This window comes from Haliotis asinina, chromosome 16, assembly GCF_037392515.1.
Source record: "Haliotis asinina isolate JCU_RB_2024 chromosome 16, JCU_Hal_asi_v2, whole genome shotgun sequence".
NCBI lineage: Eukaryota > Metazoa > Mollusca > Gastropoda > Lepetellida > Haliotidae > Haliotis > Haliotis asinina.
The window spans coordinates 39,476,556-39,710,255 of NC_090295.1; the positions used below are offsets into that span (position 1 = coordinate 39,476,556).

Here is a 233,700-nt window from a genome sequence, read left to right on the forward strand (position 1 = left end):
AAGGAGACGTAATTAAATGTTACACCGGTTGTCACAAATGCATTCGACAAAACAGTAATGTATGAAAACTGTTTCTATTTCAATATTTAAAAATACAAGAAATAATTGTAGATTGAGTACCATTAAATGAAATTTATCTTTTTAGTGCATTAATTTGACTGTTTATATGTGCAAGATAAATATCAATTGAAAGAATGGCAAGTGGTATTTCGTAGTGACTTGATGAACGAAGTTAGTCGTAACACGTATAGTAGCTGCTAATACCGGAAGCCTGAATGATGTTGAGTTCAGAGACCAGAATTTGACAAAGTGCAGCAAAAATTTGCCATGTGATGACCTGTGACAATTGCCATTAAGATGTCATCCTTGTCCATTTTCTCAATCGCCCCAGGTGGTTCACATAGTAAGTTGTGTAGATTGTGAACCCATGAAATCTGTCAACGTGGATCGTTTTTACACGCGCACTGTCTGAAGCGCGCTCGTTTGTTTACCAAAACAGACGTATTTTGTTGATGTTTCTTGTGTCTTCTACGCAGGAGTGTCCAAGTTAGTCATTCAGGGACACAAATAGCTGTCTCAATACTGTCACGTGATTGCCATGTGTGTTGTATCTGTTATTGCTCAACAAATGACTTTTCAGAAACTAAGAAATGTGAGGTGATCGTGTTGGTTTTGCCATATTTGTTATAGTGAAGTTGGTGTTATATTAGTGATTTCATGTTGGTAAGATCGACTTGTTGAATGTTTACTGTTTGGCTGATACATTTTGGTGCTTGTTTTACTAATATTTATATTTGCAGCATAAATGTTACATGGTGAATGACTGAGTTTAGTTTTATGCCACACTGAGCAATATTCCAGCTATATGGCGGTGGTCTGTAAATCATCAAGTCTGGACCAGACAATCCAGTTACCAACAACATGAGCATCAATCTGCACAATTGGGAACTGATGATGTGTCAACCAAGTCAGCAAGCCTGACCACCTGATCATTTTAGTCGCCTCTTATAACAAGCACAGTCACCTTTTAAGGCAAGCATGGGTTGCTGAAGGTCTATTCTACCCCGGGACCTTCATGGGTCTAAATGTTACAAAATATTAAACAGCCAAACATTAATCAATGAAAAGAAATATTTGACTTGTAAGAAAATATGACTTCTGTGTTGGTAATATTTTGCCTGAAATGTACTTTTGTGATATTTATTGTTGTATGTTTCCAATCAGCTTCTGAAATCAGTTGGGTGCCAGTCAAATCGCCCCAGCGACAAAACGCCCCAGCAAATATGGTCAAATCGCCCCAGATATTTGGTCAAATCGTCCCAGGAGGGTAGTCAAAACACTCCAGTTTATTCAAAATGGTCTGATATATGCCATAAATGCATGGTTTTGTCAATTTCCATACTATATTCTTCACATAATATTATGTGTTATATTATTAGTAATAATATCATCCCTCAAAATGGAGGGATGGGCTTTGTTTCCTGAGCAGAACTCGAAAACCATTTCATATCTTTCAACAGATCTTGGCAGATATATGAGACAGATCTTGAAATTGTGACTTTGCTGGTTACAGATGTATGGCATTTATAATTTTCATGAATTCCATGGAAACAATATGGGATATGTCATCTTCTGATGACTCTTGTTTTGATAAGTATTATACCATACTTGCTGACCAAAGCTATGAATTTACGGCCTCACTTTTTGACAAGAGTAATTAAAAAAAACCCAGTAAATTGTTTTCATAAGTATTATACTATACTTGTTGAGAAAACCTATGCATTTACGGCCGCACTTTTTGACAAGAGCACCCGTAGATTGTTTTGATATGTATTTAGTCCCATACTTGCTGACAAAAACTGTAGTGAGTGAGTGAGTGAGTTTAGTTTTACGCCGCACTCAGCAATATTACAGCTATATGGCGGCGGTCTGTAAATAATCGAGTCTGGACCAGACAATCCAGTGATCAACAACATGAGCATCGATCTGCGCAATTGGGAACCGATGACATGTGTCAACCAAGTCAGCGAGCCTGCCTCTTACGACAAGCTGAGTGGCCTTTTATGGCAAGCATGGGTTGCTGAAGGCCTATTCTACCCCGGGACCTTCACGGGTCAAAAACTGTACATTTACGGCCCCCCCCCCCCCCCCCCCAAAAAAAAAAAAAAAAGAAAACATTCTATACAAGCCTTTCATTTAATTCTTGTAATTAACAAAAGCATAGATAACATGCAAATAATTGGTGTTATAAGTGTTGTCTATCCATGAATATTACTTTTGCTCTTATCAGTTTACTAGTTAAATATTTATCAGAAACATTACTACATAGTATCATGTGAAGGCTGTAACATGGAAGTTTTATACAGATTGTAATTCTTTACCAAATAATTGGTATTACGGTGTTGCCTAGGCATGGGATATTACTAATAATATAACACATAATATTATGTGAAGAATATAGTATGGAAGTTGACAAAACCATGCATTTATGGCATATATCAGACCATTTTGAATAAACTGTGGCGTTTTGACTACCCTCCTGGGGCGATTTGACCAAATATCTGGGGCGATTTGACCAAATTTGCTGGGGCGATTTGACCGGCACCCAATCAATTAACAGTTAACCCTGAAAAGTCATGTTTAACAACTAAAGAAGTTTATATACCCCAAAATGTTTGGTTTGTTTGTAAGTATTATGAGAATGTTAGAACCAGCCTTCCTTCCTACAGGCAGATGCTCTATTCACCAGACTTCTTTTGTTCTTATGTGGGTTTGACACACAACTTGCTGGTAGGGAGAACCTGAGGTTGTGGAGAAGAACATTTTGCAGTTGAGTTTATTGCTTCAAAGGTTTTGTTTCAAGAATGGTAGCACAACTTCTTATCCTAGAAGGGAAAGCTGTCTTGATTTACCCTGCAGTTTCATATATGCTTGTTTACCAATTCCGGTGTCCTTCTGCTGTTATAGTGCTGGAATTATGAATGGTGTAACAACTAAATATATTCACTCACTCAGCCAATTGATTGTTTGTATTACAGGAACCTAGCACCTAAATGTTTTCTTGACTGAGGTTCAAGTGTCAGTGATGCCGCCAAGCTCAGGGGAATTATGGGGGCATCATTTGATGCCCTCACAGGTGCCAGTTGACTGTCTCCTTCCGACCGGCATCATTGTACCAATGTTGTGCAACAGGGATGCAACTCTGGAGAAAATCAAAACTGATCTGTGGATAGAGTCCAAGAAATATCCCCTCCATGGCCATCTTCTGTGTGCCGAGTCATACATATTTGTTGGAATTACCCAGGATGCTGAGCGAGAAGAGTTCTATGATGAAACTCGGAGACTGTGTGACTTGCGATTGTTTCAAGCCACTCTCAAAGTGATGGAACCAATTGGAAACCGAGAGGAAAAAATGTTAAATTATGAAATAGGTATGTTAAATTTTTATCATTCATACAACTCAACATTCTCAATCCAAGTTTTCATTTGACTGGCTGGAGATATAGCAACACAAATTATACCATGTTTCTTTACTAGTTTACAGGACTACCAGTACATATGTATGTAGTCCATGGGTTATCAAGATTGCAAAACATTTATTGAAAACATGAATGTTTCAACAAATTTTGAAATAATTTATTTTCTTGCAATTTTTAGGAATGTTGATTGGAAAACCTGTGAATGAATTCAATGAGATGAAAGATCTGGAGGTGATGACATTTCGACGGAACATTCTGGGAGTGTGCAAGGAGACAATCGACCAGCGGGAGAAGGATAACATTCTTAGTCGGGCGATGTATGCATATCCACCCGATATTGAATCAAATCAAGTGCTGCCACCACATCTCACTGAAAAACTGAAAAAGTTTGGTGATGGTGAGTGTAGTAGTTCTATAATATGTTTTGTATGTTTAGTCTTTTGAAAAATATTAATTGTTTTATTTGTTGCACAAGGCTGGTTAGAGTCAGGGGTTAGAGGTGAGGGATTAGGGTTAGGGGTTAGAGTTAGGGAGAGTCAGGGGTTAGAGTCAGGGGTTAGAGTAGTGCTTAGAGCATTTGCTCATCACAGACACAGGTTTGATTTCCCACATGGGTACAGTGTGTGAACCCCATCGTTGGTGTCCCCACCATGATGTTGCAGGAATATTCTAAAAGTGGCATCAAAGTAAACTCACTCATGTCTGTCATAGTATTGAGGAGTGTAAATAATCAAGTCTAGATTGATGAAATGCATGATTGATATCATGAGCATCTCCCATGTTGGTGTACAATGGAATATGCCCTTTGAAGTCTATGAGTCTGACAACCCATATTCCTTGTATCTCTGACCTGTGAAAATCCAGGGTAGAATAAGTCTTAGCAATCCATGCTTGCTAGAAAAGGCGACTATCCTTGTCATAAGAGGCAACTAACGGGATCAGGTGGTCAGGCTTGCTACTGGGTTGACACATGTCATTGGTTCCCAGTTGCACTGATCAATGCTCATGCTGCAAATGACTGGATTGTCTGGTCCAGACTCATTTACTTACAAAGATATAGTTGGAATGTTATTCATGGCTAAACTCGCTCACTCACTCATTGTATTCCCCTTGTTTTGTGTGATTAGACAAGTACAAGTAGTGACTGACTGGTTTGGGGTTACCAGGTCAGTTATTTGGTTGCTGATGGCGCAGAATTATGTTCTTGATATCAATCACTGGAGTGTCTGGTCTAGACTGGTTACCTGAACGTTACATGTTATATTTGGTATTACACTCTGCCATCCGGGATTGGAACCCATACCTTCAGAGTCAGGCACCCAATCGCCAGCTGTGGAAGTCAGGTTGGCTGCACAGGATAGGTGGCTGACTTTGTTTGCTGGTGATAATGTGACTGACTTATTATATTTGACAACTTTCTAAATGGCATTGTGTAATCATGGTTACCTGAAGATTGTTGTCAAACAGCCTGAATATGAAAAGAATGGGTTGCCATGGTAGCTGGGATATAGTAGAGAAGGAAGGGTGCTTATGATGTTATGAAGATGTTTCCAATGTTGAGTAAAAACTGTTAAACTGTGTCTCATTTTCAGATAACTCTGTGATAATCTGTGTGTGGGTTGTGGCCGAGGACAATAATAGATCTAAATACAGCGTAAAGGTTGCCCACAATGCAACACCAACAGATGTGATTGCGGAAACCATCCGTCGACGAAGTAGACTCATGATGATGTCAAAGGAGCACACACAGCGATGCATTGAGGAATACAGTCATGCGTATGTCCTAAAAGTGTGTGGATGTGACCAGTTTTTCCTGGAGGACTGTCCAATAAGCCAGTATAAGGTGAGCTGACTATCGAGTTGGGTGAGATTTATGGAGGTCAGAGCAACTCATCTGTACGACACCTCTACGATGTTTTGGCGTGTTTGGTACACATGATGCTAATGAAATCTGATTGTTTACCAGTTTAAACAATTGCACTCTTTACACTATAAACTCATGGGAAAATCTGTTCTTTTCTTTCAGAACTATTGTTTCCCTTTAGAAACTTCATACTTGTTTGAAACTGGTTTTCATCTCAAACGTGCTACACACCGAAGCAATGCATCCAAAATATATTAAGTATGGTCAGATTCTACCAATGTTAAATATGGGAAGACCCATCAGCTTGTATTCACTGATATAAAATCAGTTGACAGTACAAGTGAGTGAAGATAGTAAGATTGTTTTCAGGCAGCCATCATGCTAGCCTGAGCTTATATCTTTGCATTGCAAGTGTCATGTTTCAGTGGGATTTTGTTGAACCAGACCTCGTTCCGATTCAGTTTTTGATATTCCACTTTTGATTTAATCACTTTTGATTTGATTTTTCATACAAGTTTAACACTAGATTTCATTTAACTCTCAGAGTCAGATTTTTGAGCATGAAATCCATCATCCATTTGGCAGTGTCTCCTAGCAACAGTTCTCATTAGGTAATTAGCCAGGTGTCAGCCAATCATGTTCCATCTTTATTCAGTGCTTGAAACTGCTAGAGTTGGAGTCAGAATTAGATTCTGGGTGTGTGGAATTAATAGGTATTCAAATATTGAATTGAAATTGTGATAATGGTTATTGAAATTCAAGACTAAGGTGTCAGATTCGATTTTCAAAAAAACGAACCAAATCTTTGTGAGTTCTTCTGACTTGTATTTTGAAGAAAACTACTAATTATGTTGTGACAATTGATTCAATTCTGTGACGTCTGCAGCCGATCCGCGAGTGCATCGCCAATGAGAAGATTCCACAGCTGATGCTGTTGCTGAAGGAGAGTGTGTTTGACTCCCTACATGAGAATGAGTTCTTCCTGCCATCATATTCTGTACGAGGTATGTCAGTGAAATTTGCGTATCTATGTAAAGACTCATTCAGCAACAGTCTAGGTGTAATTATACCATACATAGAACAGTCCAGTTTGGATGTGCACCTTGATTAATATTGTCTCTAGTAATGATTATCAACCCATGAAGATCTGGGTTAGAACAGGTCTTCAGCAACCCATGCTCGTCACGAAAGGTGACTATACTTGATTTAAGGGGTGAGTAACGGGGTCAGGTGGTCAGGCTTGCTGATTAGGTTGACGTGTCATTGGTTCCCAATTGCACAGATGGATGCTCATGCTGTTGATGACTGGATTGTCTGGTCCAGACTCGATTATTTACAGACTGCTGCCCCATAGCTGGAATACTGCTGAGTGTGGCATAAAAATAAACTCCATCACTCACTCTCTCGGTGATGATTGTTATTGGGTATCTGTACATGGTAATTTGATGTTTTTCATGATAGTGAATGGGCAGTTGGGTATGTTACTTTTGTTAGTAGTTAATGTATTGAGTTGCCTTGCCTCTACAGTTCCCCTCACAATACTTTAAGCTTATTTGTTATGTTTTCTGCCATGATATTTCAGTAAATTTGGTGCATAAGGTTTTATTAGTTCATAACAAGAGAATATTCAGTTTCTTTTGTGTGTGTGATCCTATTTCCACGCCACTGAACATAGAGAGTTACTTCCCTTGTTTGTGGTTGATTTTAGGTATTCAGGCTCTGAATGAGATCAACAACCAGCAGACTGTCTCGCTGTGGGATGTCCAGGCCATGCTGAGGATAAAGATGAACTGTGCCACATACGTCAACGTCAAGGAGCTGGGCAAGGTATGCATGCTGTATCAAGTTTACCAACCTGGCGACTAAGTTCCAGGTCTTGTTCTTTGACAATTCTTATTATTGTCTGTTTTCTTCTTACTTCAGATTTACGTGAAGGCGTGTGTGTACCACGGAACTGAGCCTCTTTGTGAAGCACGTAACACGCAGCAGGTGGACTCGACCAACCCACGCTGGGATCAGTGGCTGGAGTTTCTGCCCATCCCCGATATCCCTCGCAGTGCTCGTCTCTGTCTCTCAATTTGCTCTGTCTCCAAGAGGAAGAACAAAAAGGTTGGATTATTTTGTTCCAAAGATATGGTTTAAGATGTCCAAACATGGGGTGGTGTTGACAGAAAACTGGCCAAGGATGTTACAAGGGAAACCTATGAATTGTTCTCTTCAGCAACCTGTGCTTGTATATAACCCGACTAACTGGATTGGGGGGTCAGGCTCACTGACTTGGTCATAACAAATCATATCCCATTGTCCATGCTGTAGATGGCTTGATTCACTGGTCCTTGCTAGGTACAGATTGCCCTAATATAGCTGGAATATTGCTGATTGTGGCATTAAAAAGGGAAACAAACTATTACAGGAAGAACTGTCAGCTTACCACATCTGACATGGTAGTTGCACTGACATTGCAAGGTGAGATTTGGCCCAAATTCTTTCATTTCTTCATTATAGCTGATGCAAAGACACAGTTTCTACATGCTGCATGTCTTATTGTAATAAAGTAGCTTTTCAGACCATGTGAAACTGTGTAAGCATGGTAAAAAGATCTGGATTGTGTGTTCACTTTTAAGTCTTGATTTGCTGAATTATCTTCTAGTGGTTTGATAGCATTTAGCATGACTTTCAAACTTGAAATCACTGTGCCTTTGTCTCAGGAGCAGAGTTGACCCTCTCTGGGATGCTGGAATGATCGAGGGTTTCCAAATCCAGTACACACAAATCCAGATTCACTCTGTTTATGATTCTACATTTTCAGCTCCACACCCACACTCAGCATTTTAACTGGACTGGTAGACATTTTTGACCAGCATTACTTAGGGTTTTCACCACAGATCATTTTGCTGAAATAGTTTAAGAAGTTTAAAACCTAACTCTCGACTGTAAAGCTGAAGATCTGTGAAGGAATGTATAAACTGATATAAGTTGGATGGTGAGTGGATTAAACATGCTTGGTATTGCAGTGTGTCAAGCTTGTTCTTGTGCCCCCCACCGTCATATTGCTGAACAGTTGCAAATATCCCTGTATTCTAAAGGTTCACTATGCTCTGGCATGGGGCAACCTTCAGATGTTTGACTTCAATGACCGTCTCCTGTCGGAAAAGATCAGCCTTCACCTCTGGCCGATGCCTCAAGGAATGGACGACTTGCTTAATCCCATCGGATCACCAGGTACGTCTGTGGTTTGGAAGATGGTTCCATGTCTTGTCATGCTTCAAATGTAGGTTTGATTCTCACTGCAATATTTGTACTTCTCTGGTGTATTAATGTTCTTGTAGAAAATACGACAACAATAAATATTGGAAATCAGGGTTGTGAAAACAACCAACAATATCGGTCAGCTCTCAGGGAAAGGTTTTTAGGGACATTGATTTAAATGGCCTGTCCCTAAAAGTAAATTGTGTGTCGTCGTTCCTGATCATGTAGCTGACTTTGGCTCACCATTCCAGGATCCAACCCGGACAAAGACTGTCCATGTCTGGAGCTTGAGTTTGACCGATTCAGCCATCCTGTACGGTATCCCCCTGACTCGCACTTCGAACAGCTGGCCAATCACATCACACATCGGGACACATACAGCCAGGTGAGGCAGACGACCTTCACCTGCAATGATACTAATGACTGTATCTGTGTATAACCATAAGTTATGAAAACAGAAAATCATTTGAGATAAAATGGATTCATATCTATGATTGTAAACCAAAAGTCACTGTGTTCTGTAATCTGATTGGTTGAAAAACATGATCAAATGGTATTAGATTCCCGGAAACTGCAAGACTATTTACTGTGTACTGACACGTAGAAACCTCGCAAACAATAGTTTTGTTGCGTCATCAACAGGGCTGACGCCGTCGGTTCCAAATGCATTCCCGTGCTTCAAATACTCAGTAACACCTGGATATTGGCCAACACATGATGTTTATCTCCAAAATCATATCTATCTTTACTCATACCTCTCTATTATTCCTCACCTGGAGATTTCCTGTTAATTATGTTGCAGATTGACACCAAACAAGAGTTAGAGCGTGACAGGAAGATGTTGGAGGACATCATTAGTAAAGACCCTCTGTCAGATCTGTCAGAGCAGGACAAGGAACTCTTGTGGAAGAGGAGGTAGTTAATATGACTTTTCACACTGACCATGTGATATTGTGAAGAGGATATGTAATATTGTAGAAATACACTTAAAATCAGAACTGATCACTTTTAACTCAGGTTTCTGACCGAGGAAGAATTAAGTTTTCATCTGTAGACTGTCATATGCCTGGATCCTGTGTGGGTTTAGAACAGGTCCCAACCATCCCACGCTTGTTGTTAACCAATTGCTCGGGTTTTGTTATCCCCGCAACATGTTTTGTGGGGGGTGTTAAAATGCGCTTTGTCCGTCTGTCCATCTGTGCACATTTGTCTTCTCCAGACGGGAACACTCAAAACCATTCACTATTGCTAAACCAAACATGACGCAGACAGTTCTGGTGGTGTACTTGTGCCTTTTGGTATTTTTGGATTTCTGAATAAAATGTTTTTTGCGTTTCCATGGCAACAAGTTCGACTTTGTATTTGTTGATGTGCTCTTTTCCAAAGGAGAACTTCAAAACTGTTCACTATTTCTTCACCAAGCTTGGCACATACATAGATCTGGTGGTGAACTGGTTCATTTGAATTTCTGAATAAAATATTTACTGCATTTCCATGGCAACAAGTTTGACTGACTGAATTTGGTGGAGCAGAACTTTAAAACTGTTCTCTCTTTCTTCACCAAACTTGGCACACAGATTGATCTTGTTGTGTACTGGTGCCTTTTGGTAGTTTTGGATTTCTGAATAAAATATTTTTCTGCATTTCCATGGCAACAAATTTGACTTTGACTGAATCGGTGGTAGTGTTCTTTTCAGGAGCAGAACTGTAATACCTTTTAAATTTCTTCACCAAACTTGTCACATAGATTGGTCTGGTGGTGTGCTGGTACCTGTTGAATTTCTGAATAAGATCTGTTTTGTGCTTCCATTCCAACACGTTTGGTTTCAACTAAATTTGGTTGTAGTGTTTTCTGAAGTAGAACTTGATAACCTTTGTGTTCTCTCCTTTCTCTTTGCCGTATGCACACCAACACGTTTGACTTCATCATAACTAGTTCAGTCATCAGAACAAAGACACGAGTTTGATTTCCAGGTGGGTACAATGTGTGATGCCCATTTCCAGTGTTCCCAGCCATGATGTTGCTGGAGTGTTGGTAATAACAGTTGTCAACAGAAGTCACTCACTCGCATGTATGTCGTAATGTCCTAGTAAATACTCGCTTATTATGTAAGTCACTGGTTTGTCTGGCCCAGAAGTAATTGAAGGTCCTGTGAGGTACAGTGTATGTGTTGTGCGTGTATGTTTCAGTGTCTCCTACATGTGCTGTTTTGTTTCAGGGAGCTTTGTTTAGCGATGCCCCACTCTCTACCCAAGCTGTTGTCCTCTGTGAAGTGGAATGACAGAGAAAATGTGGCACAGGTTGGTATTCATGGTTTGAGTTTTATTGTCTGGACTATGTATTCAGTCGTGTGTTATGTCCCTACATATGCACGTCCCAATTCTTTTTGACTCGTTATCTCATGAACTGTTATACCCAATGACTTGAAATTTGGTGACAGCCTACATAGACACCAGTTGATTTTGATGACCTTGACCTTATCTTCAAGGTCACCCTGCCACTTTGACCACTCTTCAAACTCCTGTTAATGCAATATCTTATGAACTGTTTTAACCAAAATTGTCTTCAAAATTGGTGATAGCCTTACCCTGGGGATTACACAGACACCAGTTGATTTATGTGACCTTGATCTTATATTTTCAAGGTCACCACAACTCCTGTTAATGCAATATCTCATAAACTGTTGTACCCAATGTCTTAAAATTTGATGACAACCTACACTGGGGGATTGCACATACACCATTTGATTCTGGTGATCTTGACCCTATCTTCAAAGGCACCCCAGCTTTTTGACCACTCTTCACACTCTTGTTAACACAATGTTTCATGAACAATTGTACCTAATGTCTTCAAATCTGGTGACAGCCTACATTGGGGGATTATGCAGACACCACTTGATTTTGGTGACCTTACTTTCACGGTCAACACAACCTTTGACCACTTTTCAAACTCTTTTTAATGCCATATCACATAAACTGTTGTACCAAATGTCTTAAAGTTTTATGACAGCCTACATTGGGGCATTAGGTAGACACCAGTCGATTTTGTCATCTTGACCTTCTCTTCAAGGTCACCCCAACTCTTTTACCATGTTTTCAAGCTCTTGTTCACCTGATATCTCTTGCACTGTTGTACCCAATGTTTTTTAATCTGCTGACAGCCTACATTCAGGGATTACACACACATCAGTTGATTCTTGTGACCTTGTTCACTTATCAAATGTATGTTATCGCAGTATCTCATAAAACAAATGTCTTCAAGTTGTTGACAGCCTACATTGGGTGATTATGCAGATACCAGTCATTTCATACATCTTGTGTGTGACCAAGAAGTAAAAAGCAGTGAATTTTTTATAAATATTACAGTCTTCTTTAGAGTCCGGAGTCATTGCCACATTAGTGGCAAACACTTGTCAAATAAGCCTTTTACTGAGATCATTCTCGGCACATTCATGCGAAATGGAACTGTAACAGATGATTATTTGCACACAAAATGTTAGCGGACTAACAGTAACAAAATTATCACCCCACTTTCAGTATAGTCCATACTCTTGGTTTAATTCCTGGTATACCTCTTTGTTTTAACTTTGACTGAATGGTGTTTCACAGTAGTTCCCATTAATTTCAGTTATATGTGTTATTGAGAAGATGGCCTTCGGTTGTGCCGGAGGTGGCCTTGGAACTGTTAGACTGCTCCTACTCTGATCTGAGAGTCCGACAGTTTGCCGTGGAATGTCTGGACCGTGGTCTCCGCGACGACAAACTGTCTCAGTATCTTCTTCAGCTTGTGCAGGTGGGCACTTATTCTCCTGTTATCTTGGACTTTTGGAGGGGAATAAGGTGATACAGTCCCGAGAGAGACTGATGTGCAGAATTGCCTCCCTTGGCCATGCCAGAAACTGGAGGTCGTTTCAGATCCATTTCTATGGGTTTCACTAGAGTAAGCGTAGACTCCAGTGGTTGTATGCTGAGCTCATTTCCTACTACTTGCATTATGTAACTTTATTGATGGACACATTTATTGATTTATTTGCTCATTTGTTCATTCATTCTGCGCTATTCCTGCTAAATGACAGTGGTTTGTAAATAATTGATTCTGGAGCTGACAATCCAGTGATCAACAGCAGGAGCATTGAGAACCGTTCAAGAACTCTCTCACACTTCCACTGCTGTTAGATGTAGTAATTAATCTAGAAGACAGAATTCAGTATTAATGTTATTGTTAATTGTAAACAAGTTAAAAGGGGAGTATAGGGAGTGTCAATATGCAAACAGTACTTGTTGTGTGACCCGAATGAGGATGAGGTTACACTATCTGACTTTGTCTACCTGGACAGTGTTGGTCATTGCTTATGATATTAGTCAATAGGTTTCTGACAGGCTGCTGTCATATGCTGGAATGTTGTTGAGTGTGTCCAGAAACTGACACACCATAACTGATTGTTTTGTTATTGTTTCATTTAGATACTTTAATGTTGTTTCAGGCATTGAAGTATGAGCCATATATGGACAATCCAATGACAAAGTTCCTTTTGAAGAGAGCTCTTCTGTCCCAGCGGATTGGAAACTTCTTCTTCTGGCATCTAAAGTATGTCCACCACAGTGTAATTGCCCTGGAAGTGGAAAGATTTCAGAAACAATGTCTGTTGATAATGTTTTGTCCTTGTTTTCTTTTGTTTTGATTTTTTTACTACAAGATGGATGTTGGTATTATTTTGTAACAAGATATGATGTTTTGTTTGTGACAAGCCTTCAACTGAAAAGCTAATAGTTAGACTAAATAAAAAACTGAAGTGTTTCTCGGACATGTAAGAATTTTTTATTGCCATTTAAAAAAAAAAATTGACTCTGCCGCATCCCAATCACCCATTTGTCTACTATGAGAAAGAATGTCTGTAGGAAAGAGTGTTACTGAGTGTTACTGAATCTAGCAAAAATTAGAGAAATGTCCTACTGCCCTTGTCACTTTGAAAAAAAAGTAAAATTTAGAAACATTAAGTATTTTTTTTTATACAGCCTTATAGGTTTAGTAAAGCCGAATATAATCTGCATCATAACCCAGGTTCCCTATATCAAATTTAAGGGTACAATTTTAAAGATGTACCTATTAAAATTCCCTTATGTGAAATTGAGTATAGTGGGTATTTTCTTAAACTAATGTATCATGTTTGAAGTGTGTGTGTCTGACCATCCTGCAATGTTGTTGAAAAGGAGTAGAAAGGAGCCAACAATAAAACTTTTCACTACAGATCGGAAATGCATCAGACGTCATCGCGGCTGCGGTTTGGCCTGATGCTTGAGGCTTACTGTCGAGGGTGTGGGTCATTCCTTAAAACGCTGAGTCGACAGGTCGAGGCATTGGAAAAGCTAACTAAACTCACCGACATGCTCAAGTCAGAGGTCAAAGATGTAAGTGTGCCTATAGTCTGTTCTGGTGATGGTCAAAGGTGTTCAAATGGATTGAAGATCTGCGATGTGCTGGTGCGAGTAGCCATTATGTTTACCCTTGACTTGTCTGTAGATATTCAAGGGCCTAGTGATTACGGCATTCACTTGTCACACTGAAGACCAGCTTGTTATGTTGAAGAATTTCCATATGGGTACAATGTGTGAATCCCATTTCTGATGTCGTCCACCATGATATTGCTGGAGTATTGTTAAAAGCTGTAGATCATGACTTCTACCTAAAGACAACTGAGACTTAGTTCCTTGGGTGTAATTAATACAATGGCCATTTTGTCATTGAATCACAGGCTTAGGTTTTGGGGCTATTCTGGCTGGAATGTTAGGAAAAAAATTGACATTGTTTTTGTATTTTCTGATTTGTGTAATCAGTTGCTGAAAGCATTGAGAACCGGTTCAAAATTATTACCTTTAAATGGTACCTGTGTATGAGGACAACTTTGTTGTTTTACTGTTCTTCATCACAATTTAGTATACGCAGCTAGTGGACTAGAGTGAATATTATGTGGAGTGAAATAAGAAAACCAACATATGCTGAGTGATGACCTCAGCTCTTGCCTGAGTCTGGTAGTTTGCTTGACGCATCTCCAGGTCAGCTCTGTTTTGGCTCAGAAACTCCTTGTTTGTATCTATCACATGCTCTTCATGTTTCAGGACGAGCAGATGAAGTTCCTGCAGGAACAGCTGCAGCAGCCTGACTACCAGGAGGCGCTCCAGAGCATCATCTCCCCACTCAACACAGCGCATGTCCTAGGGGAGGTGATGTAAGTCTTATCTCTCTCTTATCTCTCTCTCTCCCTCTCCCACTCTCTCTCTCTCCCTCTCCCACTCTCTCTCTCTCCCTCTCCCACTCTCTCTCTCTCTCTGTGTCTCTCTCTAACTCTTTCTCTCTCTAAAGTTATGAATAACAACTTCATTTATTCGTGATAGTGACGACAGGTTCTTGCACTCTTACGAACCCTCATTTATGCTTGACAGTGGTGCAAGAATCTGTACCGAAACCTTGCTCTGAGGATTAAAAGAGCTTGATATCTATAGTTTGTTTCTATATTGTACTTCTAACATGCCAAACACACACACAAAACAAACACACATGCACGCACACATCATAGCACTCTTCCTCCACATAACATACGCCCACATCCTGGTGCAGATATCGTAAGTCCCAGACTGCACCCTTCTCCCACAAGTCTGCATCCATCTTCTCTATACACCTACTTTCTTCTATCTACATGTATAAAATAGGCTTTATTGTTGACAATCTGTTTCCAGACAAGCTGACTGTCGCGTCATGACGTCCAAGAAGCGCCCCCTGTGGTTGGTGTGGAGTAACCCTGACCCGATGAGAGATGTGCATCAGGCAGACTACAGACTTATGTTCAAGAATGGTGATGGTAAGCCTTTGTTTGTAATGGCAGATCTGGCCAGGTATTTTCAGCAAAACTGGGTTTAGTACTTACAAGCTGTATTTTTTGTATGGCAGAGTTGGAGCAAGGAACGGGTGAGCTGCATCCTATTGGGCCCACTTTGTGTTGGGCTTTCTGCAGTTCCTATTTCAAAATACTAATGTGCACTGGCCCCTATTAAGCAGTTAGAAGCTGCAAAATGAATCCGTTTGTCAGAGACCCGTGAAGGTCCCGGGGTAGAATAGGCCTTCAGCAACCCATGCTTGCCATAAAAGGCGACTCAGCTTGTCGTAAGAGGCGACTAACGGGATCGGGTGGTCAGGCTCGCTGACTTGGTTGACGCATGTCATCGGTTCCCAATTGCGCAGATCGATGCTCATGTTGTTGATCACTGGATTGTCTGGTCCAGACTTGATTATTTACAGACCGCCGCCATATAGCTGTAATATTGCTGAGTGTGGCGTAAAACTAAACTCACTCACTCACTCACCGTTTGTCAGATTCAGTGATGTTCCAAGTCTTCATTTCCCAATGGAGTGGACTGTTGTTCATAACATCAGTCACTGGTTTGTCTGATTCAGACTTGATCATTTAGTGCCTACTGTCATAAATATACAACAAGAAACGAGCATCTCACAAACAGCTTGTGTTTGCAAAAGAACAACATCTTTGGTAATATCCTGTTTGTTGTCCTAGATCTGAGACAGGACATGCTGACTCTCCAGGTGATTCGGCTGATGGACACGATCTGGAAGGCGGAAGGCCTGGACCTCAGGTTGGTGTACAGAGTTTTGCGTTTTTCTGCTCCCCTATCAAATGAAGTTAACTTGACCTGCTGTTTGCGCCATTTGAGCAACTCAGTGTTTTGTGATAATTTGTTTGAACTGCTCAAATTGATGTGTTCGTGTGTCATAAAACATAATGTTGTTATCAATTTCATACAGCTTGTTCAGCTTGACCTGATCAAGTGAGTACTAAAGCATTGTGTGGCCGTGTCACACCTGGTTGGGTCTTTTATTGGGAAGGGAGGCACCTTTGTCAGTTGAATGTCAACTTGTCCAATCAGCTAGTTTCCATTTGACATATCAGTGTCGAGAAATCGTCAGCAATTCTCTAACATTTTTAAAAAGAAAAAGAAAGAAAAGAATCTACAGACATTTTAATGTTTCTGATGTATGCATGCTTCTCACAAACGCAGTGTTGATAGCATTCTCTGCTCTCCTATCAAATGAAGTTAACTTGACCTGCTGTTTGCGCCATTTGACCTGCTAGGTCATGCATATATAGAGTAGGTCAGGTCAAGCTGAACAAGCAGTATATGAGTGAGTATGGTTTTAGGCTTAAACATAATCTGTATCTTATGGTGGGGTCTTTCTGGTCAGTTGGGCATGGACAGTTCAATTGTGTCAGGTGATAAATTTGCCGTGGAGAGTTACATCCTTAGAGACATGAAAACTGATCTGAATCGTGGTTGAGTCAGATTATGTTTCCAGGTTAATAGGTTCCACACCTCTGCTTGTGTATTTCACCTTCAAGTCCTGCATCTTATTGGCAGTGGGGTAGCCTAATGGTTAAAGCATTGGCTTGTCACCCTGAAGACCGGGACTTGATTCCCCTCATAGGTACAATATGTGAAGCCTGTTTCTGGTGTCCTTCAACCATGATATTTCTGGAATATTGCTGAAAGTGGTGTAAAACCATACTCGCTCACTCGCTCACTGTATCATTAGTCAGCATTTTACCTGTGAAAGTTTTCCACAAATTAGGTCTGCCTTTAATCAACTGAAAGAGTAGAAGATGGTCAAGGTAAATCATCAGTCTTCCTAACATCAGACTTCTGTTCTTGATAGAAGATGGATGGATCGGTTGGTCAGACACACTGACTTGGTTGACACATATCCAGTCCCAGTTGCCAAGTCCAAAGCTTGTGTGCTTTGGATCCTTGCTTGAAAACATTCCATATTTACCACAGACTTTCATGTAATTTCAGAATGATTCCTTATGGATGCTTGGCAACGGGGAAGGATGTGGGCCTGATTCAGGTTGTTCGGAATGCCAAGACAATTACATCCATACAGTCTAGGGGAGGAACTCGGGCTGCCATTCAGATGGACTCCTCACAGCTTCATCGGTGGATCAAGGAGAAGAATGCAGACAGGTGCTTCTTTGATTCATTTCCCAATTAGGTTCATCATGGGTATATGGGCGCTTGGGTAGCCTAGTTGTTAAGGTGTTAGCTAGTCACCAATAGTCCGGGTTTGATTCCCCACATAGGTACAATGTGTAAAGCCTATTTTTGGTGTCTTTGCCTTGATATTGCTGGAATATAGCTAACAGCGGCGTAAAATTATACTCTCTGGCGCATAACCAATCTTGAGTGCAATACTGTAACTTTGTTACATGAAGCGCATGTTATGGCGCATTTATCTGTCTTGTGTTGTGGGATTATTTTGTGATTAAAAACAACTAAATATCGTGTGACGTCATTCGTCTGAATCTATATCTAATGACATGTTTCTGAGAATACAACAGAAACCGATTCGCTAATAAATTCCTGAGAGGGCTTGATTTATTGCTGCAGCACTGTCAGCGATAATTCAGAAAGCTGTAGTCTCACAAACAACCTCATTTCTTGTGCGTCTTTCCAAATTCTCTCATGTTGAACTGAAATCTCTTCTTCTAAAGTAACTAACTCATCACGTACATCATTGTACTGCTTGAATGTTCCTGACAAGGGCTGCAAACAGATTCACTTTTTTTGTATATCATGACAATTGAAGCTTTGTTATGCCTGCAATTTTATGTCACTGCCTTCCTTACAGATATGACCAAGCGATCGATGCATTTACTAGGTCATGTGCAGGCTACTGTGTCGCCACATTCGTGCTGGGCATCGGCGACAGGCATCCTGAAAACATCATGGTGACAGAAGAAGGACAGGTGTGCATCATGATATTGTTGCACCATTATATTTTATAACTACACCATCATTTTTAGCTACTACAGTATCATATATGCTGTTAAACGATATTTCTTTTTCCTAACTGTTTGCTACGCTTTTATCCAACATCAGACATAGGATGAGGTAGCACGGTGGTTAGAGTGTTCACTCCTCACAGTTAAAGACCAGGGATTGGTGACCCAAGATGTCCATTTCAGGTGCTTTTTGACATGATATTAATTGAAGGTTACTGAAGGAGATGTAAAACTATACTCACATGCTCAACCCGACATGCCTTGATAAATAACCTAACTTGTTCATTTTGAAGGTAGAACAACTCCTACAAAAACATTCTGATGAGCTGTTGTTTCTTTTCTTTTCTTTGAAGGTATTCCACATCGACTTTGGTCATTTTTTGGATCACAAAAAGAAAAAGTTTGGGATCAACAGAGAACGCGTTCCATTTGTCCTGACAGAGGATTTCATCCGAGTAATAGCTAAGGGTGCGGACCAACCATCCAAACAGGAAGAGTATGAACGGTAGGAAATATATTGGCCTAAGTAGGGATGTTTGTAGCCCTCTTTTTTGGTTGTTTTGTTTTGTTTTGTTTTGTTTTGTTTTGTTTTGTTTTGTTTTGTTTTGTTTTGTTTTGTAATGGAGAGGGGGTGGTTTGATTTGCAAGTTTGTTGTTCGTTTGCTTGTTTGTAGTTTGTAAGGGGGTTTGCAACACAAATTATCTCCCTTCTTACTATACAGTCAGAATACGTGTCCATGATATAGCATGTAAGCAGTTTAATTTAAATTAACCAATCTGAGGGATACATCCTATGTAACAGTTGATTTTCAGATGGTCAAGGTTATTTTTTTTATTTATTTATTTATTTATTGTTGTTTTTTGTCATTGTGCCAAGGTGATGTATGTGTTGTTTATGCTAAACAAAAATGTCCTGATTACTCTATGGTTGTACGTGCTGGGTAATATGAAGATACAGTAGAACATGGATATAGCGAACACGGATATCGCGAACAAACGGATATAGCGAACAAATTTAAAAGTCCCGTCAATGGTCCCTTTATAATATCATTAGAACGAACCCGTGGGTAGCGAATTAACGGTTATAGCGAACTGATTTCCTGACCCCAAGCCCAATTAACGACGTGAGTAGCGAACTCACTCAGTGTCAGCTCAGTGTCAACTCAGCGACTTAGCGGTATACATCAACCTTGTGGGCGGTGAATCAACATTGTTTAACCTATCACCTTTGACACAAAGCTTCAGATAATCCAGGCTGTAGAATCAGGAGTAAGATCGAAGACAAAACTCGTCTACCTGGCTATCTTGAGGAATACAAACCTGAACACATTTTTAATGCTGACGAAACTGGCCTCTTCTACAAAATGAAGCCAAACATAATGTACAAGAATAAAAATATGTAGCCCATGTATATACATGTCTCTTCATCTCTATAAGCCAATATGGCGGTCAAACGTGAATAACGAACAACGGATATAGCGAACTAAATCCCTTGGTCCCTTGGAGTTCGTTATATCCGTGTTCTACTGTATAGAAGTCAGTTTCCACTACTAGTGTGTAGGGAGGGAAGAATTAGCTCACTTCCCACACAGAGATCCTATCACTTGAACAGTCATAACTCCTGTCCTTTACATATTTAACATATATCATTATTTATATTACCCAAATATCCATGATATTAGCACAGGCTCAAGGCACTGTTTTTTGCTGGATGTCAATCTCAACAGCACATCATATACTGACAACAAAAGAAACACTACTACCTAAACAGTAACACTTACTTTTATGAGATTTCAAGGCACCAAGTCCAGTTTATTTTGGTGACCCTTGCATAATTTTTCAAGCTCACCACAACACTTTGAATATTGCAGCATGTTGAACTGCGTCTTAAGAGTGTCAATGGGATATCTCAGTAACAGTTCACTGGATTTCCTTCATAAACATACAACACTTCCCTTGACTGATTTTCAATAAGCAATTTCTGTATTACTGTTTTTGCATATTTCAAACACTAATATATTCATGTCAAAGTGAGTTTTGAAAATATTTGTGCATTTGAACAACTACAGAGCAAAATATCAACAGTGACTAACTGGTCATGTTTTTGATGACATTTAACTTCATTTCAATTTCTTTTAATATTGTTATTATTACAGGGATACAAGGAACTGATTTTTAAAAATATACAAAAATGCGACCTTCACTTTCAGTGCTTATTAAGTTTGATTTGATAATTTGCGGCGGGGTTTATGTCACCTTAGTGACAATGCTTGAGTTCATTGTTTAATTTACCTGGCTAAAGGTCACACTCCCACTTCCTGTCTATTATTTTGTTTATTGTTATGATTGTAGGTTCCAGAAGCTGTGTATATCTGCATATGTGTTCCTGCGAAAACATGCCCACCTGTTCATTACGCTGTTCACACTGATGTTGTCGTGCGGTATCCCGGAGCTTCAGTCACTAGATGACATAGGCTACATTCGAAAGACTCTTGCCGTGGAGAAGACTGAGAAGGAGGCTGTGAAGTACTTCATGGAACAATTTGGAAATGCATATGGAGATTCGTGGACCACAAAGTTTGACTGGTTCTTCCACAATATCAAGCAGTGGCTCTAACCCTGTGGATCCTAGTCCTGGATCCTGTACCTCCACAATGCGATCTTAGTGCTATGGATGCTGTAAGTCAGTGTTGATAAAGGGGCGTCACTGTCTTCTCAGCCAAAGATCACTTGGATATCTTAGTTCTAAGTCTTGTTCAAGAAGGCAGTCTTAGCACTATAACTATCTTGTTTTACCCTACCAACTTCTAGATGCCTAACAAACATCTGAGTATACATGTCAGTATTAATGTAGGGAGTTAAAAGGTTTGCTTGTCATGCCAAAAACCTGGGTTTGATTCCTAACATTGTTGCAATGTAGGGTGCCCATTTCTGGTGTCTCCTGCCATGATATTGCTGGTATATTGCTAAAAATGGCGTAAATTAAACCCACACGCTCATTAGTTAATGTTAATTTGTGGGAGTTACTGTCATCTTGGCGCTAAGATCGCATTGTTAATTAGATCGTAAGACATTTGGTCAGCTCAACCAGTTGTCCACCCTGTAAATACCTTTCATAGCAGACCAACACTTAAGTGGTCACATCTTGTGTTGCTAATGGTGTCAGCAGAATGATGCTGTAGACTGTTATATATTACATCTTGATCTGATCAATCAAACCACCTCCTCTATTGTCATGGAATATTGTCTGTGACACTTTATTGGACAGATACCAACTGTGTTCCTTCAGACATGGACTCATTTTCTTTGTCTACAACCTTACGACTTGACAGAAACAGTGTTTTAACATTCATTCTTGAAACTACTATTAATGACATGCAGGTAGTAAGTCAGTCACACATGGCTGGTATAACAGTCAAATCAAACTATTAAGTACAGACCTTAGTTGATCCAAGTAATAGGCCCTGTTGTCCACTGTTTCAGTGGCACCATATTATTGAACTATTTACCATTGTCATTTCCTACTTTTATTAGAGCAACTACCCTGTTATATGTATTTGTTATTCCTTTCTGGGTTTGACATCATCAATCTGGAGTTCCTCGGTGTTACTCCCCTGTATAGCTTGTATGGCATTGATGAACCAGCAGCAGAGCTGCTTGTGTCTATGACTTTTGTAAACATATGACCAGGGTGCATGGTTTTGTCATTACAGTTGATTTAGTCGGTCAGTTTTGCTGAGCCCAAGATGTAACTGAATCCTGTAAAATGCTGTTAAACTACATCTCCAGCTGAACATGATCAGAGTAGAAAAAAAAAAGAAATCATCTGTGTGTCCAGTGTGTATGCAGGACTGTACTGTATCAGGTGAAACTTTACCAGGTGAAACTATACCAGGTGAACGAAATATAGCTGGGCATTATTTATGAACTGACCAAATCAATATTTCTTTTTTGTTCATGTGTTTGGTTTGTTTGAGGTTTTTTCTTTCTCTTTTTTTTTTAAATTCTAGGCAAACATCTCCCTCAGCATAAGAATGTTGCAGTCCCTAGATTTGCTTGAGAGATTTTAACTGTCATCACTAAGAGTTTACATCTCTGATATCAAAAGACAGATGGATGAGTTTGTATTTATCACTGAAACTCATTCAAGTCCCTCTTCCAAGATTTTGTGTTTTAAAAGAGTAATAACAGTGTGTTGAGTATAAGCAGTTAACCTGCTTCAGCAGGAGACATGTTACTGATGTTCATTGGTTATGATGTCATGGCAATGATGACATCACCATGGTTCAGAAAGCATTGTGATGCAAGTGTGTTTGACAATAACATTGTCCAGGGGTTTTTGGATTTATCTCAAATGATATCCCTTAGGATGTGTGGATTTATCATATCTCTGATTTATCATATCTGGTTGAGACCAGTTTTGGGTGGTAAATAGTAGCAATTTATGAAGATTGATTTGACCTTTTCCTGCTTTACTGGCACCAACACTGGTTGTGTAATATATCTACAGAGATGCCTACCCTTACGTTTTGCGCGTAATTATTACGATTTTTACAATTTAATTATGCCAATACACTTAATCTGTGAAAATTAGGCTTTTCTACTCATTTTATGAAAGCAATAAAGGGGATACAATTTCACAGGGAAGTGTTTCATAACACACCGGTGAAGGGAGGTCAGAAATGGCATGACACCGATAGAAATTGCTTACACTTAGCATCATGCTCATTCCAATATAACTTGTAAGAAATTACAGTATGCCCAATAATTTTCAATTTATGGAGCTTTGTGGTGATTGGTTACGTGTATTTCTGTCTTGAATGTTCCTTTTGTGAAAATGTGCCCCACGTCTAAGTGACGGGCTGACAAGTATTACACTTTCGACTTCTAAATTAAACTTGATACCTCCAGTATTACTGGTAGGCCCAACATAGGCTTAGCATGCACTATTGTCATTGATAAGCATTATAATATGTTCTGAATAAAATGCACTACGTGTCACTTTATTACCTACACGACCCAAACACAGGTTGATGGTACATGTACTTATGAAATACTCTTCTTCTCAGTACAATATTTTACAAGGCTGATTTTTTTTCCCACTAACTTTGTCAAATTTGTAACGTGGAGAAAACATTGTAAAATAGTATTGGTCATTGAATATGCTCATTCTTCATACACCAAACCTCTTCCTTCTGAAAATTTGAATATTTGAAACACGCCATGCAGGAGTATGACATGGTTTTTTTTATTGCCTATGGTTAACTGTGTACTGGAAGTGTTAAGACTATTGTGCTGCTTGATGTTTGTCATTGCAAATATTGAGATATTATCAAGGTTGTTGGTTGTGAAAGAACACTAGGTGGCATTTACGTGGACATTTCAGATACGCTTCACTTCTACGCCTTTTTTTTTTTTTTTTTTTTAATTTAGTTTGTCAGGTCCAGGTGACCGGAGATGTATGTTTCCTTCAGGTTCAAATCTTGACAGGGTGACATGGAGCTCATGGTCAGTGTACTGTCTTTGATATTGCAGAGAATATAAGGGGCATGATATCATTTGTGTTGCTGTTTTAACTCTTATGTTATGATAGCGTATCAAGCTTAAATGGCAGAATAGTTAAGGAAGGTCTTCTACTTTTGTTTGTGTAGGCATTTATGTACAGACCTATTTATAGTGAGTCTGTAAAACATGGCTCTTGTTTAACGTGCGCTTGACATTTATGTATGCACCTGCTTATTAACAGTGCGTCTTGCACAAAATGGCCCTCTTGTTGAACACTTGTAGATTCATGAAAAGAAAAAGACAACAATACTGTTTCAGAAAATGTGTTTAAATGAGATGTTTTATCTCGATGTGCTACCCTCCATATGAGTGAGTGAGTGAGTGAGTTTCAATATACACTGTATGAAGATAAATGCACATCATGTAGACCTGTACTGAACTTTGACCTCCCAATCAAAATTATCACCTTTGACTTGAACATATAAGAGAGTTGGGATATTTAAGCATTTATGAGTGCTCTGTTGTGGGGATCTCTTTGTTTGACATCACTAGGAACAGTCAGGAGATGCTCTTATTGTTTCTTATATGACAAAGAGTGAAGACATATAACAGATCTGTTACATTATACCCAAGTACAAATAGAAGGTTCTGTTAGCAACTGTCAATTTGAGTTGATGTATTGATTAGTTTTCTGTGTTGAATAAGGTTGAGGAGTTGATCATTTGCATTATGATTTTGTTATTGATTGTAGTATGTTAAGTATATTTTGTGTAAGTGTTGTGATTGACATGTTGTTGTGACATAAGCTGGGTTCCCCTAGACATTTATGTTTGGGGGTCAGTTTGACTCTCCAAATTGTTTTAGTGGGGAGTCAACATCTGAATTTTGGGGTGGGGGCAAGCAATTTACAAAGAAAATTTATTTTTAACTAATAATGGCCTTTTCTTTATGCATATTTTCCCTTTACACTGTGTCATATATGCAGGTTTTCTGCATCAAGTCAAACCCTACCAAAACCCAGACTATGTTGCCATTGTATTCATGCTGGACTTGGAGCCAATTCCTGGTTCTGGGAAGATTGTGGTACTCAATACCAATTCATCTTGCCATGGTATTTACCCTGATCTTAGGACAGCTTTCTTGTTGTGGAAAGTTAAGAGGTACTCAGCTCACATAGCTTTGTCAGATTATATATTTACAAATCGGAATCTATTGGTTGTTAGAATTTCCGAAAAACTCAAAGAGGGCATTTCTTATATTTCTTCTGCATCGTTGGTCCACATCTCAGAGCTGTCTGAGTGCTGTGTCATTGACTGAGTTCCATAGGTACTATGATAAATGATTTAGTAAGATAAAGAATGTCCAGAAAAAAATGTGATCAACATCAAAGATTGCATATATACCAAGTGCACAGATAAAACTTAGTTGATCCCAAAGTGGAGTTCAAAATAAGCAGCAAGATAGGTGGTGACCATTAAGCTATAAACACTCACCTAGCACCGTATTAGACTAATGCTTAGTCCCTTATATATCATTTTCATAGTAAGAAATAAGCTCGTGAAAAGCAGCCCCAGTGACGTACTTCATCTGTAGTTTTAGCATTGCCGAGAGTGCATAGTATTGGTGAAAATAATGTGGTTCAGGGACTGAGACAGACTAAATACATTTTTAAATGGACATAATCCCCTTTTAAATGATTCATTCACTAAGTTGAACCCATTCTAGTATCACCTGTGGTAACACTGGGAAGAAACTTTTTGTGTGGAATTATTGCTGTGCACATGACTGTCGCATGACTTCACACAGAAGGGTGCATTCTTGTTAAAATGTTTCATGGTCTGTTTGTCTGTGGTCTTACAGCTGCGATGATTATTATACGACACTCTACCTACGCTCTCCATAGTGGTAGCGCTAAGATCCATTTGTGCACTCTCTCTAGATTGAAAACATAAGCTAAAACATGTAGCATTGTTAACGATGGCATCAAATTAGGATTTACTGAGATATATTTGTGGCCAAATTATGCAGCATGTTCGTTTTGTTTGATGACAGTGTTTCTTTTTTCTTAGTTCATAATCCGAATAATGTTCATAATAACAGCTCCAGTCTAACCTCAAAGGTTCAGTTGACCAATGTTGTCCACTAAGAAGGTTGATATCACATTTATACCACTATCTTCACAATCATTGTTTTCTTGATTCTGTGAACTTTGTTACATTGTTAAACATGTCCTACATTATTTATGGATCAGACGAGTCTATGGGAACACATTGTCAGATTTCTGAATAGGCATGTATTCTTTGTGAAAGGTTGTGTCTTATGTGTAGAATATACACACTTGACATGAAGTACTGTAAATCTGGAGGACATTGCTAACAGGAAAGTATTGTAAAATCTGCAGGTGACACACCGACAGAATAGTTCCCAGCGTAGCTGTTTGCAGACCAAAAACAAACAAAGGAACTATATTTCTATATTTACAGCTACACAATGGCAAGCCAAGAAATTCAATTTCCTTGATTTCCTGCTGCCTTTAAAATAAGTGATTGCACAATGTCCAATTCATACTGACCAAAACACATGTCATGCTGCTTAGCAGGCAGGCAGAACCATGTCCGAACTGTGATAAACATGTCTTGTCAACCTTCCTGAACTGGACAAAAAAAAAAATCTTTGACTATGACATGTACATCTACTTTACTTCTTGTTTCCTTGAAAATTCATCATGAATGACACAATTTCCAATCATGAAATTGTACTGACGTGCCACACCTTGTCACGCTGCTTATTTACATAAAACAGGCAGGAATATGTCTGTACTGTCTGCAAGTATGCCACACCAACCTTCCTGAACTGACACATGCACAGCTTTCAAAATGAATGCTGGCCCAGAGGTCCAGAACCTGTTGTTTCCCTGTCAGTCCGGCAGTTTCAAATATGTGTGTGTGTGGGGGGGGGGGGGGGGGGGGGGGGGGGGGGGGGGGGGGTTTAGAGATTTTAGAGCCTGCAGGCAACAGCAGGCCTTCATGATTGTATTGTAAACACTGCACATGCACATCTACTATAAGATGACACATATTTACACTGCCTACTGACAAACACATGCATAGGTCATTGATAGTTATATCGTAGCAAAATGTTCCAGATTTGCAGTATTTTTGTCACTCTGACCCTCGTATCTTACACATAATTGTATGTTTTACATTGAGTATTATTTGTACACTGACCACACATGTTTAAAGACCTTGGTTCCAAGTTCTGGAACCAGATATAATACACAGTTTTGTGATTGTAAAGACGCTGATGCTTGCGTTGTTGAACACACACGTTGAGGCATCCTTCTTTGTATGGACCACACTTGTTTCACGACCTTGTTTTCACACATCATTATATGTGACTTAATGTAATGGCCACAGTGTTGGAAGTGTTGTCAAATAGTGGCTGAAATAGTGCTGATAACGTTGTAAGACATGTCATTTATGTACTGTCCTTCCATGGTTACTTACATTTCTTTCATCTTTTTTGTTTCGTGTGTTCTCTTCCACTGATGTCAGTTATGTGTCTGCATATGCCTTGTATGAAAAGCCCCATTTCATGTGCGGATCATATTCCTACACACGATATCAACCTTCAAGAAGTTTTGGCAGATTTGGGGCTGAGGGGTAACCTAGTGGTCGAAGCATCCCCTTTTGCTCAGTCCCAGATTAGGGTGCCAGGTGCTTGAAGTTGGTGCTTGTTGTTTGGACACTTTGGGAGCAGTATGAGAAGCTTCCAGATTTGGGGCTGAGGGGTAGTGGCAGATTTGGGGCTGAGGGATAGCCAAGTGGTTGAAGCAGGTGCTTTTTGCTCAGTCCCAGATTAGGGGCTGTTGGGTAGCCAAGTTCTTGAAGCTGGTGCTTGTTGTTTGGACACCTTGGGAGCAGTATGAGAAGCTTCCAAATTTGGGACTGAGGGGTAGCCAAATGGTTGAAGCAGGTGCTTGTTGTTCAGTCCCTCTTTGAACAGTGTGAGTGAGTTTAGTTTTATGCCGCACAAAGCAATATTCCAGCTATATGGCGGCGGTCTGTAAATATTCGAGTCTGAACCAGACAATCCAGTGATCAACAACATGAGCATCGACCTGCGCAATTGGGAACCGATGACATGTGTCAACCAAGTCAGCGAGCCTGACCACCCGATCCGGTTAATCGCCTCTTACAGCAAGCATGGGTTGCTGAAGGCCTATTCTACCCCGGGACCTTCACGGGTCTTGAACAGTGTGAGGAGCTCTCAGATTTGGGGCTGTGGGTACCCAAATGGTTGAAGCAGGTGGTGGTTGTTTAGTCCCCTTTTGAGCAGTATGAGAAGCTTCCAGTTTTGGGGATGTAGGGTAGCAAAGTTGTTAAAGCAGGTGCTTGTTCAACCCCTTTGGGGCTAATGTGTGAAGCCCAAAAGTCCTCAATGTACTATACATCTAGGACATCATAAATGTAAATTCCTGCTTGGGCTGTAATCAAAGTATGATACCTTTTGATATTGCAACTGGTGGTTGTCGTTGTGTCAAAAGTAAATTGAGTTACACGTGAACACACCTGAAAGAAGCAACATTATCGTGCATTGTGTATTTGCAGTTTCATTGATTCAGAGGATGGGGTTTACCCCAAAACTATTAATACAGCAGGCAGGAAAGAGGAAATATGTTGAACAGGAATTCATTGCTATTGTGTAATATAGGATGTTTTCTTATGCAGGATGATAACTATGTCCTGATTGGTGGTTGATGAGTCAGGTGGTTGATACTGTATTACATTGACATATCAATCAGTGCTCGTGATTTCAGTCACAGGATTGTCTTGTACAGGCTTAATGTTTTAAAGACACTGCCATAAAAGGTGACTATGCTTGTCGTAAGAGGCGACTAACGGGATCGGGTGGTCAGACTAGCTGACTTGGTTGACACATGTCATCGGTTCCCAATTGCGCAGATCGATGCTCATGTTGTTGATCACTGGATTGTCTGGTCCAGACTCGATTATTTACAGACCGTCGCCATATAGCTGGAATATTGCTAAGTGCGACGTAAAACTAAACTCACTCACACTCATTTAAAGACACACACCCAACCCCCCTCTTCTCTCTCAAAATCAGTCAGTGAAATAAATATGTTCTTTAGCAAAATGGGACTGTAGATGAAGTAAATGATGATTGGGTTGTTACATGTCCTGGCTGACCTTGTGTCTCTTGGAGGATTGGTTCTCATGCTATCAACCACGTGTATCAACCACCTGCCTAGCATCATTGCACAGAGTGCATCATTAAACATACACCATCTCTTTTCAGTGTTTTTATGTTCTAGGGTTCCTGACATCAATGGAAGACTATCAAACTGTTTTCCACCATACACTGGAACCTTATATGTCCTTACTTAGGGGGACTTTTTAAGTGTTGTACAAGTCTTATAATGTCTGTTACTTAGTGATAAGAGGTATCTGATAGGGACACATACTCAAGTGAATTAATCTATCGTTGTAGTTGCAAAGAGGAAATGACTGACACTGTTACTCCTATTCACATGATAGGCAGTGGGGTAGCTTAGTACTTAAAGTGTTCGCTCACCATGCCAAAGCCAGAGTTTCAAATCCCTTCGTGGGTACAATGCATGACACCCATTTCCGGTTTTCCCTGATGTCATGTTCATGGAATATTGCTAAAATCAGCAAAAATACATACTCACAATCAGTGGTAGAATAAAACCATGGAAATACAGGAAATTTCTCTTATCGCAACATATTGTTCCATTCCTTCCTTGTTCAGACAGGATTAATTACAGTTCTTTGACATGAAGCTAAATTATTCAGTTACTGTATCAATTATGCATGTACAGTTTCTCATGTCACAGCCTTATAGTTCATTATGAAGTAATAATGGACATTTTGAATGTGCTTCAATACAATAAAGCACCGAGACATTATTATCCTGCTTTACCCAGGATTAATAGTCATGACTTACCCCACAGCTGTTGTCCAACCCAGACCTCAGTCAGTTACATATATCCCTGACATATGGAAATTGTACAAGCATGTGTGCCATTCTGATTTTTCAAAATATGTCAATACTTGTGCTTCCTGAGTGAGAATAATATCTGAATTATTTTGTCACCTTTCCACAAAGTATGTTAAAATTTGATAACAAAGAAGGCAGGTCTCAGAAGGACAGAAAAACATAATTATCATAGTCCATGGGTACCAAATAGGATACCAACATGGGTACCTTTTCTTTTCTGTTTTTTTTTTTTGTTGTTGTTTTTGTTTGTTTGGTTTTTTTTTTTTGAGTTTTGATATTTAAACTCAAATGATGTCCTATATGTAAACTGCATGAAGTAAACACTCATATAATTTTCCTGTGGCCTGTCGCAGGGCAATCGTAGTGCTACAATGATCATAACTATGACTTCGTAATGAATGCGATCACTCTGTGTAATGGGCCATGGGAAATCATTGTTTATGTCATACAGTTTCCATTTAGGACACATCATACAATGTTCATTTACGATGTTTATTTATTCAGTAATTGCTAACCTGGGTGATCATAATTCCTATACTTTAACATAAACTTGCGACAGTCGTGATTCTACAAATAGTACAATTACTTTGTGAAATAGGTCAATGAGTCATAATTCAGCTTGAATATTGATAACTGGCACCCTCTGCCAGTGTAATATACTTCCCCAGTGTCAGCTGTCTGGATTGGTGAGGTTCCAGTGTATAGGGATTGTTTTCATTGTAAATAACGTAGAAACATGCCTTTGTGTCCAAACGTTGTGTTGTACTCACGTCAAAGTTGTGACCTTATTCTCTGTCCACTGTTTTATACATCAATTTTCAACAAATGATTTTATTTAATAAACCAATGGTAAATCTTTGTCCCTTTGTATCTTTTTTTTTGTGTCTTACTCAACAGACCATTAAGATCCAAGAATTGGTCTTCAGAAACCCATGGCAACTAACTGTATTCAGACTTGCTTACTTCATTGATGCATTTGACGTATCCCAAGCTTGATGCTCATTACATCAATCGCTAAATTGCATTACTATCATATTGCTGGATATTCCTTAATATGATGTGCTGTTCTGTTTTGTCACTAGACCTGTGGAGGGGTAGCTGAGTGGTTAATGCATTAGCTTCCCAAGCTCATCACCTGGGTTCAAATCCCCACATGGGTATACCATGTGAATCCCATTTCCGGTGTTCCCTGCCGTGATATCTGTGGAATATTGATGAAAATGGCGTAAAACCCACCCACCCACCCACCTACTCACTCACCCACCTACTCACTCACCTACTCACTCACCCACCCACCCACTCACTCACACAATGATGTCAACTATTGCACAAGGGTGTTATTTACTAGCACGACTCTTAATGTCTGTTATCATTCACATGGCAGTGAAAGGAAGTCTACAAGGAAGTCCTGGTAAAAATAACTGGATTAAATCAAGTTCTATTAGCTATGTGTTGCTATCGAGCATGTACACACAAGTCCTGACAGTCGGAGACAGTGGTCACATGGGTTTCTCGGTCAGCAGTGTTTTGTCTGAAGGTAATGTATTATGAGTTTATTTAAAACAGTTTCAGTGTGGTCTAAGGGTTTGAGTGGAGCAGTACCTGACCAGGAGAGGGAAAGCTTGCATGAAGGACAGAGTCCATTGCGACAATACTTTAAATGGTTCACAGTTTCATAACTTCAGGAAAGAAACTCTCTTATGAAGATGTGCGTTATTTATGGGTTATTGTTGATATTAGACCCCGTGTTTGAAAACAGGATTGGTAGGTACATTTTATACCTGATTCACAAATATATGTTCTTTGCATATTACACACAACCTGTTCCCCAGACCTGTAAACATGCTTGAGTGTACACAACCTGTTCCTGAGACCTGTAAACATGCGTGAGTGCACACAACCTGTTCCTGAGACCTGTAAACATGCTTGAGTGCACACAACCTGTTCCTGAGACCTGTAAACATGCTTGAGTGCACACAATCTGTTCCCCAGACCTGTAAACATGCTTGAGTGCACACAACCTGTTCCCCAGACCTGTAAACATGCTTGAGTGCACACAATCTGTTCCCCAGACCAGTAAACATGCTTGAGTGCACACAACCTGTTCCCCAGACCTGTAAACATGCTTGAGGGCACACAACCTGTTCCCCAGACCTGTAAACATGCTTGAGGGCACACAACCTGTTCTTGAGACCTGCAAACATGCTTGAGTGCACGCAACCTGTTCCCCAGACCTGTAAACATGCTTGAGTCCATGCAACCTGTTCACAAACATCTGTAAAGGCTTGAGTGCACCCAACCTGTTCCTTATCCCATAAACATGGTAGAGTGCACCTAACATGTTCCCTATCCTGTAAACATGCTAGAGTGCACCTAACATGTTCCCTATCCTGTAAACATGCTAGAGTGCACCCAACCTGATCCCCAAACCTCGTATAAACATGCTTGAATGCACACAATCTGTTGCCTAGACCTGTAAACATGCTTGAATGCACCCAACCTGTTCCCGAGACCTGTAAACATGCTAGACTGCACCCAACCTCTTCTCCAAATCTCTATAGGTGCTCCGGTCCATCCAATCTGTTCTCCGAACCTGTAAACATGGTAGAGTGCACCCAACCTGTTCCCTATCCTGTAAACATGCTAGAGTGCACCCATCCTGTTCTCCAAATCTCTACAGGTGCTCAAGTCCAGCCAATCTGTTCTCCAAACCTATAAACATGGTAGAGTGCACCCAACCTGTTCTCCAAACCTCTATACGCGCCCGAATTCATCCAGCCTGTTCTCCAAACCTGTAAACATGTATAAGTGCATCAAACCCGTTCCCCATATCTATAAACATGCCTGAATTTATCCAACCTTTTACCTAAACCTGTAAACATGCTTTACTGCACCCTACTGTGTGTGTGTGAGTGCATGTGTGTGTATGTGTGTTTTACTAGTAGTTTCTTGTGTATTTGTTGGGATGGTATACATGACTGCCAGAGTTGTTATTTTTCATTAATGTTGGGTAAAATCATCAGTGAATATTTCCAGATGGTCACAAACACTCACTCAGTTTCAATATTTCACTATAATATTTTAACTGAACAAAATTTGTCGTAATTGTGAAAACATTATGAACAAAATGTATTTTAAAAACATGCCTTTTTCTAGTTTTATTTCAGATGAGACTGAAATTTGGTCCTGAAATTGTTTTCCAGTGATTCACATGCAATGAAACACATTTAAGAATCCAACATGCGTCAAAGTTCGTTTGAAGAATGGGGCTGCAAGTTGACACCCCCCATGTTGCCGGTAGACTGTCTCCTACCCAATGGCATCATGGTCCCGATGTTTTGCTGCAGGGATGCCACTCTGGAGAAAATCAAACTTGATCTGTGGATAGAGTCCAAGAACTATCCCCTTCATCAACTCCTCCAGAGTCGAGAGTCATACATCTTTGTCGGGGTTACCCAAGATTCTGAGCGAGAGGAGTTCTATGATGAAACTCGGAGACTGTGTGACCTGCGATTGTTTCAAGCCACTCTCAAACTCATGGAACGGGTTGGAAATGGAGAAGAGAAAATGCTGAATTATGAAATAGGTATGTAAGGTGATTATGATGGAGATCAGGGACTCATTGCACAAAATTATCGTAGTGCTTATCGTAACTTCCATACTTTATCATTGACTATTGACTGTCATAGCCCTGCGGTCACTTCGAGGAACTTTCAGTAAAAAAAGCCCTGACCACACAAATCCTCATAAATATTTTTGAAACTTTATTCACGTGTTGACATGTAGTAACATAATTATTTTCTACATTCTCCTTCCACTTTTTCTCTTTTTCCTCTTATTTGCCTTTTTTTTTTTTTTTTTTTTTATCAGTTGAAGCATCCTTTTTTGAGTATGAAATTTCTGCCTTTTGAAATTCATAAATATTAAATTAATATTAGTTACTAACTGGTACACTCTCTACTTGTCTGCCTTGGGCAGTAGTAAAAGTGTTTGGTATTAATGCTGAAGACACGGGTTCAGGTCCCCACATGGGTCCAGTGAGTGAAGACCATCTGGTGTCCCACCATAATACTGTTGGAATATTTTTAAGTGGCATAAAATTAAACTCACTCACTTACTTGTCTGACTATCACCTGTCTATTGTCCATCAAGTTGGTCGAGATGAGATTGGCACAGGCAACCATTTGAACCTACAAAGAATTCTGAATGTTGTGATATTTATTCTCGTACCTGTCATTTTGAAAGGTTACCGTCTGCGAGGAACATATAGAAACCTCTTTTGTTTCTGTAGAGATGTCATAGCTTAAATAATGATGACAGTTCATATCGACAAATTCTTTTATTTTGTGAAAGGCAATGTGTCAACATAGATTCAAAGTCATTGTTAAGCAAGTCATGTTATAGTTTACCGTATCATTATTACGTCAACATTCATATCTGTCATTATTCCAGTATAGTGAAGGTGAGCTACAGAGCCAGTCTTATTATATAACTCCAGGCATGGTCATTGGTAAACCTGTGAATGAATTCAATGAGATGAATGATCTGGAGGTGATGACATTTCGACGACACATTCTGGGAGTGTGCAAGATAACATGCGACCAGAGGGAGAAGAATGGTGATCTTAGTCGAGCACTATATGCATATCCACCAGACATGGAAGCAAGTGCAGTCCTGCCTCCGCATCTGACTGAAAAACTGAAAAAAGATGGTAATTGTCTAAACTCATCCACACAAATCACAGATGGGATCTCAAACCAACAAAAGTACTGGGATCTGAGCTTTACTGAGAAAGTGTAATCCCCAAAAAACATTTCTTTCATTTGCCCACTTTTTTAAAGGGCATTATGTGTTTCAGATATGATATTTCATTAAGGTCACACACTTTCAAGAATATTTTGGCCTATACTATACATATTAGGGCATGTGCACTCAGTTGAGCTTCCTACTGATGCTATACAATAAAAAAGATTTGCTTTAAATCAAATAAATTAAATCAAAGATTTAGATTTGCTTTTTCAATAACTGAAAGTTCAAGGCCAACAGCTTCCAAAATTGGGAGCACTTGCCTATATATGGAATGTAAAAAATGACTCTACATTGAATTTTGTCACATGTGGTGTTGTCAGTATTTGCATATGGAATATTTGTAAACAGCATTCCAAGGGCCATAACTCTATGGGGTTGGATTCAAACAATGAGAGCTGATTCAATGCAACATTACTTTAATTCATTTGAACTTGTCAAATTCAATGCTGTAATCTAAGTATGTAATTCTCTTTGGTATTTATTATATAATAGCTTCCCAGAGGGCTGATGGTTATCGGTGTTGGAAGAAATGCATTTTTTTAGAAACGTGGTGTGACATTGTGCCTTTCAGTTCACCTTGTTTTTTAGTACAATCCTTTTGCTCTTGGGTTCAAACAAAGTTAATATAACATAGCATTTTATTTCTTAGATGAAAGACATCTAACTCCAACATCACTTGTTTGTGTTTTTTAATTTTCAGACAATACTTTGATAATCTGTATTTGGATTGTGAGCACGGCAGGGAATCGGACCAAATACTGCTTGAAAGTGGCCCATGATGCAACACCAACAGATGTGATCTCTCAGGCAATTCAGCATCGAAGTCATCGCATGAACTTGTCCAAGGAACAATCAGAGAGATGTGTTTTGCAATTCAGACACATGTATGTTCTCAGGGTGTGTGGGTGTGAACAGTTCCTTCTGAAGGAATGCTCCATAAGTCAATATAAGGTTAGTAACTTGCTAACTGCATCAAAGTCACTAGCTTGCATATCCAGAGAATGTTCACATAGCGATATATTGCAATGCGGAAGATTATATTGCCTGATCAGTGTTATTTCTTGTTTACGGATCCGCTGGTCGTATCTTTTCAAGAATAAGAAAATTGGTAATTATCTTTCCCCACTCAAAAACTATAATCCTCAAGTCTTTATTGTTCAAAAATGTACACTTATGAAAAAAAACAAAGATATATTTTTGCCCTGTATAAACTTTATAAATTGCCAATAAAAAATACTTTTAGGATTTAAAATGAAAATTATTTTGAATCGTGATTGTTATTTCTTATTATTTTCCTCCTGCCTTTAGGCTTTCTGAGGATGTTTTTTTGTAAAACAGGACTTAAATTTGATCGAGTGTATCAAGTGTGATCATAGTTTGAACTAGTTTCTCCACTCCCAATTAAGCCCTGAGATATAGACAGCAACTTGACCAGTCAGCACATATCAGCTTATGAACAAATATTTAAAACACTCAGATCCAAAACATTGCTCAACACTTGAACAAAAATTAAGGCTCTAGCAATCCAGTTAATGTCATTGCCACAATTGCCACAATTGCCACAAATGTAAATATTGCCACAATTGTCACCATTGCCACAACGGCCAGATTGACACAACTTATGCCGTTGCCATTATTGACACAACTGCCACCATTGCCACAACTGCCACCATTATCACAACTGCCACCATTGCCACAATCATGAACATCCATCATTACACCATGAAAACAAAAAATATCCAAAGATTTCCCAGTGTTAAGAAATTTTCTGAACGCATGTCAAAATACTGATTTTTGATCAGTGTATTACAATAGGTATTGTTTTCATGCCTGAACCATTTATATTGCGTGTGACTAGTAGCTTGATAAATCATCATTGTAGACACTTAATTCCTCACCTGATTGAAAGTCAAGTCAGGTCCTGTAGAAGTCTGCTTGTCCTATTTAGGTATATGTGTGCATATGTATATGTATGTATATATGTATGTATGTATATATGTATATGTATGTATGTATGTATGTATGAAAGTGAATATATGCATATCATTGTACTATGTATGTTGTAGAGTGCGAATAAAAATGGAAAATTAATTTTTCTTTCAATAGACTGGGAAAGCATGTACATCTCCTTTTATATATACCGAGAATATAAAGTTAAGTGCCAGCCTATTTCAAAACTGTGTAGCTGTGGAAATGTTAGACTGAACTAATTGGAAAGACCAGTCCATATTTAGAGAAGGTTCATCTGGTAGCTGGTAACTGTCATAATAATTTGTATTTACAATTAACGGAAATATTTTTACAGATATGATGACACTGCTTTACAAATCAAAATGATTATTCCCGTTGTCCTTATATAAGACTATCAAATTTAGGTTTCACATGTTAACAATCATTTCTGATTTCACTTTTCAAAAGAAGGTAACCTTTTTGAGAAAAACAAAATGCATGTTTTCCAAAAGCGCATGCATCCTGTTGAAAGTGAAAGACACTTTCAATTCTACCATGACTTCAGTAAATACTGGATTGTGATTGGTTAATCAAAGTCATTCAGAGGTATGTAAGCATGTTATATACCTCTGATTTTCCAACACTTTAGGTACTTGTTTAAAATCTGAATAACACGGTTATGGTAGAATGGAGATAAAAGGAAATTGTGTTGTAAAATCAGAGGTATGTAATGAAATTATAATAGCTCTAAATTTTGTATTTAAAACCTCACGCTACGCGTTCAGTTTTAAATCAAATCAAATCCTTATGACTTTGTTTTTAAACTAAAAGTACTGAACCCAATTATCATAGCTCGTTTTTCCTGAAAAAAGTCCTATGTGTCAGCCTATATTTTTGCTAAATTTACTGTTTTTTTATTCACAGTGTGTATTATCTACATTATGTTTTCTATGTACATGAGTTGGTGGTACTTAAAATGCCTGTCTGTACTCGGAAACACATGTACATTGTCCACATATGAAAGCTCCTGCCTTTATACACGATGAATGACTTACAATTCCTGTCTGTAACCTTTATTTCAATGGAGGCCAAAATTATGTGCACATGTATGCATACAATTGTATTAGTCATGTGCAGAATGCCAGAATTAAAATTTCCTGTATGTATATCCACTTCAGTTCAAGAGAAGAGTATTTATCACAGTATATATGTGCATATGTATATGTATGTATATGTATGTATGTATATAAGTGAATATATACATGTCACTGTACTATATACGTTGTACGGTGGGAATAAAAATTAAATTAAAACGAAAAATCTTGAGAGGGAATGTGTCATCCACCTACCAGTATCAGTATAAGGGTTGGATGGGTGAGGTGGAAAGAACAGCTTCTGCAGTGTTTATCATGTATATCTCCTTTACGAGAAGAGAAAGAGGAGTGAGTGATTTTAGTTTTACGCTGCACTCAGCAATATTCCAGCCATATGGTCTGGTCCAGACAATCCAGTGATCAACAACATGAGCATCGATCTGTGCAAATGGGAACCAATGACATGTGTCAACCAAGTCAGCGAACCAGACCACCCAATCCCGTTAGTTACCTCTTACAACAAGCATAGTCGCCTTTTATGGCAAGCATGGGTTGCTGAAGGTCTGTTTTACCCGGGGACCTTCATGGGTCAGGAGAAAGAGGAGACTCCATGGGTAAACCATTCTGGTCCTCCTTAACTCAGTACATTTCAATCATGTGTGAATCGATCAATCATTTTTGTTTTCTAAGGTACAAGTACTGTTACACTTTTGTAACAATATTATTCAATAGTAGAAAAAGTAACAGTATTTGTATTTTTTATCAGGTAGGTGAATATATCTGCTGATATATTCAAAGGAATCTGAAGAATCCTCTTGATTTTATGTACACCCAAATTTAGTCAGGCAGTATTATTTTTAGGTTTTTGTCCTCAAGCCAAGAGATGTCATATGATTGGTTACTTCACATTTTTCCTGTTTAATTATTATCCATCAGTTCAAAATTATTTAATGGCAATATGTTCTTATTTTTGTCTCAATATATTGTGTGTGTCGAGATGTAATTGTGTTATAATGTATGTTGTTGGCAGTTGATCCGCGAGTGCATCGCCAGTGAGAAGATCCCACAACTGATGCTGTTGATGAAGGAGGATATGTTGAATTCCCTGCACGAGAACAAGTTCTTTCTACCATCGTATTCTGTACGAGGTACGACACTGTCAGTTTAATTTATTTGTCAAAGTGAATGTCTTTGTGTCTGTCTGTCTATCTCTTTGTCTGTGTGTGCCAGTTCATGGCTATACTTTGCAATTTTCCAGTTACTAGGGGTAAAACGGTACGTTCTGTCCACGGTATGGTATGTATTGTCCATTGTAAGTCCTTCGGGTTGGACCATTTCAGTTGAGTATATGAGTTATGTTCGTAATGCAGACAATTGACAACATTACATTGTTTAATGAAATGGTGAAAAATAGTCATAATATTGTTAGTTTGAATGAACAACACTTTCTTTTTATGACTACATGGAAGTATGGTGCAGAAATCTGAAATATTAGTTTGTTTTTCTATTGCATTACAGTATACTGTAAGTGGGGTGGCCTAGTTGTTTAAGTGTTCACTCATCACACAGAGGACTCATGTTTGATTCCTTACATGGGCACAATGTGTGAAGCTCATTTCTGGTGTCCCCCATCATGATATTGCTGGAATATTGATAAAAGCAACTTAAAGCTAAATTCATTGCAGGTATTCAGGCTGTGAATGATGGAGAGTAGTCTCCCTTGTTTTTTTGCAGGAATCGAGGCTCTGAATGAGATCAACAACCAGAAGACTGTCCCACTGTGGGATGTTCAGGTCATGCTGAGGATAAAGATGAACTGTGCCACACACGTCAACGACAAGGAGCTGGGCAAGGTAGGGTCTCTATAACCATTGTGGTTCATCTTTCACCCATGAATGCTTATGATTACACGATGCCATTTAGAAAGTGGTCAAATGTAACATATGTCATATTTGGGATTTCACTTTCTTAGTAAAGTACAAATTCTAGTACTTTTTAGGGGGTTGAGTCCCATCCGGGATTCGAACCCGCACCCTCAGAGTCAGGCACCTAAGGGCACCTAAAGTCAGCCGCCTAGCCCGCTCAGCCACCGCGACTTCCGCGACTTTAGTGGAAGTCGCGGTGGCTGAGCGGGCTAGGCGGCTGACTTTGTGTGCTGGCGATTAGGTGCCTGACTCTGAGGGTGCGGGTTCAAATCCCGGATGGGACTCAACCGAAAAAAAAGTACTAGAATTTGTACTTTACTAAGAAAGTGAAATCCCAAATATGACATATGTTACATGAATGCTTACTCTGTGAAATAACACCTCAAAGTTGTGATCCTAAGAAGTATTGATGATTTGGGGGGCTGTTGTTTAATACCTCACTCAGAAATATTCCATAGATAGGACAACGATAAATTAGTCGAGTCAGGAGCAGGCAATGCAGTAATCAACTGTACAAGAAATCAATCTACACTATTTGAATATGAAGGCATGTGTCAACACCAAGTCAGTAAAGTCTGACCACCCTGTCCCATTAGTTGCCTCCTAACACAAGCATTGGTTGTTGAAAACTAATTCTGTCCTGGATCTTCATGGGTAGTTTTGATCAGTGAGTGAGTTTTGTTTTCTGTCGCAATACTTCGCAATGTTTCAGCAATGCTACACCTTAGTAGCAATAATTATACCATATATTTCTTTTGGAAACTTTATACGATCATTAGCTTTGGTTTTTCATCGTATTTCAGATTTACGTGAAGGCGTGTGTGTACCACGGAACAGAGCCTCTTTGTGAAGCACGTAACACGCAGCAGGTGGACTCGACCAACCCACGCTGGGATCAGTGGCTGGAGTTTCTGCCCATTCCCGATATCCCTCGCAGTGCTCGTCTCTGTCTCTCAATTTGCTGTGTCTCCAAGAGGAAGAACAAAAAGGTATATCACTTGTTGAATTAAGCATCAAAATCGCACTTTTTACTTCAATACCCTGCCGTTTGAAAATGGCACCCGAACATTCCAAACAGCCATTGAACATCCATGTTTTTTCGTCAATCTAAATAAAAGTGGGTGGTGAGGTTGCCTAGTGGTTAAGGCATTTGCTTATCGCACCTAGCTTTGACTCCCCACACAGGCACAGTGTGTGAAGCCAATTTCTAGGGTCCCCGCTGTGATATTGCTGAAATATTGAACAAACATCAAACTAAACTCGCTTACCCACTCGCTCACTCACTCAACAAAAATGATTGAAGTATTAAGAAATGTATAACTGATTTCTGTACCTTAAAGGAGTTAATGTAACTTAGGGCTTAAAATGGTAATAAATAAAGCTTTGCCATTTTGTTACTCTTGACACATTCTAAGAGTCTGTACTTGAACGGTGTACTGCATATCTATCTTCTTTTTCAAATCTCTGAATCAAGGCAGTGAAGAATTGCTGACTTCTGACTGGCTGATAGTTTTCTGTTCACTGGAACTAAATTCTCAATGTTTGGATGTCACACAGATACACAAGCTTTGGGCCATAAAAACTTGCATCAAACTGGCACACTAAGTCTGTACTAAGTATTATACCAAATATAACTTTATTAAATTTGACCACTTTCTGAAAGGCAGTACTATTCATGTATTCAATGATTTTGTTGTTGTCATCAAGGATTCCTTGGCTCTGGCATGGGGCAACCTTCAGATGTTTGACTTCAATGATCGCCTCCTGTCAGAGAAAATCAACCTTCATCTCTGGCCCATGCCCCAAGGAATGGATGATGTACTTAATCCCATCGGATCACCAGGTCACTGACCCTAGCAAGAAAGTCCATTCGATTTAAGAGTGTATTTAAGAGTTAAAACAACAAGATAAAGTCTATGACTGATAATAAATAATGTGGATCTATTTGTTAACATTTTATTAACAACCCAGGCCACAATTTCTCAAAACAAACTGAACTTCTTACTCAAATTTCAAACTGAATTTGACAAATTGAAAAAGCTGAATTTGTAACTCAACTGCATTTTTAAAATATAAGTTATGAAAACAACTTAAATTATCTGTCCACTAAAAGTCATATTTTCCTCTAAGTTTTCATTTATAACAAATTTTCGAAATGCATTTTCTTGTGTGTTCTCAAATTTATTAGCACAAACTCCAACTAAAGTCAAAGCCCAGAATAGCTTTGTTTTGAGAAATGGGGGCCAGTTATTGAGATTGTGAACAGCAATCCTGTGCTCTGATTGGTTGTTTCCAAGGACTAATTCTAACCCCAAGTCCTCACAGTACACTAGCATGGGTTTCTAGGAATGTAACGATGCATCAGACTATCAATGAGTCTACAACAGCAACTGATCAAAGAAACGTAAAACTATTGATGCATTGATAGTATGTGTGACTATCAATAGTTTTGATCAATAGTAATTGACTTCCATTGACAAATATTTATGCTGTTTTGTATTTTGTTATTGTTTGGGTGCATACTTGCAGCTTCCTTTATGCTTTTATTGTTTCCTTGAACTGAGTTTCAAGTTTCTTGTCAGTTATTAATAGAAACTGAAACTACTTCAACTTGTTTTAATTTCATATAAACTATACACTAATTTGGGAAATGACTTCAAATGAGACAGTTTAAGGAGAGAAAAACAAAACTATTGCAACAGTATTGCACAATCACAACTGTTTGGTGCACTATACTATTGTTATTGCAATAGGTGTTTTCCATGAAGGGTTTCTAAGTACCTTAATCCCAGCAGCAGGCAATAAGACAATCCAATAAAGACAAAACTTCAAGAGTAAATGTTCACATCTCTTCCAGGATCAAACCCAGACAAAGACTGTCCATGCCTTGAAATTGAATTCATAAGATTCAGCCATCCTGTCCAGTATCCTACTGAGGCTCACTTCCAGCAACTGGCAGATGCCACTGAGAGGGACAGGTTTCCAGAGGTAGCCTGGATGTCACTATAGTTTGTTTCTTTGTTTGTGAACATTGCACTGACTATACAATACATCTGCATGTATTTTGAACCATCACAGGAAGTAGGGCAGCGTAATGGTTAAAGCATCTGCAGATCGCGCCGAAGACCTTGTATCTACTCCTCATATGGGTATAATGTGTCAAGCCCATTTCTGGTGTCCCCTGCCATGATATTACTATTATTATTAAAAGCAGTGTAAACCATACTCACTCTCTGTCAACCATCCTAAAGTTCTTTCTGTTTTTTTTTTTTTAAATTTGTAGTTTTTGAAACGTCTGTATTACATCATTGCAGACATATGTAATTTGTAATTTCAGACTTAAATTGGCCACATTTACACGCACAATTTAAAAGAATATGGACCAATCTACATGGCTTGACTGGTGATACATTTCTGGTGCTTCTAGGAGGAAAAGGGTCTGCCACTTTGGGATGTCATATTTTGTCATGTGATTGGTTGATTCCTAGAAAACAATATTCCACCATTTTAAAAGTGCAGAAATTATGATCTTTTATTCAGTTTTTGCAATGGAAAGGATTTTTTTTCCAGACAGACACTAAAAAAGTTTTGGATCGTGACCGGATGATACTGGCAGATATCATTGCTAAAGACCCACTGTCTGACTTGTTAGAACAGGACAAGGAACTCTTGTGGAAAAGGAGGTACTGAAGCACAAGTGCAGGCAACAGGGGTATAGCTACCATTATATACAAGGCGAGGGCTTACACATGAATGTTGCTAAAAAGGTTGAACAAGTCCTCAATACTATCTAAATTTATGACTCTGTGGCCTATGGGGCTTACATGAAAAAATTGTCTTGCTACGCACCTGATCAGATGGTGGCTAAGGTGTTGAAGCATTTGATCATCACAGAAAAGTCCCTGGTTTGATTCCTAACATGGGTATCAACAAATATTCCAAATTAAGTATCCTGTATTTTACCCCTATCTCTAGATAAGTTAATGTAACTCTATCACACAAAACTGGCTTCAACAGGAGATATCACATCTTGAGATGTCTCGTGGGTGATATTTCTACAGTGAAACAGCATCAACATTTTTAGAATCTTTGTGAAGTCAGTGGTTATGACATCACAGTCACATGACATCACAAGTAACTTGGTAATAGATAGAAGGTTGATAGAAGGGTCTGTAGTTTAGTGCCGTGAGTGAGTGAGTGAGTGAGTGAGTGAGTGAGTGATTTGCTACTTTGGAACTATATAGATTTCTTTGAACTGTATTTCTGCAAGGTAACATGTTTAAAGGCATCCAATCATGCAGTAGGTAAGGGACACAACTGAGTCAAGGCATGGATTGATGGATATTCACTGTTATGTTTCAGGGAGCTTTGTTTAAAGATGCCAGAATCTCTGCCCAAGTTGTTGCATGCAGTCAAATGGAATGATAGAGAAAGTGTAGCACAGGTTAGTATATGTGTTAAGATGCATGGCGAAGATTTTTCAATCTCTCTTAGTGCTAAGATAGTCGTAAGTGACATACATCAACCTTAACTTTTGACTCTCCTAGCATTAGGAGAGCTCTGAAAATCTAGGCCCTGGTCCACAACCAGTTCCATGCCCATTTAAGCAAAGTCTAACTTAAAATGTCATTTTAAAACCTTGGATAACTTAAAATGTCTATGTGTGCCCTTTCAACTTCAACTCAATGGCATTTGATCGTAGTTCAGATTTTCATGTATTTCAGCTGTATGTGTTATTGAGAAAATGGCCTTCAGTCGTGCCGGAGGTGGCCTTGGAATTGTTAGACTGCTCCTACTCCGATCTGAGAGTCCGGCAGTTTGCCGTGGAATGTCTGGATCGTGGTCTCCATGACGACAAACTGTCTCAGTATCTTCTTCAGCTTGTGCAGGTGGGCCCTTATTTAAAGGTTATACTTGACTGTTTCTGTTGGTCTTTGATAATCATTTCAGTTATTCTAGTGTGCTGCCGAGGATGTGAAGCTGAACAAATTGTGTTTTGTCAGGTGATTCTTGGTTACAATTGATAACATATGACATCAGTGTCAGTAAATGGGTTTATTGCCTCTTTCAGTCTGTCAAAGTTTCTATGTCGTCTGGTTTGTTTGGCAGAGGCTGGATGCTTTTACAGGATGCCGTGTATCTGCAATGTTGCTTATTTCAGCAAGCTGAATTTTATCTCCACAAGAATGTTTGATATGCCTGACACTGCCTCAGGAACACATATCTTCCTGGTTCTAACCCAAAAAATCACTGACTTGTCACCAACCAACAACACTCAAGTCAGGAACACATATCTCCCTGGACCTCAACACAACTCGCCAACTTGTTATAGACCAACATCACTCAAGTCAGGAACATATGTCTCCTCAGACCTCAACACAACTCGCCAACTTGTTATAGACCAACATCACTCAAGTCAGGAACATATATCTCCTCGGACCTCAACACAACTCACCAAATTGTCATAGACCAACACACTCGAGTCAGGCACATATATCACCTCAGTCCTCAACAAAACTCACTGATTTACCACAGACCAACAACACTGAATTCAGGAACATATATCTCCTTGGTCCTCAACACAACTCACCAAATTGTCATAGACCAACATCACTCAAGTCAGGAACATATATCTCCTCAGACCTCAACACAACTCGCCAACTTGTTATAGACCAACATCACTCAAGTCAGGAACATATATCTCCTTGGCCCTCAACACAACTCACCAAATTGTCATAGACCAACACACTCGAGTCAGGCACATATATCACCTCAGTCCTCAACAAAACTCACTGATTTACCACAGAGCAACAACACTGAATTCAGGAACATATATCTCCTTGGTCCTCAACACAACTCACCAACTTGTCATAGACCAACAACGCTGAATTCAGGATCATATATCTCCTCGGTCCTCAAGACAACTCACTGATTTACCACAGACATACGACACTCAAGTCAGGAACATATATCTCCTTGGCCCTCAACACAACTCACCAACTTGTCATAGACCAACAACACTCAAGTCAGGCACATATATCACCTCAGTCCTCAACAAAACTCACTGATTTGCCACAGACCAACAATGCTGAATTCAGGAACACATCTATCTCCCTGGTCCTCAACACAACTCACAGATTTGTCATGAGCCAGCAAGACCTGAACAGAGGGTTCACAAGTCTGTATTTCAGACTGTGTATTATAATAACATGGCTAAAAATCACAGTGTGTATGTACAGACACACCTACAGTGTCAGGCATATCAAACAATCTTGCTCACTGTAACAAGATGGTAAGTTGTGTTGAGGACCAGGGAGATCCGTGTTGCTGAATTCAGTGTTGTTGGTCTGTAACAAGTTGATGACTTTCGTTGATGATAAGGGAAGTATGTTAGGTTGGTGACTTGTTAACTAAGTCATGTTTTGTTTTCAGGCCCTCAAGTATGAACCATACTTGGACAATCACCTGACAACTTTCCTACTAAAGAGAGCTCTTCTGTCACAGAGGATAGGAAACTTCTTCTTCTGGCATCTCAAGTACGTCTCCAGGGTATTTAAGTCTCTAACAGTTGTCAAAGTGGGAAGGTATTGCTGACATTCAGCATGGAGTGGGTCAAACTCTGTGGACAAGGTATCCAACCTCAGATCCAGAGGTCCATGGTTCTGAAACAAGTGTTGGGAACTCCTTAGCATACATACTGATAATTCAAGGTGAGGTGAGGCAAGATGAGGTGAGTCAAAACGAGGTGAGGTGAGGTGAGGTGAGGTGAGGTGAAGTGAGGTGGGGTGAAGTGAGGTGAGGTGAGGTGAGGCGAGGCAAGGAAATGCAAGGTGAGGTGAGGTGAGTCAACTGAGGTGAGATGAGATGAGTTTGGGCGAGGTGAGGTGAGGTGAGGTGAAATGGGGTTCAACATTTAATATTTGCTAAAGTGACAATGTGCATGCATGTGCATGTGTGGCTGCCAGGCTTAAGCTCAGAGATACCATGCCACAGTTAAGCGTGAACGTCCAACTCAGACTCATTAAACTCATTCAGGACGGACCAGTCCTTGTTGTACCCAGTAATGCCAGGGTCAGCCATGGAACAACAAGTACCATATTTTAATGTGTTTTGGTATGATATGGAGGGGGATCGAAACCATGACTCTCTGCTCACTAGGTGGGAACTGTAACTACTAAACCAGTGATACAGATTTGGCCAGACCACAATCCCTGACCGACCAGCTGAGGAACTGTATTTTTCCATGCTATCACTCAAGTAGTAGACCCGTAAAGGTCCGGGGTAAAATACTCCATCAGGAACCCATGCTTGCCATAAAAAGTTACTATGCTTGTTGTAAGAGGCGACTAACAGGCTCGCTGACTCACACATGTCATCAGTTCTCAGAAGTGCAGATAATCGATAATCATGCTGTTGATCACTGTATTGTCTGGTCCAGACTAAATTATTTACCGACTGCCGCCATATAGCTGGAGTATTGCTGAATGTGGCATAAAACTAAAGTCACTCAAGTAGTAAACATCTTCATCCATACCTGTTGAATGTCATGCTGTGGTTTCCCATTCGGTCCACCAAAAGTTGTTCTTATTACCCCACATATTGCTTGACAGTTGGGGGATAAACCAAGGACAAGTATTCTTGGAGTTAAGTATACTGTGTCTGAGCTGGTATCTGCAGCACAACATCTCAAAATACATCATCAGTCCAGTAAATATTAGCATTATGCGATTTGATAAAAAGGGTATAATAATCTTGAACAGAAGTAATGGTTTTACACCACTTATATAAACCTAAAGAGAGCTTCTCACTATATATTAGGTCTTCCCAGAGGGAGGGACAGGTTTTACTTTTCATTAGTAAGACCGCTAAACAGGGTTTACTTTTCCTAACTGTATATGAACATCACCATTCAAATGATACATTAGTACTTGAAATCAATTGAAAAATATCAAGCAGGATTAAAGTCACAATACAAAGGTTTTCTGAAGCAGGATTGGATCTACTGCACGGCCATCGGGCCGCTGAAGGTGGAGGGGTTAAATTATCTACTTATAGTTACTACCATTTAATTGATTTTATGCATGCTTCATTTATTGTTATGTAGCTTCATTAAATGATCATCTACATTGTAATTACCCATCATTGATGGTATATATGATAGAGAAAACACTTGGGTTTTCCCTCCTCCTCTGGTTTTACATTGTCTACCAAAACCTCGGAGGCGTGTTTTCTCCTATACTTAGCTATATTCCAAAACATTCATGGCAGGGGACACCAGAAACAGGCTTCACACATTGTACCCTTTGGGGAATTGAACCTAGATCTTTGGTGTGACGAACAAATAATTTATCCACATTTAAACCCATAACACCCCATGCTATGATTAACTGAAACTGTTCTAATCTGACTGACTCACTCAACACTTCAGATCGGAGATGCATCAGACGTCATCTCGGCTGCGGTTTGGGCTGATACTGGAGGCATACTGTCGGGGATGTGGGTCGTTTCTGAAGAAGCTCACGAAGCAGGTGGAGGCACTGGAAAAACTCACCAAACTCACAAACATGCTCAAGGAGGAGATCAAAGATGTAAGACGTTGTCCTTACCCAGTAGGGACAGGACATATTTATTTCCTGTACTTCCTGCTTTTTGTGATAGTCAAATACCAGCTGAATGTCTGAATCCATTTCATTGTCATGATGTGCTCGTTTTGGCTCCACCTTGATTATTGAAACTGAAGTATTGTTAGCTGGATGGTTGAACTATATTTGCTGGTATATATTTGGTAGCTAATTGGTTAAAGCATTTGCTCGTCATGGGTTTGATTAACGTCGCATGGGTGCAACATGTGAAGTCCATTTCTGGTGTCCCTGTTGTGACATTTCTGGAATATTGCTAGAAATGATGTGAAACTAAACTCATTCACTCACTAACTCTCAGCCTATGAGCCGCATGTGACTGATGCTGGAATGGTACAGTCCCACTTGTGATTTGAGGCACAAAGAATGAATGTAATTTCGTCATTACATTTGTTTGTTTTCTTTCAGGATGATCAGGTGAAGTTCCTGCAGGAACAGCTGCAGCAGCCAGACTACCAGGAGGCACTGCAAAACATCATCTCCCCTCTCAACACATCCCAAGTCCTGGGGGAGATCATGTAAGTTCCCACACTGCACTCCCCCTCCCTCTTAACAAGGCCCACATCCAGGGGGAGATCATGTAAGTTCCCACACTGCACTCCCCCTCCCTCTTAACAAGGCCCACATCCAGAGGGAGATCGTGTAAGTTCCCACACTGCACTCCCCCTCCCTCTTAACAAGGCCCACATCCAGGGGGAGATCATGTAAGTTCCCACACTGCACTCCCCCTCCCTCTTAACAAGGCCCACATCCAGGGGGAGATCATGTAAGTTCCCACACTGCTCTCCCCCTCCCTCTTAACAAGGCCCACATCCAGGGGGAGATCGTATAAGTTCCCACACTGCACTCCCCCTCCCTCTTAACAAGGCCCACATCCAGGGGGAGATCATGTAAGTTCCCACACTGCACTCCCCCTCCCTCTTAACAAGGCCCACATCCAGGGGGAGATCGTATAAGTTCCCACACTGCACTCCCCCTCCCTCTTAACAAGACCCACATCCAGGGGGAGATCATGTAAGACCACTCCACACCCTGCACCAGTCACTCCACAAACCCACCAACAACATATACTAGTACCCACCACACCTCATGACCCACACCCAACGCTTCATAATCCACGCTGCATGCTGTACATTCCTTATTTTCCACTACACACCCTGCACTGCACACTCCACACCACATGGCGCTCTGGGAGTACAATAACCCTCATCAACAACCACCACACCCCAAACTCACATCTGACCCACATTTCAACCACATTCTACATCCCTCTCCAATCACCATACCCCAAACTTACACCCCACCCACATGTCAGCCACATCCTGCCTCCCACTCCAGCACCTCCCACAACTCACAATCCACACCCCACCACAGCACCAAAGAACCCACACACCTACAAAAACCACAGCCTTTGCCCATCACACCCCAAACTCACATCCCACCCACATTCTGCATCTCACGCCAACATCCGACCCACATGCCCCCACCCTAGCCCCCAAGAAGCCCCACAGCTCCACCCCACACTCACAAAATGCCAAAATGACCAACTCATTCCTGCCTTCATATCCTGTAGACAAGATGACTGTCGCATCATGATGTCTAAGAAGCGCCCCCTGTGGTTGGTCTGGAGAAACCCTACTCCCATGCAAGATATTTATCAATCTGACCATAACATCATGTTCAAGAACGGTGATGGTAAGTCTTTTCATGATAAAGTGGCACAGGCAGTGGTCTACCAAGCGAGACATTTCTGTAAAGAGTTGTCTCCCTTTACTCTCCCAGAAACTAACAACCAATCCTGAATCACATGGGGATCAGTGGTATACATGATGCATGATGTCATGCTCTCTCACATTAAAGTGAGTGAGTGAGTTTAGTTTTACGCCGCACTCAGCAATATTCCAGCTATGTGGCTGCAGTCTGTAAATAATCAAGTCTGGACCAGACAATCCAGTGATCAGCAACATGAGCATCGATCTGCGCAATTGGGAACCGATGACACGTCAACCAAGTCAGTGAGCCTGACCATCCGATCCCATTAGTTGCCTCTTACAACAAGTGCAGTCGCTTTTCATGGCAAGCATGGGTTGCTGAAGGCCTATTCTGCCCTGGACTTTCATGGGTCCCATATATGGAATGTAAATGATTCCTCTGTACATCGAAAACTGTGTCATTCAGTGTTGTTGGTGTCAGAGTTAAATGTAGGAAAGCACAACAAGGTGAGGAAACGGGTATGTACCTTGATGGAGGGGATACTTTATTTTGTTTTGAAAAACATTTTTTGTGGTGAAGCGAGGGAAGAATGCTGTCAACCTTTGCTTGCTTTGCTTTGCTTTTCACATACAGGAAGACTGGCAATTTTCCCTCTGTTGCGTAACCCTATTTCCGCTACAGTTTGAATGTGCTTCACATTTACTTATTTTCAAAGATTTTCTAAATTATTACCTCAATTACTTTATCAGTTTATCAAGATATTAATGTTTAGTTCCCTGCATGTTACATTAAGTAAAGAATTCACATTTAGTTAATTTAGTCCATTTTCCACTGCTCAATATACAGTATGGCTAATTTCTTTCAGAAGTTGGACTGTCTTGGCAATCATATTAATATTGTAATTTTGTTCCCTACTCAGCTAGCATGTATTGTACATCAAGAGTGTCCAGTGTGTAAAACATGTTTTACTTTTCTACATTTGAATGACTTTTATAGCAGCTGCAAATATTCAAGAAACATTCCAGTGAGCTACAGTACCTCCTAGTCTTTGTCAGGCACACACTTCATCCTGAGTGTTGTCCCAGATCTGAGAGAGGACATGCTTATCATTGTATAAGGACCTTTGTGAAATCATGAAACCAACATTCCAGTGAGCTACAGTACCTCCTAGTCTTTGTCAGGCACACACTTCATCCTGAGTGTTGTCCCAGATCTGAGAGAGGACATGCTTATCATTGTATAAGGACCTTTGTGAAATCATGAAACCAACATTCCAGTGAGCTACAGTGCGTCCTGGTCTTTGTCAGGCACACACTTCATCCTGAGTGTTGTCCCAGATTTGAGAGAGGACATGCTTATCATTGTATAAGGACCTTTGTGAAATCATGAAACCAACATTCCAGTGAGCTACAGTACGTCCTGGTCTTTGTCAGGCACACACTTCATCCTGAGTGTTGTCCCAGATTTGAGAGAGGACATGCTTATCATTGTATAAGGACCTTTGTGAAATCATGAAACCAACATTCCAGTGAGCTACAGTACCTCCTAGTCTTTGTCAGGCACACACTTCATCCTGAGTGTTGTCCCAGATCTGAGAGAGGACATGCTTATCATTGTATAAGGACCTTTGTGAAATCATGAAACCAACATTCCAGTGAGCTACAGTACCTCCTAGTCTTTGTCAGGCACACACTTCATCCTGAGTGTTGTCCCAGATTTGAGAGAGGACATGCTTATCATTGTATAAGGACCTTTGTGAAATCATGAAACCAACATTCCAGTGAGCTACAGTACCTCCTAGTCTTTGTCAGGCACACACTTCATCCTGAGTGTTGTCCCAGATTTGAGAGAGGACATGCTTATCATTGTATAAGGACCTTTGTGAAATCATGAAACCAACATTCCAGTGAGCTACAGTACCTCCTAGTCTTTGTCAGGCACACACTACATCCTGAGTGTTGTCCCAGATTTGAGAGAGGACATGCTTATCATTGTATAAGGACCTTTGTGAAATCATGAAACCAACATTCCAGTGAGCTACAGTACGTCCTGGTCTTTGTCAGGCACACACTTCATCCTGAGTGTTGTCCCAGATTTGAGAGAGGACATGCTTATCATTGTATAAGGACCTTTGTGAAATCATGAAACCAACATTCCAGTGAGCTACAGTGCGTCCTGGTCTTTGTCAGGCACACACTTCATCCTGAGTGTTGTCCCAGATTTGAGAGAGGACATGCTTATCATTGTATAAGGACCTTTGTGAAATCATGAAACCAACATTCCAGTGAGCTACAGTGCGTCCTGGTCTTTGTCAGGCACACACTTCATCCTGAGTGTTGTCCCAGATTTGAGAGAGGACATGCTTATCATTGTATAAGGACCTTTGTGAAATCATGAAACCAACATTCCAGTGAGCTACAGTACCTCCTAGTCTTTGTCAGGCACACACTACATCCTGAGTGTTGTCCCAGATTTGAGAGAGGACATGCTTATCATTGTATAAGGACCTTTGTGAAATCATGAAACCAACATTCCAGTGAGCTACAGTACCTCCTAGTCTTTGTCAGGCACACACTACATCCTGAGTGTTGTCCCAGATTTGAGAGAGGACATGCTTATCATTGTATAAGGACCTTTGTGAAATCATGAAACCAACATTCCAGTGAGCTACAGTACCTCCTAGTCTTTGTCAGGCACACACTTCATCCTGAGTGTTGTCCCAGATCTGAGAGAGGACATGCTTATCATTGTATAAGGACCTTTGTGAAATCATGAAACCAACATTCCAGTGAGCTACAGTACCTCCTAGTCTTTGTCAGGCACACACTTCATCCTGAGTGTTGTCCCAGATTTGAGAGAGGACATGCTTATCATTGTATAAGGACCTTTGTGAAATCATGAAACCAACATTCCAGTGAGCTACAGTACCTCCTAGTCTTTGTCAGGCACACACTACATCCTGAGTGTTGTCCCAGATTTGAGAGAGGACATGCTTATCATTGTATAAGGACCTTTGTGAAATCATGAAACCAACATTCCAGTGAGCTACAGTACGTCCTGGTCTTTGTCAGGCACACACTTCATCCTGAGTGTTGTCCCAGATTTGAGAGAGGACATGCTTATCATTGTATAAGGACCTTTGTGAAATCATGAAACCAACATTCCAGTGAGCTACAGTGCGTCCTGGTCTTTGTCAGGCACACACTTCATCCTGAGTGTTGTCCCAGATTTGAGAGAGGACATGCTTATCATTGTATAAGGACCTTTGTGAAATCATGAAACCAACATTCCAGTGAGCTACAGTGCGTCCTGGTCTTTGTCAGGCACACACTTCATCCTGAGTGTTGTCCCAGATTTGAGAGAGGACATGCTTATCATTGTATAAGGACCTTTGTGAAATCATGAAACCAACATTCCAGTGAGCTACAGTACCTCCTAGTCTTTGTCAGGCACACACTACATCCTGAGTGTTGTCCCAGATTTGAGAGAGGACATGCTTATCATTGTATAAGGACCTTTGTGAAATCATGAAACCAACATTCCAGTGAGCTACAGTACCTCCTAGTCTTTGTCAGGCACACACTACATCCTGAGTGTTGTCCCAGATTTGAGAGAGGACATGCTTATCATTGTATAAGGACCTTTGTGAAATCATGAAACCAACATTCCAGTGAGCTACAGTACCTCCTAGTCTTTGTCAGGCACACACTTCATCCTGAGTGTTGTCCCAGATCTGAGAGAGGACATGCTTATCATTGTATAAGGACCTTTGTGAAATCATGAAACCAACATTCCAGTGAGCTACAGTACCTCCTAGTCTTTGTCAGGCACACACTTCATCCTGAGTGTTGTCCCAGATTTGAGAGAGGACATGCTTATCATTGTATAAGGACCTTTGTGAAATCATGAAACCAACATTCCAGTGAGCTACAGTACCTCCTAGTCTTTGTCAGGCACACACTTCATCCTGAGTGTTGTCCCAGATTTGAGAGAGGACATGCTTATCATTGTATAAGGACCTTTGTGAAATCATGAAACCAACATTCCAGTGAGCTACAGTACCTCCTAGTCTTTGTCAGGCACACACTTCATCCTGAGTGTTGTCCCAGATCTGAGAGAGGACATGCTTATCATTGTATAAGGACCTTTGTGAAATCATGAAACCAACATTCCAGTGAGCTACAGTACCTCCTAGTCTTTGTCAGGCACACACTACATCCTGAGTGTTGTCCCAGATTTGAGAGAGGACATGCTTATCATTGTATAAGGACCTTTGTGAAATCATGAAACCAACATTCCAGTGAGCTACAGTACCTCCTAGTCTTTGTCAGGCACACACTTCATCCTGAGTGTTGTCCCAGATCTGAGAGAGGACATGCTTATCATTGTATAAGGACCTTTGTGAAATCATGAAACCAACATTCCAGTGAGCTACAGTACGTCCTGGTCTTTGTCAGGCACACACTTCATCCTGAGTGTTGTCCCAGATTTGAGAGAGGACATGCTTATCATTGTATAAGGACCTTTGTGAAATCATGAAACCAACATTCCAGTGAGCTACAGTACCTCCTAGTCTTTGTCAGGCACACACTTCATCCTGAGTGTTGTCCCAGATCTGAGAGAGGACATGCTTATCATTGTATAAGGACCTTTGTGAAATCATGAAACCAACATTCCAGTGAGCTACAGTACCTCCTAGTCTTTGTCAGGCACACACTACATCCTGAGTGTTGTCCCAGATTTGAGAGAGGACATGCTTATCATTGTATAAGGACCTTTGTGAAATCATGAAACCAACATTCCAGTGAGCTACAGTACGTCCTGGTCTTTGTCAGGCACACACTTCATCCTGAGTGTTGTCCCAGATTTGAGAGAGGACATGCTTATCATTGTATAAGGACCTTTGTGAAATCATGAAACCAACATTCCAGTGAGCTACAGTGCGTCCTGGTCTTTGTCAGGCACACACTTCATCCTGAGTGTTGTCCCAGATTTGAGAGAGGACATGCTTATCATTGTATAAGGACCTTTGTGAAATCATGAAACCAACATTCCAGTGAGCTACAGTACCTCCTAGTCTTTGTCAGGCACACACTACATCCTGAGTGTTGTCCCAGATTTGAGAGAGGACATGCTTATCATTGTATAAGGACCTTTGTGAAATCATGAAACCAACATTCCAGTGAGCTACAGTACCTCCTAGTCTTTGTCAGGCACACACTACATCCTGAGTGTTGTCCCAGATTTGAGAGAGGACATGCTTATCATTGTATAAGGACCTTTGTGAAATCATGAAACCAACATTCCAGTGAGCTACAGTACCTCCTAGTCTTTGTCAGGCACACACTTCATCCTGAGTGTTGTCCCAGATCTGAGAGAGGACATGCTTATCATTGTATAAGGACCTTTGTGAAATCATGAAACCAACATTCCAGTGAGCTACAGTACCTCCTAGTCTTTGTCAGACACACACTTCATCCTGAGTGTTGTCCCAGATCTGAGAGAGGACATGCTTATCATTGTATAAGGACCTTTGTGAAATCATGAAACCAACATTCCAGTGAGCTACAGTACCTCCTAGTCTTTGTCAGGCACACACTTCATCCTGAGTGTTGTCCCAGATCTGAGAGAGGACATGCTTATCATTGTATAAGGACCTTTGTGAAATCATGAAACCAACATTCCAGTGAGCTACAGTACCTCCTAGTCTTTGTCAGGCACACACTTCATCCTGAGTGTTGTCCCAGATCTGAGAGAGGACATGCTTATCATTGTATAAGGACCTTTGTGAAATCATGAAACCAACATTCCAGTGAGCTACAGTACGTCCTGGTCTTTGTCAGGCACACACTTCATCCTGAGTGTTGTCCCAGATCTGAGAGAGGACATGCTTATCATTGTATAAGGACCTTTGTGAAATCATGAAACCAACATTCCAGTGAGCTACAGTACCTCCTAGTCTTTGTCAGGCACACACTACATCCTGAGTGTTGTCCCAGATTTGAGAGAGGACATGCTTATCATTGTATAAGGACCTTTGTGAAATCATGAAACCAACATTCCAGTGAGCTACAGTACCTCCTAGTCTTTGTCAGGCACACACTTCATCCTGAGTGTTGTCCCAGATCTGAGAGAGGACATGCTTATCATTGTATAAGGACCTTTGTGAAATCATGAAACCAACATTCCAGTGAGCTACAGTACGTCCTGGTCTTTGTCAGGCACACACTTCATCCTGAGTGTTGTCCCAGATTTGAGAGAGGACATGCTTATCATTGTATAAGGACCTTTGTGAAATCATGAAACCAACATTCCAGTGAGCTACAGTACCTCCTAGTCTTTGTCAGGCACACACTTCATCCTGAGTGTTGTCCCAGATCTGAGAGAGGACATGCTTATCATTGTATAAGGACCTTTGTGAAATCATGAAACCAACATTCCAGTGAGCTACAGTACCTCCTAGTCTTTGTCAGGCACACACTACATCCTGAGTGTTGTCCCAGATTTGAGAGAGGACATGCTTATCATTGTATAAGGACCTTTGTGAAATCATGAAACCAACATTCCAGTGAGCTACAGTACCTCCTAGTCTTTGTCAGGCACACACTTCATCCTGAGTGTTGTCCCAGATCTGAGAGAGGACATGCTTATCATTGTATAAGGACCTTTGTGAAATCATGAAACCAACATTCCAGTGAGCTACAGTACCTCCTAGTCTTTGTCAGGCACACACTTCATCCTGAGTGTTGTCCCAGATCTGAGAGAGGACATGCTTATCATTGTATAAGGACCTTTGTGAAATCATGAAACCAACATTCCAGTGAGCTACAGTACCTCCTAGTCTTTGTCAGGCACACACTTCATCCTGAGTGTTGTCCCAGATCTGAGAGAGGACATGCTTATCATTGTATAAGGACCTTTGTGAAATCATGAAACCAACATTCCAGTGAGCTACAGTACCTCCTAGTCTTTGTCAGGCACACACTTCATCCTGAGTGTTGTCCCAGATCTGAGAGAGGACATGCTTATCATTGTATAAGGACCTTTGTGAAATCATGAAACCAACATTCCAGTGAGCTACAGTACGTCCTGGTCTTTGTAAGACACAAAAGGATGAAACTGCTTGTACTTTAATCATGTTTGTTGTCCCAGATCTGAGACAGGACATGCTGACTCTCCAGGTGATTCGGCTGATGGACACGATCTGGAAGGACGAAGGCCTGGACCTCAGGTCGGTCCACAGACATCTTCATATGACCCATCTTCAATTAGTTCCATATAGTGACCCTCATATGGATAAAGATAAATACAAAATTTAAAGGTCACATGCAACGTAAAACACAACTTTGCAGATTCTGGTACCTTTTGGTATGCACTTGCCGAAACAAATCATAAAAAATGCCAATTCAACCTAGTAAGTTGAAAAAAAACGCGATGAAAAAAAAGCCCGCGAAATCGGAGTTCAAACGTTTCACTAAATTCCCCCCAGTGCTGGGGGGAAAACTGGTTTCAACGGCTGTGCTGTGCTGCGTCCATAACGCATGCACAGTGAATAGATTCGCGGAGCAGTAGTCTAATCTTGGTTGTGTACACAAACAAGTAAATAATCTACTCATTACGTAAAAAAACTTGTTGATTGTGGTGAGTAGTCTCTGTCACAGAGAAAGCTCAGTGTCTGGTTTATTCACACCTATATGTCTGTCTGCCTGTCTGCTAAAGACAACATGCAATACACAGCTTCAATCATTGACCACGTGCAATTTGAACTTAACACCTATCAGACTATACGACATAAAGAAAATAAGTTGATTTATGACTCGTGCACCCGAGTCCCGTGTCTGCCACATTATGTAATTAGGCATGTGTGATGCACATGACATGTTTTTATGCCTGTGGGTTGCAAACAAACTACATCCATTTTTTTCGGATGACTGGATCTGACGGAAACTGGTGAAAACTCTTGTCAGTTTCAAGTCCTGCTTTGTACTTGGACGAATGACAGATTCCAGCCACGCAGTAGTTTACCATCTCTACTGACATGGTTTTGATTGGATCGAGCGCAAATTCAGAGAACATGTATTTTGAAAACCCAACATCTCTATATACATTCTTCATGGATAACGACTTCTTTTAGTGTATATGATTTTTTGTTTGCATATCAGCAAATGAAACAGCCAATCGGAAGCCGTCGTTACACTTGAGTGCATATCCACCTGCTATGGCTGGGTTCGGTCTCCCGAGGGCTTCGTTTCGGGGGAAGTAAGCCCAAGTACAAAATATTGCACTTTTGAATCGTGATTGTACGCTTATAATTTTGTTTATTTGTTTTTTCAAAAGCAGCAATGTATATTACATGTCATGAATAAGTGATAAATGTGTTTTTGGTTGCATGTGACCTTTAAGATATATTTGTCATCTTAAAGTTTTTAATCATAGCAATTTACATAATACATTTTTGCTTGGGTCTTGTCTTAAACCAAACTCCCAGCAGCACCACTGAAATGTTTGCATGGTACTGTCCTCCTGATCTTGTGAAGAATCAACAAAATAACTGAATCCATGAACTGCATCCAAACTAAGAAATAAGGGTATTTGTTTTTCAGGATGATTCCGTATGGATGCTTGGCAACAGGGAAGGATGTGGGCCTGATTCAGGTTGTTGGGAATTCTAAGACGATCACATCAATACAAACTGGAGGTGGCGCCAGAGCCACCATTCAGATGGACTCCTCACAGCTTCATCGGTGGATCAAGGAGAAGAATGCAGACAGGTACTGTATTGGGTAATGGGGACTTGCTTATTTGCATCCTCAAGAAGAGAGGGTTATGGGTAAGAATAGGTCCAGGGAACTCTATTGCTTGTTGCAGGAGAGATGGGGTAAGAATGAATCATCTAAAAAGCATGATATTAATTATGATCTGTCTAAGTATTATGAATGAATGATTGTATATACATCACATAACCTGTTTGAGTGTTAAAAATGCTACGCAGAGCATTAAACCCAAAACCAAGCAACTTGATGACCTGCTCAGTGAGTGAGTGAGTGAGTGAGTGAGTGAGTGAGTGAGTGAGTGAGTGAGTGGGTGGGTGGGTGGGTGGGTGGGTGGGTGAGTGAGTATCAGTTACAATGTCATTCCTGACTCATACAATAACCTGGGTCACTCGGACAGGTACGACCAAGCCATTGACACATTCACCAGATCATGCGCTGGTTACTGCGTCGCCACGTTTGTGCTGGGCATCACTGACCGGCATCCAGGAAACATCATGGTGACAGAAGAAGGGCAGGTGAGAGACACAGAGACATAATTAGCCTGGACAAACTGCCTCCAGAAACCTGGTGTCTGGGATTTGGGATTAAATGCTTGGATAGTTGTCATGGTTATATGACCCAGGTCTGTAAATAATCTTGTGATCAACAGCATAAGGATCTATATATGCAAATGGTGACATGATATGTACACAAACCAGTGATCCTGACCACTCAATCCTTTTTATCACTTGTTGAAGGCCAATTCTATCCCAGTTCTTCAGAGGTAGGATAGCTGAGTGAGTGAGTGAGTGAGTGAGTGAGTGAGATAACACCACATTCATCAGTTTTTCAGTAGGATCAGTTGGACCAATTAGACATCTACCATTTTAAAGAAACCACAATGACAGGTATGACAGGGCAGCTGTTATAACAATTATATACTGGCCATACAAAGGAAGACAACTTCACGTAGCTATATCCGGTGACAGGTGCCCCTGACATAGACTAAGCATTTTGTAAAATGTTGCTGAAACAATAAAAGTATTTTTCAGGTATTCCATATAGACTTTGGACATTTCTTAAACCACAGAAAGAAAAAATTTGGGATTAACAGACAACGAGTTCCATTTGTTCTGACAGAGGATTTCCTCCGAGTGATAGCTAAGGGTGCAGATCAACCATCCAAACAAAAGGAATATGAACGGTAAAGACAATAAATTATTCTCTTCAGCTCACCTATTCTTCAGTGGAACCTATGTCATGTTTGCCGCCATTTAGCTGAGTGTGGCATAAAACTATGGCACACTCACTTATTTCATGTATCTTTAACCTCTGTCTGACTGAAAGCATGAAATTATCTGAAAAGTTTCCAGAAGATCAATATAATGGCTAAATTTGAAATATGCCACCTCCTAGCACTGTTTATACTCTTTGCCCTTTGGATACAATTTGTTCTGAAATGTTGCTGTGAAGCATATGAAACTGCAATGTTTCTTAGACCCTGTGTTTGTTCTGTGAGGCTCCAACAGCATGGCCTGGGTGTTCAAAGCAGTAGCATGGTGGATTAGGTTTCACTGTAGCCAGGGTTTGAAACTCTCCAAAATTTCAGACAAACTACAGGGTTGGTTAGATGTAAAACTTGCCAGTCAACTCCAAAATGTACAAAAAAATACTAATTTACTTAGTATACTTAAATTAAAACTTGTAAAACATTGAAAAACCTCATGCCAGTGCAATAAAACAATTAAGCAATTATTTCAGATTTGTGATTGAATTAATCGTGATTTATTACTCTGAAATATGATGAATATCTTTATGTACGTTATAAATTTTAACCTGACCAGTGGGCAGGGATGGGGCTGGCAAGATGTTTGAACATTGTTGTAGGTAAGTGACATCTACAGATGCTCATTATATCGATCAGTAGTTCATCACATTATTCACATCATTCATTATTCACAGGCAACAACAGAATGGACACACACACATACGCGCATTCGCAAACACATGCACACACACACACACAGAACATGCATTTATGCAACACCTGCACACGTACACATGCATGTGTACATTAACAACCTGTCCCTCTCACATTTTCTTATTGTTATTTCAGCTTCCAGGAGATGTGTGTGTCCGCCTTTGTTGTCTTACGAGACAATAAACGTTTGTTGATCACACTGTTTTCGCTGATGTTGTCCTGTGGAATCCCCGAGCTGCAATCTCTGGATGACATTGAATACATCCGGAAAACTCTATCAGTGGAGAAGACCGAGAAGGAGGCTGTGAAATACTTCATCGAACAGCTCCAGAAAGCTTATGGAGGCCAATGGACAACCAAAGTGGACTGGCTCTGTCACAATGTTAAGGGCTTGTGGTGATAACATGTATGTGCAACCACAGTGATATCAAGTCTTAATTCTCATTGCTGACATAGTCAGGGTACTGTTGCAATATTGTTTATGTGACTATAGATTTGAACTCGCTCACTAACAGCTGACACACAAAGATCTGAAGACATCCACACACTCACACAAACTTTGAATTAAATCACAAACAAGAAGTCAACATTAGCTGATGAAAAGTATCTTCCTCAGCACTAGCTTCAAGCAAGCAACTTCCATTCTAGCCTACACTTTGAAAAACGTAGCCTGTAATATTTGTATATTATTTAGATTTGTGAACAGATTTGAATTTTAATTCCTCTGTCAAATAACCAAGCTAACCATCCTTTTTTTCTCTCTTTTTCCACCGAATGTTGTTTCGAGGGGTACCGAGGTGGATAACCCATACAGCATGTGGGCTTAGAAGGTGTTTTAGGGAAGAAAATAGACAGGAAGTCTGTGTATATCTTATATCAGTGAGATGGGAAAATGATAGCTTATATCACATGTCTGCTTAACATTCATGTACGTCTCCCACTGGTTGTTGCATATTTTATTCCATTCGAAATAAAGAAAAGGATTGGCAACCAAGCCTATCTCAGAATAATAACAATCGTGAGTATCACAATTTATCTTAGTCTCGTTTTGGTTTCAGGTCCAGTTGATACATGAAATAACGAATCGCATAATTTTAATGTAATAATTAATTGATGGAATATCCATGTTCATCTGATTTGATACTGAATTATTACAATTTAGCATGTCGTGCAGATAGAAGCTTTTATTTACCATCTTTACGCAATCAGTTGAAGCACTAAAGATTAGGTGCGTTATACTGTTCCTCAATTCAATTATTAGGATGAATACTGTAATAGAATGTGGATCTGCTGTATAACAGAGGATGAGGTGCTTTACCAGAGAGATGATCATTTTAAGGGGGATGATCATCACCATCATCATCATCATCATCATCACCACCATCATCATCATCATCATCACCACCACCACCACCACCACCATCATCATCATCATCATCATCATCATCATCATCATCATCACCACCACCACCACCACCATCATCATCATCATCACCATCATCATCATCACCATCACCATCATCATCATCATCATCATCATCATCATCATCATCACCACCACCACCACCATCATCATCATCATCATCATCATCATCATCATCACCACCACCACCACCATCATCATCATCATCATCATCACCCCACTACCACCTCCCATCCCACCACACCCCATGAATTATAAATGGTCCTTACATATCCATTCTGTGTCTATGATCAGTATTATCAATGATTATGCTGGATCTTGAACTGATAAAAGTTTTTCTTATCAGAAACTGATTCTCAAAATGGGAATGTGAAACAAGCAAGGTGCATGATCTGTTTGATCAGCATTTTAGAAATGGGTAAATAATAAGAGAGTAAGGTACTTTATGACTCTTGCTTGACATCAGTATCAGAATCAACACCGAAGATTTGCGTCATATGCAGTAAAGAAGTCCATGAAGTGTCTTGCTTTATTGGGGCGGTGGGGTAGCCTAGTGGTTAAAGCGTTCGCTCGTCATGCCGAAGACCCGGGTTCGATTCCCCACATGGGTACAATGTGTGAGGCCCATTTTCTGGTGTCCCCCGCCGTGATATAGCTGGAATATTGCTAAAAGTGGCGTAAAACCAAACTCACTCACTGACTGTCTTACTCTGAGATGGTGGGCTAGCTTTGTGGTTAAAGCATTTGTTCATCATGCCGAAGACCAGGGTTTAATCCCCCGCCATGAATTTGCTATAATATGGCTAAAAGCGGCATAAAACCATACTCACTCTTTTCCAACACTTAGGTATGTATATTGTAAACATGGTTTGACATGGGCACAAACAAAATATCCTGTATTTCTTAGGCAAGTCCAGTTTGTTTCAGCTTTCAGTCATCATGGCCCGTGTTAGACTATTTCTGCTCACATGGCTATTTACTCTTGCTTTCTTTATTGCTTAGCACCCAATCAGCAATTATTCCGCTGTATGTGGTAGTTTGTAAATAATTAGGTCTAGTCCAGACAATCAAATATTGAAACACTGGCAGGCGTTGTGTTAATTTTGTAAAGCAAATGTCCCATGTTGTAATATTTAATTAAATATAGATCTATATAACATGCATGTCATACAATTTGATCTAAATGCCAAATACGGGAGAAAGATGCCAGCAATATATTATTCCTAAGTTTAACAAAGTGATGTTATCTATTTCATATTTTTGTATTTCATGTTTTCCAGTTGTATGCTACATTAATGACTTGCCAACTTCTAGAATGCCCCACTGAGTCAGGGGCCCATATACAGGACCAGAAAAAAACATGGTATTTAGAATATTGTGAGTTTCAAAAAGTTGAACCACTAATTTCATTTGACTGCACAAAATATGAATAAACAGCTTGACAACACTAATGCCTGAAGCGCGCGTATAATCTCCATGACGCCAAGTCGCACGACGGGTTAGCTGTTTCAATACACCTTATTTGATTTGGCAAACAACCTCAGTCCAGGTGTTGACAGGTCAAGCTGACCTAGCACCGCATCAGAAACAAACAATCCCCTCCGTGACAAGAGGCAGGACGATTGTGTATCTACAAGGTCGAAGAAATACTTTGCGTGAAGACAAGGCCCACGATGTGCTGTTTACTTAGCAGCAGCAGAGGACAGGAGCGGGTTTTGTCACGTTGTCACGGACACCGTATCGTGACATCGCCTAAAGGGGGATTTTATGTTAATAAGTCACTGTCGGAAGTGGCCATGAATTATTTGACTTGTTAACCGTGATTTGAATGTTTCACGCATGTAATTCTTTGTGAAAACAACTGAGCCAGATCACTGTCCTCATCTGGGACGAGTATAAGATTCCCGCACGAGAGACCGACACTGCCCAGTATAATTTGCTAAGAATACACAAAAATGTCAAACATTTTCAGTGCTCACTCATCAATAAAAAATAACAAAACAATAAACAAATGTCAATTTCCAGGATAACAGCATGTTTTGTTTATTTTTGGTACAATATCAGTTTATTGAATGTGTTGGATGACGTATAAAGGCGACAGCATGCGTATGATAATTTATATATTTGTTGAATCATGCTACTGCATAGCCTAAAAGGTCATGCCGCCTTCTAAGGTTCTAAGACATTCAAACGAGTCTTCTTCACAAATGGTTTCGATTTAATGTTGTATTGTGGGTATTTCTGTGTGTTGCGGGCTGCTCAGAAACTTGGGAAACAGTATACTAACACCGTGTGTGTGTTTATAGAGAAATCCCATTCCGACATCAGGGAGAATACATGTTGTATAACGCCGCAGATATTGCAGTTATTTGGCAAACCAGTGACTTTTAGCATCAGCAATGATCAGCGCCATCTAAGTACACAATGACACGTGATCGGCCATATCAGCCAGGTGCGAAGCCCATCTCTCGTGGGATATCGTGCAGACACACTCACAACGAGTTTCCATATATTGCTTTTTGTAGTAAAATATGTGCAAGGACGTAATTAGAGATGATTATAATATACATTTATGCCAACAATATAATTATGTCATAAGTTATGAATTAGCTAAAGCAAAGTGTTCCTGAATAAGGTGTAATCCGTAGTATTATTTTCCCCGACAACACATTCCGATTACCGGAGAGTTCTACAGTGCATGTGTATTGTTTGTAGTTTAGTGTTTAGATAATATTTCCATTCGCAAATGTAGATTATGGACAGATTAATCCAATCCTCTTAGCATGAATGAACAAATTAGGGTCGGGATGCTAAACTACCTACGTTTTATAATTAAAAGAGAACTGAGTGTGACCCTTGTTCCGATGTGTCCTGTTATGTATACATGCATGAGAAGGTATGAAACAGTATCTAGATACATGTAACAAACACTCGTTAAACCGTCTTTTTAAACATCCCTAAATAATATAGTAGAAACCCATTGGAAAAGTGATAAATCGTGGGAAAAACTCATTTATGATACGACCCCTATTTGAATGCATCACATTTGATACCACCCCCACTAGTCACCTAACAAATGCTGTATTGAACGGGACCGTGTGTAGCACTTTCAGATCCAAATCTGAATCTTTACAGATTTCCGTTTCGGTGAATTGAATAATTGCTTTAAAATTTTAAAGGTCAAAGTTTAATACATGCAATTACATGAACATGAAATTAGCTTAATGTTTTATTTACCATTAACGGGGAATACCCTGCCTTCTTTTCAAAACCGTTGTCGGCATCTATGGACACAATCAAATATTACCACACGTTTTCATTGATTGAAATGTAACCGAAACATTGCAGTCAGTATTATTAACGTTGAACACGCTATGACTTCCTTCCTAAATCGAATACTTAGCGAGCCAATTTGAAATGTTGCGTAGGGTCAACAATCAGCATGAACACACGACAGGGAAGAACTTGACACATACAAAATAAAAATTCTAACCAAGCACGTTCTGTCCGTCTCGGTGTGGGAAAACTATACATGTGTGTAGATGTAATGTGAAATTTTCCCGTTCCTAAAATGAACACAGGATTATATTCACTGCTGGACCTGCTCATTTTGTATAGCCAATGGATTTTATGAAAATGAATTCGGTTCAATTAAATGTTCCAGCGATGCATGTTCTAACGACTGTTGAGGAGATACAGATTAAACAGCAATAGAGAATGTCGTTTTGCATAATGTATGGCGAGTATTCGCGGATTTCCTGTTTAAACCGACACCTTTAAGTGACAAGTCACTTTTGATCCCTGACGCGTGTAATGTGCCCCGCCCCCTTTGACCCTATGTCAATAAGTGAAGTTGTGACCCATTGACCCGGAAGCACTGACCGGGCACGCGCATCTGTCAAAGAAAGATGGCGGTGTGGCAAAACAAAGATTGGTGTTCAACTAGTTGTCGGCAAACTTTGTTACTGCTGGTAGCATGATAATTCCTCAAAATGTATTTGGCGAAGGCAAAGAAGCAGCTCGAGCAACAAGATGCAAAAGAGTTGCAGGAACGACGGGATCGCCATGTCGAGCGAGGATACCAGAGGTCCAATTCCACGTCTGGTATACCGGATAGGGTGCAAAAAGTTACCGAACTCAAACTTGATGATTTGCCTGATGGTGCATGTTTTAGACCCAAAAATGTCTTACAGGGCGACCAGAAAAGCAGCGAAACCGCTGTGCGACCTGCTGAGGTAAGAATATGTTAATTTTATAGATTTATTCAGTGAATTACTTTTGGATGGCGGATAAAACTGTTTGTTTACGGTTTGAAAGGTGTCAACTTACCAAGTCGATAGGCCTATTGTGTTGAGATGTTTATGTATCCACACTTCACTTTACACAAACATGTTCAAGCGTTCCATTTTAATTGAAATGGATTTAAAAAATGCACTTCAACACTGACGGTAGGCTATATTTATTTTACAGAGCAATATGGGTCAGATGGACTTAATGTTGGTGCATCAAGTAAAATATTGATTATTAGCCAGCTGAAGGATTGTTTGTGTTGGCAAGTTACACGTGTTACCAAAGTGCTGTATTTGGTATTTAGTAGAAATTCAGGATAATATCTGATGATTGGCTTGTTAGCTGTGATATTATTCTAATGTGTTTATTATCTTTTTTTAATTGAGCTCTCTTTTTTAAAAATAATGACAAACGATGGAAATCTGATCTAAATGGTTCACTTGTTTGTTATATTTAAGAAATAACATTGTAGTTTATGGATAAAATGCGTTGTCTAATCTCACTTCCTTGTTTCTATATATCTTAGCATTATTTCTTAATTACCTTTTTGAGTTTTTTTAATAGTGATGAATATTAATTGATAAACATTACATATTTCCTGAATTTTCTTTCCTTTCTCGCTCCTGACAAGATGTTATCACCAAAACCACCATGCTCACCCATTATCCACTGATTACAGATTAGGTTATCAGTGATCTTTCCAGGCTTTCTTTTTATAGCTGACTGTTGACACACATACAATGGCCACATCCATTGTTGAACCCAACTTGTCATTAATAAGATCAACTGGGAAACAAAGACTGACAATTGCTACTTATCAAAAGATTCTGCAAATAGCCACATGGTCTTGTAATCTCGTCAGATATTCAATAAGGCCCCCAAGTGAATTGAGGATCTGGCAGCTGTTTGACCCTGAATACACACTCAGACTGGCAATCAGGATTGTAAGCCCAGGGCAAGGTTCACATACATTAATCTATATCTACAGTGTTAAGCCTACCCCATGGGTGGCATTAGTTGACCAAGTGATAAAATGTCTTTGAGTTAGGACTTGTGTAATAATTAATTCCTGATAAGCCATTCCTAACTGATGGAGAAAGAGTTACTTCAGGGATAATGTACAGGTACCCATTCAAAAGAAGACTGTATTCATTTTTGAGTGACTTTATCACTAAGTCCAGTGACTGAATTTGTAAATTGTAGTTATAAATAGAAGATAATGGTAATGTTAACTTAGGGATAGTAGTTTCAGAAATATGTGGTACCAATTTATATGCGTTTACTAATTATTGAACAATATTCTTGCAAATTTGGTGTATTATGCTTCTTGCTTATGGGCCTCATTGGCAGTTGGGTAGCCTAGTGGTTCAAACATGTTTTTATCATAAAGAAGACCTGAGTTTGATTCCCCTCGTGTGTACAAGATGTGATGCCCATTTCTGGGCTCCCTGCCTTGATACAGATGGAATATTGCTAAAAGTGACATAAAACGGAATCCACTCGCTGACATTCTTAATTACCTTTGAGCATCTTGAAATTAAAGATTGACTTGTTTTTGAAAACAATGTTTGTGATGTGATGTGATGTGATGTGTTTTTTTTCTCTATTTCATACTTGTTTTACAAATAATAAGAAGTGTAGAAGACGCATATGATTGTGGAGTAATGGTAATAAATGGTTAGGTTTCCCTGAAGTTGGAACCAAATTGATTCACTACCACTCTATCTCTGACAAGTATTTGAACTTATTATGTCAACTGTGATTATTATATCAGATATGGTAGTAAGTTTGGAAACATGGAAAGTTCTCTGTTTTTACTATAGTTGGTATGAAGTATGAAAAACAACATTTCATGGAAAAAAACATTTGAAGAATCAGAGTTGCAGTATTAATACTTTTACAGTTTTTGTGTATTTGCAAATTACTTAAAGCATGTCTTCTTTGATATTTTTGAGTTCTGAATGGGATTTGATTTATGGCAGCAGATATATGTATATCAAACATGGAATTTTTCTATGTTACCTCATTATAAGCTCAAAAGTTGAGTAAGTTTATCTGTGTCATGTTTACCTTCTGTGCCCTAGCTTGATGCATGTTCATTAATGTAGAAGTCCCTGAATGGATGATATGCCCACTCAGCAGATAGGAGCATCAGCTGTGAGTGCCACAACACAATGCCACAAGATTTGCACATGTCTGTGTTACTGTGTATGATTGTTTTATCGATTAGGGCTATACCAGTCATTGATTTGACACCATAAGCACACAGCGACAAGATAGACAACCCTGTTGGCGGACACTGCTAGTTCATGTCATACTGCATGTGATCACAGTCTGACATATCTGTGTAGACTGAATCACAACAGACAGTTGAATGACCTAATTAGTCAGCTGTTACAAAACATAGTGCCTTTGGTCTGTGTGTTAGATGTATTCAAAATGAGGCCTGAATGGTTAATGGGCTTTTGTCACAGCTGTGCACTGGAAATATGTAACTGGCCCCTCAATTTGTTGTGTAGCACCAAATTGTAATATTATTCAAGATTTAACTTTTATTTTCTTAGTTTAGAGGTACACTTTTTTAACCTGTCTTCAGTCTATTACCAGCTTTAGCATCAGTTTCAGATGAGCTGAAGGGAATAAGACTCCATTTGTATGAATACCTGTAAATTAAGAGCATCATTGACTGCATGTTAAGTATCACAATGAATTCCATAGATCAAGACCTATATGAACAAAGTGTGACATGATGGTATTGTGTTGGAATATAGGTCCCCAGCAACTATGCTGGTCACGAGAGACAACTTACGAATTGCATGGCCACTCACATCAAGTTGTTGGGTGGTGGGGTAGCTGATCTTTATATGCACTATTGAGAATTAAAATGAATTTCTAACCTGAATGAAAAACTTTAAATACAGCATTACTCTCAACAAAAGTCAGAATTGACTTGTCTACCTATCCATATTCACAAAGAATGGTAGAATAACTGAAACAAAAGAATCAAGGGTTCCTTGTTTATAATTATGTGCAGCAGGAAATCTCAATATCCATCCACACTACACCTTGTAATTTAAAACACTAGATAAAATGCAGCAGGCTCTGAAAATAATGGATTGTGACGTATACAATAAGTACTTGACTTCAACCTCATTCTACTGGGTGAAAATGAACAGTAATCAGTCCATGGTAACTAAATATTTAATACATGAAGTGTTGGGGACTTTAATTTGTTCTGAAAAGCATGTTGAACTGTAGATTCATCAGGAATGGTGTTTAGTATAGATAGAGTAATTGCGTATTGTCAATTATATAGATTGCAGTCTTCAGAATTGTAGAGAGAGGGATTTTGAGATTTGCTTCCAAAGTACTTTAGTCTAAGGAACTTAAATCTGTAACCCTCAGCACCTTTATATAAAGACACTATGACTTTCATGCTTACTTTCCAACACTGCATTATATTGTGGTATATTGCATTGGTAAATGACAGAATTACAGTAAGTATCAGGATTGGCACCATGTTTTCTGAGTGCAGACATTAATCCGATTACATCATTGTCTTCCCAGCTAAGGTTTTGCCTAAGGGTACCGCAAGTGCAAGAATTCCCAATTTGGATCAATAAACATCCCATTTAATGTAAATATATGAATATAAATGTTTCATGTAATGTTAAAGTACCCCCGAAATTAACAAAATAATAATTTTCTTAATTTGCCCTCCAACAACACATTGCACATTGCCATTCACTAAGAAAGTGTAACTGCAAATATAACACATGTAACAAGTGTTTGGTTGGAATCCTAGATAATATTACAGTAGTAAGATCCTGCATAAGAACCACACACATACCAGAATTTCACCTTTTGCATGGGTAGGTAGGGAATCAAATTCATTACCAGAATTGCTGTCTTGTACATTACTTTTATCAAATCTGAAACTGACTCAAATCACCATGGAAACACAAATTGAATAAGTGAGCATTACTAAGTAGTATTAACTGTGGAGGTGCTCATTAATGTAATATGCCTAGTGCAGTGATGCAATAAATTACTGTAAGTCATTCAGCTGATAAACCATAAACCTATCATAAAAGGGTACAGATGAAGAACATGATGCTGATTAATAGAAAAATCCATCTTATGTGAGATTTACAGAGGCATGCTGTAAATGATATTCTTTCAAGTATCCATCCTTCGGGCTGGTAATCTTATTTTAATTTATCATGATTTGTTGAGCCGTTGTCGTGTAGAGTTGTTTGTGTCACTTAGGAAGCCTTGTGTTGAAATAGGAGCTGTAAGGCAATGAAACCATTGCTGGTGTCCATCTCATTGTTGTGAGATTTGAGACAGCAATCCCTGGACGTGTAACACCCATTGAGTGATGTCGCAGGAACCCTTGACCTACCACTTGATAAGTCTGTCTATTGTTACAAGGTTGTGGATTATAGTCAGAGTCAATCACTCTTGATCTCCACCCTACACGTATGTGCCCGTGTTAATCCCTTAACGTACATTGCACAATGAGATATAAATCACTGGCACAGTATTGACCTTTGAGTTCGACATGATTAATTTAAAGTGTGAAATAAACAAATTCTTCATACAAAATAACCAGTAGGTATTTGTTTCAAAACGAAACAACACATATTTGAAAGTATTTGATGTCTTAACAATGAGAAAACAGGAATAAATTCCTAAATTCATTTTACAGATAAGAATAAAACTATGAGAACAATTACATTGCTTGTGAGTCCTTTGCACCAACCTCTAGTTGACACAGGTGTAGACACATAGTTCTCCTTTCAAAATAGTCTGTCTCTTGCCAACATGAAATGACTACTGAATGTAATTATTTCCCAGTTATAAAATCCTGTATAATCATTTTCCTTATGATCAGGAAATGACAATTCACTGACTAACATGCCATTAAAGATTAACAACGACATGAGGCTAGAAAGGGGGCAAGGGAGTTTAGGCTGCTATAAAATGTTATATCTCCCAATTGAATTTAATATTACAATATGCATTAAAGCAACCTCAAATTGTTAGATTATGAGTAATATTAAATGAAGTCCTGTGTCTTGACAGTTAAGGATATGGTATGTATTCATTATGTTGAGTGAGTGAATTTAGTTTGATGCAGCTTTTAGCAACAATGTTTGCAACATTTAAGCAATACTGTGGGGACACCAGACATTAGCTTCACACATCGTGCCAAGGAATGTGCTTTTACCTCCAGGCTATCATTGCCCTGTTATGTGTATAGTCAATTAGTGAAAGTGAGTGAGTGACTGAGTTTTACGCCACACTCAGCAATATTCCAGCTATATGGCGGCGGTCTGTAAATAATCGAGTCTGGACCAGACAATCCAGTGACCAACAACACGAGCATCAATCTGCGCAATTGGGAACCGATGACATGTGTCAACCAAGTCGGCGAGTCTGACCACCCAATCCCGTTAGTCGCCTCTTAAGACAAGCATGGGTTGCTGAAGGCCAATTCTACCCCTAGTGAAAGTTGATCCTTCCTTTATTTATCTCCCTCAATAGGAACAGTCACTTTAAGTGATTTAAATGTCACAGTTTTGAAAGTGTTTGCTTGGATTAATAAATCTTTTTGCCAAACCAGTTGTGCAATAATCACAGAATATTTAACATGAAAATCAAACTGTTCTTGACATTACAGTGATGTATAAGAAGACTTACTGAGCCTACAAATTCAGGTATGACTGCAGGAGACCAATAGGACTCCGGAACCCTCCCATAATTACCACTGCTATGTACCAGGAGATTTCCTCTTTGCTTATCAGATAATTCCTGAGTAGATAAAAGTTACATGACTTATGCACCCAGACTCCAGTCACTTATCAGACCCAAATCTTCAAATTTGTTGAGTAAGCTCTGCTAATGATAGCCTATTTAGTAACACTAAAATTTGCTGAAAGTGATTATCAGGAACAAGTTTGTCACATGATCATATTTGGTGCAGCCTGAAAAACATAAACTATTTTTAGTTCATGCAGGCCATTCATATAGAGTTGATAGCTTTTTTTCCATTGTCTTTAGTTTTTAACAAATAGATCCTCTGCTGACATGCATGTCATTATACGGAAATGTAAAATCTGCAGGTAGATGGTTTGCTTATCCCTTGATGCAGAAACAAAGACAGTGGTATTTTTTTTCTTTTTTGTTTAGAACAAACGTAAAAGGGCACACCTGGAATAGATTGTTAAATATGATACAAAATATTCTTCCTGCAAAGGTTTGGATTTGTCAATAAAATGTGTGGAAAATCTAAAAGAAAATTGAAAAGGAGTAGAAGTATTAAGTCAAAGTAGGGTCCATGGCAGCTACTTAAAATAGTGTATCTGAAAACCCCCAAAAGTTTCCATGGTAACCACATGAAATTTGGTATCTGAATATAGATGAGTATCTGTTCGTCCTTGGAGGAAGTTTAATCTTACTTGGAATGTGATTTGTTTCTCACTGTCTGGACATATGGAGAGTCCATTGGCAAGGCAATGAGAAGGTAGTGAATCATTTGCACATGACTGGGACATGTATGAATGAGTTTAAAAGTAGAAAATCACCTACATTTGGTAAGTTCATTAAACATGAAGGACGCTGGAACTTCCTTTAGTTTCTGACAGTCATCCAATAACCATTGTGACTGTCAGTTGAATTAAGAGTGTGGGTTAATGCATTTGTTTCAGTGGAACAGTATTGGAGTTGTTTCTGTGTGACACACTGACAGCATTTAGCAGCTTTGATGTGCATTGTGGAAATTTCAGGCAAGAGGAGGTCTCCAGCAAGATTTTGGTCAGTGGTCAGGTGTTCAGTGAATCAGTGCTCAGTGTAGGTTGCACATCAACGTACTGTAGTGGCATGGATCAGTGTTCATAGTATCACTCACTGGATTGTCTGGTCCAGACATGATTATCTGTAGTCCTCATCACACAGTTGGAACATTGGAATCTGGTGTTAAGAACGTGAAATAAGTATGCAAATTATTTGAAGCAGTGATGTATTGTTTTGCCAAAGATTATCTTGCTCAATACCGACCAAACAGTTATCTGGGCTGATATGACTCTTAACTCATCTGGGAATTCTGGGTTACAATTCCCCAGCAACCTGATTGTTGTTCCTAATATCAAGCACTGGTTTGTCCTGATTTGATAATCTATGGTCACTGTTACAGCACTTAAACATTGCTGCTGTACTGAATAAAACACAAACAAACAGGTTTACTTTCTTCAAAGGATGTCGTTGGGAATAATATGTTATAAATAAATTTGATTTCTTAACATGGTGTTGCACTATTGTGCATATTGATGTTAATAGTTTTTATATTGTCTGCAACCTTTTATGTTAATGATTAAATCAGCAATCATTGGAGTCACTGTTGTCATCTGTTTATAACTATTGATTTCCAATATTTTTGTGGGTTGACGGAGGTATAATCAGTTTGTAATCTAGTTTTTATGTTTACATCTCCATAAACAACCAAAAATGTGTTGAAAAAATATTATTGTGGTATTGATATCATTTGTTTATGCTTTGTCCATAAAAGAAAATAATATATTTCAAAAAATATTATCATCAGGTGGAGTTCTCGAGGTGTGCTGCTATGATATTGTACTTCAGTCAAGAGACCCCTTGTAATGTTAATGTTCAGGGTGTTGTGGGAAGGAGAGGGGTATGTGAGCGTTGGAATGTGGTGTGTGTGTTGTGTTTGCGTGTGTGCATGTGTGTGTGTTGGGAAGGGATAGGAGGGGTGTGGGTGTGTCCACGGGTGGAGATGATGTGTTTGTGGACGGGTGGGAATGGAATATTGCTGATGGCAATCATACTGTAGTATTGCTGTCATGCTACATCAAGTTTGTCTGGTAAGACTGGAGTTGTCAGTTGACAATAAATAATTCACTAGCTAAAGCTAAATCTGTTCGTTAGAAGATCAGGTTTCTGAATTGATTTGTAACACCCTCTTTTCCTCTAGCATTTTAGGTGTGTTTGGCTGTTCTGTTCTGTCAGTGATGTTTCTTTACACTTCAGAAATAGTGTTGGACATGTACATCTATACATCTAGTCCAGCTATTTTTCATATATTTTTTCATTATATTTTTCAGCGTGGTACACCTTTGCCTCTTTCTTTAACTAGGTGATGACATCTGTGAATATGCTGATAAGAATAGTCTTCAGTAACCCTCACTTGTTTTTAGTGACTAACGGGACCGGGTAGTCAGACTTGCTTACTTGTTCGTTTATGTCATTGCAACCCAGTTGCATAGTGCATCATGCTCATGCTGTTGATCACTGGAGTGGCTGGTCCAGACTTGATTAATTACAGAATGCCTTCATATATCTGCAATATTGTTGAATGTGGCTTTAAACAATAAAAACAACCAACCAGTATTAGTTAATAATACATACATTAATATAATATTACAATAATAAATAATATATAAATACAATAATGTGTTTTATGGTAAAGAGCACAGTCACTCACTCTGACGGACACAGAATGTGGTTTACATGCTCCATTCACATCAGTCTGTGGGAAGCCCATTTCTAGTGTCCCCCAATGTAGAATATTGCTAAAACATAACTCACTCACTCACTTGCATCAGTCAAGAATTCTCAGGAAAGTGTTTCGAGGCAGTGTTTGGAGTACAGACAGTTTGGGGATGGCTGTGTCTATTTATAGGCAAGCACATGTAAGAGATAGGTGCGAGGAGCTGTGAGGAGCCTGCATGTATATGCTCTTGATGAGACAGGAATGTTTTGCATGTTTTATCACTGTCTGAGCACCCACTCACCTTGACTTTACCTGTCTGGAGCTGCAACTTATGTTCGTCATTGAGGAGAGAAAAATACTAGTTTTTCTATTTTGTAAGCACAAATGATAGCAATGTCTTTGCAATATGCCTTGTTTAAGTTTCACAAGGAGCTGATGTTAGTCATCACTATTTATAGAGTGAAAAATAAGCGTGTCAAGGTATTTTGTGAAGCCTGTTCACGAACACTTCAACTCAGGCTGAATAAAGGAAGATATTGTCTGCTGATTTGTATGCAGGGCGTTAGGTGGAAGGATTATTAGTACAAAAACTGATTTGAAATTGAAGATATTTCTGTTTTAGTGAATTTTGTTCGTCATCACATTGATGAATACATTACTGTTCTCACCTTAAACAGCTATGTAGTGTCATTGCATTCCTACATCATGTTCATAGTACAATCACTGGATTGCCTGGTTTAGACCTCAACATACAGACCATAGTCACATGGCTGCTGTGTGTGGTGTAGTCTGTTTCACTGTCCCGGAACCACATTATTTTCCCAATTTCAAAGCCCTCTCTGCAATGCTAAAGCCCTACATGAACAAATCTAGATTTCCTCAGGTTCCGAATCTTTGGTCTCCCTGGGGCTCCTTTTCAATTTGTATGGGTTAGTTTGTTACTATCAAAATAATATATATTCAGAGACTAAGCGTTAGTCTATGCATAGTGTTTCATAACAGAGCAGCATTGCTGAAACTATCACCACTTAATACCACCTGAAGCACAATTTCATGATGATGTTGAGCTGTACCCAGCATGGAAAATGAAAGCGACTATGAGGACAGCGAACTGCACTGAGATTCTGTAGTATTGTCTGATTAGCATTAAATGTCATTCATCTCACTTAAATGTCTGCCGGCTGGCAATATGTCTAAATAGAGTCCTAGTCAAGAGAGCTTTGGGAAAAACGTGATTCCAGGAATTGCTGATAATATTACTTCCATGATTATAGCCGACAGACTATACAGGGATGCCTTTCTGGAGGCTACGGAATTAGATAGACTAATGTGATATGCAGTGTTGCACTCATTTATTGATTAGCGATTGAGCTTTCACATGAGTTGGTCTATAAGTACTTTCTTAGCCTGCTGTCCAACTGCATGTGACTGGTACTGCTTCACCAGCAAAACGGCTTAGTCTCTTAACTGATGCAGTTGATTCTGTGTCAATATTGCATCAATTTTGTCTGCATTTGTGTCGTGTGTAGACAGTCTGGAGCCACTACAAGCTTCAGGGGATTAATTACTGTACTGTGATTGGCCATAAGGGCATTGCCTTACCGACCATGTCCAACCAGGTCTCAGTTTGGACACTGACAAGGAAACACACTCAGAATTGGTGTGTGCTTAGTGTGACTCATTTTTGAAACTGTTATTAGAAGTTATGATGTTTTATATTGCAATGGTATCAGTGGAAACCTCAACATTTTCCCCTATTTTTGGGGATTAATCTGATTTTGTAGGTGATAAGAAATGGCCTTGGGGTGGTTTTTTGGCCCAGACATCTTTGATTTGACATTTGACAAATGTGAATGTAATCCAGGGCCCAATTTCTCGAAACAAACTTAAGTTTTAACTCAAATCTCAAACTGAGTTTGACAATATGAAACAGCTGAAATTTTAACTCAATTGCATTTTTTAGACTAAAAAAGTTCAAACAACTAAAGAAATCTGTCCCCCAAATTCAGATTGTCTACTATGTTTGAGCTGGATACCAATTTCCTTTCATTCTGGAAAATGGGTGTTCTTGCATTTTCTCAGATTTGAGCAAAAACTTGAACTTAAGTCAAAACTCAGACTTAAGTTTGTTTCGAGAAATCGGGGCCAGGCTATTTTGATACCAGCTCCAATTTTACTAATTGAGCAGGTCGTATAATACGAGTTGTATAGCCTACAACTTTGTCATCGTGTTTGTTATTAGAGCTGATTAGATTGATTCTGAAGTGTGTGATATGATTCATGTGAAGATTTTTATGGCATAGCATTCCTGAAGGAAAAGTGTCAATGTTCTGTAAACTACAAATATAGTGAGTGATGGAGTTTAGTTTTACGCCGCACTCAGCAATATTCCAGCTATATGGCGGCATTCGGTAAATAATTGAGTCTGGACCAGACAATCCAGTTATCAACAGCACGAGCATCAATCTGCGGAATTGTGAATCGATTGTATGTGTCAACCTTGTCAGCCAGCCTGACCATCAGTTGCCTTTTATGACAAGCATAGTCGCCTTATATGGCAAGCATGGGTTGCAGAAGACCTATTCTACCCTGGATCGTCACAGATCACTACAAATATAAACACAGTAGGTACAAAGATATTGACCAGGACAGATATGCCATTCCATTTTGAAAACAAGCATTATAAAGACATAGAAACAATATGAGGATTGGGAAAACTGTTGTGAATGTGATACCAGGGATTATGATAACAGATTTTCACTTCCTGTTTGTCTCATCTTGTACATACTGTTTCCGATTCTCTCCATGAAGTATGTGAATGAGATGTAGAACAAGGTGAACTGTATCATGTTTCAATTTTGAGCTGTTTATTGTAAGTGGCAAGCCTAATAATTTTTTCACTCAGAACAGCTAATGCCAACATTGGTGATAAGCCACACACATTTTTGATGCTGTTCTTTACTGATTTTCTAGTCCATTTTGAATTGTCTGAGTTGGAAAATGCATTAGTGAAACATCAATAATTCATGAAAAAATGTACTGACTTGAATATATATTTGATGTGTATGAAAAGAGGTCACAGAATATGTGCTTTCCTGGATTTTTAAAATGGAAATCTAAAAATAATCATGTGTAAAGTGTTCATGTGAGATTCAGTTCCTTCCATATTTTTAGAACATCCAATGGCAAAATATATATTACATCCATTGGGATTGTATTTGTTGAATATAAAATATTTGTGGAACCAGAAGTATGATATTATCTGAAAATATTTGTAAGAAAATATGGTTATTTTTACCTACTGATTAGGAATTTTTGTAGGATTGTTCTGTAAACAACAAAAGAAAGTCTGATTATAAAACGTCTACGTAGACCAGCATTTGGCACCAACAACCTAAGGAGGGAAAAACATTTTACCAGGAACCCAAGCTAGCAAGTGGGTCAATACTTCTATCTCTGGCATCTTTATCCAAGATAAGAAACATAGGACTCACCAGTTCTCAGTGTCGGCTTTGTTTCCCTTGTTCCTTTCTGTTTTCCAAACACTTAGTTAAAACTAGCAAAGATGTTGCCATAGCAGTAACATCATTGTGAAGTCACCTGTGGAAAAGACTCAGGCAACCAATATGAAATGAGTATCATTGAAAGGTTTATTTCTTTTCCCTTGAAGTCGGTGTGTTTGGTATAGATGAGGCCAGCCTCATGTCCATGATGTTTACAGCTGCGGCTGTATAATTTAGTGACATTGAATATCTTATTAGTTTAAAATGACCATTAGTAGGTTTTGAATAATTAACTTAGATTCTTGTTCAGGGTTCATAATCATGATTTACCTTCACAACTGTAAGGAAGTGCAGTATGACATAAGCTTGTTCCCAGATATTCCTTATTTGTCGGTATTGCAAGAAGGTAACAAGTAATCAGAATTTACTCAGTAGGACACATTGTCATGTCACACCATGTTGAGTGCCTCAGAGTAACTGAGTCACATTATATTCCCTTCTACCCAGCCTTCACTGCAGTGATAAAGCCCTAGATGAAGCTAGTCAGGTTCTGAAACTCTGATCTCCCTGGGTCTCTTTTGCAATTTAAAAGGAATATGTGTCTCTATCAAAGTTGTATATATACTCATAGAAACAAATAAGGGAACACCCGAAAGTTCTTGTGTTCCTCTATGTCCAGACTTTCACCCACAGTGCAAGACATGCCTTGTGAAGAAACCTGGAAAAAAATAAGAAACACTTGTACGTTTATTTGTTCGTGTGAATATGTATAGATTTGATCACAGACTGAGCATTATTCAAAAACACTAGTTTGGGGCTATGTTATTCATCATCAACAAATGACACTAATCCAGCTGCCTAAACCTAATTTTATGAATTCTGAATTGTATAAATTCATGAAATGTGGACAACTGGTCCTGGTTGTAAAAAGTCACATATGAGATCACATATTTCAGCTGGTTGACTTCTTTTCTTTTATTTGATAGTTCCACAAATTACTCTCAAAATTGGTCTCACCGGATTGTCAGGTTTCACTTTACTTATTCATGTGGTGCCATGATACAGTTGGAATATTACTGAATGAAAATAAAAAAAAGTCCTGAAATATTGAGAAGGTTTTTGCTTTTAATTCAGCACTGGAAGAAACAACTAGAAGTTAGGCAATTAGCTGATTATCCCGGCAATTATCCCGGATGGGACTCAGCCCAACAAAAGTACTAGTACTGCTTTTCTCATAAAAACAGTATAATTCCAAATATGACATGTTACATTTGACCACTTTCAAAATAACATTGTATATTCATAACTGGAAGTAAGTGTGGGAGTTAGTTGTTGAGTAAGATCAACTCAGCAACTAAGATCACCTTGTGAAAAGAAACTGAGGTCTAGAATTCATCAAGAATCATTGATTGCTTAAAGCGTTCAAGACATGGACCCTGAATGTAGCTTGACCACTTTGGTCCAACTGATTTGGTTCAATCACATCCCCAAGGGAGGTAATTAGCATGGATTGACAGACATGTTCCTCAATGCATTGATCAGCAGCAGGGAGGCTGCACATCAGGCCAGATGAGCTCATGCTGTGTTTTCACAGCGTCCCTGTAACATGACCACCTCCCTTTAGCTAATTGACCAGCTAAGACTCAAGTAGGGAGGATGCCACTAGTTGTCAGGGGATTACAATACCCAACCATTTCCCATGGCGAGAGCCAGTGCAGGATAGTCTGAACAGTTTCCACTTGTGTAGATCAACACTGTTCTGGCACATGTCATTTTTTTACATGACTGCATTTTTGACAGTGTCAGGCTATCTTGGCTTGATATGCATTCTTTTGTGATGCACTTTTAGTGCTTTAGGAATCTTCATCTCTTGTTTTTTGTTATATTTTGTTAAAGCTGTATTTTTCTTTTCTTATTCAATTGCATAAGAGTGAAAGACGGGGACCTCTCAATCGTGTCAATTTTATGCCATGCACGTTTGAAGAAATATGTATGCACTTAAGATGTGAAACTGGTAATTATTCAACATAGGGGTGGTCCAATGAGATTATGGGTGGTGTCATGAAAAAATTACTAGGCAAAGGAGGTATCACATAAATGTTTCAATACAATGATATAGTTCTATTTTGTCATTCAAAATTTTGACATTGTTTTGGGTTAGTCATTCATTGTAGAGAAAGAGAAATGTGAAATCATTACTGTATTATTTTATTTCAGGGATTGGGGTGGGGTAGGGTCCATGTATGCATGAGAGAGAAGGTGGGAAGTTTGAAAAATAAGATGCTGACAATCCTAGAACTCCTTTTGGAGGTAAGGGTAAAATCACAGAGAATCTATTCAGGAAAAAGAATCTGCAATGGTAAAGGTATCATTTGGGCAAGGAGACATTATTTTATTAGTATGCCTATATATTACTCACAAATACTCTGAAAAATGAAGCTTGTTTCCTGTACATGTGTATCCAATTCTTAGTGGAGGTTAGCTGAAGTTCAGAGTAATTTTGGTACATTTTCTGATGAGTATCATGCTGTGTGTTTTTGATATTTGAGTAGTGACTAAGATGAAATTGAGACCCAAGACAGAGGAACATATGATACTAAGGTCATGACTTGGATAAAGGCACCATCAAGCCTTGGCCAGGGGAACTCCTTACGTGATTGTCCTTGATCTGGGACCAGAGCAGTGAAGTTATTCCATCTGGGTTATTTCTTGAGGGAGCAGTTCTATAATGGAGAGTAGACATGTACTCTCTGAAATGGCTGTCAGGGATGAATCTAAATGAGAAAGCTTTTTTAATCAGTTAAATGGAATCAACGGAAGGAGATCCTTTGTGAAGTCCTTACTGTACAATTTGCAACAAGTATGGTTGAAAGAAGTGCCAGTTGGCAAAAGCTGTTCAAGCTGACTTGTCACTGTTCATCCTGGAAGATCGCAAAGATCTCAGAGATGCTTCGGTAAAGAGTGTCTACTGCATGAGATGCCTGTAGAAGATGTTTAAGAGAGATCTGGATAAAAAGTGGAAGATCTTCAAGTTCAAATGATCATTAGGAAGTGGCACCTGGATGAAACGCTTTGTGGAATACCTTTTTGAAGATTTTGTTAAAGGATCAATACTGACAGATCCTCTTGAAGGAATTTATGTAACATTTTCATTTGAACATGCTTCATGAAATTTGTCTAATTCATAATGTGTGTTAAGTTCAACTGTTTCTGAAAGAAGCTATGAAATATTGTGTATATAGAAACACAGACTGTTGATTCAGATAAAGAATTTCTATAAATTAAGACATACTGACTAAACAACAGTCTTGACAAAACAGATAGCTCCTGTTGGAAATACTGAAGAGACTGACAGACACCCTTTTTTGAAATAAAGGGATGGTAGAAAGCATACTTCAAGAGAAGATATTAAAAATATTTATCTTGGCAAATCTATAGTAGAATAACCTGTGGTGAGAAAATCATATTTGATTTCATTAGGAATTGGTACTAGTGAACTTAAGGAATTATCAACATAGATATTTTAAGGTTGAAGCACAACAGTGTGACAATATTGGTTTCTCTGTATAGCCATGAGCTCCATCCTGTCCATTGACATGGGTTCTACAGATCTAGGTCTCATCCCATCGTTTTGAAATCTGGTCAGGTAGTAGGTGGTATATGTCAGGCATATTGATTATAGCTTAAGGCATGCTAGTCATGGATGGTGCATGCTGGGAAGATGAAGGGGGCACCTGCTCCACTCATATCACCCTTAATGTTCAAGCTTCGGTATGTTGGAGTGAACTGACTTGTTGAAGATTGTTGAAGTCTGGTTTTTTATTTATTCCTTTTGGGAGACCGTTGGACATTTGGAAAGTGAATTTTGAAATGTAACCAGGATGAAACTTTTTAAAACGAAAAATAGTCCTCAAGCATAAAATCCTGTGAAGGTAATTCTTTTCTTACATTAGATTAGAATTCCAAAAATATTCTATGAAGAAATAGCTTCAGTCAGCTGACACATGTGGTATTTTACTTTAATTCCCAATGTTTAGGTGGAAATTAGTGTTTTTAACTTCTTACTGTTAAAAATAGTTTGAAAGAGTATGCTCTTACATGGTTACTTTGTATTAACTAGAATTCTGTTGGAACATTATAAGATGAAATAGTTGTTTCCAATCAGCCTATCCTGGATACTTAATATCTCTTTCCGTGATGTCAGCCCTTCTTTAAAGATGGGAACTTCCTGCCTCTTATACTGTAATTCAGTATCTATCTGAGTGAAGACCTGACAGATGCCCATGAAGATCTGGGGTGGAATAGGTCTTCAGCAACCCATGCTTGCCATAAAAGGTGATTGTGCTTGTTGTAAGAGGTGATGAGGTGGTCATGCTTGCTGACTGGATTTAGCACGTCATCGGTTCACAGTTGCACAGATCGGAGCTTATGCTGTTGATCACTGGATTGTCTGGGCCAGACTTGATTATTTAGAGACTGCCACCATTTAGCTGGAATATTGCTGAGTGTGGCTTAAAACTAAACTCACTCACTTACTCACTTGACGGACCCTCTTCAGAAGGTCACATTAGATGATCTTAGCAATCAGCCAGGCTCTGTTGAAGCTTACAAGTTGGCAATATGAACGATCTAAACATTTGAATCAGGGCCTCAAAATTTTGTATTACAAATTGAAGTTAGTGGCATTTTTTTCCAGTGACCTGGAATTTGCAGATGCACTGTCAAAAGAAAATGTGTATTATTTTTTTTTTACATTTGTATCAATGACACAAGTACTTGGTAATAATGATAATGAAATTAAATAAGAAGAATTGTTTGAGAAAGCTGATATGACTATATCAGGGTGGATGAGTGAAATTATACTGAGCTTGAATTCGTATGTTTAAAAGTGATAGAAATTTGTTTTAAAAGTGCCATAGGGCTCCAGATTGAAAATTTATGTGTACCTTTACAAAAATCAGCTTGCCCATACCTTTTGCTGATGCAAATAACTTTAAACAATTGTGTCATTTCAGTGCTTCAGTGAACATTATATAAACCTGTCAACTTGAAATCTAGATTTTCTAAATATTATCAAGTATGCAAGAATAGTTCAGCTTCTACTGGTTCCTTAAACTAACCCACAAACAATGTTATACACTTCACAGGATTTCCTGTAATGCCCACTGGCATACCAATTGACCATGCCCATGGTAAGCTGTGAGATAGAGAGTGTCACCAATCTATGGGTTCATGGGGTCCAAAAATAGGCCTTGAGCATTATCAAACTTTTATTAAACAAGTCATGGTGTGTATTGTCATTGTAATTTTAGTTGTGCTGGTAGGGCACATTGAAAATATTTCCTCTGTGCCATTTGAATACTTAAAGTGACATGGCATGCAAATTACGTGCTATAGTGGAAGCTGTGTAACCAGCTCTCATCGGGACTGAAGAAATGGTCCTATCTAGGCAGTGTGCTGGATTGTAGACTTTATGCTGGTGATGACAACTTGCCGGACTGGACAGATACCGGTTTTGACAGCTTCCACTGTATTTCAAACCCTGAGTTATTTTTTAGACATATACCTTTGTTTTTTGGGTATCCGGGGTTAGAATTGGTCCCCTGCATCTCATAATATGTGTTGTTCAGAATTGACTGGATGTCTGATCATATCAATCACTGGCTTGTCTAATCCAGACTTGATTATTTGCGGTCAACGTCTTTATATTGAACATGAATTGTTTGATCATTACGCTATACAGTGAATGTCGTTTTCTGCTGTTTATGCTTATGATTCCACCTGTAAAGATCCAGGTTGGAATTGAATGCATTAACCCATGCTTTTTGTAAAAGGTGACTAATGGGATTGAGTGGTCAGACTCACTGACTTGTTTGACACATGTCATATCCCAGTTGTGTTAATCGATACTCATTCTGTTGATCAGTGGATTGTCTGGTTCAGGCTCGATTATATACAGACCACCAACATACAACTGGAATATTGACGAGTTTAGCATAAAACTAAACTCACTCACTTATGAATCCTATTGTTCTACCTCAGTGTGTTGTATGTGCAGGGTCATTTCAAACAATAACCCTCTGAAAGTGAAACAATGGGCACTCTGTTGGTATGGGGTGCAGCATAAAATGGCATAATACTTAACTCACTCACTCACTCACTCAGCTTATGATTCAGCCAGTCATCTGGTAGTGGATTAGGGACACACACAATAAAGATTCTTCATCATGATGAACCTATACTTCAACCACTATACAATAAAACGTGCCATATTACCACAGATTGTTTAATAGCAGTATAATGAACGTTTCACATAAAACTCCAACCTTTTGGGGGAATCGTTTGTGTTCCTCATCAACAAAGATAAGCAGAATTGATTTATTGCAGTACAGTATCTTCTTTCTGTTTTGTTTGATCATTGTTGGAGAATTGTTGTTTGTTACTGCTTGGTGTATAAACGATATTCATCATGTTGAGGGCCTTGTCATTGTCAGCGTAATCGGACTGGATAATGGGCATATTTGTTGTGATGTGTCTATTGCTTTGAGCCATTAGATACTGATTACTGAATAGTGTCGTCTCTGAGGATGTTGTCATTATCAGGAGAATACTGTTACTCAATGGTTTATAAATGTCAACATCAGTTTTTAATATATGCCATTACATAGATGGATTAGTTGGGAACAGGTTTCACTGGCGTCTCTGGGTTATGGGTGAAAACAGGTATCTAGGAACCTGATGGTCCTCCACTTTAGACTAACACATAGTCTCAGAATATATATAAATTTGACATTAACAAATAAACCCATTTAAATTGAAAAGGAAAGCCAGTGAGATGGGTGTGAGTGAGTGAGTGAATTTAGTTTTACGTTGCAGTCAGCAATATTCCAGCTATATGGCAGCAGTCTGTAAATCTAATCTGGACCAGACAATCCAGGGATCAACAACATGAGCATCGATCTGTGCAGTTCGAACTGATGACGTGCCAACCAAGTCAGCAAGCTTGACCACCTGATCCTGTTAGTCACCTCTTACAACATAGTTACAGCATAGTTGCCTGCAAGCAGGGGTTGCTGAAAGCCTAATCTACCCCAGATCTTCACGTGTTGCCAGTGAGATGGGAAATTCAGAACCTGAGGGTCTGTGATACAGACTAACCCATTTCAACTTTCAATGTATGTTGAGTCATTTTTGTAGATGATTCCTGGTTTCTTAAGTTACTTAATAATGATCTTCCTATTCCTGTTGAGATTAAAATCGTATAACTGTTTGTCCAAGTAGGCCTAGATATTTGTTTCTTAGTCAAGTGGGTAGTCATGCCCTGGTGGTGTGTGTAGAGCTCAATCTGTTGACTCCTTGTTACCCTGAAATTTGCTTCACCTCAAGGCTACTAAATAGAACAGCTGATGTCTACAAGCCTGATTGAACTGTACCGGGATATATCTAGTTAAACTTTCATGCCACCGTCAGCAGCTTGGCTATCTAAACTTGGATCAATTCTATTGTGCGTTTTTATATGCTGGTAGTTTATGTCAAGGTGCCCAGTGAACTCTGAAATGAGCCATTTCTACATTTTATTTTTTTTATATGTTTTCTTTTGGCTGAAGTGGACAAGTTTGCATTAAAACATATCTCTTTGCCAGTAAATTTAATTTAAAAAACCCCCACTAAACAATGTAGTTTAGTATTACTTGCTAATCATTGTTTGTGAAGCGTGAACAGAGGTACAGACAAGCTGTGTATATGCATAAATTACACAAATATTTATGTGAAAACTCAGTTCTTATAAAGTCTATTTCATACATCCTACATGCGCACATGCAAAAATGGATAAAATAAATAACAGGTGTACTGAGAGGTTCTCTTTCAGCACGTGAACTTGGCAACTTGCAGTCTTTCTTATAGTTTCTCATATTACAGATCAAATATGAATAACTAACACGTAAACCAGCATTTGTGCTATATTATTTTTCTACAGTAAATAGAAAATGGCAAAATACCCAAATGGATTTGCATGTGGTGGGTACAGTTTATTTGGTTACGCAAAGGAAATATGGATACCAAGTTGAGATGAACACAAGTGAGCGCATAACTCAATGACCCCAAAAGTTATCTGTAGCTCTGCTTGAAACTTTAAGAATTCACTGATGTTCAGTAATCGTACATCAAACTATTTTCAAATGATTCTTAAAAATTAGAAAGAACTGGTTTCATATGACTCACTGATGTGCTGTTTTTAAGAAGTAAGTTTTGTTTCTGTTGCATGCATTACATGTATGATCCTTCGAGCATTTTTTTGTTAACAATGCCAAAAAATAATGCTGACAATGTCGGCAGCTTCTTACACCATCTGTGAGGCATTCCTCCCAAAGTCAGGAAGCACCCAGTACACAGACCATCTGTGATACCAGGAGAGTAGATCGGGAACACCTTACCTACATAGTGTTCCCTTGTTCGAGAAACTCACCACCAGATGGTGTGTATGTCAGTAGGTCACCACAGTTACTGCCACATCACGATTATCATGGAGAAAACGCCTAGAAGAAGAGAAAACGTTGCTGCTGAATAGCACAGCAGAGATTTTTTTCAAACTTTTGTATTCATGGACATGTTCAGATCTATTTTCAGCAGGAAAAGGAATTAGTGTTTTTGTCGTGATGACTTCATCTTTGCTAGTGCTTGCCATGGGTCAGGGAGAATGGATGGGATAAATTATTGGGTTATCAAGGGTTATCTGGTACCGATCAGAGGAATTTATGCTGAAGATCAGAGGAAGAATGCCCATGAAATATCATGAGTAAAATATGATGATTTCTTTGATTAATACAATAATATCTGTTAGAATGTGTACTTTGTTGTTTGGATGAGGTTCAAGCATGAAGATCAATGGCATTGGCAGAGTAAAATACACAGAAAGTCTTAGTCTTCAATTTAAGAAAATATACATGCAGACTTGCAGACTTGTATATCCTCCAGCACCAGGCAATGTAAATGACATGCAAGCAACAGGTCACAGAACCTGATCATGGGATTGAATCAAACCCACAATCCCTGCATGGTTTCAAATACATTCAAATATATTCAAATATATTCATACAAAACATAATATAATTGTCATATTGCTGGATTACACTGAGTCTCTCATTATACAGTTTGCGAATATGCAAAATGTAAGTGCAAAAGAAGACCCAGTCTTAGCTGTCCTCAGAAGCAGATTTCAGTCCACCTAGTGTAAAGGCAAATGAGGCATACGTGAATAGACCAGTTAGGACCAGTGGTAGCATTGTGACGATAGTTATATTCCGGGAAATACGGTAGTTGAAGTCATCATTACACACTAGGTAGATGGTTATGTGTGGTAATCCCTGCAGTATAACCAGGCATCATGGACAATTAGAGTATCTAGTATTACAGTGTATCACTTTGATGTTATGCCACTGAAATGCTGGCAGTGGGACAGCAGAGTCAAGGTCCTTTGTGTAGTAGAGTTTGCACCAAGAGGAACTGGCTGTTATGAACTAAGACAGATACAGTGTTAGTACATGCACAACTGTATCAGTTCTTGTATGTTATTGATACAGTCACATGTTGTTCTGTGTCCAATTTTTCCTTTTGTACATCTTATGACTTCTCTCTGTCAGAGTATTAATTAATAGCTCATACTGTCCAAGTCAAAGTGAGTGCTCCATAGCAACTTCATTGTTTCCTAGACTGGAATGAGTGAGTGATTATAGATTTATACACAGTTAAAAAAATCCACAAAAGTCAGTTTTCATTTCAGGCAATCAAATATGGTACCTTACTTGTCCGTGGGCTACTAGATAATTTCCATTTATGGTTTCAAATTGCAAATAAGCCTGGATTTTATTTCATATCTGCTCAACATGTTTCCATTAAATTTTGCCGTGATAATAAAGAACAGATATCTTTCTTTGCTATTTCACGACATGGCTGAGATATTGCTGATGTGACATTAAATATTAACTCACTCACTCTTTGCTATTGATCACTTTTCGATAAACATTAACATCAAGTACCATGTTGATTTATTCTTTCATAATTACATCATCATGATTACGTCATAAAATCGGAACAAGTGGAAAGTTAGTCATGACAAGTTACTTTTTCAGTCACTGGCCCTGTGGTAAGTAGCTCTAAAAAAGAAATCGTAACCCCTGTTTTATGTCTCTTTAGAATATTCCAGGGATATCACCAGAGCTGACATCAGAAATTGGCTTCTTACGTTGTATCCATGTGGGGAGTTGATCCCCCTGGTCTTCAGTGTGACAAGTGAATGCTTTAACCATCAAGCTACCCCACTGTCTCCACATTACGAAATCAAAATCCTAACTGCAATTTTCAAACTGATAATGATATGCCCTGGAGTTTCATGGTAAAAAGTTTATACATGGTGAAAAAGATGGACAATATGAAGTTAGGCTGTTACGATTCACTTGCAAATTCAGTGATTGAAACCAAAGCCTTTCATGAACTCAATTCTCTGTTTGTGATGACCAGAACTGAATATTATCAAAAAGTTATAATTTTTTTAAAGAGACAATGATTAATTGAAACCTCCTGTCCTTTTTCAAAATGAGATATGCAAGAATGTAATATGTACTAGTAGAAGTCATGTTAGTTTGCCAAGGCCACACGTTACCGTCGACTATAACAATTTTATTGTAACAAATTTGTGTGTCATGAGATCACTATTTATGGCTGTGACAAATTAACACTGTCAACATGGGCGTTCCATATTGTGCATCAACAGCTTAACTACAATATTGTATTCATGAATAATTATTCATGATACATATCATATTCGCCACATTATGTATTCGTTACAGCCCTAATATAGGAAAAAAACAGCATGATATGATCCCCAAATATATTTATAAATTACTTTTTGTGCTGTTCCTCAGCTTGTGGTGATTTTGGTAGTTCCCCAGTTATTTCTGGTTTGGATGGCTGATCATGCTATCATCCATGTCTAATCCATGTAAAGACAGACTTGATATAATTCGATTATTGCTGAAAGAAAAAGAATTTGACCAGATCTTCTCATTAAATTGGGATTTGGACAGGTGGTCCAAAAGTTGTGATTTTGCAGGTTTGAGTTAATGTGATATCAATAACTTGCTTTTTATACTGGTAACCTTGTTTTTCTGCTCCAGGGTCTGAGGCAGTAAGTGCTTGTTATTTTAACTTTAGAGATTTACAGCAGTCTCTAAATGCTTTGTGGACTCCTGAAGCTGAAACGTTGGTTAGAATTACAAACATAGAGAGTGTTGCACCATCTTGCGCAGACAAATCTTCTGATGGATTACATGGAGTCTGTGAGTGTGGTGTAAGCTGATTTTTACAATAATCCAGAAATTTCAGGGGAAAACAGAAATGGGCCACAGACGTTATACCCATGTGAGGAATCAAATGCGGGTCTCTGGCATCACAAGGAAGCACTTTAACAACTAGGGGGTCTCTGGCATCACAAGGAAGCACTTTAACAACTAGGCCACCGCATTCTATATTGAGATGAATATGCATGTCATGCCAGTCTGCTTGACCTCAATAAAGCTAAACCTCTTTCCTCAAAGCAACCAACCACTACAACTGGTTTTAATCTACATTTAGTATTAGAGTTGGGATTGCTTTGTAAAACAGGGTTGTGGACCTGTGCTCTGAAAGATTTTCCCATCACTTTTGAAACTTTGCTTATATTGTATTTACGCAGATAATTGCTGATACAATAACTCATTTTCCCTGTTTTTGATGCATTCGTTTTTTTTAATTTGAACTTTTCCATAAACCTTTGAACATCAACAGGAAAGAAATTCATGAACCTTAAATAGAGTATGTTTAAAGTACATTGGTTGACCTTTTCTGTCAGTTTCATGTTAGAACACATTTGTGAATTTGAATGAGCCAATATCTTGAAGACTTTCAGTATTCTAAATTAGCATGATATATTTCAGATCTTATATCTGCTCCAAGTAGATAGATGCTCCGTGTCCAACAACATCTGACAGTTGCTTTATGAGCGGTCCCTTAAAATGTACACTTGACACCTGCACTCAGTCATGTCTATGCGAATGACAACAGACATCAAATTGCTTGTGGAACATATTAAGGTACCTACTACAACGTGATCAAATAATTTGAAAATCTCATCAAATAATTCGCTTGAAGTCTGTCAGCACATCTGAGATCAATAGATTGAAATATCTAAGAACAGGGTAGGCGGTTAATTATACCACATTTAACATTATCACGTGATCACTGAGCTTGTGTGAACTCTCTCCAACTCCATCAGCCCTCGGGGAGACAGGTCCCATCTAGACATCTCAGACCAACCACATTGATTTTTTGGATATTTTTTACCGTGAAAGTTACTTGTGTTGGAGCGTGGTGCCTGTCGACAGATCGATACGATCAGCTGAGTCACTGCCTAAATATACATTACACTGAGGTGGCTACATAGGTGCTCATGGATCTCCATAACAAATACACACACAATTTATCTTCCTTCACCAAACAAGGGGTCTGGCATTGTCTTGTAATGGTATCCTATGGAAAGGTGTCTTGAGATATTAGTGTAGCTTCATTTTTATATATATTGTTTATAGGTTGGGAAAAACACTATTTACATGATCTGTAGTATTGAACAATTGGTGTAGATTCATGGTTTGAAGGTGATTTTTCTTTGTATTTTTTTGTTATTTTTTTATGTGTTTTTAGTGGGTGTGTTTGATTTTACATGTTTTATGCAATATTGCAGCAATATCACAGGGTGTGGGGGTGGGGACACCAGAAATAGGCTTCACTCATTTGCACAGAGTGCATGGAGAATGGTGAACGCAAGTGAAACATCTGTTTGTGTTCTAAACGTTATGGTTTAAGATTTTTATTGGGGGTTACATACAAGGTTGTAATCGTGATGACACACTTTCCATAATCATGACCAAATGGTCCTGTTTCAGTAATTGTGTTTCTGGTTACTATGGTGATGAACTGTGTCATGAACAGATTGTTAACCAAATTTACATCAATTTACTTGAAGAGGTATAGAACCATCCTTGTGTGTGGAACTGAATGACGGGAATGTTCTACTAATAATATAGTGTGACTTTTCACCATCAAAGAAGCAATGCTGCTATTGAAGTAAAATAACCCTTAAATAAGAAGCACTTCAACTGTTTTAATATATATTCAAATATTCAAACTGTTCAAAAACAAGTATTTTGATGTCAGATACAGGTAACTGTCTAAGTCTTATAGAATCACTTATTGGTTTCTAAACCCAGGGCCTGAAAAGGTGAAGTTTATGAGATTGTACCAAGGAATTCTGTCAGTCCACCTCCCAATATAACTGAGAGACTGTTGGGGACCACCACCTATGTTTAGAGGAGAGATACAGTGCAAATTTTGATAGATACATTCAAGAATTAAGCAATTCATAAATTTAAACTTAATTTTGTTATAGTTCGACAAATGTCTTGAAAATATATTATCAACTCATAATAATGATCACTGCATTGACTGGTTCAGCCTGAATTATTCATAGACTGACACCAAATAGTGGGAATATTGACGACTGTTGTGTTAAACAATGTTAAACAATAAACTGTACATTTTTCAACTTCATAAGGCAAGTGGGAAGGTTAGTAGTTTTGCTCTTCCAGTTCAAGCAAAATGGTCTTTTTTTTCATTTTGAACATGTCAGATGATACATACACCTGTGATTTTTTAAGGCCTGTTACACATATCACGAACCAAAACAAACAAATAATTTCAAGAGATATAAAATAAACTGTGGGCTGTTATTATTATGTATATATGTAATATATATGTTATTATGTATCCAAACAATTATCCCCTAAAACTCTTAATATTTTCAATCAGACACTGAATCTTACTTTGGGTTTTTTATGAAGATGTTGAATCAGTGTGGGAAAATATGTTCTGTTTATGTGGGTGTTGGATACTGAGGTAGTGAACAGACTGGTCTGAATATAGTGCAGTCATCAAACAGTTGTAATTCTATCAGCACGACCCAAAGGATTATTCTTCTACTGTTATATCTAATTGTTATGGAGTTGATGAGTATGGTTTTGTGATTCTTTTAGCAAAATTCCAGCAATATTACAGTGGGGACACCAGAAATAGCCTTCACATGCTGTATCCATGTGGGGAATCAAACCTAGGTCTTTAGTATGTCGAGCGAACCCTTAACTACTACACTACCCCACTGCCCCACAAGCAAATGAAGTGCAATGCCACAGCTATCATACCAGATATAGGTAGAAAGGCTTCACATATAATACTAACCTTGAGGGAACTCAAACCTAGTTTTTTGATGTCAGGGCAAAGCATGAACCACTAGGCTAACCAAACAGAAAATGAGTATCTTGCACCATTCATTCCTCAAGAGTCTTAAGTGTGATGGACGGAACACTTAAACCATTTATCTACCCCACCACCCCAAATTGTTATAGAACAGATGTTGAGGTAACTTGGAAATAATGATTGACCAAATGTACAGTTAAGGTTGTTGTAATGGCAGTAATCAGCCTGCTTTCATCTCCGAGTAGACTAACAGCTAGTTAAAAAAATAATATAATGAAATGGAGCCCTGAGACTTTCTTCATTTTCCTGAAGGTAAGGGAGTCTAAACTTGCCACATTTTCTAGACTTGCATAGGTTTTCTCGGATAAATTTGCTTCAGGGTCTGTATGACAGAGCAATCTCAGAGGGGATGCTGACGTTACTTGCTGCCTCCATCATTGCGATACACTGATTCTGTCCCCACATATCAGCCTTCATTCACTTAAATTTGAGCCAATGTCAACATAATTTCCTCCAGCTTTGTTATACATAATTATTGCATAGTGATATTTGAATTATGACAACAGATAATCACTGATGTGGAAGCCTTTATTATCAGCATGAATGTTCATATTGATTCAGTGCCTCAATACCACAGGATGCTAGATGTCTGGCTGTGTACAGTATTTGGCTTGATCTTATGTTTAATGTTACCGTCAGAAATATTCCAGACATATGACAGTGGTAAGTAAATAACCGAGTCTAAACCAGACAATCCAGTGAAGATATCATCGATCTACACAATTGAGATAATGTGTAAATGAACGAAGTTGGTAAGCCTGAATACCTGATTAAAAATCTTTAGTAGTCACTGGCAAATAGGGTTACTGAAAATAAATAGCCTGTAAAGTAAACACAATCCACACTGGTTGTACATCTAACTCCTGGACTTGTACAACAAAGATAATCTTTGTCTACACTGGTCAGTATCCTGTTCTGTTATCATGACAGGCCACTCAGCAGGAGGCCAAGCAGTCTAGTTTCAAGTTCCACTATCATACCTTCCTACAAAGAACGGAAAGCTTTCAGAATACATTTCCTTTTGTTGTCAGTGAACAGCTGCCATGAAGCTGCCAGACAAAACTAGAGTGCTCTCATACAAATATCTAAAGGAATTGCTTAAATAAATATGTTCATTATGTGTTAGTGCATTAGCTTTACAGAACAGGTTTATGCCACACAATTTTCCAGATTTATCACAGTGGCCAGCTGGTATCATGACTGATAGCATAGGTAATGATTGATTGGTTGGTTGGTTCTTTCGCTTGTTGTTTAGTGCCAGTCATCAATTTTCCAGCTATATGGCATCAGTCTGTAAATACATGAGACCTAACCAAACAATCCAGTGATCAACATCATAAGCGTCAACCTACGAGAGTGGAACACAATGATATGTGTTAACATAGCCAGTGAACCAGACCACCTGATCCCGTTAGTTGCCTCGTATGACAAGCCTGGGTTGCTGGGTCTTGTGAAATGTAACTTGTAAGGTGCTTGCCTAATTCTAGCATCTCAATTGCATTGATTTTAGCGAAAAAATTAATGTTGTGATGTTCATCATTCAGAGCCTGTTGGAATTGAGTACCTCCTGGAGGCGATGAAAAAATTAGAAGGCACATGACAAGAATTGCGCACATGCTATTTTCTTTGGGGGTCCTGAAGGGAAAGGTCACAAGCTTGTAGTATAGGTTTGGCCTTTTGTCAGAAGTTGTTCATTTCTTGATATAGTTAAAAGACTAAGAATATTTGACAATCTGTCAAGTCATGTGTAAAGTGTGAAAACATTTCTGTCTGAATAGTAACATGAGAGGTCAAAAGCTAGTGAGTAGAATTTTGATCCTTTTGTCAGAAGTTCTTCATTTATTAGTATAGTCAAGACTAAGAGAATATAGGAGAATCTGCCAAGTTGTATGTAAAATGTGGAATAATTTCTGTCTGAGTGGAAACATAGGAAAGTTGGTTCTGCTTTCATGTCATCGATTCTTGTTTTGGATAAACCAAAAACGGATTGCTTTGTTGTTAGATCTAGTTATGTGCAACTTTTATGAGATTTGGGCTGGAGTACAAGGGACAGTAAATTGTATACCATAATGGAATTTTGTAACATTGTGAAACCTTTTGTTTGTGACGATGATGGAGCTCAATGCTGTCCAGACAACACAACTCTTGACTGTATGCAAGCTGCTTGAGGCAGTTCCATGTTTGTGAGGGGTAGTTTTGATATGTATGTATTGATCTGTCCTACACTGTCCCTTAAGCGCAATGTGAGACAGGATTTTATTATTTTTGCATATTATGACAGGCATGAGGAACTATCAAAGAGACATGAAGGATGCTCTTCACTGTTGTTGACGCTGTATGTATATTGCCTTCTTCCAGCAGGCTGGCCACTGTGTAGGGATGTCTCAGTATACCTCATTGGCTCTGTCTGGGCCAGAAACAGTGCAATCTGTTCACCTCAAATGCAATGGCAGTGTTTTCAGTAGCTTTGTATGCAGTTTGTACATAAACTTTTTAAGTCTTCTCGACAGAACATGCATGGTTTTTATAGAAAGTTTAAATGATATTACGTCTAGTTTATTTTGACTGAGCAGATTGGATCAGACAGAATTTGACTTGACTTGGACTTTGGGTAAGTGGTTCAAGCGAGAACCAAATCTGTCATGATCATTTTGTATCTACAAGCCCAAACTGAATGTTGACATTATTTTTCTTAATGTATGAACTGTGTATGTAGATCTTGCTAGACCAGAATCAGTTTTACGTGAATCAGCTTTAGACTAGTGGCTAAAATGGCCAACAGGAATAGAAGTAACTGTTATAAGGATACTGGGCAAGAGAATGTTTTGGGTTTTTTTTCTAATTAGCTCATTTGGCAGAATGTATTAAGTCCACATTTTTGTTTCTGGGTTTGTCTGTACCATACATGGGATTACGGGCTTTCACTAAAGTGCATTATGCCATTTGTGGGAAATCAAACCTGAGTCTCCAGCGTGACGATTAAAGATCTTAACCTCTTTTCTATCTCTTGTTTAACCAGAGTCAACATGCACCGCCCTACAGAATATCAGAATTATTAATACATTTTTCTTGATGGAGACTATAGCACGTTATGACATGGTTAGACCAAAATTGCCGGATTATCATTGGTAAATGTTTGCATCAATATTTCAGTTCTGGTTTTGAATGCTGTGCTCTGTAGCCTTGCTTGCCAAAATTAACTTTTCATATGGCATTGATAAATGTCAAGAAGGTTTCGCCATCAGTGTCTGCCTTGATCACCAGCAATCACCACAACCTCAACATACAATCTAAGCCGTTGCAAGTCGGATACAATACGTCACATCGTCTCATGGAATAAAACCAGCATCTTTGATCACAGTAATCTTAATCCACAGGCCACAAAACGCTACTGTCAGGATCAGTTTTCTCCAGGGAAATGAAGAGGCATGTTATTGCAACATGGAAAAAATATGCTTAGTGTAAACTGTTGAAATTTCCTAGTTTGTTTTGGACAATTGATGGCATTGTCGGTCTTGATTGTCACATTATTTTCTTCATCTTGTCGGTGTGTTGTCACCAGACTGTCACATTTGCTGTTTGTGTACATTGATGATGTGAATGTTTGATAGGACTGTGAGACTTCTGATGTGACTGGGAACCCCAACTGTTGTTGTTAAACAACTTTCTCTGCCTTTGTGAGACGGAAATGGTGAGGTGTGGACATTGAGTTGTGCTCTGTAGAGTTTATCACCCCGTCAGAGATCAGATCATTGTTTTAAGTAAATGGAGTCTTATATTCAATAAAGCTTGGAATGTGATAGTCAGGAAAGTATTGGCGAGGGCGATAAGGGAATATGACTATGCCGCAATTTGGGATGATTAACATGGTTAACGCTTTGGCTCATCTTGCCAAAGGCCTGCATTCAATTTCCGTTATGTACACAATGTGCGAAGCCTGTAAAGTTGCAAGGCCTGACCACCAGATCAACTTATCTCCTTGAACAACCACCATCTGGAGAAGGAGAACAGTGAGCATGGCAAGGTCTGAATTGTCACAGAGGCCCAGATAAGTTTGAACCACTTATGGGGTAGTGGGGTAGTGGAAGTGGTCAAAGCGTTCACTCGTCATGATGAAGACCCAGACTTGATTTTCCACATGGGTATAAGTTGCAAGGCCTGACCACCAGATCAACTTATCTCCTTGAACAACCACCATCTGGAGAAGGAGAACAGTGAGCATGGCTAGGTCTGAATTGTCACAGAGGCCCAGATAAGCTGCATACCCAGGAAAAATATACATATAAAATTTCTAAGAACCCATTCAAAAATAATTGTTGGGTACCAAGTACACATTTAATAATGTTAGATACATGAAGAGTTTAAAACATATGCGTACAGAATATATTATAAAAATCGCTTGCGTAATGAAAAAGACATTAATTGCTATCAAGTTGTACTGTCAGTATAGGGTGAGTGATATTTTAGGTACAACTCAATGACATATAGTTCACTGAGTAAAATCACTGAAATACTCACATTTTTTAAAGCAGTGGTTAATTGAAAATGGAATACCCACTCAACATTCATAATACCCATTCCCCCAAAATACAATGGGTACAGTACCCACATGAAACATGACTTATCTGGAGCTCTGCATTTTTTGGTTCACACATAATGTTACATGCTAAGCATTTAGAAGCAGCATCTTTGTTTGCAAATCATGCATTCAGGACTTTTAATCATGGGTGAGTTTTCAGTCAGGTGTCTGGAAATATGTGGATGTATCTTGAATATTATAACATATCAAATGGCAGCTTGAGACAGATTGATGAAGTGATGTCACATACTAACCAGCTGAAGGTGGTTGTGATCTATACTAGTGAGGTGTCTAGACTGCTGGAAAATACAGAACTTGTCCTATGAATTATTGAGTGTATATACTGAATATACTGTACTATGAAAGATAAGCATCATAGTTATTTTTCATGGCATATTTCCTTAGCAGATCATGAGTGAGTGAGTGAGTTTACACCGCACTCAGCAATATCCCAGCTATATGGCGGCGGTCTGTAAATAATCGAATCTGGACCAGACAATCCAGTGATCAACAAAATGAGCATCGATCTGCACAATTGGGAACCGATGATGTGTGTCAACCAAGTCAGTGAGCCTGACCACCCAATCCCGTTATTAGCAGATCATGAGCAAACAGCGTTTAACTAAACTTATTCTCACTTAAAGTTTGTTAAGATTATTTCTTGCCTTAGACGATGGGTTGATACATTGATACTCCTTAGAGTGTCATATCACATCCCAACCACACACAACCCACAGCTGCTAAAGAAAATAACAGTTTACTGTCAAACACAAAGTGTTTACCAAATCGAGTTTTTATTTTTTGGATCTATTTTCCAAACATGTATCTTCTCTTATGTAGATCCCATTTGGATAATATCACCCCCCAGTGTTCTGTGACGCCTCAGTTTGAACCACTTATGGGGTAGTGGGGTAGTGGAAGTGGTCAAAGCGTTCACTCGTCATGATGAAGACCCAGACTTGATTTTCCACATGGATATAATGTGTAAAGTCCATTTCTGTGTCCCCTCCCATGATATTGCTGAAATATTGCTAAAATCGATGTTAAACTATGCTCACTCATTGAACCAAATCGAAATGACTTCATTGGAATTCACTTTCATTAAAATATAGTGCTCGATAGTCTTTCCTTTCATGAAATATATGACGGATTTTGAGAAACACCTTTCAATACTTTCCTCTTATCAACAAACAATGTGCCTTTAAATCTGTACCATCCAACAAAGGATTGCATATGGTCTATTTATGGGGGCATTTCCTATCATGGCGTTATGTGTGTCATAACAGGTGCTTGCTGGTCACCATAAATCTGGGAATCTAGGCAGTCATATTTACTATTCCTTACACAGTCAGAGACTGAGCTTGAAGCTGCAGTCTTTTCAGATGGTTATGCATTAAATTTCCAAGACACAATCATACTTTAGTTTGTCTGGGGATGTTTACCATTTTGAAGGAAAGTTAATCAACATATTGTGTGCCATCCCACCACTAAACAACGGAGATTCAACTTTCACTTGACATAAAAACGTTTTTATTGTTATTAGGATATTTGAAAAAATATGGCTTTTCTATGTTGTTTCCATAGTAACTGTAATCTTATTCACTGGTTGATTTTGATGGAGGTTACTAAAATGTCACTTTGGAGGAAATGGTTGATATTAATTATATGCAAGGGCTGAGGCTTTGGTAAAAAATTTTGAATTATTAACGCATTAAGTTTTACGTAATTTAGCCAAAGTTGCAACATTTGCATGAATATCTGCATGCTCGGTTGAGCCTTATAAAGGGGATGTGTATCCTAAGTGAGTCATATAGGGTGAAGTGATTATTGATCGTACTTGGTCATGTTTGACTGGCTGATTTTGTTAGTGTCTATGTTACTCAACCCTCATATGCCATTAGATGCCTCAGTGTCTGGAGGCACAATATGCAGACAGACAGTCCTGTGGCGGATTCCTGTAATTCTTGCTTCAGTATTGTAATTTGACATGGAGAGTGTCTTATAAATGTCTTGGGCATATTTAGAGGTGATAGGACACTACTAGCATGTGATGTTTTGTAAATAGTGTTTCAAACACATTACTTTATAGTCAGCTATATCATTGTGTTATATTGGGCTGTGGCAGAAAATTCTGGCCAAAAAACTATCTTTGTCTTGAAATATGTTTCCTTGTATCAAAATCACACCTGAAAAGGATAAAAAGGATTTTTGAGATTGGAAGCTGAAATCTAACCTTACCCCTTTGTCTGTGTGTTTGTTTTATTTGGTTAACGTTCAGCAGTATTCCAGTGGAATGATAGCAATCTATAGATAATCAAGTTAGGACCAGACAATCCTGTGATTGATATCTGGCTTATGGTGGTGACATGCAATCAATCAAGCTGGAGGGCATGATCACCTGGTCTTGTTAACTGCAATAACTACCATAGTTCGGAGACCTGTATTCTTGGAATCCTTTTGGTTTTGCCTTGTGAAACCTTACATAACATATGGAAGCTGCATAAAAAAAATTAAATGTTTCTCGGGCACATTTTTTTCAAAAGTGATGAGGATGGTAGGACTTTTTAAAAACTTTTTGATAGAAAAAAAGGTGACCTAGGAGGAACACATTTTTATTTTTTTCTCTCAGTTTGAGAAGTTTAGCACTTAAATGAGTTATAGATTCAGTCACACTTGTTCTTACAGACACTCATTCTTGTAGTGGACAAATTGATAATCAGGATGTGGCCAAGTCAAAATTATTTTTTTCAAATGGCAATAAAACAAATTGTCATGTGCATGATTAAAAGTGACAAGCTGATGCCTGAGAAACAATTCACTCTTTTTATTTAGCCTTATATGGAAACTGAGGAGGAGGGTTAGCCTGGTGGTTAAAGTGTTCGCTCGTCTTGCTAAAGACCCAGGTTTGATTCCCAACATGGGCACAATGTGTGATCTTGCTGAAATATTGCTAAAAGTGGTGTACAATCACACTCACTCACTCTTATATAAATTGCTAGCAATTTTGCAACATTTGTTTGTTTCCATAAACAAAACTACATTATTGCTTGGATTAATACATTATTCATGGACATGTTAACAAAAATACATTATTCCTTGCCCCCAACAGGCTACTGTTTCCTGACTGGTTGTCAGTAGAATTGGAGGGCCTTGCAATATTCTTTTTAATGGTGGTGCTGGTTGTGTATTTTATTCTACTACATCGATTTGGTGATTCTTATGTGAATATTGTTGTATATTTGTTAGAATTGATTTAAGTATGTTTTTCTGTTAATGGAGTTTAAACATAACTTATTGTAATAAATTCCCAATAGTGATGCTTATTGCATCAATCACTGGTTCAAGCTCAGTTACTTCTGTCAGCCTTCCTAAAGCCAGGACATGGCTTAAATGTGGCATATTGCAAAAAATAAGCATAAATTTTCTGCTTTGGTTCACAAGAGTAATTGTAATTGTGTATCCAACTAAGCAGGGAGACCATCAGGTGTTCACGACAGGACTACTTCAGCACATTAAGATGTCATTACTAATTCATCTAAGTTAAGAGTGTAGAGAAAAAATATATGAGGTATGGCGAAGTTTACTGTAGTAAAAGTCACAGGAACAAATCTATTTAACATTTGCTGACCATTAGTGTGAGATATGAATATTAGATCAGGAAAGGGCCAGTGTGCTGCTGATCCTGATTGTTTTTTCAGTATAATTAATGGATAGTTTGTATAAATAACAATTGACCATGTTTATGCTGGCTCTTTTAAACTGTCAAAACTGCAGAGACAGACAACCAAGTGTAGCAGAGTTGCTTCCCTTGAACTGTGTTCATAGCGATGAGCATGTTTATGGGTAGATGATGTATTATGGGACTATCAGTTTTCATGGATGAGAGAGCTATTAAGATAAGATCTGCATATCATATTACTTGACAAATGTTTGTCCATTTTATGTAGGACTCTTGCATTATCAAATTCTAAAGTAGTTATCTAATATTATATAGGTAGATTTTGACTAGAAAATGTCTAGTTTAAAGATGCCCTTGATGAAGTGTGTGTGATATTTATTACCCCTTCCTGTCCAACATTTGTCAGTATTTGGGTTGATACAACTATGAAGTATTTTCTCAGGAGAATTCACTATTGTGAATGCTGATCCCATATTCCCTTTGCAAGCAGTAGATATATGTAAGTATCACCTGCTAGTTTGCCGACTGATTAATCAATGTTGATATTAATGGTGATAGATCTCAGTTTATTGATTGTTATTACCAATGCTAGTTAGTCTGGTGATTACTTTTCTAGGAATATATAGCTGATCAATGGAAATGTGTTGCGGAATCAGGTTAATATGCTTCAGGGCTATTTTAGTGCCCAAGAGAGCCATAAAAAGATTGGCATAATAGATATATTAAGGAAAATATTATTCAAAACCATCCGTTGGTAATAGAAAGGGGAAAGTGGAAGTGAATGACCGACTGAACAAGTGCAAATTCTATTGCTTTGAAGTTTAGCAGACGTGTTTGTGTGAAAGGATCAATCATTAGATATTGCCAAGCAATGAAGGAGGACTTAATGATGATGATGACCATTACAGAGTTTAGTATCAGTAGATTGGTATATTTAAAGAGATTATCTTGGTGTCAACAGGGAAAACTAATTACTTGTTTGTGTTTTAACAAAATTATCAAATTTGGATTGAAAGGTAATGTATTATTAGTCATGTTGTAGTTATGACAAGATCTAGTTTAGATTGACATGTCTGTCTACATCGAGACTTTTATCACTTAGAAGGTGACTGTCTGATGACAACACACATTCAGCATCAATATGGTTTAAACATATTTATTTCATGAAAAAGCAATGACAGAATTTTCATGAACTAGATTGGTCAACAAGCTCAAGAGAACTTACATGAAGACTGCTTCAAAAGACCAATTCAGCATCAATATGTTCATTTTTTATTTTCTTTTTTATATCATATGTTTTGGTAATTTTAATGCAGATGTCATGAAAAATTGGTGAAGAAACTATCAGAAAATTTGGATCAAGTAGGATGTGTGTCATTGCCGAATTATCAGTAATGACGTTGATAATGTTGTGTATATAAAGCAGACAAGAGGTTTGCCATCTCTTGCCCTTTGAACCTTTCATTGAGTTCTGGCTACAAATATCTTGCAGGGAACAAGGGAAATTGAAAGTTAACAATGTTTTCTTTTGTAGCCAGTTCACAGTGGTGTATATATAATCCAGTCTTGTGATGTCATAGTGCCCTCGTCAAGACAACAGAAGGAGAGAGATATAAAATGTGTACATTTCAACAATGCTTCCGAAGAATTTCACATGGTGTTTTATCTTCATGTTTGCTATAAAAGTTTGACACCATCAAACTTGATTTATTATAATGTAGGACCACTCTAAGGTGACACCAATTTTATGTGAAAGTATCAACCATAAACCACCATTTCTGCAGGTTTAAGTGTGAATTCTGCTGTAACTATGTCAATATCGGTTGTCAAGGGAGACAAATATTTGATTTAGTGGGGCTTGTTTTGAGATGCAGGTGAAGAGTGAGATGTCTAGGCAGTTAACCAACACTCATCCACACCTGTCCTGAGTTAAGTTGCTAAGTCAGTCGGGTGCTAGAACAGGCAAACTATCAAACATTATTGAGCTTGAACATAGCATTCCTCACACTGGGCTGTGGAATGAGAGACTGTGGTGTTAGTTGTGTCATCGGTATGGGGGACAAGGTGTCTGAGGTGTCTGAAGGAGACTGTCATCTATGTGGATAGTCCTTGATCTCTAATGAAGAGAATACACAACACATTGCCTGTTGAGGTAAGGGTCAAGATTATTTCATGTACTGACTGTTTTTGTATTAGTTTGTTTAGAAATTGTTTTAAGAAGGATGATGATGATGATGATGATGATGATGATGACGATGACGATGAGTATGATGATTATAAAGATGATGATGACCTGTAGACTTAATGACATCAGATTGGGTAGAAATTCTGTTAAGGATGGTGATGATTACAAAGACGATAACGAGGAGGAGGAAGAGGATAACTTACTGTTGATAGTGATTGAACTTAATCATTTGAAAATATGGGAGTTACTTGTTTTTGCTTTTCTGTTTTTGTAAACAATCTTAGTAAACATGACTGAGGTTTTGCTGATGCAGTGGTAAATATTAGTTTACATTTGAAAGAATTTTTTTTTGACTGAATAATTTCATGAATCAATATATTTTGTGATGTTTCTATTTGCTGAGCATGTTTTGTTGAATTATAGCCAAAATGTCTTTAAACTTTGGGGAGGATTTGTGCAATGAGATTTTATGTCTTATATTGTGGATTTTGATGTTTGAATGTGGTCATATTTCTCCATTTAGACAGACCCTATGGTTTCAGAACTTTATTTAAGTACCATTGTGGCTTTGGCAAAAATGTTTTGCCCAAAATACTATTAAAATAATTATGTGAATGCCTGGACTTGAAACAGGGTAACCTAGCAATTTAATATATCTTTAAATTATAACTTGGAGGCTTTTTGTTGCAAGAGGACAGTCTTCAGTGTGTTTATATGTAGTGGAATCAGTGTTCCATGTCAGTCACTTTCAGTTTAGTGTACCATGACACTGGTACAAGGAGCAGCACCCATGACGATGTATCACCTTCCTAAAACCCTGGAAAAATAGGAGTCACAGAAAGACAGAAGAAATATTAGACTTAGTTTTGCAGAGTCCTGTACACATTGTTCACTACTTCATTTATTTATGATTTGATAATGCAGGTGTCCCAAGAGTCATGGTTGGAATTGTGACCACATTAAACCAAAGATGGTACATGTTGATACCCTGCTGGTGTTTGGCATAGAAGGGATGTTACAGGGACTGAATGGCGCATCCATTATCTCAGTGGGTTGGCATTATGTACGCCCTCATGCATAGAGCATAATACTGATATGAACAGATAGAACTCAGTCACTCTGCTCGATTTCCACGTTTTACCATGTGTTTGGCATATGATGGCTGTTCACTTCCTATCATTTGTGGTTGTATCTATACTAACCATCAAACGTTTAGACTCACTTAAGGCATTTACTATGTGTTATGTATATATATGGTTACAATGAAGATGAAGTACTCTTCTAACCTGGGGGAACCGAATGGAAACCTTATGCAGATGAATCGCACGAAGATCGTGCAAATTGCTCAAAAGCATATGCAAATATGGTGCATGTGAACAGCTGCATTTTGGTGTAAAGTTTTGTTAAGAATTCGCTAAGTTTTACTGAGTTTCTTCATTTATTGAACTCGTTACCATAATCTTTTCAACCTTACAAATTGTTTTACAGTACATCAGTTCATGCGTAAACAGTACCTTTAAAATGGCAACATTTGCAGTGGTGAGTCAAAACATAATTTGATGGGTAGTATAGATGTGAAGTGCCTGTGAGTGTTAGCTGTTTCTGTGTGTGCGTCATGTTTGCAAGTGTTTTCATGATCATCGAATAATTAACTTGAACAGTTGTTTGAAATTTGGAAAATAAGTTTGGGTTTTATATTGGTGATATTGGCAGTGTGTTGCCATTTTATTCATGTCGTCCTGTCTGAACTGTTTACCTTCAAGTTATCCCATACTTCTATTGATTGATTTGCACAGTTACAGAAACGGAATATGTTTCTCAGCCCTCATTCAAATAGTGAGTGAGTTTTATTTTATGCCACATTTAGCAATATTCCAGTGGCAGGGGACACTAAAAAAGGGCTTCACACATTGTACCCATGTGGGGAATTGATCCTGGGACTATCTGTAGGTTTTCCCATTTCTGTCGTGCATTTAATTTATGTGATGAAGGCGGATATGTTTGTCAAGCTTGCTTCGTGATGTCATAAAACAGACAATATGACACTGTTGCTCTGTTGCAGGTACAGATTGTTCACAGGTTTAATTGTTTTTTGTTTTTGATCACCAGATCAGAAACATCAAGGAAAACACGAAACTCACTGCCACCAGAGGCAATCTAACTGTGTAAGAGCTTGTTTAATGCCACACACACACAGTGATTTTCCAGCCAGGAAAAGATCGATGACCGGAAATATTGTTTGTGAAATGATTTCTTGATGATCATCGATATGAAAACCTATGTATTGTGGTGAAAAGTTTTGACCTACTCAACCAGTATGCAAAGTTATATCTTCATTCATAGGATGCTTTAAGTTATGTCCAAGAGAGTTTTTTTCTGGGTAATCCATGCATATACGTGTCACCATTCAGGAGTGATGTGAAATATGTTGATTTCTTTCAGACTTTTGTTTTTACATTTTCTCAAATTTACTTTCCCAATATATATTGATATTTGATATATTTCCAACCATATGGTGAAAAGTGAGCCCAGATGGTCCAATAGTTGATATTGTGAACACCAGTCCATGTCATCTGGGTCTAGGGTATGATTAACAGATCTGCTGTCCGTCCATCGGACAAAATGACAATTTCCATGGTTCACTGATGAATTGATACCAACTTAAGTGTCATATTTCCTTTTTCAAAAGCAAAAGAAAATCAACAGTTACTATGGTCTGACAGTTAGAAGTCTCAAACATCAGACATTGAAATATTGCATTTAACACTTTGTTATTATGCAACGTATTTAATTAAGACCTGGGTTCGATTCCCCGCGTGGGTGCAATGTGTGAAGCCCATTGCTGGTGAAGCCTGCTCTGATATTTTTGAAATATTGCTTAAAGCGGCTTAAAACTAAACTCACTCACTCTTTGAGCAGGTCGTCATTTTCTCAAAGGTTTAAAGGTGTGTTGTGTAGAGACTTCTAAAAACGTTTGGTATCAGCCTCCAGAGTTTTTAAATGTTCTCTAAGTATCGTTTAGTTAGAAAAAAAAATGAATTCCTGCATGTGTTGTCTCGTCAAGAAAAGATAATCACTGGCTCGTTCTTGCAAGACTTTTCAACAGATAGCTCCTAATCATGCATGTAGGAGACATATTGGTTCTAAATCATGGTGGAAGATAAGTTCAGACAAAAAGTCTCTCAAAAAACTGGATGATATATTGAAATATCTACCAATGAGCATGGGAATTTATATGGTGTCTGCAATCTTCTGATCCACTGGCAGTGTGATGCTACTTGATCACTCACATCAGAATATATATAATCTTAAATGAGCCCCATGAAACCACTATATCAAATGACGTTAGATCTTGCCAAAGAATGGTTTGCAGTAAACACTCAAAGTGTGATGGAGTTTTTCAGGAGTAAAAAGTCTCCAAGATGTTTGAGGCAGCAGCTAATAGGTTAACAGCATCACACTCATCAACATTTGACTGGCATTAAGTCGCTAGCTAATTTTTTTGGTCACCAAACATCCTGTTTCACAATGAAACTCCTAGAAAAAGTGACTGTGGCCCGTCTGCGAGTTGGGGCTGATTGTTTGAGAGTAATGCTTTAAAGATAACACAAGCAACATGGCCAACTAGTTTATCCAGGGGAATTGTTTGTTTGGTGACCCTCTGGTCGACGACGCTCTTCTGTGCAACCAACGTTGTGCAAACTCGCCGCATACTCCTTGCTGTAGTTGTAGTATGCATTTTCACTTGTATGCTATCGCTGTGGTTGTTTCTGGATGCTCAGTGTCACGATTTTCCCTCTTTTCAGTACATTGGGTCTTTTTCGGTGAATGGGAGTGATCAGGCATCGAGAGTGGACTACGTTCAGGGGCAGCTCGAGGGAATGAGAGTGAGTATTGATGAATGTATTTTCTGTCAAATGATGTCATTATCCATAATTTTCTTGATGACTAGACAGTTGTCGTGTTCATGAATTCACCATGTCATGTCATGACCCCTCTGCTGACTAGACAGTCTTGGTCAGAAGGAAAATGCAGGTTAACGCTCGTGATATATACACATATTCTTATAGAAACATTGGATGTTGTCTTTTATTTAATTAAACATATTTAATTAAACAGCATAAAATCAAGTGGATGTGCAATGCTGCATTTTTGTCAAAATTTAGTTACAGAAAAAACTTGCGTCCTTTATAGACCTTTTAATATATACACCTGATTTTATTGAAAACCTCAAGTGTGAGTTCGATTAAAGTTGAAAAATAGATCTGAGGAATTATGCCTATTTTCAGTTATTTTAAAAATGGGATGAAAAGCAAGAGCAGTCAAAATCATTAGTCTATGTGACTTAAAAGTTTCAAATGCTTATAGACTTCTTGTCACATGTTTTTTGGTAAGTGAGACATGGTGTCTAAGATTGCTATGTAATAATGGCATTAGCTGCACTGTTATATAAATACTGTGGGTTAACATGACATATTGCCCTGGATTGTTTGTTCATTGTCCTGACAGCATCTTAGCCATGCTCTTTCATCAAAGTTACTAAGGACACTGTGGAAGTCCATTCAGATTCTGCTTGTGAAGATAATGCTGGGACATGATGAGAGGTGTGCACCTATTGTCTGCCAGTAACAAAAGTTTGTGAGATGAAAGTTGTGTCCCTGTTGGTTACCTGAAACAAATGTTTGTGAGATGAAATATATGTCCCTGTTGGTTACCTGTAACAAATATTTGGGAGATGAAAGGAGTTTTCCTATTGGTTCCTATTGGTCTGTAACAGATGGTTGTGAGATGAAAGGAGTTTCCCTGTTTGTTGCCTGTAACAAATGTTTGTGAGATATAAGGTGTTTTCATATTGGCTACATGTAACAAATGTATGTGAAATGAAAGGTCTGTTCAGATTGGCTACCTTAACAAATGTTTCTGAGATGAAAGTGAAAGGAGGTTCCCTGTTTGTTGCCTTGTAACAAATGTTTGTGAGGTGAAAGGAGGTTCCCTATTGGTTGCCTGTAACAAATGTTTGTGAGGTGGAAGGAGGTTCCCTATTGGTTGCCTGTAACAAATGTATGAGAAGTGACAGGTTTGATCCTATTGGTTACCTGTAAGAAATGTTTGTGAGATGAAGGTTAGGTCCTTATTAGGTACCTGAAACAAGCATTTCTGAGCTGAAGATGTGGCCCTATTGCCTACCTGCAACAAATGTTTCTGAGGTGAAAGGTGTGCCCTGCCTGTTACAGATGTTTTGTCAGGTTACCTGTTAATCAGTCATACAGGATCCGTGCAGAGGTAATCAGTACTGTGGGCAGAGATCAAACACCATGAGTAATAATGTGTTCATGATTTGTGTTATATGGAAAAGCAGTGTAGCTGTAGCTGATTTCCGCATAATGGTTGAAATATATAAAAATGCAAACTTACATTATGACCAACTATATGCTATAATTTGATCAAGGCTGTTTTATGTAGAAGTTTGCAAATAAAATAAAATAATGTTTTCAGAAATATGAGTAGGAATTACAGGGAATTACACATCCATTCATATTTATTTTAAATCAGACAGTAATTCTGCTGTCACATTTCATTTACTGTCATATTTAAAAATTTTAGAATTTAAATGATTACAACTTCCCACTAGCTTGAGTATCAACAGGGAGGAATATGGCTGACTTTGACTTTGTTGTTACCACTATTACATTAAGTCATATAAATGTCAAGCCTTGACATTGGTGAACACCATGGCAATAGAGAAATGAACTCCAGAAATTGCCCAAAATAAGTATTAAGACAGTGATGTTTATTTGATTATGCAGCCAAAGCAGACCAATGACATAAATCAGTGAGAAGGAAAACATCAAAACACATCAAGAGTTAAATAGGGAATACATATCGGGTGTAATATTTTTCTGCTTTCCAGAAAAGATAACAGTTTGGACTAGAGTGGATTTGATACCAATTTAGACATTTTAAAAAGCCAGTTTGTCAAAAATCCATCAATGGTCACTATTCAGGTAATAAAATGCAGAGGTTATTTATAACTTTTATTCAACAAAGCACTCTCAACCATGTTTATGATTATGATTTTTATGAAATTAATGGTAAAAGGCCAAATCTGTTTTATGAAAAAAATCCACTCAATACAATCATTTCAATTTCAGTTCCAAATTGTACATCCATTCATTTATCCCAGTTACCTGTTATTGCCATACTGATATTGGCTTTCACACACTAATATTGTCATATTTGTTTCAGCATGCGACCAAGAGCAAGCGAGTCCTTCTAGTCATTTCTCTGTCTGGAGTGAAAGTTTGCAGCTGTGATGGGGAGGTAACTAGCTACTTCCTATCTCTCAGAACTACCCTGTGTTACAATCTAGTTACTTCCTGTCTCTTAGAACAACGTTGTGTTACGATCTGGCTACTTCCCATTTCTCAAAACAACCCTGTGGTAGGAGCTAGCTACTTGCTGTTTCTCAGAACAACCATGTGTTAGGAGCTAGCTACTTGCTGTTTCTCAGAACAACCCTGTGGTAGGAGTTACCTACTTCCCATCTTTCAGAACAACCCTGTGTTTGGAAGTAGCTACTTAAAGTCTCTCAGGTCAACCCTATGTTACGATCTCTACTTCCTGTCTCTTAGAACAACCTTCTGTTAGGATCTAGCTACTTCCTGTGTCTCAACAACCCTGTGCCAGGAACTAGCAACTTCCTGACTCGCAGAACAACTCTGTGTCAGGAGCTAGCTACTTCGTGTCTCTCAAAACAACCCTGTGCCAGGAACTAGCTACTTCTTGTTTCTCAGAACAACTCTGTGTTAGATACTAGTTACTTCCTGTCTCTCAGAACAACCCTATGTTACAATCTCTATTTCCTGTCTCTCAGAACTACCCTGTGTTACAATCTCTATTTCCTGTTTCTCAGAATAACCCGATGTTATGATCTCTACTTCTGTCCCTCAGAACAACCCTATATTGCGATCTCTACGTCCCGTCTCTCAGAACAACCCTGTGTTGGGAACTAGCTACTTTTAGTTTCTCAGAACAACCCTGTGTTACAATTTAGCTACTTCCTGCCTTTCTGAACAGCCCTGTGTTAGGACGCAGCCACTTCCTCTGTTTGGAGCAAGCTACTTGTCTCTCAGAACAACCTAGTATTAGGAACTAGCTACTTCCTGTCTCTTAGAAGGGGAGCAAAGTTTGACAAGAACATGTGAGCATTAATAGTTGATGGACATGTATACTGTAGTGATTGGAACAGCATGTCCTCTATTCTCCATACTTGTTACTATGGACCAATGTACTGTATTCTTTTATTAGAGAACGTATCAAGGAAATGAGAATCAAATGGTTCACATTTGCTTAGTCACTGATTTGTCTGGTTCAGACTTGTGTCAGTGGTGCTTTGATTAAGCTTCAATATTGCAGTCTTTGAATTTAGCCACTGGTTTCTGTCTGGTTGTCTAAACTTGTCAAGTACATGAAACTAGTAAGAGACTAAACATAACATCAAAATCGACAGAAAATCCTGTATATTGTCATATTCAACCTGCAAGACTGACAATATTTTGTTTACAGGGTGATATCACTGAATGCAGAATTAATCCTTTCCTCACATTTACTTTTTCACAACAAATCAGGTATCATTGTCTTTTTTTCTTTAATTAGTCATTTGTCCATCTGTCTAAAGAGTCAGCTTTGATGGTAGTATAGAGGGTTTGTTTGTGCCAGTACACTAACAACTGACAGACTCACAGAGACTGAAAGAGCCTATGGCATGCAAAGACCGACTGTAAACACTTGTTATCTGATCAGTTTGAAAGACTTGTGTTAAGACAGGCACAGACATTTTACTTTATGGGGGAGGTTTTAGATTATTAATTCATCAGTATTATGCAGTTAAGTAAGACATAAATTCTCTTCATTTGTCACAATTTCACCCAGAGGCTAGTAACCGTTAGATGCTGCCTCACATGCTGATGAAACAGCTCATTGTATCAGTAGCTTGAGACTTGATTTCTATTTTTGTTTGTCATTTACAGATTTTTGTCTCCAGAATTTAGGTCCTAAGGTTAAAAATATTAAAAAGTTAGAAAATGATATTATTTTACTATGTCTTCAGAATGTTCATTAAATAGGCACAAATATTCATATAAGACATCAAACCTAGGGTACTATTCAATTCATACATCAAGATGTAATTGGAAGTAACATGGTAGAGCTTTAAACAGAAGTTTCTTGTGGAAAATGTTTAAAATTGTGCTACCCCTTAAACTTAGGGATCAGGCTTGGATCTGTTGAAGGTTGTGTACCCTTTTGAAAAAGACTGATTGTTTCAAAAGATAAAAGGGTTCAGTAGGTATAAATTGTGAGTAAGTCGAGGTGACAGGTCCGTGTGACTTTGTTCACTGGAGTGTGATGCAAGCATTTCATTCACAAGTTTGTGAGAGGAAATTTTTGGAGCATGAAAGTGCAGCATGCCCAGGTAGACGGCCCCATGTCTAGACCAGTCCAGGGTAAGTCTATGGATTTCTGTGAAGAGGATTAAAGGGAGAAGGGCTACTGCGCAAGGTAGGATTGCTTGTCTTGAAAGGTCAAATGTGAAATACAGTGAAGGATAGTTTTAAACATATTAGAAGTGGTTTGAGAGGTTTACCTTGTTTTTGTATACAAGGAACTTATATGGTGACAATAGTAGTTGCATTGTCCTCTCATTATTTTTGCAAACTGTAGAATATATGGTAAACAAATTTAATCTTTTGTCCATAACATGAACAGATACTAGGGGCTAAAAGCAATACCCTGGCAAACCTGTCACTAAATTTGTACAAATTAAATATAGTGGAAGCTGTCAAAACCGGCATCTGTCCAATCTTGCAAGTTGTCAACACTGGCGTAAAATCTCAGTCCCATTCATGACTTGTACTTTTATCATCAGCTCTACAATCTGGCACCTTGGCTAAACCGGATTATTTTGTCAGTCCCTATGAGTGCCGGTTTAGACAGCTTCAACTGTGTATACTGCATTTACGAAAAAAACATAGTAACTTGTATTATAACAATTAAACACAATAAATATCTAATTTATATATTTACTTAAAATTTGCACAGGAAAAAAACCCAGTGTCTTTTGACAACATTGTGAAGTGTATTTTTTGACTCCATTTAGAAAAATGAGCACGGACGTATCAAAATTGATTAGCGCATCCAGTCCAGGAATAGTCCAAATAAGTCTTATAAAAACTTGTGTTGAATAACAAGAAATTATCATTCTTTCTGCTACCAGCCAATTTAATTGCTGTAACAATGTGATGATCATGATACACAATACAATATAGTACCTGAATTACAACAATATCACAACATAGTATTAGCAATGATAGAAAATGTCTGGGACTACCTTTGTTAGTCCAGGACCCTTGAAAATATACCAGCACACAAGCCCAAGGGATCCTTAAATACAGTAGTCAATCTAAATCCCCACATATGTCTAGTTTTAACCATAAATTGCTTTAATTTTGGATTGGCAACTCAGCTTTGACTGACCAGTGAGTGAAAAAGTCCATACCAGTTGTATTGTTCATTGACAACATACCAATCTTGGTGACCAGTGATATTGACTGTAAACAAGGCTTAAATTCATTAATGTTTAATGGCAGTAGCTCATTTGACATTAGAGGTGAAGGAACTGTATTTCTTGAGTAGGTCATTTGTCAAACCTGCCAGTACCATACTGTTATCAGTGAAAAGCATCAGACAAAAGCTTAGTTACAATGGCAGCCATGGATCTGATTTATGTGAAATCTGCAGTCGAACAAGCAGTTAAAATTTGACATTTCCAATTTAAATTGCGACAACATAACACAGTGACTAACCGTAGGCAGAGGTTCAACATGTCTTCAATCATTGAAGAAGTATCTTTTTTTAAAGCAAAAATTAGTTCTGAATTCTATGACAATAGTGTTGTTGAGATTATTGGTCATGACAGTCTTTGTTGTGATAACATTATCATTTACAACATAGATCAAGTTAAAGGAATATTTTCCAGTGTTAGGATCCTTGTAGGCTTTCTAATTGAGAATAGCCTCCTGTGAAGTGTGACTTTGTGTAGTAGTCTGAAGGCACCGCAATTCCCTGTCAGGGTTACCTCCCTTGTACTTGCATGGAACTTCTGATTATTGGTTTAATCATATACACAGCATTTTTTTAGATCGTTTTTTAGGGTAGCCTACAAGTTAAACTTAAAGCATTTATTCATCATGCTAAAGAATAGGATGATTCTGAGCATGGGTACGTATACATTGTGTGCCCTTTCCAGTGTCCCCCACCATAATATTGCTGGAATATTGCTAAAAGCAGCATAAAACTAAACAAACTCATTCATTTTTTTGTCTGTCAGCACCAGACATCGAATTCTGGTTTCACAAAATAGGTGAACAGCTTTGACCTGCATCTTTGTATTCTTACTCCCACATCAGCTGAACTGCCTTGACAAAAGCGAAATACTTTTCAAGCAAGTAGTAATGAACACATTCAGTGACCCTCCTAGTCTCACATAACATTTCCCTGAGGGAAAATCTCCTCCTAGCTTTGCATGCCTGTTGGTCTTGTCATGTTGGATAGAACAGAAAAATTCTGAACAGTTTCTTGTAGACCATCCTTATTTAACAGTTAGTTATGTAGATGGTTTTCAGTGCTTCAGGCTTCAACTGAATTAGACATCCACAGTGCAAGGTACAGGTACAAACACCTGTGTTTCTGCCAATCCTTTCTTGTTGCCTATTTCATTTTTCTTCAAGTCAACTCAACCTTAAAATATTCTTATTTTCTTATAGACGATACTATTTGAATCAATTTAACACACTTCTTTAAGCCACAATATGGATTATCTGTTGATTCTGTATAAATAGTTTATTCCACTTGCAGCTTTCTAAATTAATTTCACACTGTGTAAATGTTCCTTGTTATATAGATTATTCTCTATGTCCCACGCCTGGCCATTTCCTGTATTTCTATCTTGGATGTTGTGCATTCCTCCAGTACGGAGATCAACACCAGTTTGCCCTGGGCTGTGTTGCATGGGCAGAACAGACAATATCCCAGCAGCCAGCCTTGTTGCGTTACATTGCTCACTCAAGCGTTATGTCTTTGATCAGGGAGCACATGTCGTGTGTCTCTTCTTTGTGAATCACTCAAGTGTCTGTGATAATCACACACTGATTTCATTTAATGTTTTCATCATATCAGTGCTGTGTGTTAGGTTCATGTGAGTAGGTGCAAGTTCTTTGTACCATTGTTGAGAAGTTGTGAAGTGGCTGTGAAGAGGCTGTTTCATCTGTGAGTGACTCTTTCTTGAATGTTATGTGCCACATTAATGTTAGTAAGGATTTGTATGTGTGATTGAATATGTCTGATATACTTGTTTGCACCTCTGTTTTCTTACTTCTGTGAGATTGTGCTCTGAAAGGTGCCCTATTGTCAAAGGCGTCACTTTCTTTGGGCTAACTTTTATCCTTTGCCCTTGCCAGAAGCCTGTGACAGCTGGTTCTAATCCTGATTCACCCTGGTTATTTCTAAGGCTTCTCTGCACCGTACCAAGGTGGACAATGTCTGGAGCCTTCATCACTTTGGTTTCACCTACCACAATAAGCTGACATACAGTGATATGAATTGAAATACTATTACTATTTGTTAGAACATCCACCAAACTCACTTACTCACTTACTCACTCTCACTGTACCAACATGAAGTGGAAATGTAAAGTTTTTAGCCATCCTTTCTTATCTGTGTGACATTATTATGTGATACCTGATTGGCGTACCCATTCAACTGTCTGTTTTCTGTTTCTATAACTGGGACTCATGCTTGTCGTAAGAGGTGACTAACAGGATTGGGTGGACAGGCTCGCTGACTTGGTTGACACAAGTCATCAGTTCTCCATATGGTGTAATATTTCTTGTTATAATCTGTGATACAAACCAGTCTAAGGGCAGACAGGTGTCATGTGATGATTTGGGATATTTAGATTCTTTTTTATTTCTTATTCATAATGTCAAAATGGACTTCCACTGGTGCAGAAATCCAGGACCTTTACTTATGTCGTGATGAAATTTACAATACATATCAAGTGTCTTTGATGATTTGGGTGATCCAAGGCTATGAAACTTCAATATTTTTCTCTTCCATAAACGGAAGGTACATGATGGCAGTAAGCTTTGCCTATTAGTAGTCAAGCTCCATTTGTGAATTGCAAGGCAGGAGATACGGCATATCATGATGACTGCAGCATGCGGACAGGCAGGTAACCTACTAGCCTGTCATACAGACCCTGAAACAAATATATCAAAAGGAGCATGCAAGTCTAGAGTATGTTACACAACTAGATTTCCACCATTTAGCAAAATTCTAGGTTCCTTTTCATCATATTTTATGTTTATTGTTAAGGAACTGTTTGTTTTCTGTAAAATGTGTTCATTCAGAGCCTAGATGTTAGTCTGTTGGCTTGACATCTCGGTAATGTCCATGCAAGGTGACAAGGAAGATGTGATGTCTAGAGTATCCATTTTTTCATGAACCCCGAAGTACGCCTTGCTAAAGGTAACATTAATGTCAGGATTGACTGAGTTGACATACAGAGAAGCCCCTCAAAGGAAAGGCTATAGGACCCTGAAAGGTTTAAGGCCTTAATGAATATAAAAGTTGTTAGCTTTATATCACTGCGCAAAGTAGGTCAAGCGAGACAAGACAAAAGCATAATGTCATTCCGATCAAACTCTATCTTAGGGGAAGATCTTCAAGATTATGAGGAGATTTTCTGTGGGAAGTGTATGAACAGGATAAACACTCAAAACGATCTCCCACAATAATGGAGACATCATAGTCCCCATAGGATCGATCAACAACCATATAAGGTGTTATCTAGATAGGGCTTGTCACTCAGTAGATGCTATCACTGCCCCAGGAGATGAAATTATGTACAGGTGAATAATTTTTTCTAGAATGGCTCATTAATCCATAAAAATTGCTGGATTTGTGTGTCACTCAGCTGTCCATGGCTATGTGTAGCTGTGAAATTTTGGAAGGGTGTAGAAATGAGAAAATGTAAATTTCATTCCGGTTCTTGGTCGTTTGGCAAGTAGGTCAGCAGGTGGTTTAGGAGCGGAACAGAGGTGTTGATGTTTTAGAGTTACAGATTGAGCAAGCAGGGACTACTGAATGGTTATATCGTGTTGGAAATTAAGGAAGGGTTGTTATCATTGTCCTAATATGAAAGGATAAAGATTTAGCGTTTGCTGGAGTGAAATACTGTAGAATTCCTCATAAACTGACCGACTGACTGAGTTTGGTTTTTTGCAGCTTGTAACAACATTCCAGCAACATCATGGCAGGGAACACCAAAAATGAACTTCACACATTGTACCCATTTGGAAAATCGAACCTGGATCTTTGGCACCATGAGCGATTGCTTTAACCACTAGGCTAATCCACCTTCCCAAGTCCTCAAACAACTCAGAACCCAATGAATTTGAAAGATTGGTCAGAAGGTAGGGCAGTATAGTGGTTAAGCATTGTCTAGTCACAAAGGTCCAGGTTCGATTCTCCACATTTGTGCTATGAGTGAAACTCATTTCTGGGGTACCTCAATGTAATGTTGCTAGAATATTGCTAAAAGCAGCATAAAACCTTACTTAAAGATTGGGTCTGACCATGGTGGTTATGGCTTGGGTTTATGTTAAATGGCCTATCAGGGACCTGTGCTGTACAGTCTTAGTCCCCATGTAGGATTACCATTGGATGGTTGCATTCTCATTGCCAGGTTGCAGTCATGTTTGTACAGAGATTCACCACTGCCACTAGGCTGTGATCCAATGACCATTAAATCTTGTTATTGCAGACTTTAAAAAAATGCCCCAAAGTCCATGCATGTCATGGATATTAACAAAGAAATGGTGCTCACTTCTGTAAATCTATTTCAGTATGTAATAATTGTCTTGATTATTCCCTGTAGTAAATCTAAATTTGATCATATTGACAGTCAGATTGCTCAAGCAGCAGAAGGATTGCTGGGAAACCCAGTCAGGTTGTGTGATTTGTGGTAGCAGTTAAATAGGTCATAGAGACCACAGGATTCTTGAAGTCTTCAGTGAGAATTGGTGACTTTGTTTTTTGTGTGATATTTTTTCCCAATTGTGTGGTATGTTTTTCATGATATCAATCACTAGCCCAGACTCTGAAAGGCTTTAATGCTTGTCATCAACACAATTACAGGTCTTAACCATATGTGTATTTATGGGAACAACTATGCTTACTTTGGTGATCAGACTCAGTGACTGATGTGTACCACTGAGGAGGAGGTTATGGAAAACCACTGGCTTGTCAGGTCCAGACAGTAAGTGTATTTGTAGCAGGGCATGGAGTCATCCCATAGAAGACATCCTTACCTTGTCAGCTTGCTGGTGTTTTCAGTCATGTGATCATTTGCTTCAGATCAGAAGGTCTGTCGTTCAAATCCGATCATGTGACTGAGAAAACTTATGGCCACTGCATATTCATATGGGCAACCAGCTCACTCTTCTACTGTCTAATACTGTTTGTTTTGTTGCAGAGTGTGTATATGGCACATGCGTTAAAACGGATATCATACGCAACTTGTGACCCAGACTACTGCCAGTTTTCTTTCCTTGCTCGAGAACCTAAAGGACAGATCAACATCCAATACTGCCATGCATTCTGCACCAACAACTCCGAAGAGGTCAGTGCTTTCCTTCAGATATATTTCAGATTTTGTATTCATTTTTTTCGCAGCAGGTTATTTCCACCGATCCTCTAAAACCTAATGTCCCCATAAATCAGTTCCACCTTCAACATAAGATCTCAAATCAAGATGGATTCTGAATACTGTTAGGCACCCTGATGTGATGGGAGTCAGACATGTCAGGTTGTAAACTTCTGAGTTAAAGGGGCAGATATGAAGGGGTGAACCTCTTTGTTCATCACCTTGTAGTCATTTTCCTGGATTATCGGTGAGTCATAAACTGTGATCACTGTAACTTTTTACTGGATGTGAAGTCACCTTCATTCCTGACTCTGGACAAAATTTCTCATACTCATGGAGTAATATACATGGATGACTGATTTTGCTTTTCAAATTTGGCTCAGTCACTTTGGGCTTTCATGCAGCATAAAAGATGGTCTTTTGAATGTTAAAGGCTTTGAATGCTCTTTGAAATGCTCCTTGAAAGTTGTCAATAAAAAAAATAAAAACTTCAGTTGTAATCATCTTGAAACATGACAAAGGGTGATTGTGGACTAGTAGAGTTTGAAGCGTTTGCTTCAGACTGAGATCTGTCCGTGATCACTTAATTCTGTACATTTACATTCAGCATACGGACCAGCATCAAAGGTTCAGAAGTTCCTCTAAGACATAAACCCACAGCTTTCCATCTGTATTTTCCCCACATGACCTCATTGTCCACGATGTTGCTAATTGATTCCCTGTCTGTACCAAGAAGCTGGTCAGATCAGCAAATACTTAGTAATCCACTAACCAAAACAAGCAATACGGTGTGAGTCGGTATGTGAAAACAAGCTCACGTGAAGACACAAGATACCTGTGCCTATACTGCTGTGATATATACCATCAAACAACTCAGTGTAGTTGATACTGATCTCCTAACAACAGTCTTTGTATCCTGGTTATTAGAGCTGAATATGTATCATCAAACCATACTCAGAGTGGATGGAATAGACCCCTAGAACAGTAGCTGTGTCCTGGATATTAAAAGTTAAAGCTGGGATGTATCTTGGATATTAAGAGTTGAAGCTGGGATAGAGCTAGCATGTGCATGAGTTATCCTTTTAGACTGACACTCAGAGCAAGGTAAGATTCTATGAATGACATACATGCTTAAATATCATTTTTTAGAAATTAGTTCAGATGTTTTAAGCTGGTCTCACTTGAAAAAGACATAACTGTTGTCCATTTTCGCTTTTTCTGTCAATAGTATCCTGTTAAATTTGTAGCAGAGTTGAAGCATTGATCTGAATGATAATGCTTAAATGTTGCAATGAATGAGGACTACTTCAATTTGTACAATTAGGAGTCATTGATAGGTGACAAATGTGTCATTTGAAGGATGGAAAGTCTGTATGATTTTGAAAGTATTGTTTTGATTTCTGAGTCTCATGGTGTTTTACCAATGGCCATGGTTGATTTTGTTCATAGCAGGATATAAACTAAAGAAGAGTCTTTTGCCATCAAGTGATAGCCATTGGCTTTTTTGTATATTTTGTAATGCTGATAGGGGATAGAATTATGGTACTGACGTCAAGATAAATGATGGGATATTTATCTGCTGCTAGATTTTTTAAGCTCTCTTAGTGCTAAGATAGTCGTAAGTGCCATACATTAACATTAACTTACGACCATCTTAGCGCTAAGAGAGCTACGGAAATCTTGGCCCAGAACTGTTTCAAGTTGTATTTATCTGAACTTACTCCTTCACTGGAGTCTCAGCTTATGCATTAATCATTTTTGTTGTTTATTGGATTCTTGGTAACGGTATTGTCACCTAAAACATTTTTCACCTCAAATTAAACTGACCCTGTTATTTGACTATAATGCTGTTCAGATGGGTTTTTCACCCGACTTACCCACTCTTGCCTGGCAATAGACCAAATCCCAAGCTAGAGGTGCAGGGTCAGTATTGGTGCCGTTCAGCAGCATAACACTGCATCAGCATGCATGGCCACATGTGCCAAACCTTGCAGACACGCCTCCAAGGCAAGGTAAACATAAACAGGAACTTTTTCAAGAATATTTGAGTAATAATATTGGCCCAAGCAACAAATTAACAAGGAAAACAACTGATTGTAAGTGTAAACCTGGAGTCACATGATAAGGCAGTGTTAACATTTTCACATTGATCACGAAGATGTATGCAGACACAAAGGTCTGAGGCACCCACTTTTAAATAATGGGTTCAAAATACAAGTACAGTTTGCTATCATGTGCAGACAGAGACATATTTCACAAAATTATATTTCAAACAAATGATGGGGAACAATTGACATGCCTATGCAAGTGTTTGTGGTGAGTGCTAATATAGGCATAAACATCATAACCAAGCGGCAAGTTTTCTAATAATTACAGACATTATACTTGATCTATAACCACATGCATGTGTAAAAGTTGGGAGGTTGTACAGTGGATTTTGATTTTAGTAGAGACTTCATAAGGTCATTAAAATGGTTTTGTCCATTTGTTTATGATTATTATGAATGGCTACAGTCCTGGATTAAAGGGCAGTTTTAGTGATTTGCTTTTCGTTTAGTTAATACTGGCAGTGTCTCGATGATATTTTGAAACAGTGCCCAGGACCTCAACTTATAACACTACTATAGCATCGTAGCCATTTGTCAAACACTTGCCTATTCCATATATTGACTATCAAATTACTCATGAGATTACAGTGCATTCAGAGCCTTTTTAATGTTCCCACACTCTAGTAGGAGTCCACCTGTTACTGCAGGAGTGGTTGCTGATGAGAACACCTCATTTGTGAGGTATTGGTAAAATATATGGACAGGTAAATACTCTAGGCTCTGTACGTTTGCAGAGCTAGGTTAACACAACACCTATGAACAAATAAGTTAGCCCACTCTCTGTAAACTTGGATAATTGTTGCAAACAATGGTTTGAGTTTATTTAAAGATGTTTTAATGAAATCAATTTGAACTATGTTAATTTGAATTCAGTGATGTTGTTTGTCAGCCTTTAAACAGGATTGTCATTTAAATAATCATTTCCTGTGTATAGCTGTTTTACAGTGGGGAATAGGATTCACAAACATTTATTTCATGTTTGTTGCCTAATTTTAACGTGTCTGAAGTTGAATTTAACTTGAAGTGTTTCCTCAACTGAATTTTGACAACATCAAGGGCTATCATAAAAAACATGAAGTGGAATGTTGTATAGCGTCGTATCAATATACTGATAAGGCCAGACCAAATTTATTTCTTGTTTTACAGATGTTTGTCCTCAGAAAACCTAAAGGCAAGAGGGGAAAAAATAAGTAAAGAAAAAAAACACCAGTCAAAGTAATATTCTTTTCAATATTTGAATACTCTGCTTCTAGCAATTTATGATGTGTATATGGGACAAAAACAATTTAAAAAAAAGTTTTTATAAGTTTACATTTTTTATGTTTAGGATTTATTTATTCAGGAGTTTATTTTTTGTAGGGGGAAAGTTCATTTCTTTTTTTCTTATACTGTGACAGATCCATAAAACAAGAAATAAAATTGATCCTGCCTAGATATATAATGTCATGATGTATGGATAGAAACTTAATTTTCAAATTGTGTTATTAGTAGAATCAAACATTTGTTTGAATTAAGGGAACCAAATGTATCAGGTCTTCAGTTATGGTGATTTGATTCATAATTAGTCATTATGTCTTGAGGGCTTGAGTTGCTGTTCACAATATCAATCTCTGGTCTGGAGAGACATTAGTATTGCAGATTATTGTGTTGGATAACAAGCGTAACATTGACTGTGCTGCTGCTGGTTTAGATGAAAAATGATAAATGAGTTTTTGAGCACTGTTTAGTTTCCACTGCATTCCCCTCCTATGACTCTACCAGTTTATCAACAATATAACCATAATCAATCTCTGCATCAAACCAACTGGCTCATGAATAATATTTTCCATATCATATCTGACCATGTTTTTTTTTTATTAAGCATGAAAAAGTTTTGATGTTGGAGATGTTATTGGAAATGGTTGTTTTCCATATATGAGCTCATTGATCTTGATAATAAAAATAAATTGAGGTTTTGCAATATCCAGCATTCTGTAGCAGAACCATTATGGAACCTGTCAAGAGAAGACAACTCCCCTTGTCAAGAACACCAGGATGGGTGGAGATTATAGATGTTGTAGTTCAATGTTTGAAATTTGTCAAATCCTGGCCAAACAGGTCACTGTTCAAGGCATGAGCGAAAGTTCTTGTTGAGTCTGATATATATTCAGTCAGATCCAGATTGTTGCTTTCCAGTTCATTTGAATAAGGTCTTTGACAAGCATTGGGTACAGAATTCTGCATTTGAATCACCAGGCCCTTGGAGATGCCATTCTAAAATATATTCCCAGTACCCATATATGACCCAGAGGAATGTTGTGATGGATTAGGAGGTCTGACTAAGTCCCTTGATTGATTGTATGTAATCAAACCCTGATGGTGATGATCATTGTTTACATTATCAAACACTGGATTCTTCCGTGCAAACTCAGTTCTTTACAGTTCATGACAGAAATATCACTGGATACGTTAAGTATTGCATTAAGTAAGCAGCAAACAAAAATAAATGAAGACTTTCAGAACTCTTGTACATCATAAACAATTCTTACACTTTTAGCTTCTCCAAACTCAGGAGACAACTCCAGTACAAAAGTATTGATTTGATGATGTCATGAAAAACTACAAGAAAGTGACTTCCTTCCACCTGTCACTTTCTTGTTATACTATGTGTCATATTTCTACTTACTGTTCAATCAATACCGTCATATACAGGCCACAAATACAATGTGTCATCTACTCCCACCCAATTATTATACAACGCCCGTTCAAATACTTATTCACCTGAACAGAAGCATCTTTACAGCTTGTTGCATTCAACAAGAACTTTAAATCATACTTGACATTGTTATATTCCCGCTCAGTAGCCTTAACACATTGTTCCATCCATCTGAGCAATGCAACATTGTGTATATACACTGGGCAATGGGTGTTATTGTGCTGTATATCAGCAGGAGTGGTGAGTACTGGAATATAAAGGGTATAGGTACATAGTTCATCTGTCTACACTTGCTGACTCTGTACTTGAGAGATTAGTACTCACCCTTCCGTCTGTTAGGGAATTATATATATATATATATTGCATCAGCTCACACCAAACTGCTTATTTCCTGGATTCTTTGATGGACCATGATGGTAGGTATATTGTATTTGTGTTACAACCTCAAAGTGTCCACCACTTCTTTTCCAGGATCCATCATAACCTTCATTGTATGTCTGACCCGTGAAGGTCCGGGGTAGAATAGGCCTTCAGCAACCCATGCTTGCCATAAAAGGTGACTATGCTTGTTGTAAAAGGCGTCTTATGGGATCGGGTGGTCAAGCTCACTGACTTGGTTGTTGATCACTGGATTTTCTGGTCCAGACTCGATTATTTACCGACTGCTGCCGTATAGCTGGAATATTGCTGAGTGTGGCATAAAACTCAACTCACTCATTCATTGTAGCCTACCTTGAGTGTGATCTGTCACTAACCCAGAAGACGTTGCACTAGCCTCTGACTTTGAACTAGTAAGTGTACTCGATAAAATGATTGTTGTGGTGTACCATTTTGAAAGCTGCTACAAATATTCGTTCAGGTCTCCCTGATTTCTTTCATATTACTTTAGTTAATTTGACTTGTTATCAACGATTAAATCAACCAGTATGCAACTTTCTAGTGGTCATAAACCTCTTTTTTTAAGTATAGGTGGCTAATGTAATCAAAATATATTTTTGTCTTAGCATGTACATGTTTTAAGTAGCCTGTGGTGCTCATTTCAGTGGTGGTTTATGTGCAGTTTTTTTAAACACAGTCATTCTACCTCTGAAATTTATTTGCATATAGATGTTATGTTACTGAAGAATTTGTCCCACATATGACATGTTCCATGGTTGGTGCCCAGTTTTGATTGGTACAAAGGTAGTGTCAAATATTAATGTCCCTGTGTGACTCTAGGTCAGAATACCCCCAGTACCAATACTTTTCAGAACCGACTGAACGAGGACTGTTTGATTAAAGTTTATGGCTTGGATGGTTTATGTTGTCCTTGAAGGGGTCTAGGTGGTAACTGGTCACCAGCAACCCATGCTTGTTGTATGAGGTGACTTACTGATCAGAGGGTTGGGGTAGGTTGAAGATAGTTGTTCATAGTAACAAACACTGGATTGTTTGGTAATATCTGGCTCTTACTGACTGACCAACATGAGTTTAATAACAATGACACTTTTAACAAACTTGTGATTGTCACACTCCTGTCCCATCTTGTATATTTACAGACTGCAGTGACCATAACAGACAACAGTGCTTATTGGCTCACTCACTCACTCACTCACTCACTCACTCACTCACTCAAATGAAGGAACAAAGCTGCCTGCCATGTTGAAATGACCTGTGAAATATTGATATGTTGTGAAATAGACACCATTGTGATCCATTTCCAAATCAGATACGGCTTGCTTTGCACAAGTGCTAATGGTATTTACCTTGATTAAATGGTCGAAAAAGAGCACAAACTATAATGGTCAAAGCATTAATTATTGGTTTTGTAAGAGTACATTCTACAAACTGTACACTTTATCAAGGATAAATATATCCCATGGTAATGTAACAGTATTATCCCTTTGTTTAATGCTTTGCTGCTGTTTGTGGACTTAACGTTATACTGAAAAATATTTCTGTCATCCAATTTGGAACTTAAACATAAGCTGGCATTTGATGAACAAATCTGAAACAAATATGTATATACAGCAACAATTGCATAACGGAAACATTTAAAGACAGATAAAAAATGATTGTTTTGGTAGAAGGATATTTACAAACAGCTTTTGTAAAGTATGCATCACATGATTGATAAATGTAGAAAATGGACGAAAGGGAAAAATCATTTGCTGTAAACCATAATCACAGCTCTGTATATTGTGGGTCATGAACTGCACTTAACACTCATATAGTATTTTAATGATTAGCACCCACCATCCCTCCTCCCATGTTAATCTCAGGCCTGTGGGTACTCCAAGATTCCCACAGATGCACATGCTTAGTTGCTCTGCCAAATCATTTAGAGATAAGTAAAATGATATTCTTGTATTAGTCATCCTGGCACCAGGGATGTAGGCCTCTGGACTCTGTGATCCTTTAGTTGTAGATGTACTGACCCTAAAGGCTCTCGTAGAGGTCATGGGAAAATACTACCATCAGTGAGTCTTTGTCAGTGTTGGTCAGCTTCAGGTTTATGTGTGGCTTCCTGTCCCAGTCAAACTGTACAAACATCCTCTAACTCGTACATACGCTCCCCTTCCTCATGCTATTCATCACCTGCTTGATAACAGTGTTAGAACCTGCATCGAAACATCAATCTCGAGAAGTTCCTCATCCTGGTATATTGTCATCCGTCCTTACTACTACAACTTCTAAATGCCTCTCAAAGAAGTTAATTTGATTTGCTGAAGGGAATGTATGGTGAGATGTTACTATTTGTGTTGCCTAGGGGTATGTAGAACCGAATTCATCAGCTATACCTACAGGTGACCAAACATCGAAGCCTGTGTCATCAGCCCTGAATTTTTTGTTGGCTGCATAATAAAAAACTGTAGTGAATTGTATTGGTGTGAGTGAATGATTTCAAGTTTTACATTTTATCAGCATTCTTTCAGACATACAGCTACAAGTCTACAAGTTTATGTGTATAAATGGTGTAAGTGCCTCACTGAAAAAAATATGATGTCCCCTGATGTTACTAATAGGTTAACATGTTCTGTTCCAGTGGCTATTTGATTCTGGGTTTGAATCCCACTGTTACATGAAGTGTGATCATTTTATGCACCATACTTGTGCTAGGGCTGGGATTATACTTGTTTCATTGAAAAGTTTTTTGTCAAGATTTGGAATTATTTGAGTGTATAATACCAGTTGTAATCTTGCTCGAAGTTGTTAACACTGAGCTTTTGCAAGGGATAGAGGTGTTTCACCTACTGCTTTAATGCCAGTGTAAGCTGCAAGGGTTAATGTGACGTGTAAGTGTGACTGTCTTGACAAACAGGAGCACATGTGTAGGATTACCTGCGATGAAGCCCTCCATGCTCACTGCCAACACTATATCATGTTTGCCAACACTGCAGAACTGCAGGTACCACAGCTTGGAAGTAGGTCACTTTGACCTTATTTACTCAAGAACATGGGAACCAGCCTGTTCACAATTGGCTTCTTTAGCAACTGGTCCAATGTCTGAATCGAATCAAACACATATTGGTTTAACAGGCACAGTTTACAGTTTTACACAGATCCTCATTAGAAACTACTGAAAACGAATCATGGCTAAGATATTGAAATGATTTTTCTATGCCCAGATTGTAAGATTGGTCTGAGTCCTTTTCAGATGGACTGTGGATTTTAAAAAAGGCCTTGTGTTTAAGATCTGGATTACGACAAGGACCTTCACATGTTTTATTTTGAACATGGCAGACTTGTTCATTTAGAAGAGAAATTGAGCAATTTAACAAATTCCCCATCAGTCTTTTCGTCAGTTTTATAGCTGTTGTCAAATAAAAATAACAAAAATACATTTCCATATTTATAAGGAGTCCCTGAGTCAAAGTAGAATACATTGTATGATTTTAAGCATGTGTTTAGGAACCGTGAATCATTATGAATCAGTTTATGTGGCTCAGCTTTGATGTTATTCATGCATTTACCTTGTACACATTTTAATGCTGTAGATTATGCCTAAAATGTGGGATCTTAAGAAACTGAGAATTAGATTGCTTGATATTTTGTACAGAGATTGCACATGCATGGAATATAGGTCGTGGTGACCTGATTACCTGTTTTCTAGTTTGTGTGGTCGTCTTTTCCATCAGTTTCTCCACAACATGACACTTCAAACCCTAGACTCTAGTAGACTGGGAACATACATGTGTAAGGAATAAACTTACACAGAACTGACACATTAAACCATCATTCATTTTGGTCCCAGCCACTTGTAGTTTTGTCAAAATGTGTATAATGAACTATGACTATACCAAACTAAAATGAGTGACCCTTTGATTTCATGTGAGTGAGTGAGTGAGTGAGTGAGTGAGTGAGTTTAGTGTTGCACTCAGCACTATTCCAGCAGCTTGGCAGTCTGTAAATCCCAATCCTGTTAGTCGCCTCTTATGACAAGTCTGGGTTAAAGAATGTCATTTCTGACCGGGATCTTCACATGTGTGGATTTTGTAATAATCATAGTTTACTGTAGTGAGAAGTACTGATCTGAAGTATTGATCTGAAAGACATTTCAGCCACTGTGCAAAGAATTAGCAGTATATTTTCCAAACTGACAAGAATTGCCTATACTTTTATGCTTTTTGTTTTCAAGCAAACCTAGCTTATATTTTGATATATTTTTCTGTAACTTGACATTTGGGTCCAGAAAGCAATAACACAGGATGGGATATTTCTGGTTCAAATAAGACATTTCCACCACTGGAGGACCCAGTGATGAGTTCTGTAATCTTGATATTTCTGTCCACGTCGAGAATTCTTCTTTCGCCGAATGTCACCAGCTGATGTAAGGAAGCAGACTGTAGGGAAATACGACTCATATATCTGGCTGTGGTGCTCAGGTATTGGTGGACAGTGGGATGCAGTGTATAAAATATCATTAGTTGTTTCTCAGTATGGGTCAAATCATTGTCTGAACTATATGGAAACTTTTCTGTCATCAGTTTCACCTTAAGTCATGTGTTGAAATCATTACTGCCATTAAAAGAAATAATGTATCATTAAACATTAAACATTTTCCATTCGTGACATATGACATTATGCTCCTGAGTTTAGTTTGAGTCCAGTATGTCTGTTGATAAGGTTGGTGCTATTGTTGCCTTGGTCTTGTGGAATTAGGGTGTGCCTTGAAAATGGAAGGCCAGTGGTTGATTCCCAGTCAGTCTCCATAATAGTGTTTACCTGGAGAATGGATGGTGAATGCCTCCATACCATGGCTGCATCTGTGGTCAAACGGATTAAACATTTGAGCAGAGTGTGGACAGACGATGGATAATTCCAGCATCTGGAAGTGAAGGTGCTTAGGACATTATAGCAGGGAGTAAAACTGACTTGATAAGTTCCTTGCCGTATGATATATGTTTGTGACACCATAAAATGTGGACTACATGATTTTAAATGTACCTAATGAGTACTTATTTTCTCCCCTCTCTGAAAACATTAAGTGATAATTACTAAGTTTGTGCTTGCCTTTTGATTTGACGGAACAGTGGAATATTTAGCTCTCATGTTTGTGAATGGCATCTTGTTAAGTCCAGTATTTTATAGCTTTAAGTAAGAATTATTGTGCTTCCTTGTTTATTAAGTAGCTGACTCTTGATACGAAGTTTAGATTGATATCCCTCTCATATAAATTCAACTAATTGTCTCAACACCAGGTATTTGTGGAACGTGACATTCACAGAAATCAAGTCCAGCCAACGAATCCACTTCGCTAATTATGTTGACACTTGACACCTGTTTAAAATTCTTGCCCATTTTAAAGTTGTTAAGTATCCCTGTGACACAGATGATAATCAGTGATTGTAAAATGACCTTAACAGCACCAATGTTATCCAAATAGCATCTACCTCTTGCAGCATTTCTATTCCTGCATTGGCCTGTCATATTACCCAGTGAAAGATTTTGGCTGAGAACACGGAAATAGTTGCTGTCAATGAGACTGAATTTATGGCCCATTAAACAACAATGGAGATAGCCTATCAACGTGATCAACATGGTTAATGCCAAGCATTAGTCAATTTTTGCTTTTTCTCGTTACTGCTGAACAGATTTATTTGGTTTTGGGATGTATTATCAGGAGACTGAAGTCTGTGTTCTTCATGCTTAGAACAGGTAGGCTTGTTATGTTCTTGGTTTGTGTGTTGTGGTTGTTTGGGTCACTGTTGTTTGCAGGGTTGTTGGGTTATCAGTTGTTTGCTGCTGTTAATAGGAGTTGGCTGTCGGGATGGGAGTTGATTGGATGGATTAAGATTGGTTGCAGGGGTTGAGTTTGGTTACTTGGTTTGGGTTTGATTGGTTATGGTTACTTGGGTTTAGTTGCTATTATTGGATATGGCTGTTGGGATGACAGTTGAAGACAGGGGTTGAGGTTGATTGCCGGAATTGTGGGTTGGTTAAAATAATAACATTCCACTTATATTCCAAGCACACCCTTAGTTATAGGAAAAAAGCCAAAGTGATAAAGGACCCAGATTTTTCACCACCTTGGTGAAAACCAATGAGTATGTGCGGACTACCTATCATGAAATGGGGCAAACTGCAAATCAGACCCTTAGTCAGTGGTTCCTCATATGCCCAAAGGGAGGCAACTCTGCACAACTACTTGTAGTACCTTTAAGGACAGTCTGTTACTTATGACCACATCTGATCAGTTTGGGTTATAATTCATCACGAAGTGGGAGGGGTGTAGGTTTGACCTCTCTCTGTTCATCCATTCAAGACAATTATGACAGATTTTCTGTAAAACTGTTATGTATTTTCAGAACAACAATGCCTTCATCAAGTTTGAAAATGGAAAGCTGTGTTTGATTCTTTACAGAGAATTCTATGTCGGGGAAGACTGATATATATTGTCTCTTTGTTTGTGTATACTTACATTAACTGAATCAGTATTGACTATTTAAAGGGGTACATTAATCAACCATTCTCATTTATTTGGTTAACCATAAATAAGTCTAAGCTCACTCAAGCAGAAAGAGATATCATGTCATACATATCGATCTCTTTTAGAGGTTTAGTGACATGCATACATCCAGGAGCCTGGCCTATACATAGTGTAGTGATGTTCACAGGAGAAAATTACTGAGAACCACTGGTGCATAGCTATTGGTAAAGCCAGCAGTTGTCATCAGCATGGTGATATATTTTATTTAAGTGAACGAGTAGTGGAGCATGTTGATGTTGGTACAGCACAACAAGTGGTGAGAATGTGATATTGTTTGTTTCATGAATAATGCACAAGTAAGGGAGACTTTGTTTGCCTTACTGGCGGACCCAATTGTTTGGTGTCACAATTCTGTCTGGATGTTACTTTCTTGCTAGTTCAAGTTGCTGCAGGTTTGTGTGAAATCAATACATTACAGGGCTGTGTGTTTTGACTGGTTACCAGATATACTCTGTTAATAAACCTGGATATCTATCTAAATATATTTATTCACTCTTCGATGAGTACTTCAGAATGAGTGTTGGAAGATATTCATGTTTTGGTTAGGTGAGTGGTTTGTGCTTTGCCCTGTTACACAGAAAACCTGGGTCTGATTCCCACAAGGTTACATATGACGTGAGGAGTTTCTGTTCACACCAGGTATGACAGCTGTAGTATTGATATTGTACTTCATTCCCTTGTGTGTGGGAGGGGGATGGGATTGGGGCTTAGCCTGTGGTTAAGGTTAATTTGTCTGCTCATTCAGTAACCCATGCTTGTTGTGATAGATGACTAATTAGATCAAGTGGTCAGACTTGCTGACTTGTTTGACACATGTCATTGTGTCCCAGTTTTGTAAATAGATGCTCATGCTGTTGATCATTGGGTTGTCTGTTCCAGACAAGATTATTTACTCTTATTTAGAGACTACCACCATTTACCTGGAATATTCTGGAATGTGATGTAAAGCTAAACTCATTAATCTCAACTTAAAAATGCCTGGTAGGTATGTTTTCTGAAGGTTTTCAGAAAAGATTGGGGATGACACATACAGGAGATATTGATCTGATATGGAGGAGCTCTATTTAGTATCTATTTTATGGGGGCACCTTTGAATTAATTGCTTTGTATATATCCTGACAATTCTCATAAACCACCCGGTCTCAATCATTGTATCATCAATTTTGAGTTGATTATCATTGATAGTTTCTTCTAGGGCTGTGTATCGGCAAGCAAAGTTTACTGAAATATATGACGATTCAGGTACCCCTGTGGCGATACGTTTTCGGAACTTAGTTGTTTGACAGTGAGTGACACTAATTGTGCAGGTCAGTCCCATTTACAACATCGTAAGTCCCTAAACATGTATGATAGGGCTCTGATAACATCCATCTCAAAAGGAGGTTGCATAGTGAGGGATTCGTTTTCCTTTTTATACAATTTATGGTATAACAGTAAGCCATTCTGTCTATGAATGATGAAGGAAAATGTTGTGAATGGTAGTCTGTATTTTTTGCATAACATAACATACTGCTTCTCATAAAAGGTATTGCAATACATATCATTTGAAAAGCGTATTTTGATATACCGGTATACCGTTAGTACCATGCAGTCCTACTTTCTTTATAGATTGTGTTCAATTTTCTGATCAAAGGATAAATTGTCATCTTTGGAATGCATCACATACCTGCCAAGGCAGGCAGCCTTTGTGTCATATTTACATCATTGGGTTCCGGATACAAATCTTTAGAAAGAGACAAAATATGTGAAAAGATGCTTCAAGTTCAAATTATTGAGAAGTGACATTGGTGATAAAGCCAGCACTAGCATAAACAAGAACTAACAGTGTCCTTTGTCACAAACACATGCATAGACAGGGCAATTCTTTGCCTGGAGAAGTATGGGAACGAATGGTACAAATCAAACTAGGGAAGCTTCACTGATGCATCCAATTTAGAAATGCATTTTGGAATGAAAAGAGTTTCCTAACCTTTGATGTTTCCTGGTATTGATATTTGAATTATGGGCCTCTCTTATAATTTACTGATACATTAATCACTAGGACTCTCCCACCTGATGCAAAGTTTTAGAATCATATGTTGAGTGAGTGAGTATGATTCTATGCTGCTATTAGCAATATTCCAGGGACACCAGAAATGGGCATGGCACATTGCACCCATGTGGGAAATTGAACCCGGGTCTTGGGCATGATGAGTTGGCCTTTAACCACTAGGCTACCCCACCGCCCTGAATCATATGTTGATAAGTCTTTAAGCATGATGTTGTGTAATGTGATTTTTGATTCGACACTGTGTTATTCTGAACAGAGTGATAAAGTGTGCCGTGTGTCATGGTCTTGGCCCTGCCAGCAGCCCCTTGCAACTCATGTCACAGTTCATCTCACTCTCCTGTTACCTGTATGGAGCCCAAGCACACACAATTGTCCCCATCCTCGTCAAGTGACACAGTTAAACTCAGGTGTGTTAATGATGTCACTTACCTGGGTGGAACTCTACTTGTGCTGTTTACCCAATGCCACAGGTAGACTGGCCCTCCTTGAGTGTGTCTCACTGTACATAGGAGACTTCAGGCAGGTCAATATAGGGAGACAGGTGCTTGTTGTCTATTACCAGTGGACAATTATCTTGTTGAATGCCTAAAGAATGTCACAGATTCAGGTCTTTGAAAACCTTGTATTTGTATTGTATACATTTTCTGTTGATAGTAAATTGTCACTTTTCCATTTGAATTGTTAAATATTTGTATTTTTCTGAAGAAAAATTAACTTAGATGTGTCTGGAGATAGGAATGCTGTTCTTGGTAAAAATTAAAATATGAGATTTTAAATAAAGGCAGTAAGAGCATAAAAATGAAATATGAAAATTTGCTGAATGACTGGAAAGTGTCAGATGTAATGTTTGAATGTCAAATGTTTGCGATTTCTTAAAGTTAGATGTCAGTAACTGTTGTTTGACTCTGGCTTGTGTTGCAAACAGCAGTGGGTGATATAGTTGCAGTCTACCTTTATAGGTCAGGTCAACTCAAGAAAATACAATGCAAAATACATGCCTGGTATGGAGAATATTTGTTCTGTTTCTGTACGTTACAATGAAATAACTCCAGCGAAGTCATAATACAACAATTGTGAGGGTTTTAAGTGAACATTTCTGGGTGCAAACCAGTCAATTACATATAGACTTCCATTCAGCACCTTGCATGTAGTGGCTATTGTGTTGGTGTTGACAGAAACATGATCATTCACTAAAACCCAGCAGACCTGTGCTCATCCTGGCCTAGTGTCGAGAGGCAGGCTTGCATTCACTTGATGCAATGTGAAATGAAAACACCGACTTTTTCAAGCCTTTAAAACATGAAGGGAGAATACCTGCTGTGGTTGCTGTCTCGGGCAAGATCTAAGGACTGGGCCTGAGACAGAGAGTTACGACATTGTATCACACTGGTAGAAAGGCGTTGTAACTGTTCATCAGTCGTAGTCTGAAGTAGGATAAGAGCAGCCATTCAGCTTCTATAGATGTGAGTAGAAGAAGAAGGTGTCCTGCCAGTCTCACCTGTAAAAACTGCTTTTTCATATGGAGAGCTTTCATTGTCAATGTATTTTCTATTTTGTATCAAACTTTGGGAGCAATAAGACCTTTCATTGTTCTAAAACTAAGATCTTAAATTAATAATTAGTATCAGAACTGCTTAGTGATGGATGGAGAAGTGTATTTTAATTTCAAAACCATGTTTAGGTAATGGAGGAAATTTGTGGATGTCAACTTACATAATAGGAGTAACATGATGTTTTGGGGTATATTCTAATTGATAAATGAATATACTTTAAAATGTTGTGGTCTGCTTATTACAGAAGTTGACGTCAACAACTTCTTTATGTGTACTGGTTTTTAAGACTTGATGTTAAGGCATCCAAATATTATGGATTTATTATATATATAATCAGAACATGTATTTTATTGATTGTATGTACACTAATTTGTCAAATCAAATGTTTGAAAAGAGTGCATTGATGTTTGGATAGTGGGGTAGCCGAGTGGTTAAAACATCCCTTGTCACATAGAAGACTTGAGTTCTATTCCCCACATGGATACAATGAATGAAACCCATTTCTGGTGTCCGCCACTGAGATATTGCTGGAGTAATACTAAAACCACACTCTCACTCGCATTGTTTTTGATGCATTGTGTTAGTTGTCCAGGGGAGGTGTGTCTGGATGTCAAAATGGCAGAGGAAAATATCACTGTCTTATATTTGACCCCGTTTGGGTTCTAAAGTCTGGCTGATATGTTTCTGTAATAGCTTGATAGATCCAGCTCCTATCTAATCCTGCCCTCTCTGGGAATTGAAACATGTTGCCAATATTTTTTTATGATGAGATATCATGCTTCCTTGGTTAACAGGTTTGGGAAAATCTTCAAAATTTCTCACCTAAGCATTGTGGACCAAATTGTAAAGGGAGCATAGTTATGTGATGCTGTTTTTATCTACAGTGTACATTGAGCGTTGCATGTATATTTGTTTCAGAATAGGATATAGATAGTGGAAGGAATTCAGTTTAAGATACATATAAGTGTAGGTTATCTTGATTATTTATTTCCTCATTTGACACTTTACCTCACTTTTGCAAAATCCTTGATATATATATATAACACAATCTTTTGTTGAGTAAATGTTTAGTGTATTTTGTATTGTTTAATGAGACATTAATTGGTATTGTCTGTTATTAGGTCTGGGTTCCATTTTTAGTTTAAGGACATACAGATTGGAGTGTATAAATGGTTTGTCGGTGCCGAAACATTCGCATGAGGTGGCCTGTATGTGATTTGATGATATTGTCAGAAAAGTTTAATCTTAATGTATTATTTGTTGCAAAGCTTATCCCACTAGACAAGAACACATGTGAGAAGACTTAGACTTCTGGCCAGTGACTAAAGTCACAGATGGTGGTTTGGCAGCCAGAAGATGTAATTATTTCATGTCAACAACTTCGATCACTTAATGATCACTTCACGTTGATGGTCACTTGAAGTTGTTTTATTTTCAAGATTCTTCTACAATGAAGGCGTTAGTGTCGAACTCTCCTGCTTAGATAGCAAGTTGCAGGTATGGAATTTTTGTGACACTGATCAATGCTCTAGATAAGCTTTTGGCTGTGTGGGTATGATACTGATACTTTTGACACAAAGTGGATATTTCCAATTTGAAGTGGGTATCTATAGTTTAGATATCCACCATCTTTTTCAAATCTGAATATTCATTTCAGGTAAGTTTTACACATGATGTTTTGTTTTATGCAAAAATGAAATGTGATAATGTCCACCTGACAATGCCAAATTATAGTTAATACAGTTTTATCCATATGTGCTGTGAGAAATAATATCTACCTTGCTCTACATCTGTATAGGTGCTATACAAGATACCAAGATAGCTATTAGATAATATAATCTTGAAACTCTAACAGTTATTTTTTATTTTTTTTCAAAACGTTTGAGCATGTTAAAACTTACATTTCAATTAGCTTGATAATGATATTGATATAATACGAACATGATTTTGAGGCATTGGGTTTATACGCATTGTTATTTTGACATAGCATAAACATACATATTATGTGCTTTTTCATACGCTGGCATTTATATTTGTTGCATATTTCAACGTTTCTACAGCATATTTTACGCAAATACGCAGCTTACCTGGAGCTATCCAATGATGTATTTTGTGGTCTACCTGGAGATGACCCATGCTATATATAACTCATGAACACTGCTTGCATACTCTGGTAATACAGACTGCGACATACATGAGAGTTTAAGCATGGATCAAGAAAAATGTGTTGGAGTTACTTCATAGTAGATAACGATAAAGGCTACACTGATCTCATGGCTATAAAAATACCTCCGCTGTGTGTCTGAGGTTGTGGGAAACTCACGGTTGTCTATCCATCAGCTGGAGTCTGTTGATGTTTGTACTGCTGCAGGTATAGGTGCTGAAATGCAAGGTGAGGACAGCTGACTGAAGTATCCGTACCCCAACAGGTGCTTGTTGGTGATGGTTCAAGTGTTCCATGTGGGAAAAGTGGTAACACAAGGTGTTTTTGACTTCTCATAGATAATATTATGTTGTACTGAGTGCCAAGGAAATTTTAGTTGGTATTTTCTTTAAAATATTGGGAATTTTGGTATGTTTGTGAAAATTCATGAGATTTAGTTTTTCCATGGTATATATTAGATATGAAATGTATTTTCATATATTTTATCTTTGGTTTGGAAGTTTGCCCATTCATCTATGTGGAGTTAATGTGTGATTTTATCTGTCATTGTTACTCATCACTCTGGTTTGCTGACTACTGAATGTCAGAATACTCCCTTCAACTTTGTGTTTACTGGCTGATACAAACGTATATGAATATACTAGATCACAAACCAACTAGTTTCAAATGAGGGTAAGGTTGATATTCTTCATACCCACAAGGCAAGCTTGAGCTTCTGTTTGTTGTTCACTGGATTTTCTGGTTCAGAATGAATTATTTACAGACGACCAGAAAAAAAGCCAAAATATTGCTGACAGCGACGTAATTTTAAACTCACTCACTCACTCTTTTTGATGTTCAGTTGAAATTTTCAATTTTGTGTTTCTAAGGCAATAACAAGTCTATGGTTCAAAATAGTATTGCATTTTGTTGATCATAATGAAACCATTAAGTATTTCTCAATAACCTTGTAATTTCATCTATTGTCCTGTATCACACAATTCATATTCCTCATTAGAAAAGGTCACAACAATGTTGTAATGCTTGTTATGGGTTATTTTTTTTGAGGAAGTACAAATTGTCTTCCTTTTAAGTCAAAGGAAATAATCTATCTTTGTACAGCTTACATTAATCTGCCTGCGTTTTTAGTTGGCATTGCTCAGTTAAAGAGTTCCTTTGAACAGGAAACATGTATTGGTCGGCTAGGATTGTGTACTGTGTTGAAGATTAAAAAGGAAATACCCTTGTCATTTATAATTCAGGTACTTGTTTTCATGTATTAATGACATTTTAAGTAGTTTCTTCGCAGATTAATCTTAATAAAAATGAACCTGTCACTTGAATTTGCATATGATGATAGTATATATGTCAGTATTTCTGACTCTAGTAACATGTTTGCTTTTAGCACAGGTAAGAATGCTTTAATATTTTGAACATGTAAGATTTAGAGTATGTTAGGTTCCTTCTCAAGATCATTCTGGACTTTCCTCACTTAAGTCATCAGTCAAGTACATTGATGTCCATTTTGCAAGAGGCGGTGCAACTAACTTGCTTTTGTACCATGGACATGGAACATACCTTGTTCTCATCTCTTGTGAATCATTGGGTGGTCAATCTCACCAACATGGTGGACATGGAACACAGCTTGTTCTCATCTCCTCTGAATGACTGGGTGGTCATACTCACTGACATGGTGGACATGGAACACAGCTTGTTCTCATCTCCTCTGAATCACTGGGTGGTCAGTCTCACCAACATGGTGGACATGGAACACAGCTTGTTCTCATCTCCTCTGAATCACTGGGTGGTCAATCTCACTGACATGGTGGACATGGAACATGGCTTGTTCTCATCTCTGAATCACTGGGTGGTCAGGCTCACTGACATGGTGGACATGGAACATGGCTTGTTCTCATCTCCTCTGAATCACTGGGTGGTCAGTCTCACCAACATGGTGGACATGGAACACAGCTTGTTCTCATCTCCTCTGAATCACTGGGTGGTCAATCTCACTGACATGGTGGACATGGAACATGGCTTGTTCTCATCTCTGAATCACTGGGTGGTCAGGCTCACTGACATGGTGGACATGGAACATGGCTTGTTCTCATCTCCTCTGAATCACTGGGTGGTCAGTCTCACCAACATGGTGGACATGGAACACAGCTTGTTCTCATCTCCTCTGAATCACTGGGTGGTCAATCTCACTGACATGGTGGACATGGAACATGGCTTGTTCTCATCTCTGAATCACTGGGTGGTCAGGCTCACTGACATGGTGGACATGGAACATGGCTTGTTCTCATCTCCTCTGAATCACTGGGTGGTCAGTCTCACCAACATGGTGGACATGGAACACAGCTTGTTCTCATCTCCTCTGAATCACTGGGTGGTCATACTCACTGACATGGTGGACATGGAACACAGCTTGTTCTCATCTCCTCTGAATCATTGGGTGGTCATACTCACTGACATGGTGGACATGGAACACGGCTTGTTCTCATCTTCTCTGAATCACTGGGTGGTCATACTCACTGACATGGTGGACATGGAACACAGCTTGTTCTCATCTTCTCTGAATCACTGGGTGGTCATACTCACTGACAGACCTGTGAAGGTCCCGGGGTAGAATAGGCCTTCAGCAACCCATGCTTGCCATAAAAGGCGACTCAGCTTGTCGTAAGAGGCGACTAACGGGATCGGGTGGTCAGGCTTGCTGACTTGGTTGACGCATGTCATCGGTTCCCAATTGCGCAGATCGATGCTCATGTTGTTGATCACTGGATTGTCTGGTCCAGACTCGATTATTTACAGACCGCCGCCATATAGCTGGAATATTGCTGAGTGCGGTGTAAAACTAAACTCACTCACTCACTCACTGACATGGTGGACATGGAACACGGCTTGTTCTCATCTCCTCTGAATCATTGGGTGGTCATACTCACTGACATGGTGGACATGGAACATGGCTTGTTCTCATCTCCTCTGAATCACTGGGTGGTCATACTCACTGACATGGTGGACATGGAACATGGCTTGTTCTCATCTCCTCTGCATCATTGGGTGGTCATACTCACTGACATGGTGGACATGGAACACAGCTTGTTCTCATCTCCTCTGAATCATTGGGTGGTCATACTCACTGACATGGTGGACATGGAACATGGCTTGTTCTCATCTCCTCTGAATCACTGGGTGGTCATACTCACTGACATGGTGGACATGGAACACGGCTTGTTCTCATCTCCTCTGAATGACTGGGTGGTCAGTCTCACCAACATGGTGGACATGGGACACAGCTTGTTCTCATCTTCTCTGAATCATTGGGTGGTCATACTCACTGACATGGTGGACATGGAACACAGCTTGTTCTCATCTCCTCTGAATCACTGGGTGGTCAATCTCACTGACATGGTGGACATGGAACATGGCTTGTTCTCATCTCTGAATCACTGGGTGGTCAGGCTCACTGACATGGTGGACATGGAACATGGCTTGTTCTCATCTCCTCTGAATCACTGGGTGGTCAGTCTCACCAACATGGTGGACATGGAACACAGCTTGTTCTCATCTCCTCTGAATCACTGGGTGGTCATACTCACTGACATGGTGGACATGGAACACAGCTTGTTCTCATCTCCTCTGAATCATTGGGTGGTCATACTCACTGACATGGTGGACATGGAACACGGCTTGTTCTCATCTTCTCTGAATCATTGGGTGGTCATACTCACTGACATGGTGGACATGGAACACAGCTTGTTCTCATCTCCTCTGAATCACTGGGTGGTCATACTCACTGACAGACCTGTGAAGGTCCCGGGGTAGAATAGGCCTTCAGCAACCCATGCTTGCCATAAAAGGCGACTCAGCTTGTCGTAAGAGGCGACTAACGGGATCGGGTGGTCAGGCTTGCTGACTTGGTTGACGCATGTCATCGGTTCCCAATTGCGCAGATCGATGCTCATGTTGTTGATCACTGGATTGTCTGGTCCAGACTCGATTATTTACAGACCGCCGCCATATAGCTGGAATATTGCTGAGTGCGGTGTAAAACTAAACTCACTCACTCACTCACTGACATGGTGGACATGGAACACGGCTTGTTCTCATCTCCTCTGAATCATTGGGTGGTCATACTCACTGACATGGTGAACATGGAACATGGCTTGTTCTCATCTCCTCTGAATCACTGGGTGGTCGTACTCACTGACATGGTGGACATGGAACATGGCTTGTTCTCATCTCCTCTGAATCATTGGGTGGTCATACTCACTGACATGGTGGACATGGAACATGGCTTGTTCTCATCTCCTCTGAATCATTGGGTGGTCATACTCACTGACATGGTGGACATGGAACACGGCTTGTTCTCATCTCCTCTGAATCACTGGGTGGTCATACTCACTGACATGGTGGACATGGAACACGGCTTGTTCTCATCTCTGAATGACTGGGTGGTCAGTCTCACCAACATGGTGGACATGGAACACGGCTTGTTCTCATCTTCTCTGAATCATTGGGTGGTCATACTCACTGACATGGTGGACATGGAACACGGCTTGTTCTCATCTCCTCTGAATGACTGGGTGGTCAGTCTCACCAACATGGTGGACATGGAACACAGCTTGTTCTCATCTCCTCTGAATCATTGGGTGGTCATACTCACTGACATGGTGGACATGGAACACAGCTTGTTCTCATCTTCTCTGAATCACTGGGTGGTCATACTCACTGACATGGTGGACATGGAACATGGCTTGTTCTCATCTCCTCTGAATCATTGGTTGGTCATACTCACTGACATGGTGGACATGGAACATAGCTTGTTCTCATCTTCTCTGAATCACTGGGTGGTCATACTCACTGACATGGTGGACATGGAACATGGCTTGTTCTCATCTCCTCTGAATCATTGGGTGGTCATACTCACTGACATGGTGGACATGGAACATGGCTTGTTCTCATCTCCTCTGAATCACTGGGTGGTCATACTCACTGACATGGTGGACATGGAACATGGCTTGTTCTCATCTCCTCTGAATCATTGGGTGGTCATACTCACTGACATGGTGGACATGGAACATGGCTTGTTCTCATCTCCTCTGAATCATTGGGTGGTCAGGGTCACTGACATGGTGGACATGGGACACAGCTTGTTCTCATCATCTCTGAATCATTGGGTGGACATACTCACTGACATGGTGGACATGGAACACGGCTTGTTCTCATCTTCTCTGAATCATTGGGTGGTCATACTCACTGACATGGTGGACATGGAACATGGCTTATTCTCATCTCCTCTGAATCACTGGGTGGTCAGGCTCACTGACATGGTGGACATGGAACACAGCTTGTTCTCATCTCCTCTGAATCACTGGGTGGTCATACTCACTGACATGGTGGACATGGAACATGGCTTGTTCTCATCTCCTCTGAATCACTGGGTGGTCATACTCACTGACATGGTGGACATGGAACATGGCTTGTTCTCATCTCCTCTGAATCATTGGGTGGTCATACTCACTGACATGGTGGACATGGAACACAGCTTGTTCTCATCTCCTCTGAATCACTGGGTGGTCAGGCTCACTGACATGGTGGACATGGAACACAGCTTGTTCTCATCTCCTCTGAATCACTGGGTGGTCATACTCACTGACATGGTGGACATGGAACACAGCTTGTTCTCATCTCCTCTGAATCACTGGGTGGTCGTACTCACTGACATGGTGGACATGGAACATGGCTTGTTCTCATCTCCTCTGAATCATTGGGTGGTCATACTCACTGACATGGTGGACATGGAACATGGCTTGTTCTCATCTCCTCTGAATCATTGGGTGGTCATACTCACTGACATGGTGGACATGGAACACGGCTTGTTCTCATCTCCTCTGAATCACTGGGTGGTCATACTCACTGACATGGTGGACATGGAACACGGCTTGTTCTCATCTCTGAATGACTGGGTGGTCAGTCTCACCAACATGGTGGACATGGAACACGGCTTGTTCTCATCTTCTCTGAATCATTGGGTGGTCATACTCACTGACATGGTGGACATGGAACACGGCTTGTTCTCATCTCCTCTGAATGACTGGGTGGTCAGTCTCACCAACATGGTGGACATGGAACACAGCTTGTTCTCATCTCCTCTGAATCATTGGGTGGTCATACTCACTGACATGGTGGACATGGAACACAGCTTGTTCTCATCTTCTCTGAATCACTGGGTGGTCATACTCACTGACATGGTGGACATGGAACATGGCTTGTTCTCATCTCCTCTGAATCATTGGTTGGTCATACTCACTGACATGGTGGACATGGAACATAGCTTGTTCTCATCTTCTCTGAATCACTGGGTGGTCATACTCACTGACATGGTGAACATGGAACATGGCTTGTTCTCATCTCCTCTGAATCATTGGGTGGTCATACTCACTGACATGGTGGACATGGAACATGGCTTGTTCTCATCTCCTCTGAATCACTGGGTGGTCATACTCACTGACATGGTGGACATGGAACATGGCTTGTTCTCATCTCCTCTGAATCATTGGGTGGTCATACTCACTGACATGGTGGACATGGAACATGGCTTGTTCTCATCTCCTCTGAATCATTGGGTGGTCAGGCTCACTGACATGGTGGACATGGGACACAGCTTGTTCTCATCATCTCTGAATCATTGGGTGGACATACTCACTGACATGGTGGACATGGAACACGGCTTGTTCTCATCTTCTCTGAATCATTGGGTGGTCATACTCACTGACATGGTGGACATGGAACATGGCTTATTCTCATCTCCTCTGAATCACTGGGTGGTCAGGCTCACTGACATGGTGGACATGGAACACAGCTTGTTCTCATCTCCTCTGAATCACTGGGTGGTCATACTCACTGACATGGTGGACATGGAACATGGCTTGTTCTCATCTCCTCTGAATCACTGGGTGGTCATACTCACTGACATGGTGGACATGGAACATGGCTTGTTCTCATCTCCTCTGAATCATTGGGTGGTCATACTCACTGACATGGTGGACATGGAACACAGCTTGTTCTCATCTCCTCTGAATCACTGGGTGGTCAGGCTCACTGACATGGTGGACATGGAACACAGCTTGTTCTCATCTCCTCTGAATCACTGGGTGGTCATACTCACTGACATGGTGGACATGGAACACGGCTTGTTCTCATCTCCTCTGAATCATTGGGTTGTCATACTCACTGACATGGTGGACATGGAACACAGCTTGTTCTCATCTCCTGTGAATCATTGGGTGGTCATACTCACTGACATGGTGGACATGGAACATGGCTTGTTCTCATTTCCTCTGAATCATTGGGTGGTCATACTCACTGACATGGTGGACATGGAACACAGCTTGTTCTCATCTCCTCTGAAACATTGTGTGGTCAGACTCACCGACTTGGTTGACATATGTTATTGTATCCCAGTTGCGCAGATCTATGCTCATGCTGTTGATCACTGGATTGTTTGGTTCAGACTTAATTATTTACAGGCTCAGTGACTGCCATATGCCTGGCTGAGTGCGGCATAAAACTAAACTCACATACACATATGATTCGCATTGTTACCCGGCCTGTTGCACATGCTATGTCATTTAGAACCAGTAACCCGCTGAAACAATGGACATAGTGCACTATATTGGTATAGGACTGAATGTTTGCTCCAGTAATGCTTGTCATGAGGTAGTAGTCTGTAACAAAAATGTATGCAGATCGACGTGCAGGTGGACCAATGGAGCCAGTAGGGCTGGCACTGTGAATTGTGTTACAAGCACTTACTGTGTAAACCTTTGCAAGACCTGATATATTGCACATGTATATCGCAGCTATTGTTAGGTAATATTCTGTTATACACCATTTAGCTGTCTGTGAAATACCCATAAGTAGCAGTGCATTCAATACAGACATAATAATATGTAGGCATATGATAGGGCCAGTGAAGTACATGAGATCTGATGGCAAGGTACACATTGGGGCTTTAGGAGTGAGTCATCTGTATAAGGAGGTTGTGTTAAGAATGAATGTTGATGATCAGATATAAGAATTGTAGGCATTCAGAGAAAGGGATATATTTCAGTTATCGCACATCTATGGTGACATTTGTATTGATCAAGTTTACACTGTGTGGTAACAAGATTTGACATGAATGTCTGCTTTGGTAAATGTGGTTTTTTGCTGTAACATGTGAGACCTAAGTGATACTTTTTTGTCAACATTATCAATGTCACTCACTCACTCACTCACTCACTCACTCACTCACTCACTCACTCAAAGTCTTGTTAAGCAACAATCAAATGATGTTTTCTGACCCATAATGCATTGGGGAAATAAGCATGAGGTTTAGGGACTCCAAGCCTTAGGTGAAACAAGTATGTGATGCTGGGTGACTTTTCTTACTCTGAATCCCAGCTCTACACAGCCATGACATGTACAATATAGTAAACAAGGCTGGGTGAGGACATTGCTCATGAGCCCTTTCATCATCATTGGTGTGGTATGTGACCAGAATAGCTCTGATGTAACATAGTGGGGATGCCTTTCTTTCCTTGTACAAATGTCATTTATATACGAAGGTACACACAGATTACCATGATAAATGGGAGTGGTTCTTGATTGTATAATGCATGAGACATTATTTTCCCTTGTGGTGTTTTATTATTGAATTAAAAGAGTTTTGTGGGGAAGTAAAGTTAATATGACAGCTAGCAAGGGCAGTGTTAGGTGAGATGTCTCTCAGTATACCAGTCCAGCATAATACTCAGCATCTTTGACTTCTTTGAGTGGCATTTTAGAAGCTAGGAGGTAATGTCACACTCTCGTAATGTCACACTCTCGTGATAAAGAAGTTGGTATGCATAATCTTCGTCAAATCTTTGTTTTGTTGTCTCACAAGAACAAGATTAGTGAATAGCAAGTTAATTTTGAGACACAGCTGTTTATGACTTTGCCATAGTTTAACATCAAATGAACAAATTTGCTTAAAGAAAATGTATTTTATGTTGATATTCTTTGTTCATTTGTTCAACCATAATTATCACTGCAAGACAATCTGTGATTCATTTCCAGATCATGTGTTCAAGAAATATCTGAGTCTATTCAGAGAATTAATCATTTACTCAATTATGATATTACTTGACAATTTATTCAGGGGTATGACTGTTCAAGGTAGTTGTGGACAATAAGGGAATTTTGTACAAAGGATCATTTGTTCAAGGATGTACAGGTCTGGAATTCACTGGGCAGTGTCTTGGGGTATGAAAAACTCACCCATTTGTTGAAGGACCCATAACTCTTGACATCACAGGACAATGTTTCAAGGGAGGAATGGTCGATGGACTGGGTGTACAAGGAGAAAATGCTCCTGGACATCACAGGGCAATGTTTTGGGAATGAAAAACTCTTGACATCATAGGACAATGTTTCAAGGAAGGAATGGTCGATGGATGCTGACAAAACTTTAAACTTTTGAGTAGTATATTACCCATTGGTTTAACGCAGCAAGTTTCAATGGAATGACCTGAAATAACAGGAAGGATTGCAGGAACTAACATTATTAGAATCACTCCAGAGTTGTGATGGGTTGACTTGTCTATGAACAAGTTACTAGATGGAGACGATTCATCTTGAAACTGTGAGTTAATCGTTTGTGAATGGATATGTGTCAGAATTTTCTTTTGGAAACTTAGGAGCTCGAACACTTGTTCAAAGATGAACTATATCAGTGGTAGAGTTGGTGTTGAGCCATCACTGTAACGATTTCCATTAAGTACATCTAATGGATACACTACTCAGGAACAGAAGTGCCTGTTTGTGTTTCTATTTCTGGTTGGAGATCTCTTTGGGACCCTCTTGTCGGGTATTTTGTGAGGCTGCTGGGGCACCTGCGGCGTATTTAAGGATTCCATAAAGGTACTAGTCAAACTTATTGAGACGAACTGTATAGATATTTGCATAAAAGCACAGGTGAAGCTGGACCATTCAGCTGAAGACTGGCTTATTGTTTAATACCACACTGTACTATTCTAGCTCCCTGACAGTTCCCTGGAAACAGTCATCACGACTATAATGTCAGTAAATGGTTTTGTTAGCAACGATCCATATGGCATGTGCATGATGACGAACTAGCTAACTGTCTGTCAAGTCAATGACCCAAAAGATTAGGCCCTGATTTCTCAAAACAAACTTGAGTCAGTTTTGACTTAAGTTTGAGTTTTTACTCAAATTTGAGAAAATGGATTTCCCAGAATGAACTGAAGTTGATATTAAACTCAAAAATAGTAGACAGAGCTTGGTGGATTGATTACTTGAGTTGTTCAAGCTGTTTTTATTAGAAATGCAGTTGAGTTAAATAATTCCTGTTTCAAAGTGTCAAACTCTGTTTGAAATTTGAGTAAATTTAAGTTTGTTTCGAGAAATCAGAGCCAATCGATTAGGTTGCTTATTTGAGCATCATTGGTTGCTAAACACCTGCACTGTATGTCAACACTCCTGAGCTTTACCTGCCTTGGAATCAGCTGGTGTGAAGGGTGGTGGGGGAGAGAAAGGAACCTTTTATGAGAGCTTCATATGGTATATGCCGCTGTAGGAGTCTTTTCCTGCAGATCGAGTGGACTGTTATTACATGAGTCAACAAAACAGAATTGCTAATATCAGGCACATAGGGGTTATTAGCCAAGTTTGTTTCTGTATTACGGATAGCATGTATTAGAATAGACAGTGTATGCAAGCTGTTGGTTTAGTCACAAGGGTAATAATATCCTTGTCATTCAGTGTTATTTTTCAAACAAAAGAGGTTACTCATTTTACTCGCTGAAATAACATTTTGCTTTACTGAATTGTCACTCATCATCTATGTTCTTGTACAGCAATGTCCACGAGAAAACCCACTTATTTTAACTTACTTGTAGTGTACAGTTTATTAATGTGCCATTGCAGTGATTCATGGAGTTAATTCAGAGTAGTTCCTGCAGGCATGTTTACCAGATGATGAGACCAATTTAATCAGTCAATCTTCCTCAAGAACATCCCCATGTCCCAGTTAGATATTCATGTGGTTGTGTTACAGTCTACTCTTACTTGTTACAGATTTGTTATCATGGTGTACAAATATGTAAGGAAAATTCAAACAGTTCAGTTTTGTGGCCACCTAGTTCTGCATTATATTTTGTCTCAGTTATTATTATCCACATTAAGGCAGCGATGTAGCTCGAATATGCTGAGTACAACATAAAACAAAAATCAGTCCCATTTTATTAAGGCAGGTATGTGTGGAAAGCATCTTGTTTTTCCACCCGTAAATGCTCATATCAACTGAGCATCATGCTCCATATACTTCATGCACCTGTCGCCATCCCACTGTCTTCAGTCACTTGTTCTTTGCATAGCTATTAATGGTTTTCAAAGGACTGAAGTCCAATATTTCGATCATTTCATAGAGCTAATAAACTTATTTCCACAATGATTTAGCATTGTGTGTTTTCTGTACTAATGGTCTCAACAGACATGTAAACAGCTTGTTCAGAACTTAGTTGTAGAGTCTTTGTCTTGAATGTAAGGTGACTATTCCTGTATGAAGGTCCAGTAAGCATGTGTGGACATCAGCCATAATTGATCATGGGTACTTCTAGGTGTTTGTGTCAGTATGGCTATTGTGGATGTATGTTTGTCTCGTATTGACAGATGTGGTTGTCCGGGTTGTGACAGGTTTGGTGTTGATTGCAGATATTGATAAGCAGGGAAGAGGACAATTTGTCCGTTGTCAGATGTGTAGGGTCGGACATTGTCAGGTCAATGCATTCATTGTTCCATATTTTGTGTTTGATGAATGAATGGTTCAGTTATAGTAATTCATTTTGTATTTTTACAGAAATTGTTTAATATGAATGTCCTTAGTGCATCATTTAGATACGTTTTGAATCAACATCTTCTTCTAAATCTTTGTTGCATGTGAAGACCACAGGCCCATATACATATAAATATTCTTATTCCAAACAAGTATTTACATGCAGTTGTCATTGAGCTGAGGAAATTTATTCTGTTGTCCTTAAAGTTAGTGAGTGAGTGTAAGTGGTTTTGCTCAACTATTAGCAATATTCTAGCAACATCACAGTGGCAGACACCAGAAATGAGCTTGTATCCATATGGCAATCGAACCTGACCTTTCGGCTTGGTAAGGGACCACTTTCACCACCCAGCTGCCCACTGCCCGAGTGTCCTTGAAGGATAGAGAAGCTAGATACAAATATCTGAATGAAACAGAACAGTTTTTGTTTCATTCATGGCTGAAGCAGTCAAATCTTCTGAAAAATCTCTTTTAGATAACAACAAGACCAACGGACATGGATACCAGCCTCTTGCCAACGTAACTGATGTAAATCGTATTTACTAATAACAAAATGAGTATTGTGTCAATGACAGTTGCCAGGTTTAACAGTACTTGAATGTTTAGACCACAACCAGACTGGTTTGTGACGGTGGATTATTGATTAAGGTAGGATATCAGTTCGAGTTCACACACATTTTGTACACTGCACCAAAGGTATGGATTTATTAGTTATCTTCAAGCTTGTTGTTTGGGTACTGTGAGCAGCAGAGGTCAGAGGACTGATATAAGGGTCCATTCATTGACGACAAGGTAATAAGTCTTTTACAGCCACAGAAACCAGTGTAAGGAGGCTTAATTATTCATACTGTATTGTAGTGACTGGTGGTTAGTCGGCTTTCTTTAACTGTGATAGATTGAAGCTTTGAAGTGGCACCTCAAGTAGCTGCTCCCACTTGAACTATTAGAAACATAGGTTTCATTGGGCATGTGTTGCGCTGGGTGAGGGTGGTGTGAGAAATGCAAAAAATGAAGTGAGGATTTACTGTGTTTCCTGGATATGAACTGCAGATTGTTGTGGATAATAAGTAAGTATTGGTACTTGATTCAGGGCTGATATGACATTTATTCCCACTTGTATTGTGTATTAATTAACAGTAGGTGTATAGGAAGAATATTTATATTTATCTTACCACACACATTAATGTTATTTTCTGTTATTTTCAATGGAATCCGCTTAAAGTGAATAACATTTTCTATGTACTCAGCTGGGAATGCTGGCTGAAGTTATATGGTAGTAGTAATTCTTTATCTTGAAAAACATTGAATGATGTATGATGTGTGAAAATTACCAATGTTATGCGAATGTGAAACAGTGTAAGTGTGATAACTCTAAATCAGTTTTCCTTGTCTGTAAAATTTAGCAGTGGCTACAAAAATTTGCCCTATGACCAGTACAAAATTTACATTGAGGTAAACAGTAAGAAAAAGATGTTCTTCACAGGTCCCATGGGTTGTACCCTCGATGTTTGTGTATGTTCCCTGAGTCTGAAGGGCAAGAGACCATAAACAAATATTGAGGATACTTCAACCCATATTCCCCCTCGTAACCGGTGGACAACTTGCATTGTATAAAGACTTCTTTCTGTCACAGTGTCCTATTATTCACTGTTGATATGGCATTGCTTCCTTGTCTATAATGGGTCTGAATAGGTCCTATTTATATCAGCTGTGTTAATCTAACTGGGGTCCTGTATAATTTTTCTTCAGGTTTGGACTGAAATTTTCTGAAAAAAAAAATGTGGACACTCAAAAATCATTACTTTTAACTATTTTGTGAATGTACCTCAGGCATAGTTCCTTAGAAAATCTTTGGATGCCATTATTACCTAATCGTTAGGAGTGTTCAGGTATGTTCTTTCTTCAATTACAGACACATGCTGTATATACTATGGTATTCTTCAGTTTTCTTTAAACCATTGTTTAAAAACCTGATGGTTGATAAGAAAATATGAAGGTGAAGGAATTTCAGCTGACACTGATCCAATAAGAATGTCATAGGTGTGTTGAAGATCATTGCCTTGCTTACCCTGTGTAAGTCTACATTGTTGCTTAGGTGAGATAGTTGAGTGTTGCACATGTACACCTGAGATAACGAGGTGCTAGTCGTCAGGTAAATCCCAGGTGTAAGTACATGTGAGATTGCTGATATGTACCTGGAATGTTGATTGTTCCTGTTATTGGTGCCAAGTAGGTGCACTCTGCTGTGCTGGAACAAAACATGCAGAGAGCACCTTTTGTAGGGCTTCATGTATGTGGAAAAGAAGGGATTTGAGCATGTATGGATAGAAATATTGAGTTGTTTGGGGTGCATAAATGTGTGTATTTTGATGAGGTGGATGTTTGAGTAGAAACATCCATCCATCCATTTTTGGGTAGAAACATCCATCTGTCAATTTGTCTTGTGATTGTGTTAGTGAGCACTAACTAAACCCTTAATGCTGGCAGACATCCTACTGAATGAGTTGAGTGTGTCCCTTGTAGCCCCACGTCTTACAAGAGCGAGTTAACTTGGCCACCTGACCCATTCCACATTGAGTGAGTGAGTGAATGAATTTACTGAGCTCCCTAAACATAAGCTTGATATTCAAGACTCATAATTACCTGTAATAAAAACCTGAATTTAATCCTGACCAACTTCAAAGCAAGATCTGCAGTAATCATAAAATATTTACTGTCAGTGGTTGATGGCCCTGGTGAAGCCCGATGTTCTGTCTCTTATAGCCATATGTCAGACTGCAGTCCTTCGGCAGACATCCCTGAAATATGAACACTTAGTCAACTTTAGGATCGACTTCTTTGTCCATTTAGAGTGAGATACGATCATTTTTTGTCAGTGATCAAGGGAGAGAACCCTCATTTATGAATCCTTATGATGGATTACATCCATAGATTATTCATAAAGGAATTCCTCTTTGAACTATATAATGAATTTCTTTTATTAGAAAGGATTTAGTGAACTTTTGATGGTGTAATTTTCCATTGTGTATCCTGTGCAGCAAATAAGTGTGCAAGAACAAGCACCTTAATTATACTTCAGAAGATTGATATTGACTGCTTGTTGAATGGATGGAAATGTCAGAAGGAAGAGGTCATTGGGCATATATCATGCAGAATTCAAAACACATCTTCCTTAGATGTTCCTGAAACCTGATCAGGAGTTCAAATCCTGATTCCCTGTCTTGTCAACCTGATATCCGAGCTTGAAATTGTCAAGATCATAGACTTACATCATTTAGAGCTTTTTTTCTCACTTTTAATCAATACACAATGTAATCACTGAAATTCAGTTCAAAAGCGTGTTATACTTAACTCACTTACTGCCCCAGTCACTTCAGTAACTTCAGTATGCATCATGCCTGAGGTGGTGTTAGATAGCAAAGTGCTCTAGTGGTTTATGTGCCCAAACAAAATTATGGTGACCAATACGTTTGTTTTTTATTCTAATGCCAGTTTCTATTCATTTCAGGCTGAGGAGTTGAACACTATCATTGGAAATGCCTTTAAAATGGCCTATGCCCAGCAACGTGAGAGACAGCCGACTTTCCACGAGCTTATAGAGCAGCAGGTTCTGGAGCAGCAGGCCAAGTTCCGTGAAGTGCAGGAACAGGAGAAGAGGTGGGTACGTCTTGGAGTGAGTGAGTCAGTGAGTGATACACAACATGAATCCCCATCAGTCTGATGAAGTTTCAAAAGGCTTCCTTGTTGATTTAGGAGTCGTAGTCTGCCTTCAGCACTGAGCCATGGATCATTCTCACAACAGGTTGAATGTTTCTATCATGAAGTGCAATATGTATGTTCCCCAGGGAGTTAAAAGGAAATGGAAAGTTTGGTAGTGTCCTATGACTTGGGATAGTAAAGTATGTAGCGCAGTGAGCAGGCAATGTGCCTGGATTTGAGTGCCATATAAGCACACTTTTACCAGTACCATTACTATTACATAGCCAGAATATTCCTGGTGTCGTAACAAGCACATTTGTGTTTCCTTCAAGATGATTCTATAAAAGCACCATGAGTAACGGGGTGGTATTGCTGATAATTACGCAACATGATCCTGTTTCTTGGAACTCTTCTTCAGGGCTTTACAACAAAAGCTTAACGAAATAGCAACTCCTACTCCTTTCTCTGAAAAGGCCATTCAGAGGATGGAGATGAGACGACAGATCAGCGATGAAAGTTTACAGCAGCAACAGCAGCAGCTACAACAGCAACAGCAGGCGGAGCGAGAACGAGAGTATGTTGTAGGGAAGAACAAAGTCTGGGTAGGTGAAGACAGTGAATGCTTGGATATCTTCCCTAGAATAGTTCTGACACTGAGCATGTTGAAATGTGGTACAGATTAAAAAAGTCAAACAGGCAGATGCCCTTGAACCAGAGTCCTGCTATTAACAGGATTCCTGTTATTAACCTGGAACTTACGTGCCCCCTCAAAACTATTAATCACAGCCTTTGTCTTTAAACCCAACCCGAGCCTCGTAAAATTCAGATCATTTTTGATAGATTACATATTAATATGAACTGAACATATGAAAGAGATACAATGCTGGGAGCTGTAAGAAGATGAAGGAATTTATGTAAACTTGTAAATGATATTATTTCATTGAAGGGCATGTCAGCTGTTGAAATTCACCTCTGATGAAGATGTTAAGGATACGGTTATTTAACTGAAAGGTTGACAACAGTATAAAAAGCTACACAGAAACATTGGTGTACACACAAAAATCCACAAGTTGTTATCATACAGGTTTTCTTATTTACTTACTATCTTCAAAAACACCTCTTAAGCAGTCTTTCAGAAGTCATTCCACTCTTTACCCCTCAAGCATGCCATGCAAAGAATATTCTAGTCAAGAAATCGTGTTTGTATTCGGGAACTGCTTCTGTACCATGTTTCTATCAACTTTATTTACAGTTCTTGCACTTGTTTAACATCATCATATTGTTACACCTAAAATAAATCTTTAGAAATAATGATTCTATTCATGCACAAATTAATCCACATTTACATCGCTTAATGATTTGAAAGTCTTCACACAAAACCATTTACAAACAACACAAAGTTCACTTGTTGTTTGCGCATGTGTTGTTTGGACGTCATGTGACCTTGTTTAGGCATGTGTCTGTCAAGGTTGAGTTTCTATTGCAGCTTTCATTACGCAGTCCTAAGAAGGTAATATATATTGCCTCGTACTCCCTACTTTTCCCGTATCGCATGATCTGCTTCGGTCATACTTCATGTCATACATATTACATGCTTGATATCACTTGGGATAACATGATCACGTCTGATTACATGATCACATGACTGATATCTTCATGAGTATATGATCATAAATGTATGTGCTTCACTTTAATTTGCTGCTCACATCACTTTTCAGTTTTCGCCCTCCACACCACAACCTTTTCTTATGTAGATTAAAATTATGGCTGGTATAACTGGAATTTGACTGTTCATCAGATTTATATGTTGTAGGTCATTGTTTACTATTCTTGTTAGATTATGTCCTGTAAACTCTGTTGGGGGTCTGGTAAGTTGTGTCTGGGTCAAGTTAATTTTCTGGACTTTAGACCTTATTTATTTTAGCAGAGTTATCTCCCTTTGACCTGTCTCCTCAACTTCCCTATGTGTTGTGATACATGTGTTATGTTATTGTCTGTGTGTGCTGAATGTCTTAAGTTTATTTACTTTTTATGGCCATATTTCATGACAATCATTTTATTTTATAATGAGGATATTTCTCATCCTTATAAATGGATTTGAAGAAGGTAGCTGTTGGTTTCTATAAACATCAATAAATAAATTCTGAGGCTACAGATGTAGTTGATGACAAGATCTTTTTCTAAGAGGTCTAGAGTTGTGGCAAGTCAACAGGTGTGATCACACTAATGATTTCCACCAACATACCCACAGTATGGAAGACATAGCAAGTAACTGTTCATAGTGATGTCCTTGTATCTTGTGATATCATTGTATTGGTGTATAAGTGTCTGTGTTGTATTGATACAGTTCACGATTATCGATACAAAAATGATGATTGACTGCTTTGGAAACATTTTAGTATCTGACATCTTGGATTTGAATCTGAGTTTTGTCTTGATTATGTTCAGTTTGTCATCTAACATCTGCTCTGTGGGTTTTGCCAATGCGGTAAATATCTAAATACTGAGAAACAGTGACTCAAGAGTGGAAAACCAGTCTCACTCACTCACATCTGTCTGACTGTCCATACTGTTTAGTTCTTTAATCTTGAGACTATTCCAATGCACCAAATCTTCCCAAATTCGTATTTTCACACGTGTGAATTTTCATTTATATTGATTAAAGGTATCAACAGAGATGGCTAACACTTTTCAGGAGAAATTAAGATGATGTGATTGAAGATTGAAAAACTCATTTATAGCTCTCATTCAAGCTAGATATTAACACATAACCCAAGTAAGTGAAGTCAGTAGCCTTCCTTACACTGCTTAATCTGACTTTGCAGTACTAAACAATCAGGGCCTAGATTTTGGAAGCTCTCTTAGCGCTAAGATCATCGTAAGTGCCATACATTAACATTAACCTACGACGATCTTAGTGCTAAGAGAGCTTTGAAAATTGAGACCAGTGTATCAAGGCTTGGGATATCTATAGTGGGTAAGGGATGCAAATGGATTGCCTTACTGTCTAGAATGGAATTTGCTTTGCCTAGTTTCATCCCTTAAGAAAACCAGGATTCGCTCCTCATGGGTTCAATTCTACGGTCTGTACTTAATTATACTAAAGCCAGTGCATGTAGTACACATAAGTTATATTGAAGTGGGACTCCTGGGACCTATATTGCTTCAGATGTCCTCTGACATCCACAAAGATGCTGTGTAACTGAAATATCATTCACAGCAGTGTGACACCCACTGAGGTAGCAGAGGATGTGTGACAGTGTTGGCTACAGCTTTTAGAGTGACACTGGTTATTCCTGCAGCTTCTAGTTAGGTAGTTTCTATTGGATTTAGTGTTTGAGTGATGATTAATTTTTTAGTATTGTTTTGTTACGGTGTATATGAGTTGATTTGAAAATATTTTATGTGTACTTTGGTGAGAAGCTTTATTTATTTGAACATATACACACAATAGAATCCATCAAAGAAAGAGTTAGAACAAAACCTAGTGTAAGTCTCAGAATTTTATTATATTGTAAGTGGTACTTCAGTAAATATAACACACTGCATCACACCATTCACTGTCATATAATATGTCATGCAAGAGGTGATATCAACTTGAAATATGAGAAAATCATAACAATGTGCATCACACTCCTTGCTATTATATTGAGTGTCGTTGCAAGAGGTGATATATACAAGATATATCACCAAAACGTGAATTGTCACTAATATGCAGAATGCAGATTCAGGATGCAAACTGACACAAGTAGATTAGCAGACCACCAACCCAGTGGCCACAAGACAGACAGATTCTACCATGCCTTATGTATCCTCAGGGGGCAGGTTTAATTGCAGTCTGTTTGATGTATTCCTATATTATGTGCATAGCTGTATTACTCATTTTATCCTGTCAGGTTAACGTAACAGCCTATGCTGGTACATACAACATATATGGGATAATGTAAGCACATAAAGCAAGGGGTATGCACGCCACCAGGTACTATCATGCATCAGAGATACTATAGCAGCACCAGTTAGTGATGTGTAACCCTCCAAACAAGCACTATCACTTTTAATGACTGATCACTGAATCACTGGCTCGTGTCTTTTGTAATATCAGGTATTTCATTAACACTACATGGAAGATCAATAACATGATTTGGGAATCCCTAAGATATCATTAGTTTTTCAGGTACCTTATTTAGGAACAAGAAATGGACTGTTTTCTATATTTCTTTATTTAAGATCGACATGTTCTTTCATGGATAGATTGTTTCAAATTTTTTGATCAGTGAACTGAGTATGTTGTTTTAATATATGCCTGCATTAATTTTTTTAAAATATTTTTCAAATCATCTTTAGGAAAATAACTTCACATCTGCTCTGTTACTTGTGTTTTTGCAAATTTATGAGAAAATCTTTGGACACACAGAAATGTGATTCTTCTGACAGTATTTTGGATTAAATGTATAACATCTGTGTTTTATGTTTTCATAGGCCAAGCAGATTGTGGAGCGTGTACGTCATCGGTCACCCGTCACAGACCCATCGTCCCCAGTCCACAGACGCACAGAATCCCCACCCCCAACATCCAGCTCCACCAGTCAGATTGCAACACCGAGGTCAGCCTTACAACTGGCAGCATCCAAGCGCAACTCCACTCCTCCACAAGTGCCATCCCACAATTCCCCACATCACTCCCTCACGGTGGCAGCTATACGAGAGTCACTGGATAATTCTAATAATTCAAACAAATTCAAAGGTTCGCCAGTGACTGCTCTGAAGGATGAGATAGACCGGAGGTTTATGTGTAACGGCAGTTCCCCCAGCCATGGTGAGCGACCTGTCAGCATGGTCACACCCAAGACACAGACTCATGTACAAGAAGTGCGCTTTCGACATTCAGTATCGGAACAGTTTAGTCGAGAAGATCGGGTAAGTTGTCTGAATACTCAATGCCTTTTTACCTTGGTTCAAGTGTCAGTGACTTGAAGAGGAAAACAATATGTTATGATGATGATACTGGTAGTGATGAATGCATAGCCCATTTGGTCAAGTGTTTGCCTGCGGAAGAGATAGTGCCAGGGTTTTGGGTTGGTTGTTTAACCCTGCACTTAGCAATATTCTGGCAATATGGTGTCTGTCTATAAATAATCATGCGTCTGGACCAGACAGTGTAGTGATCAACAGCATGAACATCAATCTCTGTGACTGTGATATGGCATGTGTCAGCCAAGTCTGTGAGTCTGACCGCCTGATCTGTTAGCTGCCTGGATGTGTTATCAACTCGTTTCTCATTTCAACCCAGAAACCAATATCGACAAATCTACAACAGGGATTGGGATAGAGAACTTTGACAGTGGGCCATTTTCAACATTATTAGCCATTTTCTGAATTTAGAATGGGCCACTGCCCTTGTATCAATAGTAAACTTCAAAATTTTAATGGGCCATGTTTTCTTCTAATGTACAAATGGCCCATGCCCCTGGCCCCTGCCTTTCTCAATCCCTGCTACAATTTGCCATACTTTGACAGGAGTAAAGTTCTTTCGGTTACGGTACAGTTCAGTTACAGATTTCAGTTTCTGAAAATGATGACTCTGTTACTCCTTTCTGTGTTACATTGATAATTACACAAAAGAAAAGGATGAAGGTATGTTTATTTCACATTCATATTTGTAATAATTAGGTTTCTGTGTCTTATTCTCATTAGTCTTGTCAGTATTATTCATGCAATGGCAACTTAGCTGAAGTGTCAAGTAGGTGATCTCAAAAGGCATATGCCGTTGACAGCATGGTCTGAGGCAACTGATCCTTTTCTTAAATAGAAACAGTTTTAAGTGGATTTGGTGATGGACTGGGTTCATACCTGGCAGCTTATCCAAACTGCAAAGAACAATAATTATCTTGTCATGTGAGTATTGGTAGCCAAGTGGTTAAAGTGTATACTTTATCCCACCAAAGACCAAATTCCCAAAATGGGTACAATGAATGAAGTCCATTTCTGGGGTCCTCTGCTGTTATTTTGGTAAGCTAACATCACTTCATACCATGTGCAGATGATAGGATGTCAGGAGAGGATTTTAAGGAGCTTCTTTCCTTGGAATGTTATGGGAGACAACTTTTGGATGTTTGTCTTGGTTCCTGGTGTACAGTCTATTGAAGCAGTTGTAGAATCATCATTTTGTCATGAAAAATTTGCTTATAATTTACCACAAAGGGATATGCTCCTGGTCACAACACTCTGTAATTCATTGCTGTATGTTGAGTGTTATACCAAAGCCTTTATAAACTGAATAATCACCCATTGACTTTGTGGGATTTGGCTCCTGTTGCTACCATCTGGAGTTTGTGACTAGAAAACAGTAACTTGAATAGTCTTTGATTATTATCTTTGCTCATGTTTTTCTTTGGACAACACACACTTCATAGAATAATTTATTCACACAATACCAGCAGGTTTCTAGGGAGTAATTCTCCAAACTGCTTTCACAGTCTGTAGGATCAGTTCGTACCACAGCTGTGATTCAAACAACAGCTGTAAATAAGTGTCAGATATATTTCAGTTTGGCTTCTAGTATCACTGATGACAGCTTATTTCCGGTATTACTATAGACTGTCTCTATCTCCGCTATATCTGTCATTTCATGTCAGAAGAACCATGCATGACTGGAGCTTCTGTCTAAAACAGTGGTTACCAGTTTGTACTTCAATACAAAAGCGCAATCCCAAATATGACATATGTTACATTTGATCACTTTCTAAATGGCATTGTGTAATCATAACATTCAGTCCAGGGGATCCGTGCTAATTTACACTTTTTAGAAGGGTACACAAAATCCACAGTATAGACTACCAGTGTTCCGACTTTCATTTTGTGGAAGTTGTGGTGGCTGAGCAGGTTAGGCGGCTGACTTTGTGTGCTGGTGATTAGGTGCCTGACTCTGTGGGTATGGGTTCAAATCCTGGATGGGACTCTATCAAGAAAGTACTAGAATTGTACCTTAATAAGAAATTGTAATCTCATGTATGACATATATGTTACAAGGATTGAAAGAATGAGATTGTAGTAAATACAGTCACTCTTTTATTTGTTATTTTTATGGTCACACATAGGGAGATTATGTACTTGGCTGTGCAGGCATAGAAGATTTGCATGCTTGTTGTAAGTGGACAAAAAATGGGCCTTTGGATGTCATAGTAAAATTTGAAAATCAGTATCATGTGGATTGCTGATACCTTGAATGACCAATTTTCTATGTGACTAGGTGTAGCTCAAGCAAAGATTAACACTGCTCCTGTCTCTTTGGATCTGAAAGATGTTTCCCTTTCTTTATGAAACAATAAATGAACTGTCCCAAATGTAGGATGGGTTAAAAGGGTATTGTAAAAGATTATCATGAAAAGAACCCACATGTTTGCTTAGTGTAAATGGAGACTTCACTTTTATACATTGGAAGCTGTCAAAACCGGCATCTGTCCAACCTGGCAAGTTGTCAACACCGGCATAAAATGGCTTGTACATTTACCATCAGCTCTACAATCCATCACTTTGTCTAAACCGGATTATCTCTTCAGTCCTAATGAATGCCAATTTAGACAGCTTCCACTGTAGAAATATGGTACTTCTAGGACATAAATAGCAGTAATGAAATGAAAGGAGTCAGGTGTCTCCATATTTCCCAGTATGATCTGTATTCACTTAAAGAGGATTTCATGTGCCAGACATTAACATGGTTAGGGGAAAGCTGAATAAATAATGAGCACTTACTAAAATCCCTGAGTTTAACTGACAGCTGACTTGAAACACTAAACTCATTGAGTTAATCACACAATGATGTGATGGGGAGGTAATGTAACCTAGTTTGTATGCAGCTACAGGCCTGTCACTCTGAAGGTGAGGTGAAATGGGTTTATCATAGTACTTGGAAATATTTCACCCATATGATGTGCATGCATAAGTATTTATGGCTGCTTGTACTAGCCACGACTTATGCTGTTTATATAGTGCAAGCTTGCTGAGATACCATGCCGCAGTTAAACATGAATACCCTGCTCAGACACATTATACTGACTCCAAGCTGACCAGTCCTTGTTGTACCCATTAATGCCAAGAGCCAGACAGGGAACTACAAGTACCATGTTACATCGTGCACCTGTCGGATTCTGTAACCACCACTGAGGTGATCTGTCACTTTGAAGACTTGGATTCATTTCCTGACAATGGTACGACTACACTGTGCAAGGTTTTGTGGTATTCCAGCAGTGGGTTTAGGTCAATTATTAACTAAACACAACCATTCACTTAAATCAGTAAACACTTTGCTACCTTATCAAGGATCACAAGCAAGTCAGATGGCCATCTTATTAAAGCAAACCATCTAAGGAGTCCACAGATACAAATACCTGAGTGTTAAGTCTTGAGGACTTCACAACCCCAGTTAATTTTGAACTGTGAATATGCACATTTTAGCTGATAGCTGTTGTGTGTTCCTGGAATAAAAGATATTTTTGTATTAATATTCCTTCCTGTTTATTCTTAGAGACACAAAATCTAATTCTGCCGTATTTCATTTCATTGGGCAGATGTTATTTTATGGATTATTAGAATCCCTTTTTTTGGATTCCCTGAACCAGTGCACTTCATGCTCAAGAGGTCATGAATTAGGTTGTTCAAGCTCACCGGTTTAGCAGATGAACCACAAAGCATGTAGTTTTGATCCAACAAAGCATTCTTTATAGCCTAGAATAAAGCATTCCGAGAACTCAACAACATAGGGCTAGAGGGGTATCAGTGGAATTCTTTCTTATTTCTGCTTAGGACTATATTTTTGGAATGACAACTGGAATTTGTTGATAATCTCGTGGGTGAGCTTACATGTGGTATCGCAGACAAGGAAAAAGTCCTGCAGTAATCTCAGAGTAGTCTCACAGTAATCTTGTACAAACACCACGATTGGTCACTCAGCACATGCGACATATTCTCATTGTTTGTTTTGTGTCGGGGGAGGGAAAGTCTACATTCATGTCTTTTTGGCAAATGAAATTCGTTCATGCAGTCGGCCAAATTTGTTTGAGGATGGAGAGTTGTGGATTTTCCTAAGTTTGTAATTCAAAATTAAATTTCAACAAAGAGAAGCATTGCTGTGACATCAGCTGCATATTATTTTCACTTTTTTTAAAGACAAAAGTTGACATAACTCATTGGAACTTAGAGGCATGCAGGCAGACAATATTTACTATGAAATGCCAATTATATATGTTGACTCAAGTATAATTGATGTAATGTTGCTCTATTGGATGATTTGATATGTCCTTCCAACCCCATTGTGATATTAATGGAATATTTCTAAAAGCGTTGTAAAACCATACTCACAACATGCAATATAGCCTGCTGGGGTAGGCTAGTGGTTAAGGTTTTAACTGTCTTGAACAGTTTCATTCAACTGGGTAATTTTGGGTTGTGAGGTGACTAAAATATGGTTGAACTAGCATGTATGCCGCAGTGACCGGGAACTAAATTTGCTCCTGAGTATCATCCCATGTTTACAAGTTCTTTGGCCATTGATAATTGCAGTGTAACAAACACTGAATATATAATCCTTCAAAATATTTATTCTTGAACTTAAATAATAATAATAATAATAATATGTAATTCCAATAACAAATATGCCTATTTCAACCTTCAAATAAGACAAGAGTTGTACTTTGCAGTAATACCCTTCATGATGATCCGGGGTAGAAAAGTCCTTCAGCAGCCCATGCTTGCCATAAAAGACGACTATGCTTGTTGTAAGAGCCGACTAATGGAATCAGGTGGTCAGGCTCGCTGACTTGGTTGACACATGTCGTCAGTTCACAATTGCGCAGATCGATGCTGATGCTGTTGATCACTGGATTGTCTGGTTCAGACTCGATTATTTACAGACCGCCACCATATAGCTGGAATATTGCTGAATGTGGCATAAAACTAAATTCACTCATCCTTCATGATACCGCAGACTTAGTTCAACAACAGTGATCAGTGATTCCCATGTTTGAGTCATTATTTTCCATTACAAACACAAAATTTCATGGTATCAAAGATATTAAGGAATTAAAGGTGTCTGTACTACTAGTGCAAGTTAATGATGTTGTATATTGTAATATAAAGTGCTCATTGATCTATCTTCGTAATGTGTTTAATAATATGTTCATATTTCCATTCAATTTTGTTTTCATTTGGCACAAGGAAATCAGACATTTTTTTATCGTATGAAAGTTTATTGTAAAATAGAATGATATAGATATATTTCTCCTACTTAAATAATAGTCTCAGATACTCATTTTTCAAAGTCACTAAATCGAAATTCTTTTCAGTTATATTATTGGGTATTCAATAACTTAGTCAATGGTAGATTGGGAGAGAAGTATGTAGAGCGGATTGCTATTTCCACAAATACACATTGATCTTAGTGAGTTAGTGTCGCTGAATGCCTATTCTACCCCGGACCTTCATGGGTCCACATTGATCTTAATCTGCACGACATCAGGTCTAACAAGAATTTAAATTCAACTGAAATTGTATATACTCATGTCTAGCATTACTTTTTCACAATCTTGGATCTCCAGAATTGCCATCTCCTGCCTGTTAATTGATCTCCTTAAGTTGGACTGCACAAAGTACACAATATATATAAGAAAATTCAGTATCGTCCAAATAAGGTACCATATAAGGAACACTTTTTAGTAAATGCTTAATGTAACCAGCTCAAATCATATGAAATCGAAATAATTCAAGATCACATGTGTCTCTGATTTTATCTGAATTAGTGAGGACACAGATGGTATCAAATGGGCTTAATTGGTTGTGATGCTAAAGAGATGTGACTTTCAACATAAATTTGGTGGCACACATACTAACCAACTAGATAGTCTGGTATATCCAAATGATTCCCAATGTAACCCATCTGCTTAGATGGATGCTCGTGGTCAGGCTATATCCCAGCCTTTCCCATCAGCATAGATTGATGCTCTGGGTCAGGAAATACCCCAAAATGTCCCGTCTGCATGCACATGGTCAGGCTATGTCCAAGCCTTTCCCATCAGCGTAGATTGGTGCTCTGGGTCAGGAAATATCCCAAAATGTCCCGTCTGCATGCACATGGTCAGGCTATGTCCCAGCCTTTCCCATCAGCGTAGATTGGTGCTCTGGGTCAGGTAATACCCCAAAATGTCCCGTCTGCATGCACATGGTCAGGCTATGTCCCAGCCTTTCCCATCAGCGTTGATTGATGCTCTGGGTCAGGAAATATCCCAAAATGTCCCGTCTGCATGCACATGGTCAGGCTATGTCCCAGCCTTTCCCATCATTGTAGATTGATGCTCTGGGTCAGGAAATACCCCAAAATGTCCCGTCTGCATGCACATGGTCAGGCTATGTCCCAGCCTTTCCCATCAGCGTAGATTGATGCTCTGGGTCAGGAAATACCCCAAAATGTCCCGTCTGCATGCACATGGTCAGGCTATGTCCCAGCCTTTCCCATCAGCGTAGATTGGTGCTCTGGGTCAGGAAATATCCCAAAATGTCCCGTCTGCATGCACATGATCAGGCTATGTCCCAGCCTTTCCCATCAGCGTAGATTGGTGCTCTGGGTCAGGAAATATCCCAAAATGTCCCGTCTGCATGCACATGGTCAGGCTATGTCCCAGCCTTTCCCATCAGCGTAGCTTGGTGCTCTGGGTCAGGAAATACCCCAAAATGTCCTGTCTGCATGCACATGGTCAGGCTATGTCCCAGCCTTTCCCATCAGCGTAGATTGATGCTCTGGGTCAGGAAATACCCCAGAATGTCCCGTCTGCATGCACATGGTCAGGCTATGTCCCAGCCTTTCCCATCATTGTAGATTGATGCTCTGGGTCAGGAAATACCCCAAAATGTCCCGTCTGCATGCACATGGTCAGGCTATGTCCAAGCCTTTCCCATCAGCGTAGATTGATGCTCTGGGTCAGGAAATACCCCAAAATGTCCCGTCTGCATGCACATGGTCAGGCTATGTCCCAGCCTTTCCCATCATTGTAGATTGATGCTCTGGGTCAGGAAATACCCCAAAATGTCCCGTCTGCATGCACATGGTCAGGCTATGTCCCAGCCTTTCCCATCAGCGTAGATTGGTGCTCTGGGTCAGGAAATATCCCAAAATGTCCCGTCTGCATGCACATGGTCAGGCTATGTCCCAGCCTTTCCCATCAGCGTAGATTGGTGCTCTGGGTCAGGAAATATCCCAAAATGTCCCGTCTGCATGCACATGGTCAGGCTATGTCCCAGCCTTTCCCATCAGCGTAGATTGGTGCTCTGGGTCAGGAAATATCCCAAAATGTCCCGTCTGCATGCACATGGTCAGGCTATGTCCCAGCCTTTCCCATCAGCGTAGATTGGTGCTCTGGGTCAGGTAATACCCCAAAATGTCCCGTCTGCATGCACATGGTCAGGCTATGTCCCAGCCTTTCCCATCAGCGTAGATTGATGCTCTGGGTCAGGAAATACCCCAAAATGTCCCGTCTGCATGCACATGGTCAGGCTATGTCCCAGCCTTTCCCATCAGCGTAGATTGGTGCTCTGGGTCAGGAAATATCCCAAAATGTCCTGTCTGCATGCACATGATCAGGCTATGTCCCAGCCTTTCCCATCAGCGTAGATTGGTGCTCTGGGTCAGGAAATATCCCAAAATGTCCTGTCTGCATGCACATGGTCAGGCTATGTCCCAGCCTTTCCCATCAGCGTAGCTTGATGCTCTGGGTCAGGAAATACCCCAAAATGTCCTGTCTGCATGCACATGGTCAGGCTATGTCCCAGCCTTTCCCATCAGCGTAGATTGATGCTCTGGGTCAGGAAATACCCCAAAATGTCCCGGCTGCATGCACATGGTCAGGCTATGTCCCAGCCTTTCCCATCAGCGTAGATTGATGCTCTGGGTCAGGAAATACCCCAAAATGTCCCGTCTGCATGCACATGGTCAGGCTATGTCCCAGCCTTTCCCATCAGCGTAGATTGATGCTCTGGGTCAGGAAATATCCCAAAATGTCCCGTCTGCATGCACATGGTCAGGCTATGTCCCAGCCTTTCCCATCAGCGTAGATTGATGCTCTGGGTCAGGAAATACCCCAAAATGTCCCGTCTGCATGCACATGGTCAGGCTATGTCCCAGCCTTTCCCATCAGCGTAGATTGGTGCTCTGGGTCAGGAAATATCCCAAAATGTCCCGTCTGCATGCACATGATCAGGCTATGTCCCAGCCTTTCCCATCAGCGTAGATTGGTGCTCTGGGTCAGGAAATATCCCAAAATGTCCCGTCTGCATGCACATGGTCAGGCTATGTCCCAGCCTTTCCCATCAGCGTAGCTTGGTGCTCTGGGTCAGGAAATACCCCAAAATGTCCTGTCTGCATGCACATGGTCAGGCTATGTCCCAGCCTTTCCCATCAGCGTAGATTGATGCTCTGGGTCAGGAAATACCCCAAAATGTCCCGTCTGCATGCACATGGTCAGGCTATGTCCCAGCCTTTCCCATCAGCGTAGATTGATGCTCTGGATCAGGAAATACCCCAAAATGTCCCGTCTGCATGCACATGGTCAGGCTATGTCCAAGCCTTTCCCATCAGCGTTGATTGATGCTCTGGGTCAGGAAATATCCCAAAATGTCCCGTCTGCATGCACATGGTCAGGCTATGTCCCAGCCTTTCCCATCAGCGTAGATTGATGCTCTGGGTCAGGAAATACCCCAAAATGTCCCGTCTGCATGCACATGGTCAGGCTATGTCCCAGCCTTTCCCATCAGCGTAGATTGATGCTCTGGGTCAGGAAATACCCCAAAATGTCCCGTCTGCATGCACATGGTCAGGCTATGTCCCAGCCTTTCCCATCAGCGTAGATTGATGCTCTGGGTCAGGAAATACCCCAAAATGTCCCGTCTGCATGCACATGATCAGGCTATGTCCCAGCCTTTCCCATCAGCGTAGCTTGGTGCTCTGGGTCAGGAAATATCCCAAAATGTCCCGTCTGCATGCACATGGTCAGGCTATGTCCCAGCCTTTCCCATCAGCGTAGATTGGTGCTCTGGGTCAGGAAATACCCCAAAATGTCCCGTCTGCATGCACATGGTCAGGCTATGTCCCAGCCTTTCCCATCAGCGTAGATTGATGCTCTGGGTCAGGAAATATCCCAAAATGTCCCGTCTGCATGCACATGGTCAGGCTATGTCCCAGCCTTTCCCATCAGCGTAGATTGATGCTCTGGGTCAGGAAATACCCCAAAATGTCCTGTCTGCATGCACATGGTCAGGCTATGTCCCAGCCTTTCCCATCAGCGTAGATTGATGCTCTGGGTCAGGAAATACCCCAAAATGTCCCGTCTGCATGCACATGGTCAGGCTATGTCCCAGCCTTTCCCATCATTGTAGATTGATGCTCTGGGTCAGGAAATACCCCAAAATGTCCCGTCTGCATGCACATGGTCAGGCTATGTCCCAGCCTTTCCCATCAGCGTAGATTGATGCTCTGGGTCAGGAAATACCCCAAAATGTCTGCATGCTCATGGTCAGGGTACTGTAAACAGTCTTATTTCCGCACCTTTAAATTTTCGCGAGTGATGGTCACTAAACCTTTTTGCACCTTCTTATTTTCGCGTGGTGATCTTGTTACAGGGGCGTCGCTAAATGTTTTTACATGACACATAGGTGTTATAAAATAAACAGATTTGGGAAGTGATCTAACAACAAATTAATGTAATTGATTTCAGAATTAATCCTTTTTAATTAGGTGTTAGAGCAATGAAATTAGAACGTGATTGAACTGTGTTACTCCAGATGAGCCCAGCGGTGACATGTGATCGGGCAATGACACCTGTATTGTTTTTGTGTTGTTGACTTACCTGAATAGCGTGTATGATATATCTATATTATCATGTTTTTTTATTCTTGCGTCGTGAAGTCTGACGGGAAATTCGCGAAAATTTGGCTGTTTACAGTATATCCCATTGTATCCCATCTGCATGCTCACGGTTAGGATATATCCCATTGTCTCCCATCTGCTTGCACATGGTCAGGATATATCCAATCTGCATGCTTATAGTCAGGATATATCCCATCGTACCCCATCTGCATGCTCATGGTCAGGAGAACCCCATCTGCATTCTTATACTCAGGATATATCCCATCATATCCCATCTGCATGCTCATGGTCAGGAGATATCCCATCTGCATGCTTATAGTCAGGAGAAGCCCATCTACATGCTTATAGTCAGGATATATCCCATCGTATCGCATCTGCATGCTCATGGTCAGGAGAACCCCATCTGCATTCTTATACTCAGGATATATCCCATCATATCCCATCTGCATGCTCATGGTCAGGAGATATCCCATCTGCATGCTTATAGTCAGGAGAAGCCCATCTACATGCTTATAGTCAGGATATATCCCATCGTATCCCATCTGCATGCTCATGGTCAGGAGATATCCCATCATACCCCATCGGCATGCTCATGGTTAGGATATATCCCATCTGCATTCTTATACTCAGGATATATCCCATCGTATCCCATCTGCATGCTCATAGTCAGGACATATCCCGTCATACCCCATCGGCATGCTCATGGTCAGAATATCAGTGATGCCAACCACTCTGATTTTGGAGGAGTTACTCTGAGTTTCAAATGCTAAATCTACTCTCCGATTTGTCTGTAAAAAGCTGTGATTTTTTTAGAAAATACGAATATGTTTATGAATTTAGAATGTTTGAAAGAATTTTAGTAAATAGCTGTTCGAATATGTTCATTTGAGTTAAGTATTTTCTGGTTATGTATGCCCAGAAATTACACATTTCCAGCAGATGAAATCTATTTTTGTAGGGGAGGCCCCCTACCAACCCCCACTGTCAAAAGGGGCTGATCAACCTCTCACGCTCACCCCCAACTTGCACCTTCAGGGCTCGAGAATCGCTTTGGGCGAGGCATGTTTCCTTTTGATTCAGGGTTGACATCTCTGGAATATATCCCATTGTATCCCATCTGCATATATTATTGCTAATGATGTCATTGACTGCATAATCTTAAGATTTCTTTACAAACCACCACCATATGTATGTTTGGTGCAGCAGCATTAAGCAACAAACATTTATAAATGCTTCACCACAGTTCTATGTGAGAAGATTGGACATTTCTTGCTACACGTTACTCATCCAGATGTTGGAAGATGAACTGGTGGATCAGAGGTCATGTTTACTGATGCATTCCTGACAAATAATTGACTGGCTTCACTTGTTGTCTCAGTCCAGTCATGATTAGCGGTCATACGCCATCCACTGCACACACTGCCAGCACATGTACTAGAGTTACCTCCCCCTTGTTTGTTAGCTGGTGCTGCTTCAGAGTTTAGAGGTTGACCTTTTGAACAATTTAACTCCATGTCATCCGAGCGGCTACACACACGGAGACAAACTTTTCATTCGCTCACATAAAATAATTGGAAAAATGTCAGGCTTTCGCATCAAGATTTGTAACTCTTATGACATGATTTATTGACTTGAAGAAGCTGAGGCATGTTGGGCAATTTTATGGAAGAGTTGTTTCATTGTCTTAAATTGGTTTTTATTGATTTCTGTAGGTTTTGACTTTCACACAAGTCAATATTGTTTCAAGTGGTCTGTGTTTGCCCTTTGCTTAGCAGGAGCATCCTCAAATATCTCGCTTGCTCTTTTGAAAGAAATTGAATGCCAACTCACAAATTTGATGTCCCAATGTGATAGGTAGGTTCATGTTTTCCCAGGAGATTTCATTGACCTCTTGAAGTAAACCCTTCCGTTTATGACAGTTTTAATTGATACATTATTTTGATTCATCAAGAAAACATTTCTGTAAAATATGCAGTTGATTTTGTAGAAAGAAAACTTTCCTACAAGCTTGACTGATGTGGCACAGAAAGCCATGTTTCACTGTCAGAAGTGATATTTAGTGTTCTTTATCAGATGCTGTGATCACACCTTGTCTGCATTCCATTCTTTATGTCGCTTTTGTGATATGTATCTATTCAATTTGTGTTGTAGAAGACCAGATAATATTCATGTTTTTTAGATGTGTCTGTAGGTTTTACGATGGTTCTGTAAGAGAAACCAGGGAGGTGCTTCTCTCTTATCTAATGCGTGTGTCTCACTCAATCAGTGTGCATTATTCTGCTGTTAATATATATAGCATTAAGTATTTATGATGAACCAAATCATTGCAGTAGTCACCAAACTATTTTAATAGTATGACATTCCTGCATACTTGGAGCAACATATGCAAAATATTTGATATGAAGATAACTATTTCAAATATTTTCTTATACTTTGTTTTGCTGGAACTGTAATTGTTTTGTTTTTTAAAGCTATTCTGAAGTCAGTACTCTATTGTCTTTGTATCCGTTTGTTTTAACACATTACCTTCCAGATAAAAAGTCATTTCAATTGTTAGTCTACTTTCAGCGTTCATGTGTCTGAATTGAGGAACCTTTAATTTTCAGCTTTCAACATTAGGGTTATTACAAAGTCATCTTGGCTTTCAAAAATATTTGGTCCTGGTGATAATTATAGTTTCAGAAGCAATTTCCTCCACTTATTGCATTAAAACTCTATTTATATATTTTGTTTGCTGACTTGCTGTGAAATTTGTTTGTTAAGCTGATTGCTACTTCCGACATAATTTGTGAGACAAATACACACTGTAATCAGAATCTCGGCATTTAAAACAGCGCCTAGCTTAACAGGAAATACAATTCTAATGGGAAATCATCATGACTAGTGATGTTTTATTGGCAATTACACATTTTCCTTGACCATGTTTGTGCTGTTCATCCCTTGAAGTGATATGATGGAGGTTTTAATCTGCACACAATAGCAACTTCCCACAAAATTATGCTCAAGACTTTGAGGTGCACATTATGCTCAAGACTGCTATTCTGAAGAAAGACCAAATGGGTTGGGCAAGATATGTTCTCTGAAACAAAGTGAAAAGTAATTTTGCCAGCAGAGAGAGGATCAAGTGAGTAGAATTGTAGTCGTTGCATCTGTCTTACTATGTACCTAATCATCAGTTCCATTTACAATTTGTCCTCTCTTATCTGAGCTTTTTGTAAGACTCGAGATGTAATTGACGTTTAATACCATGCTTCTAAAATATATTCCAGGGACATGATCGCTATTGTAAATAATCATACCAGGACAGAAATTTGTTTGAGTGACAACTTGAATAATGGTCTGGTTCAAACTTTACAATTTCCAAGCCATTGTGATGTTATTTTCTCTGTCGACAATGTTCACAACTGGATGAAAATAGCATTACTTGCAAAACATTAGCATGAAATGAATTGATGGTAACATGGCCAGAGGTTACTTAGGAGTGTCAGGAAAAGGGAGATAAACTAGTATCATAGGCTGAGAAGATTAAAGTCTTTGAATAGCATTAGAAGAAATATGCATGATGGCAAGGAGTAACAGATGTCAACTCCTCTAGTTTGAGGAATACCACGTTACTTCATCAGGCCCCAATTTCTCGAAACAAACTTAAGTCTGAGTTTTTACTCAAATTTGAGAAAAAGCATTTCACAGAGTGAACTGAAATGGGCATAAAACTCAAACTATAGGAGACAGGTTGAGTTTGGTGGCAAGATTACTAAGTTGTTTGGGCTTTTATAGTTCAAAAATGCCGTTGAGAAAAAAATTCAGTTTCAAATTGTGAAACTCAGTTTGAGATTTGAGTAAAAACTTAAGTTTGTTTTGAGAAATCGGGGTCAGGTGAATGAAAAAGCTGAGACACAGATAGCTATAAAAGTGCATTTGAAGCAATAATGGTTGACAGCAGGAAAGCAAGTAGTTACTTAGATGCTCGTAAGTAATTGTCATGTTCCTCAAAATATAGGATTTGGATTCTATAAATTCTTACCTTCATCTGAGAAGATTAATATGAAAGTTATATATATAAATACTCCATGAAAAGGAAGCACATTAATCGTGGAGAAATATTCATTTCAAATAGATCATTTTTGAAATGTTTCATTGTAGTGTTGTATTGCTCTGTTTAATGTCAAGCTATCTGATCAGGAAGGTAATTGAATGTCAGACACATTCCGAGACACAAGTAACAGGGTTATTGCATTATGTGGTCTTTTGTTAAAGGTGTAAGGTTGTCACATGATAACTATCAAAACTGCCATGATGCAGATATGAGAAATTTCTTACAAATTGCATGCAGGCTTTGGCATAATTTGTCAAATTTTGGAGGATATTTTACCAGTTACTCAGCCACAACACAACTCACTCAACCCATTGCTCAACAGTTAACTCATATACTCACACAACCACTCTCAACCACTTACTTAACCATCCAGACAATCCCTCATTCAACCATTGACTCAACCATTGATTCAACCATTCAGCTAAGCACTCAGCCAATCATTCAGTCCTTCTCTCAGTCAACCACTCAATCATTCTCGCAACCCCTCGCTCACCCAATACTCAATCGTTAACTCATCAAAGCACTCAATCACATATTCAATCCTTCACTCAACCCTTCACTCAACCTTCACTTACCCCTCACTCAACCATCTAATCAGTCACATATTCAATCCCTCATTCAACCATTCTCTCAACCGTTCACTCAACCATTTATTGAATCTCTCATTCAACCATCCCCTCAACCCTACAGTCAACCCTCAGTCAACCATCCAGTCAGTCACATATTCAATCCCTCATTCAACCATTCACTCAACCCTTCACTCAACCCTTCACTCAACCATCCAATCAGTCAGATATTCAGTCCCTCACTCAACCATTCACTCAGCCCTTCACTCAACCATTCACTCAACCATTTATTGAATCTCTCATTCAACCATCCCCTCAACCCTTCAGTCAACCCCTCACTCAGCCATTCACTCAGTCAACCATGCAATCACTTATTCAATCCCTCGATCAACCATTCATTAACCCTTCTCTCAACCATACACTCAACCATTTATTCAATCCCTCATTCAACTATCCAGTCATCCTTTCAATCAATCACTTTGCTCAACCGTTCATACAACCCCTCACTTCTTATCCACCCCTCTTGTTACTGTTGACTGCCCCGACTACCTTTAAGCTTTACATCACTCCCTTTCGTGCCACAGACAATTGTCGAACATTAATAATAATCCTTAATGTCATGGTCTGTCATTTGCAAAATAATTCAATATAACAGATTACGTCCAGATTACACGATCTTAAGACTCGATTGTGAGCTTGATTAAGTTCATCAGGGATCATGGATGTCTTGTATTTGCATGAAATCTTGTAATGAAGTATTGGCAGCAGCTCAGATTATAAGATTCTCCATGATGGTTACATTCTTCACGTTACATCATCAGTAGGACTGAGAGACTGAGCCATTCATGGCTTGAGCAGTTCATGCTCTGGGAAGTGTAATATACCTTAATAAGGCAGCGGTAGTGTATAAAGATGTCAGTATTCATATCTTGTGAGATTGGCGTAACTATGAGGGAGAATAATTGTACATGTCCAGAGACTGCAGTCTGATGTACGACCATCGTTGAAGCAGGCCAATTGTTCGGGATAATTCCTAGAATATTTCAGTCTTGGAGATAGTCTCGATAACTTGGAATGCTTTTGTGCATGATATTGACCAATGCATTCTTTGATTTATGTGGTATATCTAACACTTTTATTTATTCACCCATCACGATGGAAACTCTGTGGAATTCTATGAGATGCATTTCGTCGATTTCCAGTGATGGATTCCGATGATAGTGGGGATGATGGTAGCCATAGCTTGTCCACTGGGAGTTGTATGTTAGGATTCGAATCCCAAGGCATATACAATGAATAGACAATTTGGTGAAAAAGTTTTTGTGGCTTTTCGAGTTTGTGTTTATGGACATACATGGCCATTACACGGAGCTGTTTGTGACAATCTGATTTTGATGTTCGTTTTGAAGAAGATTGCGTACATTGATGCTGTAAATTAAGTGACAATACTGTAGAGAAACATTTCCATTGAAGTTCAAAATGGATTAAAAAGCTGATGGATTATATTTTCATCTAAGTTGAGTGGCTGATTTGATTTTTTGTGATGTCATCCAATACAAGCAACCTGTGAACTCTGATTCTGTCTTTTGGATGTGAAGCCTTAGAGAAGAATCTGTGAACACTGAATTTACCCCTTTGGTAGCTAGTTAGAGAAACCGATGAACCCCAGACCCATCTGTTTGCCTGGATACGTAGATGAGACTTGGGAGTGATTGAGTGTGAAGGGTAAGGATGTGGGTTTTCTGGTAGACTGAGTATACCTTATTGAATTGATTTGTACATTTTAGTTTTGTCATGCTGTTTTTGTTTGCTTTCTCAGCCTTCTGAAAAGTTTTGATTGAAGGGAATGAGTGAGTGAGTTTAGTTTACACCACTTTCAGCAATAGTACAGCTATATGGTGGTGGTCTATAAATAACTGAGTCTGGACCAGACAGGTCAGTGATCAACGGCATGAGCATCGATTTGCTCAATTTGGAACCAGTGACATGTCATGACAAGCGTGGGTTACTGCAGTCCTAACCCAGATCTTCTTTGATAGATTGAAGGAAGAGGCAAGCTAATGATCATTTCTTTTTCGAGTTAAGGACAATGATGAGCTTCATAGAGCTGCCTTTGCAAACAGTTCTGAGCTTGAATGAAAGAGGAAACAATTACTATTGACTCTATTTCTTTTCCAGCGACAAAAAAACAAATCAATTTGTTATCCATTCACCAATATAAGTCTGGGTTCAAATTTGTAAAAAAAAATATCTTTCCAACTATCTAGATATTGGCTTCTGAAATTACCCCACTATGATGTTCATTTGATGTCGTGGGTATGGGTTTATGGACATAGACTTGAATTGTGTGTAACATTTGAGTTATGGTGTCTACAGATCATTCTAACATTGATATTGGTATGTCTGGAGGATCATTTAATCTGTCTCCTAGACTGGGCAAATATTGGATGGAGCTGGACATCCAATCTTTTAACTTCCAGTGTAGGTGGTGAGATTTTCACTGCCTCTCACGAATAAGTTGTCTAATGGAGGTATTTACATGCAAAGTGTAATGGGCTGGTTACGTTTATTAGCTGTGACTTATTGGGAGACACATGCCTGTTACATGATTGCAAACAGATCGATTGCATAATTTGATGTTGATTGTGTTCATGATGGTGGAGTTTACGACTTCATGCAGTGTTGAAGGAGGAGTGTTGGCCAGCAGTACTTCTGCATGATTGGCGCCATGTATGACTGATAATGGCTGTGGCTGATCCATGTGCAGGTGTGTTGTTTATGCCTGTATTCTACGTTCCCATTGTCTTGGATTACAATCAAATGGTTCTTTGTGTCAGTGCTGAAAGGTGATTCTTCCTGCAGATTCGGATATGTTGTCAACACATCTGTGTTTAATGCGCTCCGTTTGTTTAAATCAGACTTGGTCTCTATGTGTTATGATGTTCAGTGGCCTGACGTAGGAAGGGTATGTTCCCATTACCTCATCCATGTACAGTCATATTACTTCTTTGACTGACATTCTAGAAGTTGGGTGAATGAAGAATAAGAACTGTGTTTATGGATGTACAACTTGTTTATTCTATATAGGAGACATTTAAACATGGATTCTGACGTGGTCATTTGCTTCACAATGTAAGAATCTGTGTCAAAATGTCATCTGTACAGAATAAAGAATTTGTATATCCATAAACAGTCTTCATTCTTTGACACAAGCACTATCTTATGGATTGTTGACAGTTAGTCTTCCAAGACTAATTTAACTTCTTTAGACTCAGGTTTCAGTGTCTAAAGTTACATACTGATGTCATAGTCACAAGTATGAATTTAAATCTGCTTTTTAGGTTAATAAGATGAGACACTTAATGTAGGCAGTAGTGAAAACATTTGACTCTGCCAGACTGTATTTGTTTTTCTGAATCAGTTTCAGTGGATTATAGCCTCCACTGTTGTAAAATAGCGAAAGAAGGTGCTTTAGATTGAAGAACTGGATTATTTAATCCAGTGAAGAAAGATTTGAAAATAGCTTTCTGTAGACCTGTCCTTGTGGATCCACCATGTACCCTCAAGACACCAGTTTTAGATTGAGAGATATCTTTTCATCTTCTATATTAATATCCATTTTTCAATTTTTATAACATTGCTCTTATATGCCGTCAGTTGTTTGGTAGCCGACTCGGGCACTGCACATATATTTGAAAGAGAGCCTTTCATAAACTATGCTGTCAAGTTCATATGAAACTTAGGTAGACTTGCAGATGGACAGGAAGCATGAGTGTAATGACGGACACCTTTCCATCCAGATCAATCCGTAACTTGCCACTTACAAGTAGGCTCACAACAAACATATGTGAAAGGAAAGATTGACACTGCTGATTGTTCAGACTCTTTGTTCACAAGGGAAACATTTGGTGGTGATTCAAGAGCACAATATAATGGATATATGACTGATACAGATATGGTGGTCAAGATGGGCAGATGACAGAATTACTAGTCTCTATTGTGTGTAGTTTGAGAGTGAAGTACTTGACTTCTGCTGGGAGTTGGGAAGCTTACTGCCATGATTTTCCTCAGGGTATATTGTGTGACGGAACAAGGCCCTAGTTCCTCATCCTTGTCAAAAAGATGTGGCAAAAATAGGGATCGGGTGGCCTCTATGTCTGCCGATGTGATGTATGGTCATCAGGGAAGTCTAACTCTCGTGTCTGAATTCATGGATCAGGTTCTACCATTGGTCAGCCTTATCCAGATCCAGCGAGCCTATCACTGTTCAGTGACGTAATTGTGATGTACTTGTAATATTGCAGACTGAAGCAGAAAAACAGTGCCAATGTGAGGTTTAACCGCCGTTTGACACCTAATTTGACCTGCTTTCACTATATTTTTGCTGTGTTGTACTATTTTTCACAATTTCAAATCTTTTTTTTTCAGGCCCGCTACCAGCAGCAGAGGAATTCTATGGCCAATCGCCCGCTACCATCAGTCCCACGTAATCAGGAGTACAACCCAGGGAACCAAGGTGGAAGTCCCCGTCATCGAGCCTCTGTTCCAGTTTGGAGAAGTTTCGATGACAACCAGATTCAGTCTACCTCTAGAACTCAGTCAAATGGCATATCAGAAAGTCCTAAACGTAAACCTCCACGCCCTATGAGCGAAATAGTTCCTTCTTCAACTGCTGGCACGTTGTACGATAACAGGTTCCCACAGAACGGCTGTGGCCAAAGTCCAAAACCAGAGGACCAATCAGGTGGGCTCTATATTTATGGGCCAAACGCCAGTGTATCCAATCAACAAGCTATGTACAGTCCACGGAGAACGGAGAGTCCGACTCGCCAGGGAGGGAATGCTGGGAAAACAACCAGAATGTCACGTGTTGACACAGCCCCTGAACCTGTATTACGTTACCAGAATGATAGTCCTTTTCAGTGTGAGAGGGAAGATTCAGAGTCACCTGGTGTCAGGAAAGGGTAGGTAACTCTTTTTGTTAAATCTTATTAAGTTAATTCCTGTAGTCCGCAAAGACTCATTACACGTGACTCATTAGACTCAAGTGATATGCCCACCAATGGTTTTGATGAGGTACGTTTTTGCTGAAAAATCTCCCAAATTTGGTAAGACTTCCGCCCATATCCCCCCTAAATTGTAACAATGAGGGGAAATTTCTTGGAGTGGCATTTTTAGAAGTTGTATATGTGTTTCAGTATTGTTCCCATTCAGTTAAAACAACATGTTAAAACCCGTCCTTATCAGATGCGGAATACATATTCTGGAGTTATCATTTGACTAGAATGAGACTTAAGGGATACAGGCGGAAGTCTTTACCCAAATTCATTACATTACCCCATGTTTAAAGTTTTTTAGGCAATGATTAGAATGAAAGGTACTGTCATGCCCTGTGCAAATGCAAGTTACCTTTTAAGATTTGTCTTGTTTCATTCTATGAAGAATATCCTTCAAAGGCTGTGCTGGATTTAGATTTTTTTAGCATGCCCTGTTCTAAAACGATCAGGGATGAAACAACAGTCTTTTTGAGGTAAGTTACATATCCTGTGACCAAGATCAGGTTGTAATGCATGATGATAAACAAAATGCCACACAGGGATTTATCAAAGATGCAAATCTAAGTGGCATAACAGGCAAAGTGGAAACAAATCATTATAATATTCAAATTTAGATTTTATGCTGTTCTTAATTTTCATATAGGAATTTTCGTGAAGGAATTGGATTGTTGTGTAATATCAGCCTGTGAGCAGGTGTGGATAAATGCTTGATGCATAAAAACTTTACAATTGGCCCAAAATAATTGATCTGAGAGAATGAAATAAAACCCAGCAGAACCACAGCAGATTTTAGCAATGACTCACAGACTCCAGATACATGTTATTGTAGTAAATTAGATTGTATGATAAATAATATTACTTGTGAAGATAAGTCACAGCTGGATATAGATCTCTTGGAACAATCCTGGCTATACACCAAACCTCATGCTCTGAGTGAACACAGCAAAGTATCGATCTTGTGCTTAACTTTTGTCCCAAATATCAATCTGTAAATGTATTGCAAGCAAGTATGCGAGAGTGTTGGATCCATGGTCTAGTAGGTGGAATGCCTGCATGTGGAGCTGAGGATTCATTCCACAACCTACACAGACAACAGAATGACCAAAGTCAGCATGAAGGCAGAAGTTAGAACCTTTTACATGTCCCCTCTTGCAGAATTTAGGGGTTTATTAGATAAAGTCCTTTGTCTCAGGTTAGAGTCTGTATACAAGCCATACTTGGAATCCTTTTTTCATGTAACCACTTCTTAAACTGCAACACTTTGGTGGTATATTAGGTCTTTGGTACCCCTTTTACAGTCCATCCTTAGACTCCCTATACTTTGTTTAATAGGTCAAATTTCAGATTCACCTTGTTATTTGATCGCCTTTCTTGAACTTAGTGAATCAGTGTTAAAGCATGGACTTACTGCTTACTTCTTACTGCTTATTTTATTGCATAAAGCGGAATTTCAGTGTCGATCTTTTCACCATTTTCAAGCTGGAAGTGTACCAAATCTACACCAAAATGTTGCTCTTTGAAGCGAAAGAAAAAGTTGTTATCCATAAAATCTAGTGCTTTACCACAAACCCACATTGATTTGTCTCCTTGGTCTGTCACCAGACTTGGCGCTGTGTCATCATGGATCTGCTTTATGTCTGTACCTGCATAAGTAGGAGTTCACATAAATGCTAGTATTTCTGTTTTTCATAGGCTCACAGACTGTAAAGAATCATTTTTATTTTGTTAGCTCATGAACGTAAACTGAGAATTCAGTTCTATGTTACGCTGTCCCCAGCAAATGTTTTGAAATACATGATATGTGAGTGTATTACATGGATGCTCTAGATGCTCACATTTATTGTGAATGAAACTTACAAGACCAGTTCCGCAAATCTTTTCACACCTAGAATGTGCACATAAATTGATGACGTAGAACACCTCACCTGTCAAGAATATCATCAATGTTGCAACTTTTGAGACGTGTGTGCAGTCGAGGTCTTTGAAATTTGCCGCCAGGAACGCAAAGTAGTGACGCAATAAACTGAAGTATGTGAAAGGTGTTTGCGGAGAAGTCACGCGGTTTCCATATATGGAAAAGATCATGGATGCTCTACACATTTGCAAGACTGTTAATGTAAGAAACTCACATTTAAATTTTTCAAAATTGATCTGTAGCAGATCATAATTGCAGACAAGTAAAAGAATCAAACCTAATCTCTAACCAAAGCTTTATTGACTTATTCTCTGTCATGTTTGACCTGTGAAGATAAGGTTTTCAGAAATCCATGGCAAAAATGGAAACAGTAGTCAGACTTGCTGACTTGGTTGACAGTGATGTCATTGTATCCCCATTGCGCAGATTGATGCTCTTGCAATTGATCACTGGATGTCTGGTCCTAACATGATTATTTACAGACCACTGCTATATAGCTGGAATACTGCTGAGTGTGTCGTTAAGCAACAAGCAAACAGTCATATCTACTGGTTTAACTGTAGTTAGTGACTGAAATACCCATGGTACAGAAGTATTGATCAGTATTTAGTTTCGTGCAAACTCACTGCAAAGGCAAGCTTTGGCACAAGTGATATATTGATTAGAAATCAGGGGAATGCATTTATGCTGCAGCTGCAGACTTAGATAAGACCAGTGGTTGTTTTACTGACGTGAATCCATCTGCATGTTCTCAGATGAAATAGAACTTTTTTGAAATTCCCTTTCAAACTGTCGTGATTTATGCTGATGAAAACCTAAAAATCAATCGTCCTGATTTATTAAGATAGTGTCAATGATATGTTTCATGATCTCGATGCTTATTCATCTAAGTGTTTGAGTATCAGTGTTTCTTCTTGTTTTGTTTTACTTTTTAAAAAGAGGTTTTATGTTTACATTTCAAAAGTTTTGGTTATTTCTTCTTCATAACCTGTCAGGAAAGACATTTTATTTTTATGTAAGACTTGAAGCACCATTCATTGTGTTTTACAGTTACATGGAATACAATCAGGCAATCCGGTTTATGTATTTTCTGGTGATTAACACAATAATTTGTTGCCGTCATGAAAATGTGGTGAGTTTGCTGGTATTTTGTTTTTGTATATTTCACTCGAAGATCACTCATTTAAAAACTTGCTTATTTTTCAAGATTTGAATTTTTTCCACTTTATATATTTTTACACACCAGTGACAGTGTATGATTACCCTTCATCCAAATTTACAATTGTTCTATTTTGTGCATCACAATTCCACAAAACAAACATAAGCAGCCAGTTTATTTGTACAGAACCACATGGACAAATCCCACAGCTTTTCATATCCTGTCATTTTTCGTAATTTCATATTTGAGTTCAGAAGTGAAGAATTATGTTGACAATACTGACAATCAAGAAGTTTAAACAAACAGAATTTATCAAGTCAATTCCATATCTGGCCATAAAGAGTCTGTTGTCTCCGTGTTCTGAGAGCTGTCAACACAGGGGAATGTGCAGAGGACTGCTGCCTCTCAGTAAACTCAGTATTTGGTTTTATTATAATCCTAAGCATTTGTGTTTAGATCATATATGTCATTGCCATATTGGGTACGTGTTTGTGGTTACAGTTGTAGACTTTCAGTGTGCACCTGCTGTGAATGTCTTTCATTTTTTTTTTTTTTTTCATAAATGAAATGTTTGATTGACCCTGTGAGTCCTTAACACTGTGTTCATAAGAGGCGACTAATGGGATCAGGTGGCCAGGTTCGCTGACTTAGTTGACACGTCACCAGTTCTCATTTGTGCAGATCAATGCTCATGCTGTTGATCACTGGTCCAGACTCAATTATTTACAGACCACTGCCATACAGCTGGAATATTGCTGAGTACAGAGAAAAAATAAACTTACTCACTCATCACTTTGTTGATTGTCAAATTGTAAAGTTTTTAGATATTGTGCGGGATCTAGATGTGTCAGCTCATATCATCAATTTCTCTAAAGAGTTATCTGTGAAGATCTGGATTAGAATTGGTCATCAGTAACACATGCTTGTTGTAAGAAGTGCCTAACTGGATTGGGTGGTCAGACTCACTGACTTGGCTGACAAACGTTATCATATCCCACGTTTGTAGATTTATGCTCATGCTGTTGATCACTGGTACTCATCAGTTTTCATATCTATATTTATATTCATTTTGTTGTTTTAGTTGGATTCCTATTACTAATGGTCCCAATTCATCATCTTTCAAATTCTTAAAGGGCCGGTGGGGTAGCATAACGGTTGTAGCATCTGGTCTTCACGCTGAAGACCTAAGTTTGACGCCCCACATGGGTACGATATGTGAAGTCTGTTCAGATGTCCTTAGCTGTGATATTCGTAGGATATTGCCAAAAGTGACCCATAGTGATGTAGATAAGGTGCTATGCAAGTACTTTGATATTATTGTTAAAAACATTTTCATTCACTCAGATTGTTAAACTTGTATCCTGCCAACACTGATTTTGTGGAATGTAGACTACTTTTGTTAATAGACCGCATGTTATCTTTCTCAAATTTTAGGCAACTAAGGTGCGAACTTTAAAAGTGTGAAATACTTTGCATATTTGCCAGATGAGTACTGATGCTTCCTGCTGCTGACACAGTTTGGCTGCTTGATATGCAGCATATAAGATTAATAAAGTGTCAGATGGAAGCAAATTAAAAAAAGATGAGTGAAATTTAAACCTAAGAATAAGACATGTCACACATTTTGGAGTCTAGACCAAAAAGAAAATTGACTTGTTGACATTTTCTTATCAACAAACAGGCACTTGTCTGATATCGCTGTTACCATTCTACATTCCACAGGACCTGCCATTGTTAATATGACAGGACGATAGATGTTATCATATATCGGCAACATGTCACGATGGTGTCTTTGCTTCACTAGGAGATATCCTGTAGCGTCAACGTGTGGAGCTTGTTGCTTTTGGACACATGGAAAAATAGGACTACAATAGTACAATGATTATTAGATAGCGTGCATAGATACACTGGCAAGATATGGTTATGCTGTTTGTTGTCTAAAACTACAATCAACAGCATTTGGACTGTTTGACAGCAGGTTGTAAATAACTGTGTCTGGACCAGACAGTTCTTTAATTAATATTAGGAACAACAGTCTCTGTTGTCAAGGTATAATAACATGCAATCAGCAAGATTCATAGGGCTGGACTACCCAGTGCATAAGTCACATGAAACTACGTACATTGGTTGCTGGAATCCCCATTTGAATCCGGAATTAGGGTGGTGGGGTAGCCTAATGGTTAAACCACTTGTTCATCATGATGAAGATCTAGGTTCAAGTCCCAACATGCATATAATGTGTGAAGCCTATTTTTGGTAAAATCCACCATGATATTGATGGAATGTTGTTAAAAGTGGCGTGGCGTGGCGTTGGTTTTTTACATTTACATTGCCAGAACAACTTACTGCATGTACTCATATGTATTGCAAAATGATACAATCTTCATAAATACATAAGTACTGTAGACAACTGTGACAAAGAAACAGACATTAAACACAATGGCAATGAATAAAGATACAGATAATTCAACACAAGCATATAGTGCTCCATTCTATTATCAGCCAGTCAGAAAACAGCAGTCACATTGTGAGTGAGGTCCTTAACGCTTTCTGGTGTTTCCAAACTTAAACATACTGCTTTATTTAAGTCAAATTTCATGGAATCACTAACGATTTATTTATACTGTGTTGAGTGAATGTTCTTTTTGTCAGTCAGCAATATTTGCAGTATGAGGTCCGATACTTAATGAGGCCTAAAGAACAATCACGTCCATAGGCTACAGAGACACACAATCAGCCATGTCAACATTTAGTAATCACTAACTCCTCATTAGTCTGGCTTCAAGAGAAGGATAGCACACCAAACTACTCTGCTCAGAGCCCTCGAGGGAGCTTAGGGTATTAGGAAGGAGAGGTCCAATATAGAGCACTGGCAGATCAAAGTCAGCCACTTTGTCAGGGACCTTCCACTTCCACCATCAGTCTGAAGGGTAAATAGAGCAGAGAATATATGATAATCATAAGAGATTATTGTTAAGGGATATTTTAAGTAAATCATAAACCCAGCTTCAAAACATTATAATCAGTAGTCCAATTGATAGAAGAGAAAATGGTCTCAATATAAGCCCAGTTAATAGTTCAAAGTTGAGAGCAGTTGGTAAAACACAAGTCCACACATTGGAGAAGAAACCTTTGGTCAGCCGCTTGGTTGGAAAATACACATGGAAAATGCTTTCACCTGTATCCTATAGGAGACGCTGAGGTTTTTGGGAGACCATGTACATCACTGTATGCCTGCTTGCTTGCTTACTTCCATGTGGATTGACCTGTGCAGATCTGTGCTTGGCCGTCAGTGTTAAATAAGTCCAGTCCAGTAAATTTTGTTTTCATTTGGTTCATCAAATAAATGGATGGATGGATGGATGAATGGATGAATGAATGAATGAATGAATGAATAAATGAATGAATAGGCAGGCTTGAGTGGGTTTCTTGGTAACTATGTTGGTTCAGTGAGACTTAAAAAGTCTATATCTTGCTGTGAATATCTATTTGATCAGAAACTGATGTGCATAGATCTGTGAGGAGTGACATTTCCACTGGTTTGTGGATGACTAATCGCCACTGGTTTGTGGATGACTAATCGCCACTGGTTTGTGGATGACTAATCGCCACTGGTTTGTGGATGACTAATCGCCACTGGTTTGTGGATGACTAATCGCCACTGGTTTGTGGATGACCAATCGCCACTGGTTTGTGGATGACTAATCACCACTGGTTTGTGGATGACTAATCGCCTGCCTCTTCCTAGTGTCGTCATACTAGGTCATTGGTTTTTTGGTAGTTTCATTCCAATTTGGTAGTCAGATGCCATGGATTAGATTCAGAGGTGTCTTTGAAATGGTCCCTACAGGCAGATGAAAGAGGTTCCTTAAATGAGATTTTTACATATTCTGTCCATTTTATGTTATAAATCTTTGTTTACATCTCCTGTCTTTCATGAATATTCAACTAACCGCAGGTCAAGGGTCAAGTCATAAGTCCAAGATTAACTGAGGCATTCTTTGCTTCTTTCAGTACTATGAATATGTGTTTGTGTTCATTGTTTCGAAAAGCCAAATGCTTCTCATAGAAAAACTAAATGGTTATCAGCTATTTTCAAAACATGAAATGGTAAAACCAAAATACAGTCCAAGTAAACTTAGTCTCTGTGTATTTCATTATACTCCACCACTGAGTCTAACAGAACCTAGTAGAAGCTCGCTCCAGGTAATCCTTAAAGGTCACATGCAACGTAAAACACAACTTTGCAGATTCTGGTACCTTTTGGTATGCACATACCGAGACAAATCATAAAAAATGCCAATTCAGCCTATAAAGTTGAAAAAAATGCGATGAAAAAAAAGCCCGCGAAATCGGAGTTCAAACGTTTCACTAAATTCCCCCAGCGCTGGGGGGAAAACTGGTTTCAACGGCTGTGCTGTGCTGCGTCCATAACGCATGCGCAGTGAATAGATTCGCGGAGCTTGAAACAGTATGCATGCCCAGCGGCTGAGGTCATGAGCAGTAGTCTAATCTTGGTTGTGTACACAAACAAGTAAATAATCTACTCGTTACGTAAAAAATCTTGTTGATTGTGGTAACCAGTCTCTGTCACAGAGAAAGATCAGTGTCTGGTTTATTCACACCTATATGTCTGTCTGCCTGTCTGCTAAAGACAACATGCAATACACAGCCTCAATCATTGACCATGTGCAATTTCAAAAATAACTTGATTTATGACGCGTGCACCCGAGTCCCGTCTCTGCCGCATTATGTAATTAGGCACGTGTGATACACATGACATGTTTTTATGTCTGTAGGTTGCAAACAAACTACAGCCATTTTTTTCGGATGACTGGATCTGACAGAAACTGGTGCAAAATCTTGTCAGTTTCAAGTCCTGCTTAGTACTTGGACGAATGACAGATTCCAGTAGTTTATCATCTCTACTGAAATGATTTTTGATTGGATCGAGCGAAAATTCAGAGAACACATATTTTCCAAACCCAACATCTCTATACACATTCTTCATGGATAACGACTTCATTTAATGTATATGATTTTGTTTGACAACAGTATATGAATCCATACTGAAACGAGGCATCAAGTACACAAAAAGAAGTTGTTATCCATAAAGAATCTTACTTTCTTGTGACTGGCTATACTTCTAAAATGCCCATCAAACAGATCATCTTTCTGTACTCACAATGAACCCTCAGCATATCAGCAAATGAAACAGCCAATCGGAAGCCGTCGTTACACTTGAGTGCATATCCACCCGCTATGACTAGGTTCGGTCTCCCGAGGGCTTCGTTTCGGGGGTAAGTAAGCCCAAGTACAAAATATTGCACTTTTGAATCACGATTGTACACTTATAACTTTGTTTATTTGTTTTTTTAAAAGCAGCAATGTATATTATATGTCATGAATAAGTGATAAATGTGTTTTAATTATGTTTGATTTTTTGGTTGCATGTGACCTTTAAGCGACCAATGTCCGTCCAATCAAATGAGAGACGGTTAAAGGTCACATATACTCTAGGGGGTGCAAATGCATAAATCAGTTGACGTTGTTGTAAATGAAACTTCATCATTACCTTAAATCGACCTTTTTGAAAACAGGGCACAATTCTCAGTTGCAAATGAAATTTCAACCAGAGTGGCGCATCTCCATGACGTAATAGTAAGTATAGATATGAGGGTCTATGCAGAATTCATCTACATTTCAGGGGGTAAAGTAGTTCGTTTACAGGTTTGTGCAAACCTGAAATCGTGCAAGCTGTTGTGAAAAATGAAAGCTACATGTTTTCACAATCCACTATCATTTAGTTTTGTCTCTTGCTTTGCCTAGTTTCCGAGTTGCAACCCTTGTTTTCATAGACGATTCTGTCAAAATCACTTGGTGTTGCTAGGTTGTAATCCATGTTAGGTGGTATAAACCCACACATTAATTGTCAGGTTATTTGTTATCATTTACTTGATGCTCAGTTAATGCATTTATAAGAGGTGTAATTAGTGGTATCGCCACTTAGATTACCCAACAAAGGCCCCCATTTGGCATTTCTTGTGTCTGCATCGATCAAAAGATTAACCGATAACACACTGATTGATTAATTACTTTCATTCGGATAATGGGGATTTGTCGATAGGTAGTGTTTATGTATGCTATCTTTGGTGACCAATGAGACTATACAGCAATGTGAAAAACCTGAAACGATGCATCATGTTTTCGTATATTAGACTGTTCACGGACACATCACTTGGGAAATCTGCAGATGAATTATATATCACTCGTTTTTGTGGCTATTGATGGATACATTCAACGAACAAGGTAATAGCCTGACATTGCTGCTATAACTTTAATTTGTTTGATTTTAATATTTGCATTTTGTTTTTATTAAGCTGTCGTAGCTTTCAGCAGAATCATTGTTTTCGTCGTGAAGTGTAATGACACAGACGGCATACACTAGGGCGTGCGTGCGAATTATGATTCATATAGGCAAACTATAAAATGTCTAGATATTACATTACTGATATACATTCGCTTCTTTTCATTATGTTTCAAAATGCATACAAGTATGATTATAAAGTAATAAGGATTATGAGACCAAATATAAAGACGTATATTGACAAGTGTCTACATACTGGTGAGTGAATGTTACAAACTAAGTAAATTTAGCAAGTGAAGAAATTTATCGCGCAGTATTTTCACTTCGATCCTCTCACTTATGATATGTTACAGGTTGTGTCATGCAAACTCCTTTTTGTAAAGGTTCAAATACATATTTAGCTACTAGTAAAAAGTGGTTTTGATTTTCTAACAATGAAAACAAACCATAATCTCATTAATTCAAATGGACATTAGTCTGTGACTTCATGATTTAAAAAATGGCAGCGTTCTGTCAGAGGATAAATATTACTTAAGTTTGTTTTCACCCACTTCCAAAATCATAATTACTTTTCACTGGTAGTAGAATATGTATTTTATTGATGGACATTAGGATTTTACATGATATTACTTATAACATAACAATTTCCTTCTTGGAAGCAAGGCGGGGGTTGATATAATATTACTTAAGATAATATTGTCACTTCGACCACAACCTCATTTCCGAGGAAGAAAGCGATATATCCATGCAAAATCCTTTTGGTCAGCAATGTGTAGTAAGCAATCTTGATTTTATAAACTTGATGAAACTTGAACTCCATTTTCTATCCTGGAAGCGTGGTAGGGGGCGAACCATCCGATTTAGTATATACCACAGGCTTCCACAATGCTCGCTTTGCAGGCACAAACAACCAATTTAAGCACAAACTATGGGATCCGGTGGAAATCTATGCATTGTGACACCATCACCCGACCCCCAAGGAGCAATTTGACGGCAACACAACATTTCGTCATGTCTTTGGTGACATCGAGAAATCAGCAAAATGAAGAGCTTCATACACATTTTCTATACAACTAACTGAAAATTGTTCCTTCTATGATGTCACTGCAGGGCTCTGGCGACAGAGCTACGTAACCTGTCTGTGGTTTCATTTGCAGGCAAGAGAGTGACAGAGGGCTTTTTAGCAACTTTTAAACTTTGGAGTTTTTTTTTTAAAATGGTGTTCTGTTTATGACTAACCGGAAGTCATTCATATGCAGTGGTAAAAAGAGTACCAAAAAATTTAATTTAGTCATTCTTTAAATAGATTTAACCAATCAGACAATGGCTACTATTTAGGGATCGGAGGGACTTTCAAAATATTCAGGTTACTGATACAGATCTCTCCACGAACAAAAATTGTGGTTTCTGTTGACATGGTTACCATTAGCTAATATTTCCGCAAGATAACATCCTTGAGTATTGCCCAAAACACTGTTTTCAGAGACTGTTTACATACTGTTGTAATAGTTGTATGTACGCCATGTGCATCACCCGGAAGCGAGCGTACGCTAACCTTTTTTTTTTTGGGTGCGAACCTTTTCGAGATAAAAAGGTATGTGCGAATGTCCATTTTTGTGATTTGGTAAGCTGTGATCTGATTGGTCAATCTCAAAGGTTACCTGATGCGACCTCCCATAAGGTTTTGTTAGACTCAGTAGTGGAGTGTAATGAAAAGTACTGAGGATAAGTTTACTTAGACTGAACCAAAATATTGTCTCTCAATTTTGTTAATTACAAAAGAGATTAATTGGTTGTGGTTGTTCAATGATCCAGTGAGTGAGTGAGTTTAATTGTACCCCACTTTTCACAATATTTCAGCAATATTACAGTGGTGAAACCAGAAATGGGCTTCCCATTAATGTGGGTAATTGAACCTGGGTCTTCAGCATGAGTAGCAGCTGATTTAATCACATGGTTAGCCCCTACAAAGTGTGTGAATCTACCCTTACAGTATTGAAAATTGTTCATGCTATCAACCACCGGTTTGTCTGATCTGAAACGTGAAGAGACAGTTTGAACCAATGCATAGACTTAACATGATATGTTTTGGAAGACACTTATGTGGTCAAGGGAATATGTTTTTTATGTCACTGTTAGCAGTATTGAAGCAGTATGAAGGAAATGGGGTCACCAGAAAATGGGCATCACACATTTTACCCCCATGGGAAATCAAACTTTGTCTTTGGCATTATGAACAAATGCTTAAACCACTGGGCTACCCCCTCTGCCCCATTGGTCTAGTACAATGCAGTACACTTCGTGGCATCCACATGTAATATGTGTTACATTTGACCACTTTCTAAAAGGCATTGTGTGTATATATACACGATACACAGATGCATGGATGTTTCAGTGACTACCTTTCAAAAAGGTTTTTCATCCCTGTGTTGATTCAAAGAAACATTTGTTTTCAGTCTCCTCTGTAATCAGTCACCTCTATGAGGAGACATATTTGAAAATCTGAATACTGAGCAATGTCTCTTTAAAATCTTTACAACTGTAATTTCTCCACCTACATCTTCGTGACTATGTGTCATGTAAGTGGATGTTTTGAAAGAAGCGAGAGATTATCAGTGTAGATAATCGCGCAAGTGTTGACAGTTGTGACACACCCTATTGTCTTCAGATCTTGTCTACAATTCTTTACGCTCCGAGAAGCACTCTGTATTTCTGTACATGAACATAACACTAGCCTTTGTGTTGGAGGAAGTAGACACCATGTTTCAGAAAGAGATTTGACAGGCTAGCATCGGGATGATCTGATAACTGGACTGGTCTGCCCTCGATGACAGGAAAACTTCAAATGATGTGTTTTCATGTTCAAGCATTCCAACAATTTCAATGTCCTTTGGTCGGTATTGTTAGAATCTGTTGAGTCACCTATAAAATGGCTTCTAGCACTTCCTTGATAATATTTAGGTATAGAACCTCCTTATGGTATCATTATTAACACCATAGTGCTTCACAAAGGCACACATACCATTCAGGTAAATTGCACCACGTGTTTAATGTCAGAAGTAGGAAGTAAAAAGTAGATGGAAAATTATGTGAACTCTTTATGAATATGTTTCTCGATGATTTTGAGCTTTATGTCACTAAAATATTATGAACTCATGGGGTCCTTTCCTTGAAATTTGCATCAACTTTATTTCAGTCCTGCAATCTAGATATTATTAGCTCAGACACTGAGGACAGAACAAGGACCACTTCTTGGATTGTTAACACTGTGTAGCCAAAACGTGTACCAGATCACAATTTTCAAGCTGAAACTGAATGAGTGCCAGGTCTTGCATACTTTGTTACCTCCGCTGATTTCAAGCATCATTGCTTTGTGTCGTTTATCCACCAAATATAGGTAAATGACATGGATTGCATTTTCACAATTGTCAAGATACTCCCCAATAACTGCTGAAAAATGTCAAGATACTCCCCAATAATCACTAAAAATAATTGCTGAAAATGGCAAGATACCCAAATAACTGCAGAAAACCATCAAGGTACGTTCAATAAAAAGTGCCAAGAGGATACCGCAATAACTGCTGAAAAACATCAAGATACCGTCAATAACTGCTGAAAATATCAAGATAGTGTAAATAACTGTTGAAAAATATCAAGGTACTGTCAATAACTGCTGAAAACATCAAGATACACTCAATAACCACTAAGAAAGTCAAGATACTCCTAATAATAGACCAACAGCTAGTCTCTGAAATGAACATATTTTACTGAAAAAACGCTCATAGTGAAAAAAAATAATATAATGAAATGGAGCTTCATTTTCAGGAGCTATGGAAATCTAAACTTGCCACATTTTCTAGACTTGCGTGGGCTTTCTTGGATATATATACTTCAGTGTCTGTACGACAGACTATCCTAATGACTGTTGAAAAATATCAAGAAAACCTAAATTCCTGCTGAAATGTTAATGGGAGAATACATCCCATGATGCAACTCCATATGGCCACAAGCACTGAGTGACACCCCTGAGAAAGGAAAAGAAGAAAAGCAACTGAGAGTGGACCACATAGGCTGCAAATGAAATGGGAAAAAAACCATGGATAACTGTTTCTGTATATCAGGATGCTATTTTTATGAACAAAAAATTAGATATGTTACATCAGAAGAGAAAAAATTGAAATGGTTGTTCATGTGGACATGTTTAGCAAGTTGTGTCAACATTCCCCAGGGATATTCATAGGCAGGAATGTCGTTAGCTCAGATAGTTCCAGTAAGGCATTTTCAAGTTGATGCTTGCTACATTCTTCGTGAAACATGAACATTCTAGGTTTCGATATGTACCAATATGACTTGTAGATTAAATTAATCCCATTCTTTCGGGGTACAGTCATCTGGAGGTGTACATAGGGACACAAAGCTGATACTTCATGGAAAGCTGATCTTGGATCTGGCTACTAAATACACAATCTTTTGGGGAAGGTTCAGGAAACAGAAGATGTACTCAAGGGAGACAATTATGCCATGACATTTGTCTATCAAGCTGAAACTTTGTCGATAACATCAGTATCTATCAACATGAGTTGCAAGGGTCACACCAGTGGATTGTTTCAAGGGACTAGTGCTGTCAAAACCCAACAGTCTCACTCTGATTACTGGAGATTGCAGACAATATCTCACTTCACGCAATTGGAGACTTCTGAAAATAGATGAGAAATAATCACGTAAGCTTGCTGTATGTATGTGTGGGTTGTCGGAGTAGTGTTACTGTCTTTGCGGTGTGTTTGTAATAAAGATAAAATATATCTCCTTTAGGTGTTTCTTGATTCCAGATACAAGTATATTATTTCACATAATGCGACCTTTTGAGAAGTTTTGCTAAGAGTTATTTTCAATAATATTTTGTTTAAATGCGATCATTTACATTCTTTGTAAGGTAATAGGAATTGTTTTGAAGCTAATTTCCTCCATGGCATTGGAAATCCACTTAAGTACTACGTGAAGGTCTTTTGGGGGATCATTTCAGTTAATGGGTTTCAAATATTGGAACTAATTCCTCCATTCATTGTACATAAGGTCCATGTTCCATGGGCCTCAGTGGTTTGCTCCTTATAAACTACTCTCATAAGTCAAACTAATAATTCAACGTCTTACAACAAAACTGAGTTCTTAAACATTCACCCAAAATAGACTTTTTGTTTTATTAGTTTATTATTTTAATATTGTTCTTGCTGAATTTATTGAAAGGAGGTTCTATTTTCTGATATCCAGGCATGGAAACATAAACAAGTGTGTGGTTTCTCAAAACATAAAACAAATGACTGGTTCACGCAGCAATACTCCAGGAGGATACAGGCCACTAAGAAAAGACTTAGACTAATGCATAGTCCTTGAATAAATATAGTTCTGGTACTAGCAGATAAACCCAATTAAATTGAAAAGGAGTTGGTCGATTTTGAACTTACAGAGATCTAGACTTTATTTAGAGCTTCTGCATTGCAAGATGGACTAGCAAGGAGAGAAAATAATGAGATTCACGGACTGAGACTGGCTCAGGCTGTAAAATGTTCATTAAAAGTTTGGGGTCCCCAGTTCAGTTACTGTGTGATAAAATCACAGAACCTCCAGATCCCCCTTAATTTCAAACACTGGATGTATATTGGAGATGGATTGGGTATAGAAGAATTAAGATGAATAGTTTAGATTCTTGGGAGGATATCTACCTAGGATCTTGAATGGCTGGAGAACTAAGACCCTGTCAACACATACACTCATGTTCCTGTACCACCTGTTGAACTAAAACACTCGAGGCTAAGGAATTGTTACCCTCTGTATTTACACACCTTGCAAAATATTTAGAATATTCTGTTACAATAACCAGAGATATTTGTATGGGATGAAAGCATGTGTGTGAAGTAAAGTATACTGTTTCACAGATGAAGCCAGAGAATGTCATGGTAAAAAGCTGATCTTTCTTGCATGTGTTGTGTAAGTGTGTACAGGTAGGTGGATTTGTTATATAAGATTTGGGAGGAATTATGGCTTTCTATATGGCTTAGAAGGATATAGATCTTAAATGGTTGTAACTGGCAAGGTTTAGTGTCCATTAAATGTATCTTGTCTTACAAACAAGACAAGTCATACAAAATATTTTGTTGTTTAAAATGGAAGGAGAAAAAAGTGGTTATTATATGCCTTGCAAACAATTCATACAAATATATTTTCATGTTGAAATGGAAGCAGAAAAAGTTATTGAAAATATAATGCCTTTCAAATAAAGCAAGTCAAACATATATTTTGTTGGAGTCAGAATGAAGGTGGTTAAAAATATGCCTCGCAAACAAATCATGCCAATTTATTTTGATGTTAAAATGGAGTCAGAAAAAGTTAATAAGAACATCTTTGAGGTTGAACCAGACTGGATGCTTTTGGTAAGGTTTATGTCAATCTGGGATAGTATTTCGGGTTGAGGATTTGGACAGAGTGAAAAGAGCATCTAAAGTGCTAATATGTAGAGTAAGAACTGTTAACAGTAAGATTGTGATGGCGAAAGCCCTACGTGACTGTTTCCCATGGCGGATTTCCTAAAGCAGCTTTTAATGTACTTTGAGTCAAATGTTCATTTATGCTAACACTTAGGCATTTGATGCATAAGCTCTTGAAAGCTGCTGTTTGATTTTCTATTGCGTTCCCACTTTCTAGATCAGCATAATAGCCATTTCGTTGTGTACTGAGTTAGAAAATATAAATGACATCAATAAGCAATCATTTGTCCACAAACAGGTGAGTCATCATATGCGTTTAAGTGAACAGTTGTCGGTACAGCGTGACATGACTTCAAAGATGTTAAAGATCAGTCATGGGAGAGATGTGGTGAATGTCGATAGACTTGAAAGGACCTACACAGGCGAGACACTCTACTCGCAATCTTTGTCTCGCTGCTCTCAATCGTCTTGTAGCCTTTGTATGAGAAGGACTGATGAACATGCCTCGATGAAAGATTACTAGTATAATCAGTTATGACTCATGTTTTATTCATGGGAAGAAAGTGGTTATTGAGTGAACACGTCCAGCTTAGAGGGGTTATTTGGAGACTTGTGTGATCACAAGTTTGAAAGTTTTGTCACCTGTTGTACATACTGCTGAATATCCATTAAGGGGTTTATTGAACTGAAAGAATGAGTGTGGTGGGATAGCCTTGTTGTTTAAACATTCGCTCATCATGATGAAAAGCCTACTTCAATTTCCCACATGGGTACGGTTTGTGAAGCCCATTTCTGGTATCCCCTACCTTGATATTGCTGGAATATTGCTTAAGGCAGCCTAAAACAATACTCACATGCTCATTGACTGAATAAATGGCTGAAGTACTTTTGCAATTTTCACATTGTTGGAGATATTCTCTGTAAAAAGTAATTATGTGTTTGTTACTTCTGTCCTTTGATTACAGTGAGTGGAGTGGAGTTAAAGGTGACGAGATCAAGTTTGCATTTATTACCATTTTAAGTACATGGTCCAAAAAAAGTTCAGAAATGGGCTTCAGACATTGTGTCAGTGTGGGGAAACGAACTCAGTATTTATCACGATGAGTGAGTGTATTAACCACTAGGCAACCCTACCGTCCGCATCCTTTGTGTGAGTGTATTGCTGTATTGAAAGTTGCCCATGTTATCAACCATTGGTTTGCTGGACCAGAGTTGATTTTTTCATGTGATTGTTAGTCCACTATAATATTGCTGACTGAATGGTTAAACCACAACCTTGCTGTGAGAATTGATGATTATTATATTAGACATTTGTATAGAGCTGATATCCAGTTCACCAGTTCAACTGCTTTGTTTTTCCCTCGCTCACTGGATTTCCATCACAACAGCACATCATATTTTCAATCTCAACTCCCTGGGGAACATATGATGCTGATGATTGTATGAACCATATACCCATGCTCATGGGTAATTTCTAAAGTAGTAAATATTTCCAGTTGGCATCATTTGGGAAAATTTGCCCAGGTTGACTTAAAGAGATCAATAATTTGCTCCAGTACTTTCCTACTTAGGTTAAGCCCTATTACACTCACTCACTCACTCACTCACTCACTCACTTACTCACAGTATATCAGATTGCTTTATGGATTGATAAAACCTTGCTATTTGAAAAATCTTCTTTTATTGGATTCAGTGAAATAAGAACAACCGTCGCACAAATTTATGGTCAGCTTATAAAGAAACTCTATCATGATCAATAAGCTATAAAATATTTATGGATTTTTTATTTGGATAGAAAAGTGTTCCTGAGATTTCATTGCCGTCTGTATTATTGGAAAATTGCTAGTTCCGGGCTGAGAAATGTTGTATTGCTCATTGGTGGCCCTGAATGGCTATATCATAAATCTGAAGCGTGACAATTGATTTTTGCTACAAGTTACAATGAAGAGGCATCGTGTTTACATAGAATAAAACCACCATGGCAACGGAGAAGATTGATGTCATGTTAAAAAGTTCAGTAATACCATAAACAGTGTCTTGACAAAATTTATTTGACTTTAAAACAAATTAGATACTGGCTTCGATTAAGTTATTCTTCAATGTGTATTGATCTAATGTAAGACCTGTTCTGCAACTCCTTACATCGCGTTTTTCAGGAGTTCCAGGACTGAGGATGCTAAACTAATGGAATTCCCATGGATTGGATGTTTTCATGAAGTCTTGAACACGAAAAGCAAGAGCTTGTTTGAAATAGCACTTGGTGTTTGTTTTTCTATCCTTTGAGCCAGTGGAATGTTCTGATTGATAGTTTCAGATGATCGCTTTCAGTAAAATGTGCCATGTCTTGGCACTTGGTTTGATGTGAGAAAAGTACTTTTAGTTTGGGATACAAATGGAGATATGTTCGCTTTATTGTATATTATGTTTGAAGTCACCCTGTTAGCTTGATGCTGTGACAGTGTTAATTAGACATATGAGTTGAAATTATATGATAAGTGGATTGATGGGCACAGTTTCAGCTGAAGATGTTGATGTTTTCTTGTTTCCTTTTAACCTATTCATAGTACATCATTGCCTTTTGCCTAGTCGTTAAAGCATTTGCTCATCACTTCAAAGACCCATGTTTCATTATCTGCATGTGTACATTGTGTGAAATCTACTTCTGTTTCTGACCCATGAAGGTCCGGGGAAGAATAGGTCTTCAGCAACCCATGCTTGCCATAAAAGGCAAGTATGGCTGTTGTAGGAGGCGACTAGCGGGATTGGGTGGTCAGGCTTACTGACTTGGTTGACACATGTCATCAGTTCCCAGTTATGCAGATTGATGCTCATGCCTTGATCACTGGATTGTCTGGTCCAGACTTGATTATTTACAGACTGCTGCCATATAACTGGAATATTGATGAATACTGCATAAAACTAAACTCACTCAGTTACTCCACTCACTCTCTTTCTCCCTCACTCTTGCACTCACTCACTCACTTCAGGCAAGTCTCCTGAACTTCCAATCTGTTCCACAGCATGTAGAGATGTCCTCCAATCTTTCTGAACCTGTTATTGAGTCATCGAAGCATAATGCGTGTAGTTTTTTCCCAGTGGTCTGAATCTAAGGCAAGTAGCGGAAATTGTATCTTTCCATTAGTACCCCATAATTAAGTCTTCTACTGCCCGCTCTGTCCTGTTAGCAGCCAGTGCTTGTTACAGTCTGTTAGACAACAGGTCAATGCTGACCACTTTGTAGTTTGTAAAGGAATACAACATTTTTGTGAAGCAGACCTTGCCAACCTGGGCAGTCATGAAGAACCATTAATGCATGTCTACTGATAGCTTTATTTCAAGACAAGATCATCCCAGAACAGTTTATATACACTTCACTGGCATTGCAGTTCACTGATTCTCATTTAGTCCTTACATTTAAGATATTTACTATGAGATCTTATTTCTGCAAAATTTATAATACAAGATAGACTCCAAATGGAAACAAAACAATTTTTTGTCATAATTGGGACAGTTAAGTCCTGGAAAATCATTTTAGACTGGAGATGGATTCATTTTTTAATTTATGATCTAGAACCTTGGAGACCAACTTGGGCACTGCAAGCAATGTATATTTGTAGACTATAAATAGAGATGATCCCATCATCTGACAGCCAGCTTCCTAGGGATTGGAGGCAACGTACATAATTGGATCAAATGGTCAGGCCTTAAGTTTTGAAATTTTGGAATATTCATTCTTATTTGTAAGATGCTTTATGACTTGAACTGAATTTTTCACCATTTGATTGAATTTGCAGAGGTTTGTCTCTATTTTTTTTGTTAAAACTATGATCGTCAGAACGTGTATAAGGAAGCAAATTAGTGATGGGAAGTTTGAGGGGGACTTTCATTGACAGTTGTAATAAATGCTCTTAAGTGAAACAAAACAGTTTTCTACTCTAGGAATTTGAAATTTCCCTGACAATGCCTTGCAATCCACCATAGCCTTGCAGTATTCTTGCTGCAGTACATCCATTTGATGAAACATTGTCAGGAATGGGTGAAGCAGCAGATTGCTGGAAAAAATCTTGCGCGACCATGCGACATTATTGTCATGTCTGAAACTGTTTAACACTCCGAGAATTAGTCGTTCTGATTGAAGAAGGGTCGAAGCAAACACTCATCTAAACAGATGTCTGTTTGAAGACCAGCGTTTTGAGGACAGGAGTGAAATTCAACTGATGCCTAATTCCTCTGATTTGCATGCTAACAACAAAGTTCACCATGTGGTATTGCAAATTGACAAATTTGTTCAACCTTAGACACTGACCTATATATTTATGACGTTCTGTCATTTCTTAGCATTTCATCTATGGAAATGAGATCGTAGTTATAATTTGCTGCAGTATTAGACTTCGCTGTAAGACCTGATGGTTTGTATGTTAAATTTGCCAACAGATGTGTGGATTTGATTGCATGCCAGATATCTCATACTGAAGGTGATCAATGCAGATGCCTCAAGTCTTCTCTCACACAGAAAGACAAAAATGTAATTTGAATCTCAGAAAACATCTTCGGACTGATTTGAACATTTGTCTTTGATGAGTGCAGGTATGAGACAGACTTTTTCCTTCAGTATTGATCAGAATTTGAAGGATTGATGCTATTCCTCATGAAACATCAAAGATTGGGTGAAAGACAATGTAAGGTTATTTGGATCCAGTAATTTTTCCTCTAGTTTACAAGGACTAGAAGTGAGACTTGTGCTATGTTGATCTGGTCGAAATAATCATTGTCAGTGCCCAATAGGAAAAGTACAAGATCATGCTGGCCCATTTGGACATTTCCAGAAAGATTTTTTTTGTATTGTCAGTTTTGTAGACTAGTTTTCCTTGTGGACTTACACTCTGTCCAAAGAAGGTCTTGACAGACAAACTCGCATTCATGAATACACCATTTCATTTTGAATGTGGTCATATGAAATGTATGTTAGATTTGGGATTACACTGTGGTAGTTGAGCTAGTGAGATGACTGACTTTGTGTGGTGGCGATTAGGTGCCCTATGATTCTGAGGGTATCGGTTCAAATCCTGGATGAGACTCAACCAAACAAGAGCACTAGTATCTTTACTGCAAAAAGTATGATCCCAAATATATTATAAATACGTTAAAGCTACGAATCTGTACACAGCAAAAGGAAAAAATGCTGCAAGAATTGGTCACAAGAAAGTTACCCCAAGTTACCCGTCATTGATCAGCAATGTAATTATTATGGCCTGATTGTGTCAGCACTGTAGCCATGCTTGTTTATTATGTAGAACTAGAACACTTCAACATCAAGCTGATGTACACGTTATTCTATTCATTGGATGGGTAACCTAGTGGTTAAAGCATTCGCTCGTCAGGCCAAAGACCCGTGTTCATTTCACTACATGGGTACAATGTGAAGACAATTTCTGTATATATATATATATAGAGCGAGAGAGTTTCTAACTGATGTTGATCCACGAAATGTCAGGGTAGATTATGCCTTCAGCAACCCATGCTCCCAACATAAGTCGACTATGCTTGTCTTAAGAGGCGACTAACAGGATCAGGTGGTCAGGCTCACTGACTTGGTTAACACATCTCCTGGGTTCCAATTGCTCGGATCAATGCTCATGCGGTTGATCACAGGATTGTCTGGTTCAGACATTATTATTTACAGACTGCCACCATATAGCTGGAATATTGTTGAGTGTGGTGCTAGACGAAACTCACTCACTCACTATTATTATTATCAAAGGATGTCATAAAGATCTCTTTCTATCAGTGAAGTACTGAGTTCCCAGTGATAAGCACTTTGTGAGTGATAATGCTATGTTTGTTCTGTGGTAAACCAGTGTGTTGGCTCCTTTATTGAAGCGGCTTGTGATGGAAATGTTCTCCCAACAGCTGTCAGTTTGTTTACCCGATAACAACTCTCTCGGAAACATGGCTTGTTATTATATAGTCCCATGATCTTTTGCTGTTGACACAATATTGGGTAAACATTGTTCTTTCTTTATTGAAATATACAGCTCAGTAGTTTTGTCCTCTTCTGTGCTATGTAGAGTTGCCACCCATACAAGTGCCAGAATCCTGTGATGGTCACTTCAACTCTCATATTTAACATTTAAAGAGGGAGACCTTCATCACTTTTAGTGGCAGTTGGGTTGCCTAGTTGGTTGTTCTTCATGCTAAAGACCTGTGTTTGATTCCCCACTTGTGTACAATGTGTGAAGCCCATTTCTGGCATCCCCTTCATGATATGACTGGAATATTGTCAAAAGCAGTGTAAAAACTAAACTCACTCTTTTTCCTCTCACATCATGCTGACGGGACTCTTTCTGAAAAGACCCATGAAGGTCTGGGGTAGAATAGACCTTCAGCAACCCATGCTTGCCTTCAAAGGCGACTATGCTTGTCGTAAGAAGCGACTAACGGGATTGGTGGTCAGGCTCGCTGACTTGGTTGACACATGTCGTCAGTTCCCATTTGCACAGATCGATGCTCTTGCTGTTGATCACTGGATTGTCTGGTCCAGACTTGATTATATACAGACTGCTGCCATATAGCTGGAATTTTGCTGACTGCAATATAAAACTAAACTCACTCACTCACTCTCTGAAAAGACTCTTCCTTTCTATTTAAGTAGCATCAGACCAAACTCAGTGACTTGACTTTAGATGTGTCTTTGTGTGGGATGGATATGAAGCAGAGAACCCAAATTGTATTCACAACATGAGCACAATTTGCGAAGAGGAAAATTATGTCTGACGCTGTTATATGTCTGTATGTGTTCCCAGACTGGTGTAAAATGTATCCTTGCAGTCTTTGATTCTATCTACTGAGTTGTGAATGCTTAAGGCAATTTGTCTCCAGGAATCATGTTTATTTGGGGGCCTCTTAAGGCACTGATGCAGTGTGATAATGTGTAGTATTTGATGGATGAGAAGCATGCTTGGCCCAGCAGATACTGGTGACCTGAGTATTGGACATGGGTCTGCTTGTGTCTGTCTGTGAGGAATGATGTTATGAATTTGCTATGATCTTGCTAACATGTTTCATAAGGACATATGAAAGGCCTTGCCATTTTTCATGTTAAGCAATCTTTGTGGTTAAGCATGCACATCACAAGTTCTCAGTGACAGTTCATCAATGTGACAGAGCTGTACAGGACATGAACATAGTAAAGTGTGTTAGTTCCAACACCTCAGTGATAAATCAGTAAATGTATTTACATCTTTAAAATGACATTCTGACAAATGTTTGCACACAGTGTTAGTGTCATGGCCAGGTGTGTACTGACAGTATCTATCAACATCAGCACACTCCTGACACCTATTCCATGAATCAATGATGACGCTTGTCAAAACACATGGGTAAAGGTATGTTCATTACCTGTCGTTAACACCCTTCATTGTCCTCAAGGAACAGGTGCCCCCTGTGATCACATCAACAAACAAGCTGATAGACATACCTGTACTCTCCTCAGCCAGGTGTAAATAAACCCCGCCCACTCACATGAGGGTAATGTTAACTAACGCTTCTCCCTTTTTGCTGTTTGGTCAAGGATTAAGTAGTGACGTAAACCTGTGGTTTTGCACACTTCATTAGGCAGAGCTTAAGCACAAGGTGTTGGATTAGAGAAGAGAATGACTGTTTAATCTTCCTGCATTGTAATTGCTATTAAGGGTGGAGAGATTGCCCCAGGCAAGGAGAATATTGCCTCAGGTTATACTTTCAGCCTTTCAGGAACAATTGTAACCATCTATGTGTGTGAATGATGCTGAGATAATTGTATGGTGGACTACATCAAATGGGGTGACTCCTTTGAGCCGAGCAGTGGAACAGTTGGGGACATTGATAACTCTTAGTAATTCCCTATGGTTGTCTCTCAGAGACAACTAATCTAATTTATCTTGCCTTGCAATTAAGACTGCTTGTATGGATAAGACAAAAATGTCTAGCATTGGTCACAAGAAATGTCCTGAAATTAAACAGAAGCATTAGATACAACAGGAAAGTAGTTACAAATTTGTATGCCTCCTTATAATTATATGTGACTGATCAAAGACTTTCCAGCAGTTGTGAAAAGTTGGAACTAATCCCTAAACAATTAAATTCAAATCCAGCTGTTTAATTATTGAATAGAACTAAAAAATTAATCAAGGTTTTCACCACCCCCAAACCACATACAGAGACAGTGTAATTTTTAAGATGATTTTTTTTAATGCTGCAAAGAAATATTAGATGTTTTTACAAGAGTCAATAATATATAACATTACCCCAAGTGTATTTCTAAGCGAGGTTTTTGTATTGATAGTGGGTTATCAGAGTAAGACCATTTCATGAGCAGTTACATTTAGATAGACCGAGCTGTAATTACTGCATGGAAAACACTATCAGAGTTGGCCAGGTCATTGGGCAATCCATCTGTTCATTATTGCTGTGAAAACTGCATTTGTTCTCCTTACTTACAAAGGTTAATTGGAAGCATGTTGTTATCATATGGTTATATTGCCACGCGTTGTGTATAACCACTCTTATCATTCCTAGCTTTGAAATAAATAATATATTTGGAGATACATTCTTTCTTCTGTTACCGATACAGTGGTTTGAAAAATACATGGGATTTTTTTTAAATGTTTGAAGATCATATGTTGGAATTTAGGTTTTTTTGGTCAAAATCATGTATTTTGTGCATGTCTGCTGAACAGAAGAAAGACTGTGATGTAGTTTAAAGTCTAATGGTTAAAGCGTCTGTTCATCATGCTGAATACCTGGGTTTGATTCCCCACAGTAGTGGGATACAATGTGTGAAGCCCATTTCAAGTGACCCCGCTGTAAGATTGCTGGAAAATTATGCAAAGCAGTGTAAACAAACTCACTCACTCACTCACTCACTCACTCACTCACTCACTCACTCACTCACTCACTCACTCACTCACTCACTCACTCACTCACTCACTCACTCACTCACTCACTCACTCACTCACTCACTCACTCACTCACTCACTCACTTTACATCCCATTCAAATGAAGCCTTATGCATAACATTCACTTTACCTTACATTGAAATAACACGTTTTATAGTTTTTATCTACTGGTCATCAGTTAAAGGGTTTGTGTAAATGGCTGTGTAAGCTAGCCAATGCAAACAGACTTGATTGTCATTTCAAAGCCTTAGTGTTTCTAAGGAGCTGGTGATATATTGCAAAGGTGATATGAAGCAATTGACATCTTGAGAGCAGGAGGTTGTAATGGTGTGTGTATGGGCTTGGAGTTACTTCAGTGTTATTAGTAATTGTGGCTAACTTGATGAGGTCAGAAGTCAGATTAGATATCTTGATTACATGAAGTGTTAAATGCCCAGACATATTTCTATAATTGATTAATTTTGTCTCAAAACAGGTTTTGGAAAATGGTGAATGTTTGGTGGTATACTTTGTGTATGTTTTTCAGAAAATAAAACCAGCAGTTCCCAATATGTGGTCCAAGTATGCCGTAAACAAAATTCAGAAATTGAAATTACAAATTTTCCAAGTAACCAAAATATCTTTTATTTTAAGTCTCACCTCATGTACATCAATATTATGGTGGTGTGAGGTCCTGTGCATTGAGCTCAGGTCACGAAACAGTTAAAAATTAAGCAATGTTCATGACAGGGAGTTCAGAAAGTCTTTGGACGAGTGACAGATGTTGTTTGGCAGCTTGACTCCTGAGAGGACGTCAGTCCTGCCCCACAAGGAAACACCTTAGGAAAGTGAGTTTGGTCAAAATTGTCTCTGGTCACCCAGCAGAAAATGGGTACCCAGTAGGATAAGTCATGTGACTACCTTCTTGCAGCTCACAGGCATCTAGGGTTAACACCAGATGTAAGGGAATGTAAAAATCCATCACTAATACAATAAAGCCTTCAGTTGAAATAGATTATGACATAAGGACTTTTGGCAATGTTGTGAATGCTAAGCCCATGGATAGTTATTTTATCCTTTGAAGAGGCAAATCAAGACAGTACAGGGACACCAGTCTGTTAGAGGGATGTTTTTTTTTTGAGAAATTACCATTAATTGTTACCATATAGACTTGTGAAAGTCTACAATAAAAGATGATGTTGAGATATCATATATGGCTTGGGCAATGTTAAAACGTGACTGATGTGAACGATATTTCCTTCAACATTAATCTAACTCGTATGATATAGGAGATGTGGTGTTAAAGGAGGAACAAACAAAGTACACTAATTCCAGTCTTTCTTTCATGTATACTTTCTACAGGACAGCAGCTGCATTCCTGCTTTGATGACCCTGAGTAAGGGGATCAGCATGGCGAGACTCACTGAATGTGAGTCATAATCTCACTTTATTCTGTAAGAGGCACTACAGAATCCTTCGCCCGTGTTTGGGATGTCATTCAAATGCTGTACTAATGTGTCACATCCCTTCATGGACCTCATTGTTGTGTGATCTATTGAAGTTTTTCTGTACAACAGCTGGGTTATGGGAGGATGGAGATTAATAAGATTCAGGTGTGTGTGATACCTATGTAAGATATTTTGTGTGTTCATTAAACTCTCTCGATACATTTGCTCATGACTGAGGAATGCGAGAATGTATAGTATCATTGTGGTGCATCCTTCTATAAAAACAACGTTAAATGTGGGAATACTAAGAAAGGCATGATTTATGGATGACAAATTCTTGATCATGTTATGATCAGATGTTTCTTAAACCTTATCAAACAAGAGTGAAGGAATGCATCATTATAATGATGAGTTGGAGATTTAACATTGGCTTTCCAGCATATTGTGTATTTTGTACATGAAGCCTTTATTAATGCCACACAGAACAGACCTATATACATCTAGCAGGGATTGAGTAATACGGTTTTGAGGGTGTGTACCAAAGGGATGAACTCCAATATGGACATTTAAGATGATGCAGTAACATCCATTTGCCAATGAAAGATTATATGAATGTGATTGTAAAAGATCCCCTTTGAATATGTGTTGATTAACATCAATTTTTTTTAAATATTTGTTTTTGAATAACGTCATCATATCACACAGTTCTTTGAATACTGTCATTGTATCAGACATTTGTTTGAATTTGATGTTAAATACAGGAATACTATCATCGTATCACACCCCTCTATGAAGTATGTACCAGAGTTCGCAGAGGTCTCTATGCATCCAGATACTTAATATGGGGAGTTAATCAGTTTGAATATTTTCACTGCCTGAATGGACCTGCCATCAGCATAGCTCCTTGTCCAAGTCCATTGATATTGTGTACCTGAGGCAGTCTTTCTCAACCATTGTCGTAGTGACCACTCAACTGCGACCAGTTTTAATTGGAAGAGCTCCACAATCTACCTGACCTCAGACATCCAAATCAGCCAATCAGCAAGGACAGGCACATGGTCTGTCCCCTGTGAAATTCATGGAATGCTGGCTATTTAGCTTGCTAGTTAGGGCAGAGGGACGATTACCTCTGTGACGGGCTTGTTGAAACATTTAAGGATTAGAGTGTTTGCTGTAAGGGACTTTTGTATTCACAACGCCTGGCTGCAGTGTTTTCCAAGCTGCCCACTTTCAGAGCAACTGACCATTGATTGTGGAAGGCTGATCTTGACATGAGGAACAACTTAGTGAACTCTCCTCCCTCAGTCCACCCTGCTGCTGGACATGCAGTTAATGACAAGCCAAGCTGTGGTGGGGTTCATGCCACATGTTGATATGCGTCCTGTTTCACAAATCTGAAGAATAGTAATCTATCAGCTCATGTTGACAGGGTTGTTTTGTTTATGGAACAGGAGTCTGTGAGGACCAAGTGGAATTACAGTTGTTTATGAAAGGACATCACTGGAGAGATTAGTTTGAGAGTATTTTGAAGATCATTTCAGAGCTTCAGTGTTTTAAGGATTTGAAAACGGGCACAAAAGTGTCTGAAGACTGCATAGCTGTGTTAAATGACACTATAGTCCTTGCTAATTCCAGTTTTAGCAAATCAGATAAGCAGTCATATGTGTCATAAATACTTGATGACAAGAGAATAGAAGGCCATGGAGGTATGTTGTGGTACATTGTTGTAAATCTGGAGAAGCCATGCAGTGAATCGGGTGACAGTCTTCTCCAGCCTCTCTGTGCCAGCTGTGTATTGATTCATATTCAACAGCGACAGATGGATTATGCCCCGCACAGTTACCAGCTAACTTGTTAAATTATTATTTCAAATGACATATAGCACTGACCTTTTGTATTGAATCTGGCATACCATACCCAGGTTCTGTTCTTTGACATTTGTGTGCGTCAGAGTTATAGTTAAGCGTAATTGTGTCATTATGTAAAAATTACTGTGACATTTTCCATGAGAATAAGCACGGCCTTTGACCAAGTTAACTTATTTACCAGAGCATCACATTGTGAATTCCTTGAAGACTTGCCATCAGTCACTGTTTGTTGCAAGCTGTTTGAGCACAATTTGAGGATACTACTTATGTGTAGAATTTGATGAGCTAAAAAAAAAAGTGATCAATTGTTTGCCGTCAGAAACCTGTTCTGAAGCTCCCAGGTCTTCCTAGCCTGGCACAGCAGCTGGGAAATCGATAAATACTTGACAGAGTTGTCTGCTCATTACCAGTGTTAAAGTAGGACAACACACCATGCTTGTGAGAGGTGGTAGATACGACTGTGCTAGTGTTTATATGTCGTGATCCACCACTGAGGATGTATCACTGAACACAGAGATGCCTTACTATTACGATACCACTATATTCCGCTGGTTTCTCAAAGCCAAGAAGAAGAAGTTTCATTCCTATGGCTGCCACAAAGTAAAATACAGGTGAGATAATGAGATTTACAACTCTTTGATGTTATGACCATTCAGGTATTTGTTTCTTAAGTATAATGCTTATCAATAGTTCTGGTTTGTGAATATGTCTTAATCATGATGCTTGACGATGTCATAAGCACAGCAGATCTTGGTGTGATGTATTTTCCACATTGACACCATTCCTAGTGATTGTGTATGCATATTATGTCAATGAATGATTATCATACCTGTCGTTAGTGACAGAGACTTGTTTGTCATATCTGTCAAACTTGTCATCCTGTCAGCTGTGTGTGCTTGTCTTTGTTGATGCTAGTAGAATTACGTTTTTGGCAGAGATATGTCATATTAAAGCATTCTGGAACACTGGTTCAGCACATCAATATTACATTTTGTTTTTTTGCATAAAATAATTTCAGATTGTGATATTATTCAATTCATATTAATATGGAAGGGAAAGATCTGAATAATACATTTATGACTTTTAAATAAAATTTTATTCTCATTTGAATTTATGGAAGGGGATTTACTTGACAGATATAAATATTTATGTACATTGTGCTATTTTAGATGAAAATCAACACCTTAGGAACAACAGACTGTTGAATGTCACACTACCCATGCACTGAGAAAACATGCATAGTACTCATGGGAAGGAATAGAACAGATTTTCTGAGTACAATAATATTGTTGTTAGTACTACGATGCAGTTGTGCACATGTTGTTTGTGCATGTTATATTATTACTGTTATTCCACAGTAGACCAGCCAGAGAATAATCTGATGTAATATAGGATTAGGAGCATGTACAGGGATGTTTTTGAGGAGACTATTTAATTTAGTTCTGGAAACATTGCTGTCTGCACTTGGATGGCATCAGCATTGGTGTTTTGCCAGGCTGGTGTGGGTCTCACCACCACAGTTATTTACATACGCCATAGTTGTAGTATGGTCACGTCTAAGAATCGTGTGAGATGAAACTGATCTGGTGACATTTAGTCTTTTCACATGGATTCACATTCCGCACTTGGAAAACCTATCTAGGTCACATTTCAACATTAACATTTTATGATGAATTTCATATTAAACATTGTACAAAATTGCTTAAGGCTGTGTGGATTCATTAATTCATGCTTTTAACAGACCAATTTTTCAATTATTTATTTTGGATTATGTTTCCAAATTTGTTGCTCATAATCTTCATGAACAGTGTTAAGCATTGTCTGCCCTTATTGTTACAAGTTAAGGATTTATAGGTCTCTACATTTTCAAAGGATTGGAAAGGGTTCAGGGTCTCAAGGTAGACTAACAACTAGTCTCTGAAATGAACATATTTTACTGAAGAAATGTTCATAGTGAAATAAAATAATATATTGAAATGGAGCCCTGAGACTTGCCACATTTACTAGACTTGCGTAGGCTTTCTTGGATATATATACTTTAGGGTCTGTACGACAGACTAGGTCTCAAGGTTAACTCTTAATTTCCAGCACTTTGGCTCAGTTTTCCTTCTGTATCAGCATGATCAGGTGTATGGTTGTGGAATGGTTAATGTTTTTTTCTGTCCCACCTAAGACCCTGGTTTGATCCTAGTGTGTGTACCAAGTGTCAAACCTGTTCTTGTGTCCCCTGCTATGATATTTTGGGAATTATTCTGATATTGGAATGAGATAGTACTAAACCTGCATCAACTGAATTTGAATGAAAACTATAAAATATTACTGAACATAATAAGCAATAGTATGCAAGATGGCTTTAATGGCTTGTGTGACATGACATTGATGCAAGATAGGTGTTTCTAAAGGATAGTAATAATAATAATAGTAATACTACAGTGTTAAGGTTGTATTGTCACTTACATATTGGCCATGTACCACGTATTGATTCTAGGTGGGGCGTCTTAATGTCAGTATAGCATATATGTAAATAATTGATACAAAAATGCCAGTAACTCAGGGGAGGTAATTTGTTTTGTGCACAGTTGGTCCTGATTCTGTGCTATTGTTGGTAGTTGCATTGCATCTGTAACATTCAGTTTGTCATGCTGCTTGTAGTATAATTACATAGATAGCTTTAAGTGAGTTTGGTTGTGGCCATGACAGTCTAAGGATGTCAGAATACCTTCGTAAAGGTGTCATGGCTAATGATTATATGGCTGGTATTTGTTGTTGGCTTTCCACAGACATCTTGCTGATAAATATTTTATTGCAAAATTTCTCCCAGTGCTTTGCATTGTATGCTGTGATGAATAGTGGCAGTTAGTTTTGCCTCTACTACAGCAAGGATGTAGTTGGTTACGCTTATGATGGCGTTAATTTTGTGTTTTTTGCATTCCAATTTTGCGTTTTATTTTATGGTGAGTGATAAATAACATGATTACGTTTTATGAAAAAGCATGGATGGATACAGCTTTTTGAGAAAGGGGATGCACATTACTGAGAAATGGAAGGGTACACACTTACTTTTCAGCCATGATTCAATGGTCATATAACAAAGGGGGAGTAGCGCACCCCTGCACACCTCTTCCACCTATGAAAAGTATGAAGTCTATTTTACTTCCATATTTGTTTCTGCTTCCAAACAGTAATATATCTTTTGAAGGAAGATGTGTATTTTGCTGCTAATGATGATGGAAGTGAGATTGATGATGATGATGATGATGATGATGATGATGATGATGATGATGATCCCAGGTGTTGTGATTGGTTAAGGTGGTCTGAAAACATGACAACAGACACATTTTTCATTAAGATATGAAAATAAATATTGAATTGAATTAATGTACATGTGTGTGAAGAAAGAATGATGAGATCACGAAAAACAGTGCTGAAGTTGCATCCCAAGTTTTGTCAAATTCAGCGTATTTGTTGTTATTGCAAAACTTTAATACTGTTTATAGTAAAGAACATGATATCAAGAACTCTGCATTCTTGAAATAATGAACTAAGATATTCATCCTATCATATATCCATCAAACGAAATGTTTTTGTTAAAGCTAGGGCTCTTAAGATCTTTCAGTAATGAATATGCAATCAATTATTTAGGTGAATATTCTTTGAAAATATTTAAGGAATTCCGTATATGACAATGTTCAAATTGAAACCTGGGAAACGATCAAATTTTCATCAGTGGGAGTTTATCTTTAAGCGTTATCAGATTCCAGCTTTTCAACATTTTGAAACAAGTGAATGCCTCAACATGTAACCCCTCCTCAGCAGTGCTTATGGCACTGCATAGTTTCTCAGTGCAAAGGATGTAGGTCCGTGCCAACCTATGAAATTTTGATTAGAATTTGTCTTTGATAAACCTTTGTTTAGTGTGTTCAATCAATCAGCATTGTTGACATTCCCTGCACATAGTACCTCATCGACTGCTACTTGTACTTGCATAGCTTGAATACAACTACCAGCTGTCTTTGTAATATTGATGTGTACAGACACACACTTCCATACTAAGGGCAATATATTTCTTTTATTCATGTTGATTTAAGAGTCTTGAAATGTCAGCATTCTTCGAAATCCTGGCCATATTTCTTCTGATGTGTCAATGTTGAATTACTGGTATCGCATCACTGTCATATTTGGTGAAGATCTGTATACTACTCAAGTTTTTCTCTTTGATAAAGTTAATTGGTTTCACCATGACGGGTTTTGGATCTGAGTGAGTGAGTGAGTGAGTGAGTGAGTGAGTGAGTGAGTGAGTGAGTGACAATTTAAGCAGTGTTCCAGCAATTTCACACCAGAATGGGCACCACACACCATACCCATGTCAGGAGTCCAGTCTGGGTTGTCAGCATGATGAACTATAACCATCTTTAAACAGAATGGATTTTGGTGAAAATAACTGAGGGAGAATTTTGTTTAATATGGTTGAAAGTGTCATGTTTTTGTTTTCTTTCATGAGATATTTTGATATAAAAAGTACTGTTTTGCAAGAAACTTTTTCAGTTTGTAAAGTGTCATCTGTGCACTGCAGGTGCAGAAAAGTAAAACTTTCCTTCGTGGTATATGAGAATCTGTCAAATTGTTATATTTTGTGACTGGTTATGGCTAAATGCAAAGAAATATAAGGGGAAGTGAGTTATTTATGTTAGATAGGAGTGCACAGGACAGAGAATATGTGGATCGCTTAGAGCTATTTCAGATGTTTAAATGAGTTTGAAGTTTCTGAATAATAGATGCGTTTTGCTGTGGAGTTGTCATACAGAAACTATTTCACTAGAATTATTTACCTGGTCAATGGTCCTTGGGGCAGACCACTTTCATTGCACATCTGTATTGATTTCGGTGTTCGGAAAGAAGTTTACAAAACTTGGTCTGTTTGCATTTGCTCTGAATCAAATGTGGCATTTACAGGTGTGTGTGTGGAAAATTCTGTGTTCTACCAGATGTCCTTAAATTTGCTTTGATTTCATTTTATTTAAAAATACATGTTAAGTAATAAATAAACTTATTATGGCATATGCACTGGTGTATAGTATTGTATTTAAGAATGTCAAAGTGGCAATGAGCCATGTTTTCTGTGATGAGAAACATATTTTTATTTCAAGAAAAGACATATTTTAGTGTTACAGTCATAACATTAGGTTATACAGTGTACTCTGTCCAACTCGGACTGTCTTTCTCGGATCGCTGTATAAACCAAACTGAATATACCATCCCAGCTTCAGGCATCGATACAGGAAATTTCTGTGTAGTTCAGACTGCTGTCAAATTCGGACTCTTTACTCAGTACCAAACCACTGTAGTCCACTGTATTGCTGTTCAGCACAAAATAATTTGATCAAAATATTCCTTCTTATAGGATATGGTTCTTCTGTCTGGTGATACATGATATATTGCAGGTTTCATTACAGTCTAATGGTCAAAAAAACTTGAATTACATGTTTAGTGAAATCGTGGACAGATATAGGATTATTTACAGGAGTGCCTGTGATTAGGTCACTTTAGCAGTATGTGTCCACTACTCTGTGTTCGTTAGCCCTTTGTAAATCTCATTACTTTGTGGTACATATTAGTTGATCATTAACCATCACAATAACATGCTTAGCCTTTGTCAGGCCCAGGTTTATAACCATGTTATGTACCAGCATGGGGTTTTATAACCCAGATCACAGAGCATGCAACTTTTACTGCCCAACACTGTAACAACTGTTATCTCTTCCCCCAGTGCTTTATTGCATGTTGAATGTCTCAGAGAATGTCTGTAATTCCCCACTGGACTAATATTGAACTTGCTGAAGTATTTCCAGCTCTCTACCTGTGCTGGTGATACGACTGGAATGTAATACCATTCTCTTCATTTTGTGACAGCATCATTTATTCAGGTCAACATTTAGCTTGTCAATTTGAAATGTTTTATTCTCCTTTAAAAACACTGCTAGTTTTGTTGAAGGATAAAAATAGGTGACATCATAAATTGCTCTTTTTAAGAGTATGATTTTTGCTTTCTCAGAAGGTTTTGACACAAATGAACTGATTTGTTTTAACAGCATGTGAGGGAGCTGTGGTGTATTTTTGCCATTCTTAAAAAGAAATGTGTATTATCTGTAAGAAATTACATGGATTGTTTCCGGTGTCCTGATAATCCAGTGGTATTTTCATCTCAAATCTCCATATCCTCTTCATTTCTGTTTTTATTAATCCCTGTGTGTCGAGCTCATCTTATAAATACCAGACAATCCTGGAGACAACTCACCAAAAGCAGATCCTGGAAATGTTGGCAGCAGAGCAGCACATGTTTGACTTGCATTTCTCAGGCAGAGGAGGCTTTTGTTTACAACTTTGTACACTGTTATCCTTTGTTACTCCTTATGTACCTACAAAAGGGAGTGAGCTCAGATTTATACCACTTTTAGCAGTTTTTAAGCAATATCACTTCAGGGGACAGCAAGAATGAACTTCACACATATTATTAGGACCCGGGGTGGAAAGACAGATTGCTTAGGAGAACGGTATATCACCCAGACACAGGCCTCAGGTAACAGAATCCACATGGGGAAACATTTTGAAGCATTATGTGATCAGACAGTGCCTAATACAACTGTATTAATCATGCATTGGACATTATTGTTTCATAAGATTTTTCTAAACTAATAATCTTCAACTGAGAAAATTGTGTGACTCCAGTTGAAAGAAAACTGTAAAGGTGTAACATTGATCTCCAGCTGTATTTAGTGAACATGGAATGTGTGAGTAATGGAGCAGCAATTTCAGCAAGTATTGTAACAGTCCTAGTGGTATTGCTTTGTCAAAACAGTTTGTAAGCTTGAAACAAAACAGCTCAGCTTTTGTCGACATGGTTGCGATGCCTGAAAGAGGAGGGCCAGGAGAGGCCCCTACAATGCTGCTTCCTGGATGGTGACGGATGTCACCACTTCCGTAGCTGATGCCTTCAACTAATGCCACAATTTATCTAATTAAAAGTACTTCAATATGTTGAGTGGTTTCCTTTGAGTCTCCTAATGATCCTATTTTTCTGGCATTGAATTACAAATTAGCCTTCATATTTTTCATTCGTATGTCAGAAGAATGCTTCCATGATCCAATTATCATGTGTATGATTCTCAAATTAAGTTTATACTCACAATTTGCATGTCTGGAAAGCACCTGTATTTGCTTTTTTCATAAAAAGGAGTTGCACCTGCATCACCTGGGTTGTCCTTCCATGGAAAGTTAATACTGTAGCATACAGTGTGTAAGGGATGGTGAGGTACCCTCATGGTTAAGCATCAACTTGACATGTCAAAGACTTGGGTTTGATTCCTACATGGATACAATTTGTGAAGCCCAATTCAAGTGTCCCCTGCTGTGATATTGCTGGAATATTGCTAAAAGTTTGTAAAACCATACTCTCTTATTTCTATGTATATGTAATACTTTAAAAAATAGTGACCAACAACTATTTACTTATTATTGTTTTGACAGGTAAATTAATCAACCTCAAGCTCAGAACATGGATTTGATAGGGATTTGATAGTCTCACTTTTAATATTCTGAGATTAGAAGATTAAGGGAAAATATACATTGAGCACTGTTGGCAAATTTGGATATGTTCTAACAAACTTTAAAGGCAGAAACTGTCTAAGAAAATTCTTTATGGTTTTGAAATGTCGTGAATTAGGTATTGAATTTGATCTGTTTGTGGTAATCTGAATATAGGTACAACAGAGAGATTGTCCAGTTTGTGAACAGAATCTGTATTTAAGAGACAGATGCTGTGAAATGCATTGCCCCAATATACAAGATCCCACGGCCCTAGTAAACGAGGTATCCAGACATTAAAAGGCTTTTCTCTCCACATTTACTCATCTTTCTAAGCCATTAATCCATCTTCTTCATACAGTTGGACAGCTTGAATCTCATCTTGTTAAAAGGTTACAACAATATCCCTAGGGTTGTTTGTTGGGCAAAGATTTTTTATGGCACCTACAGATTAGGTAATTGCACCCTGTGAAGATTAGGAAAAGGATAGCAATTTCCACCTTTATTTTATGCATAAATGTTTTCTTTAACCCGAGGCTATTTGATCTGTTTTCTGTGATACAACTTTCATGCGACAAATTTTCCCACACTCTGATGAAATTTAAGATGTCATCTTTTAGATTTGTTACATTCACTGTGAATTAGTCCTGCTGTGCCAAGTGATTGAAAGACTTTTTGAGTAAGTAAACTTCTGTGTTGAGGTAGATATTCACATTCACACGAGATGAAATCAGTTAAGTGGTTCAACAAAGGCAAGAACTGAATCCACATTCAAGAATATATACTGCTTTGTAAGGATAATAGCATATTTATTTAAACAGATGTGCTTGTGAAAATACGAAACGTAAATTATTTATAAAAAGCTCATCAATGAGGAAATTGATGTTTTAGAAACTATTATTCGTTAGCTGGTTGTTCTGAAAATTCCTGATATCAAATACTTTTTCTCCTTGACAAACAGAATCTTACATACAGTCCTTGATTCAACAGTAATGAATTGTTTGTCATATTGTAAGCACCACCTTAAACAGACGGTCCTCTGATTCCTCTGGGTGAACTGGAAAGTGTTCATTGGGCAATATTTGCGCATGGCATCACGCCATTGGTGCCAGTGAAGAAACCTACTACAGAGTAGAAAGTTCCGATGTAAGCAGCATGTCTTCTAGTTTGCCGCAACTTAAAAGCAAATGGAGATTTTATGGCCAAGTGATAATTATTCTTGACAGTAAATGGGCAATTCCACAAAGGTAAATTGACAATTTCCATTGATCTTTTTATCTTAATGGTATCATGGCGTAATTCTGTTTCTTACTTTGTCTTACTATTTAATGAATGTCCTAATTGTAATGATTAGTTGAAGTAGTGAAATTAGTAAATTAGCTAAATTAGTGCATATATTTCAATGTTTTAAAGAAAGAGGCATCCTTGGTAGTTTGTACTTGTGTGTAAGTACAACATGTTGTATTTGCTAAGACTGTTTCAGGTAACTTTCTATATGGAATAACTTGATATAATGTGTAATTATGATTAACTTCTGTAACTAGTAAATCAGCAATCCATGAAACTAGCACTTAATCATTGACAGTCACAAGTCTCATTGATGGTCAGAGGATTAAAGTAGCCTCTGTTCTCTGTGATAGAAGCATGATTTTTCCAAGATTGAATTATGACAAGTTATTGCTGATATGCCTACCTCATATATTTAAAAAACTTTTGTCCTTGAAAGTCTGCTACTTTGTTCAAAATGAACATAACAGAGGTAGAGATGATTTAGTGTCGAGTGGAGTCAGACTGATGTGTGATGGATGGGCGTAGCCTGGAGGCAAATGTCGCCAACCACCCTAGTAGCTGTATCTGTCAGTCTGGATGGCTCAATCGGAATGCAGCTCTGTGATCATTCTTTTATGTAAAGGATGTAATCATATGTGATGCACTAGTTAACTGCAATGCATTTCCCTTCCACTGAACATGATTCATACATGAGCTTCTTTTCTGTTATAGTCATTAACCCTCACTTAATGTTAACTTACTTAAGATTTTTCTGCTCAGCTAAGTAGTTTCATGATATTGGTCTCAAGCTAGTGAATGTAATGATGGGTCTGAGGCTGGTGTGGTGTTGCAACAGGTGCTTTGGTTGGGTGTGGTAGTGTTGTCATGCACTTTAGTACCATTTGGAAGTGTTGGGTAGGGGATGAAAGGTAGCCTAGTGGTTAAAGTGTTTTCTCATCATGCAGTAGTCTGGGTTTGATTTCCCACATGGGTACTATGTGCGAAGCTCATCCTTGGTGTCCCTCACCATGATATTGCTGGAATATCGCTATAAAACCTCACTCACTCATTCCCTCACTCACATTTTTAATTCTTCATAGTATAGAACCATTGGCAAAAATTGAAGTGCTTTATTGCAGTAGTGTCACACTGTATCAACTGAAGGTAGCCAGTCCACCAGGTGTAGAACACAGACAAAGCCACTGTGCTCTATTGTAGATAAAGTGTCTGTAATTTGATTGTTTAGGAAGGAAAGGTCAGAAGTTGTGGTGACTTTTGTGAGTTCAGCCACCAAATCAGGTCTGGCAATTGACTGAGAAATTCCACACTTGGGTGACATGGGTGTGTTTCACAGCAGTAGTTGAGTCTGACATGCCCTGGTATAAATCAATGCTGAGACATCTCAAGAAAACCTGTCTCCAGTCCTTGTTATCTTGTGTGGCAACTCATGGGATGTTCTTGACTTTTAAGATCGATGACAAATGCATTGATACCTTTGTGTTTTATCACATACAAATACCCGAAATACCATTCTCCCACCATAGTTATTTGAAATATTCAGCATATGTCTGTCTACACTCTTTTTTATTTTTTTAAATGAAGAATGAGACGAGACAATATTTCATGGACTGGCATACCAGACATTCAGTTGGCTTAAAATTGAAAGAAGTCTTTGAATATGTATATTTGACATTTCATTCCTTGGCATGTGTGAAAATGTAACATATGTCTTTCTAATAATGTCTTGGTATTTGATATCATTATTGATCATCTTTTGACTGTCTGAGTTGGCAGGTGTATATTGTGTTTTTCACGGAAATTATTAAAATTGACGCAAAAACATTTCTCATAGACAGATATATTTTCATGTAATGAAATTGTGTGACGTAATGTGTGGTGATAATATGTGATGCATTTGCTGAAAACAGTGTCAGTTTTGTCACCTGAAACTATTTCATTGTTTTTTTTTCTTTAAAATTAAACAGATACAGGTATTTTTGTATTTGAAAGAGACGAATATAAAACCTGATAAAATGGGGTTCTTATATTTTGTTTGCCAGTTTGTAATTTTATTTTTAAAGCATTTTTATCTCTGAAACTGAAAAGTGAATGAATAATTGAAAGTCAAAATGATCCTGATCCAAATCAGAATATTTATAAAATAGTTTGCAGACAGTACAACAGAACAGATTTATTTGAATGTAGGTTGTCAGATTCAGCATGTACTTAAAGCAGCTATGTCTTCGCTCTTATCCCGCCATTATTTAACTGTCCACAAGTCCGGTATTTCACCTGTAGCAACTTTCCCAGCCTGTAGTGACAATAACAGGGAAATGAAGCTTGGTCAACAAGGACAATGTTCCCACCCATACCCTCCCCTTACCGTGGGAGGTCGGCAGCAAACAATGCCCCAGCCTCTTGCACTCCCCTTTAGTGGTCACTCCAGCTCCTTGATTGTTATAACATGTTGGTCTGTTAGGTGGTTGTCCACTCCCAGGCCTGTTGGCTTTGTGACTGAAGAAGCTACCATGTTGACTGAGGTTCTGTATTTAGACCCATCTATTTTGGTTGACTTTGGACTAATCAGCTGGCCCTGTTGTTGGTAATGAAGCATTACATGAATTCTTTATAGGGACTCCCGTAGGAGCTGGCCTGTGTCCACTCCCCGTCAGATGTTGAAATTAACTTCCAAGATTTGCTGAGCCAAGTGGTTGGAATGTCAATGAGAAATGTTGTACTTTGTGAAATTCCCTGAGGATGCCTTTGCCATTAGATGCACTGATCTGTTCCAGAGGACTGATCCCAATTTGTATGACTTCGTCAGGAAATTAAGGTTAAATATTGAGCCGGGCTGCCTTCCAGACTCTTTTTTATGCATTGTTTATCTTGGAAATTCTGTGGCTATACAGACACTTTCCAATAATATGTTGTGACCATTTCAAACGTATATCAGAAAAGTCTTAATGTTAAAACCTGAAGAATCCCAAGATTCAAATACTGTAGGAGAAATGTCAAGGAACCCATCACACCATCAATGCTCACTCACTCACTTGTTTCTCTGCTGCCTCATGCTTGTTATAGGGATTGATTGGACTTGGGATTGGGTGGCTGCAATGTCTGATCTAGCCAGTTTCATTGTCCACATTCATGTGGATCAACTCATGATCTGACCACTTGAGACTCTGGTATTTACAAGCTTTTGTCATAACTGAATGTTGCTAAATTAATCTCAAACCTACGTTCACACAATCACATATTTTCATAATTTCTTTACTTACTTTCTGCATAATAAGCAGAATGACTGGTTGACATGGAATATTGTGTGTGGATTGAAACAATATTAAAACAAGTACAAGTGTTTTGAGCTGCTTGCAACCATGTTTTAGTGATATCCAACAAGTGCCATTGAACTGGCCATCCCACATTGTGCACACATGGCACCTGGCATCTAGTGAATGTTTAAACATAAGGTCTCTATGCTCAGCTGCCAAAAACACAGGTTCAAGCATAAATCAAACCATTCAGACTGGATTGAATTTGATTGACACGTGTGAAAACATTTCATTTCCAGTTTGTTCTTCAAGATGGTGGTGACACTTTCCATCAGTTCAGATCACTTCAGTCTGTACCAAATAGCTTGCTTCTTGAGGTGGGACATACCCTATTCATTATGCTCATGACACCTTTGAGGGTCAAGTAATGTCCTAAGATAATTGCCCTGACCAACCCTTTCCATTCATCTTCTCCTGTGGCAGAGGTGGTGAGATGTTAGCATCTGGTACAATTAGTCCTTTCAGGTCCCTTGAGTCCTCTATCACCTGACTCCTGTAGTAGATACTGCTCCTTCTCCCGGACACATTTCTTAACACCTAACATCCTGCCATGCTTCCTGCCCCCAACACAAAGACCTGTTTCATGTACATGTATTGACATTCTGCTGCCAGATTTTTCATAAGATGTATTATTATCCTTCTACACACATCATTAAGGATGTGTCCCACCCACACCATACTGAATCGTATCGCCCCTCAGACTGTACTCACAATGAAGGCCACTGTCTATTCATGGCTGTGAACAACATGATACCCTTGTCTATAGGACATTGCTGATCAAATCACTACACTTATACTCCTATACTTTAGCATTGAAGGTGTATGTTATTGAGGACTCTGCCCAGTAAGGCAACATGTACATGTCAGCCTTGTATCAGCTATTCCACTATAGAGTAACGAGGGTCTTAACATAAGCAACAGACGTGAAGTATGCAAATGTCAAAAAAGGGAAAATTAACCAGATTTTGAACCCATATACACTTTAAAATGATAAGGTGGCCATTTCTACCAAAACATATTAGAAATCTGCCATAGGACAAAGGAAACCTGTATAATTGAAATATTCCCTCATACCATGACTGTCGACATTGTTGTCAGGTTATGATAAACTCTTCTTCATTTTGCCCTCTTCATCTCAAGTGTATACGAACATCTTGATCATTGATGGGCTCAGCTTATCATGAATCTGTTAAAATAAGCAGTTTGGTGGAAAACAGTTTTTCAAAAGCTTAATTCACCTCATGTTTTAATTGTGTCTAAGAGCACATACCTAAGTACATGTAATTGTGAAACTTGGCCACCTGTCCTTTTTACATATACCTCTCAAAGCAAGTTAAAGAGCACTCTCAACTTGACAGGTGAGTGTACATCATCAATGACAGCCATGACTTCAGTTTTGTAAAAAAAAAAAAGAAACCCAAAAAACAACTTCTTTTTTTTAGCCTGCATAACACCAGTAGGTGACCATTTTGGGTTGTAAAAAATGTGGTCCTTCCCTGTCCTATCCTGAATTCTCACTCCACCACATAGTGGCTATCCCCACATTGTACACTGATCTTATAATGATAACCCTCCTATCTTCAGGAGGATCTCAGACACCCTCTGGGGTAGGCTTCAACAAACCACCTCCCATTTAGCCTGTCCCACTGTCACACTCAGCAGGATGCCTGGTATAAGGCATCCATGACCCTATTGTCTGACCTGAACCATAAAGGACTAGTTTTGACACTTTATTGTTAGTGGAAATAGTCAGAAGATGAGTAAAAATATTTTTCTTGTGTGTGACTAGGTATCCCTTGATGTTCTGATGTGCTGATAAGGATAGTTATTTCCTCATTGCCCTGTTCTAGTAGTGAAGTTAGCCTTGTGTTTTAATTTCTTGCCTCAACTTTGAATCATTATCACACGTTCATGACTGGCTGGCTGTGGAGAAAATAGTTTCATTTGTATATGGTAGTGAACCTGTGGCTTGTTGTGGCACACCATGTGAGAGTTGATGTTGTGTATATCCAAGTCCTGGTAATGTCAGTACATGCCGAGTGATGACAATTGATATCATGCATATATGAGTATATCATGTCAAACATGCATGGTGATAACAAAAGACAAATGATGTCATTTGTGTGAGTATACACTGTATCATGTCAGACATACCTGGTGATAACTTGGTCATCAGTTATGATAAATGATGTCATATGTGTTAGTATGCACCATATTATGTCAAGCATACCTGGTGATAACATGGTCATCAGTGTTCACAAATGATGTCACATGTGAGTATGCACTGTATCATTTCAAACATATCTGGGAATAACATGGTCATCTCAGTGATGACATGAGATATATATGTGAGTATGCACTGTATCATTTCAAACATATCTGGGAATAACATGGTCATCAGTGATGACAAGAGATATATATGTGAGTATGCACAGTATCAGCCAGGGGCCCCTTTCACAAAACTCTCGTAAGCCTAAGGTCTCGTAACTTTTCTCGTAGCATTCGTAACTCCTATACCATAACATAGGAGGTGGAAATGCTACGAGAAAAGTTACGAGACCTTAGGCTTACGAGAGTTTTGTGAAAGGGGCCCCTGGTGGTAACACCTTCATCAGTGTTGACAACTTATGTCATACATGTCAGTGTGTATTGTGTTTGTGACAACGTCATTGTATTTACAAGACCACAGTGGTCCCCTGATTACAGGTGGGACTATTTACACCTGAAGCTGATTTTCATGCTGGCCCTGTAAGAGTGTGACTGGAATTAATCAGACCTGTCATGGGAGAGTTCTTACAGAAATTACCTACCAAGATTAATGCAAGGTCATTGTTTAGGCTTATTTCAAGCTGTAGACAAATAACCCTGCTTTTCATATGTCAACAGAGTTGTACTGCAGCAATGCCAGACTGATATTAATCAATGACATATGAAAATTTTCTGTTTGTATGAATTCCATCAATCCTTTAGAATACAAATTAGTCATGGTCAATTTAATGTGTTTTTCGTGAATGTCCTAGATGCAATGGCGATGCTCAAGGATTTATGTAAAACAGGTTCATTTCAACACAATGGTGCCCAATTTCTAGCCAGATGAATAGTGTCTGATTACATCCTGGTGTTTGGGACTTGAAGGGTCAGAGGCTATGTGAGTGATGATGGCAGCTTGTAGTGGTGAATGGTGTTACTGTAACACTATACATCACTATTGCAGTAGGGAATTGATTGGATAGGTCTGTGTACCTACTCTGAGTAATATGGCATGTGTTATTTAGTCTTTAACTGTTGGACCATTTGTTTTTGCCTTTTTGTGGCATGAGAAATTCATAGCTTTGAATCTTTCAAATAGAAGACTAAGGACAGTCAAGCCATTACCTCAAGTCCTTTAACATTTTACAAATATATATTAGCACTTAGCATTTCCTATTAACAGATAGACCTCTCTTAAGTCTAACCACAGATCCAAACCAAATAAAAAATTCCATCTTAAGTCTCTATCCACACCAGTACACATGTTTTCTAGCTGAAAAGTTACGGGGTGGGGTTGTAGTCTGGTGGTTAAAGCATTGGCTTGTCACATAGAAGACCTGGGTTTGATTCCCACACGGGTACAATGTATGAATCCCTGGTGTCTCCCACCACAGTATTGCTTTAATAATGCTACAAGCAGCAAAAAAACAAATTCACTCTCTCACAGTAGAATATGTCCTCACTGAGACGATAGAATATGTCCCCAACAACATATTTTGCCACAAGAGCCAGACGTGGATAGGATGTTCAACATTGAAGACTTGGTTAATCGTGTGTTAGCGGATCCCAGTTTTAATAGTTGCTTCCCATGTCAGTCTGCACTGCCAGATTTGAATATTTTTCGGCTGTAATATTCTGGGAATTCAGTACATGCAGGTCTTTTAACAAGAACCAAATATGTATCTGAATCAAGAGCAAGTCACCATCATACATGTTCTCCACATAAAGTTTCCAGATGAAGAGCAGTAAGTACTCCTGAGACTTCTTGGAGATGTCCTAAAGTGGCTGTCAGAAATGATAGCCATTTTCATATTTATCGTTCTGATCGCCAACACCAAACATGGTCAGTGACATGAAGAAACCAGCAAGACAGACTGTAAACCCTAATATTCAACAACCAGCCATTCCAAACAAAGGCCATATTCAGTGTTGGTCATGGAGAGTCTGTATCATAAATTGTGTGGCAGTCTGCAAAGCAGAATAATTAAATTTAGTTACAACAGTAACAATGAAAGTAGACATGAAAGCGACCATGAAATAACTATTCATGATATAGTACAGGATTTATGACGTCTATAAAATGTTATTACATTTGTCCTGGAGAACAGACATGGCTCATTATGTGACGTTATTCATGATTTATAACGTTCAAATGCTTCTGTGAGTTTAAATCAATGAAATCCTAATATTCCATCCTAACTATGCTCCTGTCTCAGACTAAATTATCTTGTTTCCGAACGGTTGTTACTGCAATTCGACCAGGTAATCAAATCTGTCTTGTTCCAACACCATTCATTGGCCCACAAAGCGGGAAATTCCTGTATTTCTGTGTTCAAATAGAGCCCTAGAACACAGAACTATTAACTGGAATTTTATTGAGTGGTGGAATTCCATGTGCTCACACGGCAATGACCGCAACAATACTTGACATATAATATGACAAAGCAGGCAAGATATCGGCTTACTACACACGTCACCTCTGAGAGCAGCCTTACAAATAAACTTTGTTTGAATTCAAATTTTGTGTTTGTTGCTGTGAAACAAAGAGATGATGATTTGCTCAAACAGAATGTTTTGCATGTTTGTGCCAAGTCTCAGTCCGTAGAGCTGAATACAGGAAATCTGTTGAGCCTGCATTTGACAAGGTGTTCCTAACAGCCTGTCACTCAATGAGAAAACCAGTTTTCATAGCAGTGCTGTTCAAGTTTGGTTTTGTTTTTTGATAAATGTATGTCAGATGTAGTTTTATACAACTATGTGATATGCATTGAAATTTTGTATAAGCTTATTAAATGGTTTATTTGATCCTTTTGCTGTCAATGCTGCATTCTTGCATTTCATTGTTTGCAGTCATGTAACTCCTTTTTAAAAGTGTTAGAGTGGTATTATCATTTTCTTCAAAACTATAAAAAGAACAAAAGGAAAAGGCTCCTATGCCCTAGACTTGTTTCTAAGTATTTTGTGTACCAAAAAGAAAATTTTTTTAAATTATATAAAACATAATAGCTGATCTTTATCACTTTATAGCTGTGAATATTTGAAAGGGAGATAATACAGTTTGATCATTTATGAGTTGCCTCTGGCTTTCACAAAAGTAATATCTGAAGTAAGTGTTTTCCAGATGCTCACCACAGTGAAATGATTCGATATGAGTCCGACACATCATGCACAGATTAAACTTAGTGCTAAAAGGACTGAGTCAAGGATCAAAGAATCAAGTCTAGTTGATGGCATAAGAACAAAAAATACATTGATGGAAGATAGTTGGCAAGTCAAGACTTTCTATCATACTTGCACCATCTCTGAATTATTGGCATAAAGAAGAATATGCATGTATATATATTGGGTATATGACACTCTGTGCAAGATCTGAAAGCACAGAACTCCTGTACTTAATCAAAGATGTAGTATTATCACGAAGATCACCTTATGCTAGTTGTCCATGTCAGGGCAACAGTATCACAAAGAGTGGATATTTTCCATTAAATCAGTCGCTGCCTTTGATCAGCTTGCATCCAATACATCCTGTCATCTGTTTCATATTGTTTCCTTTGAAAGCCTGGATGGCCTTGGAAGCTTCTGCAGGACAGGAGATAATTTCATTATTCTACCATCTCATATAGTGTGTCCCGGGGGTATATCTGTATTATAGCACTTTCCACATGAACATGACCGGTTGTGTAAATCTGATATCACACAATGGGAGTCACTTGTACCTGACCATTAGCTGTCCGCAGGGTCAGTGCTGGGTGATAACATCACTTATCACCTGTGGTATTGTTTGATGTTGGATTGTGCCGTGGGCTAACTTGTGCCTTGTCTGTTGCAGGTTGGAGTCTCTCATGTGTCTAGATCGCAGTCACATCGAGGATGAGGCCTTGAGGCACGCCCCCTGGTACCAGGCCGGGATACCCAGGTAGGATACCCAATCATATTGTCTCTCCACATCCTAGAACACCCCAAGAGCTGGGTATGGGTTAAAAACAGTAATTTCTGTATTGTCCACACACATACACAAATGCATAAAAGTGAAAAGCTTGAGTAACACAGACAACAACTAGTAGCAAATGTTACAGTAGTTGCTTGTGTTGTAAAACAGACTGCTAGCATCCAGACCCTATTAAAAGTTGAGCAGTATATTATGTCTAAAGTAACTAAGGAAAAAGAGTACTTGACATCTACCACTGTTTCTGTTAAACATGGATTCCTGAACATTGAACAGTCAGTTTGAAACAGTGTTTGTAAGAAGATAAAATTAATCAGGTTTCTGAAATTTTCGGGATGAGTTTTGTTACATTCATCTTAAACTGTAGTAGGACCAGGAGGAGGTTATATATATTTTGACACTGTCCAGCCCTGTGTAAGTTATTAATTAAGTTAATTTGAGTGGTCTGGAAAGTATGCCAATACTTACACGAGCAGTATCCAGCTATGACATATGCAGTATGTTAGGAGGTTACTGCCAGATGTTGGTGTTCATCCTGCCATGGGTGGCCAGGTTATCAGGAGGAGAGATAAAGGGCCAAATATTGTATTATAATTACCCATCATCAATCAGTGTTAAGCCAAAGAAAACATTACCCTTATCTGTCTAGAGATATGAAGTGTATGTATCATTGTGGTGGGAGTCGAGGGATGTTAAATCTGGAATTAACACAGGAAAAATGTGACATTTTGACAATTGTTCAGGTGCACCAACTTATAATACTTTTCAAAAGTTGACAAGATGAGCTTGTATAAGAAAAACAAATAGGTATCTGGAAGTGCAGTGGGTATTTGTTTATGCTGATCATACATGTTTGATTCCCACACAGATACAGTGTGTGAAGTCATGTCTGGTGTTCCCAGCTGTTGCTGAAATACTGTTGAAACATGACTCCAAAGCCGTTGTCTGTCCATGTTAGATTTCACAGCCTTATTGTATTTGTGTATTTGTTCTGAATCACAGTAACCTAAGTTTCCCAGTGCTTGACCTTTGGTTACTTTCACTGCATCATTGGTTTCTGTTTAATTACATTTGCTTGTATTAATTTCTATAATGGCTGATCTATTGATCAGTTCTTGTGTGGTTCAGTCGAGTGTACATGATATACATGACAAGTTTCCTGTTGTTTCAGGGAGATTGCCCTGGAGATCCTGCAGCAGGAGGATGTGGGGTCCTTCATTGTGCGGGACAGCACCACACACCCTGGCTGTTTCGCTCTGTCTGTTCGAGTGCCAAAGTATGAAAACTCCAGCGGAATTTCACATTATCTTATTATAAAAACACAGCGAGGAGTCAAATTAAAGGTGAGTTTGTTATACAACACAGGGTTCAGTGGTCAATATTTCACAGTCTCCAGGTGGTGCAAGTAGAATGGGAATCAGGGAGACAAAATGGCTGCCCAGTGTGTCTTCTTGGTTGGTTTCAGGATGGAAATCAGATATGATAATACAGAGTTTATAGTTTCAGGGAAAGTGTCGAGGTTAGCAAATTTTCTGAGTTTGCTATGTACATTGAAATATCATTAGTCCAAAATGTTGAAATCTTGCTTGCCCACCTGCTACTGTGCTACTGAATGATGGAACACTTTATGTATACACAAACAAGACTCTCTGCTTATGACCCACACAATATCACTCACATTTCCAGAGTCCACATTATCAAGGTTTTACTGTTTGGTGCCTTTTCTGAACAGTTGTCAGACAAATGTGGTCAAAGTGTAAATCTAGCAGGTTTTGAGAGAGTCACCAGGAACATTACCATTACTAGTATTCAGTTTTCTATGTAAGTTTTACTGTGACAGTTATTGGCATAGCCAATTAGACGATTCTCAGCAGACCTTTCTCAGCATCTATCAGAAGGAAGACACATTCTGAAGTAAGGCATTGCTGCATATGGAAAGGTTGCCAGTGTAGTGCTCCTTTCACATGGAACTTAACCTTAACCCTAGCACTTATCAAAGTGCAATTGCCTGGCAGGTATTAATGAGCCTCTTTAGAATTCATGGAGAAAACGACAGCCATTATCCACCAGGCAGCAGTGGAACCTTGTTTTGTCTGGGGAGACAGGGGAGCTATAACAGGAAGTACTGATTAAAATGGTTTGATGGGCACAATCCATTATCTACGTCATGCTCTGAAGGAATATTCCTGCTTAAAACTGGTTGTCGTTGAGCTTTATTGTGATTGACACTTGGATCATCTCTGCTTCTTCCACTGATCCACTTCACAAGACGTGATCATGGAGTACATGTCACCGCTGGAAGCACAAGCATCTTTGCCATGCTTCTTTATGCAGCAACCGGTCTTGTAAAAATCTTGAAGCAGAAAAAAATAAGCCAGTCGACATTCTATTTCAAGCCCACTTTCCAACTAGATTTCAGAGACACAGAAAACCATTTACGATAAGGAAATAGCACCAGTCTTTCTGGTAGTTAAGAGGACAGTCACTGTAGTTTTTTAGTTAAATGTAAATGCGTTGCAGATGTGTTTGGAAGGTGTTTACTGTCATGCCATGTCGTTCCTGCTAAATGAGCCTCCAACCTCACACTAATTTAACTTGGTTGTGTAAGTTGTATAGGTATATGAAACAAACACAGAAGAGTGTAGTATCAGTTCCATTCTGTGTGAGACTACATACAAGAGAAAAACTGCCCTGTGCCCCAGAGGACATTAAGCCTAAATATTTTACTGGCCATTCAGTATGTCTTTAGAAATATATCTCTTGACTATTATCCAAGAAATCATGGCGTTATGCCATCAACATCCATTCTAGCTGAAAAGCTGTTGAGAACTGTTGTATAATCTGGCATCTTAAAATTCCTCCCATTCTTGATGTTGACTAACTGTTATATCTTCCTGGCATGCAGTAATGGCCATATTACCATATACTAGTTCACAAGCCTAAGGATTCAAGTTAAGTGTGCTTAATCTCTCCCCAGACCACATGGCTTACATGTTAATGCTAACATAGAGTGATTAGCAGTAAACATGCCAGTGCTCAAGCCCTGGTCATGGGGATTACCAGCTTGTGGATAAGACTGTGTGTTGACATTGTAAAGTAGGTTTGATGGAAGTTGGGCTTAAGGTGCATGGATGGCATTCAAGGCACCTTGTTCATTGTACAGAGTTGTGTCCCTTATCCACACCAGTACCCTGTGATAGTTGACAAATCTGATTCATCCTGATTTTATTTCTTAGTTGTCAGTATGATGTCCATCACTTTTAGCTTCATAATGATGTAAAAATCTGCATAAAAACATCGCTGTATGCAATAAGTAAGTAGTTGTTATGTATAAAGTTCCAAGTTTCGTATGGGACCTTCTTTGGGTTTCACGTCCACAAAGTGGCACTTAATCTCTTTCACAAAGAAGCTGAACTGCAGTACCAAAGTAACCCTGAATATACACACATGTCCCTCTGATACTGATGATCATAAATTAATTTCCCTGTGACCCAACATAAGTACAATGTGTGGAGACCATTTCTGTTGGTGCTACTCTTTTTCCAGACAATAATAATATTTCTGTTCTGTTATTGACAATTAATTTGATTGCTTTATGTTGCTCTTGTTTCAGGGCCTAGACAAGGAGTGGTCCAACCTGACAGCCCTAGTGATCCATCACACAGTCATGAGGGAGATGCTGCCCTGCACTCTCAAGCTGCCCCGCAAGGCCAACAACCCTACGTTTAAAGACAGTGATAAAGACGATCGTGAGGAAGATCCGGACTATCAAAGGCTGTCCGACTTCTCCAACATGATGGAACAACTGAAGATGTGAGACGCAACATGTGTCCATGTTCGTGTTGGGAGCTCTAACCCAGAGGTCATGTGACCACAGCTGCACTGGCAGTTTTGTGATTTGCAAGAATGTGATAAGAAGTGAAATACACCTACAGCAGGATTATGTGCAGAGGCTGTTTGTATGCCACTGATTTTCTGTTTCTGACACACACAAGAAACATGTTTTCATTTTTTTTTCACAAAGGCGAAAATTAAACAGTGAGAGACAATGACATCCTGGATTAAAATATCTATCTTCTGCAAATTGTGTACTCTACAGAAATAGCTCTATCAGCAATGTTAGGTGTACCTGGAGTGTACTGGTTGACAAGAAGATACAAGGGTATGTAATCCTGACTGAAAGAAGTCCTGAAAAAACTGGGTCGTCTTGAGATCACCTTTCATCCTGAGTATCAGTCGTCTATTTCTGTGACACATCGGGACAAGGAGGGAGTATTGCAGTGTTCATGGAATGTGGAAACAGACTGGCATACCTTACAAGGATCACATTCAAGTGGATAAACCTTTATACTCTCTCTTCTCAACTGTTTAATCTAAAGAATCTACCGTCAAAGCATGTCGGAGCAAATGTTTACTTCATGATTTCCAAAGTTTGCGGTAGACTAAGCCCCGTCGTGACATCAAGTTCCGGGGACTTAGTGACTTGTTGATATCTCTGTCACAGTGTCACCGCCAGTGTGCCCTGGGTTATCTCCCTTTGTAAATGCCGCCAAGTCTTTCGCTAGCCGAGTGTTCACTGCCGCATGATGTCGGCTGGCAGATGTCTGTCGCCGACGTCCTACAGACAGTTTACTAACTTGTCACAAATGTGCTGAAGTACCATCTTTGAAATTGCATGATGGGAAGTGTGAATGGAGAAGGACCTGATGTGTAGTCGTGGAAATGCCAAGTGTATTCGCAGGGTGTGACATCAACTATTTATCTAGCGTGTATGAGGTCATGTGATTGTTGTAGCGGGATAGTTACGAGGTGTTTCTGTACATTACGCTTGTACGAACGTGTGTGACCTTTGTGCAACACGTGCTGACAATAAGTGTCCTTCCTATAACGTTATGTTGTCAGACTGTAGCCAGGGAGGTTTGTATTCTATATCTGTGTACATATAATGTATGCATCTTTCACCAACACAAGTCAGGCCAATGACACCTATAAGTCTACATGGAACATGGTCATGTGGAGACTTTTGAACATTTCAAGACAGTTGTTCAAGTTGTTAGTTTTTAATCTGGAATTAAGGGTAAAATGTATTCAATACTTTAAGCCTCAGAATGAAAACACCTAAAGTATGACCTCTGTGAGATTTGACATTATATTTACTAAGGGTAGCAGGCCATTGTTAATTATTCCCATTGGCAGATCTTGTTGATTTGGTATTAGAACTGGATGAAAACAAATGGCATGATCCCTGATAATCTGTTTGTAACCAGTATGAAGGAATCCTGTGAGATACGGCTTGTTTATTCCCTAGAATGTTGTAATGGTGTAACAGCATGTTCATATATTACCCATCTTCCCTCCCATCGTCGTTGTTTGAGTTGAGACCGTATTGGAGACTAACCTATATCCAAGTTGTGGTATACATTGGCCAGTGCTAGTCTAGATTTCCCCCACAGACTTTGCAAGCTAGCTTCACCCTCCTCACTCAAGGAACTGTTTCGAAGGGAAATTGTTTGCCCCATGGGGCAAATATATTTGCCCAGAGTCAACTTGTGAGGAGGATGTAATGCATGAAAGTTAAACTCTGCATTAAGATGCAACAGTAAAACTCAAAGTGCCACTATTTGCCCATATTATTCATGTTTCGAGGGTCAAATATGTCAGTTTTTACTGCAACAGGTTTGCTTTTTCTGCCTTGAATGAGGCACAGCCATAGTTTGGGATGATTTGTTGTTTTCTGCTTGTGGCTACTGCCCACAGAGTGGAAGAAGCAGATATTGTTTGCCTTGCCCTGTGGAGGGAGTATTGTTGATTTGTTTGTTAGCTGCCCCAGTGGTACAACGTCTTAGTAACAGCCTCCAACACTAACAGAGGTACGGCACTAATCACTACTTGGGGAAATGTTCAGGCCTTTATAGACAATAAGTCAAAATGAATCTGATATTTTCCTGGCGTAAATTAGATCTAATGATTATTCTTTTTATATATACATTGATGAAAAGCTACAGTTTTTTGCATTTGTCTGTCTTTGTTTATTCACCTTCATTATAATTTTTTCAGTCAGTTCAAATTATTAATTTACATACTCTTGCTATATTTTGAAAGTGATATTCTTTCAACAACATGAAGTATTTATTAAAGTCAGCTCCTGTTATCTTAGTACAAATATTTCTGGGCTACTTCTTGCCCATCCTTCCCCAAGTAGTGTAGAACACTCGTGTCAACAATCAGGTGCTTACCCAGAAAATATAATATGAGAGTGAATTTAGTCACTTGTAACCCCTGCGTGTGGGCAGACTGACCCCTGGTAGTCACCTAGCATGGGTTCTTGCCTGTCACAATTCATTCACAACCAATGGCCTTTCAGGAGAGTTATGACATATATCATCCTGGTGATAATTGCTATATTACATGTATTTGGGAAACACTTCTTGCAGGTCTTGGACATAACTGCAGGTCTTTTCATTGCAAATATAGATGAATCTATTCATCAAAGTGCTAAGTAACCATTTTGCTGGATTTAAAAAAAAATAATGTAAATACCTGTTCTTGTACTAGTACAGCTAAGATTCCATTAAAAGAGATGCTCGGAGATGGTTTCAGGTTCGAAGAGTCAAAAGTATTTTGTGAAGGAGAGCTTGAGACCAGACTTAGTTTTCCTGAAGGATCAAAGGTTGTGAGGATGTTCTTGATTCTTTGAGAGAGATGACAGATTTAGAGAAACATGTACATGTTGTATATTATATTTATTTACTGTTTAAATATACCTAATATAATCTCACCTCTTCTCTCTTGAAGGATCATAATGCATCCTTTCCATGATTTTCCTCAGCTTCTTTCAAATGTGACTAGTCTAAGGGAGACAACTCTAGCAATACCTGTTCGTCTCAAGAAAGAAAGTAGTTGTTGGAAACTCTCCAAACAATTATTTTGTGGGTGAACTATTACAACGTATATCATGTTGATCTCAAGTCATCAGGGTTGAAATTGGAAGAGGAAGAATTCTCATTGGCATTTGACGAAAGTTTACCCAGGAAATAAATCTCATTTCGGGGCATGGAGTACCACTGTTCATAACCTGTATCTGTGATTATTACATGATAACCATGCAACTCATCGTTACATTGTCTCACATGTTGGCAATAAATGCTTTTAAAAAGAACTATCATATTTTGTTGTGATTCTGATACTCATTTGATATGGATATCATGGTAGGGACACCAGAAATAGGCGCCAGGCATTGTACCCATTGAAGGAATCGAACCCAGGTCTTTAGTATAATCAAGGCTACACCACTGCCTAGAACCCAGGTCTCAAACCCAGGTCTTAAGTATAATCAAGGCTACACCACTGCCTAGAACCCAGGTCTCAAACCCAGGTCACACCACTGCCTTGAACCCAGGTCTCAAACCCAGGTCTTAAGTATAATCAAGGCTACACCACTGCCTAGAACCCAGGTCTCAAACCCAGGTCTTAAGTATAATCAAGGCTACACCACTGCCTAGAACCCAGGTCTCAAACCCAGGTCACACCACTGCCTTGAACCCAGGTCTCAAACCCAGGTCTTAAGTATAATCAAGGCTACACCACTGCCTAGAACCCAGGTCTCAAACCCAGGTCTTAAGTATAATCAAGGCTACACCACTGCCTTGAACCCAGGTCTCAAACCCAGGTCTTAAGTATAATCAAGGCTACACCACTGCCTTGAACCCAGGTCTCAAACCCAGGTCTTAAGTATAATCAAGGCTACACCACTGCCTTGAACCCAGGTCTCAAACCCAGGTCTTTAGTATAATCAAGGCTACACCACTGCCTTGAACCCAGGTCTCAAACCCAGGTCTTTAGTATAATCAAGGCTACACCACTGCCTTGAACCCAGGTCTCAAATATAATCCAGGCTACACCACTGCCTTGAACCCAGGTCTCAAACCCAGGTCTTTAGCGTGATCAACTCTACACCACCACCCTTGAAAGGCTCTGTCATGACCTCTACACACCATGGAGAAACATACTCAAGATTGGATACAATAAATAAAGACTATACATACAAAACCCAAACTTAAGTAAACAATATATTTATTCCATTATATTCTTAACAAAAAAATATGTGTCCTGAAATATGAGAATAACAGCTGAGGCTTCATACACAATTTACCAAGCAAATGAAAATATTGCATGAAATGGAATGATTATGTAGATATGACATCACCTGTGGAAGACACACTTAGTTAAAATTGTATCCTTTAGGAAGCAGTAAGTACCTTAAACTGAACTACATTGACATTCTTTTGTATTCCAGTGAAAGAGTACAAAGAATCAAGCAATCGCAAATTTGCAAATGATCAATTAAAAATCTGTTTATTTGAAAAGGATGTTAATCTATACACTGCATAATGCTGGTATCAATACTTTAAAGTGTGTCATGATGTTTCTTGGCATCCACCACACACATGATTTAAACTCAAATCTTCATAATATTACATCTGATATGTCATTTCTAAAGATACACCTGTGAGTACAAGTTGCATAAGAAACAGCAATACAGACGTCATACTGAGCGAGTGAGTGAGTTTAGTTTTACGCTACTATAAGCAGTATTCCAGCAATATCACGACGGGGAACACCAGAAAATGGGCTTCACATATTGTACCCATGTGGGGAATCGTACTCGGGTCTTGACAAATGAATGCTTTAACCTCAAGGCTACCCCACCGCCCCCAGACATGTCACAAACTGGAGGAAAAACAAAAGTTATTAGAGAACAAATACTGTGCATATGAATATTACATAACAGTTGCACGCATAGAACATGATTTCAAAGATTAAGTGCAAATATCTGAAGGCTTGAGTACTGTTCCCAAAACGACTTTCCTTCATTGCAAACTCACAACAGGATCAAGAAACTGCATAAATATCACAGCATGTAACTCAGTTTCCATAGATCCCTCACCTCCCCTTCTCCTCCAAACAAAGTAAAAGGTTTATATACAAGGGTGATACCTCCATATGTACAGGGAGCAAATGAATCATTTTTGTCACATGATTATCAGGGATAACAGGATTCTGAGGGTTCTATAAACAATTTGAAAACATGATTTTTACTTGGGGCCAAGAGAAAATATTAATACCTATTTCAGGTCAAGCTTCTGAGGGATAAGTCTTTCATTTAATTTGGAGGTGGGCTCAGGATTTTCATGGAAAAAATAATTTGTTCAGGAACTCTGAGGAATAAAATACTTTTAAAGAATGTTTTAAACAAACAGTCTGCTGCATAAACCAATGTTATCTGTATTCTAGCTATACAATGGCAACCTGTAAAGAGCAGTCTGAACCAGACGATGTGGTGATTGATGGTGGAAACCGTGCTGCTAGGGCGTGATGACACAAGTCACTGACCCCCTACCATCCATTAGAGGCCTACTTGGCCACTCCGTACAGTCAACGTTGGTTTCTGGGGGCTTGTTCTCACCTGAATTATCACAGGAGTACGATGTATACCACAACTGTTTCAATTTGACAAAACTAACTTATTCCAGCACATACAAAATTCTGATTTAGGACAAAATGGCTATTCAGTGAACTCATCTAGAGTGAAAGTTTCCGTGAATACACTCAGTTACTGATAATGTACAAACACAGTGAGTGAGTGAGTGAGTGAGTGAGTGAGTGAGTGAGTGAGTGAGTGAGTGAGTGAGTGAGTGAGTGAGTTTAGTTTTACGCATCAGCAATATTCCAGCTATATGGTGGTGGTCTGTAAATAATCAAGTCTGGACCAGACAATCCAGTGATCAACAGCATGAGCATCAATCTGCGCAATTGGGAACCGATGCCGTGTGAACCAAGTCAGTGAGGCTGACCACCTGATCCTGCTAGTCGCCTCTTAGGACAAACATGGTCTCTTTTTATGGCAAGCATGGGTTGCTGAAGGCCTATTCTACCCTGGACCTTCACGGGTCTACAAACAGACATAATCTGTATGTCAGTAAGAACAGAAGCAGCACTATGCTCTACCACAATAATTCATTTACATTTCAATGATATACAGTCTTAAACTGATGAAATACAAATAAAACTGATAGTGAGTTGAGTAAAATACTTCATATCTTCCTACACTCACAGTACTTCAAAATTGCTGACGGGGATTAATCTCATTTATATATTAAGTCTTCAAATGAATGACACATGCAGAGATTGGTGAGTGAGTGAGTGAGTTGGGGTTTATTTCATGACGTTATTAAAGTTATATAACTACATATTGCAATAATTATTTATGTCACTGACATACAATCTTGAAACTGATGATGCAAGCAGGAACTGATGAGTTGGGTTTACTTCCAGGAATATTGTTACATATTTTATATTTAATTATTTATCATTATCATGTAACATTAGTGTGAGAAAGCCCAATGTGGAACTGATTAGTGAAACTGGCTTGGCTAGCATATTAATGATTAAAATCAACAAATTTCAGATTCAAACACATATCAAGCAGATACTGGCACACCTACGTGACTTAACCCTATATGGCCAATTGCAATGATGTTAAGTTATCTATCGCTTTTAAAGACTGCAAGTGTCAAATACAGCTATCTAGTTTAGACACATCATTTCACATGGGGTGTATACACTGAAACAAACATATTGAAAAAACTACCAATCATGTCTACAAAATTTGTGTCTAAGTTGGTCAGCATGAATTAGCAAGCAACTGGAGAAAAGCAATATTATATCCAGCCTTCATAGCAAATACTGAAGAAAAAGTAAACTGACACTAAAATATCCTTTTTCGCGTATTGGTCTTTGATTGGTCCATTTTCTATGAAATATTGTGTTATTTCACTAAACAAAAGCACCTAGCGTTGGATTTGTACTAACATGTAGAACTGGGTGAAAAAATGGGCCTCTTAGATGTACATAGATCCTAGAGAGACCCTAGATAGATCCCAAATAGATTATAAACAGATCCCAGAAAGATCCAAGTAAGAGCTGAAAATATTAGTGTTTGTATTTTTTAAAACAAACATTTAGGTGTCATAGTAACATACTGGAATGCATCTAGGATATTGCACTGATCTGATGCACAATACAAGTTGTAATCTAAGCATGTAAGCAAAATCAGAACACACAAAGCATCAGTGATTGCATACAAATCTTGCCATTAGCAAACATGTAAATTGCTAAGTCAGACAGACTGACAGAAAGCATTATCAGATATTTACACGTACATTATATGTACCATCTCTACAATTTAAT

General features: G+C 38.8%; 3 protein-coding genes across 4 annotated transcripts; all 3 read left to right on the plus strand.

The window, feature by feature from the left end:
• Positions 1 to 252: 252 nt before the first annotated feature.
• On the plus strand, positions 253 to 22,259 carry LOC137267609 (phosphatidylinositol 4,5-bisphosphate 3-kinase catalytic subunit alpha isoform-like). Its single transcript, XM_067802097.1, has 21 exons — positions 253 to 403; positions 3,039 to 3,431; positions 3,658 to 3,876; positions 5,072 to 5,322; positions 6,230 to 6,347; positions 7,052 to 7,170; positions 7,267 to 7,452; positions 8,430 to 8,565; positions 8,844 to 8,977; positions 9,395 to 9,507; positions 10,812 to 10,893; positions 12,221 to 12,385; positions 13,077 to 13,180; positions 13,842 to 14,001; positions 14,710 to 14,819; positions 15,328 to 15,449; positions 16,158 to 16,236; positions 17,452 to 17,619; positions 18,284 to 18,401; positions 18,791 to 18,942; positions 20,790 to 22,259. The coding sequence occupies exons 2-21, from the start codon at positions 3,086 to 3,088 to the stop codon at positions 21,052 to 21,054; spliced, it is 3,147 nt and encodes a 1,048-aa protein (XP_067658198.1). The 5' UTR covers positions 253 to 403; positions 3,039 to 3,085; the 3' UTR covers positions 21,055 to 22,259.
• A 9,200-nt stretch (positions 22,260 to 31,459) lies between these two features.
• LOC137267610 (phosphatidylinositol 4,5-bisphosphate 3-kinase catalytic subunit alpha isoform-like) lies at positions 31,460 to 61,863 on the plus strand. The gene is made up of 21 exons (XM_067802098.1): positions 31,460 to 31,521; positions 33,141 to 33,570; positions 34,483 to 34,695; positions 35,494 to 35,744; positions 38,868 to 38,985; positions 39,572 to 39,690; positions 40,566 to 40,751; positions 41,470 to 41,605; positions 42,620 to 42,750; positions 43,333 to 43,445; positions 44,125 to 44,206; positions 44,487 to 44,651; positions 46,195 to 46,298; positions 48,191 to 48,350; positions 48,810 to 48,919; positions 49,975 to 50,096; positions 57,267 to 57,345; positions 58,718 to 58,885; positions 59,286 to 59,403; positions 59,920 to 60,071; positions 60,984 to 61,863. Exons 2-21 carry the CDS (start codon positions 33,225 to 33,227, stop codon positions 61,246 to 61,248), a joined length of 3,138 nt encoding a protein of 1,045 aa, XP_067658199.1. The 5' UTR covers positions 31,460 to 31,521; positions 33,141 to 33,224; the 3' UTR covers positions 61,249 to 61,863.
• A 4,301-nt stretch (positions 61,864 to 66,164) lies between these two features.
• Positions 66,165 to 229,609, plus strand: LOC137267861 (tensin homolog). Of its 2 annotated transcripts, XM_067802297.1 has the most exons (12): positions 66,165 to 66,506; positions 107,232 to 107,312; positions 109,672 to 109,746; positions 118,019 to 118,165; positions 151,101 to 151,249; positions 151,710 to 151,893; positions 152,778 to 152,801; positions 155,771 to 156,208; positions 175,290 to 175,825; positions 222,334 to 222,420; positions 223,622 to 223,793; positions 226,064 to 229,609. In XM_067802297.1, the coding sequence occupies exons 1-12, from the start codon at positions 66,264 to 66,266 to the stop codon at positions 226,265 to 226,267; spliced, it is 2,340 nt and encodes a 779-aa protein (XP_067658398.1). In that variant the 5' UTR covers positions 66,165 to 66,263; the 3' UTR covers positions 226,268 to 229,609. The 2 variants fall into 2 exon arrangements, with proteins under 2 accessions (XP_067658398.1, XP_067658399.1); XM_067802298.1 differs by lacking the exon at positions 152,778 to 152,801.
• The last annotated feature ends 4,091 nt before the right edge of the window (positions 229,610 to 233,700 follow it).

Coding starts and splice junctions, on each gene's coding strand:
- LOC137267609 (XM_067802097.1), top strand. CDS start 3,086: ATGCCGCCAAGCTCAGGGGAATTATGGGGGCATCATTTGATGCCCTCA. Junction 9,508..10,811: donor GAACTCTTGTGGAAGAGGAG/GTAGTTAATATG, acceptor GTTTTGTTTCAG/GGAGCTTTGTTTAGCGATGC. Junction 13,181..13,841: donor TTCTTCTTCTGGCATCTAAA/GTATGTCCACCA, acceptor TTTTCACTACAG/ATCGGAAATGCATCAGACGT.
- LOC137267610 (XM_067802098.1), top strand. CDS start 33,225: ATGCGTCAAAGTTCGTTTGAAGAATGGGGCTGCAAGTTGACACCCCCC. Junction 43,446..44,124: donor GAACTCTTGTGGAAAAGGAG/GTACTGAAGCAC, acceptor GTTATGTTTCAG/GGAGCTTTGTTTAAAGATGC. Junction 48,351..48,809: donor TCAAGGAGGAGATCAAAGAT/GTAAGACGTTGT, acceptor GTTTTCTTTCAG/GATGATCAGGTGAAGTTCCT.
- LOC137267861 (XM_067802297.1), top strand. CDS start 66,264: ATGTATTTGGCGAAGGCAAAGAAGCAGCTCGAGCAACAAGATGCAAAA. Junction 118,166..151,100: donor GCACCAACAACTCCGAAGAG/GTCAGTGCTTTC, acceptor TATTCATTTCAG/GCTGAGGAGTTGAACACTAT. Junction 152,802..155,770: donor CATTACGCAGTCCTAAGAAG/GTAATATATATT, acceptor ATGTTTTCATAG/GCCAAGCAGATTGTGGAGCG.